Source organism: Harpia harpyja, chromosome 5, assembly GCF_026419915.1.
Source record: "Harpia harpyja isolate bHarHar1 chromosome 5, bHarHar1 primary haplotype, whole genome shotgun sequence".
In the NCBI taxonomy this organism is placed as follows: domain Eukaryota; kingdom Metazoa; phylum Chordata; class Aves; order Accipitriformes; family Accipitridae; genus Harpia; species Harpia harpyja.
Window position 1 is genome coordinate 39,057,439 of NC_068944.1, and position 265,803 is coordinate 39,323,241.

A 265,803-nucleotide genomic window follows, 5' to 3' on the forward strand; every position below is an offset into this window, starting at 1 on the left:
TCCCTGGGCGGTGGCGGTGCGCCCAGCCCGCAGCCGGGGAGCGCCGGGAGCGCCGGGAGGCGGCAGCCGGGCGGGCGGCAGGAGGGCTTAGGACCCAGGGGGACGGCAGCCGCCGAGTGGAAGGACCTCGGCTTTGGTGCACACGCCTCCTACCAAAAAAAAAAAAAAAAAAAAAAATCCTAGCCCCGTGGAGCTGGCGCTCGCTCATTCACAGTTTTCTAGAGAGATCTGAGCCTGAACCTGGGAGCCGGGAGATCTTTCTCACCCACCCAGCTCAACGGCAAGGACACCTACGGGGGGGGGGAAACCCATCCCACGCAGCCCCCCGCCGCCCCACGGCAGGCTGCCTGGCGCTGTGCAGGTATTTGGATTTGCCTTTTCTCGGTTTGCAGCAGGGCGGCTCTCCGCGCTCCCCGTCCCTCCCCCGCGCCGCCGGGCCCCGGCTGCGGCGTTTCAGCACCGGCGGGCGGACAGCTCCGGCCGCAGCCCCGCCGCGCTGCGGGCAGCGGCCGCTCCCTGCCCAGCCTCCTGCCTGCTGCCTCCTGCCCGCCCTGCGCCCTGCCTGCCGCCTGCCCTGCCTCCCCTCCGCCCTGCCTGCCCTGCGCCCTCTCCGCCCGGCTCCCTGCCTGCCCTGCCTCCTGTTTGCCCCGCTTGCCCTGCCTGCCTCCTTCCCCCGCTCACTGCCTCCCCTGTCTCCCTGTCCCCTGCCTCTGCTGCTTGCCTCCCCTGCCTGCCCTGACTCCCTGCTCCCTGCCTGCCCTGCTCTCTGCCTCTTACCTGGCCTGCTCCCTCCGTGCCTCCTTATTCTGCTCCCTGCCTCTCCTGCCTGTCCTACCTCACTGCTCTCTGCCTCCCTGCCTCCTTCCCCTGCTCCCTGTCTGCCCTGCCTCTCTTCGTTGCCCTGATCCCTGCCTTCTCTGCCTGTCCTACTTCCCCTGCCTGCACTGCTTTTCCTCCCTGCCCTGCCTGTCCTACTTCCCTTACCTCCCCTTACTCCTCTGCTTCCTCTGCCTCCCCTGCCTCTCTTCCCTGCCCTGCTTCCTGCCTCCTGCTCTGCCTCTTCTGCCTCCAGTCCTCCTTGTCCTGCTTCTCTGCCTCCTGCCTTCCTGTTTTCTGCCTTCCCTGTCAACTCTCCTCCCTCCCCTGCTACCTTGCCTCCTTTCCTCCCTGTCCCTGTTTCCCCCCATTCCTCATTTTCCTGCCCCTTCTTCCCCTCCTGTCTTCCTTCTCCATCACCAGCCTCAATTCTCCCTGAAAGATGGCATGGGGCCTCGAAAAATCGGCTCAGCAGCCCAGGAGATGGGCAAGCAGGGGAAAGAGCACAAGTTGGAAGGGGAAGTTCAGATCCAGTTTGAGAGCAGGGAAGAGGTGACAGGGATGGAGGGGAAAGGGTTAAAACTGGGAGTTCAGGCACCACGTAAGGACTCCAGCCAAGAGCTGATGGATAGGAGCTTGCCAAACAGCAAGCAGATACCTGTTTGCTCCTCAGCAAATTGATGCCTGTTTTGAGCAGGTTCATTCAACCCATAGGGGGATGAGGGATTAGGGGGAGGGGGGAATGTGCCAGGTCAGTCAAATGTTCTGCTTTCCCAATGGCAAACAGTGATGAATAATGGGTGCAGGGAAGAAGTGGGGTTATTACTGCTACACTGTGGATCCTTTGCAGCAGGAAGTCCAGAATTAAGTTGTGGTCTCTGCAAGCAGTGAGGGTGCTCAGAGATGGCTTCATACAGAAAATAAACACAAAGCAAATAATGGCTGGAGAAACCCCATGCGTGCTACTAGCCTGACTTTAATTCTATTTGCAATGGTTTAATCCTGGGAGGGTGGGGAAGGTCATAAGAGAAAGGGAGCTTTCCCTTTTCAAAATTTTCATTCCTTAATCTCAACAAGCTCCAGGAATAATGAAGTTAAGAAGCAGATGGCTAGTCGTTGTCCATCACTAAACAGTGACTGGATCATATTTGGAAGGAAAAATTAAATTACAGAAAGGGTGCTTGCATGTGCTTTCAGATGATAACATGGATTTTCTCCGGTACTAAAAGTTAATGCAATGTCAACATCTAAATGACATATTATGTAAGAGTATTATGCCATGCACTGCATAGCAAAGGTAAAGGTTTACTTTTTCATATAATGATAAGTCAGATAACCTTACAGAGCTTTCCCTGGTTTGCAGTCTGTATTCCAGCTTGAAGTTTACAGGGGCAGCTTGTGTTATCAGCATAATCAGGTCTGATATGTATCCGTTAGAAAATGCTGCCGATTATTCTAGGAATTCTACTGACTCATCCAGCTCTGAAAACTACTGAATATTTTCTAAAAATTAGACTCTTGTAACCCATATGCAAAACAATGAAAGATATTACAACCTTTCCCCCAAACCTTCTTACTTTATTATATCATCATTTATAACTTAAAATCTGGTGCAGAGACCAGATACTCTTATACTGAGTAGCACTGAGTGCTGCTGAGTAGGAGTGTAAGTGGTGTAATTGAGTTCAGCAAGGGAGGAACTGCAGAACCCACCCCATTGCACTGGGTCATAATTCCTTAAACTCTGTGTGCTTTGAACACAGAAGTCGTTTCACTGAAACATGTAACAGCAGCCTCCTCACCTTCCAAAAGAGGACCATGTCAGTTAAAATACAAATGATCAGCCTTATAAAAGGATGGAGAATATTTACTTCAAACTAAGACTGTAAACTAATGCATTTGTTAATTTAAGTGTGCAGTTACTGAAGCAATTGTGCTATTGTTTGGGAAGCAAGTATTATTTTCTCTCACAGCCCGTTGCTGTGGTGTCTGGCACATACACAAAGAAGATATGACAATTGGGTGCTACTTGTAAAAAAAAAAAAGAAGCAACATCAGTCTTTTATGGAGTGGGAAGTTCAGCGAGCAGAAGTTCACATAGTTTTTGGCAGATGAGTTGTAAGTCCTTTCCCTCTTGATACTAACACTGCTCTGAGGAGTTGCCAAACAGTTTTGGGTTTTTGTGTTTGGTTTTTTTTTTTTTTTTCCTTCCATAGGATTTATGGAAATAAACTCCTTAAGCCTGATATGTTCCTCCACTGAGAAAACAAATCCACAAAGTAATATCAAATTATAATAAACTTCATTTCTACAATTTTGGGACAAGTGTCTGTGTGCAGATCTTTGTGTTTGTGCTCAGACTTCAATAGGAGTGGGAGAAAAACCCAAGAGGATTGCATGAATTCCTGGGTGCAGAAATCCCTCCCTCTTTCCTTTCTCCCTTTCCTCCCTTCTTCCTTCCCTCTTTTCCTTCTTTCCTTCCTTGCCTCCCTCCTTCCCTCCTGCCCTCCTTCCCTCCTTCCTTCCTCTCTGCCCTTGCCTTTTCCTCCTTCTCTTCCTCCCCCCACTGCCACCCCACAGGATGATGGATGCCTTTCTCTGGCATCATGTATAAAGCAGAACTAAGTCAGCCACTAATAGGGCAATGATACGTCACCATTGCATTTCATATTTTTTAAAGGAACTTAATTTTTAAAATGTGGAGCAAAAGAACTGTAAAATTAGATAAACTTCATGTTATCAAAGGTGTGGGACTAAATATCTCAATAATGTTTTGTTCCTTCTTCTGTATATCTTTGTGCAGATGTTGTAACACAACTTCTACAGTGCATTTAGGGATTTTCAGGCACCAGTATTATGATCCCATGCTATCAGATACATAGTTTAATTATTAGGCTTGGGGGTCAGAATTCATGTTTTGCATACTGCTGATAATTTCGGCTGCAAGAAGTTTCTATAGTATTGGAGAAAGTGACCTCTTTGTCCAATAGCAGCCAGGATGCTTTTTGCATGGTGACACTTGGAGTAGTTCATGACTGACATGGAAGTCCCTTGGAGCCTGCTGCTTCTTTGACATGCCACAGGTCAGGCCTCATGTTCCCATAGGGATTTGCAATTTGTGTCTGGTTGATGAATACTTAAAACTTTAAAACTATGATTTGGAGAAAGAATGAAGCAATCTCATTAAGCTCATGGCTGTTTTGTTTAACTTTTCATTTACAAGTTATTTAAGTTCCCCTCCTCTGCATGTGATTCTATTCCTTAATATTCAGGTAGGCAATAAGTTTTGTACATTTCAGGTCAAAAGATAATGAGGCAATATTTTAATTTTATGTCTATTAGACGACCTTGTCAGTCTCTCCTCATGCCTGTCAGCTTGTAGCAACAGCAGGACAACTGCAGGTTGGTGTCGCAGGCGTGCCTGCCCTATGTACTGTGCAGAGAGCTGCAAATATCAGCTAAGTTGCTACTGTGTTCTGTGCTGTGCCATGGCTAAATTACCACTGCTGGACAGTTAGATGTGGCCCAAGGGTAACTGACTCAAGCTAACAAGAAGATTGCAATATTAGGGGACTAGGAATGTGTGATGTAGTTTTTACTGAACTGAAAGAAACAGGTTTTGTACCTGAGCAAGGAGATGGCATCCTAGGAAAGTGTGAGAAACCATTACATTCCCCATACAGCTGTTACAGTTACACATATTCACTCTTTTCATATTGAAGAGAAGCAACTATTCCCTAGGGAAGGTTTACAGGAGTACCAGGACTTGAAGGAGAAAGGCATGCAATATTTAACTTGTTTAGGTTCATTGGGAGAACCTAACCCCTTAGGGAAGGGCTACAGGAAAGCAGGAGATGTTCATAGTAATGAGGACTGGTGAGGCCACACCTGGAATACTGTATCCAGGTCTGGGCTCCTCAGTACAAGAGAGTCATGGACATATGGGAGAGAGTTCAACAAAGGGCCACAAGGATGATGAAGGGACTGGAGCATCTCTCCTATGATGGAACGCTGAGAGCTGGTACTGTTCAGCCTGGAGAAGAGCAGGCTCAGGGGGATTTCCTCAACGTGTACAAATACCTGAAGGGAGGATGCAAAGAGGACAGAGCCAGGCTTTTTTCTGTGGTGCCCAGTGACAGGACAAGAGGCAGTGGGCACAAACTGAAACCTAGGAGGTTCCCTCTGAATATGAGGAAACACTTTTTTACCATGAGAGTGACCAAGCACTGACACAGGTTTCCCAGATAGGGTGTGGAGTCTCCCTTCTTGGAGATACTCAAAAGCCGTCTGGACACGGTCCTGGGGAACCAGCTCTAGGAGGCCCTGCTTGAGTGGGGGATTGGACCTGATGCCCTCCAAAAGTCCATTACGATCTCAGCCATTCTGTGATTCTATAATAACCTGGGCAGCAGTCAGACTATTGGACTTGGGATATGATATAGACCTGTTCGGAACCCCCACAGGGGTGTTGCTCTTTGCAAAAACATAAAGAAATGGTACATTTTTGGGTCTTAATTGTGCCATTGAAGCTTAGGGGGATTACACTGGGGCCACTAGGAACATTGCAGTCTACGTCTTTATTTCCTTGTGTGCAACATGGCTTCACATTTTTCTTATGATGCAGAGCACTATGCATAGGGGGTAAAGATTGCCCAGATGTTAACGTGTAAGTGTGTGGCTCAGGAGACATATGGTCTGTTCCCAGATCTGTGAAATGTGTCCTCTGTGATCTCAGGCAAATCACTCAGGGCTGTGCTTCTTCCCACTGTATGTGGAGGATGCCAGGATCCCACAGCCAAAGACAAGAGAGAGTCAGTTTTTCTCATCACTCTTTTAAAATTAGTTCATGGAGTTGGGGTATGTCCCTTTGTCTGAGCACTCCATTTCCAGTGGGTGTTCCTATTAAGGTACCACAAGGCCACAAAGTACCATACAAGCAATTCCTATAAGTACAGCTAGGGATTCATCCTCCCCTGCCCTTATGGAGCAATCCCTGCTAAGCAGAACGTAGCCCCAAGATGTTTTCCACAGTTAACATCAAAATATTTTTTAAAAAGCAATTTAATGAGATGACACCCACACTCTGAGATGAAGTCATTCTAGATTACCATTTTCCCTCCCTCCCTGCCCACTCCCTTCTTTTCTGGCATCATTTTAGCAGCTAATATCTATATGAATGCCAGGAGTTAGGAATTATATAATGAGACAAATCATAACAGTGATGCCTATTAATACCAGGTGAGGATCAAACCCTGGTGCCTTCCCCATTTGAAAGCTGTGGTAATGAAATTTCACATGGCATATAGCTTTGGACTGAATGGAAATCACTCAGTAGACAGAGGCAACTAAAATCTTTCTGGAACTGAAGTGGATGGGGAAGGGCCAAATGGACGTGAGGACAGTACTTCAAGAGGCAAATGGTATTGCAGGAACAGCTAAGCGGGCAGGAACAAAATGATCCAGACAAGCATCATCATCACTGAGAGCAGGTTTTGGCCAATTTTCCAGGGGATGTAGAGCAAATAGGGGTTGAATGCTTATCCAGAAGCTGTCATTGAAGAGAGAGCAGTAAAACATATTAAGATCTTTGGACGGAACGTGCTGTATATACTTCCTTAAGATATTATTTTCATTTTAGTTAATTAGTAAGTATTAATGTAGATTTTATTATTAAATACATTTTATTTTTGAGGGTCAGGCAAAAATATAAGCTGTTTGTCTGAAGACTGTATCCCACTTTCAGTATTTTACCCATCCTGAAGCCACTCTCTGTCCCCTGTCATTCTCTTGTTGGGACTGAAAATGAATAAGCCAAAATGGTCTGTGACACCACAATTTTGGTGGAAATTTCCCCTTTTTTCCCTGTATTAATATGTTGTGTTTCTAACCTCTGTTAATTATTTTTCCTTGTTTAAAGCTGGGGTTTGTTCCTTTGGAGGGATGATTTATTGTAAGTGACTGTGAAAAGACATTAGGAGAGCAAATAGTCCTTTGGGAACAAAGAGTCACAACACAGAAAAACAGCTGTTGAGACTGTAACAAAGAGTCTAGTGTGCCAACACACAGCAACAATATTTAAGACAGGGAAAAAAAGGCCAGCATCTTCATCTGGAAAAAAACCCAACAAACATAGAACAAAGATGTAAACATCTGAAAAATTGGCAGATGGATCAGAGCTTTTGAGAGGTGAAATTGCCATGTGTGGGAGGGGGTGAAAATGGAGAAGGTGCTTCTGTTATACCTTCGGGAATCAGAATAAATCAGTACCATTTGAGAAAGCACAATGACAATTAAACTGGGTAGCTATGGAACATTAAATTTATTGTCAAGGTAAGCAGTTGGAGAACCCAATCATCCACTGATGTAAATCAGAAGCCTTCTAGTCAATGGTGCTAGAGTGGATTACTAACCCCGTGATTTGTGTTATGACTCAGACAGCGACAACATTGTTCATACATATTTTGGATTATTTTGCAATATATAACATTACAGCTGTGAAGTATTTTAGTGCAGTCTGTTCTGGCTGATATTCAGGATAATCTATAGAGGCTCTCCTGTAAGCTGTAACCCATGGTTATAGCTCAGCTCACTATCAGAAAACTCTGAAATGCATTAAAAAATTTCTCTTTTCTTAGACTGAGTATTTGTAAGTTGCTTTTTGGCAACAACATCTGACAGGAGCAGACCGTATCTTCCTCACCTTGGAATCATCCTGGGCATGAAGGGTGCTAATCTACTTAAATAAGGTAAAAACAGTAGGAAATTTTAATAAATATAAGTAACATAATTTTTGACATTAAGTGCTTGGCGATCCTATAAGAAAATCTGAAGGGCCAGACTTTGTCTCCTTGGTCCATCACCATTTTCTTCTGGAACAGACTGCAGTTGACCTTTCAAGAATTTGCCTTATTTCCAAAGAAGCATCTTGGTGGAGGTGGCAGTTAGAAGAGCAGAGGAAGGGACAGTTTTACTGCCATAAACTTTTAGAAAATGGATGAACCCACTGGGGGGGGGGTCACAGTTAACTGCCACAAGTCCTTGGACCTATTAGAACAGGTCCAGAGAAGGGCCACAAAAATGGTCAGAGGGCTGGGACACCTCTCCTGTGAAGAAAGACTGAGAGAGTTGGGGTTGTTCACCCTGGAGAAGAGAAAGCTCTGGGGAGATTTTATCGTGGCCTTTCAGTACTTAAAGGGGGCTTATAAAAAAGGTGGACAGAGACTTTTTACTAGGGCCTGTAGTAACAGGACAAGAGCTAAAGGTTTTAAACTGAAAGAAGATAGATTTTGATTGGATATAAAGAATAATTTCTTTACTGCGAGGGGGCGAGACACTGGAACAGGTTGCCCAGAGAAGTTGTGGATGCTCCATCATTCAAAGTGTTCAAGGTCAGGTGGGATGGGCTCTGAGCAATGTGATCCAGTGAAAGATGTCCCTGCCCATTGCAGGGGGGTTGGACCAGATGATCTTCACTGGTCCCATCCAACCCAAACCCCCCTGTGATTCCATGATTTTGTGATTCTAAGTCACAGGAGCTCCAAAGGTGTTTCAATTCATACTGTGCCCTGAGCCAGAGCTGATGTGGAACCCAGATAAGCTCCTTGCTTCCACCCCTCTGCCAGGCACCCTTGAGCACAAACAACATCCTTACTGTACGACTTGCTGTTAAACCAGTGAGGGAACCAGTCCTTACACTACGCTCCCCCAATGACAGTGTCACACTTAAATACACCTAGTTTCCCTAACTAGCTGATGGAGGTAATTGTAACTAAAAACATTATTTATGAAAGAAAATGCTAATGCCACCATTAATTTGAGATCTTAAGCACAAAGTATTGGCCTGGTTTCCCCATGGCCTACATCAATTTTACATCAGTGGAATTCAGTTGATACCATCAGGGTTATCCTAATTTGGTCTAATAAAGGCAAGAGCAAAGGAAATAACTGTTACTTTATTTTTATATGTGCAATCCACCCTTAATACAACTCTCATTTCTTTAAGAATTGAATAACCTGCACCCATAGATTACCCCTCAAAACTTCAGGGCTTGTTTTTTCTGGAGTCATTTGCAGTCTGTAGTGCCTTGTCAAAGGCAGCCAGCCTTCTTTCCTCCCAGCTCTGCTTTTTCCCAAGTTTTCCCAGGCTGATCAATCACCAGATACTCTGCCCTGCAGGTAGCTCTTCTCAACTCCAGCTCCACAGTGAATACAGAAAGAGGCTGCTTAACAAACTCTCCTTTGTATCACCCACAGACAAATATAATGCACATTGCTGTTAAATGAAAAGCTTATCTCCCGCCACAAATGTCCTTTAAGCAAATATGCAGAAACTCTCTGTATTCGGATTTCGGGATCTCATCCTGGGGCTGCAGCTGTGGCATTTAAAATGTGGTTTTTATCAATGACATGCAAGGTCACAAAACAGGGAACTCAGGCATCCCTTGTGCTGATTGACTTCCAGGTCCTGCAATGTAACTTTCAGCAGCCCCTGGACAAAGAAATACTCTGACTGCTGCTGTCCCCTTTGATATGAGAATGCTGAACCCAGGGAAGTAGCTGAGTGACATGGTTGTTTTGCTATAAATAATTCATAGCTTTCCAAACAGCTTTCTTCAAATACAGTAAAGTATGTCTTTCACTGAGGGATTCCCTTTTAATTTTTAAAACCAATTTTTCTTTTTCGGAAATTGGAAAGACAGAGAGATCAGTTAAGTGGTGGGGTTTTTTGTTTGCTTGTCTGTTTTTGTGATGGCTGAAAAATTGGATGGATCTTGATCTTTCTTCACACACATTTCACATTGGAACAGACCTTGATCTCATTTCACCCAACTGTAACTACACAGACTTCGATGACAGGCTCTTGCTAATTATGTCACTGAAATGTAAGAGATTCACTGTACCATTTTGCTAATACATAACAGCTTAAGCAGGTTTTCTTCTAACACTTGTAAAAACAAATTCTAGGTAAAGTACAGGAATGAAAATTAAATTCAGAACTAGGTATTCAGGAAAGCTACAAGATAGTGAAAAAAAGAATCTGGACTAAAATACATCTCTTTTCAACCAAAACACCAACCCTGTCAGATTAGACTCATCAAACACTTTATTCATGGGAAGTTTCTCATGAAGATGTATTAAGTCTCAATGGGAGATATTTTCAGTGAGGTTTTACCAAGTAGAAAATACCCCTGACATTGGTGGGGTGTTGTTTTTTTTTAGCCAGTTTTATGATCAGCTCCTGGGCTAATCCAAGGAAAGCTACAAGCTGATAGTACAGGTGATAAAACCAAATCAAACAGTTGTTATACTTATGATAAGTGTGAATCTGCATACTTAGGAAGCTGAAATGTAGTTCCTGTTAGGGGTGGAAAAAACTATTATTTTTGCTTTTGTCATCCTGGGCTTGAAGATATGGGATGCTGAACTCCCACACTTCTATAAGAAAACTTTGCAAAGTGTGTTCTCATAGTAAGTTGAAACAACTTCATATTAATTGTCAGTTAATCAGATTGCCTTTCTGAAAGCTTGAATATATACATTCAAGATGTCAGTGACTGCCCTATCTTAAATGTACCCATTCTGAAATTATTTCACTGCTGTCCTTTTACATATGAAGCACACAAAGCAATTTTATTGCCATATAAAGTTCAGAAATGCATTCCTGTAAGCTTTATATACATATTTAATCCTTCTTTTATATATTTGCTTTTTCTTTTAGTAAGTGATGGAATAAACAACACTTTCCTTTGGATGGATTATACTACATGTGAACTGCCTGTTACTCTTTCTGCAAGAATAAGAAAAAGCCCTTTGTTTTCATTTGTTGAATACCAGCTTGATAGCAAAAAGCTTCTGAATGGCTCACGCTCACAGCAGACCATCGATTGAATGGGATCAGCCGTTCTCCTACTAAAATATCTGAAGTTAAGGATTTGGAAAAGAGGTTTTTGAAGAGATGACCCATTTACAAGCTGGACTTAGTCCAGAGACTATAGAGAAAGCCCGCCTGGAACTGAATGAAAACCCAGACATTTTGCATCAGGATATCCAGCAAGTCAGGGACATGATCATCACGAGGCCCGACATTGGGTTTTTACGTACAGATGATGCCTTCATCTTGAGATTTCTCCGAGCCAGAAAGTTTCACCAAACTGAAGCCTTCAGACTGCTGGCTCAGTACTTCCAGTACCGCCAATTAAATCTGGATATGTTCAAAAACTTCAAGGCTGATGATCCAGGAATCAAACGGGCTCTGACAGATGGGTTCCCAGGAGTACTAGAAAATCGTGACCACTGTGGTAGGAAGATTCTTCTGCTTTTTGCAGCCAACTGGGATCAGAGTAGGTAAATGTAGATAGTGTCCTTATCTTTTCACATACACTTACACTCAACTTGTAATTGAGTATTTGTGACCATACTTAAAGCAGCAAGGTCATTTTTAGTGAAATATTTTGTAACCATGAGTCCATTTCACTAGAACTTCTATCTGATCTGATTACTTCTCATTCTTTAGACAACACCATTGAGAGACAAGGGTTATCGTAGAATCATAGAATGGTTTGGGCTGGAAGGGACCTTAGATCATCTAGTTCCAACCTCTCTGCCATGGACAGGGACACCTTCCACTAGACCAAGTTGCTCAAAGCCCCATCCAACCTGGCCTTGATCACTTCCAGGGATGGGGCATCCACAACCTCTCTGGGCAACCTGTTCCTGTGCCTTACCACTCTCACAGTAAAGAACTTCTTCCTTACATCTAATTTAAATCTACCCTCTTTCAGTTTAAAGCCATTACTCCTTGTGCTATCACTACATGCCCTCTGGCTTTCTTGTAGGCCCCTTTAGGTACTGGAAGGCTGTATATATAAGGTGTCCCCGGAGCCTTCTCTTCTCCAGGCTGAACAACCCCAACTCTCTCAGCCTGCCTTCACAGGAGAGGTGCTCCAGCCCTCTGATCATCTTTGTGGCCCTCCTCTGGACTTGCTCCAACAAGTCCATGTCCTTCTTATGTTGGGGGCCCCAGAGCTGAATGCAGTACTCCAGGTGGGGTCTCACCAGAGCAGAGTAGAGGGGCAGAATCACCTCCCTTGACCTGCTGGTCATGCTTCTTTTGATGCAGCCCAGGATACGGTTGGCTTTCTGGGCTGTGAGTGCACATTGCCAGCTCATGTTTAGCTTCTTGTTAACCAACACCCCCAAGTCCTTCTCCTTTGGGCTGTTCTCAAACCACTCCTCACCCAGCCTGTATTTGTGCTTGGGATTTCCCGGACCCATGTGCAGGACCTTGCCCTTGGCCTTGTTGGGCTTCATGAGGTTTGTATGGGCTCACCTCTCAAGCCTGTCAAGGTCCCTCTGGATGGCATCCTTTCCCTCCAGTGTGTTGACCGCACTACAGAGCTTGGTGTCATTGGCAAACTCGCTGAGGATGCTCTCAATCCCACTGTCCATGTCACCGACAAAGTTGTTAAACAGAGAAAAAAACTACTAGCTTTTTATACGACACACTGATATTTAGTGACATACTAACTATCAGTGTGTCAATTAAATAGCTCATCTTTTTTTTCCATAAATATTTACAGTTTTTAGCCAGATAATGTCTGTTTGCTACAAATACATTAATACCTATTCTATAATTGCTTCAGCAATATCATAGACTAGCTGAACAGGTTGACAGAAAGCAAATGTCTCAAAACATATGGGCGTTCTCATAGCAGTTCTGGTGCAGAAGGAACTGACCATATTTTTCCTGTCTCCAGACTTTGTTTTGTTTTGTTTTGTTTTAACCATTTCAGGTATTACAGCCTGTGTTATGAGATTTCCACAAACTGCATTGTAATTTCTACACACTCTCATTACTGTATGCTTGTTAGACTGATAAATGGGAGATTCATGCAAAGCGTATTTTCTGTTCAGGTCATTTCTCTACAGAATAGTATGAACAAAGATATCTCCCAGCCATTATTATAAAATGATGTCCTTAAATGTTAATGTGATTAGTCAGCTTTCACTACCTATTTGAAGTGATACAGAGAAAAGGGGCTAGTCTAGGAACATCATGTTCACATTGTCCTCTTCATCAGAAGTCATTCCATTCCATTTTCCCTGCCTTCACAGTGAGATGGAGAAATGTAATCAGCTGTAGGATTGCCATGTGTTCTTTTGATAAAAATCGGACCAAAAGCCAAAATTCAGATTCAGTTTTTGTGCATCATAAATTCTGATGAGTTCCAGGTAGGATTTTGTCTCAGCAGTCTAAAGTTGTCCATGAAAATGTCTCATCTTTAGGAGTCAATAGATCAGAGCTTTGATTTTATATTATAGAAATTGTTAGAGAACAATACATATATGCCTGCAATTTTTCATGTTTGTTGTTTTCTGGGAAAGCCTTTCATCTCCATGTGAAAACAGAGTTGAGAAGTGTTTCTAATTTTCCTCTGCATGCACAGATCTGGTAAATAAATGTACAGAAAAAGTTACAGAAATGCAACTTTGCATATACACAAGTATTTGGTGAAATCCAGAACTGAAGCCAGTGATAAAAGTCCTATTAACTACAAAGTGGCCAGCAGTTTATCTCCTGTCTTTCTGAACTGTGAGCGTGCCTTTCTTCCAACCACAAAACACTTCTTTTAGCAATTGGCCTGGAAAGAAAGATGAATGAACAGGTATCTTGAATAAATAGAAAGTATCAGCTTTAGAGGACAGAAGCACTGTAGCTCTGCTGGTTGCATTAAGGGATTTAAGTATTATACAGAGCCAGCTTTGGGTTTCTGATCCCTCGACAAAATGAATCCTTGTGATTAACCTCGTACATCAGGTCCCGCTCTTGGAAAGCTGAGTGCTGCTGTCTAAGGCTCCTGCAATGAGACTTTGACAGAACATTGATTCCTGTCAGATTTTGGCTCAAATTTTCTGCAAGTCCTTTAATATGCATCCATGTGTATGTGTGTGTGTGCAAAAACCAAAGCGATCCTGCATGCAAGATACCTGGTTTCTGAAAATGTAATTTTAAGCTTCAGAGAAAAAAGGCTGAGGCAAATAGGATATACTTTCCTAAGGCTCCTCAGTGAAATTAAAAATCAAGTGCAAATTTTACCTCTGTTCAGCCACTGAAGATCAACTCCTCTATGGATTCAAATGACAAGAAGTGTCATTTCTGTGGGCTTTTGTAGCTCTCCAAGTGCAACAGGGATTTGGGACAGGATTTGGGCTGTAAGTAAATAGAGGGATGACCTTTTCCTTTTTTACCATCTAAAGGCATCATCAAGAGCAAAAGCTGTTAAGGAACAGGAAATTATGAGTGCAATGTCCTATTAAGCAGCAGGGAAACAGGTTATTGACCAGAAGAGATATATATTCATATATATTTCACAAAAATCATTGAACAAACAGGCAATGTGTCTATCTTACACACATGTATCTTGGGCAACCTTTCTATAGATGTGTCTTCAATGATGGAAAGATGTTTATAAGCTTACATTTCAGCTGAATGTTAATGCAATCAATTCATATGATGCTGTGATGTTAACATGCTAGAGAAAGAGCTCAGCCTTAGCATGTATTTCTTAACTTTAATCGCATTTGCAGTTGGCTGTGTCTTCTCTTTCTTTATGATTAAATCATAATTTATAAGGAAATCATAATTTAGAAAGGATAGTTTAAAATCAGCATAGCTATAATCCATAAACTGATTTTCATTCCAGATATTCTTACCATTTATACTCCTGGGACTATGGTGACTGTAGGGATCGCATGTCAAGGAGGCAGAAGCAGCCTCATTTGTCTTACAAATCTATTGATTTTTAAAAGAAAATGTCATTATTTGTGTAATGTGACTGCTTGGACAAATCAGATCCAAGATGTTTTTAAGGGATTCCCTGTATCAAAGATAAAACTTCTATATGAGGTTTTAGAAACATTTGTAATTTCATCTTCAAGAATGTAATTAATTTATAGATCTAACATCTCTACAAAACTAGGTTTTAATTTCCAGTCTCAATGTTTCCAGCTTCAGCTTCCAGCTGCTGGATTGTGTTAGTTTAAAGGGACCACAAAAATATGACAGCTTCCCATATTTGTACTTTCGTGTCCTGACCACGTCATCTTTTAACCTACTTTTGAATTCACTGAGGATGCAGCACTGTAGGGTAAGTTACTGTCAGGCAACAATAAGATAGTACATTAGCTACTCCATAGCAGTGCTTCTTGTGTTCACTTTCAACCATGGTGGATATAAAACGGCTAACCCCCTTTTCCTTGAGGACAAAACAACCTTGTGTTGTCCACAAGGTAAAGAACATACTTGTGGGCAGCCAGCACAGCAAAGGTAACATTCTGCAAAGTATTGCATTAGCTTAATGTCTTGCAGTCTATTTATGCTGCCAAAGCTTAAATAGATTGCACTTCTTTACTCTCAGAATTAGGAAGATTTTTCAGGTTGCTAATACTCTTCATCATTCTTTTCTGGACCTTTCCTATCATTTTAGCATCGTTGCTAATGTGCAGATGGATGAACTGAATACAAACTTTCACTAATAAACCATCCTGTGGTGACAGCATGTCTTCTGTTCAGTAGTTCCCTCCTTTTAGATATAAGATTGTCACTGTTTTCTTAGCTACTCTATCACATTTTGAGCTCATGTTCAGCTCAAATCTGCTTCCAAGTTACTGTTTCCTAAAATACAAACACCACTGGTAAATGTGTCATACATTCTCATCCATAATGTGGGCACAGTCTAGCATGTGATTCACGCTCTTCTGCAGAGCTAAACCTGTCCTTCTCATCAATTATCATTGCATGGGTTTTGTGACATCTGCAAAGTTCACTGGCAAGAATTTAACTTTTGCTTCCACATCATAGAAAAAGATAATGATTTTTTTTTTTGACCAAAACCTCATTGATGACTAGAAAAAAAACCACAAGGAATGATAATTCTTATTGCCAAATCACTAGCTGAGATCTATCATGGTGCCAGTGTTTCATTCATTTAGCATGTGCTGCATTGGTTCGATTTTGCTCCGGTTTTTTAGACAAGTTTCTTAGAGATGATATCACCAGTTTCTCTGTAGGTCCTGCATAGTATATTTTGGATCTATTAGTTAATGTTAATCACATATGATACAGAACAGAAAACTTCAGAAGTATTGAACAAGTGAAAATAAGCAGATGGGTAGAAAAGAAAAAGATCAGATTAGATCCACACTGAGGAAGAGGAAAAATGTTGAGCTATATTACTGTACATTAGAGAATCCCTGCAGGGGAGGGCCATCGTTCACTTTGATCAGAGCTCAGTCCTCAGAGGTGCAGAATAATCCAACTACAAGGTGTGAACTCACCCCAAACCCACAAAGGCTTCACATACACCACTGCTTATTGAGCACCTTATTTTTAAATGGAAATTGTGGAGTAATAAAGACAGACAAGGATGTCAAATTGATCTTGTCAGGAACTTTTTTGATGAAATAATTTGCATCATAAAAAATCCCAGTTTGTAAAACAAATACATGCATACATACAAGCATACAGTTTTGATGAGACCTGAACCAGGATTTCACATAAAAACAGATGTGCCGTGTGCTGGATTACAAATACTCTTTCTCACACTTTTTCATTTCATCAGTCTCACCAAACCTAAGCCCTCACTCCTCTGATGCACCTCTAGTGAAACTGAAGCTTTTAAAGAAGTCAGAGTGCCTTTTCGGCTCTTGGATCAAGGAAAGTCTTTGCTAACTATTGCAGCTGTTCCTAGGTCTGCTACTGCCTTCTAATATATCCTGCTCGTACACCAGGGAGATGGGGGTTTGGGTGAACAAGTAATTCAACAGAAGGTGTTCATTAATCTTCTAAGTAAAGATATTTCCTTCAAGGTTGTTCAGCCAGAGTAAAATTTATTTCTGTGCAGAGAGCCAGCAGAAGGGCTATCTCCAGTCATGATCCTCTGCAAATAGGGTCTTAGGGTAGGGGGGCAGAAGGTTGCCCATTGTCTTTTGCAGTAAAATGGTAATTAATTTCTGTGTTCATGTCCGGACTGTTGTGTCTTAGAAGCTGTTACAGAGCTCCAAAAATTCTGTCAGTCAGTCAGATGGGAAAAGCTGCTAGCCATAAATTCTCTTCTATTAACCAAGGAATCTCAAATGCCAGATACTTACCATTCTGTAGGAACATGTATTGAGATAGGCTAAAGGGCAAGGAAATACTCTGACATAGTGGTAAACCAACAACAGCTATAAATATTTTAAAGGATAGTGATAGAAAAAATTATGTCCTTGCTGAGAATGCTCATAGTGGTGTAATTACAAGGATATTATCATCAGCAGATCCTGTTGGTATAAATGAATATGTCTCAAATGCTGATTATTCCAATATATTTCAAGGATAATCTTAGATGCTTAATATAATATGAAGGAATAAACATCTGTTGAGACTGATTTATAGTCACAGGCCAACTGTGGCAATAACTCAGCCTCATAGCTGTTTATTATGAGAGATTACAGCTGAAATATGGCCAGCCCTAACACCAGAATGATTTTTACATAGCAAGTCTTTGGGTTTGGTTAGGAGGTAGTGCTTCTGCATTGGGAGATGCTTATAGTAATGCAGATTGAGGCTGTGGTTCAAGCTTTGTGTTGACCAATAAATAACCTACAAGCACACTGTATTAAAAAATAATTCATATTACACTATTACATTACTGAGCTAGTCTGAAAAGGTAGCAGAATTCAGGGTAGTAGAGGAAGGAAGCATAGCATAAGCAGAATACTCATTTTGAGGAATAACAGATGTGCAAGTTAAATGTTGGACAAAGAAGACGAAAAGGAGCTCTGCCTTGATATGTTTTAATTTGCCTGGAGGCGGCAACTTAATTCAGTTAGTATCATTTATGATGGGAGCTGCGTTTCGGAAGACAATTGTAGTCCATATGAATGACAGAAGGAAGACATACACAAATGACAGTCCTGGGTAGGGCTGAGAAGGGAATCAAAGAAGAGGGAGAAAATGTCTGAAAAAGGGAAAGAAAAACAACAGCTGGGAAAGTTATGAAGCATATGTTGAAGAACGAGAGAAGCCTGACCGAAAGGAAAAAAAAAAATCAATGGAGGGGGGGTAAGGCAATCAAACACATATTGAGAGGGAAGAGAAGGTGACTGGATGGTGTCAGGCTGAGGGCTGACTGCAGAGCTGTGCAGTACAGCATCAGCGGGTGAGACAGACAATTGCTGGAGCTGGCCTGCAGGATAACAAAGGGAAACGGAGGGCAGACTGGAAAGTGGCTCTGGGCCACCTCCCTCCTGTGGAGAAAAGAAACCAAATCCAATCCCCAAGCTTTAGAAATTGGAGAGAAGGACAGTTGATTAAGAAAAATACACACATGCACACACACCCCCTTCCTTCCCAGACTGTCTCAAAAGACCCAAATTTTGTGTGAGAGTTTATGTCTGGGTGGCAGAAAAGAGAAACTGCATACAGTTGTGATAGCACTTGTCCCTTGTCCCTAGAAAATGGCCCAGACTCCTACATAGGCCATGTATGTCATCCTCGCAGCTGGGTTCTGCAAAAGAACATTATAACAGAACCATAGCAACAGAATAGTACGAAGCCGAACAATATGACATCCCACTTGGCTCTTTGTCCCTTTGACCCTTGGGAACAGCTGGTAACCATGAATGAATGAATGCTCTTATAACTAGGAGGTTTTTGAGGTGAGACTTCATAGGAAGATATCAGAATATTTTTAGTCAGAGCTTTTCCAAAATCAAGTTTTCTAAATATCTGATATTCTGATCAGTTTCTGACTTGCCAACGTAATTAAAAGGAGCTAAGGCAAATCATGCATTGCAGCAGGAACAGACTGCAAAGAGTCAGGGGAATAAAAAAACATAATTCTCTGAATACCTATTTAATAGGCTACATGCATTCAAAGAGTCAGAAAAGAGTGGAGACATTGAGCTGGATTCTTTAAAAACATTTGAAATTTTAAAATTCTAATAATTTGCTGATATATTATTTTCCCAGGCTGTGATTTATTTTAGACTCTTTCCTCTGAACTCTAAGCCTCTGTATCAATTGCATTTTACATAAAAATAGTCACTTTTTTAACCACACCCTGGCAGGTGCTGAGCATCCTCCATTTCCAGCACCCTCAAAGCAGCACGAGGGATGCTTGGGAACTGGTGCCATTAGCAGGCTGGGTGATCCCAGAGGAGTTACAGTGGACAGCATGAATTCGGTCGATATATGCATGGTGTGGGGGTTGCTGAGCTCTGTGAAACAGCTGAACGGCATGTTGGGGTAAATCCTACCCCGCCACCATGGTCACCCTGCTTCAGGGTGTTTGTCTACCTTGGTGAGGCTAGAGGATGAGGGAGACATCAGCTCCCGTGGTTGCACTGATGAGAGTGCCCCGGCCATGTATCTCTGGGATGGTCTTGATAATATGAGGAAGGAAGTGGTAGAGGCATCTGTCTGCCACAGGCACCTAGAAATTTAACAGACCAGGCAGAGGCGGAGGCCAGAGGAAAGGCTGCAGGAGTAAAGGCATTCCAATAAACTAGCCTAAAAATTGAGTTGTTAAAGCTCTTCCGTACAAGATATTTTGCCTCTTTTGAGATGGGTAAGCCAATAAAACAGGTGAAGCATCATAATTAATATGCCATGACTGGAGACTTGTTTCCTAAAGAGAAGAAAATGGAATCACTCCTTGAGGAAGGGGAAATTTTTGTCTTAAATTCTGATTACACTCTCACAGTTTTTATTTTTCCTAAGTGCAGCAATCATAGGGGCAGTAAAAAGCAACTATCTCTTGCTCCCAGACCATGATAGTCTCAGCTGTGGAAACTTCCTGGAGGGTCCGTTTGTAGCAGGGAACAGAGGGCAAAGCCAGCCTGTTAGCCTCCTGCTGGAACTATTTCCTATGTAACTGCCTATTTTCTGCCCATGCTGAGCAAACTTGCATCAATAAAGATTAATTTTTAAGGGAAAGATAATATGCAAATATCTTCCTTGGTACTTTTTCTTTATAGAAAGATGGTATCACTTTTCCACTACAGACACACAGTGGAAGGCACATGTCTGTGCATGCATTAACACATGTGGTGCCAGTTATCTTTCATATATGCAGTATAAATCACAACACCAAGTAATGTTATGACGCTATATGATCAATAACAATCTATTTGAAAAATGCATATGGATTATTTATATAATATCCCATAATACATCTTTAGAGGGCCAAAATCCAGGATTTGATTGAAACTGTAAGATTCTAAGCTATTGACTACCATATTTTTGAAGTTAACGTATCAATATACATAAGAAGAAGTATTTGTTTTTCAGAGGCAAATTAGCATGTTTTCCATTTTAACCTTGCCAACCTGGTGTGTTTCAAACACCTTGTTAGGGATCTGCTGCTGGCCACTGTCACAACGAGGATTTGGGGTGAGAGGAACCTTTGGTCTGATCCAGTAGAATCACTCTCATATGTACTTTACAAGACATGTACTTTCACATACTCTACAAGACATGCAGCTGATGGTCTGAATAAACAAAGCAGGAATATCAAGACTTTTTTTTTTACCCTTTTAGACCAATATGGTTTTCTTCATTGAGTTCCAGTTACAAGCCATCCCCATGCCTTCCTTGTTCTTTCCCATAGATAGTCCTGTGCTCCCTTCCACAAAGCCATAATTTCAGCTTCTCTGGTTTTATACCATGTCAGTAGAGGAACTGAATTCTGTACATTCAGTTATGAATGAAGTAATAAAGGTGAAAGAAAGTGTTAACAAGCACAAAGCCACTGCTACGGTGTGATGAGGAACATGTGCTCCCCTTGCCAGTGCTAAACCTTTCACTCTTTCCTTCCTTCTGGCTTCCTTTCACAGCAAATCCAAGAGATGCCAGTCATGTATATTAAATATGCACAGATCAATCTACAGAGTATATATGGTCCCTATACCCCTTCAGAGTGCTAGGGTATGTGTCAGCACACAGAATTTCTTTTGTATAGGTATTTCTGACCAGGAAAATCCACACCAGAGTGTGATAACCTTATCTAAGACATCTCCGTCCTCTCTTATTATCTTTGACCTGTGATCCTCTAAGCTGTTCTCACTGTGAGGTTTCTGAATAGGAATGCATTGCCTTGCTGTCCCAGGGATAATCCCACCCGTCTGTTGTGTAAGTACAAAAGGAGAAATGTGATTTATATTGAAAGAGAAAGAGACTGATGAAAAATCCTCCTTCCAAATGCACTGCAATATTCATTTGAAAACTGAGATAATAACGGAGGAGGAATAAACTCTGACCTAGGGAGAGATGGTAGGAAATCTTTCCATTTCTTAGGTTCTCATTTACATGTAAGCCACTTTTAGCTGGCTACTGCAATTTAAATTCAGTTTCACCCTGATAAAGCCTTCAATTCTGTTTGAATAAAAAAGCTTTGCAAGTCTGGGGAAAATCACAATTTGTGTATGCCGTAGCTGCCAATGAATGCCTTTCCTTTTTCCAGCATCTTATTATTATTCTCTGCTAAAATGTATACACAGGTACATGTACCTTCACTTTCTTTCAGAGAACATTTTATATGATTCATTTAAAAGTAATTCAGGATCATTTGGGAGTTTACTTCAAAAAAAGGCTTATCAGATATAGACTCCGTATTAAAAGCCAAGGAGCCTTGTAAGACACCAGACATACCTGCCATTACTGGTTTAGTCCTGGCTGACATGTTTGTCTCTACTGGGATTTTCTTACCTCTTGGTTTGTTAAATAAGGTATTCAGAGTTAATTGATAGAAGAAAATACTGATTAGGCACAAAAGGATTTGGGGGTAAAGGATGGACTACAAATGGAATGATACATTAAGGTGATACCACTGAGGAAGCAATGTCTCTGAGCATTTCTACAGGAATATTGTCTGCAGGACACCAGCAGTTATTCAGCTTTACTCACCTCAACTGACCTGTAATCTAAGTACTAGCACGAGAGACAAATCTGAGCTAAGTCAAGAAAAGAATAGTAAAACAAAAAGTCTGGAAAATATGACAATGTAATAAAAGTTGAGGACAATAAGAGATGGGATACAAATCTTCCTATATATTTAAAATTTTACCTTAATAAAAGGTGGTAGTGAAAAGTTCCCCATTTCCTTGGGGATGGGAATACAGAATAAAAACAAACTAAGTAACCATAAGCAGAAATAGATTTCAGAAAGTTAGAAAACATTTTGCAATGATTGAGCTGGTTCAGGACCTGAACAGGTAACTGAAGCACTCTGTGGACTCCTCATCACTGGACTTTTTACTGAAGAAGTCAGAGACAAGCTAGGAGTACTTATGACTATGCAGTGCAGGAGATGTAAAAGATGCTGTCAGGTAACTTCCTATCCCCTATTTCTAAGATTAATTTTGCTTTGTCAAAAGCCTCTGAGGAAGATAAACTCAGAAGGCCCTTTAAGATATCTTGCAATTTAAGAACATAAACATTATATCACTAAGCTCTGGTATCTAAAAGTCCAACAGGCTCTCTTGTATATAAGAAATGCTGTGTAAATGCAATTTTCCTATCTGGGATTTTGAATACATGCTGGGTGGTTTATTCCTCAATTATATTTGAAAGTGGATAGTTGTGATATTTTATGGTGTTCCAGTGTCATTGTTTCCCACTCACTGTGTGCTAGGGCGGATAATGGTCTCAAAACTTGTTGTCTCCAAGGTCTATTGCAGCCTTCTTGCTGGATGAGAACCTGTTTGAAACCACTTAATAATGCAAGTGTCCCAACTTTGTGAAAAGGTTGCTATGCCTATCTATGCCTACGTGATGTGGAAAATTGCAGAATCTCTAGGTAGGTAGCCCATCTGGAAATAGTCTTCCAATGGGGGCTTTCTGACATGACACCAATAAAAGAAGTTATAAGAATTAAGGAAAGTATCAGTGAGCAAATACTCTGTCAGGAGGAATATGCAGGTACAGTGAGTGAGAATGGTGCTTTCTTGTGTCTGTCTGACTTTCAGAGGTATTGAGTTTTCCCATGGGAGGGAATTTCTGAAGTTCTGAGTGTGGCTGCTTGTGAAACATTGCAGCGCAGACGTAGTGTTGGCTACATGTTCATGGAGGGAATGCTCCAGCCGATGCAGGAGCCACATGGCCTGTCCTGTTGGCTGCTGTCTACAAGAATAGCACAAGAAGGGCCTTCAGAGCTCTTGCTGATGCTGCTAATCAGCAGCTGCATCCCTACATCTGTGGAAATTTAATTAGTGTAAAGCCACCTTCATCTTAACTCTGAAATACACCAGGGGATGGTTCTGGCACAGCTGAATATCTAGTCTCCAGGACATTAAATGCTGTTCTTGAATACTACTGGACCTACCAAGCCAAAAATACTGTACCAACCCAAACCCACTGTGGAGTGGGCTTGAACTTTAAGGCGTTTACTGTGCTATCTCACTCAACCTGATGAGAGTCAGTGAAAGACAGTGAATAGCAAAGGTTATATTAACATATAATGCAGGGAGGTAACCTACAGGCAATTGTCCAATGTAATAAAACGCACAGACTTTAAATGCAGCTGCATGAAAACTCTTGCCCAGTCAATCCAAACCATGGCTGTTGAATTGGGTGACCGCTTACTGCATGATGTATCTAAAAGGACATTACACTCATAGTGGCCAGTTGTACTTACCAGCAACCAACTTCCTATGTGAATTTGTTCATTTTTTGCCATCAGCCCTAAAAACTGGGTCCTAACACACTAGGATGAAAAAATAAAGCAAGGCTTAAGCCCTACCCTAGAAAGTTTACAGTCTAAATGGACAAGAGAAATGAAGCATTGAATAGCTTCCCTAATTGAAGAGGAGTGTGCCAGGGGGTCAGGGGATCCCTGAGGACTGGGAGCACTGGTGGCTCCCTGGGTCAGCAGGGCAGGGCCAAGCGGCTTGCAGCTAGCTGCATCCCAGGGCAGGATTGCACCCCGGGCCTGATAGGGCTCTAACAGGGATTGAACATGGTCGGTGAATCAGTGACAGGGAAGAAATAGCTCAATGTTTCCTACTTGTCACACCACTGTCTTGAAGACAAGGTCTTCTTTAATTCTGCTTCCCAAAAGATACAGAAGGAAACCTGAACTGACCCCCGCCTGACCCACAGAGAGACTTCAGTCCTGGTCCAGCTCTTACACCAGGGTAGGCAGGACAAATCCCTTTGCCTGCTTTTTTCTCCCCTGAAGAAGCTCGATGTCTCCCAAAGGCATGGTGGAGAATAAATCTCTTGGCTGCCACCTAAGTCTGGCCTAGGCTATGGCTCTCTATAAATGTCTACAAATGCCTCTTCAATAAAAAAGTGGTGATTTTTTTTATCCTGAAGTACCTAGAAAGATAAGAAGTGTTACTATGTTAATGGTATGTTGAGAAAAAAACTATTTGCCAGGCTGGTGGTGCTGAGCAATTGCCGAAGGCATGCAAGCCATGGACAAGACTCATTCCTGCATGTGGTGAATTGCTCCAGGAATTGCATGGCAGGATAACAGGAAAAGAAGCAAAGGAAAAAAAAATGAAATAGTTATACTGGAAGAAGTGCCCAGCATCACAAAGCAGGTGTGATTTGTAGCTCAGCACCTCAGTTAGCTGTGTCCTCTGAGGAGAGGCTCTGGCCAGGACTTGGGGAGTGGCAGAGTGCAGGAGTGAGGTGCCGCAGCCAGGCAGAGGGGAGGAAGGTGTTCATCAATGTCCTCCTCGCTCAAGGGCCCACTGTGCCTCAGTCTTCCAGCACTGTACTATGTCATGCAGTTTCCTATTTCTGGAATGAAAAATGGGCTAATTCATGCCTTCAGTTATGTCATGGGGCCCTTAATAAAAGTAAAGTAGTGCGCATGACTAGGTTGGCATAGGTGAACTAAAAGTCTGGTTTCTGACTTTCATGAAACTATGGGTTAGAAGATGGCATGACTGAAGCAAGGGAGCCTCCTTATCCAATTCTTTCAAAAGCATATACATTAAAGGGTTCATGCACTTCCAAAGAGCAAGAAGGCAAAGAAAAGTTTTTTCATAACGTGATTCAGCAATGCATATACTCAAATGCATGTGAGCAACCCCAACAAATTCAACTATTCAGACAAAAAAATGCAGCAATGAGAATATTCACAAACCTTACGTTAGACATTTGCTTAAGTACCTTGTGGCTTAATATACTTCTTGTGCAGAAATGAAACCAGTGCATTTACTTGACTGTTAAGCTCTGTTGATTAATACTAAAATTGCAAAATATTAACCAAAGCTAAGTCAACTGAATGCAAGGGAATGGAAACATGAAGAGTTCTGGCAGATTGGGGAAAAAACCCCAAAATTGAGAGGCTGGAAGCACTCTGGGTTCTGTGTGTTTTTGTGGAGTGAAACTAACTGCAGCATATTTGGATTCATTTTGCAAAGACTTGATCACTTGTAGTTTTTTCTCTGATACTGCCATAAGGCCTTTTCAGTAACATTTTTGTGAAGTCAAAGCATTGGCTAGAATAAAGAGAAGTATGTACTACAGTTGCTTTTAAGCAAATGAATTCTGCTGTTGTAACAAATGTGTTGTAAGACTGTGCATAGGTCTACAGGAATGAACTCTCCCTGCCTGAGTTTCCCCTTTCAATACAGTATAAACTGTGGGGCAGTGACAGACAAAAAAAGACACCCAATGGAGTATTAAGAAACCCTGAACTTTCAACAAGTCATCCCATGATACCAAATTAAAGCTTTTATATATTAAATCTCCCAAAGGCCCTATCTTCCCTGTTATGGTGCAAACATCTCCAATGCCACCTTCTGAAAAGTAGACTTCGCTACTTTTAAAAAAGACTTCAAGGTGCACCTATTCCAATAAACCACAATACATTCATGGTAACAACCAATCCCTTACTTTCTTAACATCAAACCAGTTAGATGTCAAGGAAAATTAATTGTGACTTTTTGTTTTTATAAAGGTTTTCTTACAGGAAAGAATAGATGAAAAAATCAGGTATTACTTTGTAAACAAGCTTGTACCAATGATTGTATGCAACTGCTTTCCAGAAAACAAGAGGAAATAAAGAACAAGGGATGATTTATTTGTTCTAGGCTTCCACATTAACCTCTAATACTGAAGTTTTCCTCCTGGCATTTTTCTCAAGGCCATGTAACTAGACTTGCTGTGGCAATTTCTACTGATCTTTTTTTCTGCCTTTTTTTTGCTGACTTTTGACAAAACAGGCCCTCCCTGCTGTCTGTATCTTCACTGAAGTGATCGCTACTGCTTGTGTTTGGAGTAAAGATCCTAGTTTTTCCAGCTAACTGGTTCCAGAGCTGCCTCCTACAAATACCAATGTGAGGTCTGGCAGGACATCATTGTGCATTGAGTTCAAAAGCACAAAAATTTTGGCTATTATTTTCTGTACTTAATTGTTACATATGTTGCTCCGTGAGCAATTATTTATAATTAAATGAGTAGTGTAGAGTAGTGACTTCAATTAACCACATTTCTTCAGTAATTCTCTGTATTGACTATGTGAGAATTCTTATTAGAATTGTGAAAAAAAAATTATATTAGCTTCACAATAAAAAGCAATACAAACAGAAATAGAAGAGTATAAAACATTACATGATCAATGTAGTTTCCAGTTGTTTAGGAAACCTAAACTGCAGCCCTTTCCCCCAGAAACAGCAAACCCTGAAACACTGGTTGCCAGAAGGCAGAGACTAAACATCCACACATATAAGTATACTCTACTGTACAGAGGTTAGAGTGATTTAGGAGGTTGCTGATAACTTGTGTAATAAGAAATCAACGAAACTTTTCTTTCAGAATTCCTAACATTGCAATTCACATGGAATTCTGTTTTCAACTCAACTGAATTTTAATAGGTTATAAACCACTTAAATTGTTTTTCACTGGCAATTCCTGAGAAAATTTGATAGTCTGCCAAAATAATAACATAACATTACTATTCCAAGGCAAGGACCACACTGCACCTGCAACACTAATTTGTACTCTACTGAGAACTGGCATGTATCAAAAAATTGTACTGGCTTCAGGGCAATAGAGGATAGCAGGCTGGGCTATCAGCCCATTACCATATATTCAGTACAAGGCTCTACAATCCTACTTCTGCCTTCTTTGGGATCTCAACTTAAACAGTTACTATACACCGCTGCTGTAAATATGTGACACAAAGATCCATCCCATCCCATCCAGGAAAAAGCCTTCATGCTTTTGGATCATGGAATTAGTAATCTTGGTTAAAAGGCAGAGTTTATTGCAGAAATTTAAAGTTACAAATCCCGATAATGAAATACAAGTAAAGCATTGATTAAATGCTTCAGGTAGATTGCCCATTCTTTTCTTTTCTTTTCTTTCCTTTTTTTTTTTTTTTTAAATAGGGAAATTATGTACCAAGCCACTGCATTCACAGAAAATGAAGTACTCAAAAATTATGAAGTACTGGTCTTAGAGTTTTAAAATATGTTTAATTTTTCCATTTGTGATCATAGTATATGAAATCATACTTAAAAATTGTTTACAGCCTATTTTGTCCAATGATTCTGCATAGAGAGCATTTTGAGAGCAACTGTAACCCTGGCAGTTTCTAATTTTCAATCTGCAACCTGCATTTTAATATTTTTATTCCATAATCACTTCATCTGTTTCAAGAAACCAGTCTAAACACTTTTGTATTTCTCAATGAGCTCGGCCAGTCCCATTAATTCGTGAAGGTTGCTGCTTTGGAAAAATTTCTACTTGGCTTTTTGTGTTTCAGGGAGTCCTTCTAGGCTCACTTCTTTCCCCTTGGTCTTGCAATTCTCTCAGAAAACTGTATTTTGCAACTTCAAGGCCAAAAAAAAAAAAAAAAAAAAAAAGAACTTGTCAAAGGACTGTTTTGTCAAAGAAACCCCAAACATCCCAGGAAAGCTCATTTCCTCACTTGCAAAGCATCAGGTGATGGTAGGTGTCTCTGGATCTGAACATTTTTTGTTCCTCTTACCTGACTTATTCTGCATAAGTGGTAGTAAAATCCACAGAAAAGGATATTTATCTTCCTTTAGGCTGACCTCTTTTGCTCCATTACTGTCATCCATACAAAAATACACTTAGTAAAAGGCTAGCAATGATACATAGCATAGAGCTGATGATACTTGATTTCTGTATTCAGTAATTCCCCTTCAAAAGGAGCAAAAGGCTGGCTCACTCACTGGAATCATTACAAAAGCAGTTGTTATTCATATTGCCTATAGAATTAAATTCAGCACTAGTTCCTAAGGTTTCTCCTACAATGTAGTATGATTCAAACTGATGGTGTCTTCCATAACTTTTGTTTTCTACTTGTTAGTTATAAAATTAATTTGGTTATCAGTCTTTTGTTGATTGACATATTGGGGAGTCATGTGTCTGTGGAATCCAGATCTCCCAAAGCAACCTCTTGTCACCTGCTTTCCACCTGGGAGGTCCGATACCCAATGAAGTCTGAGTCAAACCTGGAAACATGAGTAAGAAGAGATACCTTTTTCTAATTCCACTGGTAACATTTGACCAGACTCCTCATTGTTGGTTGGATTGCATCATGTTTTTTCCCATTAAGGATTCTGTAAAGTCTGGAGTCTTCTACAGATATCTCTCATTTACACTTTCAGTGGATTTCTGGGAAAAACAATCTGCTCTTTTAGGGGAAATGGTGCCTGCTATGCATTCCTTCACTGTCTTCAGCAATGTTGCATGTCAGAAGTGGCTAGGGTGAAAACTGTTCATTTTTCTTGAGCTTCATGGCACTGCATACTCGTTTCAGTGTAACTGTGCAAAGAAGTTTCTTTGTGGCTGGCAGCATCATGATCCCATACAGTCTTCTCTATTTCATAAATCTACACAGGTTCATTTTTTTTCTGGTCCTTCTGCCCTTCTCAGCAGAATCATTATAGCAAATTTTTATTGTCATTGTTTTTGAAGAGATCTGCAGTTAATTTTTCCTAGACTGCTGTCTTATGAATCTTTATAGCATCTGTTTTGAGTTCCCCAATGATCATTTCTACATCAATAATATCAAGTTCCCCTGTCTTGTCAGCTATATCAAAGTTACCTATTGTTCCAGTGGGAAACCTCTTTGATATATAATGCTTGACACATCTTTTCATTTGCTTATAAGGAATTACTAGAATATTTTCATGTCTGTCTTATTGGCCCTGAAGGGCTCCAACTAAAATAATTTATAACCCTTTTTGTGATTGAAATCACTTTTGTACATCTTTTTAACGTCTGCCACTTTCACTGCCTAGATTTAAGCACAGGCGTAAGCATAGGTATATGGTTATTTGCCTGATTTAATAGCCATTTTAGTTGTTTATTAAGATATACCTGCATTTTTATTTTTTTTGCCACTTCTTCTTCTCATGTCTTGATAACCTCTTACTGAATATCTCTGAAGTGATTCAACTTTGATTATTTGCCTTTGGTGATGACATCCCACATGGCTTCATCAGTTTGTTCTTGCTGTTCTAGAAAAAAACAAATATGCTCTCCGTCAGACAGGCATAGGGACCGCTGAGCTTCTCCAAGCTTTTTAATAACATCATCATTTTTATATCATCCTCTATATTATGGTAGTTAAAATGCCATTTTTACTGGAGAGAGGCTGTAAGACTGTGATGTTTCTGATTGCTTTCTTTGCAAATTATTTCTTTGTTTTCATTGGTGGCATTGCTGTTCACTGCCCATACCTGCTCTGCTTTTCTCTTTCATTCCTCCTGAAAGGAGGAATAAAACATGGTCTCTCTGTTCCTGCATTATACCATCTCGTGATACCAAAACTGCTTTATAAATCTTTATGTGGAGATATACATTACTACCACAGGATGATCTTGCCAATGAAGATACACAGGCCATTTTCCACCATCTTCATGTGAACCATTTCTAGACATGCCACTACTGTGGGGTCTGCAGCAGTCTGTCTCTGTGTGTGCATTCATTTCACACAGGCCAAAGAGGATGTCACACTGACTTAATAAAGTCCACTGGAATGTTGTATTTTTCTTTTTCTTCTTCATGTTCTGCTTTTGTTAGGGACATAGTACTGCCCGACTGTCGCCTTCACGCACAGTGTCTGGAATTTCATGTACAGGGCATTACCTATAACTCAGTCTCAGTTTACTGTGGCTTTTCACCATGATCAGCTCAGCTCTGATCTTCCTACTGGATAGATCGTCATTTCTTGAGCTTGATGCAATCTGGCCTCACTTAGTTTTCCAGTTTTCCTATGATTTTTTCTGACTTTTTTCAGCCGGTAGAATCAAATGTACCTTACATAATTCCATACACAAGAAAAAGGGACCCTTCATCAGAATATTTTTCAAAATATGGGCTGCTTTCATAGGCAAGTTTTGACTCTCACATGTCAAGCAAACTGATTGTACACCATCTGTGGCTCTAAAAATCTGACATTCAGGTGGACCAGATTTCTCCTCTGACCTTAGAACTTCATTGAGATTTCAGACTAGGTACTAGAAGGAAAGAAGTGACTTCATGCATACCTTTTGGGTTCATTGTCAGCTTACAGTTACAAGCTGAAAGTTCATTACTGTAATTTCAAGCACACAGGAGTCTGCTTCTTAGCTGAACAGTTAAACTTTCTAGCAAACAGATAGAGAAAAGTGAGTTTCTGAGTGAACTTCCAGGCATTCTGCTGCATTTTTCAAAGCTTTCTGGATTGATGAGTGCTGTGTGAGCAACCAGGTGCTGTTTGAATATCCACAAACGGTAATATGGCTTTTGTAGTTCTGAACTTAGCACTCAGTATATGCATTGGTCAGCAGTTATTTGATTTTAACTTTACTATTTGGTATAGTCATCACTGAGGTCTGCTGTAAGAATGACTGGTTGCAACCAAATGGGATTAGATAATTTTGTTAGAATTGTCTAAGGTAAAATATGTAAATATACCATTTAGTTAGCTAATCAAAAATTTTCCTGTGAAGTTTGTATTAAAGCCTTCTCAGAAAAGTTAATAAATACACAGGTGAGTTCTTGCTTTGCACATTAAAGTGGCCCTGATACTTCAGGCAGAGAGTATGATTTGTAAGTAAGTGGCAAAATTACGTTATCATAAGGCCCAGCAGTAATATTCTTTTGGCAGATGTAGGTGAGGTAAGTGGTGATGTGACAAAAAGTAAATGGAAAGTTGTGTAGGTTAGTGAAGATTAGAAAAAATTATGGAAAACTCCAGAATGACCTAGAAAAGCAGCATTCATTATGCAAAGAAGTCTAAGTGCAGTGCAAGAACATGATGTATTTTAATATGTGGCCACATCTTGTATGCTGATCTTTTATCCTCTCTTAACCCTATGCAGTTTCTTCCAGGTTTTCAATTACTTTTAACCTTTTAAGAAAAACATCAGGTCATTATGGACAGCACAATTAAGAAGTGTACTTATTGTGCAGTGGTGGTCAGAAAAGTTAATTAGATGTTAGGCTGCATTAAGAATGAGATGGAGAATAAATAGGAAAAGGTAAGATATTCTTTTATGTATGCTGATATTCCAAACTCATCTTGAATACTGAATTCACTTTACATATTGTTGTTGTGGTTTAACCCCAGCCAGCAACTAAAAGTCATGCAGCTGCTCACTCTCTCCTCCCCCCGCTCCCCGGTGGGATGGGAAGGAGAATTAAAAACAAGTAAAACTCATGGGTTGAGATAAGAACATTTTAATAATTGAAATGTAAAAATTATTATTAATGATAATAATTGTAATGACACAGAAGATAACAAAAAGACAGTGAAATATAACTCAGGAAAGACAAGTGATGCACAGTGCAATCGCTCACCACCCACTGACTGATGCCCAGTTATTCCCCGAGCAGCAATCCACCCATCCCAGCCAACTCCCCTCAGTTTATATACTGGACATGATATCATATGGTATGGAATATTCCTTTGGCCAGCTGGGGTCAGCTGCCCTGGCTGTGTCCCCTCCCAACTTCTTGTCCCCCTCCAGCCTTCTTGCTGGCTGGGCATGAGAAGCTGAAAAATCCTTGACTTAGTCTAAACACTACTTAGCAACAACTGAAAACATCAGTGTGTTATCAACATTCTTCTCATACTAAATCCCAAACACAGCACTGTACCAGCTACTAGGAAGAAAACTAACTCTATCCCAGCTGAAACCAGGACAATTGTATTATCTCAAAAAGAAGGGGATGTAAAATATATAACTGTCCAAAAAAAAGAGCAATGAAAGGAATTCATCAGCATTATGAACAAGTGAAATAATTACATCAGAAGGGAGGAAAAAGTCCAGGGCCATTTCAAACGGAAAGATGTTGAAAATGCAGTAGAGATACAGCTAGAGGAGATACAGTGAAATCATACAGAGAAAACGTAACAGCAGGGAGACTGAATCGGTGATGCCATTTGTACCTTCTAATAACAGAACAAAGGAGCTGTATAATTGCTTTCTGTGATTAAGCAGTAGCTTCAAAATGTTCAGAAGAAAATCCTTTCCCTTTCTGTAATGAAAAACTAACTTGTGGAATGCAATGATGCAAGAAATTGAGCAAATAGCTTAGTGTGATGTAAGGATGGATTGCAGTGCCAAGAGGGAATAAGAAAAGGCTATGCAATCACACAGAATAAAAAAAAACAACAGAGGTCATCAATCCTAATGCTGCTAACCATAAGCCATTCATGTACCAGCATTTGTTTTGTTCATTATTACTACAGCTGTTCTTTGACGGAACAGTGTCACAACATCAGTAAGGTCACGATAGGCAATTAAAAACTACCTCTCAAACAATATCTTGACCTGTGACCATCAGTCTGTTCCCATGTGTCATCTCCTCAATTTCTAACAGTGGGGACCACTAACCTGAAACCACTACAGACTCCCTGACTGTGCTCATGCTGGAATGTCCTCTTTGCCCATCTTGCCCATGTTCCTCACAGGGTACATTGCAATTGGGACTACCCAGGCAAATTACTGCAGTGACTGTGTAGAATTGATCTGTTGATTGCAGGGGCTGTAGTGTAGAGCTTTTAATAATTTCCACAGTATCATAACACACTGCCTGTGATTGTCACTTACTCCTTCTCAACAGAGAAATTTGCACAGCGTGCAAGCATGACATTGCTCTGGGTACTAAAAAGGCAAGGAAATCACCAGCGTGTAGCTCAGAAATACTTAACTCCTCAATGAATAAAAGAAATCCACAGCCAGGGGAACAGTCATATTGCACCTGAGATTCAATTCTGGCCTTTCCTTTCAGCAGTAGGCTGCAAAGCAGAGCTGCACAGCTCCTGAGAGGCTTCACCCTGTGTGGCACTGAGCGCTCTGCCTGGAGCCCAGCCAAGGCATTAGCCTGATGGCTGGGCTGCCCTACTGCACCCAAGTGGACTCCTTATGTGCGATTGCTAAGCTTATGCAGTGCTGGGTTGCAATTGCTTGCCTGCTCCATTTGGGATCAAGTTTCTGGAGAGCTTGGGGGGGGATTTTTTGAGCTCTCAAGAGCGTAAAAATTTTATCCTTTATCTTGGATTGATTCCCTGCTAGATGGTGTGACACATCCCTAGGATGAGGCAAAGGGAAGAGCAAATGTCACCTCCCCATTCCCCTGTGGATGTCTCTGGTAGAAGCTGGTCCCACCTGGGGTCCGAAGAGCCCCACCACCTGCACTCTGCCTCCCCGAGCACAGGGTCTGCAAAGGTCCCTGTTTATCAGCCAAATTGCACATAAGAAAGGGTCCTTGTGCAGTCACATTAACATCAGGGACAAAGTATTCATTTGCTAAGGGTGCCCACAGTATGAATGAGTGTATGTAGGAGGAGATTCGTAACACAGATTTGAATGTGGAGCGTGTGATTCAGGGGCTATTGGTTGCTATGGAGTTCAACTGAAGTGGAAAGTGACAGCAAAAAAAACTCATAATACTTGTATATAGAACCTCCAGCAGAAACATAACAAGGGGAATGTTTTTATATCTTTAAGAAAGCCACTGAGAGGCAATTTTTGCATGATAAAAGAATAAACCCATGTATTTTCATTCTGCAGGTTGGTATATTTCCCCTTCACCGGCAATAGCAGAGGCTTCCAGCTCACTCCAAGCAGGAATTCAAAGCCAGCCAGATATCTGTGGGTGACTGGCCTCCGTTCGGTTATAAGCTAAGCAGTGGATTTCTAATGTTGTTAGATACAGTTCAGGTCTCAGCTTAGTCTACGCTATTCTTTGTATCCAGTGCATTGTTGGACTAATCACTTCTGAAGATAAAAATCAGTACACTTACCTATCCAGTCTGTTATCCTGGATGTAAAGTTACCTGGGAATTTTATTTACAGACTTACACAGATGCTGTGGGGAAAAACTTGCTAACTTCTCATTACAAAACCGGAGCCATGCCTGTCTGAAGCTGGCATACCGGAACAACCAAAGATAGCTATGCTGGATGTGACAGAAGAATAACCTGGAGCTATGATATTAACTTAATGCAACCTGTGTTTTACTCAAGTAGGAGTTTTATGTGCATATATTCTGGTTCTACAGAGAAATAAAATTGGGCATGACAAAGAATGGGTTGGTACCCTACAAAATAAGAAAAAAATCTCATATTGTGTAGGAATTTCTCCAGTTTGCATGCTGGTGAATTATTCATATTTTTGCAGCTAATGAGTTTAAATGGCTTGGAATTGTCCTATGAAAAAAGTTACCCACGGCTGGTCAAAATATTTGTTGTGAACATTTGCTGTGAATGGAACCCATTTTATCTGTGAATCGCAGACAAGCCTTGCTAATTTCAGTGCACATATGTGCTATTCAGACCTCAGACAGATGAGACAAACAAGCCCTTTTCAGCGCATGAGTCAGCTGTGAGCTCCTCTGTTTGACTGTTCATCTTCTCTGGTGCAGGATTAGTCAAGTGAGTCACCATGTTTATTCACGATTCATCATTTTTGCAGTTATTCTTCCTGGTTATTCTTCAGCCAAGGGCTGCCTCGTGTTGTGCGGGGTCCATATGAGGGGTCTTTCCTCACCAAAAGGTCATAAAATGTGAAAATCAGATCTTGGGTCTTGCAGTGGTTGGACTGACTCCCATTTCCCTCTCATGTCAGAGAGGCAGGATAGCTACTCATGATCGTGAGTTTGAAACAGGACATGAATGCCCAAGGACTGTATGTCAGTAATTTCCAGTGTTTTTTTCAGCAGAGGTAAGTTTTAAATTTCTAAAATAAATACATGCATTAAAAAAACCCAGATGTTTTCTAAGAACACATTAACAGAAGTTGGGGCTCTTATCAATACTTCATGAGCAGAAAGTAGAATTTAATCTGCTGAAATAAATTACTTAGTATGATTTATGAACACCAGTTCAAAACCCAATGCTGGCTGGATTCCAAGGGCTTTTCCATGAACAGCATACCCTGGCTGTGTGTGGGAACAATTAAAAATATTCCTTCCTGAGTTCTCCCTACTCCACCAGCATTGATCTGCTGGGTTGTTCACATCTCCCTTTCTAAGCCTTTCACTGAATCATAGAATCATTTAGGTTGGAAAAGACGCTTAAGATCACTGACTCCAACCGTTAACCTAACGCTGCCAAGTCCACCACTAAACCATGTCCCTAAGCACCACATCTACATGTCTTTTAAATACCTCCAGGGATGGTGACTCAACCACTTCCCTGGGCAGCCTGTTCCAGTGCTTGACAACCCTTTCGGTGAAGAAATTCTTCCTAATATCCAATCTAAACCTCCCTTGGTGCAACTTGAGGCCATTTCCTCTTGTCCTATCTCTTGTTACTCGGGAGAAGAGACCGACACCCACCTCGCTACAACCTCCTTTCAGGTAGTTGTAGAGAGCGATAAGGTCTCCCCTCAGCCTCCTTTTCTCCAGGCTAAACAACCTCAGTTCCCTCAGCTGCTCCCTGTAAGACTTGTTCTCTAGACCTTTCACCAGCTTTGTGGCCCTTCTCTAGACACGCTCCAGCACCTCAGTGTCTTTCTTGTAGTGAGGGGCCCAAAACTGAACACGGTATTCGAGGTGCAGCCAGCTTCTTCAGCTTTGATTACCTCAAATAATTTGGGGCAACCTGAAGATGTTTTTCTGGTCCTTCTTCTCTCTGCTTCCTCTTCTGTTCTTTACTCCTAGTGGGAATCCTCCTTGCTGGGCAGTGCCAGCTCTCCCCCCACTAGAAGCTAAGTGTGTTTTTCTGCTCTCTGTTGGTGATTTATTGTGTGGGGAGGGAACAAAGCGAGATGTGGCCTCTTACCTGATTTGTATCTATGCCATGTTTGCAGCTTGCTAAATGTTATTCAGCTTTGGCCACCTTTTAAGTATTACAGGAGAGAGGTTTTTACCGTATACTAACTCAGGGATGTTAAGCTGAGTTGTCTGCAACTGCCAAGATAACAACATTGGTCCAAACTTTGTTAGCCTGCTGTCTTGTGGGACAGGCAGGGTTTTTAGTGACTGTTTTTGCTTATTACCAGACAATCTTAATGGCTTCAGCTGTCAGTACTTCTGTACGTTCATACTTTTAACTATCTGAATAATGCAATTAATTTCACTAGCATGCCTAAAACAGAGCCTGTGTTTAACTGTTCAGAGAGAGTAATGTCAAAATCCTGTACTGATGCTATCTTCTCCAAAATGTATCACTTCCTTGCAGTGTGTCTTATTTGACCCCTTATTTTCCAACAGTCCCTCAGCTTTATTATCCATGTATCTCTTCAAAAGGACTGGTGGCAGAGACATGCAAACAGATAATTTAATTTCCCTGCAATGTCTTTATCCCCTTTAATTGTTCCCATTGCACCCTGGTACTCCACTGAGCCTTTTGATTCTCTCACAGCCTGCTTATGCCTCTTATAATTAAATAATTTCTTCTTATTTATTTTCATGTTATGCCTTTGGCTAATCTCCCCACCAAATCCCTCAGCTAAACTATCTTCATTTTTGTTTTACATTATTGTTCCTTAGCACTAGCTTCTGTTGGGCTAACTTCCCATTTTCCAAAGGATATTTGAAGAGCCTCTTTTGTGGTACCTTTCCATTCAGCCAAGGCATATAAGCACTCTGTTTCCCTCCTCCTTTTTGTTTTTCTGGGGCTTGTGCAAATCTTTTGTAACTCATTAGTGGCTCACTTCAGTAGGCTCCATGCTGAATCCTTATGGCACCTTACACATTTCCTTTTGTGTAAAAGTAATTTATTTCACTTTTTTTTTTGTGTGTGAGGGGGTTAAACTGGTGGGGAGGGGGGATGGAGGAGGGAAGGGAACATTAAGCGAAGGAACAAAAGAGGTGGACTAACAGAAAGTGGTTCTGTGTTCATGCATAGAAAATGATTTGGATGCAAATCAGTCACACAGCTGAATGATTTGTCTCAAAGCCTCAAGATTAGGGAGCAGAGGGCTTCAGCCTCAAGTGGCACTCTGTCTGATTTCTATCCAGACCCTGCATTCACAAAACAGTGTGCCGGCAGACAGCCCACCTGGAGGACTTCTGCGCTGCTTTTGTGTCTCCTTGTACTCATCTGAAAAACGTCTTTGTGTTCACTTTGAGTTATTTCCTACACTGTGTCTTAAAACTGCGCAAATACATAGAGAGTGGGAGGGATCTGGGCAGGGGACAGCCAGATTAGTTACACACTAATAAAACTGGGTGCCATATCTCGCAGGCAAATAATTCCTACTGAAAGTACAGGGAAGTACAGGTGAGTAATTGCTTGATAACCCAGTAATTTATGTAGACATGCGAACAAAGATTGGAATTCCTCAGCATAGAGTCCGAGAGGAACATTTTGCACTCAGTCAAATGAAATATTTAATTGTGTTTTAGAATTTAAGTGGATTACAGAAAATACCTTGTATGCACCATTTCCATACAGCCCTACTGAAATTGTTATACCGCCTTTAAAAGCATCAGAGGTAGCAGGATCATGAATATGAGTTTAAATGTTCTATTAAGAAAACTTCTTCCCACAAATGAGGGATGAATCCTGTTCTGATCACAATGTGACCCTGTTTTCACACCTTCATGAAACAAGTATTCGGTTCATTTTAAGATTTACAAATGTGGGATTAAATCGAACTTTGGATTAGTCCATCTTCCCCAATCTAGCCAGAAAGCCCATCCATGAATGATAATACCATTCTGTGTTGATGCCAACAAGAGAGTAGAGAAGGCTAGCATGTGTATGAGGACACTTTTTGAGTCACTGCACACCTCTGGAAGCTTCCATGACGCAGTTCTTGTGGAAGGCTGACACCTTGAATAGGGATGCTGGGGTAGAGTAGTGTAGGATATGTTAAGTAGATACAGTCTAGAGTTACAATCACTTTTTTCATCACTGAAAGTCTAGTAATTTGACGCTGCTGCTTGAAAGTCATCACCCGTTTCAGCTGGGCAGTGGGAAGTATATTCACATCACAGGTTTTTGAAATAAATTTAGACTAAAAAGAAATGTCAGTTGCCAATCCAATAGGTATTCCTTCACCTCACATTGCTAAGGAATGTACTCCTTCAGTTTGTCTGTTTAGCACAGCTTCCCCATACAATGTGAAAACTTCAAGGTTGTCCTGTTCCTGCAAATGAGGGAGGGGTGGTCTGGTACCCAGCAGCAACAAAGTTAAATACCTTTAAGCTCTATGTGTTGCAAGTTACCTCAACAACTATACTTCAGAGAAGCTTCTAACTTTTTCAGAAAGGCACAGTTCAGAAACAGCTTTTTCAAGGGACTGTGTCTTAAGAGAAGAAATGTACATTTCCACTCAAAACCTGCTGAGACAAAAGTGAAAGAATAAGAAAATACTTCACTATTTAGTTCTAACAGAAATTTATCATGTGTTGGTGCCATTCAGAGACAGAGGTCTTGATGGTAGAGAAGTTTGTTTTGACTGCACATAGTTTTTTTTCTCTCAAGCAGAATTTGAAACAGCACTCTAGTATGCTTAGATGACTTGTTTTAAATTAAAGAAAACAGCAGAAAAGGATTAAATGAGAATCTCTGTGTGAGAACATGGTGTGAGCCTTCCCTGTAATAGACCTCAGGCCTCATCAAAATTTGAGAATTATGCAGAAGTAAAGCAGATTGCAATAGCAGTATGTTACGATTTCATTTTACAGAAGATTAAGCTGTACTTCCTGAAACTTTCCTTTCTCATTGCTCTCTAAAAGACTCTGCTGTTTGTAAATCATCTTAATGGGAAGGACAGATGATCAGAGGGCCTGATTCAGCTTACTTGGGTGTAAGTATAGAAAAAGACATTAAAGTGTCCAACTCTTACTTTTGTAAAATGCATGACATGGAAGTACAGAGCGGCCCAGGCTTCCCAGTACAGACTTTCACGTTAAAGAAAACATTTCAACATTTTCTAGTGGATGCAGCTATTTTCCATGTTGCATTTGGTTTGCAGAAATAAGGCTACAGTGAAACGTTATTGTGCAAAGCCTTGGATCATTCCCTCCACTGAAGCAGGAAACCAGAGAGCCTAGCTGTGACCATACCATTTATATTAATATTGGACTGATTTATTTCCTTTTCTGATTTTCCTCTTTATAATAGAAAGAAAAGAAGGGGAAAAAAAACCTCAAACAAAAAACCTGGTAAAGTATATCCAAAGGAGCAGGCATTTAAACGGATAGCCTAAATCCATTTTATTTCCCCACAGACAAATATTTTCCCAAAGTAGCTTAGCTAAAATCTATTATAAGGAATGCCAGAAGAATCGAAAAGATTTAATTCAGGTTTTATTTTATCCACCAGTGAGCAGGACTTATCACATCAAGCAGAAGAATGTGAGTTTCAGAGTGGGAGCACTTTAGTGACACCTCTGAAACAACTCTCTTTTCAGAAGAATTCTATCAGAATAAATCCCTGTCCCTTGCTCATGTCCCATTCACAGTAAAGCTTAGTATCCTGAGGTTTGAAGATAACAGCAACAACTGATTTTTTTTTTTTTCCCTGCTTTGGCTTTAGGAACTCCTTCATAGATATCCTTCGGGCTATCCTACTCTCCTTGGAAGTGCTCATCGAAGATCAGGAGCTTCAGATAAATGGCTTCATTCTAATTATAGATTGGAGTAACTTCTCCTTCAAGCAAGCCTCCAAGCTTACACCGTCTATCCTCAAACTGGCCATTGAAGGGTTACAGGTAGGTGGAAGGTTATACATGTACCTGCAACTTTTATTTCTGCAGCCAGTGATTTTTGCCTCAGTAGGCACTGGGCAGGCTGAAGGGTGGTGGGAGAAAATAATCCAGAATGCTTTAGTGTCCCATCCGCTCGCAGCATAGATTGATTTTCAGACATTTAATTTTGACTGTCTTTCGCTTTTATTTCAGCTGTAAATCAGTGTAACCAATATGTGTGTTACTTACTGCAGCATTAAGAAGGAGGGTTAGAGATTTGAGTTTAATCCATCAGAGAATTCAGGGGGATTAATCCAGCAGCGTCTGCCTTCTGGAGTATGCAGTCCACATGCAAGCACATCTGTATGCAGAGGGAGGGTGGCAGGAGACGAGAGCAGCTCCCTCAGCAGATGGAAGCGCGCTGTCATGTTCACACAGATGCATTTGTGTCGGAGGGAAATGAGGAAGAGGGAGGACAGGCTCCCTGTTGTGTCCTCATTCTGAGTGCCTTCATTTGTCACACAAGATCCTGCTACACTATGGTTCAGACTGTTCAGGGGCTGCGCATCGACTTGGTGCTTGCGAATAAATAGGAGCGAGCTAAAACCGTGTGCTGTTATGGGGTTAGGTGGAAAGTGAGGACAAGGCAGCTGGGGCTTGATGGGGCAACCTGAGGATGAGGGTAAGCTGTGGTGCTCAGAGAGGACTTCATTCCTTTCCACTAAAGTCTGAGCCCATCTCTGCTGTTAGACCTGAGATGGATTTTTAGGTTTGAAGTAGTCTGGCACAACCTTATTAATTGTGGTCATTTGACAGAATCCAAGGACTAATTAGGTTGGAAGGACCTGTGGAGATCACCTCGTCCAACCCTCTGCTCAAAGCAGGGCTGACTCAATCTTAGACCAGGTTGCTCAAGGACCACATGTTCCTTGTATCTCCGTATCTAAAAGGAGAGATTTTATAAGTCATTGTTTTTCCATTTTATTTTTAGTACTTTTCAGGAATCCTGCTGTCATAAATACCTCAGGAATAATCTTCCCTGGTGTGTGTGTATCTTAACTTTAACTCATATAGTAGGAAGAACAATTTGTTCAACTAATTTTTTGACTAACAAATTGTCTACAATTAGATCATGATTATCTCTACTTTATGCTATTATTAAAAAATGAAGTAGAAAAATCTGCCAGCAGTTTTAAGCTTGTGTTGCCCTTTGTGGGGAATTTTCATCTATTCTAACAAATTAGAAAGTCAAGCTGTGCAATTAGTCCCTAGGACAATACTTTATCTTCTCTTGCTGATACTATCACTTCATCTGCCTTCCTTCACAGAATAACATTCTGTGGTTCCAAAAAACCCTCTAGTCAGAAGGAAGATAAAAGCCAAGTGACATTCATAAGGAAATCAAATTCCAGCAAGGTGTCCTTGTGCCTGTCCAAATTTTGCACTTCTAACTCTCCGTAAGAGGCCAGTCCAGCCTTCATCCCATCTGATTTCTGGCCATGGCACTGCCAGGTTGTCTGCCTACAGTTTATTTGCAGTTGTTGGCACCAATATGATTCTGGAAGTACCGAAGCCTGGGAGTACTAAAGCTGATCTTATGATTGTGTCATTAGCCTGACGTCCTGTGCTAGGAAATTTAAGGAGGCTGCCTTTCTTGTTGGTGGGTGGCCATTTCGTTTCTCATTTAAACTCAAGTTATTGTTGTCTTCTCCATGATAAGTAGAAATATAACTCTCTCTCTCAAAAGTACAAATTCCGATAATGTGTACTTTTCCAGCCACTGGCAGGCTTGACAAGTTGTAGGAGTTGTGAAAGCTGCACTCCGATTTACCAGGTTTAGATGCAGTCATTCATGCTTATGAAGCACATATTTAGCAAGCAGTGTTGGTGGATTTTTTTTAGGGATGGGTTTTTTTGGCTCTCATCGTTGCTGTTGAAGTACCTTCATTAAGATTTTGTTCTATTATTATTTTAAAAGAACTACTGCTATCCTAATGTAAAATTTATGTAAAATGTAATTGAAATGCACGCAAGACCTACATACAGAAAAAGAAGAGTCACAATATGACTTGCATTGGAGGTCACTGAAAGTCAAAAAGTCAGGTTCTACTCTCATGAGATGATGATGTCAGAAAAAAATTGAGATTGTTTTAGTTTCTTGTTATTTCTCACAGCTAAGGCACTGTGCATGTACAGATCCTCAGACCGGCAGATTATGAGGCTATCCCAACCCTCCTTTCTAAGAAGACATTTTGGGTCATATTAAGTCCTGTGTAAGTCCAGTGAAGTGGGTGGAAGGGAAATAATTCTCTTTCTTACAATTTCTAGTGGGGTTGAACCCATATGTTCACATGTTGGTATCTGAGCCAGGAACTTCTAACCTCTCTGTCTGTAATACTAATTTTAATGCGATAGCTGAACTATTCGCCCATAGCTTTGTTAAGCTTTCATCTGATTCAGTGTCTCAGACCATTGCTTTCTGAAATATAGAACTGCTAAAAAAATAAACAGTAGTGTATTTAATAATTTAAATTTATGCATTTAGTAATTTTTTTCTTACTTTCAAATTGCTTTAAGCCAATTAATATATTGGCAGTTCATATTTTTGCATTTGTATTCAATTTATTTTTTCCCTCAAATTGCTACTGCAGCACATTATCACTAAGTGCAGGGATAAACATTACACAGGTGCATATGTTAATTCATCCTGTGTTGTAAGACCAACACTAGTCATATCTAATAGGCTTGGCTGCAGAGATTAATATGTTGCTATTATATAGGATGCTCAGTTCCAAATACTGTAAAGCCTGTAAATGCTCAGGGAAATGAAGCATGAGTTACATCATCATGTGGCTGAAAGCACATTTTGCTCAATACTACTCTTTGTTCTGTTTGGATTTCTGTATATATTGCATCACACAAGATAGCTTATTATAACTCAACAGGGCACCTACTCTGTTTCTCAGTTATGTTATTTAATGACTTAAAAGTAGCCTTATGTCTCCACTTTAAACAACAGTTGTTCGGATGCTAAACAAGTATTTGTATAGTATGGCAATTCTCATTATGCCACAGTAGTGCAGGGACAAATGTTTTCTTAGTGCCTAAACCGTGTCTGATTAATGAGCTCTGCTCTTTTATCACAAGGCAATTGCTACTGTATGCTTTGAGCTCATACCATACTCCCTAGACCTTACCGAACTCTTGAGTTTCAATACATTAAAGAGAACGTTGTCATGTGGGTGGAAAGGTGAGGAAAGAGATGTGTATAAAGCCAATCTATTTTGCCAAAAACTTGATGAGTTTTGACTTCTGATCCTTATTCTTTTAATGTGAACAGATTTTCCCCTTCACAGCATATGTCTCCCCTTTGTTCTCTTTGTGAAGTTATACTTCTCTGTGTGTCGTGATGATCTTATAATTATCCTATGATGGTAGAAAAAATTTAATTGTGGCTTAAGTTAACCAGAGGTTGATCTTTTGGCATATGGTATAACAATTTAGAAGCATCACAGCCTAATGGCAAAGGTAAGAAACCCATGTTGCAAACTTGAAGCAGGTAAAGCATGTAAAAAAAGGTCACTTCTTAGTATGCAGGATGTTTGCTACTGACCACTGCATTTGAAGACCTCTGATAAACATGGGAATTAGGGCTGAAGTGTAAGTGTTACAGTGAAAACAGCCTGGATGAACAGTGAAGCCCAGACTTTTTTTTTTACTGCTGGTTGTTTTTTGTTCAGAGGATGTAGTTGTTTTGCCTCCAGACAGGACTTTTGATTTTAGGGTGCTCCTAACAATGAGTATAGAGAAACACTCTTTGCTTCTGCTTTATCCAACACCAGAGGTACGTATCAATTTAGAAATTCCCCCAGCTAGTAGTCTGAGTTGAAATGCAACAACTTCTCCAACAGCACCCAGAAATATTCCAAAACAGCACAAGGTCTGATCTCGCCTGCCATTGCTTTGGTGAAAACAAAGCCAGAAGGCCACTGCCTACCAAGGCCCAGCTGAGTGGCTTATGGCACAAATCAGCAAGCTGGATTCAAAACTGACCTGAAGATCAAGTTTGCACTCCAGTGTACCTAGTACTGCCTTACATCAAGGCTAACTTGCCCCAAGGCTGTCTCAAGGTACTGAAACAAGTAGGTTGAATGGTTATATCCTGGCCATATTCTTTCTTTCTCTGATAATTCTGTAACATGCAATTGTAATCACATATGTGAGGACAGTGACTCTTAAAAAAAAGCCCTACGCCTACTTTGTGACAATGATGAATCACTGCAGAAGTGATCTTTAGGGTTCAATAGGGCTTTGATTCAAATTTCAAAATCTTTGCAGCTAATAGTAGTAACAACAGGGAACAACCAAGATCTGCAAACAGGAATTTGTCCCCAGATTTTCATTGGTAATAACCTGACAGAAGTTATGACCAACAATGTACATTAGGAGACCCATTAAAGTTCTTTTGTTTTTTTAAATTATCTTCAGTTTATCATCATTCAGTGAAAATTTCAAACTGGTCTTTTTCTGGGAGGAGAGAGAAATGAAAGGAAATCAATGATGCTGACCTTAATCAGATAGTGGTACTGATAAAATTCTTCTGAACCCCCCCCCCCCCCCCATCTTAAAAGAAGGGAAACTTGTATAAGCTTCTCTTAGAAAATTGTTCAATGTACATTTGTCCAGAATAGCTCTGATGCTGAGATCAAGTCAGATAATCAAACTAACAGGTTTGTTTGGACATTATTGGGGGTTATTCCACTTCAAAGTCTGGAATGAGATACCAGATTAGGGAAAACACAGCCCGCTTAGAATTATATGAAGCTCTTTGATCTTTAATATGAGCAATAGATTTTAAAAGTTAAATTTTTTTTTGGAAATTTCCTCCTACTGTAATTATGTGGGATTGAGAAACTTAATGTCAGTTAAATTATAGCAGCAGATTACTTGTCTCTTGACACTATCTTATACAATCAAATATTTTTCATGTTGTGCTTCAGAAGGCAGAGCTAAAATATAAAATATGCTCAAAAGGCGGACTAGAAAGTAGAGCTTGAAGGAAAAAAAGCGTAGTTCAATATTATGGCAAAGACGTAATTTTTTTGCTTGCTTTTCCAAATCTTAGTGAAAAACATGAGCTTTTAGAGTTGATAAGTTTTCCAGTGAAAAACATTTTTTTTCTGGAACAATGTAATGTTTTCAGAAGAGAAGTATTATGGTGAAATATGTTTCCAAAATTCTCTGGAAAAAAATCTGGAAATATGTTTCTTTCAAAAATTCTCATCGGGAGATCAAAATACTTAATATTCTGTTTCATTATGAGTGGTGAGAAGCACTTGATTTCTGTCTTAATTGTTAGAATTTCTTGCTTTTTCAGAGTTGAAATCAAGCTGAGATAATGGAACACTATTTCGGATCAGCATGACCTGGGTTAATGGGTATGATTGAATCTTTGTTATGGTCAAACTGGGGATCTGAACAGAGCCCAGACAGTCCTCATGCATCTGGAGATTTTGCCAAACCCTCTACCCTGCAAGCTTGATCTTTCCTTCAGAAGCCCAGACCCTGGTGCAAGGAACTGACTCTTCTCTCCTTGCTTAAACACATTTATACTCTGAAACCCAAGGTAGATGTGATCTCTTTGACTTACTTAGTCCTGCCAGTTGAACTCTTCATGAGTCATACGAAGGATGCAGGCTATAAGATGCCTTAAATAGGAAGTGTAAGATACAACCAGTCTTTCCATAGAGTTTCTGAACATAATACTGCTGTTACGTGAAAAATTAAAGTGAGTAAGAATCCACGTCATAACAAACTGAAGAACACTTTAAAAAGACTTATTCTAGCCAGCGTTTCTGTAGAAATCTGTAGCGTAGGGAGAAGTCTATCCATGTTATAAATATCCTATGATGCTGTTATGTCTCATCAGGTATTTATAACAGGTCGAATTAACAGAAAGACAGAGAGCTCTCTGTCATTGCCTAGTGAAGACAGAACAGAACAAATCCTCAGTAATAGAAGCAAAGCAAGTGAAACCATATATAGGCACATGTATACACTTGCTTGGGAAAGGTGAAGTAAAAAAACCTTAGCACCTAGTGTAAAAAGCCCCTCAATGTAGACTCTAAAGCTGTTTATCTCTGGGAGACTAAATGCAGACTCAAAAGTCACTCATTCATTTGTTCGGCTGCTCCTCAGTCTTTCAGGTTGAAAATCTGAAAAGCAAAAATCAGCAGAGAGCTGAGGCCAGTTGCTGGTGTAGTATAACTGGCTGAGGCTCTGTGCACATCTGCAGAGTAATGCTGATTTATGGTAGCTGAGAATTGGTCCCTCTTTCCCTTCCCTGTTTGAAAGAAACCTCCTTGAAAGCAGACTGTTTTTTCTTTTTTTATGTCCAGAATTTAAAGACTAGCAAAAAACTAAGGAAATATTTAGATTTTGGATTTTGTTCAAAAGTCTTGTCATTACCTTTCCCAGAATAGGGCAATCAAAGAAAAGGGGATATTCTATGCTGGGTCCTTGAGGATGGGTAAGTGTTTTTTTTTAGTAGTGGCCTACCAGAGGACAGGCAATTTCCTCAGAGTATAAAAGCAGGATGCTCCTGGGTCATAATCACAGTGTGTTGATATGTCCAAAAGGTGTGTTGTAGTTTCCCAAACTAGAGTCCTTGCTAATAACTCTAGAAGACCTGCTAATAACTCAAGCTTATGTTCACAGAGGCAAGATTAGCTATATAAACACGGGTTTCCCTACAGAGGGGGACAAATCTGGTCTGTGAAGAAAATAGAGAAATTCTCCCAGTAAGAATGATTTAACTGTTTCTGTAAAGAGACAGCTTCAAGATCTAACGACATTCAGCATCTGGAAAACAGCTACAGGTCAGAATTTAACAGATGTTGTAAGACACAATGGGCTGTCCCAAACATCTGTAGCAAAAAATCTTTCTTGATTTCAAGTCCACTATTTGTATGAAATGTAAGTTTGCGTATTTACACAGATACTTGGATGAAACCACTTCCAATATATGCAAGTAAAAAGTATACCATTTTTTTTCCATTAAATGCTGTCTCAGAAGTTCCCAAATCTGTTCTTTAGTTATTTTTTCCTCAATATTAGAATGTGCTTCATGTTAGAAACCTGTGTTAAACTGCTGAACATGAAGTCACTGCTAATGGTGAGCACTTAGTATCCATTGAAAGAAGGTCAGTTCAAATCATTCCAGAAATGCTCATACTATCTGTCTCCAACAGCTGTTGTGATATGTAGAGTGAGTACTCTCTGAGCTGTCAGTGAGTGTGCCTTTGAAATTTTAGGAGATGAGAAAAGGGATTGACTCATTATATATAAAATAAAGGTAGATAAACAGACATTGCTCTCTGCAAGAGAAGGCCTATGCTTACTGTGTGCCTATCATCCCTAGGGAGTTGACTGCAACAAGGAAAAAGAAGAGCATAGTAGGCTGTAGCCTCACATTTGTCTCTTGAAATCAGAATTAACTGCTTAGTAGAATTGATCAGCCCAGCCATGTTTGCCAGTTGGAGGCTTTGGGGCTTTTGTCTGTGAGCAAAGGATAAGCTGCAATGTAGACAGCCCGAGAGGCTGGATATATGAAGTGGAAAGTCTTTTTTTAATGCCAGTTATTACATTTTAGTAAAGGTCTCATCGAGTTGCTGATAAGAGTTAGACAGGAAGAAAATACTCTTTCAGCCCCGGCAAGGAAATGGGAAAGTTTATTGCAGTAAGTCTTCTTAGAACAGAAAGGAGCTGTTTCTTACTGGTAGCTAGTAAAAAGGCAGCTAGAGCTAACACCAGCCATGTTCTAACCTTCCCACCAACATATGCATAAGTAGCTCATGTATCTTGAACCTTTCTTTCTCTCATAAAATCTGAACATGGCCAAATGTACTTGCATTAAGGTACATTTTTCCTGTCCTCAGTAATTTCATAGAATTTCAGGAGTGATGCATCTGTAATAAGTGTTTAACTTCTTTTACAATCCCAAAAGCCTTTTCCTTTTTAGCATGAAAACTGAGTGAAAGGTTCCTGAAGAGGGTGTTTACTACAGATACCTTCTTGCTATGAGAAATATATAAATCAATTATGCAAAAATATAGAAGGGAATGCATGTGCAAGACTAGACCAGAAAGATACAGTAGTGACATTTCAGTGAGAGCTATGTGCCAACAGCGGTGGAATGGGTATTATTTTGTTTGAGGTGTGGAGTGGCGATGGAGGTACATGTGGGTAGGGAGATGGAGGCAGTCAGAGCAAGAGGAGTGACAATATGACTGTACACCATGATGTGTGGCATGGATTATCCCCTGAGCACCGGTAGGTAAGGATTTTGCTTTCTTTAGGAGGCGATTCATGCTGGACCCTCACTAACAACTGCAGGACTGAAATCCATGTCCCCCAGGAAAACAGCTTTGGCAGTGTAAGATCAGTTGTCCCCTCACACCTCCGTCTCGCAGTCCCCTTTTCAGCACATGCCTTCAAGGATGTGCTGCATCAGTGGAGCTGGGTCTCTGACTGCTGCCATGCAAGAGCTAGCAGCTTGGCTTGTGCAGATGCAGGAGAGGGCTCACCAGGACTCTGTGTTCCCACTGTCCTCTCTGCTCCTCTAGGCAAGGTAATAATTTCTGGTGCAAGTTTTTAACAAAGAGTTGCAGACAATAACATTTTACAATACTGCAGAAAGGCAATGATTTTGAGAAACATTTGCCTGCTTGTTGTTTGACTCCTATTATGTGCAGAAAAACAGGAATTTTCTACCACGCATAAAAATTCCCTTTAAAGCCTCATCTATTATTATTATGTCCTCCTAAACAAAGCAACTTATGAATTCCTCAATACTTTGTATGGTCATACATATTTTTATGGTCAATATGTGTATGGTCAATATGGCCAAAAGAGACTACAATATTTTCATTAAGTTTGAGGTGAAGTCCTAACTCATGTGAATGGGACTTTTGCCATTTCCTTGATGGAGGGTGTAATTCCACCCCTATTACACCATGGCAGGAAGTGATTTTCCACTTCATAAGAGTTTTCCAGGCTTGTGGAAAATGTCCCTCAACATCTGAACATTATTTGGAAATTTTGCACATCAATTAGAACTTTTTGTCTAGTGATTTTGAAGCACTCTGTTTTGTTCTCAAACGTTTTTATGTCTCTACTTAACTGTGTAGAGCTTAACACTTGAAACAAGCATTCCTGAATAGCAGGGGCTCCTTGATGCAAAAATGTCAACCTGAAACATCTCAAACTTTGCAGTGTTCCAAAGAAAGATGAAAACATCGAGTGAAAAATTCATTCTACTTCCTTCTCCCCTCCTCTCTAACCCTTGCCCCCCACTAAGCTTTGATTTTGACAAATAGGCATTTTTTGAGGAAAAAAGCATTTCAGTGGAAATTTCTCCTGTAGCTGTACTGCCCTGTAATTCAAACCTTCCTATGATTCTTTCAGGATGTGTTTTGCATTCCTTTCTGGTAGACACATATTAGACTATTGAATGTGCATTCTGCTTTTCACTCTGAGCACACTCCCACTGTTTCAAACTGTCTGCAGTAGAACCAGTTTAAAGCATGGCCGAAGTGTAATAAAAATAATTTCCACTTAGGAGAAGCCTTTCTGATCAACTCCAATCTACACGCAATGAAAATGCAGCTAAAAAAAAGCATAGCTAACACAAATACAATTACAATGCAAATATTCTTCAAATAGCACATACATTTAGAATGTCATCAAATTGACAGTTTTTCAGAATAAAGGCAGAAGCATGACTATATATGTGATGAGCAAAATACTTGATTGCTGTTTAAGAATTACAGAGGATAACTGCAGAACTTTCAATAAACTGAAAATAGAATTCAAGCTTTCCTAGGCTTATAGGGTAATATAAATCTTATTCTTTTATTTTCAAAGAGAATTTAGAAGCAGCTTTGAATTAGTAGAAGTGTGCTCAGTAGCGCATGTGCTTAGTAGCGCATGTGCTCAATGTCTGGAAGAGAAGGTTTCTGGTAGGTTAGTGGGGATGCTCATGTAAATGGACATCTGCAGTAGTTACAAAGTGTCCTACTCTTAACTTCTGTGTGAAGTTTCATGAAGACTCCTACTGGCAATCCTAACTTTATTAGGTTTCATTAACAAATACAGAGAACCTGAATTTAAAAGTTTCTCAGGAAATAACATCTCCTCAGTATAGCACAGACAGTATTTACGTCCTTGTGATGGTCCTTTCTTTTATCAAATCATTTAATATAATTTATGAAACTTATTGCTAAGTGTGAGGAAGGCTGTGAGGGGACACTCCTAAAGAGATGAGGATTCCTGAATCTGTACTGTAACTTAAATTAATGAATTGGTACAGATAAAGGTTTGGACTTAATTCATCAATGTGAGTGAGCTTTCTGCTAACATTGGAGACAATATCTGCTACTATGTCTCTCTGAAAAAAAAAAATTATTTTACTATGCAAAGAAATTAACCCTCCGTATTTTCAGACAAATCCTAAATTTTTTAATTAAAAAGAGAACATGTGCACTCATAAACAACCGGGCAAACCTCAGTTTCTGTTGCTGGCCACTGTCTTTGCTTAAGATGAGTCAACAATCACTGCAGCATGGAGACAGTCTGTAGTCATTTAGCATCATGTGTAGAAGATCCACTTGGACAACCAGACTGACAGAGGACTAAGGAAGAAATCAGCCAAGCTGCAGTCCCAGTCAGATACTGCATCAGAATTTCTGCAATTAAGCTTTTCTACAAAAAGTCAACATTTTCTAAAAGAAGCCCACAACTTTTCACACAGAAATAAATAAATAGTTTGGCCAGAAAAGCTGCCTCTTGTTGAAACGGAGAAACTCAGTTTCTCTGCAAGTTTCTGGTTTAAGCTTATAGTGTATCAATCACCTCACATATTCCTACCCAGTCCCTGCCGTGGATATGTGGTAATCTAATAACAATTTCCACGCAAAGCAGAACTACTGCAAATACTAGATCAGTTTAGCCACAGTCATCAGATCAGCTAGCCATTATTTAGCTTTTTCCATTTCCCTCCCTCCCTGCTTTTTCTCTACCTTTGTTATTGCTTTCTCCTCTAAATATGAAAAGATAAATAAAGCTGTGAGGTAAACCAGGTGTGCAAGGTGCGCATTTTGTGGTGCTGAGCCCACATGGCTAACAGCATTAGGTATTCAAACACACCAAATATAATTAACTATTCAAGAAGTTTCCCCCCTCCAATTTGTTATATATGCCTGAGTGAATGTTAATGGGGTCACATAGCTCTTTGAACTGCTGCTGACAGAACAGTAAAAAGTTCCTGTGGTTTTCAAGAAACAGCACAATATAATTTTGCTTGCTTTGCAAGGGCATTTCTTAATGATATCATTATACCCTCTAAATTCCTAGTCCACTCTCAGAAACTCACAACACTTCAAATGACAAGTTACCTTCTCTTCTCCCTGGGAGAATTGAATCTCAATTATAATTTATAATGTGTTACTTACTCAGTGAATATTCTTTTCCTGTGCCTCTGAGAGGTGCCAGCTATGGTATTTTAATGATGCACCCCTGTTTTATAGCCTCTCTCCTCTAAAACTGGAACAACAGCATTGAAAGGGCTAGACCTCTTATCCAGTTTGCTGAGTAAGGAAGGCAAATAAATTCCATGTAAACTGTCTTAAAAGACAATGAAAATAACTTAAATTTGTCTCTGTTCCAGAGGCAACTTATGCCTGAACAGTAGTGCTGGAGAATGAATAAATAAATTTACAGGCAAATTCCTGCCATCTGTGATAAAATCCATTCAAACGTTTGAAGTGTTTTACTTTGACTGCTTACACCATTTTCAGGTTGTTTGTTTTGCAAAGATATTCTAGGCAAATTAGCTCAGGAATGTTTGTTAAACTAACAAAATAAGTGAATGTTACTATTAGCTTGAGTAAATTTATGTGGTATCTAACTCTAAGGATTGCCCAGCTTTGTGTGTATATAGGAAAAACAAGAAAAAAAGCAACTCTGTAGTAGTGCATTCCTTTTCTTTGAAGCTAATGCAGAAAGTACATCTGTAGAATTCCAGTTTTAGGAAAAAAAAAAAATCAGGAAATTATCTTGCATGCTTACAGGAGATTTTGCAAATTAGTCTTCTGATGATTTTTTTTAATTGGAAATTTTATATAGTACAAATTCTGTAATAATATCAGAGTGTGATTCTTAGAAATTTGCTTTTAACAGAAGAGTGCTTTGTTGGGCAGACACATTGTTGAAAATAAATACCTGACCTAAACATACTTCCATGCAGTTAGTTGTCAGGCTGCAGTTTTCCCTGAGCAGCAGTATCTCAGATACTGGCTCTGCACAACTTGCCCTGGACCAGTCAGTAAGGATCCATGCCACTGGCATGAACAGGGGAAGTGATCAAGAATTTCAGCACAGTGAATCCCCAAATATGCCACCAGCATTACTAACATAACTGTGGTAACAAAAATCAATATCTCCCTCATTTCATCTATTTGGGAGGTTGTGTCTAAGCCCAGAGAGCAACTTCATGCCACCTCTGCCCAGACCCTGGAGGCTGTGTTTTCGAGGCAGACCTCTTTGAATCTGGGCTGGTCGGGACACTAAAAGATGTGGAAAAACTCTTGGCAGGAACATCTCACTAAAGATGAAACATCTGCTGATTTTTGTGTATATTGCATCCTTTTGAGAAACCTGCAACCTCAGTAGGGACAGCCTTGGAAGATGTGACAGGTGAAGACTTTGAACCTTTCTGATTTCTTTACCATTCAACTGTTGTCACATGTGAAGAAGATCTTGCATCCTTTAAACATTTCAAAGTACTGTTTGTACATGCTAAATGCAACAAACCACCAACTTTAAAATGATTTATCTTTTTCTTTTTATCTACCTTTCTGCCCTGAGTAATGAGGTCACTTTCCCCCCTGCATTTCTCCAATAGTTAATGCACAGCAGAGTTTTACAAGCTGAAGTATTGTTACACTGCCATGATGGGAGGTTTTATGAAGCAGAACAGCTAGTGCCATATCTTTTTTTCTTCTTTTTTGTTCAGCATCAGAATTATGTAAATTAGCTCAGCAGCAACACATCAAACATTGATAAGCTTCCTGTCAGGAGGTAACACTGGAAGGATATTTGCAGTAGTTTGCTTTGCTAAATACATGAGAAAACATGCCATTTCACTTTTTCTTTTGTTGCCACGTCTCCCACGTTCTTGGTGTTCTGCCCTTTCTCAGAAATTTCTGCCTGAACTTCAAGGCACTGTCTCTTCAGAGATTTTCTATCTACAGTAAGCAAAACTCAGATGGTATTTAATACTTTCACTATCTTTAAAAGCTTTAAAAGAGTTGCAATGTGTGGAGGGGTAGAAGGAATGGTCATTTTTTCATACTATACATTTTTCCAGGACTTGTGTACTATCAGCACATGCTGAGATGCTACAGGAATGCAATAGAATTGGTGTTCCAAAAACCCCATTCATTTTCACCTGCAGCAAAAGATTAAAAAAAATGATGACAAAAGTTAAATAAGACTGGAGTTGGCCTTTAAAATACAACTGTCTGTATATTTTTATATCCCAGGGTTGCAGGCAGGGGAGCAATAAACCAATTGGGGCTTGTGAAACCACAACAATTCCAAGTGGGGTGTGACCCCCACAGAAGTCCAGTTGTTGATGGTGTGTTTAAAATCTAGATCCAGCAGAAGCAAAGCTTTGGGCAAGAATTCATGGCAAATCCCCTCTCTGTGGTCTTGATTTTAACAGTGGGGTTGTACTAACTGAAGTCTGGGAACGATTGCTCTAAAAAACTAAAGGAGCACAGGGCTGATGATACTTTCCCACTGTCACTAGTTGCACCTGTGACTAGTCACTAGTACAAGGATGAGGAGGTAGCAAATGAAGCTACCAGGAACGAGGTTTAGAACAAACGAAACGAGGCAGCTCTTCCTGCAGTGCGCTGTAGACCTGAAAGTCCTTGGCTCGAAGGGTGTGTGGATGCCACATGACATTAAGAGACACTGGACAGGTTAATGCAAGAGAAATCCAGCGAGGGTGACTAAGGAGACAGGAATCACATCTGACTCTAAAAGCTGAGAATAACTGAAGGCTGAGAGCATGTTGGGTGAAGACACGCTTACCTGTTCCTCTTCTTCCCTCAGCAGCTGTGTAGGGCAGCTGGTCTGGAGAGAAGATACAGGGCCAGATGAGTCTTTGGCCTGGGTTGCATGGCTGCCTTCTGCTCCAGAAGCAGCAAAATTTGCATCTGTCCTCAGTGATTCCTTCAAGTGCTGCCTAGTCATGGTAACAGTTATAAAATGTTTCCAAGAGTTCAAAGACACTAAGCAGAAGTACTCTGGAATTTTCCCCTGGGATGCAACCAATGTCAGGATGGTGGACTGTGGTGGTGGCCCAGGGGCAGCCTTTGGCACTGCAGGACTCGGCTCTCCTCTTGTCTGTGCAACTCAGGGGTGTCACGAGGTGCATTACTGGTTTATACTGAAATACATAAAACCAGATCAGTACTGACCCTTATGAGTATTGATTAAGCCCATCATACAGAAACTACTGTTTGCTCAATCTGTCGCTCTGTTAGTGATGTTGCTGGCACAGCAGTGTATACCTTTTTCCTTCAAACTTCAGTTTATTTCCAATTTCTACCATGAGGGAGGGATTTACAAATATTGTCTTCTGAGTTTCCTAAGTGAGTAAAGATCTGATTCTGTTCAATATGCTTAAAATGAGCAAAAAACCAATGACCATCTCTCTCTGATCTCCCCCAAAAGAGGGAAAAAACACATCCCAGAATGAAATAAAAATGTCTGAGCCAATGCAGCGTAAGGTAACAGGAAATCATTAGATATATACTGCCCACCCGCTCTGAGCTACATGTTTCATTTTGAAACAAATCTGTACTTGGAGGCATCAGTAATTATTTCCATTTATTTTCTGCTTCAGTGATATGTAAAGCTGCAGTTTTGATATGGCTTGCCAAATGCCTCCGTTGATTTACATAAAAGGTTCACAGGAGGCAGAAATATTTGCCTGAAGGATAAAAATAAACATATTCAAGCAAACAAGATGCTAGTTAAAATGTAGTAAATTCTGAAATTTAGTGGAAAGCTGATTGTATTTCTCCCTGTGCTTATCTAAGCGTGACCACAGCAAAGCTTGGTGGATCAAAAGCACAGAGCGTTCAGTCATTCCCACTCATCCATCACCTGCTCCTAAATGGCACTGTTGCTATCCTAGTGGCCTCATTTGCAGAGGAAAGCATGAAGGTCTGGTGGGTGGCTGGTCCAACCAAGGTGGGTGGGGGTAGGAGCTGCTGCTGAGCTGAAGGTCTAACTCTCCTCTCGTAATACTGAAGTGAGCACTGCTGATGGGAAGGGCAGAGAGGGTGGAACCGCAAAGCCTTTTCCTCCACCCTCTTGAGCAACCCCCCCCACACCCCATCCTGGGGCCAGATGAAGCGGTGACCGTGATCATGAGATGAAAGTTGGACTGTGGCACTATTACTCCAGTGTCCCATGGAGTGCCTGAAGCACAGGAAGAGCAAAAGGCCCCTAAATTCCGCAGCTGTGCTCTGGCAGAAAACCATGCAGTCTTTCCCAGTGCTTTTCAGCTTCTTTGCAGGAGTCCTGCACAAACCACAGGACTCAAAAGGGAGAGAGTTTCATCCAAAACCCTGCTGCTGCTGCTGCACTCCACCTGGCTCTTTTTGAGGTGCTCATGGAAACTTCACAGCAGGTCCTCTCCTCCAGGTGGGTGAGAGACTATCAGTCAGGGCAGCTGCTCTATAGTATTGTTACAGTCTCCCTCTGAAAACATCAAAAAACCCCACACTCCTTCTCACTTTTATCTCCCTAGTGTCATGATTTCTTTTTTTTTTAAATAGAGATGTAAATACAAACAGAAAATGTAAGACTCTTTCTTTGCATTTGCAGTCTAGGTTTTGAGTCTCTGATGTGCATTCAGTTAATGTCTTCAAAATTTTGTCTGCTGCTGTAAAGGCTGGAACCATTTTCTTTCCATTTTAATGAAAACCAAGCTTTAATGCAATATCACAGGAATAGCAGCTCAGGGAATCTTTGAAAATCACAGGATTGGTTGCCAGTGCTGCTTCTGTATCTCCACAGAATAGGAGGTTTACATATGCCCTCACTCCTTTGCAGGGCCCACTTGTGACCTGGCTGCTGCTGCTGGCCTTACAGAAGAGACAGCTGCATTGGATATGGCTGTGATGGCAATGGGATGGTTAGGTTGGATGGAGGAGGAGAGATGGATGGAGAGGTACGACCTCTCAGCCAAATGGCACATAGCATCTGTTGCATTAAGCAAGGTTTTGTGAGCAGCTCCCAACAATTCCCTCCTCAGCAAGTCCACATCTAAGTGTTTTCCATGGAAATACTGTTTATTTGCAGCTAAAATGGTTCATTACTAAAGACCACCTCCCTCCTCCTTTGGATGCCGTCAAAAGAATTCTTTGTGGTGTACAAGATGTACAGAGACCTTCATTGCTTACTTTTGCACAGTGACAATGTCGGGTGGGTTTTTTGCTCAGTGAAGGGTTGATATTTAAGAAATCATATTCTTCCTCTTCAGACCAGAGTAACAAGGCTTACCTTGAGGATGAAGTGCTATGTTGCCATTTGCTCCCACTAGCACTGCAGAATCAAGCCAGAAAGGAGATAGCAAGCTTGATTTTACTGCCACTTGCACACCCACTGAACTCCCATGAAGTGGTGATGAGTGAGAAGGGAAAAGCCTGGCATTATTGCTGATTCCAGGCTTTAGCTGGAAAAAAAACCCTCATCTTGTCCCTTGCAAAATGGGGAGTTTGATTTGGAGACTGTAAATTCAGAAAATTGTTCCAGTGATATTAGAGAGCCCTTAACCTAGCTGTTGGAAGACCAGTTCAGACCACAAAACAGGTCTCTGTTGAGTGATATGTGCTGTCAACCACTACAGCAGCTTATCTAGAAGTGCAGTAGATCCTCCACCATCTGAGCTATGCTAGTGAATGGTTGAAGGCTTTCTTGAAGATGTGTGCTGTCCCTAGCTGCATTTACTGGGCAGCTTGCAACAATCACTTGGGGAAAATTCAGTGGCTTTTGCTAAGCAATAGTCTGAATCAGAGTTCCACCTTGCTTAATTCCTTCCTTTATAGCTCCACATGACTGAAAACAAGGACTCCTACTTGTCCAGTTCCACTCAGTAGCTTTTCAAACTCACACTGTACTTTTACTGCTGTAAGTTCCCTTGTACCCTGGTTTTTGTTCACGTTTTTAACACTGGCAGAAGTGTGAGGTTGGGAGGTAAATTAACATGTACAATTTTCAAGGAAACACATGTGTTCTGGTACTGGAACAAGCAGGTTTTAAATAGGAAAAAGTCTAAATGAGGCACCTTACAGGGTTTTGTTATCCAGGTTGTCCTTGTGCCTCCTTACCCAGCTATTTTTTTTCATTAAAAATGGATTAATAAAGAATATTGATGCATAGCTGTATCTTCCCAGTGCCTTGTAGGAATTAGTGCACTATAAATGGAGGAGAATGAAGTGTCTTTTTCAAAGCTGAAAACCGGGCTAATAAAGTGATTAATGAAATAACCTCCTGCATTTTGATTGCAATGAGATATCTCAATGGGAAAAAAATGGTTCAGTGAGAATGAAGCAAATAACACTCCACCCTCCCTGAGAAAGGAAGAACTGATAAGCACTACAGAGGTAACACCCCTGGTACAAGTCCAAAGGAAGAAAAATTGTTTGAATTTGGTGGAAAGAGACTGTGTGTCATCAAGGGTTGGTAGTGAGTTTGTTTTGTACTCTGCCTTATATTCAACCCATGATGATTTTAAAGATTCCTGCAGAACAAGAGAAATTTTTGCTGATGCAGCAGTCTGTCAGCAGGCAGCTGGGCTTCAGGGCACTCAGTCAATGGTACTGCAATTATTTACTAAGATCAGATCAAGTCGCCTCTAATTCTTTGGAGCTTAATCCCTTTTCATGTCCCCCACCTTCCTTTCGAATACAGGGCTAAAGAGGGAGATAAAGGTAAAACTTCTCTCTTTGGGGTTAATCTCTTTGCCAAACAGAGGTAAGGAGGTAGGGGCGAGAGGAAAAAATTTAAATTTTCTCTGGTTTTATTTTCAAAATCCTATAAAAAGGGAAGTTCCAGATCTAATTGCAGAGTAAAAGTAAGGAAACAAAGGCCTAAATACATCTTTTTTTCCTGAAATAGATCTTACCTTTTTTTGTTCTTTGCATCCTTTCAAAGTACTTTTCTGGGAACCCCAGCCTGTATCTTGGTTTTAGAAATCCCTGCAAGAGGCAGGAGCTGGGTCTTTCCCTCTGGGGGGGAGCAGTGAGGGAGGAGGTGCTGTGGTGGAGAAAGGTGGGCTCAGACAGCCGTGGCAGCTCATTGCAGTGGGTGTGGATGTTGGCAGATGATTCAAGCAAAGGTGATGGGTCCAGAGATGTAGAGCTGAGCAGCCACCTCTGCTGGGAGATCAGAGTTTGGGTGTCCTGACCATGGAGCAGTGAGGGGTGGCAGCAGAGAGCCTGGGACGGAAGATCAGGGAAGTTGGAGGGTTTGGGCAGAAGGAGGTTTGGGGTGGGAGGTTCGAAGAATTGAGGAGATTTGGAGTTGGGTGGTGCTCTGGATGGCTTTTTGGGGCAAAGAGGGTGGGTTGTCTGGTATGCACTGTGAAGTTTTGGGAAGGTCTCATCTGAGATGTATATGTGGAATTCGAAATAACCATGAATGGGGTTTTTGAAGTGGTAAGAACTGTGGGCTGTGGTGCAGTTGGAGAAGGGACAAGGTATCTCCAAGGCTGTCAGACCAAAAGGGATGGAGAAAGTTTAACAGGTTGTGTGGGGATAGCTATGGGGCATCACTCAGGAATTCTTGTGTTGATCCTGGTTTGGGATGGGGAGCACAGAGGTCTACTATACCACCCTATATCCTTCAGCAAAGGAACCTGCCTTTTTCCATACCACCAGGGTCACTAGGGCCTGTCAGGTGGCCTGCAAGAAGCCTGCAAGTGCAATTAAGCATTTAGTCAACTTTAATAATTCATAATACTACACAAGGTCTTTACCTACATCTTGTTGATAGGCCTAAATATGGACAGTAGTATTTTTTAAAAGAGGGGGTCTTAGCCTCCCTTTTTCACTCTCTGTTAGCATGTGAAGCTAAAAGGATCTTATCACTACATCCAAAAGAAAATACCAGCAGTATTTTAAGTAGGTAGCATCCATATGAAAAGTCAGATCTTTTCTTCTCACTCCCCAGAGCTTGTTTTGGCAAGAGTGCTTAGCACCAGCTGGCCTTGGTCTCTCCTGGGAGTGTCTTCCTATTACCAAAAGCTTGCAGGACTGTATTTTACTGAATCATCATTTTTTCAGTACAGTTTGTTTGTATTCATACATGACAGTTCTTTTAAAAAAAATGTCAGGCTATCATTTTGAGTTAGCTAATTGGAGTCGAAAGCAGTGTCAGTTCCAGAGCAAGTTCTGAGGATAACTGTGTGCATGCCTCTCTGCTGCAGTACGCTGCTCTCCGTCAGTCAGCCTCTTACAGTTAAAAAGCCCACGACTTTGTAAGCCACTTATTTAACATAATGTAGACACTAAGGAACTGATATTTCTTTATATTTTCCCTTTTGCTTACTGAGGTTGAAAGGATTCCCCCTCTGAAGCCTCAAACCCCACAATAATTGCCCATATATGCTTCTCTATTCCTACGTTATTAGTTTTCTTCACCTCCTGGTCCTGAGCCTTCTCCAGGAGGTGGTAACAAATAGGTTAAAACTTTAATCTGACATATGTTTATTGTAGCTGCAGCTATAAAAAATAGCAACAGTGTACTGGTTCATAGTTTAATCAACACACTTAGCACTTTATCTACCTTTGGATTTTATAAATTGAATTGTCAATACTCTGGTGCAGGTATATTTCTTAAAGTTCATCAGAAGATTTGAAGCCATGAGTGGCTATTTTAATCTAGACCTAGATATTACTCTTTGTGTTACAAACAAGTACTGTATTTATTTTGCTTCTCATACCCTCCAACTCAAACCTCTAAAGTCCTTCTCTACTCCCTCTCTCCTCCCTCCCTTCTTCTCTCCCTCCCAGCAGTACTCACTGCAGGGGTCCTTAACAGGGAGATGATAGAAAATGAGTTTAAAACCTACACACATACCCCAGACTGCAGAAAAGATGGTCACCACATAGGCTTGTGAAGCTTTGACATGCCTTACAACGCTGGAGAGCAATCACATTTTCCATGTTGTGGTTTAATAGTGTGAAGGGTAAAAAGCAAGATCCCTTTTGCAGTCTTGGTCCTGCTGCAGTAGCCCTACATTGCAAATCGAGTATTAATCTCCTGTGCATTTCTAAATCTTCCCACATGACTCATGAAATGACACTATAGCAGTAGTCACCTTCCTGACAGCAGTAATTGAGCTACAAACACCAGTCTGTTTAGATGTTTTTATAAATATAGGCAGGTATACATATATATGCATATACGTAAGGTGATGGTGGCTCGATGGAGGTCTCTTCCAGTATTGATGTCTTGCTGCAGCTCCAGTGAGCTCTTCACAGACCTCTGTGTTACTGGTATTGCTGCGTGACTGCCAGGAGGTATGGATCAGCCCCCTCAGTTCATGCTCACCAGGAGCTCAAGGCCCTGTGGGGTCTGCTATCATTTGAAAGTGTCACATCCTCACAAATACACTGATGCATTTTTGTCATAGCAATATTTGCATACACGTTATGGGAAAAATTACGCAATGAGAAATCTCCTGTGCAGGCAAGGTTTTACCCACGGCCTTACAGACCTTCTGTTTGTCATCAACTGTATAAGGGTTTTTTTTTTCCCAGCTGAATAAAGTTCTAATTCTGGGCCCAAACCTGTGACCATTTCTTTGTATGTATGTGTGTTTTGTTTAGTAGAGGTCTTACTTTAATAAGAATGGCAAGATTTTGCCTTCTGAAGAAGCAGCACAGTGGAAATTTTACAATAGACTTTACAATAAATTTACCCAAATGTCTTAGATGATACATTTTTGGCATAGCTACCATTATTTAAATTGAATCACATTTTTACAATTTTACATATATTGAAACTATAAATAACATGTACCCAACTTTCTTCAGGCCATTTCCCACCTGTTTTCATTTCAAAAGTTACATATACTTCATAGCACTTCATATGTCAAGCAGTTCTTTTTTACTTTGAATATAGATAAGATGCCCTATAGGGAAGGAGGCAAGATACTTTAATTCATGAGCTATATTTTGCAATAGATGCAGAAATATGACATAGAAACTTCCTATTTTTTAGTTCAGAAAATTAAGGGTCATTTTCTCTTGGGTCATTTTCTTCCATCCACTAGCTTAAAGATTTTGTATCCATTTGAATTTTGCCAACAGCAAGATCTTACAAGTAAATGTACCACTTACACAAATTCCCAGAACTGACAACAAGGGCAAATCTTTTGCTGACTTCAGGACCAAGAATTTCAGCCTAGTGAGTCATTTTGAACTATTTGTTCTTTTCAGAGTTCGCAGTCACAGGGTATTGGACACAAAAGTGGGAATCCAGAAAACTTCTGCTACCATGTTTTTGAACTGCAGATACAATTTATAATTTCATTGGGTAAGGCATTTAGTACAGAAAAGACAAGTATTTTGCATCACTGAAGCTCATGAAGTTCATGCATTTTTCCTCTGTTGGCTGATACCTGTCTTTCTTTCTAGCTGTGAATGACAGTTACTTGCAAATGAGCAAGTAATTCTGAAATAATTTTATTGCTATTGTAGCTGCATTTACAGCTATTCAAAAAGGTGCAGAAAAACTTCCCAAACGAAAGCAATTCCATAGTCAAACTTTTTAATTAATTAAGAACGCATAGCTCTAATCAAATAAATGCCTTTTCTGCTGCAATGGTATGTTGCTTCTCACCTCCTTATCTATTGATGTCTTGCCAGGGCAGGGTAGAACAGGAGGGGTGGAGACATGCATGAGAGACCAAAGTGAAGGGGCAGTTGTACAGCTGTAAATAGTTGTTTCAGATGTCATGAGATTTTTCCCTTTTCCCTATCCCTGTTGCATCATCCTACGGAAACACGTACCTATGTGAACTTCTGTGATGGGGCCAGTGTCTTATCGGAGGGTTGTCTTCCAGGGGAGGCAGGCAGTTTGTTGCTTATGTTCAGCACCACAAATTTTTGGCCACTGTCTGCACCTAGGACAGGTTATGAAGTCCAGGGAGGACTGGCAGCAAGCTGCTGGGAGCAGAGATGTTATCAGTTCTGGGGTGGGCAACAAAAGGACCCCCTCAGGGAACGGTCTAGAGAACTTCTGGAGGGACACCCATTATGCTCATTGCCTCTCAACACAACAGCCATTTTTCCCCTTTGCCAGTGCACTTGCTGGAATATCTACCTCTCCTCGGAGATCTGGAGGATATGATTAAAAAATGTAACTCCTGAGAACACAGATGTTCTGCTTTCAGCATCCAGTCACTGGTATTTCTACCAAATGCTCTGTCATTTCCTGGGCAGATCTCAAGAGGGCTGAGTTCTGCTCATGTAGCCACATTTGTGTTCAGTGCTCTTCTTCAGTTGGACAAAATCCCTCATTTTTGCCTGAGGCTCATTAACCTGGGTTAATAAACTCTCATTATCCAAGGTTTCCTCAATCGACTGCTGAATTGATGATGAGCCATCCAATACATGGCTACATCAGAGTGAGAGGTTTAACATCATGTAATTAAAATCCCCATTATTCTAGCATGAAGGTGACTGAACTGACACAGAGCAAACTATGCCTACTAATCCAGAAAATAATGATGCAGAGTGAAAGTGCTCAACACTTCTCTCATCCAGAGGTCTTCCCGTGCCTGCACAGGACACAGCTAAAGGAAGTTCAGATACTGGAAGGGACAAACAAGTCATTTAAAATCAGAGAGTGAGTCACAGGAGGTGCATGGTATAGCTTATCTATACTGCAAGAGAAGGGACAGAAGATGTCAAAGATAATTGACTTAAGAACTAGTATGGAGCTAGGTGAGAGAGCTGTGAAGGAAGTAATACCACTTCAGATGTGATGCGGCACATCCACACTGCATCAAGTGGACTTACTAATTTAGGTTGTGCATAGTCAAGGGATGTACTCTGTGGTGAGGTGTAGGTGTAACTTTGGTACCCTTAGACTTGTCTTGTTGACTCATTTCCTTTCTTTTTACAAGTCAAATTACTTTTCTAAATATCAAGTATATGGTACTGTCCTGGCATGTATCATCCTTTCCCTAGTGAGGTTTGGGGAGAACCTTCCTTGTTGAGCTGTCTTTGAGAATGCTGAGTTATAAAATATGCATACTCAAATAATTTAGCCAGTACCTCTCAGATTTTTCTCCCAGTTTTTAGATCTTTTTGTCTTAAGTAAAATACAGACTGGAAAATTATTATGAATGTATTGTCTCCCAGGAAAAATAGTTTTTAAAGCAAAACAGCCATGACAAGAAGGAAAATGAAGATGTTTAGATATGTGTTCATTATACCAGAAACTGAACACAACAGGGAATGGTACAATTTTCAAGTGATAATAACCAGCTCAATTAATTCAAAGTCTTATGATAATAGTGTTAAGAAAAGCAAAATTTTATCCCATGTCTGCACATATCTGGGCAGGTGATTCTGGTATCAACAGAGAATGAGAGATTTTTAAAAATAAGTCTGTATTTATTTCCATTCAAGGTTATTTTCCAATGGGATTGTAGGATTCCTCAAGTCAATTCAACCAACCAACTCTAAAATAACAATTAAGAAATTTAGACCAATTTAAGAATATCAGTTCATTTTGAAGTTAGTTTGTCCAGGTAACACAGCAAAGCTTTGTTGCTTCTATGCACAGGACTACTGTATATTAAAACAAAAGTGGGACCATCCAAATGGAACAACTCGAACTTCAGACCAAGCCATGCTATAGCCCTCTCAGAGAAATGAGTGAAACAGGGATAAAAATCTTCTGATAATTTCTTTTCTGACATCCCAAGACCCTGGGTCCTGATCTCTCTCTCTCTCCTTGTGTGACTCAATATGTCCCTGTCACATGAGCAAAATGAAGTCACCTTTATTACATTTCTGAATGAGAAGGGGATGTGGCATTTGGTCACATAAACTGCATACTTCCAGCTGTAGAACAAATACAAGGATGGGTCTTACAGTCTTCTGGGATCTCTATAGAAGTTACATGACACATGATATACATTTTTCTTCCAATAATTTGGAAGCCACATGATAATGGATTCTCCAGTAGGAGTCAATTTCTTAAGATAAATGCAACATTTGAGTGTTGAGTCTTCCCCAGCCTTACAGCCTTCCCAGATTCATTGTGGTCTCTCTCTGCCTGGATGTATGGCATAAAGAGAGTTTTATATTTTTTTATTTAGGTAGGAGGATCTGGGTCCACTTCTTGGCCAAGCAAATACAGTTTCCAGTAGTGATTTACAAATGGGCTTGAGGGACTTTAGCCTTGTCGTGTGAGGCGGTGGGAAATAATTTTGAAAGATTGTTTATTTCAACCCTCAGCCAAAAGATTTGGGTGACACACTGACACCTGACCCTGGCTCTGCCCTCTCAGTCACACCCAGGCTGCATTTTCACCTGTTTCCAGATTCATTTTCAAACTAGAGAAGTGTTTTCTATTCAATTGCTATTCACACTCACTTTGTATGGGCCAGCTCTTGTTTAAAACTTTATTTTACAACACTGAAAACAAAAGGAGGAATAGGATTGCTTTCCAATTTCAGAGGTGTTCAGTTAGGCATGTCTGCTTAGCACCAGGAATTCACAGCCCGCAGCAACTCTGTGTTAAATGGCAGGAGCAGCACTTATCCTTTGACATGAGTTCAAGTCATATGTCTGAACTGTGTTAAGGTTTTCTGGTTTCTGGCCAGACTGTGAACATATATCAGCCAGACAGGTGTGAATAATAGCCATATTTTTGGTATCATTACTAAAATCAGTAACAGAGAGCTTATCACAGAATACCAGACTAGACGGATCACAGGTCCAATCTAAGTCCCTTTATGCTATTGTGGAAAACGTGATCTGGAAATTGAATTATATTTTTATGCAGTACATAGTACCTTTTTCAGGTAAAATACATGCTCATGAGTTTAGTTATTAACATTATTCTATACTGTGTCTAATTTAAATTCATCCTCAAGGTGACAATAAGATGCCTGCAACATTTTAATATGGGAGACATCTACATAATGCAGCAAAATCACACAACTGACAGGATGATGCACGCACCCTCCTGGTATACCTACTTTTCCCCCATTACTTTAATGGACAATTCAACACAATCCAACAAATGCTTCACTGACCAAAAAGACATGTAGATCATCAGACCACCTTGTCCAGACTGTTTTCATAAGATTTTGCCATAAAGAAATGTTTAAAATGCTCAGTAAGAGTAGAATGCACAATGAGGAGCGTTACTGGTTGTTCATGAGTTCATAAGCTGAAAATGTTAATGACATTGGATAAGTTGTTTATTCAAAGTGCCCATGAACCACACTGAATGCCTCATTACCCACTTAACAACTAGAGAAGAACAAATTCATTTTCTAAGTCTTTGTCCCAGTATTAAAGTTGGAAAAGCAATTGTTGTGGGTCAAACCAAAACAGAAAACATCCAGTTCATTCTTTGAGTTACAAAAAGGTTTCGTGTCATTTTGGAATGTTTCTTTCTCCCTTTTCATATCAAACTGAATCTACATATCAAACCAAAATCAGAGGTCAAAATAAAAGTTGGAAATACTTCAGTCTGTGCATTTGCTTGATTTTATTTTCCTCATTCTTTTTTGGCAGGACGCTTCATCAGATAAATACAAGTAATTTCAGTCAATCTTTTGTTTCTTCAGTGAATAAATTGCTTTCTTAACAAATTTTGGCTGCATGGGCCTTGTCTCTACAGTTGAGGCAGACAGATGCTGTGTCACCCCCACTTGTTAGTGCTAGCCTGAAAATTGGGTGACCACTCTGGTGACAAGCACCTGAACTAAGAAGCCCTCTTGAGATATAAGTATATACATTACTTTAAACATCATCATGTCAGTGTAGCTGTGCAGCTTTCCTGAACAACTTCCGACTCAGACAGCAAATGCCTGATGTTGCCAGAAATTGTCCTCCAACAGAAATACTTTTTGTGTTGTGGTCTAGCTGCTACTACCTGAAACAAATTGATACCAAACTGTACCACCTTGCAGTGTTAAAAACTAGATAGCACTGGATGGAAGAGTGGACATCATTCACTGAGGGATGTAGGGTTTCAATTTGGTCTTGCTGTCAGCAAAATAATTTCTTGTTTACCTATCTAAATGATTAAATGGTCACATAAGAATGGTGAAGTGTTTATAAAGGGCTTCCTGTGGTTTCCCAGTCTGGAGCTTGTTTACTTTGCAGAACAGATGGCATTCCCAGGGCCAGGGGAGAGAAGTATTTAAGTGCTCCCTGCAGACCAGGCAACAGAGAGAAATCCCAAGGCAGGGGGTTGGCCTATGGTGAGGATATTCACATCTTGATTCTAAGGGAAGGCTGTGCATAGGTCCGTATACTCTATGCAAGCAGAGAAGCCTATACCTCTTTGCTGCTTTTAACCTTTTTTTTTTTTTTTTGCCAAAGACTTTTACAAACACTGCAAACCTCCACCATTCTGTATAGCTGCAGTGAATTTCTTCCACTAAGAGGCTGAATTAGACTTTATGGATTTCATGGGTTGTTGTTTTTTCCCTAAAATCAAAGGGCTTTATAGATGAGACGTTCTGTTTTACAATAATAGATTTTTTTTTTAATGACTGCTTGTTTCTATCTTCACCTGTTTTGGTACCGCATAGAAAATATGTTGAGTAGCTGTAAACGCACAGTGTTTATTAGTCTGACACTGTGGAGTTTTTAGAAAATACACTTTATTGCATTCCCAGGAGTAAAGGTAGCTACAAAAATAAAGAGCACTGGAATAAGGGATGTATTATACCTTCTAGAAGATACTGTAGTCCTCATGACCTCTTCAGAGTCAGCAATTCACTCTCGCACTCTAGACAGCTAAGTATAACAAATTGTAAGGGATTCTTAAATATGTCATATTTTGGTGACCTGAGATATCTTTAATAACCTTTTTATCCCTTTTACTCTACACTGAGACCTACTAAACACTTGGCAATACCAGGAGATCCAGAAGTACTGCTGCAGAATGTCACAGAATGGCAAGTGCTGAGCTCTCAAATGGCAAGTGCTTCTGGATGAAGTGAAGTGTTGTTGTTTTCGTTTTCCTTGCAAATTGTTTTCTTACAATCAATCATCACCTTTTATTCAACCCTTTTTCACCTCAGAAAGCCCACATGCCTCAGGCTTGAAGGTAAAGCTAAAAAGGAAATGTCAACCTAATGAAAAACAATTAAGTGTTTTGGAAAGTCCCGAGTTTGTACTTATAAGCGTTCAACACCCGAGTGCTGAGCCAGGCCAGGTTCTCAGGTAGTCCAAGGAGATCTGCTACCGTATGGGTCCTGAAGTCACCGTCACACTGCGAAATATGCTCAGCGGCAATCAGGTGCAAGGATGACTTGCATAGTTATCTATTATTGAATGTTTTGACTGTACAGAGCTACACGAACGATTCTGATGACAAGGTGGAGTGCTTATGGGTGAGGATAAGAGGGAAAGCCAATAAGACAGATATTGTGCTGGGGGTCTGTTATAGACCGCTTGACCAGGTTGAAGAGACGGATGAATTGTTCTACAAGCGGCTGGCAGTAGTCTCAGAATCATGTGCCCTTGTCCTTGTGGGGGACTTTAACTTTCCAGACATCTGCTGGAAATACAACACAGCAGTGAGTAAACAATCTAGGAGGTTTCTGGAGTGTGTGAAAGATAACTTCTTGACACAGCTGGTGGGTGAGCCAACCAGGGGAGGAGCCTTGCTAGACCTGTTGTTTACGAACAGGGAAGGACTGGTGGGAGGTGTGATGGTCGGAGGCCGTATTGGGCTTAGGGACCATGAAATGATAGAATTCTCAATTCTTGGTGAGGCGAAGAAGGTGGTCAGCAAAACCACCACTATGGACTTCCAGAGGGCTAACTTTGGCCTCTTTGAGGCACTGGTTGAGAGAGTCCCTTGGGAGACCGTCCTGAAGGGCAAAGGGGTCCAGGAGGGATGGACATTCTTTAAGAAAGAAATCTTAAAGGCTCAGGACCAGGCTATTACCATGTGCCGCAAGTCAAACCACTGAGGAAAATGACTGGCCTGGCTGAATGGGGAGCTTTTGCTAGGACTTAAGAAAAAAAGGAGATTTTATCATCTCTGGACGAAAGGGTGGGCAACTTGGGAGGAGTACAGAGATCTTGTTAGATCATACAGAGAGAAAATTAGAAAGGCAAAAGCTCAGCTAGAACTCAATCTGGCCACTATCGTAAGGGACAACAAAAAATGTTTTTACAAATTTGTTAACAGTAAAAAGAATCCCAAGGAGAATATCTTTCCTTTAATGGATACAGAAGGGAACATAGCAACCAGAGATGAGGAAAAGGCCGAGGTACTTAATGCCTTCTTTGCCTCAGTCTTTAATACTGAGTCCAGTCATACTCAGGGTACTCCACCCCATGAGCTGGAAGGTAAGGATGAAGAGCATAACATACCCCCCTTAATCCAGGAGGAATTAGTTAGGGACCTACTACGCCATCTGGACACTCACAAATCTATGGGGCCTGATGGGATCCATCCAAGAGTACTGAGGGAACTGGCGGAGGTCCTTGCCAAGCCACTCTCTATCATCTATCAGCATTCCTGGTCAACAGGGGAGGTCCCAGAGGACTGGAGGCTTGCCAATGTGACTCCCATTTATAAGAAGGGTCAGAGGGAGGATCTGGGGAACTACAGGCCTGTCAGCCTGACCTCGGTACCGGGAAAGATTATGGAACAATTTGTTTTGAAAGCACTCACACGGCAACTCCAGGATAAGAGGGGGATCAGGCCCAGTCAGCATGGGTTTACGAAAGGCAGGTTCTGCTTGACCAACCTGATCTTCTATGACCAGGTGACCTGCCTAGTGGATGAGGGAAAGGCTGTCGATGTTATTTTCCTAGACTTCAGCAAGGCCTTTGACACTGTCTCTCATGGCATACTCCTTGAGAAACTGGTGTCTCGTGGCCTGGATAAGTGCACTCTTCACTGGGTGAAAAACTGGCTGGATGGCCGAGCCCAGAGGGTAGTGGTGAATGGGGTGAAATCCAGCTGGCGGCGGGTCACAAGTGGTGTTCCCCAGGGCTCGGTGCTGGGCCCTGTTCTGTTTAATATCTTTATTGATGATTTGGATGAGGGGATTGAGTGCACCCTCAGCAAGTTTGCAGACGACACCAAGTTGGGAGGCAGGGTCGATCTGCTTGAGGGTAGGGAGGCTCTACAAAGAGATCTGGACAGGCTGGGTCGATGGGCTGAGGCCAATCGTATGAAGTTCAACAAGGCCAAGTGCCGGGTCCTGCACTTCGGTCACGGCAACCCCATGCAGCGCTACAGGCTTGGGGAAGAGTGGCTGGAAAGCTGCCCGGCAGAGAAAGACCTGGGCGTGCTGGTTGACAGCCGGCTGAATATGAGCCAGCAGTGTGCCCAGGTGGCCAAGAAGGCCAATTGCATCCTGGCCTGTATCAGAAACAGTGTGGCCAGCAGGAACAGGGAGGTGATCGTCCCCCTGTACTCGGCACTGGTGAGGTCGCTCCTCGAGTACTGTGTTCAGTTTTGGGCCCCTCACTACAGGAAAGACATTGAGGTGCTGGAGTGTGTCCAGAGGAGAGCAACCAAGTTGGTGAGGGGCCTGGAGCACAAGTCTTATAAGGAGCGGCTGAGGGATCTGGGGTTGTTCAGTCTAGAAAAGAGGAGGCTGAGGGGAGACCTTATCGCTCTCTACAACTACCTGAAAGGGGGTTGTAGTGAGGTGGGTGTTGGTCTCTTCTGTCAGGTGTCTGGAGATAGGACAAGAGGAAATGGCCTCAAGTTGAGGCAAGGGAGATTTAGATCAGATATTAGGAAAAATTTTTTTACTGAGAGGGTTGTCAAATATTGGAATGGGCTGCCCAGGGAAGTGGTTGAGTCACCATCCCTGGAGGTATTCAAAAAGCGAGTGGACAGGGTACTCCAGGGCATGGTTTGGACTCGATGATCTTGAAGGTCTTTTCCAACCGAAATGATTCTGTGATTCTATGATTATATAAAGCAATGTAACCAACGTGATCATAAAGATCCTGCTTTTTTTTTTTTTTTTTTTTTTTACAAGTTTTTAAGCCTTGTTGCTTAAGCACTGCATGGAAGAGCAGAGCTGTCACAGGATTCACTAGTATCTGAGGAGTGCATGTAAAACTTTCCTCGCTAGCACTGAAATGTTCCTGGAGCACACATGGAGTTACACACAGGATGGTAACTGATCTGACATGGAGCGGGAGCAGCTGGAAGGACATTGTACTGCAACATTTGGGATCCTGATTCATGGTCTCAGGATAATAATAGGCTTGACCCCTCCCACAGAAATGCTTTTTGTTATTTTTTCCAGTGCAAAGTTCTACAAGACCCAGAGAGTCCCAAAAGAGTCTTTCAATGAAGCAAGTAATGAGCTATTGACTGTGGCAATACTAAAATATGCTGAAAAGGCAAAACCAGAGAAGCAAATCATGATGGTATCCCCTTCCTCTTCTCATAACAAACCCTGACTTCCAGGGATAGTGTTGCAGCTGGCAGGCTCCCTCCTGTTTTGGTAAGGAATGTTTTGATAGGAGAAACCTAAACCTTACAATCTATTCCCAGGCAGGCAAGCCGGACTCCTAAGATATCAATAGTCTTCAAAATTCCCGTCATTTTAATTCATTCTTTTTTTCATCTATAGATTGCTAGGATGGAGAATCATGACTGAATTGTCATTAGAGAAGAGTTGTCTCTGGAGACAGAAAAAAACTTTCAGGAAAAGAGAAAATACAGGAAGCTGTTAACTGGAAACTGAGAGTACTCTGGGAACACACCAAGTTTTATCCTGTTTTTATACTCTTTCCTGGCTGTCCATCTTTGACCACAGCCAGAGACAGAATATTGGGCTAGCTGGCTCTGGCTCAGTAAGGATCTTCCTATGCTTTTATGAATGGATTTTTCAAAAATGGAATTTGAGCAAGGAAGTGTTGAGTTCCTGAACATTTGTCCTGTTAATAACTCAGAGGCAAAGAAAAGGCAATCAGAGATCACACTGGTGTCAGCAGCCAGTAATTAACACAAGCAAGTGTGGTGGGTTGACCCTGGCTGGACGCCAGGTGCCCACCAAAGCCATTCCATCACTCCCCCCACTCAGCTGGACAGGGGGACAGGGAATGGACTCCTCACACTCTTCCCCTGCTCCAGTGTGGGGTCCCTCCTGCAGGAGACAGTCCTCCACGAACTTCTTCAATGTGGGTCCTTCCCACGGGCTTCAGTTCTTTATGAACTGCTCCAGTGTGGGTCCCCCACGGGGTCACAAGTCCTGTCAGAAAACCTGCTCCAGCATGGGCTCCTCTCTCCATGGGGCCACAGGTCCTGCCAGGAGCCTGCTCCAGTGCAGGCTTCCCACGGGGTCACAGCCTCCTTTGGGCACCCACCTGCTCCGGCGTGGGGTCCTCCATGGGCTGCAGGTGGATATCTGCTCCACCGTGGACCTCCGTGGGCTGCAGGAGGACAGCCTGCCTCACCATGGTCTTCACCATGGGCTGCAGGGGAATCTCTGCTCTGGCACCTGGAGCACCTCCTCCCCCTCCTTCTTCACTGACCTGGGTGTCTGCAGGGTTGTTTCTCTTACATGTTCTCACTCCTCTCTCCAGCTGCAGTTTCTGTGTCCCCTGCAACTTTTTTTCCTTCTTAAATCGGTTCTCCCAGAGGCACTACCACTATCACTGATTGGCTCGGCCTTGGCCAGTGGTGGGTCCATCTTAGAGCCGGCTGGTATTGGCTCTGTCAGACATAGGGCAAGTTTCCAGCAGCTTCTCACAGAAGCCACCCCTGTAACCTTCCCACTACCAAAACCTTGCCACACAAACCCAATACAGCAAGTAAGGTCAAAGGATGGAAGAGAAGGAAGTGATGTTCAGATCCAGTCGTAGGACTTGGGGAATTTCCTGCTCTTGCATTTCATGCTTTTCCTGATAACAAAAATACCAGGTAACATTCATGTGCCAAACCTGAGGGCACCTGGGTCATCGATCAGATGTGGAGGCCCACCTTAAAGTGTTGCCAGAGCACTATGTCCTTTGAAGAATATCTTTCTTCTTTGAAGAACAAAGGAGGAAGTATGAGGGGAGAAGAAGCTGGTAGGCAACCTCAGAGAGGAAGATACCCTGAGAAGTCTTCCAAAACATGGTCTTACATGAGATCACTGAGTGCGATGGAGAGAAGCTGAGATTGCAAAGATGGCAAGGCAGAGTTTTCAATGTACAATGTTATTCAATGAAAAGTAAAGCAAAGGGTGAGCAGATTCTCACGCAAATGTCCAAGCTGTCAAGCCACCATGAGACTCACCTGTCAGGCACGTTTGATGCCCTTTCATATTGTCTGATGAATATTCCCCCTGGTGGACTCACATTAAGGCGAACTGCCAACTCTCCTTTGTGAACTTCTACCAATAAACGCAGTCCTTCAAGTTAACACACAATCAGCATTCAGTATTACTTCCATTCAAATGTCAGATTATTTTATCATCCCAAACCCATGACAGTGAAGGCAGTTTTAAAATACACTGCCATGATACTGCAGTTGTTTCCTCAAAGTCCGATACCACAAAGTATGAAAAGAAACATCAGGTTCTTTAGGGGGGTGTGTGCGAAGCTCTTGTAGACACAGTCACTGCAATATATTTAATATACAAAGTCGTATCTGATGTCTCCCCACACCACGGCTCACCATTGCAAAGTCATCTACTTGCTTGCTGTATATGTCAGCATGTCTGGAGTCAAGGCATACAATGCTGCATGGCACAGCAAAAACACATAGCTGAAATCTTCCCTCTGGTTATGCTGCCAATTCCACCGAAAACATACATGGGTTGTATTATGTATTACAAAATAAGCATATGTGATACAAGGCTTATCCAAAGCTTAGTGTGGAAAATCAGATGGAAGTTAGAATTAGATGGAAAAGTTCCTAATTCTCCTCAGTGGAGTCAGACCGTTGAGGCCAGAGTCATTCAGAAGTTCGTCGTTTTGACAAACAGTTCTGTAACCTGAAGCCATTGGAGCTGGGACTGTACTTTGGAGCTGCAGTTTCTACTGACTTCAAAATCTGCCAGAAAACCAAGACACTCATCAGGCAGAAAAAAACAATACACAGCAAATTTCATTGCTTCAGGCACTGACAAGTGTTATATTCAGGTCCTCTTCTAAATAGAAAAGGCATTTTCCATACCTTCTGTATGTAAAATGCATGAGTGCTAGATTTTAACCTTTTCTTCAGTTATCTGGCTTCTAAGAAACTTAAACCCATGAAAAGATATTTTCTAAACAACTTACAGCATAAATATATGATTGAATAGATATAAATTAATAGGACTTTACATGCTACTGTATTTTATTTGGTGGAGGTGAAAAATGACAGTGTACCTGTTGTTAACCCACCACAGTTCTGTGGAGATCAGTTTAAGAAACTCATACCTCACAAGTGTACACTTGGAGGAGTACCAGAGATGGGCATATAGCAGTATCCACCCCTCATCTTGTAGCTTTTCACAGCTGTGGACCAGAAATACTCTTTGATGTCTCAGGGCAAATACATCAGGTTCACCTAAGCCATCTGGGAAAGTTTTATTTGTAATGCTATAGGGACCCTCACAAGGCCAGGTACCATGAGGGATGGTAACCAGCAGCTTCAAGGAAGTAATTAGCAGTGACGGGACAATAACCTCTCTTGTTTTTTCAGAATTGCACCCCTGTTTTCATGTGTTGAATTCCACTTCACAGTAAATTTTCTTGTGTCTCAGCAGAGGCAAGGCTTTTCATTTTGTCTCTATGTCTTTAGAATTATACAGAATTGCTGGGCGCAGGCAGGTGCTGTTTTCTTCAGCTTCCAACCGGCACAGCTAGCTTTGTGTTTTGCTAGGACAACCAGATATTTCTGTGGCGTGTACTATTTATTTAGAAGAATACTTTATAAAGCAGCAGGGAGCAATGAAGCTTTTGACCTGTGGCTCTAAAAACACATGGGAAATCAATCAAAATGAAAGACAAAACGCATACTGAAATATATTATTCAGGATTTTGCTTCAACGAACTTAGCTGATCCAGGAGAGGACTATGGATGAGGGAATGGTGAAGGAATGACAACAATGGGGGAAAAAATGCACAAAAAAGGCATTTCAAGAGCATTAGCATCTGGTCATGGTTTGCAGTCTGAATCTGAAACTTGTGACAAGTCTTGCAGCATAATGGAAACAAATATTCCTTATCTACTAGAATAGGGATTTTCTTGGAGGAGTAGAAAAAGGCAGCAGAAGGCAGAGCAATGAAACATTAGTGTCCCACTAACCTGCACCTCTGCCTCCAGCTCATCCACATCACACTGGCAGCTCAGAGAGAAGAGGCCAAAAGAGGCCAGAGGGAAGGTCAGAGAGAAACATGAGCAACATGCACGTGTATGTATCCATGAGCATAGCACAGGTCCAGCCACACAGGGTGGAGGTGGCCCTATGAACTTAGCCCACATGGGTCCATAACTTGGGATGCATCCTGGAGAGGGATCAGACCTGCCACAGGGAGCTGAGACCTGCACCCCTGCTGTAAACACCAGGGTTGTGCTTGTCCCTGGCTGTCACTGGTATTAAACATGGCTGATACTCTTATAGTAAAGACTCTATGAGTGCTTTAAACTCTCTTGTAGACTATCTGATTCCAGAATATTTTAACTGCAGTTGTGCTTTATTGTTACCACAATTGCTGGTACTACTAGCTTTATACTTTTGTAGGATGCTTGATTATTTGTCTCACATGTCTTTTTTTTAGAAGAATGGACAGGTTAAACTATACAAGCGACATCAAAATGTTTTTTAAGGAATGGAGAAACAGGATTAAAAATGAAACCATGTTTGCTAAAATAAGAGAAACCCTGAAGAGCTGTGATGTGACTGGATGACTAAGCCAGTTATCCTTTCTTGAAGTGCGCTTTTTCCATGAGCAGGTGGTTTGCTATTATGACCAGGGGATCTGAAGCCAGAGAAATTATCCAGTTGTGAGAATGCCATTGGGGAGAACACATTTCCTACCTTCTTCTTCCTCCTTCTTGTCTTCTCTTCCTTACTGCTGCTTCCTACCAATCTGGTCTCTGTAAGCAGTGTGGGAGACCTTATCCTATCCCCTGTGAGGGAAAAGAGGTTGTTCTTGCCACTTTTAAAGGAGATACAAAGAAAGTGCTGTTTCATGTTTCCACTCCAAGTTGTGAGCACAGCAACAGTGGGGGTAATAAACTGGTCATGGCTAGATTGATGGAAGAGGGGAAGGGAACAGTAATCATTTATTACCAAGTGGCTATTTTAAGGTCCTACTGCAAGGTCTTTATTTTCCCACAATTTCCCTTCCTAGGCACACCATCACTGACTTTTAATGCAATTCAGAATCTCAAAGACCATCAGTTACCAGTGCTCAATTAACTCCTGAGGTGCGCCGTACTGTCACATGGACCCTTGGATCTCAGCTGTAATATCCATGCTGCCATTTCTGCCACGGCCGGGTCCTTCAGTTCCTGCTGTTGCGTGTCCTGGGGCTCAGCTGCCTCAGCTGAGAAAACCTACTCCACCTCTGCTTGTGTCCATCTGGTGCAGCAGTGTCCCTTGCATCTGGGATGAGTCCGCTGCACATTGGCATGACTGCTTCCCACCTTTATCACTGCTAGCACCGTTTCACAAACCATACTGGACTTGCTGCTTTGCTCTGTCTGTCTCAAGACACCTGTGAGGCCAAAGTGGCTCTGACAGCTGGCTGACAAGCACAGGCATCTTGTCTTCAGAGTTCGTGTGACCTCCAGTGCATCACTGGTGCCACAATAATTTCACAATGTTAAATGCAGACATGGTTGTGACATACCCCTCCTGCGTGTATCTTCTCAATAGCCCTCTCAAGTGGTTGATGCAGGCAGCTTGATTAGGTGCAAATTTCCTTACAGCTCCCCCATCTGAGGGGTCTGCTGGGGGATGCATTCCCAGGGCGTTCTCTGGAATATATCTGTACACTTTACATCTTAATTTGTTTAGTTTATGTCAGAATTTGTTGTGCTTTCTGAGTTGCTTGCAGCCTCCAGACAGGACTTTTTACACTTTTCCCCCATATCTAACATAATTGATGCATAACTTAGTACTGTTTACAGTGTCAAATGTGTTGTATTTCCAAGCAACAAACTTCTGGCTCTGAGCATAACCCAATGACATTCTGAGAAAATGGTTTCCTAAAGAGGTAATGATCATGCACAAATGGATGCCCCAGTTTCATAAGGTCACCTCCCAGAGTGTTACTGCCCTTTCAGTTTCTCATTAGAGACATTGCAATAGATGCCATTTTTTAGGTCATTCGTATGCAAATGAAAAATTTCAACATTTTTGCTTGTTTTTTTCACATGATCTGTAAGACCACTACCTTCACTTGTTCTTCTTAGTTATCCTTTTCTCCCTAGAGCAATAGGCTTCTCTTATTGTAGCCTGAATTATGGGAAGAGAAACATTCTTGGATAGATGAGCCATGGCCCATCTTGACCCTTTCATCTCTCTTCCATACTCTGTTAGGAGTTTCTGTATTCCCTGAAAGCATCCTTAGTTTCCTTTTCAGTTGTGGTCAACAATTGTCCACCCATTGAATGAATTCACTCTCAGATCCAGAAGTTGGCATCTCTTAATCTCCATAATAAGCATCTTTTTTTCCTTCTGGTACTATTATAAATTTTAACTTTTCCATATTTTTCAATATTTTTCTTTATCCAAACACTTACTGACATAATTCTGTAATGGAATAAGGTTTACCCCTATAAGACCAGAGTTTCATTGACTCCTACCATCAGTAACTTGTCCTTGCTGATATTGGTGTCCCTGGGGCACCTAAACACCATGGAAAATCAATCTGTGTCCCATGGGCCTTCAGGTGGAGAGCCCATTCAGCTTCTACTATGCTTTTTTCCAAGAAGTCTGCTTCCTTCTTCTACAGATGTCTGCTGATGCTTGTAAATGCCTGTGTAGTGTTGTGATCCTTTTACAAATGGCAGATACTATCTTGCATGAGTTGTTTGTCCACTCTGGGTTTCTCAGTCGTGGGCTCCCACACTGACAGTATTATGCTTTCCTGCCTCAATCTCATTTGCAGAAACATTGTGGATTTCTTTTCATGTCCACAGCATCAAAGCAACATCTAACCTTCTCAAACTTCAGACAAGTCCTTCATTGCTTTAGAAATGCTAATTGCTTTGCCATAAGTTGATTCTGGGTATTTCAGTAGACTCTTCCTTGAATTATTTTTCCTAGAATCTAACAGTGATCTTATCGCAAACTGAATTTGATTCAAAAAATTGAAAAACAGTTTTTAACTTTCTATCACAAACATAATTTTATTTTTACTACTTTCTTTGTAATGTCTGTTTAAAAACATACATCTGACATGTTTCACTTTACCTTGAGAGTAGTGCTCAACTTGCTGTAATAATCTTTCATAGTTAGCTTCCTTTGTCTAAGTTAATGGGAAAATATTTTTAACAATCAAGGTGCTTCAGAACTTCTCTGTCAGAAATTAAGCTACCTTTCTAGTGGCACTTCTGGCTTATGGATACAGACTGACATGCTACGCAAACGACTCCAATTATCTTCTGTAGTCTGAAAGAATTTCAGTGCTAGCAAGACATTTAACTTCTCTATTTTTCTGCTTAGGATATTTCCTTGCTTGTTTATTCTTGGGAAAACCAGTTGTTCAATAGTCACCTTGAGTGAAGCATTTGCTGCATTCAGTGATGGATTTCACAGTGAGCAAGCTTTCATAACCTGAACCCCTTCATGCCTCCAAATAGCAGAGCCTATTTAACAGAGTAGACTCTCCCAGATTGTACAACACCGTGTGCCTAAGATTTGTTTTAAGCTCAAAATTGAAACAATGTCGTGCCTGGAGCAGAGAATTAGGGGCAAAAATGAAGGAAGTTTGCTAACAGTTTGGTCTTAAAATTTTGGAGAGAACGGTAGCAATAGGCAGTGAACTGACTTTCCCAGACAGACCCCTAATAGAAGTGGGGAAGCAAGATATTAGTGTAACCTCTGCATTGTAAGTAAGTGTGTTGTCAGTGGCCTTTATCTTGCATTTTTGTGCAAAGATGTACTGTACCTGCACACTACTGCATATATATGATTAAAATGTGTCATTGCCAAAAGAAAAGGAAAAATAAAAGAATCCCAGGTCCAACATTTGCAAAGCCTTCAGCAATACTATTAACTTCTCACTAACACTTGCAGACAAATGTTAGCTTTGGTTGCAGTCTCCAAATGTTTTCCAAATAGCTGGATTTCCAGCAGAAATTGTTTATTTCCTACCAGAAATACCCTATCACTGCTGGAAAGCTGTCCAGCGAACAGCATAAATGAACACTCTTTCCTAAGCTCTGATACCTTTCTGTGCCAGTTATAGATTTCAGTAATGGAGAGGTTTTAATCAAGTTGATGGACATAAGTGGGATTAATATGCATTAGGGCATGTGTGAAATACTGTAGCAGTTAATAGGGAATGCAGCTTTTCTGATTACTTCTGTTCACCCAGCACATTCCTGATAACAAGGAAATCCTTCATTTTTGGAGCAACAGTTCGATGCAGGGACTTAGTGATATAGATTATCCTCTGGTCAGAACAGATTATTTTCTTTTGTTTATTGCTGTCATTTATGCTCATAATATGGGTTTTGTGGCAAAGCATGTCATAAATAAGACGTACCTTCCTGCCCATTAGTCTATAATAAATTCTGTGGCATATTTTAAAGATGATAAAAGCTTCAGCTTTAAATGGAAACTGCAACCTGAAGCCCTGAGTAACCAGAGATCACTCAGCGATAAGTGTGGAACATGACTAAGTAAATTACAGGGCAGCAACAGTTCGACAACTTCAGGTGCGTGCATACCCGCACATATCAAATACCACGGAATCATGGGATTAAGGTTGGAAGGGATCTCAGTAAGTCATCCGATCCCATTCATGGCTTAAAGCAGGGCAAACTTTGAAGTTAGATCCACGTTTGAGTTTACATTAGGTCGCTCAAGGTCTTTTCCAGCTGAGATATTAACATCTTTGCAGATGGGGTTTCCACAGCCTCTGCAGGAAATGCGTTCCTGTGTTTGACTGCCCACCATGAAACTTTTTGCTAGTATGTAGTTTGGCTTTCCACCACAACTGCAACTCATTTCGATTACCTTGTCTTTTCTCCCTGAGAAAAGTCTGGCTGTCATCTCTGTAGGCACCCATTAATTAGTTGCAGGGAGCAGTGAGATTCCTCCTTAACCTCCTCTTCTGTGGACTGAACAGACCCTGTTCTCTGAGCCTCTCCTCATATGCCACGTGCTCCAGTCCCCGGCCATCTCGGCAGTTTCTGAGGGACTCACTCCAGTATGTCAGCCTCTCCTGCAATAGGAAGCCCAGAAATGGCCACAGCACTCCAGATGTGGTCTCACAGGTGCTGAGGGGAGGAATTACCTCCCTCCCTCACTGGTTATACACTTGCTAGTGCAGCCTAGGACACAGTTGGTCACTTCTGCCATAGAAATACACTGCTGACTCATATTCAACTTGCCCACCAGGACGCTCAGGTCCACTTCTGCAAAGTTGCTTTCTAGTTGTTCAGTGCCTGACCTGTCCTGCTGTATGGGGTTATTCTGTCTAAGATAAAACACTTTGCATTTGTTGATGTGTTTCCCAGCAGCTCATCTCTCCAGCCTGTCAGGATCCCTCTGAATAAGGACTCTCTGCCTTAACCTCCAGCATATCAGCTGTACTCCACAGCCTGGTACCATCAGCAAATCTTCTGAGGGTTAGTTACTCCCTACCATCACTCAGGTAATTTATAAAGACATTAAGCTCTACTGGCTCCCATATCAACCCCAGAGAAAAAGCATTAGTAAATGACCATGAGGCAGACTTTGTACCTCTGATCTCAACACTTGAATCCCAGCAGTCTGATCAATTTTTCACCCACACTGTATTCCACCTCTCCAAACAAAATCTCTCCAATTTTCTAGAGGGACAATATGGGCCACGTGCCTAAAGCCTTGCTAAACTCAGGGTAAATGACACCCACTGACTTGCAAATGCCTAGTACTCAAGCAGGGAGAAGTAATAAAAAGCTTGGAGTTTAACAAGGAGGATATGCTGCTGCATGCCTTCAGGTGGACAGAGTTCTTGATGGGAAGCCTTCAAAGGAGAAGGTATAGACTGACTGCCCTGTATCTACCTAGCAAATTTAATGACCTGCAGGGATATGACACAGCACACTCCAAGCCTCTGGGTGGAAAAAGCCTAAGTCCTTTAAGACTTCATGTAGCAGTACTTAATGTGTGACTTTAATCCAATATAAGAAGAAGGAGGAAGAGGAAAATTTGTGTGGCTTTTTAGTCTGAGGTGGGTGAGAAATGGGGTCACATCTTCCTGCTAGCTATAGTTTTAGTGAATTCAGAGAAGTCTTTTTTTTTTTTTTTTTCTGCTCTTGGCCTTAGAAAAAATAATCAGAACAAATTTTTAAGAGTAGAACAGGAGAATGGAGGAATCATTAGCTTGCAGACTGCTGCTGTGCTGCCTGAAAACACAATTAAGAATAACCTTTTGGGATAGGCATTGAAAGCTCTACTCGGGCAGTAAACTTAACTGGTAACCCTCAGACTCCTCTTGTTCAGGGACTTTAGTGGGAGCAGGTGATAATACAGAAGCAGTCAAAGGACTGAAACAGTGTCCTGGAATTATCCCAGCAGTCTGATATCTATGCTTGGCTGATAATAATGAAAAAGCTGGGAAGCTGCACTGATTAGCACCCTGCTTTCCTTGCACCTACACAGACAGCAGAAATCATTTTTCTACCACTGTGTTTTGAAGTTGTTTTGAAGTCAGAGTTAAGGTGGCAGTAAAAGAAGGTAGTGAGGAATAAGAAGTGTGAACTGAAGGGAAGTTGTGCTGTGGAAATGAGAGGGCTGTTGCAGAAAGTGTAAGCATGTATTTTCTGTAGCAAAAATTACAAAGTTTATGCGGCATTTAATGCTGCCAGACTGCTAAAAGCCCTGGATTCTGAGCAATTATGTGATGAGCAGCACTGGCTGCCAGCTAGCATTGCTTTAGGTGGTGAACACGGCACAAAAAGAACATTAAAATAGCAAAGTCACACACTTAGAAAAGGAGGAATCCCAGTATCAAAGTACAGCTTCAGGGGCCCCTGACTCCACCTGTGTTTTATGATACCTCCAGGAGCAACCACTGCAGGGAGAGCTCTGCCTCCCACCTGCAGGTTAGGGCTGCAGCCGCTCTGTTGGGAGAACATAGCTGATGAAATCGGAGGATTTTTGACTGATCATAGCTTTTAAGAGAAGAGGGTATCACTATGACTAGTCCAGCTTACAAAACGTCTCAACCTTCAAACTTTCTTCAATGAGTTCTGGCATATGCCAACACACAGCTGCAAATTCTCACCGCAGCAGTAAAACCACATGCACTAGGGAAACTTTCTGTGAAAGGTCGGATCCATGCCCCAAAGGCTCCACCCACCAGTAGTCATAGAAATATTTCTGAAGTGCAGAAAAAAATATTTTTCCCCCAAGCCCATTGAGAAACACTCAGATCTCTTCCTCAACCCCACCCTCCAACCCCCAAAACCTTTCCCGTAAAAAATGTGTCTAGCTCCCTGTTGAAACATTTGAACCCAAAATGCAAAACTCTGGCAAAGTTATAGCAAAATGCAAATGGATCATCAGACAATCTTAGCTGTTGGTGGTGCTATTAGCAATTCCTACTTTTATGACCACAAGGGAAAAAAATCAGGGTGTTCTCTGTATTGCATAGCACAAGGTTCTTCACTGAAAAATGGTCTTCATATCTTGTTTCTTAAATGCAGAGTGTAGAAAATGTCATGAAACTTAAAATGCTGTCCGACACCATAAAAACAGCTTTCCTAAAAATGTTTTCCATCATGTATCTTTACATATTTCCATACATATCTTTAGTATTATTCACTTTTTTTGTTCTCAAAACTTACTTCAAGGACATTCAATTATGGTCAGGTTTCTCATTACCAAGGCACTGCTCCATTATTAAAAAAAAAAAAAAAAGAAAGAGATCACAAAAGGGCAGACACAAAGAATTTACATTTTATTGCAGAGGCAACACATCGGTCTGCTCCTGTCAATTCAGCCCTGCGACTATGTGGGACTTTGTGACACACAAATACATGAAACAAGTTTCCCTTCAGCATGGAGGGATAAGAAAGCTAAGCAATCTCACTAAGATATTAGAACCAGGACAGAGACTGAATCATGTAAATAATAAAAGATTTTTTTTTTCCCCCTAGACTTCTATTGTTTTGAAGACTAAGAGGTTGTACATGAAGCAAAGGTGCTGCTGCTGTCAGGTGTTTATCTAATGCAGCGTGAGTTGTCTCGTATTGAATCCCCCCAGAGCTGGGTTTCCACCATTGCACAGGCATTTAGCATTTTGACTCCCTTTAAAACAAAGTAGGTCACAGGGTTTTCTCACCCACCCACCCTCACACACACACACACACAGTCCTGTTGAAAGAGAAGAAAAGAATTGAAAAAAATATCTTCACCATGGGGACACTCATCAGAGTACATTTGTCAAGGATGACAGAGACTATAGAAATTGTTTTAAAAAGTGTTTGTGTGAGACCTACGTGAAGGGAAACCTTCCATTTTAAAATGAGGCTCCAATCTCAAACAAATTAGGGTGAAAACTGAAATTCTTAGTGAAATAAGATGGGAATCTAGCTTCTGTTTAGCAGAGAAAATGGGTGCTAGAAGGCTATGATACCTTCAAGGAGCTGTATGGAGAAGTCAAAACAAAGAGTTTTCTTAACTTCTTGCTAGATGCAGAGAAATTTATGGGAAAGGGAATCATCTCTGTCAAATAGTTTGTTTCAGTCAGTCAACAAATGCTAATAAAAAAATTGCTTGATCATTTTTTTTCTGACCCGTGCTAGGTTATAATTGCATCACAATAATAGTTTATAATCTCCTTTACGTGCCATGCTATATGTGAATGCACATGCAAGAGCTTTAAGATGATTCCAGGCTTTGTTCAAGCCAAGCTACAGCAGGCTTCTGTTCAGCACCAAATAGGTTGCCTAGCACTATAAATAAAATCTCCTTTTCTCCATCATCAGCTTTCAATCACAACACAAGTGTAATACGACTGTCTGTATGATTTCTGTTTAACACCTTGGCGCTTTCATAGCCAAGATGGAAAGCTTTCCTGCAAAGTCAATAGGTCTCCTGAGAAGAAAGGCAAGTGCCACAAGACCTTTTTTAATTGCTTTTCTTTGGCTGTTTTTAACTAATGCTGTGGGCATTTGTCCTCACCATGACAGTTTGGCCTTCATTGCCCCTTCGCTCAGACACTGCTATTTTGGCAAAGAGCAGATACACAGATACAGCAAGCAGCGATGTGAAGAAAATATAGAGTAAATGTTTTACATACATGATGTAGATTCTCAGCATAACAATGCATATATAAAGAGGCAGTCTTTGTACAGGTTTTTTTTGTTTTAAATCTCAGTATTGGACATGAAATAAGGTGCTGTACTTTGTCTTTTTCAGGACTGGCTTTTTGCATGCACTTGACCCTCTCCTCCAACAGCTTTTTAAATCCTAGCGGATTTGCCTCAGTGTCATCTTCTTCTCTGCCCTAACTCCTCCACTCGCTGTGCTTTCAACCACAGTGTCCCACAGATCTATTGCCCTTCAGGATGGGTGCAAGGCCTGTCTATGGAAATAGAAATAGGTAAGGAGAGAGAGGTTTAAATCAGGTCAGCTAAGGAAAATAGCAGACTTTAGCTACAGTGGTTAATAACACTAATTTTGTTTAGAGCTTAACTTTAAAAATTATTTTCAAAAAAATCTTTAAGTTATTCTTTTTCAAAAAGTGTATATTAAAAATAGAACATTTTGGGGGTCAAGTTTTCCATGCCAAACTTTTTAACCCCAGTCATCCTGGGTGGATTCTTTTCCAGCGGTGGTCTTTCCTTAAAGATGTCCTAATGCTGACTTTTACTTTCATTGCTGGATGGGCTCATTCTGCTGGTGGCCATTTTGCTTCAGAAGGTCTTGCATTAAAATCTGGCTACAAAAACCCCCACTTCTTTATCACACCCCCAAAAGTGAGAGCAACTCACACCCACACAACCCACCAATGGCTCAAGCGGAGATAAACAGCATTGCTTTAACTCCTAGTGTCAGGGAAAGGACTGGAGGGAGGTCACTTCTCTCAGAAACCTGACGTTTACACAGACACTTTCTTCTGATGATGATTTTGAGTGAGCAACCAAAGCTCATGGGTCACAGCCAGCCAAGGGCTTGGTATTGCAGGGAGAGTGAAGCATCACAGCCGACCTCTGGTCACACACTTCAGCCAGCAGCACCTGCGTTCATCCAGCAGGGCTCCAGGCCAGGCTTGCACTATGCCCAACACATTTTGCAGTTTCTAATTAAGCCCTAAACTACTTTCAGCTTTGATGATCTTCCTGCTGTTTTTTTCCTTCCCCCACAACTAATTTCAGACATTCATGTTCAGTGAGATACAGGAATAGAAGCAACTCAGCTTGCAGTCACCCTCACTTAAGAAAGCTGGATATAAACCTGTTTCTGAGCTACAGTTTACACCAAAAATCAGGACACTGGAGACAATTTATCCCAGTTTGCTAGAGCTGGCTGCAAAGATCATGGCAAGTTCCTAAACTAACTCTGAAAAATAGCCTCCAGCTAATTTGTGTCCTTTCCCATGCTGCTGCTTGTTCCTGTGACCAAATCTACCCCTCCTTATTTTAGCGTGTGACTTTCACTCTTCCTGCTCCATCAGAAGCTCCCTGATCTGGCCTCACCTAATCTGACCTAATCTAGAGCAAACTGTGGCACCCCAGTTGCACACATGCATGGGCTACTTCCAAATCAGTGTGTCAATGCTCTTTGTGTTATTATTTTTTAATCACCTTTAGAATTTCTCTCTTCTCTGTTTACGTCCTCGACCAAGCCCCTGAATGAACCTGCTGTTTCTTGGTCAATATAATTTATGCAACTTTTTATCTGGAGGGAGCCTCAGTCTGTACCTTACATGTGTGAAACACTTTGAAATCAACAGGGGCACATGTCAAGCAAAAAAGCAGCACCAGGGTATGGTGTCAATCCAATGGAGTCACTGCTTCTGGGAAATTTTCTGTCCCTAAATTATTCTGAGCTGGTTCAGCAAAGGGTTTCTTGTAAAAAAGGTAGTGAAGAAATCCCCCTTTTGCCCCAAGGTTACAAGTTATTTTGTTAGACCAGATGATATGACAGCATGATTCTATCAGGACAAATCAAAGTTTACTGAGGAAATCTGTGTTCTATAACCTGATTTATTGGTGCCATCTGCCAACACCCATGAACAGATGCTCTGTAGGACCTCACTAATGTGCAATAATGACTGGGAGAAACCCACTGCAAATGACTGACTTTTAAAAGTTATCAAGTGTAGCGGGAGAGATAACAAACATAATGAAAAATGTCTAGGAGAATGCATCCCAATGTTCATTTTTCAGTTCCACTTCCCTGACAGCAGTACTTCAGAGCGTACTCATCTACATATGCGGGTATGCAGTGTAAAAATAAACCAAGCACTCATATTTTCCTGTGATTTTCCTCCAGTCCTTTGCTACTGTATGCTTCAAAGAAAAGAGAGCGTTTTGGTGTGAGCAGTTACAGTCACAGCTTACCCCAAATCAATGAGTTCTTCCCGATTGCAAGAATTCTTTTTACGGTCATGTTCTAGCAGATCAGGGCTGCCATATTGCTAGCACTAATGTCTTTTTTTTAATGGTTTTCCCCTACTCTGCATCTATTTCCTAGCCCTGTGTACTCTGAGGGCGTGCCAAGGTAGAAGCAAACGAGTTTGCAATTATTGCCACAGGCAACATTAATTTTGCACTCCCATCTCTTCAAAAACACAGGGGAGCAAAAAGAGATAACGGAAAGATGAGCAAGTTGTCCAGACGGAGGCTTGAAACGTGCCTGGGCTCAGAGCAGGCACCGCAGCAGGCGAGCGGGAGCAGCCCTGGCTCCTGCAGCCCCAGGGACTGCTCCGAGAGGTGCGGGAGCTGCCCGGTCCCGGGGTCCTCACAGCCCCTGGCCTTGCTGCTGCCTCCCACCGCCTCTTGCCCCTGGGATTTCCCGAGCTAAGCATTCACCTCCTAGGAGCTGCATTAAAATTGGAAGCTGAAGCTGTAGCCGTGAGGGGGCCACTTTACCTTCCTCCCTAGCAGGCTCTATACGACCATCTGCCTGCTCTGTTCGCACCAAGGGCATTACATGGCATTCATTAAAACGCGTTCAGGAATGTGTTTTCGACAGACACAACCTACCCAATATCTGACGAAGTCGTAAAATCGGGGACAACTTTCAACCACTGCCACTGTTTCAGAGGCTGAATTTGGATTCAGAGCTGGAGACCAGAAAGCCTCCTTCCCTTATCGTGGCAATCCATTAAAATCATACATTCATAGAAACTCTCCGTGGAGAAACTATCACTGAACTATTAACAAAAGCTTCCTGAACTATTAATATGGTCTGTGGGAGCTTTAATCCACCACGGGGACTGATTATGTAAGTGCACGGGCATGAAGATGCTGGGTTTATCCTCAGTTTAAATGACCTTTTGGTTTAAACAGTTTTGTTTATGATTGAAATCTTCCTGAATCTAAGGGAAATTATTTTCTTTGAAAGGGGATTATATTTTGATTTGCAGTCAACTGGCAAGCGTGGTTGAGATTAAAGTGCATTTGGATGGCAAGATGTGTGTTGCTTTTCTGATTGCAAATGGTAGAAGTTATGAAAGCATTTTAAAAATGTTTGTGTCACAAAATTCAGATGGCCTGTGACCTAGAAATACGTTATAATTTGATTTTTGAGCTCAGGACATTGGTTTATGAAGCCAATTCATGCAGTTCGAAAAGATTGACCCTGAGCATCAGGTTGGATTTATTCCTAATTTTGGTATTGCAAAGATCGTTTTGCTTTTCTGCCATACTTTGATGTAAGGAGATGCTGGAAGATCATCTTGATTTTTAGCTTTCAGGCAGTTCAGAACAACAACATAATAAAAGGTTTCTGATGCATGTTCATGCCAAAAGAAATAGATGTCGTGAAAGCAAGAACAGGCAGAAATAATGAAAAAATCTCTCTCATTCACCTCGTAGCTGTTGCTCCCAAGCTATTTAGTGGAACATTGTGTACCAAGGGTTTTAAGTCCCACACTAATTTCAGTTCAGAAATTTCCCTGCACAGGAGGTCTGGGCAGAGAAGGGAAACAATGATCTCCATAACATTTTCCTCTGATCTGCAAGCTTGGAGACACTTCTGCAATCTGAAAGAAAAGAGGTATTGAGGCCTGTATGGATTTTGGGGTGTCTGTGGCAGCTCCACTGTGGCACTCAAGTGTTCATTTCTTTCTCTTCTTTGGGGATGATGCAGAGGGGAATAACTGAAAACAGTAGAGAAACAAATATATAAAGTAAAAAAAAGACATCAGGCAAAAGACAAGTCCCATCTACGGCACCAGTTTCATTCAATCGACAGGAACAACTAAAACCCTGCATTTGGACAATTTTCTTTTTCTAGGTTTGCCTACACTGCTTCGGGAAGGGGCCACTGCAATTTGGTTAGATACATTCCCTGTTTTAGTTCACTTCAGGTCCCAACGAAGAAGACCTGGTCTGACTCTGGAGTGAGCTCGCTGCCCAGGCAGGTATCTGGAGTCCTTTCACTGTTTCTTCCCTGCTATTGCTGAGTAGCAAGTTACCTAGATCAGCACTGGGTTGGATGTATTTATTCACGCTGCAATTTCATCTCTGAGCAACATGCTAATATGTCCAGCCTGGTTTTCAGATAAAATGACAGTAGTGCCCACAAATAATTAGACCAATTCTTGCGTGCTATATTTTATTTATGCCATTGGAATAAAATGTAAATATATCCTCAGGATTAGGTATTTTTAACAAAGAATCGGGTTAAGAAAAGGCCTCATAGTCCCAGGGTCCTTTTCACAGTAGGCTCCAAAAAATGTACCTCATTATAAAATACACCTTCCCAAGGAATCACAAGACATGAGAAATCAAAGAAGAATTCCTAAAAGCAAAAGCTCTCCAGCAGAAAATCAATTTCAACTACTTTCACCTTGCCCCAGGGAAAGCAGCAGAGACACTAAAAGTGGGGTGTGGGAAATGTCTCATACATCTTCCTGGAACTGTGCAAGGCAGACCTCCAGACGGGAGCTTTTCTTTCCAAGACAGCTCTGCTCTAATTAGGGACTTTTGCAAAATTGGTATCTTGCAGTTCCAAACAGTATCTGGATGATTCCCATATCAAATTTCTTTGGTTTAAAAAAAAAAATTTGTCCTTGTCCTTGTTCTAATTGACAGCCTTACAAATGCAGGTGGACTGAGGGATGAAGGTCAAATTGAGCTTAATGTGCTTAATAGGGCAAGGAACAAAAATGAGCAGAAAGTTACACAAAAAAAAATGTTCTTTGGTGGTTGTTTTTTTTCCTGGCCATCATGTTGCCTTTTCAAGGGTCTTTGTGCATTTTTGGGTGTACCTTCAGTATGAAAAGAAAGCAATTGCCTTTAAATAAAACTGTTATATGAGGGGCTTTTCTGTAGCAATCTACTGACATACCAGACAGAATCTAGCTTATGGAGTCAACAATCTATGTTGGGTGGACATAAAACTCATTTTCTATATAGGAAATAACATCTTTTTCCTTAGCCAACCTTTGCCAGAGGCAGTCTGCCAGTTTAAACCTCTGGCTGGTTCCTATAATTCTCAGCATTCAGACCATTCTGGGTAATGTGGTATCATTAAGGCTGGCCAACATGTTCTAAAAAAACCACGTTCCCCCTTGGAAATGAAGTCCGACTGACATTTCTCACTGAAGGTTGTGATTAATATAATCCGTGCTTTCCAGTGAGAAGGCAAAACAATTCTTCTTTTTCGGGTCAGTATAAATCTGTGTGTCTTAAAGTTATTCCCCTGCTTCTCATCTCTCATTTCTTTACTATCCTTTCCTTCAGACTGACTGTGTCTTCTACATTGACCTATGCTCCTATTGTACAACCTGGGACAGCTGTGGCAGCTCAGCCCCAAAGAGCAAAGGAGTCCAGAACTCCTCCCTTAGAGATACAGCTTGTGGGATGGCAGCCAGCTTGACAAATACAGAATTAAAAAAAAAAAAGCAAATATGGAACATTCCAATATTTCTTAGTTGTTGGGTTTTTGTTGGGTTGGGTTTTTTTTTAGAATATTCTGTGAAAGGTTTCAAATCCTCAGATTTTCATTCCCATGTGGGAGGAAAGCAACCGAATATGTGAATTTTGCATAAGATGGGCATTTTTGCCTCTGGTCTGCTCTAAAACCCAATTTTAGATTATCACAGGGTAGAAAAACACTTTGGGCTTCACACATGTTGGTCAATGTTTTATCTAGGTGGGCTCAGACTCTCTGCAGCTGTTTCTCAGCACAGCCCGGTTGAAGTCACTGCAACCCACAGCACTGCAGTAGTTTATATCAGTCAGAGCTGCATCCCTAAACTCTAATGAATATTCCAGCAGCAATGGAAATACAGTCATCTTTATCGTGAATGAACACCTCAACAGAGCATGTGCCATCCTTTAAAAGCTCAGCTCATAGTTGATTGGGATTTAAAATGGGATCACCTGTTATGTTACACTGCTCGGCCTCCTGCATGCTGACCTGCCCACCCACTAGTCTTGCACAGAGCATCCAATATTGAGATTTGTAATGATTTCAGGTCAACTGACGCGTCTGAGGTGTAAGTGGCTTATACTACTGTATAGCAAAAGAAAAAAGTGTCACTTAATGCCTGTGGCCACTCACAAACATTACCAGAGTATGGTTTAAGATGACTGCTGGGGCAATCCATGGCCAGTGCTAAAGAGCATAGAGAGTCCTGCCAATCTGCTCTGGGTGGTAGGAGGTGGTGGGACGCCTACATAGTGCTAAATCTGGGGAAAAAATTGACCTTGAAGCAGCACAGAAGCTATACCGAGCAGGTGTATAAGGGGATTTTCCATATCATCTCACAAAACCACCCCATATCCTCACCAGCTGTGCTCAATCTCTGATGCTCTGGAGGAAGGTGAGAGAAAGCCCCAGGACAGCCCGTGCTAATTGTGGGGGGAATGAACTTGCCTGAGTCCCAAAGCCAAAGCCCTGAAGGAAGAGACCTGATTATGCTCTGTCTGTACATGCTGAGCTGTAGCAGTTAGGAGCGCAGGCAGGATGAGGATGGCTTCATCAGAATCTCCCTCCACAGGGGAGAGACAGGCACCTCTCCTCTTGCTGGAAGCATATTTGCCCACAGGAGCAGTGCTCGTCCCACTATTTATGCAATGAGAAAAAATCCTAGGCTCTTTCCTGACTGACTGACATTTGTTAGATGAGAGCGTAGGTGCAAAATACCCATCACAATATACAATAACCTTTAAAGACACGCCAGCAACCTCCTCTTTTATTAAGTGTGCTGCGCTGGCTGAGCGGAGTAGGACGCTATTGCAAACACCTCCCTGGCGGGACGCTACCTGCATGCTAATGCCGAGGGTGTTTGTGCACAGCCTGGCAGCGAGCGCTGGGCTCCGGCAGTTTCCATGGTGCCGTCATGGTGCGCTCTCCCTACACCCTCACTTATCAGCATTTCCCACCCATCCTCCTTCCCATAATATGCTGCTTGCTCACCCTGAAAGGTCAGCCATTGTAATGATGATTTTAGCAGGGGGGAGGCAGGGAGGCCGAAGGGTGAAAAGGTGAGCTGTGTGCAGCAATGTGCGTGGGAACCAGGGGCTTGTCTTAATCTGTACAATGAGAAATTAGAAAGCTTCCCCTCAAGAGAGCGGTGCTCATCAACCCCCTCTCACTTCCCATCCCAGCCAAGTCAGATGCCCTGATGGAGTTAAAAAATGTTCAGGCAAAGTGGCTGGAGAGCCTACTTTAAATCATCAGCAATTGATGCGTTAGTGCGTGGAGGGGAGAAGGGACTGCGTCTGCTAACAGAGGAAACCGATGCAAACGTTTCCAGGCATCTTTTTTTTTCCATCTCCCTCCTGCCCCCTCCCCGCAAGCCCAGTGCTCGTTTGCAGATGGAAAAAGGCAGACTTCTTCCTCTGACTTTCATCCTATTGACTGCCGGACTAAAGCACTGCATCTATTAACTGCCCTCCTTTTCTTTCTTTCTGTAGGACAGCTTTCCTGCCCGTTTTGGAGGAGTCCATTTTGTCAACCAGCCCTGGTACATCCATGCCCTGTACACGCTAATCAAACCGTTCCTCAAAGACAAGACAAGGAAAAGGGTAATTAGATGGGGCCGGGGGGGATAGGAAGCTGCAGAGCTAGAGTAGCTGAGTAGCTGCCTGCTTTCTTTTCTTCCTTCTTTTGCTCTCTGCATTTTTCATACGGCCTCAGAGAATTGCTGCTGTTATTAAAACTTAGAGTTTGCAATGGTCTGGATTGAATCAATAACTCAGCCAGGGACCAGAAAGCTGTTATCACTAACAAAGTGTAGATACATTTTAATGGGACATGCTTAGACATAGAGAGAATTGGCAATGTATGTGGAGGGATTATCAGGCCTGGCTGAGGTCACCTGCAATGAGGGAAACTTCAGCTCAACTCTTTTTGTGGGAGTAAAATTCCCTATTTCATTCCTTCAGCAAGTTGACCGTTTTCACATGGTGGTAACTCACTTGTTTCCACAAAAAATGCCCATGCCTGAAGGCTGTTTGCTCACACTGCAGAAGAGGTAGGTCTTCCCCACTGAAACCCATGTGAACTGTGGTCCTGCAGTCATCTTAGTCATTTGTTGGCTGCAGTCTATCAAACAACCACTGGATCATCCCTCAGGAGGCCCCAGAGCCCGCCCTGCGGTGTGTCTGACCAGACAGGCCAAGGGTAGTACCAGCCTGAAAGCAAAGAGGGATTAGAGAGACAAATGTTGCTGAAGCAGCGCGAAGTGGTGACCCAGTGTGGTACACCCCCAGGAAATGTCAGTCGTGGGGCGCAGGGCTGCATTGCCCTCTCAGATGCTGAGGACCTGCTCTTCACATCTTCTTTCAGTAAGCTCCACTATCTCCCTTTTCTTCTCACTGCTCTTTGTACAAGCCTCTATCCTCTTACAGTAGCAACAATCAGTCATTACTCCTGACTTCCACTTTCCCTGATCTGGTACTTAAGAAAGTGGAAGTGTTATGTGCCGAAAGCAAGAAAATTGGGGTTTTCAGAAGTGTTTATAGTGCCAGCCTAATTCATCAGCTGCACTCCCCAAAGCTAATTCCCCCCTCCTCCTGCCTGCCTGAGCCAGCCCCGAGCACTTCAGAAATTCCCACCTGAAACTGCAGCATCAACTAATGATGCTCCACACCTCATTAGTGCTGTTATTATTGTACTTAATGAAGTAAGGAATCGATGATGACTTTGAACTTTTTTCTTCTTTGTTAAAGATCTTTCTTCATGGTAACAACCTGAACAGCCTTCACCAGCTAATACACCCTGAATGCCTGCCCTCTGAATTTGGGGGGACTCTTCCTCCGTACGACATGGGGACATGGGCTCGAACGTTACTTGGTCCTGACTACAGCGATGAGAACGAGTACACCCACACCTCCTACAACGCCATGCACGTGAAGCATGCGTCCTCCAACTTGGAGCGGGAGGCCTCACCCAAACCCATGAAAAGGTCAGTACTGCCTTTGAAATCATCTCTTATTTGGCTCTCTGAACAGGTTTGACATAAATCTAGCAGGAAGGGCTCATCTGGCTTGGAGAGAGGCTGTAATTTGGCAAATGTTGACGGTAAGAAGCACTTCACCCTGGACTGTGTTCATGGCATGGTGGCAGAAAGGAAGCCTCTCTGTGGAACCATAATTACTTGTCTGATTACTGTGCACAAAAACGAGGGGAAATTAATGAGCTCCTGCACAGAGCATTACAGAAAGTCTGTAGATGTGAGATGCTCTTCTTTACAGCGTAGTGCGGCCAGCAGCACCACTTCAGTGCCGGTCCCTATTATTTGCTGCCGCTTTGCTGCTGCTGACCCCCGTTGTTAACAACGGTTTTAACCTCCTTGGAAATGCGGCTTTTGTACGATGAACACCACTGCCCTCTAAAGGGAAAATGGGTTAGTCTTCTCCCGCTCCTTCTGCTCCCGCTTTCTCCCTCCAGCCCTGCTAAGGCAGCAGAGCTGCTCTTTTAAGATCTCTGATTTTAGATCTAGTGGTTGCTCATTCAGCTCTGCACGCTTAAAATTGCACCTCTCGAGAGTATCACCCTCAGTAATTTGCACTGGTTGCGGGGATGGGGGCTGGAGGGTTGGATACCTGGCACCGGTTTGTGGGTGGTACGGCGGAGCCAACACCAGCTGCAGGGAGCGATGGCCGGGTTGGCTCCCCTGCAGGAGTGTAACACCTCCACTCGCTGCCTCACCCTCCGCACCCTGCTCCGCAAAACTGCTTTCCATGCAGATCGCAGTGATGCTTTCACTCGCTGCTGCCACTTGATGAGTGCAGTGCTCACAGACACGGCATCAGTCAGTGTGACAGGGAGCAGCCATCATTTTGTCACAGCAAAATCAAAGCTGACAACACAGACAAGCCATAATGTCATGCAATTAATTTTAAGTCTTTCATCTTCAGAGGAAAAAGAAATGCATTCTTGATTCATGGCTCCCTCCCAGATCAGAGGGATGCCACGCTGCTGCAGCTACCAACTGAGGCCTCGTGCTGAAAACACTCACACTTATAAGTGACGTTAAGTGCTGTGAGTCCCAAACTCACAGGGTCACAAGACCGCAGGGCTATGACCCTTTGCAGGGTTGCAGCCACCGCATCAAGAGGGGTGGCCGTCTGCGTAGTCAGCAGTTCTCACTACTGAGCGCCAGCCAAGACTGGGAGCCAGGATGAGTTTACAGAGCCAGTCCCAGAAAGCTGATCTTAAAATATTTTTTTTTTTATAATATTAGCAATGGAACTCAACGAAAGATTTTAGAAAGATGCTAACTAAATATTCCATTATTATTAAAACATATTCTAAGAGTGTACAATTTATGTAGCTTTACAGAAAGAAATCTCCAGTTTTTAAAGCTCCGAAGTGTTAAGAGCTGTTCACAGGTAAATGTTTGCTGAGGATCAGATCCTCGGCTGCAAAGAAGGGAGGGTCTTATCGTGCCCTCAGGGGAGAACCTCAGCTTGAAAATGAGTTCAGTGCCAGAAAACCCTGCCTCGAGGCAAAGCCTTCTTTTATAATCTGTTCACTAATACAAAAGTGCATTAATACAAATATGGTGAGTGGATGAATCTAATTTGTCATGTTGCCTCTGGGCAAACTAGATCCAACTTTTAGCCTAATTTTGTTACTCGGCAGTTAAGTGAACCATCTGATCTTGTACTCCATGGTCATTACTAAGTGTTAGAGGTGAAAAGTTCACTGCTTCAACGGATTTTCTCCTATGAGTGCTTGCTTTGATTCTTCTTCCCCTGAAATGAGGTTTTGGCCTAACTTGAGGTAAAAGCCTATGCTTAGGAAGCATAATTGTGTGCTTTATTAGATTTATTAGACCAGATTTATATCTGAGGCCTATTAAAAGGTCTACAGACTTCTACCAGCATTATCTGTCTTTATATATTCCCCCTCCTTGCTTCTTTAGGTTCATACATCTCTAACACAACGAAAGTCTCAGGCCATGGCTGAGATTCCTGGATACTCCAGGGAGGTTTACACTAGGCATAGGTGATCTCCTAGCATTAGTCTTCATCTTAAATGCAATTCACTCACAATTGCCCTATCATTGTTTCCCTTAGTAAAGCAATTTTGCAGTTTCATTAAAAATCTCTCCCCTCCTACTCCACTCACAACGTACAAATCTTTAAACTCTAGAGTAAACATGGTAATTTCGTAAGCGTTTCTATGCTGAAAAGTTGGGTTTAACAAAAAAAGGTGGCTGACCTTTTCTTTAGCACTAATGTTCCTCTGAAAGGGGTAAAATACATGAAGACTGAGCCTTCTTAGGTTTCTGTAATTTAAGGATGAAAAGCCTTGCTGAACAACTATGGATCTTCCCCTCTGACTTCCCAGATATCACTGCAGGTTTACCTGCCCAGTAATTAGCTGCAGGGGAAGGCAGTGCTTATGAGAGGTGGATTTACCCTGGAGGCTGGGGGGACGGTGGTTGTTCCCCCGCCCCGCTCCCAGGAGCACCGTCCTGCTTCGTGACAACTTGCAGGGTTGCAGATTGCCCCTCCTGGCTCTGCGGCCACTTGCTGTAAAGCCATACAAGCACGTCCTCACTAGAGCTTCCACTGGGCCAGTGCTGTGTTAAGGCTTTCTTAATCTTGGAGCTCAATGCTGCTAGAAGAGCTTGGAGTCTTGCACTGTGACCACAGAGAAATGTCCCTGTGAAATGAAGTACCGCCATCCTACACCTAGAGAGAAGCTCACCCTGGGCACAACCTACTCCAAATACAGTGTCTAGCAATTTTAGTAGCAGAGATGATGAGAAATCAAGATAGGAATCATTATAGATCTGGAAGAAAAATGCCAGGAAATGGAATCAGAGAACAACTGACCAACATACTTTTGTAGCTACTTAATCTATGTTAGAAAATGAATGCAGAGGGGGAGAAAGAGGGCACTTTCAAGATGTGCTCGAGACCAAACTGAAGTCATCACCTGAAAATTAAAGTAAGTCTCAAAATGCAGACCAGGAGAAAATGGAGCGCCAGCACTAGTGGGAGAGAGTGAAGCTGGAGCAGGTACGTGCCCGTATGTTGGTTTCACGACTGACAGCAGTGCTTTGGCTTCCATCACCAGGGCGTATAAATTGAAACAAGTTCACCTGAGAATTGTGGGGAGGATGAGGAGAGTGGAGAGCATATTTTCCAGCAAGAAGCTATAGAAGATAGTGGTTTGTTCAGCCTCTCAGAGCAAAGGTTGAAATGGGTATGACCATTCTCTACAAATCCAGCAGGGAATAAAAACTGGGGAGAGAGAACAGGTATTTGAGAAAAAGGACAACTTAGGCATGAGATCAAATGGGCATAAGCTGACCAAAGTATACCTTGCTTGCAAATTAGAGGAGTAGGTTTGCTAGTCATCAGAGGAGTGAGTTACTGAAACAGCTTGTCAATATGACAACCTAACTGATACATGAGTGAAAGGTCTGATATGAGGTGGCTACCAGTGGTCACAGGAGACTAGACTTGTCCTTCACAGTCTCATTAGGTTCCAATTTCTGCTCCTCTTAACAGCAATGGGACCAGAATGTTATCTTCTCCCAGGGGTGGTTTTTCCCGGTAACCTGAAATTGCACAAAATTTGTTCTCAAAAAAGAGTCTTTGTTTACTTTAGGGAATGGAGGCATTGTAGACGGGGAAAGGATTGAAAATCCCCTTAGAAAAAAAACTGCCACTGACTCTAGTTAACAACAGGATCTTGAAAATCTTGAGATTTGACAAGTTTCTATAACATGGAAAATCTTTAATCAAAACCATTGCAATTGTCATTTTTCCACCAGCGGCCACACGAAGCCCCACTGGGGCAAAATCAAAACAGTGGAAATTATACTCCCATCTGCAGTATTATCTCCCACCCTGGGAAAAAATCTCAGAACCCAAGTGCTGTATGAACAGATGGGAAACAAAGCAAAACAGCTGATGGCTCCACATAACAAGTCTTAATGGCCAGGGAAGGAAAAAAAAAAGCAACAATAACAAAAATCCATTCAGAATATATCTGTTTATTAAGCTTCAGCTCAGTGAAGTTTGAAATGGGCAAGGTAATAAACATGCAAACCAGCATTAATACAGTAATAGCAAAGTCAGTTCAATCGGAGAGCTCGGCCGCATTCATTTGATAATCCTGGGAGCAGCAATGGCAACAGACACTTCCGCTGTCTTGGGCCACCTCTTCTGAATGGTCTGCATCCACACAGGGAGCCTGTCACTTACGAGCTATGGGATTTGAGAGCAATGTGAACAGTGTGAAAATTCAGAGCACAGGGAAGAAAATCACCTCCCTTTCAATCACCTCCCTTTTGTGGCCAAACCTTCTGTGAGCCCTGATGGTCAGAAAGGGGCCTTGGGTTGCTTTAGTCAACAGGGAGCTAACACAAAAGCAAAGCATTTGCCTGAGGCACTCATGCTGGCTTTTGCTGATGAGCTGTTGTTTTTGGGAACAGCTGGAGGTTTTATCCGGGTGTGCAGCGTAATGAATAGTTATGGTGGATGGTTAAGCCTAGCAGTTAGAGTCAGAGACTGCTCTCAACATATCGCTGTGCCAATAGGGCATAGCCTTCTGGCCAGCCACAGTGGGAGAAGCATGCCTGTAGCTATTTGGGTACCTAACAACAGTGAGCGAACATCGCCAACTGGAGGGACGGATTCAGTGACTGGGGAAGACGTGAAGGAGCTCGGTTCTTTGAAGAGTTTCCCTTTCCCCAGCGTCACCCTGCTCTTACACGTGGGTCCGGCAGCAGCAAGTAACCTGCAGTAGCACATTGCCTCCCTGTGACTTGCTTTTCTTTACGAGATCTGTTTTTCTGCAGCCGCATCTGGGTCACTTCTTGATGTCTGAACTCGATCTTCAGTCCAAGTGACAAAGACTGTTCTCTGCCTTTGCTTGTTCCAAGCACAGCCTGGGAGCTGAATGTTCCTTCTCTGCCCTCCCAGGCATCAAAAGAGCCCTTGCTTTTAACCTGCTGCTAGTGCAAACAGGTCTAAAACCAATTTAAAATTGCCCTGCAGAGAAAGGAAATTTTACCTGACAGCTACATATATATTCTGGCCAAACAACCTGTGCTGTTTAATCAAATTTATTTAGTCAAAGTTTAATTAAGGATAACTTTAATCAAATTTGGTGTTAAAAATTATTCTTAGGATAACATGGATTGCAAGAACACTACCATCACCAAGTCAAGCTCATTAGAGACTCAGGAAATTCAGAGTTAGGATAAAACTTTAAAGTAAAACTTTTATATTAGAGCCAAACATGCTAATTGTGAAAATGTACGATTCATGCATCAAGACAGCATTAACTTTTCCTGCTGTGAAGTAGAAACTTGAGCACCTAAAGATGCAATGACCTGCCTAGTGGTTCATCAAAAGCTCCCATATTAGGCATTTTGAAAATGCAGCAAAAAAACCTGTTGGAATGTGTTGCCCCACGTTTTTGAGTCAGAGCATGTGGATTTTTATGTCCTAGATTAGAGGGAAAGGATTTTAAAGTACAGATTAGGGTTTGCCATTATTGCCTCCTGATGTGTGTGTTTTCAAAAGGACTGATCTTCAGATGAATTTGTTGCTGAGACTAATTGTTGGTTCTCAGAAATGGGATCCTGCTCCCAGAAAGAAGGGTGTCACAACTGGTATACACTAATGCTGACTGGAACAGTTTTAGATCCAAAAGGGGCCATTCGTGGGGGTGACATATGTAAGGTTTTTATTTATTCAGACTGGTTCCTCTGTATGCCCAGCTGGGCTGTGCAAGGCAGACCTTTCTAGTTGTTATCCTTGGTGTGACCTTAATGTTCCTTCACCATATGTTTCTGCTTTTATGGGTCATGTTTTATGCCGGTTCACAGTCAGCACCAATTTACTGCAGAAGTAGTAAAATACCAGCAAATAAAAATCAGTACGAAAATGTGTGAAAACTTCTCACTGCCCATGGATGGCACCTGGGTTGCTCTGCTTGTACCTGGGGTGCATTTCCACATGTGTTGGGGGAAAAGGAAAACAGTCCTTGTAAGCTTTCAGTTAAAATAGCTCTATAAAATGTAAGACCTATGGTGCAAGGCTTATGTTCACTATTCTATTATGAATTATTTCAAACAACGGAGAATTTCTGAATGCTTCTGCAGAAATGCTTCCTCCATACACAGGTTACGAACAAGACACCTCTTGACAGTAAAGCAGATGTCCCAGAGAGATGCATCACATAATATATGCATTATCTAGTAACATAGATTATTAGCTGTTGAACAGTTTTATAGCTTTTAACCGGAATTCTGCTAATACATCAGAGAGAAATGGAAAGGAGCCGGTGGATCTGGCACATTAGCAGGTCCCAGGGAGGCTGCAGGGGAGACGGTGCAGAATATCCTCAGGAGCCAGGAGGGAGAGAAGCTGAGGAGGAGATCAGAGTCACAAAGCCCTGGCTGAACAGGAGGGACGGGTAGCTTGGTGCTGGGGGTCCCCTGGGACAAGGCAGGAAATCAGTTGCTCTCTGAGGGCATCGACAGCATGGGTTTCATCTGTTTACGGCACTCAATTACCAGTGACCAGTGCACGGGTGCACAAACACAGGGGGGAGGTGGGAATGGCAGAACCAGTGCTGTTCAGACTGCCTACAATATTGCATTGTAAATTATGTCTTCAGCTAGCTATAAATTTGCCAAAAATTTAGTAGTTTAGATTAGAGACATGACACTTAATAAAACAAATGGTTTTATACTGCTTATGTCTTTTGCTGCCCTGTGAAAAGTCCACCTACATCTGGCTGAGTTACAAGCCTTTGAAAAGGCAATTCACACATGTTCTGGAGAAACATATTTAATTTTAGCATTTAATGACCCTAAGGATTGCCTCATGCTTTAACTTGGCCTCCCAGAGTAAATAAACTTGTTCAGCTCCGGTTGGTGGTTCAACGCCCACAATGTGCATCTCCTGTCTAGGCCATGGGGTGCAGAGGGCTTTTGTAATTACAACTTTTACTTGTGATCACAACTTTCCCTGCACTAGGCCAGGCTGCAGCAAGACATGGAGCTAGGATTTGGAAGACTGACACCCCATGCTCTCGGGGCTGCATCCTCCCCTCTGTTGGCGGGAGAATTGGAGAGATGAGGATTTAGCAGTGAACCCAGCTGGAATAGTGAGAACTTGCGTCACTGGGATGGGAGCCACAAGGCAGACTGAAAGATGAGGCAGGCGTAAAGGACTGGAAGCAGCTGGGCTAGGAAGCACACTTGATGGGCAAGCAAATGGCGATGGTTAGGGCAAGGGCTGATGGGGACCAGGAATCATCCTTTGGTTAAGCCTGTTGGATGTAGACCTGGAGAAATGGATCCTGCTCTCCCTCTCTCCCGGAGCCCCTGTGTCGGCCTGACAAGTCTCTTAAACCAAACTTCACACAGATGGTGAGATTGCACATTGCTTATTTTCAGCCTGCCAAGCTATAGACTCTGGAGTCTAATTTCCAGAAATACTCAGCGCTCACCTGCAACAGAAATCAATGGGACATGTGCTTTGAACACACAAGCTGCCATGTAATGCTGAGCGCTCTGCAAAATCAGACCCTTGGTACTGGGAAATGGGCACACCACATTAGAGGTGTACTTGGACCCTAATCTCACTGCACTTCAGCTCTCCACATGGAAAATGGAAATAAAAAAACCCCTCACAGTTATGCTATGGCAGTAAATGAATTAGCATTTAAGGCACACAAGTACTGTGTTGATGAACTCCACAGAAAAGCTCAGGAGGGAATTAACAAAGGTTATCTTCAGAGCAGGCTTGGAATAATATGCAGGAAACGTGTCACAGAGCCACATGCTGAACCGCTAGAAGAAAGCAAAATAAATAGCAACTAACTAGCTCGACACTGTCTACCCTGAGCACTGAGGGAGGAAAGAGCCCTCCGAGAAAGAACAGTGCGTGCTCCTGGGGCTGGGGTGCAATGTGGGAGTCACAACGCCTCCACACACCCGGCCAAGTGACTGCTGCTCCCACAACCTACATTTTGGCTTTTCCCGCTGTGGCGATGCTTGACTTTCCAGCCTAAATAGTACATCTGCAGGGTTGCTTTCACACTGCAGTGCTGTTCTTGTTAAGAATGGGAAACTTCTAATGTAGGATGGGGGAGTAGGAAGACTGACACCCTTTGCTCTCAGGGCTCCATCTTCCCTGTTATTGCCACACAGAAGTGAAGATGTTATGATTCAGTGGTAAATCAATCTGGTTGAGATATTGGGAACTGGAGTCACTGGAATGGGAGCAAAAAAGGCAGACTGAAAGATGAGGCAGGCATAAAGGACCAGAGTATCTGAGCAAGGGGACTGGAAGCTGTTGGGCTAGAAAGAACGCTTTTGGTGGGCAAGGAAATGGGGATGAACAGGAAAAGCATGAATGGTGATGACAAGTGCACATGTGTGTGTGTGAATGTGCATGTAATATTCATAAAGTGAGAGAAGAAAATTTTCTTCATTACTTGGCCTGAATTTCTTTTGTTCGGACATCATAATTCTGCAAACTTTTTAGCAGCTTTTGCCGAATCTGCTGTAAATTGGTGTTGACTGCTGCTGCAGTGTTGTCTTTATTTGGCCCCATTACTAGGCTTACCTTTTCATAGGTAACATATTGCACCCCAAGGGATTGAAGGTCTTCCAGGAACTCCTGTCTGAAGCAGATGCTCCTATTCTTTCTATGTGAAAAAAAAAAAAAACATGTGGAGGAGTCAGTCTATAGCAGAGAAAGGAAATGGAGAGGACAAGCTCCTACCCATGCCTTTCCCCCATCCTGGACTTGGGATGTGACCGAGGCAAGATCTCGACACACAAAGTCAGAAGCACTTAGGAGAAGGAGATATCAGGCACATCCACACTGATGAAAAAAAGACCAAGGTGTGTACCCTAATTCCAAGGTCGGTAGCACAGACCAACTCCTGCCTGTATTGCTCAGGGATAGCCTCTGCCAGAAGAGTCTGGCTGCATTTGCCCTGCATAGCACCTGGCTCTTGCTCTCCGTGGCCTTAAGGCATAAGACTGTATGTGCTATGCCAAATACTTAAGCATTTCTGTATGTTTTCACAGTTCAGAGTGTCTGCAGTAAGCTGAGAGCTGTGTCATAGCCCACCAGAGAACTGTTCTTACAAGCAAGTGCCAAAGGGTATGCATTGCATCCCCGGGGGTGTGGTGTGGGCTAAGGGATGGGTCAGGACAGGGTGCACAGCTGGCTGGACCATGGTTAGAGCCAAATGCGGCACGGTCTCACCTCTACCGCTCTTTGGTGCAGACCCTGCAGTGAGCTGTGCCCAGGGTTTGCAGTGGGGAGAAGCAGCTGGGGCCAGCTGTTGGGAAAGGAGGGGCATGGAGAGAGCTGGCGGGCACAGGGAGGACGAGGTGTCTCATGCTGGGGTTCACTCTACAGCAGTCGCCTCTTTAGCGGTGTAAATGCACTCACAGAGACTTCTTCCCACATGCAGTTAAGCACAGATGTGGGCTATGGTCACCCCTGGCTTTGACGTGCCAAGGCACTACTCAGAGACCTCTCCCTAGGGTGTGTTAACCATCAGGGAGAGAGATGGTCACTGCTGCCATGGTGGCCACAAAGCCAGCTCCTGTTTGGGAAGCACAGCAGCTTGTCACCGTTGTCCTGTGGGCTAAGCACTGGGCTGGCAATAAGGTTAAGCCAGAGTTTTCGCGCTGCTTTGCCCCCTGACTCACCACGTGGGTGGATCACTTAACCAGCTCAGCCGTGCCCCTAGACGCGGATGCTGCTTCATCTCTCTGAAATGCTGTGGTCGGTGTATCAAAGCTGCCCCTCCGGGCAGGTCTCTGAGGCACACCGCTGTGCTGTCTTAATGCAGAGCTGTAAGCCAATGCAAGTGCACAAGCTGCGGAGTTGCATTAGCAAGAGATTTCAGGAGGGCTTATTAGCCTGGGCAGAGAGCCACACTTCACGGCTTCTGCGCTGGAGCTGTGCACCGGCTGAGCAGAGCTTGCCTACATCTGCCTGCACCACCTGCGGGAGCACACATGTCTTTCAAGATGCCTTGCCCATGCATTTCATTTTCAAGTGCTTTCAATAATAAAGGAGTACCTTTTACCACAATTACTTCACACCTTCACATCTGCATTGTTTCTGTAATACCGGGGGAAAAATCCTTGGTTTTCCCACCTGATGAAGGCATACTCTTGAGGTGTGTTGCAGAGCACACTCTGGGGTGCTGCACCCTCCTCTGCACTCTGATGGGGAGGGAGGAGGGCAGAGAAAGAAATGCCCCTGAGACCTTGTCAATACAAAAATTCATGGGTGTGATTTTAAAAAAATGCTTATTATGTTCTGTAAAGGGAATGAATAATTGGGAGATGAACAGCCCTGAGGTGCTGGTGAAATGGGAAGGGAATTAGAGGAAAATGAGCAGATGGGAGGTGAGAGAGAGATGAATAGATACACATGATGTGATCTGATTGATTGGCTGCAGTGTGTCACTCTGAGAGCTTGAAGCCTCCTGCACTTGAGTGAAAAAAACATGCCACCCTCCTCCTTCCTCCACAAAACCACCCAAAGGAAGCCCAGCACAAATGTAGTATATCGTCGCTCCTGTGGGCTGCAGCACATCAGCATTGCTGTGATGAAAAGCATAAAATGAGGGATCAGAGAACTGAAAGATGTCTTTTAAGGCAAGCGTGCTATGATACGCTGGCAGTTACTGTTAGCTCAGGGCAGGATTTGGGTGTTTTATTTTTTATGGGAAACAAAACTGATACCCAGCAGACATCAATTCCTGTGAGCTGATTCACTCCAGCTGTACTCTGACAAAAGCCTCCTGAAAACAGTGCAGCTAGAAGGCCTGCATCCGGCCTTACGTGTTTTTTGACTGAATTTGAGATAGTTGCATTAAAATGACCACACACATAAAGCCATCTGCTCTCTTAGATACTGATGTACATACCTATGCAGTGCTGTCATCTGAAATATATGGCTGACCTGCTGGAGAAACAGCTGGGTAGTGTTGATTTTCCAGAATTCCAAATATTCTTGCTGAACACTAAAACAGTCATGGGGATTTGATTGACGCTTTAAATGGAGCATACTCAAATGGTACTTAGGCTTCAGAAGTGAGAATGAGAATTAATTTCTCTTTCCATTTTCATTTTGCTCTCCTAAGCAAAGTTACCTAGCCTTGGAAACTACGCTAGGAAAGTCTATGGGCATTGACTTGTCTGTTAATTACTTCAGACTTAGCTCCCAGCCCACGGTGATCACATTGTACTTTACAGGATCTAAGTCTCCCGCATGTATCATGTTAAAGAAAGACAGGCATGGGGTCTGCCAGCTCAGGGCCTTCCACAGTGACCCTATCTGTGTGATGCAAACAATTGTCTACTTGTGTTAGTATTTAACTCGACCAGATCCTCCACACCCAAGCATTTTCCAAACTGGTTACTGAGAATTTTTAGCTGAGAAAGGAGGAAAACCAGAAGGCTTTGAATTCAAATAAACTCATTTATAATTCCAAAGTTGCAGCACACACAGAACATGCCACATTTCAGGAGAGTATTAAAGGTAATATAGTGTGAGGCAGTTGTTGGTATGATATGTAAGAAACGTTGCCTTGCAAATCATGGAACCTGTTCCCCCTGGTGTTAACAGATGAGAACTCATCAGGACAGGGACCTGAACGTAGGTAACCTATGAATCATATGCTATGACCATATGTTTAGAACGGGTCAGATGAATTGCACCCTGAGAATGTCTATTTCTGCCATTTATAGCACAGAGTGGCCATAGATGTCTGATGGTGAGATGAATCACAACACAAGTGACTAAAATGTAGTGATATGAGGAGAAGGCCAATGCAATTACTATTTCCTGCTTAGATGATTAGTTCATACCTGGCCCAGGTCAAAATGACTTAGACATTACAAACTAGTTGCATTCATCCTGCAGAAACAACAGCACAGGTGAGGCTCTGCTGCCTAAGTATAGGCATCTTGTATGATTTTAGGCACTTTGATGTCCTCTTGGCCTCCATCCGTTACTCCAGAAAGACATGAGTCCTCTATAACTCTTCTATAAATCCTGGGTCACAACAGTCAGCCATGGAAGGTTGTCTTGGATACTCTAAGGTGCCTTAAATGGCAGTAGGTATCTACATTTAAGAGCTGAACGTCACCCACGTTGTCGAAGTTGACATTCCAAAGGCATAATGAGCTAGCTTTGAAAGGAAATCATTGTCCTGTCAGGATACAGAAACATGAATTGGGATGGTTCAGACAAGCTGGTATTTCTGTGGGCACAGAATCACAAAAAAGTTGAGGACCTCTGGAGATCTTCTACCCCAGGCCCTGCTTAGAGCAGGGTCAGCTAGAGCAGGTTGCCTAGGACTATGTCCAGATGGATTTTGAATATCTCTGAGCATGAAGACTCCACAATCTCTCTGGGCAACTTGTTCCAGTATTCATGCACTCCCTCAGTAAAAACATTTCTTCTTATATTAAAACAGAATTTCCTGTATTTCAATTTGTGCGCGTTGCCTCTTCTCCTGTCACTGGGTATCGCTGGGAAGAGTCTGGCTTCATGTTCTCTACTCCACCCCATTAGGTATTTGTACACATTGATATGGAAAGGCAGCAAAATAAACATGCTTTTGTCTGGTGCCATGAACTTCTGCTTGCCATAGGGTACTGACAGAACAGCATCCACAGAATTTACAGGGCCAAAGCTTAGACTGAGCTTGCCAAACAAGGCAAGTTCTGTACTGCTCATTTACCATTTTACATCAAAATGGCTTAAACTGTTGTGCAAGAAGGTGTTTTGGTGTTTTTAATGCAAAGATGGTTGCAAATTACAAAGACTAGTCCGGGCAAAGGTACTTTGGTGCCTGACTGCAATTTATTTTTCAATAGGAGATTAAGGTGGAGTTGATACACAAACACCTTTCAAGAACCATGATCAGATTCTAGTTAAAAATGTGAAATGTGATTATAAAGTCCTCTGAAGAAAATGTTAATGCAGGTAGCAGTACGTTTAAAACAGAAACTAGCCTTAGTCCTAGGTTCAATACTAGAGTCAGCATATAACCCCCCCTAAATATTGTGTAAACTTGCACATACCTAGAATATGACTGCTTTCCTTGAACTAAGTGTGTTAGATGCACAAAAGCAAGATGAAAACAACATATAAGGTGCATTCTTTCAAATAGTATTTGTCTTACATTAATTTCTACAGCCGCAAAATGTAGTTACTGGTCAGTTGAAAATGCTTTCTGCAAGAGTGGCCTATTGTAAATCATCTTTTCTCTGTCTTTAAATAAAGTATAGCAATAGAATACATATTCCAGGATGTTCTAGGCCAGTAAAATGTATCTCCCACGCTGAGTTACTATATTAGATTGTGAGCTGCATTGATATATATTGCCAAAATGCTTTTCTGAGCATTTTTAATATTTACCATAAATGAAGAATACGGAAAAGGTATTTTAGAATCTTGTTGAGAATTGAGTAATTTTCTTTTTTTCCTACTTAAAATTGAAGTTAAAAACAAAACTGGAAACATTTTTCAGCAAACAAACTGATGCATTTGGAAAATGGAAATCCAAACACAACAGCAAGTCCTTCATTGTGGTGTCTTAGAAAATAGTGATGATTGTTCAAATCATTACTGTGCCCTTCAGATAGATGTCTGAGCTGCTTATTTTAGGATAGGGGGCTAAGCAGCTTCTAGCAGAAAAGGAAAAGAGATTGTTACTGCAGAGCTTGGCAGATACTAAAATCTCAGTTGTATCCCTCTTCATGTTATTCAGAAGGGCTGGGCACAGAATTTGAATTATTTGGCATCTTGAATTTGGAGGTCAGATGGGCTGCAATGCATTTACTCTATGCTCCAGCTATTTTGGATCAGTGTGAAGAGGAGCAGCGTGGTACCTGCATACAGAGTTTGGGATTATGTTGCTCCCAACCTGCCATGCATATGAGTACCAGTAAAGGGGGGAAACTGGTATCTTGCTGTTACAGATGCAAGAATATTTTCTTGTGTAATAACATGAGAGCAGAGATAATCAGCAGTGATCACAAAAGGCACAAAAGGCAAAATTGCAAGATTTTTCACATTTGGCTTAGAGCAGAAACTTTCTATATGCTGGCAAACGCTGCAATGGATCTGCAACTTTTTTTATTCATTGTAGGGCAGTGGGTCAGACAGAAACCATACATTGGTGACGAGTATTAATCAAGTACTATTCTAGTAGTCCAGAAAAGAAAATAAAAACCTGTTGAAGTTGTGATTTGAATCCATTCTGTATCAGTTTCAAAGCCACGTGATTAGTTTTTGCTGTTACATACTAGAAATATGTAAATTGTCATTTTGCATAATCTCCTGAATCAGCTGCTTTTCTATATTAAAGTGCAGTCATAAACATTATGCATGTCACATTACTGTAAAAAATACACAGTGAAAATGTTTGGGCAAACATATTTTCTTTGAAAATTTTGGCATAAAATCTTTCCATTGAGCATCCAGTTTTTGTTATCTCTCTTTGGAGATTTTTTATTTAATGAAAATTTTTTATTATGCTTTAATGAAAGCTCCAGGCATAAGAATAGGAAAAATAATCATAGAAGTTATTCACAGTCATGGTATTCAGTCCTGATCAAGTGCTGCAGTACCAAAGGATGCAATTTATTAATGATTCTTATCAAAAGAGAGGTGATATCTAATCTCATTAAATAGCTAAGGCTTAAACTGAGGTTACCATAATGAACAACTGGGAACTACAAACACATCCTGTAGGGAATAAGAACTACCCCTAATTCTAAAAGCTATCCATGAGAAAACTGGCTCTTTAAAATGATACCATGCACTATGCAAATGCCCAGGCTGGATGATTCTACCCCTACCTTTGAAAAACTTCCCTTTTTAAAGGTTCCTGATTCACACGGTGATTTTGCTCTAAAGCTCATTGCCCATTCCAAACTGGGAGGCAACTCCTAGCCCACAACAGACAAAATGGAGGATAACAAATCTGTGTAACAATAAACTCATCAGTTCCTCCTTCCATAGCTCAGTAAGCACACTGGAGTACACAGACCTCAGAAAATGAGAGAGTCTTGAATTTTCCCACTAGTTTAAGCCCACTCAGCTTTTGTCACGGCAAGAAATCATGATTATCCACTTTCTCTAGTGTTCACTCTTTTTTTTACAGGTTGGGTTTCTATTTTTTGTCCATTAGCAGGAAAGAATAAACTATACTTCCCACCTTGAACACAGAAATTAATTTAAAATGGACTAGCCCTGAATAAAGTTCTCTTTCAAGAGTGTAGACAAGAAGATAAAGATAAATTGCAGGACTGGGCACACCAGAAGCTCCCTCGTTGTTGTATTAATTCTGGCTTCTTCATTGATCTTGGGTAACTCGTGGAAGTTCTGCCCCTTAAACCCCTACATCAGTAATACGTGATTTATCTACTCGTCTTTCTCAAGATTTGTAACAAGCATGAGCTGAGACCCACTCCTGCAAGCACTTGTACAAATGACTTTGCTTTCCAGCAAGCAGCTGCACAAGCGGTTTTGCCTAGGAAGACATTAACCAATAACACAGCTCATGGTATCTCAGGATCAGGCCCTTAAGTTGCCAAGTGCATTCAGCATTATGGAGAGTAGCTAAGCACTAAATATTTTGAAAGCATTTGCGTGTCTTCTTGCTTTCAGGTCCCAGTCTGTGGTGGAAGCCGGCACGCTGAAACATGAAGACCAGGGGGAAAGTGAGAACACCCAGCCACTGCTGGCTCTGGACTGAGCTCTCATCTGCCCAACACACACACAGATACATTAACAGACTTCCACCGTACCAGAAACCCACAGAGCACGACTCACACAAACACACGCACGCATTTTGCTCGAGAACAAGTCTTTCATGTTTCTTGACCAAGTAACAACTGTCACCAGCCATCTGTCTGTGTGGCCAATGCTGAACAAAAACTGAGAAATTTCTATTGACGCAGGAGCCTGTCCATATACAAAGAATTTGGTTTTTTTTTTTTTTGACTCATGACATTAAAATATTGGAAATTATGGGACTGCATTCTCTGTTTAAAGAAACCAGGGTGTGTCAGTAGTTTTCCTGAAGACTACAGCAGGAATGCTCAGTTTTATAGAAGTGAAGGTTAAGTGTGTTCTAAGGAAAAGCATCTCAAATTTAAACTTTGCACTGTAGTCAGCAGTTTAGTCTGGCTCAGAGGACAGAAGCAGCAGCATCTACAGTGTGGTCAAGTTTTACAGAAATATTTTGCATTAAAAAAAGACACCCCACCCCCCCCCCCCAAAACAGTGCCAGCATAATATCATTCAACATGACACTTTGTGACTGCCTCATCCACGCTGCTTATAGGGGGTCACATTTCAGTATCTAGCAAAAATTATTATTAACTTTTGAAGCCCTTATAAAACTGTCAGCTGAGTGAAATGAACTGTGTGGGCAGCAGACACATGCAATTTGAAATGCAATTATTTAATTTTAATGATGTGTTTTTCCACAGGCAACTTGGGAGCCTATTAGATATGTGCGTGTGTGTGCGCATGTGTGAAGGGGGGGTGCTAGGGAGACCCATTGGACACATTCACCAGTGATTAATGGTTCAATCCAGATTGTTTCATTTAGGTCACAAAAGCAAATGAAAGCTCTGCAGAGCCATTTACCCCCTTCCCTCCTGCAGCCAAGTGAAAGGTGTAGCCAGAAGGGTATGCTGATTGCAGATGCGGGCCATGGTTAAAATGAATAAGGAAAACTTAGAATTAATTATTCAGTACGAGCTTCTGCTAGAAGGAAATGTGGAAGAACAGAAGAACTGAAATGCCAAAGATCAGTTTGTTATTTCTCTATTTGCTCTAGCTGCAAAGAGACTTCCATCCCTTCATTGAAATGGAAACCAGATTAAAGAAATAAAAGAAAAATCGTTATCAGATTGCATGTGCAGCGACTTTATTTCCTAAACTGGTTACAACCACTGTACACACCTTTAGTCTTCAATTAAATTGCCATACATTGACAATTTACTAGAACAAGCGGTTGGCAACAACATATCAAAGGTAGCAGTGTAAATCATATATATAAAATGAGATGATAATGGGCACAAGACTTTGTAATGTGCCTCTGGAACATCCACTGAATTCATAAGTGATACACTGAAGCGATGATATAGTTCAACTGGACATGGTCAGCCCTAACAGGTAGACTAACAAACTACTGCCTTTATCTACAACAACTTTTCATGCCTGCACAGGGCAGAAAGTACATCCTGCCAGATCCTATCAACACACCTGGGATTTATCTGCTACTATTTGTACAGAATAGCCTCATTCAGACTAACCTTCTTCTGCAGCAGCATGTCATTGATACAAAGCCTGGCCTCCATGAAAGACAGCAAGTCTTTAAGGCAGTGGATGGTCCCAGCAAGGCAACACAGGAGTCGGAAAAAGAAACAGAAGCTTGCAGGAACATTAAACTAATAAGACAACTAAACCCATTTATCTTTGGGATTTCTTCCATTCCCCCTCCCCTGGCATTACCACCTATTACAGAAAACGAGGATGGCAACTCCTGGTAACAGGACACCGCTCCCTTCCCTTCCCTGGGCTCACGAAGACTCACAGGCATTTGGGTTTGTCACAGAGAACTTACTTAAAGCAGAAAGTGAAAAATCAAACAGACAGAAAAAGACAGACATTGGCTATTATATTGCAGCATTAATGAAGAAATACTTTGGTTTACGATTTTTCTCTGTTAATACACTTACCTCCACTGCCATTGAATCTTTGTGATGACCTGTTACAATCACTGTTCATTCAAGTAGGACTTGTTCTGCCCAAGAAGTGCAACTATCACTTAAATCTAGTCCTTGAGGATTAAACCTCGCAGAGGATTAGAATTATTTATTTTCTTTAGCTGTGACATGAATAAATACATATGATGCCTTGTATATAACTGTATGATGCCTGTATTTAACTGTAGGATCTTATACAGACTCTGTGCTTGCAAGCAAGGTAACTACAGGCAGGGAGGAATCCACCTCCTAACATCATGATGAGTACGTACTGCCTTACAAAAAGGAGAGTAAATTGTCCTTTTTTGTCATTTCCCTCTGTAAATAAGTCTAAAGAAAAAGAAAATTAAATTGCAATGGTTCTCCATTTAAAAAATATTTCCATTCAATTCTTCCATTGGCATTTCCAATGTTGAAAAGCTTTTTCAAGATGAAATACCAGCTGGCAAACAGGAACACCAAAAATAATATACCACTTATTCACTGCATAATTTCTGTGGTTTGCTATATATATCCTCCCCATGTATATAGCTAATCCAGTAGCTGTACCTAAAAAAAAAAGATATGTTCTCAGCTCCTTGACAGGTAGGCATAGAGTAGATTCACTCCAGTGTTGCAGGAGCTATTTATAATACACCTTGCCATATTCAAGGCACTTAAGATTTTAACTGGCCAATATATGACCACACAATTTAATAAACAGTGCTACTCCAGCGCATACACACATCTTGGGTAGATTACTTTTATCTATTTGCCAATCGCAATCAGAAAAGATAAAGTATGAGCCTTCAAAGGAACAATGAAACAATCTGAAGAATGGCATGGATTTTCATAAATAAAGCTCCAAAGCTTTTACCACTCCTTTAGTATTTACTCTGAGCTATAGAAACTAAAATGCAACATTAATAAAAATACACTTAAACCACAAATTTTGGTTTAAACAGTTCTTGATTCCTTCATTACAAACTATGTCTTTATTTTAGAGAATTACAAAATAGTTTATAATTTGTACTGCTCGATCACTTTACAAAGATAGAAATTATAGCTTCTGACTAAACACCACCAAGAGATTTAAAAAAATTCTTACTATGACCCCCCCAATAACAAGTACCTTATTTCCAGTTTTGCATGATTCTCCTAAAGCTTATATTTTCTTAAGCGTGAAACTTAAAAATCTTTTCAGTTTTCATGATGATTAATTGAGAACTGTTACTTTCTTGTATATTATGTATAGTCTCAGTGTTATTTTTGATACAGACAACACATTAAAGGCTAATTATCATAGCTGTCTAAAACTGACTCTTGATCAGAGAGGGTTTATCAGTTTAACAGTCAAAAAGGAAATTAAAGTGCACACCTCCAGAAACTGGTTACACTAATTTATGGTGCAATCACCATGTGTTACATGGCATTACAAGATTTAATTACCTAGTAAAATACAAAATCTGAAAAGCATTCAGTTTATGGGAATGCAAAGCTCTTATCTGTATTTTGCTTCAGCAAATGTGGGATTCTGGTCATGATACTTAGGTACCGTGTTGTAGTCTCTGTAGTACAAAACCACTGAGCGTTAAACAAATAAGATGACTGTTCAGTGTCTTTTGGACAACAAAGCCAAAGCTGTGGAGATTAAGTAACCTCAGTCTCTCCTTGCTTAGTGTTTGTCTCTCACAGCCCTTGGTAATGATGCCACTGCCCTTGACAAGCCCTGAGCATCCTAGCACACCTATCCACACCCAGCTGGTTTTGCGGGCAAGTAGATAACAGCCAGCCATAAACATCAACAGTGCAACCTCAGGTCTCTATTTCCTGTTAGTGTTCTTATTAGTTAACAGGTGGAGGGTCCTGCACCCTCCATTTCCCATTAAACAGTACAGACCCAAAAGACCAGCCAACTGCTTAAACATCCAACCAGTTTTCTTTCTTAAAAATAGGCCTTTTTACCATATAGTAAATTCTGCATGGCAAATACAGAGCATACTGTAAACAGTACTGGGATGAGACTACCTCAGCATTATGTCATACATTTCAAGACAAGGAAAACACCATTAGGTCAATTAAAGGATCATTCTAGCACTCTGTAGGATGCTGGCAGCAGAAGTTAACACACGTTAATAACCTGAAGCTCTCTGTCTGCTCTGCTTTCTGGCAGGAAACCAAGTTAGACCTTGTCCTTCTGCCCAAAGCACAAGAAATTCTTCATATATTTTTTTCTGCTGAATGACCACCCAAGGGCAGCCTAGAAGGAGCCCCTGGAAGGAGGTGCCCCAGACCCTTGCTGGGTAGAAAACGAGTATCACAACACAAGCTTTTGTAATGATAGGAGAAACAGCAGTTCACCATACAATCCTAAGAACTGTCAAGCACTTTAAGATCAGAGCCTACAGATGTCACATTTGCTCAACATCTTCCAAAATCACATCATCAAACTGAAGGTTGCCTGCTAACTAAGAAACTATTTTGTTTTAGAAGAACAAAGCTTCACTAAGCAGCTGATTATGCAAGTTTCTGTTTGCATTTCCAGGAAGGCAAGAGAAGGCCACACTTGGCAAAAATGAAATCTGTTCATCTATAGTGTTTTCCTTCTGCTGATAGCTAGAGATGCACTTATATAGATAATGTTTTTTAAAAAATAGTGGTTGATTAAAGAAGATTTGTTCATAATTATGCTAGAAAAATACAGTTACTCAGGTAGAAAAAAATACAAAACACATAGAACCCATTCACATTATCTACAGTGGATAACATAGGGACATGTTCTATGCCTAAAGCAGCTAACATTACAACTGCATACTGATTTTCAAAGTTGGCTGTGTGCATATGTTTGTAAATACCTTGCATGTTACTTCCCAGATAAAAGCCTGGGAAGTATTTCCCAGATGTAGAATCGCACATCTTGTGCCTGAACATGGTCGGGCAGGTGACTGACTGACTGATGTTGTACGCATAATATAGGCATGGCAAAACCATCTGCACATTCCTCAGTTTGAAAATCCAGACCTATTGCTCTTTGGCTGACAAGATTTGTATTTTCAAACTTGCAGCTGGAAAAACAATACATATCAGTGCTGTATCAGTATGAAACAAAACATGGCTTTTTTTTTTTCTTCTTCTTCTTTTTTTCCTTTTTTTATATCCAGTCCTCTGTGATTGCAGAATGCTGTCCTGATCTCTTCTAAATCTTACAACACTTGTATTCTTAGTATGCTGGATAAATTAATCCTATTTGTGTACTCCAAAGGGGTTAAAGCTCCTCTGCTCCGCTCAGCAGAAGGAACCCCTTAAATAGCAGGAAGGGTGCGTCTCTGTTGTGCTGTTAACTCAGGGTGCCACACATCCACAATGAATATCAGGCGATAATTTTCAGCATCCTGCCATACTTCATGTTCGAAAGAGTCATCAAAAATAAGAACTTTCCCTTCTTCCCAGGTTCTGCAACACAAAAAAGAACATGCTTTAGTGTAGTATTTGAAGTGCCACGGAGCAGGCAAGCTATATATCAGCTCTGAAGATGCTCTTTGACATATGAGAATGACTTAAACAGTATATATTGCACAGTCAGGATTTCACTACCTAACATAAAGAGATTGGAGTATCAGAGCTTTAATTTAAATAAACTACAGGAAGATCAGTCTAATGGGCCTTCACATTATTGAGGGATTGTTTCCCCTCACTCTGCACAGTTATGCCCACATACACATTCAGACATTTATAGTATTTGTTACTGATATACTTTTAATGAGTCCAATAAGCAAGAAGCAGGTATAATAGTGGTGTAGTAATCAACTTTTCTGCTTTTCTAATCAGATACATACATAATGAGTGATGGAAACTGAGGGAATGACCAGTGATATGGTCATATGGTTTGAAAACAAATCACATTAGATCAATCTGCTTTTTCTAAAATCAGAACAATAGAAGTAGGCCCTGATCATTCTTTAAATTTCAGGGATGTTAACAGTCCTGTCCCATAAATCCATTCAAAGCACGGAGTCTGATGATTTTTCTTCAGAGGAAGGTTGCAACGCCATAGTGTACACTGGGTTAACTATATTATTAAAGCTGAACTGGAAGGATGAGACCACATCACTCAAAGCCCCTCTGCTTGCCAAGTACTGCTTAGGCAGAGCAGATCACTGAACAGCTGTAAATACCCTGGGTGAGCGTTCATTACAGCATGGAAGAGCCAAATTTTAACAGTGATACTTTTCCAAGATCTGTACCTTTGTTAGGCAGAAAAAGGGATATACACAATTTATTCAAAGTGGCTTGGTTTTGAGCACCTCCATCGCTTGAAAAATTAACAAAATTACCAGATTTAAAAGCAATGGCAAGAGGCAACGCAGAAGGAAGATACTAATTGTTGGAAGAATCAGTGTTTCTGTCAGCTTTACTAAGTATAGAATCACAGAATAATTTAGGTCAGAAGAAACCTTGGAAGGGCATCTGGTCCAAGCCTCTGCTCAGAGCAAGATTAACTGCAAAGTTAGATCCAACTATGAGGTTAGATGAGATATCTCAGGTTCCTGACTACTGGATTTTTGAATATCTGCAACCATGGACATTCCACTGTCTCTTCCTGTGTTTCACCAACCTCACTGTGAAAACTTCCTTCTATCTAGATGGAATTTCCTTCACTGTCACTTGTGTCCATTACCTCTCATTCTAAAACTGCACACCTCTGAAAAGAGTCTGGCTCTGTCTTCTGCACAGTCACCCATCAGTAGCAGAAGACAGTAACTAGTATCCCCTTCAGCCTTCTCTTTTTCCGACTCCCAACTAGCTCTCTGAGCTTCTCACGTGTCGCGTGCTCCAGTTGCCTAAACAACTTTTTCATCCTCCACTGGAGTCCCTCTAGTTTATTGATGACTTTTTTTGTACTGAAGAGCCATAAACTGGACACAGTACTCCAGAGGCAGTGTCTTGAGTGCAAAAGAGAGGGAAAAAATTGCTCCCCTCAAACTGCTTCCTACGCACTTACTAACACAGGCCAATACACAGCTAGCCTTCATCAAGATGAAAGCACATTATAAGTCATATTCAACTTGTCCCCTAGGACCCTTAAGACCTCTTCTGCAAAGCTGCTTTCTATGCAGTCATCAGCCAGCCCGTACTGTTGCAAGATGTTGATCTGTTGCTACCAGTTGCAGGGCTTTGCATTTCCCTTTGTTGAATTTCATGAAGCTTCAGTTGGTACGCTCCTCCAGCCTGCTGAGATCTGGATTCATAATTTTAAAGAGAGGTTTAATGCCTGGTTAAATGCAGTCCTGATACTGCGAAAAATCAGCAACTGATCAGTGACCACTAGTGATAATGTCACAACATGTCAAAAAGTCACTGTGCTAGTCATTTGTTGCTGCCCCTCAGATCTCAATCTTACCCACTGCATTTAGGCACAGTAGCTGATTATGTGTTATATGGTTTATCTATTGTAAAGTCAGGCAGTGGTATGAGCAAAGCAAATTTATTATGCATTGCGGCAGGACAAAAGCATGCACCTGATTATACCCCTTCAGGTGAGACTGGATGAATAACGGTCAATTGAGTCAATAATGGTCAAAGAAGTGTTACCTCCTAAAGCCACTCTACAACGAGCACATAATCAAGTTTTTTAACAGGATCCCTTACGAGCTGAAGCAGTCCAAGACGATGGCTGCCCTTAAAGAGAATTAAGAATTATGAACAGTAGCGATGGTAAAGAAATAAAGGTCTTGCCATCTAAGATGGAAATATGTTGCTTAGCTCATTCAACTGTGTTCATTCACTGAGAAAACAACGTTCTTTTTTGAAAAACAGGGAGAAAATGAGATTTAGACTCCCAAGTCATCTCGGTATTTTTAATCCAGCAAAAGCAAAAATTAAGCGTCAAAATTTATGGCGTTGTGCTGTACTGTTCTGAACAGAAATGGAAATTGAAATTGGATCATTTCAACTGAAATGATCATCTAAATATATTTTAAGCGAGAGTAGATAAACCAGAAAGCATAACATAGCAAGAAATTCACACTGGCTTGCACACAGACATCAGCCTTGAAGGCTCAGATAATGAGCCTTTTGCAGGTTTCAGCTATGATCATGTGCTTTTTCTGCTACCATGTCAGTTATCAGATAACAAAAATGTTTTATGCCATATCGACCCTAAGTCTCTGCTACTGCACTAAAGTTACATTGGTATTATTCAATTCAATGGGAGTCAACCACTTGCAATGCTATGTTGTGGTAAAAAAATCAAGCCAACTTCGGGGGGTTTTTTGGGGGGGGGGGGGATTGTTGTTTTGGGGGGGTTGGGGGATTTACTTTTGTTTGGGGGGTATTTTATTTTGGTGGGGTTTTTGTTGTTGGGAGGGGTGTTGGGTTTTGGTTTTTTGGGGGTTGTTTTTTTTGGATTTTCTTTGGTGGTTTTTTTTGTTTGTTTGTTTGTTTGTTTGAATTTTAAATTAAACCAAGCCTGAAAAATCCTGCCCTAAATAGCCTGAAAATGCAGCTCAGTTAAGGACAATAAAAACTCCAAGCACCCAGATGAAGTAGCTTCAGAGGTTAAAACCCAGGATCTATCATTTGCATCATAATGCGATGGGCTGTTTTGCACAACAAAGAAAAAGTCATAAAGTTGACAGAACTATTAGCCTCTTTTGAATAGATTACAAACCCCACCATTAGCATGCAAATAAATATTTTCTAGAAGCCTTCATGGTGTGAGAAACACTTCACAGTGGGACCATAGAGACAGTATTATTCTGGTCTGGTGCTGAGCCACTTTGGGGTAGTTTCTGTATCACCTGCAAGGCTTTAGTGTCACCCGTTACAGGTGAGATCTTGGACTGGCTCCTGCATGAGGCTGTAATTCTGCACCTTCGTTTTAAAACATGATTACCTTGTCTGACAGAGATATTCGATTTTGATAACTAGATATTATTTTCCTACCATTTTTGTGTATTGTACCCTACACTTTACAGAGCTGGGACTTCAAAATAGCCAAATGACCTAAAATTGCTATACCTGTACAGAATAACAATGAGGTGTACCAGTGCCTAGCAGCTGCAAAAAGACTCTTCTGCAAGTGAAGGAGTAAAACAGAGTACTAGACAAAGCTGAATTGCCTGTCCATCAAGGATGAGTTGCATTGTAACATTGCCCCTCTAAACACCCACACTGGGTGGCACAGAGGTAACCAAGCACAGAATTCTCTCTGTTTCTGTTCTCTATCTCATACACACAGCAGTGGGACACAAGGCCAGAAAAGGCCTGACCTATGCTAACCTTCATATTTGAGCCAGCTCTCCTATTTGAAACCACTAGTTTACCACTGCTCTGAACCACCAGGAGGGGAGAAATAGAAAAAGCCCAAGGCAGGATTTCCTCCTGGCACCATTCCCTTCCACAGTAGTTCACCCACCTCCTCTTTCATGGGGGAAGGGATGTAAAAAACCCTTTCATTGCCAGCAGTAGACACGCTTTCAATGTTTTCAGTGAAAATCCTGTCTTTGATTCTGAATGTATAGCTCTTGCCAAAAGCAACTAAAGTTAACACATTCCAGCACAGGCTGTAGTCAGCTCTTGAATGTTTTACATTTCAAACGAGCAAGTCCGATGCATAAGACTGAGCCAGGTTCAGGAGCCTGGACACTGAAGTGCTCTGTCTGCAGCATACCAGCAGCAACAGGCATTTTCTCCAGTCTTGACTTTGAGGGAGTGTTGCTACCAAGGAGATAGTTAAGTTCATTTTCCACAGGACTATCCCTTCTGTAACAATGGGTGGTGAGCTGTGGACACCTGCTCTCTTGGCAGAAGATCAAAACCACCACTTTGCTCACACAGGCTATTAAACAGCCACCTAATGGTAATGCCATTCAGTTACCACCAATCTGAATTCACAATAATGTCCTAAAGTGAAAAGACTCCACATGTCTATATTAGTCCTCTAAGTCTATTAGCTACCTCTCCCTCCGTTATTTTGGATATTGGGTTGGAATGCTGGAAGCAAATGTCCATGTAGGTAGTGTAGATTGTAACGCTGACTGTGACAGATTATTAAATAAGCTATATGTTGGCAGGAGTCTATAGTGACAACATTTTTGGTTATTAACAGTTGGATACTTCTAGCCTCAAAAATTCTGAGCATTTCTTGTTGTAGTTGTTTTCGAATGTTACGAAAAAAATCTTTGCTACATATTGCAGTCATGCAGACAGGAGTGGCATTTCGTTTCTCAATATCAAACATATGTGTACATTACTACCATGAAAAGAATTCAAAATTAACACTTTTTGCACTCAGACACTGCAGACAAGACACAGAATCTTCCAAAAATATACGTATAGATGTTAAGCATCATTAGAATTTCACCTAAGTCTCAGAAAATTAAATCTGTAAGCAAAAAGCAATATAGTTAATACTATATTTTTCTGTCTGCATTTAATAATATCATGCAAAAACTTCTCACAATTTCTCATATTTCCCAGGGGAGTATATGCCCTGATTGTAAATGTATATTTTGTTTTTTGCACTGAGGAAACAGAGACAAAACTTGTTTTCAAGTCAGCATAATTATTCCCTAAGGGGTGAGAATTCTTACTTAAAATGCACTTTAAAGAAATTTGCTACCTGTGTAATTCATTGGGCCAAACACTTCGTAGATGCCTTCATCTTGAAATCAACTTCAACTGGAATATTTTTAACAGAGTTATAACAAATAATACCAGCTAGGAAGGAGGCTTCTGCCAGAAATACAAGAGTATTGTGTCACAGAGGTGAAAATGGAGGTACAGCTTCATCTTAGCTTTTGCTGAATAAGCAACAAATTCTAAGTCCCCCCAAAATCAAAACAAAGAGAACTCTGTTGGCAACTATATCAGACTGGCTTTGTAAAAGTAAACACAGAGACTGTGTGGACTAACCCCACTGTTATTTCCATGCCCTAGCAGAGAGGAGCAGGTTTGTCTCTAAAGATTCTTCCGGCATTGTCTGAGATCTCATATTTATATGTTTGTACCAAGAGTTAGGGTGCAAATTGCCTGTTTAATGAAATATATTACATCTCTTGATCAGTAAAACACACCTTTTTTTTTTTTTTTTTTTAATTACATGCAGTCCCACCCCTTTTTCAGCCTTGAGGAAGGTGGAAAAAACAAAACAAAACAAAAAACCCCAACCATACCTGTTCTCTTGGGCACACCGAATTCTGCAGCCTTCCTTAGGTATCACCAACCCCAAATGCATCCTTAGCCGACAATTGGTGGGCCCTGTGTGGGGCCAGACGTGAGTCCCTGGGTGCATGATAGAATATTTGATCTGAAAAAAGAGAAAGGCAGGCCTTCAACAGGTTCAGCTTCACAACCATACTGCTAGGAGTTCAGGACTTCATTATGTCTCATCCTTGATGATAGGCCAAAAGTGCAATGTCACCTTTTGTTAAGAGTCTCTGCAACAATTGCACTTTCTCATGTCCTAAAGGTGTTCAATACTACAAAAAACATGTCTTGTAAGGTGTGTGTGCATTCATGGGTGTGTGTATGTAAAAGTGCATGTATTTCATTTTGCTTAAAATAACTAGTATTCATATTTCAACCTGAAAATAATTATCTCCTATCTACAGTCAGAAAAATACCTTCTTTCTTACGGAAAGACTTACAGACACTCTTATTATTTAAAAGGATGGACCACAGGAGACAGAAGGCCTGTGTTAGCCAGGCTGACTGGCCCCTCTCAGATGACAACATGGCTGTGAAGGTCACTGTCAGACTTGGCTGGAGCAACCATGAGATGGTAGAGTTCAGGATCATGAGAGGAGGGAGAAAGGCAAAAAGCAGGATTACTACCCACAGCTTCAGGAGAGCAGACTTGGGCTTATTGAGGGATCTGCTGGGAAAAATCCCATGAGATACAGTGGTGGAGAGAAGAGGGCTCTAGGACAGCTGGTTGATTTTTAAGTATCACCTCATGCAAGCTCAAGAATGGTTCATCCCCATGTACAGGAAGCATGGCAACCCAGACAAAATTGAAAAACAAAAAGGAAGCATACAAGAGGTGGAAGCAGGGTCAGGTCACCCAGGAAGACTGTAGAGACACTCTTTGAGCATGCAAGGATGAGGTTAGGAAACTCAAAGCTCTCCTGGTGTTGAATCCAGAGATGGAAGTCAAGGGCAACAAGAAAGATTTCTACAAATACAGCAGCAGTGAAAGGAAGCCTAGGGAAAATATGGGCCTGCTGCTAAATGTGGCAGGAGATGTGATGACAAAGGCCATGGAAAAGGCTGAGGCACTGCTTGCCGCCTTTGCCTCAATCTCTACTGGTATGACTGACGTCCAGGAGTCCCAGGCACCTGAGGCCAGTGGAAAAGACTGGAGTAAAGATGACTTACCTTCAGTAGAGAAGGATCAGGTTAGGGAACATTTAAACAAACTCAACAAACTGGTTCATGGGTCCTGATGGGATCCACCCATGAGCGCTGAGGGAGCTGGATGATGCTGTGAATCCACACTCAATAATCTTTGAAAGGTCATAGCAACCAGCAGAAGTCCCTGAGAACTGGTAAAAAGCAAATCTTTTTCCTACCTTCAAGAAGGGCAAGGAGGAGGATCTGAGGAACTATAGGCTAGTCAGCCTCACCTCGATCCCTGGGAAGGTGATGGAGCAAATAATCCTGGAAACCATTTACAAACACATGAAGGAAAAAAAGTGACGGAGCAGTCAGCATGGATTGATGAAGGGGAAACTGTACTTTACCAGCTTTCTATGGTGAGATGTCTAGCTTGGTGGATGAGGGGAGATTAGTGGATATTGTTCATCTCAGCTTTAGTAAGACTTTCAACACCGTCTGCCATAAACATCCTCATTAACAAACTGATGAAACAGAAACTAGGTAAGTTGACAGAGAAGTGGATTGAAAACTGGCAGTTCAGCCAGACTCAAAGAGTTGTGATCAGAGGCACAAAGTCCAGCTGGAGGCCACTCATCAGAGGCGTGTCCCAGGGCTCAACACTGTTTAATAGCTTCACAAATGACTCAGATGATGGGACAGAGTGCATCCTCCTCAGCAAATTCGTAGATGATAGAAAATAGGAGAGGAATGGCCGATACACTACATTTTTTTTTTGCTGCCATTCATAGGGACCTTGGCAGGCTGGAGGAAGAAGCAAACAGGAATCTTATGATGTTCAACAAAGAGAAGTGTAAAGTTCTGCACTGGGGAGGAATAACCCCATGTACCAATACAAGCTGGTGGACAACTGCCTGGAAAGCAACTTCCCAGAAAAAGACTGATGTCCTCATTGACAACAATTTGACCACGAGCCAGCAATGTGCCCTTGCAGCAAAGACGACCAACAGCTTCCAGGGCTACATTAGGGAGAGCTTTGGCAGCAGGTTGAGGGAGGTTATCCTTCCCCTCTACTCAGAGTTAGTGAGACATCTTGAGTGCTGGGTGCAGTTCTGTGCTACCTACTATGAGAGAGACATGGACACACTGGAGCAAGTCTAGTGGAGGGCTATAAAGGTTATTAAGGGATTGGACCATCTGACATACAAGGGGAAGCTGAGAGAGCTAGGACTGCTCAGGCTGGAGAACAGAAGGCTCAAGGGGGGATCTTTTCAATGTATATAAATACCTGATGGGAGGAGTGAAGAAGACGGAGGCAATCTCTTCTCAGTGGTATCCAGTGAAAGGCAAAGAGGCAATGGACACAGATTGAAATACAGGAAACTCCATTTAAACATAAGAAAACACTTTTTTATTGTACACTGGAACAGGTTGCCCAGAGAGGCTGTAGTGTCTTTATCCTTAGAGGTATTCAAAACCTGACTGGACACAGTCCTGAGCAACCTGCTCTAGTTCAGCATGCTTTGAGCAAGGGGTTGGACTAGGTGTTGTGGTTTAACCCCAGCCAGCAACTAAGCACCACGCAGCCGCTCACTCGCTTCACACCCACCCAGTGGGATGGGGGAGAGAATCAGAAGGAAAAAGGTAAAACCCATGGGTTCAGATAAGAACAGTAGGGAAGAAACTAATAATAATAACAATAATAAAACAACAAAAATAATAAAAAGTTTGGAATATACACAACAAGTGATGCACAATGCAATTGCTCACCACTTGCAGACCGATGCCCAGTTAGTTCCTGAGTGGCGATACCCCCAGGCCAACTCCCCCCAGTTTATATACTGGGCATGATGTCATGTGGTATGGTATACCCCTTTGGCCAGTTTGGGTCAGCTGTCCTGGCCGTGTCCCCTCCCAACTTCTTGTGCCCCTCCAGCCTTCTTGCTGGCTGGGCATGAGAAGCTGAAAAATCCTTGACTTAGTCTAAACACTACTTAGCAACAACTGAAAACATCAGTGTGTTATCAACATTCTTCTCATACTAAATCCCAAACACAGCACTGTACCAGCTACTAGGAAGAAAACTAACTCTATCCCAGCTGAAACCAGGACACTAGGTAATCTCCAGACATCCCTCCCTTCTCATCTCAACCTTTCTGTGACTCTACAGCAACCCAACGAACAGGAAGTGTGAATAATGCATGGCAGTGGTGAGAAGCGTCTTTTCAACTGAGAAATCTGCACATCTGACTGGGATAGGGTAACTTTGATAAATCTTAGGGTTTAAGGTGTTGCTTGCTCTCCAACTGTAACAAAATCAGCAGAGGACAGTATGTGTCTAATGCCTTAGCTGTTCCCACCATCTTAGGTTTCAGCTTACCAGCAGTTTCTTATGACAGCAAGTGATAAGCTCCAGTGGCCGTGGTGAACACAGATGCTCCAACCCACCACTTCTGCTACACCAAGATGCGTTAACTACCGACGAGTTATACTATGGTTGTAAAGTAAAATTCCAAAGAGTTAAGAAATGCCCAGAATTACAACTGCCTGTGCTACTTTTAGTTTACTGTTATTTTTAAGAACGATATAATTTTTAATAATATGATCACTTGCTATTGTTCTACACAGTCTCTCAGCAGCATTGAGCAGGTTGTGAATGTTTTACGTTTCTTTTTATCTTTGTCAATACACAAGGTGCCCAAAGCATCCAAAGGGTCTATCTACCACAGAATTCCTGATTTCCTGATTATGTTTGTTCCCATTGCTTCCAAGTGCTTCAGTACATGAAAAGAGATTAGGTGATATTTTTAATTTAATTTACCAGTAAGAATCTGAGGCATGGCTAGCAAAAGACCAAAATTGTCCTAGGCATCCCCTAATAACTGGACGTAAAATGTAAGACTTCTAGAGCACCATTTTTCACACTATTTTACATTTTATATGTTCAAAACACATAACTACAGCTATAGTGGTGAATACACAATGCTTCCACAAACCACGTCCTGGTGACAACATGTGTGTTGCCAAAAAATAACAAACAAAACAGTAGCTGTCAAAGAAAATTTGCTCTCTGGGATAGATCCATTTTGGCTGTGGATGCCACAGAAAGCAGTTTTCTTGCTGTTAGCCACACTGAGCAGGATGACCTCTCTCATCAGTTATATTTACTACAACTAGCTTTTGCAACAAATCAATGAAACAATAGCCTTGTTCATTCCCACAACAGTAGCCATCTAGTGCACTTCTGCACATCAAAAGCAAGAGTCTGGTGAAAAAGCTGAACACCTACTCTCAAGGCTCTGAATTAGGATTGTGCTAGCACTGTGTTTTCCAATTTTTGCATCCTTAATTTTGGAACTTGAAGGTTATTCTCATGTAGTCATTACAGATAAAATATAATAACTTAAAAAAGAAAAAAAAAGAATAATGAAAAATTCTGTCCTACAGAATCACATGATATCTGTATTGGGCCATTCATTCATCTGTGTATGTATTGATCCATACCATACAAGTCTACTGCATGATTTAATGAGGTTAATATGTAGCCGAGTAGTCAGTACACCAGGCACAAGAAACAAACTTTGTTGGCATGCAAGGCCACAGCCCATAGATGTAAAATTTCCTTCCTTAACCTTTAGGAAAGAAGCATGTGACAGCAGTACTGTTGTTGGGCTTCCATGAGGTAGGTGATTCTCCTTCAGTGTAATGCAGTCAGGCTGGGGTAGGTGGTGAAGTTTATCACAGTGCGCTCACTGGCTCACTGAAGTAGACTTGTAAAGTTAAGTTCAGCCAAGAGTAATTATAGGAAAATTCAGGTTAGAAAGGCCCTAATTCAACCTCCTGCTCAAAGCAGGGTTAGCTGTGAGTCAGACCAGGTCACTTAGGGCTGAGATTTAGTAAACTGTTACTTATTGGTTGACCCATGGCAACTAAGTACTTACCTACCACAAGCTCCCAGTGAACACAAAGTAAAATGGCTCAAACTAAAGATTACATAGAAAGGCTTCAGCTAACATTTTACCTTGTATTTGCCGAGGGGTAAAATTTGGCATATTTTTAACTGTTAACTTCATTGTGTGCTTGAGGCATCATTAAATATACCAAGGTCACACATCCCTCTATATACGTTCCTCAAAACCACCTGCTCCCAGCATTAGGAATTTGCAAAAATGAAGTTTGCCAGGTACCTGCCCTCTTCTGCAGCCAGTAGCTTCCGGGAATCTTTCCAATAAAGCACATGTTTTTGGAACACTTTTACAAGCATTCTCATTTTTTCTTCCTAGTGAAAATAATGGATAGAGCATTGGTAAGAGCAATGAACAAACATTTCCTTGTTTTCTGCTTTGCAGAAGAGCAACAAAGCTGTGAAAGAGCTGACACTGAAAGACAAGTAAATACTATTATTACTCCCATTTTACAGATTGTGAAACAGAAGTACTTACGCATTGTAATATCAGAGCAGCCTACACATCTTTGCTTTTAAATTATTTGTGAAGACCAGGCTTTCTACCATTTTTTAAACATGATTCTAAAAGTATAATCATTAATAAGGCTGCATAGAAAAAAGATGAAAAACGCCACCAACATCATACCATTTCAACACCAGATTATATTTTGATATAAGTTGCTTTTAATACTTTATTTTACAGTACTCTTTCATATGCAGAGTCTTATAAGAATTTAAGGTCATTCCAGTAGTTGCACCTCCCACTGCACAGCTCAGGGACAGGGCAGCACTTACTAAAGTCACATTCTTTTGCTCATACCATTTCTGAATGACAGATCTCACCTAGCTGACAACACAATATTGAGGATGCGCCTTCTCCCGCGTTCCCGTCTTCCCTCAGGCTGATCAGTACTATGCATTACCATGCAAAATGTTGGCAGCCTTGCCAGAAGAGGAGTATTACCCTCAAGGGATTCTTAGAAGTGCTTGGGGACAAAAAGTTTTTGAATAAAGAACTCTTGTTCACTGTCGCAGGTGTCCCAGACACTATTTTATTAGTTCCCTTCTTCTGCAGATTCAGTGATTACAAAAACGGTTCTGGAAAAAAAATGTGTTGCTACTCCTTATTACACTATATTAATCTGAGATAGTGAAATTGGGGAAAGAGAAGAAATACAAAATGTATTACCTTGTTGCCATAAGGTAAACTGGCTCCAGTCTCCTTTTTCTCGTAGATTCTCATCTTCAGGCAGGAAGAGGCTTCTTTTTTTATCCATCACAGCAAGCCCCTCATCCCGAATGAGCTTCCAATTTTTTTCTAAGGACTGTTTAGAGAGCCATGTTACTGCACTGAGAACTTACTGCGTTTGGTTTTAGTACTGTTTTTATTTTTTGCTGCCACTATTAACTTTTTTTTAATTTAAAAGCACTAAAAAAGTGTTCATCATCATTATCAAGTTTCTTTATATTCAATTCCCTTCTGACACGTTAAGGCAAGAAAGTCAACTTTCACAGCATTCCTCAGATTCAATTACATTGGGGTCATAAAATTTCAATAATCCCCAGCCTCTTTGCAGGCTAGGCCTCACTTTGACTTGCTTTTTGATTAGCTTAAGGGCTCTTTAACAGATCATTTTGTGTTGCAAGCTAGGAAGAGTATTGATCTTCTTAAAGACAACACATGTTACCTGGAAGCACTCCTGTGACCAGAAAACCACTTGCATAACCTGGAACTCCAGGTGTTGACAGAACATCACAGTTCAAAGAGTACAAATGTAAACAGGCCACTTAAATTGACAGTAATGATTTAAACCTTCAAAAAGGTTTGCAAAGATTCACTTGCACATGCTGATGCTATTGAAAAAGATCAAATACGACTTGAAATGTCAGGTGATGATCTATGGACACATCCATTAAAAATGTGTAAGCTGCCTTGTATTTCATACACACCAAAACCACAAAATAGTAGAATTAAAATTTCTGTTCTCTGCTGCCTTAGGACATTATATTTGTAAAAATCAGATAGATTAGACAACCTTTTATTCTACCAATAATAAATCATTTTAATGTTATAGCAATATAAATGAAAACCCAACAGCATAACAATGGATCTGGATAAAAGTAACTTCCATTTCCCAGGCGCTTACTTTGCTCACTAAACCTTATTTTGGGTGAATAGTTTTCATTTCTCCTCTGTGCTCTTGAATAAAGTGTTTCTGTAAGATATTTTCAATTTCACACTGCAAATAGGCTAAGGTGTGTTCGCACTACCTCTCTATATGATGTGTAAAGCCTAGTAAAACTCAAAAGTCTGTATAACACAGATCAGACTAGGTGATATAACTGCCCCTTTTTAGTCTTAAAACTCCATGTGGTTATTAGCCTTCGCCATTTAAATTAAACAGTTGCATTTTCTACTTGAGTTTTTTCAATTAAAAGAGAAGCTCATCCCACAAAATAGGTAGTACGTTGATATATCATAAAAGGCTCAGCAAAGCCAGCCATGGCTAGAACATGCTGTCTATACTACAGCGACTTTCTCCCACAAGAACATTTTTAGGTAGGCTATGAAAATTAGGATTGCACTTCTGTTATTACAGTAATCTCTTTTTCTCCTAGCAAATTGTTTTCTCTCTCATCCATCAGTAAAGGAGAAGAGCACTTATTTTTCCTGGTGCGTTCACCTTATTCTCTCCCACTGATGGGCTTCCATAACACTCATTTAACAGTTAACATTAAGTAGAAATGTTTTTTGAGAACATCTTTGGAAAACTGAGTTTTCCAAAATGCAGGGTAGAACACAGACTGAAAATTTCCACCTAATCAGAGATAAATATGGGAACAGTGCTGGTACTGACTCAGCGCTACCATATCTACAAAAGGAGATACCAGCTTGAGTACCTGATTTTGCACTAACTGGAGAAGAGAAAGAAAAGAATAACTTACATTTACACCAGCCTCAATTTAAAGTGATATAGATCAACAAAACTGGAAAACTTTAAAAGATATTACAAGTGCTCCTCTGTTTCCTCAAACTCCTCCTACTCTCTCATCTGAAAATAGGTAAGAGGGAGCATTCACCCATGCAGACAAGATGACGCATGGAAGAGCACTGGTGGTCCAAGGCATTGCAAGCAACAGCTGCTTTGTCACCTCTAATCCTTCACAAGTGCCACAGGCTGAAAGTTAACATGCAAAGGTGGGTGTTTGTCCTTCCCTTTTAAGGCTCCTTCCACAACATGTTGGATACAAAGTGACTTGAATACATATAATTGATTTTGAACTAACTCCTTAATGGTTTTAGACATAACTTGCCCTGAAATCAATAATGTCTCTGTACTCCTGAAAACCTGGACCCCATCTATAAAACATGCTGATAGTGCTTCACTATGAGTAATAGGTAACTCCTAGGTAGAAATGAAGTGGGGAGTTCAAACACAGCTCAGCCTTGATCTCCCTGATTTTACAGACTCTTAGGTATACCTTGAACGGTAAGAATGCAAAACACTATTAAAATATAATGACTAAGTCCAGGACTTGAACTTATGGCTCTTGATATGAGTTGGTATCTACAGAAAAAAATTAAATATGCTTATGCTCCATGTTACGTAGGGATTCAAGCCTCAGGTTAGAGCAACAAATTCATATTATATTTGACGCAATATCCTGATCCCAAGTGAAGAATCAGGTGGTGACGAGCACTGGGAGCATATGTACTTGTTTCCTAGCAGCTAATTCCCATAAACCTCCATATGGCTTTTTAAATACAATTCCTAACAATAATGGAAGTTTACAGTTGCTTTACATCTGGCAATAGTGTAGATTTTACTGGCAAAGACATTACTATATTTAAATAGGGATTTCTTAATATCGGTATATTTTTACATGTAACTATGATATTAAAAGAATCCTTACTCTGTGCTGTCAAACCCTTTCAGTGCACAGTCATAAATGAAACAGGCAGAGATTAAGAGGTTACTGCTCCTCTGTGAGGCATAACTTCTGACCACACATCCATTTTAATCCATTGGACTATAAAATAAAATCATGGTGAAGACTTTATTTCATTTTGTTATTGAAACAGAGTAGGAGAGTATTCACGATCCGTTACTCAGTCTTCGCTGGGGAATGCTGATGACCTCCAAGTAAGGGGCAGTATTTTAAACCTTTCAAAATAGATTCTTTGCACCCATTCAGCCACTCTCAGTGCTTAAACTTCAGCACTTGTATGCATCATCTCTGCTCTTTTCAACAGAAGGCTCCCCTTAAAGCATCTAGCCACAGTTAAAATGCACATTTCAATTTAATTTCTCCATTCAATATGAATGTTTAGCTATTATTAGCTAAACCATTAAGCCCTAGCTGTCATTCTACAGAAAATATCATGGATATGTGCTGTGCTTTCTTTCTCGTTCTGTGCTTTTCTTGCTGCACTTGAAACTTCTAATCAATAAAATCTAAGCCATCAAACTGACAATACAAGCTCTACTTTAATCAATCAGTTATTCACTGTAGTACATTATTGGCAAAGCATCCTCTGGGTCCTTTCCAAAAGTCAAAGGATACAACATAAGGAAAGGACAAAGTTACGTAGGTCATTACCTATGTATAATTTCAGACTGGTGAAAAGTCTCTAGGATCCAATAGCATTGTACCTCTTTTATTATTTTTTTTAAACGAGCACCAGAACGGAAGGATAATGCTATTGTGAGATTCTACAAGAGGTACCAGAGAATAACGTAATAACTCAGTAAGATAGTCCATGGCAAGCTAATTGCCCCAAGGGAGGAGGACAGGTTTTCAAAGATAAAAGTAAGGTTTCCTTTTAGCTGAGCTCAAACAAGAGTTTCTTGAATCTCCAAATCCAAAGGCCTGAAATGCTGTAGATCAGAAACATTAACAGAGCATTTCTACATAAATCACTTGACATACTCTTCCTAATTTAAAAGCTTATGTTTTCTGCTCCCTGAGAAATCAGGTGCCCCTTCCTGTTCTTTCAAAGAAACTACAAATAATTAAGCATTAACACGCAGCAGCTAAAGACATGCAAAGATCCACTTCCCTTCGGCACAGCAGCACTAACCAGGATTTACCACCATAATACACACCCTGTTAAGTGTTGTTGAGATATTCTGTCTTTTTTTTTTTGAAGTAACTAAAAAACCCCTCTTTCTTAAGACATCCAGGCAAGTCGGTAATAGTGAAGTAAATAAAGTATAAGATTTTCTTTAATCTAACCCATCAGGCAGTTAAACATCAGGCCTAAATTAGTTGTCTAGGCTTTGTTTTTTAGTAAAGCAGTAGGAAAGTTAACACCAGAAAGGAAGACATGCCATCCTTAGATAGCTATTTAACACAGTAAAAATTAATCATCCTCTGGAAATACTCTTTTTTGACCTGTAAACTAGACCACTAGCATGGACAATATGCCTCGTGTCCATATGGCTACAGTTAGACGAGCTGAACGCCCCTCAGAAGGAATTTATTGAACTGGGAATACCAAAAAAAAGACAATTTTTTCTTCAGGTTTTCTGTGGAAAAAGCAAGGCACTGTCAAAATTCACATCTCCATCTCCAGTCCCAAGAAACGAAATGACCCTTCATAAAAAAATCAAGCCAGGTCTGTGCTATAAGATGCTACTTATAGCTGTGCTGGTTAGTTGAATGAACCAAAAAGAGCTGCCAGTGTGGCTTTAGCACTGTCTCAGTTAGCCACAAATAAATCCTCAGTTAGCATTGTTAAGCTATCAAGATATTGAAAATAGCTTGTTCACATTTAACAACAAATGGTGAAACACAGGGAGAGAAGGCCAGGGCCTCCAGTGCATTGCCCTTCATACAGCAGTTTTCCATATCAAATTCTATCATTGGGATTCGGTAGCATTTCCCACACATCCTGCACAGATGTAAGAACATAACGAGATGAAGCAGTCAGAAATAACTGCTGATTGGTTTTTGCTCTGTGGAATGGGGAAATAATGGTTTTTTTAGCTAAAACATGTACAGAAGTTGGAATATTTCAGAAATTAATAAAACCAATGTCTTCAATGATTTTTTTGCCACTTTCTGGAGAATACTACTACAAAGTTTGCTTGCAGCATTGTATGTTTAGAATCAAGCCTGCTTTCTTTCAAAACTTCAAGTACTTTCTTGAGTTATGGGGGAAACACAACAATACAAATATTTTTCCTGATGCATGTAACTTGTATTTTGGGTTTATACTTTCAAATGTGAACATTATCTTGAAGAATGTAAATCTTACCACCCCCAAATTACGATACCTATGTAAGTAAATTAGCAGCCACAATTTAGTCCAGATGCAATGACATATTGCTAATAAAACAGCTAAAAGAAAAAACCCACAAAATTATTTGAAGAGGTATAAGTGGATTTCAGAGAGGCAGTTGTGCTGTGGAGGTCAGGGCGGAATTTCTATCCTCGTTGGTCATCTGAATGGCTCTTCTAGCAGTCACCCAGGATGCTGATCCAAGCCAAGACCGCCGTATACAGTCCAATCCATCTGAAAAAATCCCTTCAAGGTGGAGCCCTGGCCGTTTTATAACAGGAAACCGAATTCTTTCATCATTCAGAGCTGACTTGTCTCCTCATGCCAAATGTGAAGGGACCATTACCTTCTGTGACTCAGGAATTTGAGTGGTTTACATGTAAGGGACTGTAAAACATCACTGCAGATAGCTCTAAAACATCAATAAAATAATACATAATCTTTCCTTTTTGTTTGGCAAAAGTATGATAAGAAGTTCCCAGTTTCTCCATCTTCTTTATGGCAGAGAGTATCTATTCCTACACATTCCTCAAGAATGAGTTCAATACATGTACATTTCAAATCTTCCCAAACACTAGTCCATAAAGTTAATTGCTTTTTTTGTGTGACTGAGATTACACTGGAGAATCACACTTTAATCTAAATTTCCTAGCCTTATTTATGCTGCCATCAAAAGCATAACAAGGAGTAATCTTCCTTTTTTAATTTCTTTCTTTCCGTTTTTTTTTTAAATAAAATCATCCTTTCATAGTAGGTTATTTGACACGTTATGTAACTAAGTATAGTGAAACAACCACTCTGAAGGAACCTGTCTCTTGCAAATAAACATTTATGGTTTTAAGTTGTTTGTGCAGAATAATTTTGCTAAACCACATACCAATAATTAAAACATACAGGGGAAAAAAAAAAAGGTTCTTCACCCCTTTTAAATTTTTTTAGGAATTATGTTTAAAATTATTAAAATAATAAAAATTATGCTATTTTGGAAACACAAGTATTATTATGAATAATAACCAGACTACTTGTCTTGCATTACATGAAAAGAGAACTTTAAAGAACTTCAATTATATGTTGTTATCTTTTGCTAAATCCGTCACTGGGAGTCTACACTTGTTTCTCTTATGCAATTAAAAGCTTCCAAAGAAGTCACCAACTATTACACAAGGGATGAAGGAAACAGCCTTTCCTAACTAATTAAAATTTCACAATGGGTGTCCCAGACATTACCAAAGTTTGCTGTCATTTTGCACTTGAGACATTACAGTTGTCTACCATGCAAATTTTGTATTTATTAATCATTTAAGCCATCCTGACCCCATTCTCAATTTTGAAAATGCCTGAGCTCATTTTATATCTTAGTTAAATCTTGTGCTCAGTCTGAGATTGGTATCTGGTACTCGCAGGCAGCGATTCAGACTTCATAGATGAGAATTTTCTCTGCTTAATACCTTAGATTATAGTTGCTACTAAAAAAAATAAAGTCAAAGTATACAGAAACAAACTGCCTTACCTTCACCAGTTCCGTATAACCAGTTTCCCTTGCTGTCCACCAAGGTTGAGCTTTCAGTCCCTTGACATTGTAGAGGGAGCGTTGCCAAACTGATGCAAAGTGACCTCTTTGGTATCCAAGTTCATACCACTTGTATGCCTAAAAGATTGCAGTTGTTAACAACTTAATTCATACCAGCCAACTCCCACAGAAAAAAGGTAACTTATGCTTTTTTTGGTAAGGTAACAGACTGTCTGTTTGGATGCCAGGGTTATTCTTCTAATGTAATGTAGTAACGAACATTTCAAGGAAAAGAAAACCACAAACAAACCAACCCCAACTAACAATCCCAAAATAGATCAGATGGCCAAGGCTGTCCAATCCAACATTAGCAAAATAGGATTATTTTCTCACAAGCATCGACAGTAAATATGGGTCAGTAATCTAGGTGCTGTCCTTGGACTTGGAAAATCAGATTGTTTGTCATCTCGGTCAATCTTCTTTTCTCTATGTTTCAATGCCCTAGCTATGAATTAAAGATTATTATCTTTAATGATGCTGCCAATGGAGATGCTGTGATGATGAAAACAGTGCTGACTTTGTGGATCTAAATTGTTACATAATTATCTAATACGTACATACACTTGAGTTTCTTCAAATATTTGCTGCCACACCAGAATTGAGCTGATGCTACTAATTTTTCTTGTCTCTTTCCTTTACTTCACATGGTAGAAACCTATTGAGGCTAATACCAGACTTTGTTTGTCTTACTCTCCCTTTCCACAATTTGCTTTACCACTGTATAGCATCAAAATGAGGTCCTGCAAAGGAAGAAAATGGGATGCTTGGAAAGAAAAGATCCAGCACTGTGATGAACCATATACACAGAAGGCTACATATAGCTGCCTCCTTCCTGTCCAGCATTGCTGCTACAGCTGCAATATTTTAGACAACACAAAAAAAAAAGAATATGACAGGACAGCTAAGTAGGGAGATATGAGGTAAGAAGTCCAGAGCAGAGGGACTGAAGCAGGCAGCAATCCCTGCCTTGAACAGAAACCATCCAATTCACCTCTGCCTAAGCATCACTCATCCAAACTTGGACCATGTTCTCACACTCCTTCACCTAACCTGATATTTATTCTTATCTCATGGTACACAAAACAGCCTGTAATTTCACCCTCACGCTTCCAGTTAACAATGCACCCCCTACACCTTCCCAGGCTGTACCCACCTCCTTGCCAAGTTCTCCTCAAAAAAACCAAACCCTCCACTTTTCTTTCCAGCAAGAATACAGAAAATCTGCTGTGCTGGTTTTGGCTGGGATAGAGTTAATTTTCTTCACAGTAGCTGGTATGGGGCTACGTTTTGGATTTGTGCTGGAAACAGTGTTGATAACACAGGGATGTTTTCGGTACTGCTGAGCAGTGCTTACACAGAGCCAAGGCCTTTTCTGCTTCTCACCCCACCCCACCAGCGAGGAGGCTGGGGGGGCACAAGGAGTTGGGAGGGGACACAGCTGGGACAGCTGACCCCAACTGACCCAAGGCATATTCCAGACCATATGATGTCATGCTCAGCATGTAAAGCTGGGGGAAGAAGGAGGAAGGGGGGGACATTCAGAGTGATGGCGTTTGTCTTCCCAAGTCACTGTTAGGCGTGACGGAGCCCTGCTTTCCTGGAGATGGCTGAACACCTGCCTGCCGATAGGAAGTGGTGAATGAATTCCTTGTTTTGCTTTGCTTGCGTGTGCAGCTTTTGCTTTACCTATTAAACTGTCTTTATCTCAACCCATGAGTTTTCTCACTTTTTTCCTCACTTCTGATTCTCTCCCCCATCCCACTGACGGGGAGTGAGCAAGCGGCTGCGTGGGGCTTAGTTGCCGGCTGGGGTTAAACCATGACATCTGGACAAAATGAACACTGTCCCCAGTAGCATTCTGGTATGGTAGTCTCCCTGCACGACTATTTTAATTGTTATTTGTTTTTCAGAGTCATTTCTCCTATTCTAACTCACGACCATATGACAGTTGTCCATTAATCTGCCCACATTTGACATGAAGGCTAAACCAAAAGATTTATTAAAATGAAACCCACAGTACTAACTCTTAAGCTAAAGAAGAAACATTTTATATATGCGGTCTAATGGAAAGCAAAACATACAATCAAATAAACATATCTGTAGGAGAACAATTAATGTCAGCTTATTATTTATGTTTACCTTGAAGCCAGTAAACTAGAAGGGAAAATAAAACTTTTTTGGATACAAATCAGCCATGAGAACAGTGTGTGACTTACTAAGACTTACTTAGTCTTAGCAGTCAGTCAAGAAAACAGAAAGATATTGGAAATTCTTCATGTAAAGGATTATTTCTAAAAATTTCCAGGTGTCATTTCAGAGATCTTTCTTTTGAGATACAAGGTAAGAAATTACTTTGGGCGGTTTTGTCTTCAAATTTTTACATAAGTCTCTATATTATAACCACAGATTATTTTTTGAGAGTCTGTAAGTTTTCTTCAAGCTTTTAAAAAATGTGGTGCTTTGATCTTTATAACTCTTTTGAATTATAGAGGAAAGACCACAATAGAATGTTGCCTTACAGTATTTATCTGAAGTACAGAAAAACTGTGTGGATGAACAGAATAACAGCAGACCATATGTAAGCTTTCATCTTTTTTCCCTAGAAAAGCTTTGTAAAATTGTGTATGGGTCAAAAAAAAAAAAAAAGTGTATTACCTTTGGGTAAGACACAGTATATCTTTAAATTTTGATGTTATCTTGGTTAAGTCTCTGAAATGGAAGCATTATGATTTATAACATATGTTCCCCAAGATGTAAGTTGTAATAGCAATGGAATATCAATAGATCATTCATGCTGACTGCCTGCATTCATTTGCAATGTCTGGAGTTAGCCCAAATGATAAGGGGGATGAATTACTTGTTTCAGCCACTGACTGATGAGTATGAATGTTGCTGCTCTTTAAGATCCAGCAGCTGTAATCACGATGTATAATACTGTTAATCCTTATCTAATAGAAGGATTGTGCTATGAGGTTGCCTTTGACAGCATGGAGTAGGGTTAGGTTGCCTTGCTCATCCTTTCCAGTCCTGAGTTTCCATCAGAAACCTTTCTTTTGACATGCGGATCTTGGCAGTGGAAAGACTAACTAATGACCACTGTGTTATTCAGGACAGCTACAACAGTAGTATAGCTTCTTTTCCAGGAAAGTAATTGTTTGAGATGCACTCAGTTTATACATTCTGTGTGAACAGCACTTTGTTCTATAATACCTTCCACAGTTCTAATTTATCTTTTTTTAAGTCAATTTGGCACTTTATCAAATTATAGCTGGAAAGGGCATACTCAACAATGTTTCCCTAACACTTACCAAGACCACATTCATAATTCCTAATTTATCTCTAATAGATGAATATCTACCTTCAACAAACCTTCAGTGGTAGCAATTTCACATGTTCCTTAAATATTGATTGGTTTCCTTGATTAAATCTTGAAGTTCAGCAAGTGTAGCAAGGTCAGTAAGAAAAATTTAGCTTAACAGTGGACTTTCCACTGATAAATTTAAAAGCCTCCTCTGTGCCAAGAAGTTCATTTGTCATTGATTAAAACTTTTTCTACAACGGATTTGACCATTAACTCCATAAACATTAACACATAATTATCCTGGGGAATGGGATGATATACATTAATTACATCTGTGTGGTATCTTTAGTCAAATGTTGTAATGGGATGCTCTGGGTTCAATCATTCAACCCAGAATATCCCACGGAAGCATACAAGGATTTCCTTTTTGGAAAATTTCACTTGTAAATGAACTTCTAAATTCAAAAAACTTCATTGGAAGAATAATTTATTGTACTTTCAGAAAAGACAATCTACCTTAAAGAACCACAGATATTATTGCATTTCAGTGTATGTATAAGGTATTGTAATAAAAGTTCCATGATTTATAAAAAAAGAAAATTAACCTCAACTAGGCTTAAGAAAGATCACTAACGTAGGCTTCATTGTAGTCCACCTGTCTATAGTTGATATTGGAGAACTGCCTACCGACTGGGCCAATATACTCAAGAGGTCAACATTCTTTACAATAATTTAGGTATCAATATTTCAGACCTATTACTAGATAACTGATTGAAAAGCAGGTCCACTATGCTTTTTTATTCTTATTCTTTTCCCATTTTCCATCCAGGAATAGGGTTTTTTGGTTTGTTTTTAAATTCATGCACATAGTAAAGTTCACTACTAAAACCAGTCTTCAACAAAAGCCCTTTGCTCCCCTACCATGGCAATAATGCTAATTCACACATTTAAATTTGGCTTTTACATTAAATTTAGTTTTAAATTAACAAATTGGAAACTCATGGTTTTCAGTTGCACATGTTTGCTTTTGTTGGGCATGCAACAGATTTGTTGCACAAATTTCTGCTTTTCTGATCTGTTTGGTACTTTAATTATTGAACAAATACAGTAACTCAGCCCAGACATTCAGTCCTCTCATGGTCTCCTTTTATCACATACTCATTGGTGCTCAAGGTCACTTCGAGAAAGAAGGCAGGTTTACAAAACACTCTTATATCAGAGCTATGAGATAACTTCAGTACAGTGATATACATGTAATTGGTTTTTTTAACTCTGGTTAAAATCTTTGTTGTAAGTGGTAGGAGCAGAAAACAGACTCTAAAAACATCTTCACTGAATTTTTGAAAAATGTTTGGTCCCTCGGTTCAAACTGCCCCATGCGAGCTTCAAAAGTTTAGGTTAGTTCTAAAGCAAGGGATGCTAAGAGACTGTATTGTCATACCAATGGCAGATTTTTTGCTGTTGCTCATCTTGACCTCTACACACATATGCTGGCTTGTTACTGTAATAGGACTACTCATGCTTTCAACATTGAGCCTGTGCTTAAAAGTTTTTCTGGATTTTGCAGTCCATCAGAGGTTTAGACTTTAAAGCAAGAACATGTTAAACGTGTACCTCTTTGTCTCCCATTCTCTGCAAGGCATCACCCAGATGAAAATAAAAGCGTCCATCATTTGTGCCAGGGTCACCAGACTCTAGTCCTTCCTAAAAAAAAAAAGGTATAAGGGAAACTTCAATAGGACTTCTAAAAGTTCATTTGATTGCTCTAAATAGGCTGCCAACTCTACGCAAGAGACAGGCTATGAAATTGGCTATAAAACATAACCACCATGGTAACCCAGAACTTAGGCTGGATGAATATAACATTTCAGTAAAAAGCCATTAAGAAACATTACCAGTTTTCCAAATGCCATGAGCTCTTCCTCAGTCCCTCCAGGACAGAGGCATATTCAGAGATGGACGCTTGCCCCTGGCCCTATATACCTACACACAAGCATTTTAGAAAGCTGGATTAAGGTTTCATTTTGTGTTATTTCTTCCCAAACACTCAGAAGTAAACACAAGGCCCCTCTGGATTTTTCAAGAGCCTTTAGTTTGCAGCATACTGCCAAACTCAGAACAATTTGAGACTCATAGCTGTGTACTTAGGGTTAACCACTAATAAAACAAATACTTGATGTTTAAGAACTGATGACTCTCAATGTACAAGCTTGCTCCAGTTCATAGGCAGTGATATAGCAATATAACGCCAACACATAGCTTAAACTGTGATTTTTGATTAGTATGCTTCTACCTTGACATGTTTTATACATTCAAATTTTATTTTTTACAGGTAAAATATTTACTGTGGGTGAGAAAAGAAAAATACCTTTAGATAGGGTATGCTCTCTGCTATCTTGTTTTCTGCCTTCAGGATGAAGCCATAATGTACTTTGGCAAAGCCATCATTTGGAGCCAGGCTTAGAACCTGTTTGAGAGCAAATGAATTAAATACTCATGTATGGATCTATGCAAATTAACAAACCTGTGCACATATTACTATTTAGTCATGCAATGACATTTTCTTCCGTCATTGACTCTCAGATAAATTCTTGGCTTGGCGGTACTTCCTTTTCCCCATTCACTTTTGTGCTTCTCCAGAAAAATCTATTACAAGCCAAACTTTAAAGTCTCAGAAGTAAAATTATTCCAACTGGAATCTCTGAATTGCATTATTTTTTTGTTGTCTGTCTTTCTCCACCCTCTCTCTTGAGTTACGGCATCCTACATTACAGAATTAACACCATTCCTTAACACTTAAGTTACATATCTCAAGTTTGACTAATCTGAAGGAAAGGAGCTGCTTTTGAACAAGTCTACAGCACAGTCATGGGAAGCGTAGTGTAGAATTATACCTGAAATAGTTTAAAGCTAGATAGGTTTATACTGGTGGCAAACTAGCCTTGGCAAGAGAAAATATACTATGCTGCGAAGCAGAGTGAGTACTGTTGAGGAAGATGCTGTAAAATAATGCCTGCATCGCATAATGGGACTGTGCAGACCCTGGGAACACAAAGGGCATTCTCAGCACTACGGTGAACTGGAGCACTCTCTGGAAGAGCTTACACCTGCCTGGCCAAGAGAAAGCTATAAGATGGTAACGCGAGGTCTAATGCAGTAGTAATTCAATGTGCTTTCACACTAGAAGGTGATGGATACATTCTTCTTGTATAGGTGTGTGCTATACTCTTTGACCAAGACCAAGACCTAGTGTGCTGAATTAAGCTAAAAGATTTTGTATCCTGAGCAAGATTCAGATAATGTCTGTAACCTGACTTAATTTTGCAGGAAAGGAAAACCCATAGGCAAATATCCAGAGATGGATATTTCATGGGGACTGTGCAAGAGAAAGATTTGTGAGTACAGGGACAAGTGTAGGAAAGGATCAGTGTACGGGGGAGTGTTTCAGGGAAAGGAAGTGTGACGCTGGCTGGCCTGAGTTCTGAAACATACACCCCCAACATCAGCGAGATAATTTAAGTGCATTTGGTCTGCCTCAGCCAAGGGGAAAATTAGAGAATGTCCTGATCTACTTTCCAGCTCCATGTTTCTATGATGTATATATTCAATATCATTTGTAGCTCTATGGGACGTCAATTTCATGGTCAAGTTAATCTGTTGTTACACCTCTTCTCTCCTTGAAGTAAGGGTGGACAGTCTTATCAGGACAGATCCTCAGTCTGTGAGGACCATCACAAGAGCCTGGCAGTCACTGGAATTACAGAGGCTGATACCTGCTGAATGTCTAGCACAGCCGCTAAATACAAAACAACGGACAGATGCAATTTCTCTTGCCTAAATCCATTTTTGAAGCTACTAAACTTATGCCATGGATAAAATGTCTGCACACATTACAGCCATTTCCCTCTGCCTTTTCCAGTCACTGTCTAACCTAATTTTTCAATCAAAATAATTACAAGCAAAACCATAACAAGTTCTCTGGGCCAATTTCTCTGCTTTCTCAAACCTTATTACCTACAAACAACATCCAAGCAAAACCCAAATCAGCGCAATATGGGTATAAAATGTTTTGAGTTAAAAATAGCAGCATTTCACTTCTTTTTGCAGAAAAGAGCTACTATGAAGGAACAATCAATTTGAGAAGCTATTTGAAGTCCGTAGCATGACACATTATTAGCAAAAGGTGAACCCAGCAAGTCATAGTAAGGATGAGCTTAATCCATAGTATAAGGATATGCTACCACCTTATGCATCTTATGCCTTTTGACTACAGCATTGTGTGTATAATTATTTTGATCCAAGAATCTGTACCTGCAGGGCAAAATAAATGACTGACAGAAATATTTATTAGCCATATAATTTCGTTACAGTTCCTTTAACTATAGTATAAAGCTATCTGATTAATTAAGACAGAATAGAATTTTCTATATTACGGTTCATTTAAACTATGCCGAGTTGCATTAAGGCATGATCTACATTCAGAGCCCCTAAAGAGAAGCGAAGAGATACAATCAGCAGAAATTACACTGGAAGTATTTAATGTAAATTGTATTACTCTGTTGCTGTTGCTGCATGCAATATTAATTATGTTTAGAAATAAGTTTTACTAAACTGCTCATAGCCCATTAAATATTAATCATGAATATAGAAATTAACCTCTGGGGCTATCAATGGCTAATTAGCCAGGGCAGAGTACTGTGTTAATATGGATATTCTGCTTTTGGTACCTGAGATAGCTCAATCAGAGCTGGCTTATGCGTGTCTGTATAATGCTGCACTGAGCCATGCAGACATGCCTCAGCATGGCAGGGAGAAAAAGTGCTATTAGCAGAGTAACTGGTCTTATGAAGTTCTCTTCCACTATATTTTATCATAATCTGTAGATCTTAGAAAACAAAAATAGCTCTAAATTCTACTAGGACTACTTTTAATGTTATGTTTCCGTGTCCTTAAGTGTAATGTTCAAAAGAAAATGCTTTAATATTAGAGGCAAAACTAAAATCCTCTCCAGTTGGACACCATTTTCCATCTGTGGCTCAGCATAAATTCTGAGAAATGCACACTAGAAAAGTCTATTTTGTGTCAGTTATAGACTATACCACACTACAGCTGTAAGTACAAAACTGTCTTGATCTGCAGTTCAGTGTTTATACACATCACTTCCGTAGCTGAAAGAAGGAACATATCATATTTAAGACTTCTGAAATAAAAACGTGACTATAACACTTCAACAGCTGCTGAGACATAGCAAATTTGGAATGGAAAATAAGAATTGAATGGAAAATAAGTAAACTGGCTATTAAATGTAAAGCAGAAAGTTTTCATTCACTAGGATTCCTTGGGCATCTATTCAATTCCCTGGAAATCAGGCAAGCTAGAGTTAGTGTGGTCTGAAGTGGTATATACTGTAATCCCAATGTAGGGGACAGTGCCTATGAAGGGTCCAGCTGGTTGCACGTGATCAGCTCACGCTTAATGCAGGCTGATAACACTGAATGAAGATCAAAATCTTACAGCAGGAAGCAAAGGAGGACATGGGTACCTTTTGCTCATGAAGCTAGCAGAAGCTAGCAGGAAATGGGAAATTTGGAGTCTAGATTCTCCTGCTGCGAACTTGCCTGAGGAGCAGAAACAAGTAGCACATACACAAGAACTTAGACAACCACGAAGAAAACAATGGGACCAGAGGGGAATCAGCAAAAAGCTGAGCCTTTAGTCGAACAAGGGGTATGTTCTCTTGAGGATGCGTCCTGAGCTCTGCTCTCTGTTCCTAGATGTCCATGCCTTCTGCATTAAAGAACGCTTGAATAAAATGTATGAACATCCTCACAATAGGAACCAGAACCCAGGATTCATAAATATCAGAGGCATCTACTGTGCAGCACTGAGTTCATGCTCTCGTCTGTGCTCTCTTACATTTTTCTACCAAATGACTAATTTGTCCTACACTAGTGAGAAGAAGGATTTAACTACACTACAGAAGTTTCCCAGGTTTTTCAAAAATCATGGGAAGAAGAAGATGTCTCCTGGAGGTCCACAGAACCACTCTTCACAGTTTGCCCCTCTCTTTATTGACTATGCACAGAACCTGAGCACCTATGGTAGGAGGCCCAAACCGTATGCCAATCACTTCCTAAGTATGCATTGCAACAGATGAGCAAAGTGCTCAAGAGCAGACCATATGGCCCCTAAGCAATCTGCCCAAAATCATGTAAGAAGCATTCAGTATAACCAAGAGTAAAAGCAGGTACACATGAGCTTCTCCCTGTTTCTTTGGCTATGTTTCCTTTCTTAAAATTCTTCATGTAAATTTATCCTGAATTACAACAAAGAAAAAAAAATTACATTACTGTGCTGGAATTCAGCCTGAAGAATAGCCAGAATATGGACAAAACCCACATGATTTTTTAAAAGAATAAATCCAGTTCCTTTGAAAAGGTATTTATTTGTTGCTCTCTTACAAGGACAGAATATCACTATGATCTATTCTATTTCAGTGGTTAGTGAACTGCAAAACAGAGTAATTACACTGGTTAGTCTATGGGAGCACGAAAAACAATATATTAAGAGCAGACCAGTTCTTATTTTGCATATCTGTTCTTAATCGGAGCAGTATACACTTCTTCTGAAGTATATCAAACTCAATATCAAAGTGATTATATAGCAAACTCATTACCTTCTTCCATTTATAAAAAGTGATTATTGATATTGAGAAATTCTAACTATATTATTTGTAGCAAAATACTGAAAAATTGCAAAGGAAAATCTTGCCCAAAAGGAGTATGTTTCTGTTTTTTTCACGTTCCTTGCAGCTTGAGAAGCAGGTTCGGTTAACAAATTCTATCTTTAAAAGCTGATGTTTCCAGTTCTCTGAGAAATTTTGACAGCAGGTCAAAAATTATTGAACAGAAATGTTTTATGGAGGTACCTACAACGTAGCCAAAGTAGCAAAGCAAACATTATTCTGGCAACATCTGAGACTACCAGAGGAGCATGAGAAAAAAAAACAAAAGGTATTATCAGGGTTCAGCTCCTGCTTCCAAACATGCAGTTGAATGTCCTCCTTCTCTTTGAGAAACCACCTGAGATGAGAATCCCCTCAGACTGCTAGATGTGGGGGATGGAAAACTGAACCTTTATTCTCAGGAGCTGGTACTAATCATGCTGAGTCATCTTCAGTCTACATAACCAGCCAACTACCATACCACGCCTGTACCAAACAAGCACTGCAACAAGTGTGCCAACATCAACAAGATCATCTCTGACCAGGTGCTGACAGCTTGTGCTCTACCAGTGATGTGAAGCTCTGCATCTGTCAGAGAGTTTCCAGATGTTAACAGGGTTTCTAGATCACAGGAGCAGAGTGGCCCTTCCTGGCATTGAAGTTTCCCCAGCCTGATAACCATAGTATAAGGTAGGAATATAAATGCAATGAACTGTCCACACTACAAGCATCATGAAAGAAAAACAGAATTGAGGCTGCCTACAAAAATAATGAAAAAAACAAAGGTTAAATAGCTGTGTGAGTACTGAACTACTTCATCACATGGTTAGAGACAGTGTTCCTGTAAAGAAACAGGCTTACTTCTGCTTTCCATGTCTTGCAGATAAGACATCTTTTTTTATACTATGCACTACATCTATATGTGTTGTCAATATATTCCAAATCTGGCTACCAGAAAGTATAAGAAATCAAATATTATTAGGCATATGAAAAACACCTGCATTTCTCTGTCTATGTGGAAAAACATTTAGCATGACAGTATCAGGAAATCTGAATTAAAATTGGAAGATAATTAAGAACTCCATTTAAAAAATCATATCTATATTAACCCTTCAAAACCTGACATGCAAAATGTTTAACAACTAAAAAAGTTAAAAGCAAGTGATCTTTAGAATGAACATATAAACGCAAATAATATTTTTCCTTGGCTGGAATGGAAACTTACCTCTTCATATACTTTCTTGGCATTGCTGTTATCTCCTATCAAGAGGTAACCAACACCAAGGTCATTCTTGAATGAAGTATCACTGGGAAACAGATGAACTAACTTCTGTAGAGTAACCAGGGAACCCCTCATGCGACCTAATTTGATTGAACAAGACTTAATAACAACTCCAGGTATGAGTAACAGTAGTAAGATGTTTACACAACATGTAAGAAAACACAAATCAGAGCCAGGTGTTCCACTTTCGCTAACAATCAAGAAGCAGAATTTGAAAAAAACTTGTGCAGATAGGAGCATATTCAGCTGCTTGGTTGTCACTGGGGGTGTAGCCGTACAAAGAATATTTCAGGAGAACCTGATACTGCGAATGCGTATCATGCAGTGTTATGGTAGCCTCTAGTGGAGAACTGTTCACAGTGTAGCAGTAACAACATTATTTAAGCTTTGGCTGCTCTTTCATACACAGATGTCAAAGTGCTCAACAAAACTAGGTAAACATATAAAATAAACTTAGTCTTAGTTGATTAAGTAATTAAACACATTTCTAGTGTTAAGCAATAGTTCTACCATATTTCCATTATGAAATTAATCATGCTTTACGTGCTTAAAATTAAGTACGTTCCTCAACTTCCTAGATGAGGTCTTGCTGAGGAACAGCAAGATCAAAATAAGTTGACTTCAGCAAGGCCTTTGATACTGTCTCTCATGGCATACTCCTGGAGAAGCTGGCATCTTGTGGCCTGGATAAGTGCACTATTCACTGGGTGAAAAACTGGCTGGATGGCCGAGCCCAGAGGGTAGTGGTGAATGGGGTGAAATCCAGTTGGCGGCGGGTCACGAGTGGTGTTCCCCAGGGCTCGGTGTTGGGCCCTGTTCTGTTTAATATCTTTATTGATGATTTGGATGAGGGGATTGAGTGCACCCTCAGCAAGTTTGCAGACGACACCAAGTTGGGAGGCAGGGTCGATCTGCTTGAGGGTAGGGAGGCTCTACAAAGAGATCTGGACAGGCTGGGTCGATGGGCTGAGGCCAATCGTATGAAGTTCAACAAGGCCAAGTGCCGGGTCCTGCACTTCGGTCACGGCAACCCCATGCAGCGCTACAGGCTTGGGGAAGAGTGGCTGGAAAGCTGCCCGGCAGAGAAAGACCTGGGGGTGCTGGTTGACAGCCGGCTGAATATGAGCCAGCAGTGTGCCCAGGTGGCCAAGAAGGCCAATTGCATCCTGGCCTGTATCAGGAACAGTGTGGCCAGCAGGAACAGGGAGGTGGTTGTTCCCCTGTACTGGGCACTGGTGAGGCTGCACCTCGAGTACTGTGTTCAGTTTTGGGCCCCTCACTACAGGAAAGACATTGAGCTGCTAGAGCGTGTCCGGAGAAGGGCAACCAAGTTGGTGAGGGGCCTTGAGCACAAGTCTTATGAGGAGCGGCTGAGGGATCTGGGGTTGTTCAGTCTAGAAAAGAGGAGGCTGAGGGGAGACCTTATCGCTCTCTACAACTACCTGAAAGGGGGTTGTAGTGAGGAGGGTGTTGGTCTCTTCTGTCAGGTGTCTGGAGATAGGACAAGAGGAAATGGCCTCAAGTTGAGGCAAGGGAGATTTAGGTTAGATATTAGGAAAAATTTTTTTACTGAGAGGGTTGTCAAACATTGGAATGGGCTGCCCAGGGAAGTGGTTGAGTCACCATCCCTGGAGGTGTTCAAAAAGCGAGTGGACAGGGTACTCCAGGGCATGGTTTAGGGGGCATGGTTAATGGTTGGACTCGATGATCTTGAAGGTCTTTTCCAACCGAAATGATTCTATGATTCTATGATTCTATGACATTAAAATCCAACCCATGGGAAAAGAACTCTTTTCTCCACCAAAGTTGACTGCCTTATATTCTAATTAGCACTTCTCATACATCACAGAATTGAGATCTAAACTTTCAGATGTTGCCCCCAAGTTCAATTCCATTCTTCTCTGTGTTTACTGAAGGTTTATTCTGGGTGTGTTTACTCTGTGTATGCCATTAATTTCCTCATGATTTCCCTCAGTTTCAGTAGAAAAAGAAGAACATTTTCTTCTTTCTCTGTCAATAAAAATTTTTGACCACCACCCATCATAGCTTCTCATAGCACCTAGTGCATTGTTGCCTACAGGCACTATTATCATGTGCCTACAGGCACAAGCAATTATATACACTAGTTCCATAGAAAAATTTTAAAGAATTTAAAATAGTTTTCATAAACATTTAAGAGATTAGGAACACAAGTCCTACCAAAAATTCAATGGAATTGGCACTTTCAAGTCCTTAGTGATCTTTTGAAAGTCTTGCTTACACAACTTTCACACCGCCCTCAAAACTTACCAAGAAACTGTTGCCTGTCTGCTTCTCGTTTCAAGCTCAGTTTTATCAGATCTGAAGGGACATTTGGCAGACTAACCACCTCATCATAGGTGTTGATAGCTTTTTGCAGCATCTCATTACTTCTCATTTTCTCAGCTAAGTCATCTTCAGACTAGAAAGAACCACAAAATCATTATTAGAACACGTAATAATCCATTAGTCTTAAAAATAACTGTTTTCTTAAAAGGCAAACTACGCAACTGTTAGACTATGGGAATAATTTTAGAATTATCTTTAATCTATATAATTTTGGCATAACAATGGAAAACTTATTTGGTTGAGCATTATGGTAAGGCAGATTAGAATTACTGTTGATTCTTGTTTCCTGCAAACTGTTTGAAAGCATAAGTATGAGAAAATTTGCACCTAAAACATACATTCACACAGATTTTTCGTTAGTATTTGTAGAAGTCATAATTTCTGCTTTTGAAAATAAATGAAGCAATCCCCTTTTAATAATATGGAAGAAATGTAAATTGTTGCCTATGGATTATTTGTATACTAAGCCTCACACTGGCAGCAATACACAGGTCAAAACACACCAACAAACATTTCTTTCATATATTCTGACACAAATTTATTACACTCTTAGAAAACTGATTAGGAATTGGCTTTACTTTTGCAAACGTTGATAGAATATCTACCATACAACTCTTTCAGAACTTAAATTTGTTCATCAAGTTCAGGAGCAGAGCAAAGGATATATGAGATCTCTACTGTGAAATTACAGCTTCAGTGAAGCTAATGAAAGCTACGACTGATTTCACCTGTGGTGTGACATTTTCATAATTTGTTTCCACAGCTAAAAAAAATAAGACTGTATCTCAAATGCTGAATTTTTAAAGCATTACTTCGAATCGTTTATACAAATGCATGCATTGTCATGTGTTTAATGCATCATTCCCAAATACTTCTATTTTTATTGGCTTATGTTCTTTCTTAAGTCAATTAGTGGAGCAAGGTGCAGGTGCATCACAAGCACTGCAGGTGCAGAAGCTCTTATTGGTCTATCTATATTCACTGTTGTATCATCATACACATTAAATGAAACAGCTTCAACTGTGTTAGCTGTATACACTGTAGTAAATATCTAGAATCTTTTCACTTCTGTCTATTACTTTTTTCCTTGAGCTACTTTGAAATTGAGTATGGGAAATGCCAAACAACATGGTTACTCAGCCAAACAGTTGATCAGCCAGTTTTTAGAGATGATAACTTCAGGAATCAGTTTTAAGAGATAATTTATTTTTCTGTTGTACATTCACTAGGAAATTTGTTTTTCCTTTTTTTGAAGGAATTGCAGGGCAAAAAATTAAAAGATACATAAGGAAGAGACAAAAATTGTCAGCATAAAATCTGCATAAATTCACCAGTACAGATGCTATAAATCATATAAGGAGGCTTAAGACCTCTCTACTGTTCTTTTCAGCCTTAAAGGCATTAACGATTTCTGTAGAATATTTTTCATCTGGCCTAAGTGTAGCTCCAGATATCAAATACAGAATTGCTCACGTTTCTGAAAAACACTTTAATTATGAAATCTTCTGCAGAATTTTGGGGAAAACAGTTGCCTTTTAAGCTATTAAAAGATCCAGGAAAATTAATCCTCATGTCTTATTAGAAACTGAAGCTACAAAATTAGCATGTAATGTTGGTTCATGGTTCATAGAAATGGAAAAGTACACTCTTGTGGTGAATTCCTGGCCTTTACCCTTACTCTTTTCTGCAGTTTTACCTTTAGTTTGTGATGAGCAATAGCAAATTCGAATGCGTTGTGTTAGTATAAATACCCATTTAAAAGTAATACTGTGTTACAATGTAAATCCTAAGAATAATCCATCTGTCAGTGAAGCCCATGATTTTCCCATTCCTTCAAACAGCTTCAACTTATACATACTGGATTCGATAAAATTGTCATTGGTCATATTGAGTGTTCAGTAAAAAGACTAGTATGAGCCTATAAAGGCTACTGAAAATGGAAATGAATTTACAGTTGTTTTTATACATTCCCAGAAAGTGTATGGTAATTATGACTTCGGATCATGGTCTGTCACCTTTTAAGCACTACTAAAGTAGTAGGTGGTGACTACAAATTGTTGTAAAGGGCAAATGAAGTTGTGTCATTGAGGGGGGAATTCTGAATGAGAATAAGCTTCACAGCTGGCTTCAATGATCTGCCCTCCTCCCTAAAAGCAGTGAGCTAATGAGGAGGCAGGAAGCACATTGTCTTAGGTATAATGAGTAGATTCATTAAAAAAAAAAGGTAAATATTAAAGGTGTAATTTAACAGAGTTAAGTCCATCACCTATATGAACCAAAGTGGTCTCCTACTGTAAGAAGGCAAATAGTTCAGCAGACTATTCCTCACATAAAGCACTGAAGTTTTTGGTCTACTATGTATCAAGTGCTTGTGTGATAGTTTTTTGGATAATCACGGCTTTGGTTTTAGCATGACTATTATTAATCAAGTGAAAACTGGTTGTGACTCCAATTCAAGTGCCTCATTAATTGTGTAACAGCACAATTCCCTTCTACAGTGAGGGCTTCACTTTGCTCATCTTGATTACCATGAGTTCAAGCAGTCTTTTATTACAACTAGTGCAGTGGGATTATCCTACTATTTATGAAAATACAAAAGTAGTATGAACGCGGAGCTTATTTTCTGATGCTTTCTTTTTTGGAGGGGAACACCTGAAACAGAACTCGCTCCACAAGAAAAAGCTACTTAAGCCTCCTTGCCTAAGAATTTGTATTCTTTATCCTTTAACACTCCCTCTATAAAAACTCCAAATCCCCTTCCCTATTCCCACTAGGCAAAAAGCAGCATTTAGCCTAGAGCTGACTGATATGTTGATTTACCAGCTGCAGCAAACAGTGTGTAACAGCTAAGTTCTGCCTGTTGTTCCTGCACTGGGACATTAGTTGAGATTTATCTCTTACCGTTCTGACAGTTTTCATGAGATCTACAGGATGTATCTTATTTTTGTGTTATTTACAATACTTCCCACTAGACTAAAGTTAGACAAAAGCTCCCAAAGTAATTGGGGAAGGATCACGGACTGAAACAGATACAATATGACAGATCACATAATTCTTTTTTTCCCTAGGAAACATCCATAAAATTATAAATGAAGTCTGACTGGGGTTTAGAACTCTATTGTTAAAAGAGGTTTAATTTTACCTTTTTTAAAATTTATGGCTTGTCTTTTAGTACCTGTGCTTTCCCGTATCTTGCTCGAGGACTCTGTGGATATTGATTCACTAATGCTTCAAAGGCCCTTAGAGCTTCTTCAACTTTTCCCTGGAAAGTAGAGGTATTTATCAGCAATTCTATCTAATAAAAATGCTGAAGGATGCATGACCTAATAACACATTAGTTTCCCCAATTAAAAAACAAAAACAAAACAAAAAATGCAGACTGAATCAACAGTTTTCACTCATATTTTTGTTGGGATTGCCTGCTTATTTAAGAGAAATTCGTTGTCATTATTTATGAAACAATATTATCTGCTTTCTTTGGTTAAAATGAATAACATTGTTTTTCTTTTACTCACTTTCCCTTTCTTGACTGGAAAAAATGCTGAGATGACAGTAACCTGTCCATATAAAAATGTAAAAATTCTATTGCTAATAACAAAATCCAAACCGAATGTAACACAGAATAGAAAGGAAGTTCTGGACATATGTGGAATTTTCCTCTCTGCATACCTCACCCGATGAACAGTACCATAACTACAGTTTTTCTAGGGGAAATGTGGTAGACTTATCCATAGTGTGTGGCTGTTTCCTCCAAATGTTTTGCATAACGATGTCCCTCAGGACACCTCACATGTACTCTGTGTCTCTTCCCTGTCGCATACAAAGTCTGAATGTAACTATGGTATTCTCATGATTGATGCTGACTAGCAAGTAAGGATGGAAGCTGAGAAGAACCAGCTGCACTGTTAAATAGGAACTAAGCACTGCCTGGCAAAATTTGGCATCAGATCTTGCTGCCGCTTCCAATTCTTCTTACAGCTTTATAAATACGAGTGGACTATTACACACAACTGTCTTGATATCTTCAAGTATTACATATGTCTGATTTGTTACTAAATTTGTCCTGCTTCCTGCAAGACAAGCATGATTGTCTGCAACTCACCAAGAGACACAGGCAGGAAAAGAGCCAACTGACCCTATAGGCTCATCGAAAGTTTCTGTTATGCCTTTCTCTGATCAACTAATTGTGTAAGTAACACGAAGCATGGAATTACTTTTTATTTTTGTATTCTAACATGTAAACAAGGCTCCTAGTGAAGAGCAGCAGCAGTGGCAGCCTGAGGTTAGTGCTCTCTATGTAGTAGCCCTTCAGCCCCATCATAGACCTGCAGGAGCTCTGGGGCTGCACAGACGGCAATGTAAAGCTAAAACTGCACAGTCAGTCTTCTGAAAATCAAGAACAATCCTACACCTGCAGTGATTATAATGGTTTTTATTGTACTGTACTGAAAGTAGCGTATGTCATTCCTCAGCCATCTCAAATCCCAGGTACAACAAAGACCTGCAGTTGTTCTCCATGTGCTAGGAATGTCTGTGAGGCATATCGGAATTTTTACAAGATTTACATCCAACACTTAAGGTCTCTCATTTCTAACAGTCACATAGTCTTGCTTCACTATTCAATCTCACATCTGGAAAAGGGACATCTCTGGAAAGGTCTTGTTTTCTGAAACACTCAAATAAAAGAATAAAATTGGAAATTATCAGAGGAGATGACTGAAGAGTTTTTGTTTATTGTTGGGGGTTTTTTTGTTTGTTTGATTTTCATAGTCAAGTTATTAAATTCAGAACTACCAAGATTGACTGACTGACTGATATTAAGGTCTTGCTGCCACTGGTAAGAAGCAGGAACATCTGCTTTGTGCTCTAAGCAGCTGTACGGGAGCAGAGACACTCACAGGACACACACAGAATCCCAACAGAAACAAAGCCTACCTCAAAGATTTGCATCTAATGCTCACAAAGCATGTGAACACTTACTGAGAGATCCATATTAACATGCTTACAGTATTTAAGTTCTCTGATAATAGTTGACTTCAGTACTCAAATGGACAACAGTGATAGGACAGAACTAACCTGGTTCTGTGTGATTAATTTAAGCAGTTTTCTTGATGATAGGAATTCAACAGTTAAGCTAAATATTTTCAAGGGTAAAGGTAAGCAAACACACATGAACAGACACACACTTATGGCTTCAAAAAATTTAAAATAAACTAGCCAGCAGAAATGAAACTTGAAGGACAAACATGCACTGAATATTTAATTTTAAAAAGTTAATTTCACAGAAAGCAATCTAAAAGTAATTCTCCCTTTTCAAAGTTAATTTTTGTTCTATTCATTTTTGTCCACTGTCTACAGTCCTGAGTGAAACATTCAAAACTTACTTTTTTACGTAGTTTTTCTGCAGCATCTAGTTCAGCTTTAATGGTCTTATCAAACTTGTTTAAGAGCTTTGGTTTCTTCTTCTTTTTAGCTAGAAGAGATTTAAAAAACACACAGATCATTACCTCTTTCATATTTCACAGCAATTGTTTGGAGTAACCTTTAACTAGCGACTAGTACTGTGCTGGTAAAGTGCATGATTTTCAAATAAGGCATTTTCAACTGAAAAGAAATTAATTTCTTACTTATTACAATCACAAACTCCTGTATGGAAAAGCAATCTTCAAACTGAATACTTTGCAGTCAAGTTTTTGATAAAGCATTTTTCATCTCATAGTCAAGGATTTTTTTCCAAACGGTTCAATTGACATGGAAGAACAAAGAGAATGGTTATTTATATGGTATTGTGAAAAATATCATTACCAGGACATGTAAGTAATTTCTGAAGTTTTGCCTATCTTTGTCTAAAGCAATTAAAAGAGTTGATAGCAATTATAGTTACTCAGGGTAGGAGGGACTCTAAAACTCATGTAGTCCAACTTCCTGCTGAAAACAGGTTCAACGCTGAAATGTCTGATCAAGACCGCTTTAAGTGATCAAGCTTCCACAGCTTAGCAAACTATCATACAGTAGCAGAGCAGTAGGAGTATGTAGTAAACCAGCCTTGAAGTAAATAAAGTAAATTGCGTTTGAGCAAATTGAAGTAAATTGTGTCAATTTAAACGGCTATTTACTTCATAGCAATTCACTTTTAATGTCTATTTGGTTGCATTAAGTATACTAGATGTTAAAAAAATGCAAATACACTACTGAAAGATATGACAGCAGATAACTGCTTTTATCCCTATTTGCTATAGCTGAACTTTGCTTTTTTTTTTTTTTTTTCCATTAGAAAAAACCCCACCTTTTCTGACACAAGTAAGGGAAATATATATTGGCTGATACAAGTAACTACCAGTTATGTATATCAGTAATTAGTAGCACATATTTTTGCTTAAATTATGCATTACTGTTTTTTCCCCTCTATGGGCAATAAGTCATTAATAGCATGAAAAGAAGTAAAATTATTATTTCCTTTGCAGAAGTTTAAACAGGGAATGCTGTAACTGGTATGTGTAAAGCTAAACCCAAACACCATACAGCTTAACATCACAAGACTGCTGCAATGCTGTAGCAAGTATTTTGGATAACAAGGTATTGTAACTAGCCGTGTTTTATTCTGCCTCCCAAGTCCTCGGGTGCACTGTCAGGAATGACAAGAGCCACCACATGCTACTGGAAGCTGGGCTCATGGTTCATTAAACAATATTTTCTGAGACTCTGATCCTACACAGAGCTTTAGGCAGACAAATCACTTCATCTACATTAAACCTCAGAAAATGACCAATGCCTAAGTTAATACTAAACCAATATTAACCCCATCCAAGCATTAGAGGATCTCATGAGTCTGAGCTGCTTCTGTATGAGAAAAAAAACAAAACCCTTGACTACTTTTGATTCTTTCTGTGTAAGATTTTTACTGTCATATTCAGCACTGAACTGAGACAGCTCTGCATGGAGAGAGTTTTTCTTACATTACCTTTATAAACTATTCTGCAGCATTGGTATGCACAGTTAAATAGATGCTATTGCTTTTCAGAGGCAGGGGGGAAATAGAATTTAAGCAGGATTGAAGCTATCCTACAAAAAAATTCCATTTACTTATTCACAAAGGTCTTATGAAGCTTTAAATAGAAAAGTGTATTAAGATCTATAAAGGAAAGGTACTAAAGAAGCAGTGCATTAGGATTATTATATCCCTGTTGATCCTTCTTATAATAGAAGCGACTGTAATTTTCTAAGGCATTAGGTACCAAGAAGTTAAGAAGGAAAAAAAACTGTCTGACATACAGGAGTTTACTCCTTTTTCAGGATAAACCACCAAATAGCATACTTTAACATATTGGTTTTGCTCCCCTAAACACTTCAGGTTTTCATTGTACCCTATGACTCAAAATCAAGCATTTATACTCAAGCACACAATAATGCACTTAAGGAATGCAGTTATCATGGAACTGAACTCACCAAAGAGATGCTTTGTTTTGGGTTTGTTGTTTTTTTTTTTCTAATATAATAATATAGATGGTTTTCATGTCTTTTGTTCATTCCCCATAGATAATACAGTAGAAATGCATTTCAATCTGTGGCCAGTTCCAGTCTTGCTATGTCTTAATTTAATATTATCCATTTCACAGGAAAGCAATGTCTTTACTGCATTTTCATGCAGTTAATGATGATAATGATTAAGTAGCACAGCACTGGCTCTGTTCCAAGTGTTCATACCCCTTGAATCCAGCAAAACTCACAGAACCAGCTCTCATCATGAAAGCAACGATCCCTCCACCCCACACCTTGAGTCCACGGTCACTAACAGGTATGGTCAGAAGTTTCTGACATAACGTCACTGGGCCTGAAAAAGTCCAATCCATAACATGCAAAAGGTTTGTTGGGTTTTGTGGTTTTTTTCTTTTCTAAAAATACGCCAGCTCAGTTTTTCAAGAAACCATTGCTATTTCTAAGTCCTGGCTTGCTCAACAGCAGGTGTGGATGAACCCAGAAGCATCAGCCCAAGGAGCCAATAAAAGCAAGTGTCCCTGAGGACTTTTTAGGTTGGTTGAGCTCACAGATGCTACGTGAAACCGTCATTTGTTGTTAGCAAGAAAACTGAGGCATGTCAGTTCCTCTGGGTACATGATCTGGGGAGCTTCCAGCTGGACATCACCACCAAACACTTGGCATGTTACTGTTCTCCAAGTAGGAGGCCGTACATACAAGAAATGATGTAAACCACAACTAAAATGTCAATTCTCAGTTCTTACAGCATGAATGAAAATCTGTATCCAAGACTGGCCAGTTACACAGAAACTGTGTATTCAGTAAGGGAGGACAGCTATTTGTCAGCTTTCTAACTTACAGTATTCATGGGAAGACAGAGTCATTTGGTCCTTCTCAAACCCAGTAAGCATGGCAACAGCGAGGTTCCTTCAAGGCAAAGGAAAGAAACTTTCCCACCCACCAAGAAACTCTTATTGCCTGTGGGACACTGTTTCCACAATTCCTTTAAGTTTACAAGGAGATGAGACAGAAACAGCTCAGAAGAAAAAGTGAATGAAAATCTTAGAAGTCTGTGGCACAAATATATGACAACTTTCCCCTCATATCTGACTTTGGTGATGTGTTGGAAGAACCTTTTTGCCACCCTCCATTACAAAAAAGTATTATCTTCTCATTTTCAGTACAATTATATATCAGCTCTAGATCAGCAGGAGATCAATATGAAAAGCTGGAAAGGAGCTGTTAACAGAAATGTTATTCAGCTGCTAGGCACCAATATAACAGTAAACAGTATATAACAAGCAATCATTTTCATCTCCCATTCTAGTCCTATGTTAAAGGATTCACCAGGGAGCTTTCAGTGTAACCATCAAGCATTCCTCTATATTAACCAGATAGCCTGCTATCTCCCTGCAGGGGTATTTTAATAAATTATCCATTGCCTTCTTCTAGTGTAATAATCTTTTAGCAGATGTGACCCAATATATTAAATTCAATGTTACAAAGAAGTTAACTTATCTGTTTTCAGAGGGAAAAAAACATGTAATTTTTTTTCAGTGACTTACAGATTTCACCATGTAGCTGAAGTAATGCACGATCACACAACTGCTAGGATGATTTGTGGTCCAAATCTGGTTGAGCATTAAAATGGTGGTAATTCTTTTATATATCATACTATGGTCTTGCAAGAATAATACTTAGAATTTTCAATAATGGTCTTGGATGTAAGGATAGGCTTTCTATTAGGATTGCTGTCATAGGACTGCTGAAGAGTCCCTCAGAGAAAACAGTTTTCGCTGTCAAAGCAGCAAGCTAGGAAGAAGTCTTATATGAAACTCCATGCTGGTTCTTTCTGTTGTAGAATAAACAATGGCCAGTGACGACAAGCAATCTCATATTTCTCTTCTGTATTAAGATACAGAAGAAAAAAAAAAAAAACCAAGAAGGAAAATATTTTGGAAATGGTAATGTATTAAATGTGCAGTAAACTTAATAGCCTGCAATGTCATCCAATGAAAGATGATAAAATAGCTATTTTATATACCTATTTTGGCATATGAAAACTAAAATACCAGGCATATTTTATGTTTTTATGTTGAAAGGCACCTTGTCATCACCAAAAGCAGTAATAGTCTTTTTCTACAAAGGACAGAGAAATACCTTTTGAAAAATAATGAATGCACTGCTAGATACTCTTTAGACCACAAGAGCATCATGTGAAAAATAAGCAAAAGTAACCAAATTATTAAAGGTGATTGAATCACTTACTTTTGAAGAATGGTTTAAAAATATTTTGTCTTTAATTGTGCGGGGGGGGGGGGGGGGCAACATTTACATCTGAACAAGCAAGAACAAAGGGCAAAAAGGTAGTAGTAAAGAGTTTGCTACTGGAAGAGGGGTACATACCACTCTGTAAGAAGTGGCTACAGAGATGAAAAGAATAAATTATTTTCTATATCACCATAGTCAGGACAAGGAATAAAAGGCTTAAAATTGCTACAGCAGAAAATTTGACTTGAACATCTGGAACTAGTATCTCTGAGCAAGCACAGAAGAACATTGCTGAGGATAGTCGGTGGAATTCTAATTACTGGGAATTTGTAAGAACAAGTTGTACAAGCACCTGCCAGGAACAATGCACACAGCTGGTAAAGCCTTTGGTCAACAGACTGGACAAAGCTTCAGTGTCCTATGTAGTCTTATTTTCTACAACTCCTGTAATATACTGCTATACGTCAATGCAATTTAGTGCCAAGACTATAGTTACACAGGGAACTTCCATTTTCTCATTTGTTACTTAAAGAAATTCCCCCAGAAGCTCGCTGTGCCAGTCATCACTGTGATGGAGACTCCTCCTAGCCCTATGCCAGCAACAGAATGTTGAAGTTCAAAAATAAATGGATCAGTTGCATATTATCTGATCTAACAATCATGCTTTTATGTTCTGTAGTTTTTACTAAACCGCTAAGCTTCTGGTCATCTCCCTTCTCTTTCCTTCTGTCATCCTCTTCTCCAACCTCTCCCCTTCTCAACCTTGATGCCCTACCACATTTTTTCCCTTTCATTTCTACACTTGCTCACAATCTGTTCCTTGGTCCAGCTCTCCCTATTTATCCCCAACCGGTTCTTAGATATCTGTCATCTTCCACACACTTGCTGCTCATGCCCTTCTTCAAGGGTCTTTTCCCCTAAACTCCCTTGCCCCAAATCCCCGTTACTGACCATCTACTCTACTCCTACTCTCCATCTCTGCTGCATACTTCAGAAAATGATTAGGACCATAAGTAGTCATCAAAGCGACTCAAGGAAAGATGAATGCAAGTGACAAAGCCTCTCTGCTGTCACATAATTACATGTGCCCCATACCAAATGGTGCTAACAGAGCATAAGTATCCCTTTGTGAGAAACACTTCACCTACTTCTACACATGGTGCAGCACTGTGTTAATTACCTGCACATTACCACAGCCTGAACAAGAAGCAATACAACTACTTGCCTCAGCAGCAGTACCTCATGGCATAGATCTTTGCTCTCTAGCTAGAAGTTCATTCATTTAGTCATCACTTGAAAATGTCACCAGTGCAGCGACAACTTAAAATTAAGACAACTAAATTTAGGTTTCTCTATGTAGACACCTAAACCCTGCTGTAATCTTTAGAAATCTAGTCATTACATTCAATGGAGCCTAAAAAGTGAGTTCAGCACAAACTAAACACCTACTCGGTGGTTAGCTGAAGGCTCCACTGAGTGTATAGACAGCCGCTGTATATAACGCAGTTTGTACACCTCACCAGCACATGCAGCCACATGCACATGTCTTGGTCTGGAACCGAGTCCCATTCAGGTTGTTCTCCTCACTCGTTGACATTACTGTTAGTTGATAACTCTTACTCCTGCAGGCTGTTTGGAAGCCAGTAGCGTGAACACTGAAGGACTCAGGAAATGGCTCATGCCTTCCTTTCAGGATCTGATCTCACAGAAAGCTTCAGAGCAGTGAAGGAATAGCATCAGAGGAAATCCTGCTCAGGTCTAAAGATCTAGACCAGAATATGCCATCCGCTTTGAGACAAGTGGAGATACAGTAGCAAACAGGGACTGGGCAGGGGACGGATAATGAAATTTAGTGGCCAAACTCAAACGTCTCTCCACTGATTATTAGCCAGCATGTGCATGTGTAAACTAATATTTTGTAGCTGTTAATACTACATGCTCTTGCAGAGGAAAAAATATACACTAAGTTTGCAAGAAAAGCTTTTTCTTTTTTTCATTTAAACACTGGAAAAAAATAATCAAAGAAATGAGTGCAAAGTACATCTTGTGAGCTATGGAATCTTTCTTGAAACCTTCCAAAATCAATTTTTAGAAAGGCATTTCCAAAATGAGTTTTCCTAAAGCAAAATTTCATCTAAGTGGTGTAATTTCAGAAAAACTATAAGTGATTAAAACCAGTGCCTTGTGATAATTACCAGTGCTATTGTTAGCTTTTTCTGTAAAAACAAAAGGCTGGTAAAATTAAAAAAATTAAGTTCTGTAAATCTGCATCTGAAGCAGATCTGTCTTTTTCTCTTAAGTAACTGTCCAGACAAACAGCATCAGGCAAAAAATTTTGCAACTTCTTTGTGGATTTTATTCACAGAATTATAATGCAAACATAATTTATTAATACTTTACAACTTTTAATGCAAAAAGCTGCCCAAAGAAATAACAATCAAGGAATGAAACTTTTCTAGAATTTCTAGACAAATATCCTCAAATGATCAAATGTCTGTATGGTCCTGTATAACCGAGCAGAACACAAGGCTTGAAGTTGGTGTAACATGCCAAGTAAGCCAATTATGTTAATGCAGTAAGTGCATCCAAACCAATTACATGAAGTAACAAGGAAAAAAACATACAGAAAAAAAAAAAAGTGATGACTAGTACATAGCAAAGAATTGATTACATCTGACTATAAGTCCAAAGCAATCCAGAACAAACTGGTAGAAATATTATATCAGAAATAACTAGTAATAATACCTCTGTAATGGAGCAAATGAATCCTTTGTAGCCTCCACAGAAGAGGGGGCAGGTAAGTCAGCTCTCCATTTCACATTTTCATCTGAACTACAAAACATCAGCCAGGCTGAGGAAAACCTCATTCTCCTAAAAGAACAGACACTGCTGACCTGCCTGATTAGACATCAGCCTGATATCTCAAAACAGTTAATACTTCATTAGCCAGAACTGGACAAAAATATGGAACACTATCATAACTATCTTTCATGATTAATATGCTTTTTTTATCCTAAAGATACACCATGCACTTGGCATTTTAACAAATAGCAAGTTACTTTTAAGTGGGTCTCTGATATTGTCTACACTGTAAAGACTTCAACTAGTTGTTTTCTGAAAAGATCACTTAAAGGAGGGGGTACATTTAGCACAACACATAGCATGAATTGGTCTGTCCTTGCTGACATACTCTGAGCCTCTGATCAAAGGATACATGTACATTTTTGTTCCTGAGCAAAGTAAGAGGGAGATAATATCATGCTGCTATTAAAAATCCCAGAACAATTAGTGTTTATCTCTAAAAACCTGAATGCACTTTAATACACTTAACGCAAATAATCTCTTACTCCTGTGCCTTGTAAAAAGTTGGGAGCAGATATTCTACAATTTTGTGATTTTATTCTGACACAATAGACATGTCAGGAGGAAGGACACCACAAACAGAGAGCTTGTTAACCGACGTGCAACTGTGGCCAGGAAGAAATCTCAACTGGGATTAGCTCAGGCAGTGTTCCACCCATTCTTGCTGCCCTTTTCTCCTCTTCCTCCTATTCCCTTTCCTAAGTCCTCTGCTCTCTTTCTTATGTTTGGAGCCTAGGAAAAGTGGTGGAGTGGGAGGGCAGGCTTACCTGCTGCACTGGAGCTGGCACCTTGGACCTCTCCTGTGCACTGATAGTGACGACTGACATCCTGGTTGCTCTAACTTGGAGGTCTGGGAGGAAGGGTGCCTTCCACATAGGCTAAACTGTCTTGCTTTAAAACGTTTGGAAACTAATGCTGTAGGATTCATAGTCAATGGAGAGGGGCAGTTGCCTCCTCTGTAATTATGAGAGTCCATATTACACTATTAGCATGAGTATTTCTTGTTAAACATGTCTTCTAATGAAATATTTATTTCCTCAGAAATGGCGAGCTGATAATGTCTCCATCTCTCCGAGGGTGTGGGGAGAGAACATGAGGATACAAAGACATTGCTTCCTATCTAACAAACCACCTCATAAGTGGGGTTTAGTTCTTGTCATTGGATTATTTATTTATTTATTCCTATTGTCATTATAATGTTAAGGGAGCATTCCCAGTGGCTTCCTCTATCTTGCATCTGCTACTACTGGCACATAAAACAGAAAGCAGCTAGGGCTCTGGCTTTTAGTTAATTACTTCATAAGGCATAAGGATTCAAGACAAACCATGGTCTTCACAGCCACCTTGAGGACACATGGTCCCCAGTTTTTTAATTGAAAACTACACTGGAACAATCCTGCTGCACTGACTCTACGTTGTGCTTACCACTAACAGATAAGTTTTACTTAAGTTTTGAACAAAGTTTAAATAAAAGCCATAACTATATAGCTGTAGAGGTTATAACTATGTAATGATGTCTCCTTATTTCTCTCCCACGTTGACAAAAATAGACAAGTGGGGGGTGCCATCTCTAAACCTAATCTGAAATAAAAACCTCCTCATGTGACACAGTCTCATAGTCACTAGCAGCAAAGGCTCATCCTGCCAGTTCTCCATCTTAAACTGTCAAAGTCTAAGGAAGTAATTTCCAGGAGAGCCATAGGCTTTGTTTTCTAAATACCCTCCTATCCCTGCTGCGATACAAATTCAGTAGTATTGCTCTTGGCAACTTGCGGACAGGCACCTTAAAAGACAATGGTAAGTAGATACTGACAATCATGGTCTGTAAAAGTTTTCTAATTAATTTTGTGACCTTCTGTTTTACTAATTCCCCCCACCCCCTCCCTCAAATACTCCGACCTTCCCAGTCCAAGTTTCAAAGTTTCAGTTACGGGCTGAAAAACATACATATGTATTACTAAACCAACCACTTTTACCTGGAATTCAAAATTTGCTCAAGTAATTGTCCTCTCTCCTCATACGAGGCCCGTATCATTACCCAAATTAGTTTTTGAAATTGTGCTGCCTCTCACTGGGCGCTCGAATGAGAATTTGATGATGATGAAAAAATCCTGTCATTGTCCTGTTGTTTGGGAAGCTCATTAGGTGAGATACAGATAGCGTAGGTGATCCACTTGTTTTATGGGCTTCTACAAATGATAACTTAGAAGTTATAAAAACAAGTAACTGCATCTAGACAATTTAAAGCCAGTAGCGCTACAATAATTAAAAGATCTTTCTAAACTGTACTGGTATAACAGGCAAAACCTCTATAATCAACTTATCTGGGGAAGCAATCAGACAATAAAAACTGAGGCATTTTAGGCACTAATAAAGCTGTGGAATCTAATGACTATAATAAAACTTTAGCTGCAGTTATTCCAGAACAATTTCCCTTGCAGTAAAAAGTATTTTACAGGTTTTTCTGTGTGAAATTACTGTTGGTTGGTTACATGTTGATCATAATAAACATCCGCAGAATGATAATTTTATTTTTGGCATGTATTTCCATCATTCACCTCTCCCTTTCATCATGAAGTCTTTTGGCTTCATTCAAAGGCTAGAATCAAGCAACCCTTTGACAAGACCAGAAATAAATTTCTTCATTGGCTTTCTGTACAAATATACACACTAATATTCTAATGTCCTATACTTTTAGTTCAGCATGGTGTTATGCAGCAGTTTTGGACATTGAGAACTACACTTCTATGACGTACAACATTGGTCATTCTGCCCACAGCTCATATGTGATGCAGGCTACAATTTAGTATGTAAGTAAATCAATAGGTAGTATGTATACCCTTAAAAGTAGAGCTTGCAAGGGTGGAACTCAGCCCACTTAACTTGAAGAGGTGACAATGCTGGAGGTGAGCTAAGCATGTAAGCTCTTCCTACAGCCAGTGGGGCTCTGGTTAAGGTTCTCAATGGAGTTTAGGGGACAACTCATCTCACCCTGCAGCAAAAACCTACATTTAGCTAGAAGAACAGCACTTTAGCCACCACAGGTTATACAGGTTATATCTCTGCTGGTACCGCAATGGAATCCTACATATCCTATTCAAAGGTAAATACCTCGAGTAAACCGAGGTGAATGTTGACCCTGGTATCAGAATGACACTTGCAGGGCCACTTGTGGAATGACATTGTCCTAAGCCTGGCTTATGTATACCTCTGTCCCTGATGCAACACAACTGAGTGCTCCAACCAAACAGCATTTTCACTTTCATGTTTTATCAGTTTTGAAAAGTGAAAAATTATTATTGCAATGTTGCTGATGTTCAGTGTATGAAAGAAACATGGTCATTGCAGAAAACGATTGTTCCAGTTTTTATATCCATTCTTCACCAATATAAATGAATATTCAATATATGCCAATATAAGCCAAAGTAGAAGAATGAAACTCCTTACTTAAATTTAGATTTTGTTAGCCTGTGATCAAAACGAACTAAAACCACCTTATTTGGAAAGAAGTCTTATGGATGTGGTATTTATGCCCTGGATTGTAATACCTGTGAAACATTTTAAAGAATTATTTCTCAGATTCAGCTGAAACATCCATCCCATTTAAATTACTTCTGCAAGTATAAAGTCTGATCACATTCTTAAGGAGAAGATAAAAACTCCTCAATTAAAAATAACAGAGAAAACTTGAAGTAATAGTACACTACAAATGAGTTTCGTTTAGTTTTTGTTTCTTTAGAGGAGTTTCTGGAGGAGCTTCTTTTAATACAGAAGACATTTCAGTGAGACTTTTAATAAACAATGAAATATTATTAAAAAACTGACATTTACAGAATTTTTAAGACATTTTGTTAACAAAGTACTATGAAGACTGCAGCTGTGAAAAATGTTAAAGTTGTAAGATCCACTCAAAGCTGTAACTAGTTTCTGCACAGAAAACTGTGTTTCCGGGCTTGTATGTTGAAATATCTAAAACAAACAAACAAAAAAAATGCAGACTTGCACATACATCTCTGTGCGCTGTCAGAACCATATGCAATCCCTAAACCCAAGCCAAACATGAATTTTCAAATTCCCAATTCCTTAGATTTCTGAGTTTTCTACATATACCAGACAGCCACAGTACAGTATTTTTTTAAATACAACTCTCATCAATTTATTCCTGCATCTTATTAGGGTAATTTAAAATAAACCAATTCAATAGTACTTCAAGCCACTTTCTATGACTAGAATATCTATAGCTAGACACTTTTATTGAAAGTGAGAACTTACACAGTTCAAACTGTGAAAACTTAAGACAGTTCAACAAAATCCAACTTGTTTGAAAACCACACAAGCAGTTTAGCTATAAACAAATTTCATAAAAACTGCAGGGTTGTTTTTCCCTGTAGGATACAAAATTTTATCAATTTAACCTGGAAAACAAACCCAGCCCTTTTTCCAACTTATAAAAATCCTATAGTCTGCAATGGCAGCACTCAGCAGAAGCATTTATTTAGTTGCTCAGTGTTTAAAATGGAACAAAACCACACAGCACTTTGGGTGCAAAATGAAAGTGGCTCCACCTTGTCATACTTTCAAGCCATAACATTCTCTTACAAGTTCTGATGAATAAAGCTGCATAATAGTAAATCCGTACATTTTCATTTTCTTACACAAGCTAGTATTTTTACCTGTGAATGCTTTTTACCCATACTGGACGGCTATTGTATGTCATTTTATTCTACTGTTCTAACAGGTCAATAAAACTAATAGTGCATAATGGTGGGTTTTACTACTATCAAGTATGTAAGCCCAGTGCAGTAAGGTATTTCCTGCCAAACCTATCCTTTTATAAATGGAAATGCGGATATAATTGCCTTGCTTTCCAAGTAAACCGGCTAATGGAATGTTTACTTTTAAAATGTAATGCTTACATTTGACATATTGAATACTAACATAAAACGTTTAAAGTTTGCCAGTCGTAGAAACTTATATTTAAAATACAAATACACAAAACCAAAACCAATAAACCTTACCAAAATATCATAAAAGTGGCATTGCTATGTACTCAAATATAAAATAACAGCCACATAGAAAAATGGAAACAGAGAATGAAAAAGGAGCAGTAGACACCAGCGGAGTCACTGAATCCCTGTTCCTCCATCTAGAAGCAGTGCTGGAGCTACTTAGAGCAGGCACTACTCAGTAGGCCGTACCCGAGTGAAAAGGAGGCAGGGCACAGGCCCTGAGGTTCTTGTGTATTGCCAGCTGTACTAATGTAGCTAGCGTCAGGTACAAACTGTGATCCCAGTGAAGGAGACTGTGCAAGCTTCATGCAGTAATAGGGAACGCACGGGGCCAGCACCAATGTCATCGTAGGGAGAACAGATTCACGGCGCCCTTCGCAAAACCTCACTTTTCCACCAAACCTGCCTCTGCGTGTTCTTACCTAAACTAAGCCAGACATACACCCTCACTGCACAAGGACTGATTCTAGTGCCACCTGTCTCTCCAGGCTTCGGACAGTAGGCAGTACTGAACCTGGCTTTTGGGGCCGTGCAGCCCAGGTTGCCTCTCACCCACAGAGGCCAGAGGAGCCTGGTGAGGCTGTGTCCTCCAGAGTCCTAAACTAGGAGTACAACACTAAACATTTTACTCCTGAAATGGCAGAAGTTTTTAACAGCAGCCTGCGACCACGTAAGAAGGGAATACATTGATGTCAGCTTTGGAAACAACTGTGCGTTTACTTACAAAAGCAGATAAACTGGAATTGAATAAACATCCAGAGTGTACCTACATAAGATGTACAGGAGCCAAGCTTCACTACTATTTAATCCGATTCAAATCGGTCCTCCCAGAAAGCATGCTTTTGAATTTCAGAAGAACAGAATGTTACTTTCAGACTTACCTTTTTCTGTTTTGTCTTGTTCAGTTTCTTTTTCACTTTTCCCTACAATAGTAAAAATATAATTTCACTGAAATACATTTATGGTAACAGTTTATGATAAGAAAGAGATACAAGAAAATTACAGCTTATACTGAGTATAATTGGGCTAACAGGACTTTTTTGTTTCATTTTTATTTTTTAAAGTAACCATAGATTACTGTCTGAACTATATAGTTACATAAAAGGTCTTTCTCTGCAGATGCCTCAAATATTACGTTATTGCTTCTGTCACAAAATATTTCATAACTTCCCCCTTTTGATATTCGGTAGATTTTGGTGATACACATGATGCAAGCTATTTTGCTAGAAAAAAACCTGTTCACTAATTAAAAACTCTTGGGAATACTCGCTTAATATATATATTTGATTAAAATCTAAACCCCATGAAAATCAGTTGGGAACCTGGGTCTCAGAAGTGGCTTGAGCACTTGGAAGCTTTTGTCTTACTTCAACTTTTAAAATAATTTAACCCAGGTGTTTAGTAAACATCTGAATGCACAGGTAAATGTTAACTAAGCACAAGACAGTCTGTAGCAAAAGACAGACTACATACTGTACCAAAATCATGTATGTGTATATCTTGAAGGTGGTACATATAGAGACAGGCTTATCCTCTCCTCTTTTTCTCCTTTCTAAACACTTTTTGATCCTGCTCTACTCTATAACATTTAAAGCATCTTGCCTCACAATTCTAACATTATTATTCCGTTTCCCGTTTTGTCCCAATAAGCTTCCAGTATGTCTTCCCAGTAAACTTAATAGAGAATACTAAGAGAGGTCAGTTAGCTTTTCAGTTACAGTTATTTTCCCCTCCAACATATACTCTTTAATTTTCAGGTATTCTTATATATAGAAAAAACAATTTCTAAGTCAATTAGAGACATCTTGTCAGAATACTCAATCTTCACATTTTTTTAAACTGACTGCTCAGAAGCATTACATTGTGAATAAAATACACCATGCTGAAAAACATTTCTTTTTTCATGGAGAAACTGGGTTATGGACACACATGAAATCAAACTATTTCACATTCTAATTTCGTCCTTTACTACAAGCTGTCAACTGCTACTACTGAACGTTCAGACAGTACGACTCTGATTTTTATATTCAGCACAAAGCAGAATGACTATTAACTTCATTATGATATGGTAAATTAAATAAATATGGTCACATTGAAAGTCATTCACCTCTTCAATTACATCATAAAATCCAGATTGTCAAGTAAATTGAAAGGAATGACAACAAGATCTATAGAGTCAGGTACATACTACAGGATAACTTGGAGAAGGAATATTATTACTATAACAGTGTGTTAATGAAAGCGTTGTTCAGTACTTGCTAAAATGCTGGCTTTTTTGGTTTGGTTTGGTTTTTTTCACATACCACACAATAAATAAAATGGTCACGTCTATTTGTATGTCATCAGAAATACTGTATTTTAAAAAGAGCAATAAAAGCAGCTCCAGATGTGACACAGAATAGTTTACTCATATTTCTACTATTTTTACCAACTCAAAGTACATGAACAACTCATTACAGGACAGTAAACCATGATACAGCATGCTGCTTAGCCACCCATTTTCCCTGTATGTTTCCCCTTATCAGCAACACTGATATTCTCACCTGACTCCTTCTCTCTAATTCCCTCTAGGTCATTCAGTGACCCTCTTCCACCCGTCTTGGACATTCATATCATTTCTGCAACTTCTTTTCCATCACAGGAAGAACAAGGTATGAGCTCATCACTCTAAAGCCTGCTCCTATATCCCATTTCTTGCCCAGCTTAACATTTCTTTATTACTGAGGCTCATGCAACATATAACATACAGTTGTCTATACCCATTTATGTACTAGGATCAGTTCTCCAAATTCTCTCCCAAACTTTTTTCAACCTGCATACTGCTAAATTAGCTGCCACTGAATTCACCAAAACCTCTCCAATGATCTTTAAATGCTCCAGCTTCTCCTAGGTAGCTGCTTTTGAAATTCATCAAAACTTGATCTTGTTAGCTCTGAAGATCTTGTTTCTCTCAGCTCTCACCATACTTAACTAAGAATTCACTTCAGCATCATATTCGGCACATACTGCTTTGTTCCCTGCACACTGATCCCTAGCTTACTTTGGTGGTGCAAATGGTTTCAATTATGCTATTTCTGACAAAGGTTTAAAAGTGTGCTGTCTCAAAGACAGGGATATGATAGTAAATCCTGAGACTATTTTGTCATCAACTTAAACCAAATACAGCCAAACAAAAAATTTTCTTAGCTCTTCAAACCACTCTCATCCTTTACTCAATTTCTCTGTTTTCAGCAAAACAAATCTAGATAAAAATCATAGACAAAACTGTTTAAACCAATCTCCACAGGCTAAGACTGCTACCACTGTGTAATGTATGCACCAAGTATCCCCAAGAAAGTTTCTAATACAAAGAATAAATTTTTTTTCATATTACATTATGTCTAAATATTTGTGAGTGTGTGACAATGACCGAAGTCACAACTGAAATGTATTTCAGACTCTGTAGATTTTACATGAATCCCAATCAACACTACAAATGTACAATACAATTTGTTATCTACATATACATAATTTTTGACGCACTTAAAAAAAATCACACAATGATATTCAGTAAAAACCATGACATTTTTCAGTATCTTTCCTATGTTCGCTCTTATCTGTTTTCTTTACTTCTTAGAAAGAACAGTGTCACGATTTACCTTTTCAATTACTGAGAATGTCAAAAAGTCAATTAAAATTGTAGTAAATTTTCAATATTAAAATAAAACTTTAGTATCCTTCTCTTATTTAAACTTTGCTTTCCTTATTGGTATTTCTTCCTGTGATTTCCAAAAAAGCCACTGAATCCAAGGTTTCTCAGATTCACTGAGATATAGCAAGAAGCAATGTAGCAATGTGAAAATATAAAGAAAGATGTAATCTTTTGACTTTTTCTTAAACTACACTTCTTTACTCAGCAATATTTCATCATAAAAAAATAGAGGTGTTTGAAAACTGAAAAGGTCAAGAAAGATTTTTCTTTTCAAACAGAACTGCACAGACACAACACCCTTGCTAGATTTCCGATTTAAACTATGGACCATAACCTAGAATATTTCTCTATGAAAGGTAGGTATCATACCTCCCACACACATTCGTGTTTGTTGAAGAATGCTATCTCATCCATTTTAAGTTACAAATAGAAATAATGTAATCATGGGCAAAATTCAGGCCAAACGGGCTACAGAATAGCTAATACTCCAAAAGAAGAAACACAACACAATTATAGAAGATGCAGACCTGAGTAATACCCGTTTCCCTCACATAATACCATCCAGAAATAAAAATTACTTCTACTTGCTATATGTCTTCCTCCTTGTAAATAATTCTTCCAAATATAAACTTTCAAAATTATTACTTTAAAAAATAATATCAATTAGTGGCTGAGGCAAATATTTTTCCCCACAGTTAATATCTACCACGTTTTGGAAAAAATAATGACACTAGAAAGACAAAGATATTCTTCTGTGTTTTATTGCAGCCAAACATTAAAACAGATTAAATATACATTTTTTTTAATAGTCTGCTTGTCCTTGCTCAGCTTGGCATATTTTTGTAAACATGAAGCACATAAAGTCACATACCCAGTTACAAAATACTTAAAATTTGATCACAGCATAATATACTCTCACAGTCCCATAATTCTACAAATAGGCTGCCACTGTTATATAAAAAGTAATCCATTCACCATTCTAAATTATTCCCAAGCTTCTTCACAAAATATGGCTTTGTAAAAATTATTGCTCTGCAATTCACAATCACAGGTAATTTTACTAGAATATCCCATCCCAAACCACATCACAGTCTAATAATATTATTGCTTTCCTGAAAAGTCTAAAGAAATGACTTTGGGACATCTGTGTTTGTTGATCAGAGGTAACACTCACTGATGTGGAGTCTTACTGAAATCCCAAACAAAAAAAGGCAAGCATATATGAAGCCCCTTTCACTGTAAATGTAAGCAAGTAAAAACCTGACTTGAAAATAGTGTTATAGAAATTTAAAATCCAGTCAACCAAAAGGCAACCACTGTTCAGGTTACTAAATTGATTTCTCTTCTTAAAAATTTATCTTATTTTATTTCTTCTAAGCTCCTGTATCAGCCTTGGCAATTTCCTAAAATCACAGCAATTATTCCTGAGCCAAAAAGTAACACATGCAAAATGCCAAAGAATAAAATATGTCTTCATAATTGTGGAACAGCAGCATAGAACAGGTAAAAAGTACACCTGTTACATTAAAATTCTAAATCACTTGAAGTCTAAATTTCAGACGTACCATTTACAAGAGCATTAAAGATTGTAGGTCTTAAATTTTGATATCCTATTTTTCTTGAGGTTGAATTTCCAAAGCTTTTTTCTTTTTTTTTCTTTAAATAAAATTTACAAGTCAAGTATTTACGCAAATTTGACTTCTTAAATACTTCACTGAATATAAAGCTTACTAAATCCAGCTTTGAGATCGTTAGGTTGGTGGGCAAAACATAAGAATTTTACTGAACTCAACCCGATTCCAGCAACTCAGTTTTATTGCAGTCTACACTGACTCCTGCCAGGCTATTACGTAGTTTCTAGACATTTTTGCTTTACAAATCAAATGTACTTAAATAAAAAGTTCTAATTCACACATAAAGGGTTTCTGAAAAAAGTAATCTGCCCTTTTACTAGTATGAATTAAACATACACATTTTGTACCTTGTTAGACTATTTTAAAAATCACCTGAAATTCATGTAGTGTAACTGTTGACATAACATCAGTGCAAAGAGATATAAGTCAAACTTCACAGCATAGTGTGCGCCTGATTAGTGTTTTCAATAAAATGCAGTTAGGCTGTATGCTATATCAGCAGTTATAAAACATTTAAAAATTCATAATATTATACGTTTCATTTGACCAAACTGCTCTGTATATACTGTATGAATCCACAACAAAAGATATATATTAAAATCTGAAAAAATGTACTTGCTGCTACGTTATAAATAGAATATTAACAATTGTTTGAACAGCACATATGAAATGCAGCTCAAAGTTGCAACTCTGTCACAAACACAGAAGAAAAATAATGAATTCACTAAACTTGACCAAGAAAAAAAAAAAAATCAGACAGGAATGTAAATTAAACATCCTAGTGTTAAAAAAATCTTACTAAAATGACAGTTGGCTACAACCCATTTACAATATCTTAGTGTTCGTTCCCCAAACCCTGAACTGCTTGGTAATTACATCATAAGAACTATTACAACCATCTGCTCCCCTTTTGTAGCGTATGGTTAGGGCTGGTCCTCCTGATGTAGGGACTTTTCTTTTGAAGCTTTAAGTATCTGAAAAAATAAGGGGAAATCTATATTAAAGGACCAACCAAAACACAACTTACTCTAAAACAACAACAACAAAAAATCTTCAATGCTAAAAAATGCAACTTTGTATCAGACTAGTTAATTTGAGAGAGCTATCATTTCTAGGAGCTACCATAATTAATATACACAAAGTTGCTGTATAAAGTGGGAAATATAAACTTTTAAATATTTACCTAAGCAGTAAATTTTTTCTCAGCATATGGCACTTCATTTACCTTGTAAAGGAAATCTAGGCCATGTCACAAATACATTAAAACAATTTTTTTTTTTTTTTTTTTAAATCAAGGACAGTTACAATTGGAAAAGAGGAGCCAGGGAATGAGGAAGGGTCAAAGTTGTAAAGTGGAAACTTCTCTACACATAAGGAATTTCAGCAGTTGATAAATAAATGTAGGGTTATAAAAATGTCAAGGATACAAGATGAAAGGGGGGCGCGGGGAAGAACCCTTAGATATTTTAAATCTGAACATATACAAGGGGGATCAAAATCCAAATACAGAGAGTAAAGGTATCCCCCAAACTGTAATATTCTTCCTTAAAATATGTCTCCAACAAGTACCATTCTATCACAACCACTGCAATTTATGTGCCACTGTAAGACAGGATTAGCCAAAAATCCAAAATCAGTAATATTTCAAGCTGGCCTACCATACCACTGAAGTGCATTAGTTTTCAAAAATACAGACTGTAACTGCAGTTAAGATAGCCTACTGCTGGAAAGCAATCTTGGTAATAATTTTAGAAGTAAACTTAGAGAACTGGGAAATAGTACCTACAGATACCTCAAGATGCAGTTGCCTAGTATTTTTTTTGTGATATGCCCTGAAGTCAGCAAAAACTTCTGACTTGCACTCCAGCACATTCAAATCCCACACCTGATCTCTTCACTGGTGATGTGAGAATGTTCCTCACAGCTAAATTCATCCTCTGAACTATCTCTTGTTTTCTTTCCAAAACAAATAAGTTGCTATGTTTCAGATGAAAATCAAACAACTGCTCCTAATCTGATACAAACTGGTGCCACCATGCTTCAAATGAAGTTGCCTGAATTTATACTGCCGACAAGTAAGGACTCTATAGTGATATTTCATAGTATCTTTTACACTGCTTGAAGTTATGTTTATTACATAAATAGATACAACTTTCATATATGTAAAGAGCGCGTATGTGCATAAAGGTGTTCTTCGTTCAGAAGAGAGTTCTTGACTGTCTCTAGTACAGTGAACTTTAATATTATTGCTGAAATAACAGGAAATTCTAGCTTTGAATACCCGATGAAATGAAATCACATGACAAAAGAAGAAAAGACTTCTGGCTACAACAACAAAAAACCCCATACTGAATGCTCCATCACAAATAATAATAATAATAATAAAAAATCCCTGGTAAATATGAATTTCATATTCTAAGAGGAAAATGTGAGAATAATGTTGCCTTCAAACCAAAATTTTCACATCTTAAAAGGCAGGTAAACATACTTAATAGTAGGAAAAAAATAGTAATTTAATAGTAATAAAACTTTTATTCCTGGTCAGTAGTTTACTTATGTCCCCTGTTTCTTTTCTCAATTTTCAGAGATGCTATTTGAATTCTACTTTATGTGCTGAAACCATAAGCTTTTTACAAAAACTAATAAACAATGATTCTTCTGCCATCAAAGTGGTTCCCACAGAACTACACAAATTACTAAAGATTCTTGAGTATGTTGGTACGTTGTTGTAGATTTTGTGCTGATCTACTTCCTAAACGAAGAATCATGTACATGGTACTACATCCAACAGTTACTTGTGTGTTTAATAACTGAATAAATGGAGTTTGATTGTTTATCTCACTTTTTCCTGTGAAGGGAAAAAGAAAATATTCACTCCTTCCAGTGCTGCTATTATTATCTATTTCCACAAGATATACCAGGATAGAGCTAAGCCTAATCTCATGGTTTAAGAAGTGTGTTGCACTAGTTTTGAAAACAACTGAAGGTAAAAAAACATAAATCCAAAAAACCTTTTGAAAGGATCAGAAATACATACTATTTCAGAGTAAAACAATTTCTTTTTTTATTCTAACAGTGTTTCAAAACAGTAAAGACTCTCTTTGTATCACAATACAATAAAAGGAGAGTGGACAACTACATTCGATTCCACCATCTTACTTGAAAGTCCATCTGCAATTAAAGCAGTGATTGTGCCCCTGTACTCGGCACTAGTAAGACCGCACCTTGAATACTGTGTTCAGTTTTGGGCCCCTCACTACTAGGAAGTCACTGAGGTGCTGGAGAATGTCCAAAGAAGGGCAACAAAGCTGGTGAAGAGTCTAGAGAACAAGTCTTATGAGGAGTGGCTGAGGGAACTGGGGTTGTTTAGCCTGGAGAAAAGGAGGCTGAGGGGAGACCTTATCACTCTCTACAACTACCTGAAAGGAGGTTGTAGCCAGGTGGGTGTTGGTCTCTTCTCCCAGGTAACAAGCAATAGGACAAGAGGAAATGGCCTCAAGTTGTGGCAGGGGAGGTTTAGATTGGATATTAGGAAGAATTTCTTCACCGAAAGGCTTGTCAAGCACTGGAACAGGCTGCCCAGGGAAGCAGTTGAGTCACCATCCCTGGAGGTATTTAAAAGGTGTGTTGACGTGGTGCTTTGGGACATGGTTTAGTAGTGGACTTGGCACTGTTAGGTTTACAGTTGAACTTGACTATCTTAAAGGTCTTTTCCAACCTAAATGATTCTATGATTCTAAATGGAATATTTGCAAAACCATCCACTGCTGTACAATACATGTTAGATTGTTTTTTTTGGTGAAGGTAGGAAATTCATTTACTGCTGCAAGACTGAGCCGTAAATTACAGCACAAAAAGTGATAGAAATGGTTCACAAAAACAAAAATTAAAGATTTCAAGTTGATACTTGGATTCTGAATTTAGTTTTAAAATAGTATATATGGCAAGAGATCACCTCAATATCCTCATATCAATACAACCGACAATGTGCAGTGGAATTACCTACTGTTGAAATTTTGCAATAGTCCTGTAAGGGCCTTTTTTTTATTTTAACTTTAAGCAGCAACATTTTCTGAGAGAAAACATCTTTTCTTCTTCTACAATTCCAACTTAAAGCACAACAAACCAACTGAACACTACCTTTGCTGAACATCTTGCTTATGCTGTCAAAGGTAACTACTTCTTGTTCCTGCACTGATTATAAGCTTTGGTTAAAAATATTTCATATTCATTATGAAACACCATTTTTAGATAAGGCATCTATTACTGAATACCTATGCCTTCAAACATTTCAACACACCATGTGGCTGTTATGATAAATAGATTATAAAGACCTCACAGACAACACAGTTACATACTGATATGAGCGCTTCAAATCACCTCAGTTAAGGTTCACCATGTAAATTAAAACATGAACTAAACCATGCCTCCAATCTGCACTGGGCAACCACAAAGGCCTCCTATGTTTTTTCACTTCTCTGTCTACTTTTGGCATATCCAGGAACAAAATACAAGTTTCCCTTCCCACAAAGGAAAGCAAAACCCCTGGGCACCACACCACACAAGAGCTTCTGCATATTGCAAAGATTAACTAACCCAGAAAGGTGCTCAGGCTAATCAGAACAAAACAGAAATAATGCTTTCAGGGCTGTTGGATTGCAGCTTCTGTGATTTAAGGCCCAGAGATACAACTCGGTGTTTCACTCAACACAACTACTTCATTACAAAGATCAAACTAGCAATTTGTAATAATTAACTCCAAAAAGCAGATGAAATGTAACAATATATAGTCTTCAAATTTAGGAACTATTTAGCTACTCTAAAAATGGTTTTGGTAAAATCTGTGTTTACTACTGTCAGGCAACAGATGGAAGAGCTGGAAGTGCTCTTGTTCTTAAAATCAGTTATGTCAAGAAAAATGTGATGGCATGACAAACAGTCCTGTTTTCAGATCAGCGCCCAAATAACATGGCGCAGTTGGACTCCAATAGATCTGACTGATACACAGAGAAGTGACAGTATCACGACCCATGAACAGTTACTCTGGAAAGGAAGTACACACATATTTTGAGCCCCGAAATGTTTATACTTCCCTTTAGAGCAAAAGTATCTAGCTCTGTCTGAATCATTAAAAGTTAAATTGTACATTAAAACTACTCACAGTTTTACTTGGAATGCTTCCGTATAATCCAGTAACTATTACTAGCATTTGTCCAGTACAAGATAAAAATTATTGCTTCAAAAACAGGAAGCAACTTTAAATAACAATACTGATAACCCTTCACTCCTCTCCACAAAGTAATTTGTTTACAAACTTTCCATGCAGCTATAGCTTCATTTTGGGGGGGAAAAAACCAAGCACTTAAAATTAACTTACCCACTAGATCATCATTTGAATAATCCTCAGCTTGAACAGGCATTTCTGCAAGTCAAAAGTATACAAACAATTCAAACTGGACGGTTCTCTAAGTATCTACAAAAGGCTGCATTTTTTCCCTTATGCTCAACCAGTGACCTATCAAAACTACCCTGTAATACTATTTTTGCAGAAGTGGGATGCAAATTTTTCTCAGCTGAATTTTTCCAGAGGAAAGATTAATATTTAAGTAGGCCAATGAGTAAATTGCAGGATTGCACAGTTTCAAAAATGATATATCAGAATTCTGAAACTACACTATCCGAAGCACAAACTTGCCACAGTTTCACATGCTACTACAGCATGGACTTAGAAAACATTCTTATACTTATTATGTTCCCAGCTGCAATTGTGAAATATTTGACTTCAAAATTCAGGTCTTTTTAATTTTGTATGTATGTTTAAATAGACGTCACATGTCACCGAGCACTATTACTGCTAATAGACTGAAGGTTGCACATAGCTCCCTGTTCATGCATGGAAGGAGTCAGGCTCACCAGAAGAGAATTCATAATAGCCAGGATGCTGCCTGTAGACAATAAGAATCATCAAAGTGAGGGAGATATATTCTCTGACTCAGGAAGCCCATAAATGAAGTGCTCAGAGATGGGGAGACACTCCACTTTATTTTATTTCTTGCATATACTCTCTTTCCTGAGTACGCACTACTGACTGGCTGGTGGGAAACAGAGCATAGCAAAGAAATCTTCAGCTTCATATGACCTAATATGGCCACTTTTATCAATGTAAGTTTTTCTGAACTGGAAGCACTCTCAACTTCTAAAACTGAAGAGTGGCCTGTAAGCCATTAAAATATTGTCATTAAAAACCCCAAGATGCTAGATTCCAACAACACAGTTACGTTTGTCCTTAAAAGAAAAAAGCTGCTGAAAAACTTATAAATGTATTTTTATGGCAGCATAGTATTCTATTCCATGGTATTTATCATTCTCAATTTTTTTTTTTTTTTTTTTTTTTTTTAAGTAGCAAACTCATGCGAAAGATAATATACAAACCTGATTCCTCTGGTTCAGTGGACACAACATCTTCTGTATGCTTACTTTCTACCATTACAAACAAAATAAGTGTTGAAAGTTACACACAGTGTGTTAACAATTTTGTTTTTATTCCCCATCAGCCACCAAATCAAATCAGTATCAAACAAAAAGGAAGACTTAAACTGCAGAACAACCAATTAGGTTAACTTAAGAGTAAAAATAAAGGTACTGAATGCATTCAATGTCCAAAAGTTTAGCTCCTCTTTGTTATTGACTTGCATTCCTATTACACCCCCCAAAAGCAATTTTGGTTACAATTGTTGTTTGTGTGAAGCATTGTTGTTTGTTTCCCTATTTAATTATACTAGAAAACATTTTTCAAATGGAAAACCTAAATAAATATAGCATCAAATCCTATGCACTGTGCTCAGACTAAACTGCTTAGATAATTTTGCTCTAGCTGACTGAATTAACGTCATGTTTGAAAAAAATCTTGCTTAATGATATTTTTAACTTCTTAGAGCAAATATTCAAATCACATTTGACCCACTACTCATTTAAAATTCCCTGATGCCAGCACAACGAACAAAAATTTACAACTTAACCTTTTTGAGTAGTAATGTGGGCAATCCCTGATAACAATACAGGCTAGGGGATGAATGGCTTGAGAGCAGCCCTGTAGAGGACTTGGGTATCCTGGTGGATGGAAAACTGGACATGAGCCAACAAGGTGTGCTCGCAGCCCAGCAAGCCAACTGTATCCTGGACTGCATCAAAAGAAGCGTGGCCAGCAGGTCGAGGGAGTTGATTCTGCCCCTCTACTCTGCTCTGATGACATCCCACCTGGAGTGCTGCTGGAGTACTGCATCCAGCATGGAGTTTCAGTACAAGACAGACATGGACCGGTTGGAAAGGGGCCAGAGGAGGGCCACAATAACGATCAGAGGGATGGAACACCTCTCCTATGAAGAAAGGCTGAAAGAGTTAGGGTTGTTCAGCTTGGAGAAGAGAAGACTCCAGGGAGACCTTACTGCAGCCTTTCAGTATATAAAGAGGGCTTATAAGAAAGATGGAGAGAGACTTTTTACCGAGGCCTGTAGCAACAGGACAAGGGGCAATGGTTTTAAAGTGAAAGTGGGTAGATTTAGATTGGACATAAGAAGAAATTTTTCACAGTGAGGGTGGTGAGACACTGAAACAGGTTGCCCAGAGCAGTAGTGGATGCCCCATCATTGGAAGTGTTCAAAGTCAGGTTGGATGGGGCTTTGAGCAAGCTGATGTCCCTGCCCATGGCAGGGGAGTCGGACCAGATGATCTTTTAAGTGTCCCTTCCAACCCAAACCATTCTATGATTCTATACAGCACATTTATCTGCTTTGTATTTCATCTGTTTGTTTTTTAATTATATTAACAGACATAAATGGTAGAATGGAAAAAACGTTTTCTTTCACAAGCTGTAAAAACTCATACCTCCATCAGATTTCAAAATGCATGTATTTCATCAAAACACTTTAAGATCACAATTATGAAATATGTACCTGGCTCTGTGGCTTCATTCACCTCCTCCAGAAGGTCCTCAACAGCTAAGAAAACATTCAATTCACAGCAATAATGAAGTCAAGCCCTCAACTGATGAAACTTACATATGACATAAAAGAACACAGCAGACAGACATGTTTAACTCTGAGCAGTAAACTGCTATAGACAAACAGGAACTTTGATGAATTTGAGGGGGAAAAAAAGAAATTAATTCTTCCCTGTTTCACTAAAGAACTGTTGTATTCATTATTCTAAGCATAATCAGTACTCCCACTTTCATCTTTTGCAGCATCAACTCCAACTGCTAGACATATTAAAACCCAACCAACCAAACTAAAAAACCTATACACTTTTACTTTAGAAGTCTTTTTATTTGGATAAACATGCAACTCCTTGGTGAGTCTTACTTTCCTTCCTGAAGGACAACGAGCAAGTTCTTCAACTTAAATTATGGATTCCACAGAAAAATAAATTATTTTTATTTTCTTTGAATATGGCACCTTTTAACTCATTTGACTGTCCTCTTAAGCTTATGATCACAAAGGTGACAAACCAGATACTTACAATTTATTTACACTAGAGAATTTCTTGACTTCATTCTAAACTAAACAATTGTGCCTTTTTCAATCAGCTGTCTGAGATGACTCTCAAAAAAGCTGGTACTTCAAGACAACAAAGTATATAGGACCCAGAGAGAGCACTGCAGACAAATAATATTTTAATTGCTTCTGCTAATTAGACAAAGGCACTAGCAAAAAGTATGCATCAAAGAAGAGCTAGTATTGGCAGCCTGTAAGTTTTGAATGATCTTAAGCACTGGTTAAAAGGTTATGAGCAAGGCTCATGGCAGGCAGCAGGTTGAGTGTCTATGCTGAACTACTGTGTTCCAAATGTCCATAAAAAGCCTCACACACCCCACTTTGTATCACTTGAGACCTTAAAGATGAATACTCAAGGATGGTATATTAAAAGAAGATGTCTCAGTTCATAGTCAAAAACCTAATTTTATAACTACACAGACAGTAATGAACCTTTGCTATAACTGGCCACATCATGATTGAAGATCACACACATGTATGAAGATTACATATTTCAATATATAAAAATACAAGATTAAGTTAATGATTTTTATGCTAACTTGACTAAAATATTTCTCCAATTCTGAAAATCATTTATATTCCAATACATTTATTTTAGAGGTATTTCTACTTTAATTACATATGAAACAAAGATTTTTCTAATATGCTCCATATATAAAAATATATATACATGGTGGGATGTGTGTGGGAGTATACACACACTCGACCCACACACATATACATACACACACACACATCTATACACATTTTTTTTTTATATATATGTATATACCTGTATCTTGAGTCTCAGTCTTCTTTTCATGTTTTGGTTCTGAAAGGAAAGAAAAATAAAGTTCCTGGGTGGTTGATATGCACGAAGTATCCTAAAAATTTGGTTGTTAATCATCCAGTTCATTTCTTTACTGATAAATGCAAAGCTCTCAAAGATTTTCTCTAGTTTTGGGGCCTGAATAGATATGTGAACCCTTTCTGGAGCTTGTAGTAGAAATTGTACACAAAACCCAAATACCAAATATAAACATAACACTGAAATTTCAAGCATTTCTAGCTACTCATATGAAATACTGAAAACAATGACAACAATAAAGCTATCATTCTGTACAATTGTTATAATTCACCTACTCCTAATCTTTGAGTAAAAAGCCAGTCTAGTTTTTGTAATTCTGAAGATGAAATAGGTTAAGAATATTCATTATTTTACTTTAGATAATGTCTAAAAACAGACAAAATGCTATCCACCAATTGTCTGAATTTTCAATATACATTTACTGTGAATTTTAGAACTAAAGAAGTTCAATGTTCATCTAGTGTTTTGGATAATTTCATTATCTTAACAGGTACTAACCTTCATCAGGAAAAGGTTATTTACATAAGATTTTTTGTAAAAAATAAAATCTTTCTACTATTGTTTTATCTTAAAAGGCACTAATAGTCACTTGGCTCCCCCTCCATCCCTTTAAAAAAAAAAAGTTCTTACAGCATATTCTTAAAAAAAAATCCAGACCTCTTCATTTCTAATGAAAATCTCAAACTTGCCTTCTTTCTCTAGTTTCACTGCTACAACCTGTAAAAAACTCTTCATAAAACTACTGAATATTGTGTACAATAACTGAGTTCCTGTGTTCCAAGTTATATGATCAATCCATTTACACACTTCACTGTGGGCACATGCTCATTTCAACTAAAGAATTTTTTGCATTAGCAATAACTGCAGAAGGTAGGAAGAAACGATTCCTTTCAATGTGCTAGACACACAAAGTAGGTGCAGCCTACCATAGGCCTTCAGTTTCTCCCAACACCGTGCAAGGTAGTAGTGATTACAGGAACTGCAATCCTATTAGAGCTGGTCACTGATCTCATTAAGAACCAAGTCATACAAAGTAAGAGTCAGAAAAGAAACTGAACTGCTCTGGCCAACCAACCATCTTGGCACTGCCCTCTCAGCTTTCTGAGAAATCTAGAAAGCACCAGGATTGGAGAAAATATTACAACAGAGAGTCTGCCAGAAGAGGAGAAACTCATCTGATAGAGATGGAGAAGATACGTTGACTCTAGAATAGCAAAGCTTATACTTCTGCTGATTTCTCAGACATTTGCACCTGAAGCTTTAAAGTGAATCTTCTTGTGGATGTGAACTGTAGTTTTGGAGCTAATGTCAAAACTACAAGCTTTACATTTGAGAGAAAGAATTTCAGGTCTCCATGATGGCCTCCACCTCTTCTTTGACTTTAGAAAACAGGTGTTAAATACTGTCTTCTCTAGAAAAAGAGCAAATCTGTTTCATTTTCGATCCAACCAAAAACATGTCAAAAGGTACAAGAAAGATGGGCCAGGAGACAACAGGGATGAAAACTAGGTACTACAACTGCTAAAATGGTGTCTAACACACATTCATGAACAACTACAACTCCCATGCCCTGAAACTGGACAGACTGAACTCAGAAGGAAAAAATGGTGTATCACAGAATGATGGCCTCACATCTTTCAGCACATCTTCAGAGACACCCATGGTTGGCTGGTTAGCTCAAACCTTAAAGGACTGACAACATAAGATGAGCTTATAGGACTGAGTGTGATTAGACTGTCTTCCCCAGTGGTGTCTCTCATCTTTTCTAGGGATCCTGATAACAATTTCTGATTATTTTCTCTGGTTATTTCTGAGACACTGATGAGTGCCTGGAAATAAGGGTGCCTGTACACAGGTCTGCCCTTGGAACAAAAAGTGACATTCTAAATAACTTTGTAACTTCATGTAACTTTCAAGATGGAGGGGGCAGATGGACATTGGGGTGGGGGGTGGGGGGCGGAATCAATCAAATCTTGCAAATGTCAGGAACACTCAATGCCTCACCCAACTGGTCTTTTTCTTCTACACTGCTCCAGGCTGGAGCTTTCAAATTAAATTCCTCTAAAAAGTACAAAGGAAGCATTGTGCTTTCTCTCACGACCAGAACGTCTCGAAGGGAGAACTTGGAAGCAAGACAAAATTCTGTTGTGAAAAGGCGAACTTTTATCAAGAGAAAAGCAGTTTGTCACAGATTATGTTGAACTGCAGGCACGATTCGCTGCGTAAAAAAGCCCGGCAATTTAGTAGCCAAGAATAATAATTTTTTGACAAATACGTCCTACCTTGGAATTTTCTTTTGAGAAAAAGAATGGAACTTTCTATTCTCTTCATCAGCCTAATCAGAGGATTTGGAATAGTAAAGAAAGAGTAGGAAAAAACCTAAATGTGATTTATTTGATACTATTTAAAACTCTCATTGCAGCACACAGTAGCAATCACACATGAAACCACTGCTTGTCAAAGCACAGATTAATCACAAAATAGAGTTATTAACTGTTATTGTGCCAGGGCGCCAGAAGAGACTGCAGAATATGAAATGGTTTTGGAACTGATTCTATGAAAAACTGATGCAAATTACTTTGGGAACCTCCATGACCATCTCTACTCCAAAAGCAGGTATAGATGACTCTTCCCCAGGGCAGGGACTGTGGAAGTGTTCTCTGTTCCTGTCACCACTACATATGAAGGAGCATGAAAAGTAAAGATTAAATTTGCACTTCTCCTTCATATCTAGGTGTGAGAAGCAAGAGAAGTGATTCTTGATTAGGAACTGATTGTAAAGTAAGTAAGGAGAGTAAACAATAAGCCCAGGGGAAAAGCTAGGTGTCTCTTGCTTTTCCATCCTATTGATGCCAACACATTTCATCAAGGTCATCACTGCTGAGGCAAATAATTCTTTTCTGCAGACTGAGAAAGACATGGACTAAGGGCCACTGAAAATCCTTCAATGGGATTTTGACTTCTATCCCAAAGGTGGATGTCAGAATTTCCCTCCTAATGACAAAGAATGAACCTCAAAGTTTTTGTCTCAAATATTTTGATGTTAAGATTTGTTGTCCTTTGCTTGGGTTACATAAACAAGGAAAATAAACAAGAGTGCTTTGAAGATATGCTTAACTTTTCTGAAGTATGGTAGTCCCTAGAAGGATCTCACAGAAGGAATTACAACCACATACCTTTGTTTCAAGACTGACCACTAGTCGTCTTCTCATTAACTTTTTGATTCAGTCTCAGCAATCATTAGGAAATCATTAACCAAATCAAACTAAAACAGAGTAATCTCCAAAGAACTGGTTGTTACAGACAAGATGAAAAGGTAACACTGAGCTATCCAGATGCAATGAACCACAGCTGACTTGGCCAGGGTTTCATAAGAAAAAGGGCATGCAAAGTCTTCAACATTCTTATTCCACATATGCACAAAGTACAACAAAAAGGACCAATATGGGAATATAACCTATATGCACGCTCTACACTTGTTCCAGTGTTAAAGATCGATTGATTGCTTACATACACAGGGGGTTTGAAGATAAAAAACCCCAAAACCTTAATTGAGAACTTGCATAGAAAATTTTAACACAAAGTAATTTCAATTTCCTATTAATGATAGAATTTGATACTGTCATTTCACTATCTATAGCAGCTGTCATACCATGGTCTTCATTATAATCACCATGCACTCTATCCTCTGTTTAAAGAAAAAAAAAATCAATATGAAAATTCATGGAATTTTAAGACAATACACACACACAAATAATACAGTGTCAAGTTTATCTAGAACAAAAAAGATATTCAAAACTATAGTATTTTATACTGTTAAGTTAATAAGAGTTCAACAAAGGTGAAGATTTCTAAAAGATCCTGTGAGAAGAACTAAATCATTTTCTGGCATCACAAGATAGACTTTAAAAAGATAAAGCAGTATCAGTAGGCTTTTCTTATGCAGTTCATATCAGTAGGTTTTCCTTATACGGTTCATGAACTCATCTACAAATTACCTACAATTCAGAATGGAAATACTCATAAATCATTTCTAGATACAGCAAACTTCTACAGTGAAATTTTGTAACCTGCTTGTTATGGCTTGCTTGCTTTTTAAAAAACAAAAAAATTTAAAGATACTGCTTTTTCTCTGACACTTATCCCACTAACTTCAACATCTTTGGCAAATTCAAATTATTTTTTTATCCACAGAAACACTGCTATGCAATTTAAAATAAAAACATCCATTCTCCTGGAAATTTAACCCTCAAAATATTATTCTGTGCATTTGGCTGACATTACAGAAAAGTAACATTCATGTAGGTCTTTGTATTTTTTTCAAAATGTAAATAAAAATATAGATGTAATAACTTACTAAGGAACTGATGCTATCTATGAGCTCCACTGTTGGTTTTCTTGGGGTTTTTTTTGTTTTTTGGTCTTGGTTTGGGGCCAAAATTAAATGAAACTTCAATCAAAAGAAATAAGACTTTGGACTGTACCTGTGTAATGTTCCGTAGCATCTTCTAGCATTAGGTCAGAATCACCTTAAATAAAAATATTTAATATTTTATATTCAAATCAAATTTTCATGCAACAGCTAGATAGCACAAGAGAAGTTAAAAAGGTCACATATTTCGCTCAAGAATAACAGAACTAAACGTACTGAGTTAATACTACGTTTTATTTGAAAGTGACAGCTGCATTGTAAAACACATCCGGAGCTACACTGCAAGTCACACTATATAATAAGTTCATATGTATTTGTATTTAGGCTTAAAATAAGGAATACAAGTAGGTCTTTGACAATCCACTGCTTAGACTGGAAGACTCCTGACAGAACAAGTTACTTATGTATTTGTGGATTGGATTTGTGGAGTGTTGTGTTCACAAATGTAATGGTAACACAGCTACAAAAACCAGGCTTATTTGAAACTACCTGAAAAGCTGTTTGAAAAACAAAACTGTGATGAAACGGTCAATATGACACATTACTTTGAAACATGTTTAAAAAAGTATAAGTGATTATATTATAATCTGAAGTCATGAAAATTTACAAACCTGGAGCTTCTGGATCACTTACTGTCTTTTCCACATCCATATCATGTTCATATGAAACTGTAAATTAAATATGAAAAAATATTTTTTAAATTAAAAATATGAAATATTTTTAATACTCAATTATTTTAACTTGCATCCATACCATGTCTGTTAATAGCTAAGTGTAGCTCCTTAGTTGAAAACTGACAAATTAAAACCTTACAGACACTTGCAACTTGACACACAGGAATCTAATGGAAGGTGTTGGGCCACTCTCTCATCTAGTCCTCTGTTTTACTCTCTGTATGAAAACTAGATCCACGAGAGCCATTAGTCTCCATCAATATTTTTTAATAGTTCTTCTAATAAGAATAAAAAATGCAATCTTCCCCCATCCTCAACGTTCTAAAGTAGCTTCTTTACTAACGTGCAGGAGGACCAGTGGTGATGATTTACAGATGACAAGATAAGAGCCAGAAATCAGACCTTGAGAAGTATGTACATTTGTTTCTGGGATTACAGATTTAGAGCAATTTACTTTTTTTTCATTGCCTAGCTAAATAAGTGGATTATTTTCCTCTGTGACTACAATTCTTTGTGACGTTATTAATTTACTCAGTATGTTACAACTGACAACACATGGTACTGTAGGTAAAGTAACTATCCTTTTACTCTGAAAGCATCGCAGCTTGGATTCTAAATTGGTAACTGGAAAGCAGTTATCTCCCACAAAGATAGGAAGAAGCAGTTTTAGTTGTATCAAACAAATAAAATAATTTTTCTGTCATATTTGGCATCGAACAGGACTGTAAAGTCCAGAACTAACATTGAGCCAAAGATAAAAAGCCTAGTCCAAACAGAAATTGATGTCTAGTGTAAATGGAAGAGGCTGCCTGTATTATAAACAAACAGTATTAGCATCCAGAAGAAAATACTTATCAGATAGCAGGGAAACTGTAATATCCACCTAATGTTTCTTCATAATGGGAAAGATGAGCTAATGCCGTTGTACGTGACATCAAGCGCAATTTGAAGATGACTATAAGCTAATTGGATTAGTCCAGGCAAAATTTCAAAAAGCTTTAAAGATGAATTAGGGTGTGCAGAAAGACAGTGCAAGGACACTTCAGAATGAAGTCTTTGGTGCTGACTCACTCTCTGATAGTATAGTCGACCATAAAGAAACAAACAGTCCTAAAGGAAAGGTTACAAACTGGATGCTTCTGAAAGGTGACAGGTTACATGTGAGAACACAAGTTTCTGACTAATGCCAACAATAATAGACTAGAAGAACCTTAGCAATGTAGACTGGAAGAAGACAGTAAATATAAACAATAAATCTCATTCTCACTTTCTTAGACTGTACAACCACAGATCTCTTGCCTATCCAGATCCCAATCAAACGCAACAGGCAAAAACACATAGAAAAGTAAAAATTAAGTTTTTGCACCAATGAAAGCAAAGTTTCCATACCTATCAGCTGTTCTTTTTAAGAACCATTTGCAATAGCAAATATGATAGAGTCATCTCAGTCAAAGTAAAAATATCCAAGACAATCAAAAATAGTTGTTTGAAGAAAAAAAAAATTTTCAAAATTATATATTCTTCAACCAGTCTAACCTTTTCTATTTTGCTTTCTCATATAATTTGCTACATTTAGGCAGAAAATCAATATTACTGAGTTTGGAAAAACAAAATTTTACCTGGAGCTTCATATGGTTCAGGCTCCATTGCTTGAAGATCATCTGCCAAAAGATCAGCATCTGAGAAACAAACACGTGTTTACAAATTTTAAAATTTTTAAATCAATACATGATACAGCAAACCCTATATTATGTAAGAATAGAGTCAAATTTCTAAGCAGAAATTCTAAGCAAATTTCTTCTAATGACAGAAAGATATGTATATGGATTGAAAGCATAGTTTATTTTATTCTTATACTGAGAATGTGTATACACACATAAACTCTATACACACTTGCTCAAAAAAAGATGACTCTCCACAGACATTTCTGTGTAAATGTAAACAAAGTAGAACATATTCACTTTGCCTTCTTAATAGTAACTTTAAAGATTTAAAGTAACTGGAATTTGAATTTCTCCTCTGTTCTCCTACTTTAACTTGCACCGTAGATGAATAAAAGAGATACAGAAACAAGGAGGTATAAGACCCAGACTGAAAAGAATTACTTCAGTTGTGGCGAAAAAATCTCCGTGTACTTCCAGCAATCAAAACTTTTAGATGACATCCATTACATGCATTTTTCAAAAAGAGGTAAGATATATGTAAACTTTTCAGTAGTGCAGATAAAAAGCATTCAGAAATATTTTTTCCTAAGTTGGATTTAGATCATATAATTCTGCTTTAATATTTTGATTACAAACAATTTTTATCATCCTGTCAATGCCCCAAGGCAGCAGGATATGAGCATATTCTTTATACGTTATTATGTTCTCAGCAAGACTTGCAATATGGTTCATGTGTAACATTCTCTTAAGACAGTCACATTAGAAGGAAAGTAAGAGTGAGAGTAAGTCTGTCTACAAAAGGCTGTGCTAATAAACTCTTAAAATTTAGTTTAATAAACTAGAAAGTCCAGAAGCAGAGTCCATACAGATATTATAGAAGTCCTTCTATTGGAAGGAGATATGCATATGCGGAGGACAGATTAATTTGTTTTGTTGAAAGCTAATATAGCAGTAATTAAACAATAATATATAGTAAATTGGATTCCAAAACACATGGCATTAAAATATCCCATTTTGATTCAAAAGATATTTATTTGCTAAGTAATACTTGCTGTGGTTGACATTTGTTAAGACTCTATCGCAAGTAGAAATTACGAGTCAAGTTTTTAATGAGACGTATTTCCATTTGTTTGTTCTTATTTTTGGCAAAATTTAATTTTAAATATATTTAGTCATTCAGATACCTTTCTGAACGGAGTCTGGTGTCTCATATGCTTCTGGCATTTCATTCTCTAATTCTCTGAGCAAGTCATCTGTTGTAGGAGTTTCAAAAGTTTCTCCATGTATTTCTTCCTTCACTTGCCACTGGTCATTTACACTTTCATCTACATCTTCATGTCTCCCTCCTAATCAATAATACAGATTGTTAGAGAATACATACTCCTTGGTAAATTCTATTAGCAGCAAATATTCAGTCCTCAGCACACCCTTTGTGTTTTTCAACTAGTCCCCAAAGGGGACAGGGACAGATGACTTGTCTGAACCTTCCAGCAGTATAAACCCAAAGTATCTGCACTGACTTGCCAGTGCTGCCTTTGCCCACAGTAAAAGCCATCACTGTTTACCCATTCTTGCACTCTATGCAGTATTTTGAAGAAGTTTTGTCAGCTGACTGATTTGAGCTACTGTTGCCACACACCTCTGGGTAAGAGGCCACAGTTTTAGGATTTGGTGACTGAACTTTCTGAATTTTCTTGAAAATGAAAAATTAGCCTATTAGAAAGTTTTGTGCAGGCAAAAGTATTTTAAGTGCATACCAAAACCAAACTCTGAGATTTGTCTAGCCTATGGCAGTACTTATAAATTCTTCAGTGATTTCTAAGTGTTAATGCATTACCAGGCTGGGAATGGAGAGCTTCCTGAAGAACAGACTGAATTTCCTCTTCCAATTCTACATCAGCATTCTTGTGCTCTAAAAGGATTATAAATTGCAGTGAAAGTTAAGTGCAAAAGGCAAAGTCTAAATATTAGCTCAAAGCTTGTAGCTTTAATAGCCTCCATAAAGTTCTTATTCAATTCATAAAGTTCTGTAGAGACTGATTTGGTGAACCTCTGCAACTCACAATCACAAAAACAATTTGGTTTTGCTTACTCTCCAGTATGGGAAGTATTGCATCAATCATATCAGATGCATTCAGAAGATGAATTGGAAGAATTTATCTACACTGCATTTTCTGCACATGTAACATTAATACTTCAGATAACTATTCAAACCAAGAATTCTCTTCTAAGTAATTATTTTACTAACACTTTCATCCATTACTTTCCTACAATTTAGGCAGCAGCACTAGTATGTCATATTTGACAACAAAATGTCACTTGCAGAAGTAGGGTTTTGTTGGCTTTACAAATAGGTAAAATAGATACTAACATTACAATATCAAGGTCTTCTCCTGACAATTCATAGCAGAATAAAATCACAAACTGACTTCAGGGGCAAGCGATTGTTATCTAACACACCAGCCCAGGACATAACAGGAATTTGTATGAAGTGTTGCTCCCGTAAAAATGTCCTGAAATTAGTGTTCAGAAACCCAACAGCACAAAACCAAATCACAGCTGCATTTTTCAAATAAAGCTCCAAAATGGTACCAGTTAAAAGAAAAAAAAAAAAAGAAAGAAAGAAAGAAAAAAAAAGGAAACAACATCTTAACTTGATGTATTTTATAAATGATAAATTAAGAAAAGTAATGCAAGTCTTTTAAAAAACTCTATAATCCATTTTATTGACTGTATGCTCCACATTTGTGGGTTTTTCTGTTAAGTTCACATAAACATCAAGTAGGATAAGGCTCTTCAAGGAACAGGAAGAAATATGTACTCTCTGAATAACATGCAAATCACATATCTGAAACCTGACGTGTAAAAATATTTTTTCTTGAATACCTCTTAAACCTAATAAATTTACTAATACTATGGGGCTTTTAAAATGTTTAAACGATTTTTTTTCAACAGTAGAACCTGTATTTATGATATACTATTGGTTTTAGTGGAAAAGTGAATATTTGATTAACCTTATGAAGTTGATTGTTGGGGGTTTTTTTGTTTGCTTGGTTTTTTAAGGTGGAGAATCTGCTGTTATTCTGATTGGGTATACTGTTGCATACGTATCAAAACCAGAACTGTACATCAGCAGAAAGTTATTTTGATGTGATATGGTTCCAATGGTAAACATGAGAGCTGACAAGAGTGCCTTCTATACATTTGAATTATAAACTTTTCATAGTCAGTGATTTATATAAAAAGTTATCAACAGTGATTCCTATTAAATAAACTGTAGTGGATAAGCAACAAATAAAATTGATGAAAGACTTATTTTTTCTAGACCCAAAAAACCCACAATGAGCTTGAATGCTATGGAAACAGAAATAAATTCAAATAAAGCATCATGTCTTTTGTTTCACCTATGGTTTATGAAAGGCCTTACCTGATTCGACATATGACTTCTCAGCAGGCTGGATGGTCTCCTCAGATTCTGGTGATGTTGGCTGTGCTGGGACAGATCTTTCTTTAAGGCCTGCATTTTTCAGTTATAAAGTTAACTTTATGCTCTTTTTGATCTGATTCAATTATAAACTAAAAAAGTTGTTTCAATTAAATTAACTGACATTAAACTCTCCAAAATGTATTCAAACAATTAATCACAATTACAGGGCTGTCTTAATATACAGTGATACATACAAAACCTAAAGTGTATTCAGATAGTAATCGAATATGTTTTGAAGACAAACATACAACGAGGGGGGAAAAGGGACAGAAATTTAAGCACTTGCCTTTATTTCAAAGTAACTGAACAAATGACTATGCTATTCTCAACATCTATTCAGTATCCAGAAGAAAAACAGGCAGCAGGTTTTTCTCACTGTTTTCTCTTTGGGCAAAAAGTGCTTCATATGATCAACTTTATAGGTTTTATGAAGAACTAATTTGAACTTTATAAAATGCTGCGCAGAATGAGAAAAGGTATTTTAAATTCATATGTTAAATCATAGAAGATCTGATGAAGAGAACTGTAGTTTCTTCAAAATAAGGTAATCTCAATCTCCAGTTTCTTTTGACAACTAAATTACTACAGAAAAAGTATGACTGATGGAATTTCACTACTGAGATGCTTACTATCTATACCACAAAGTCTTTCTAGATCAAAACACAATGAAAAGAAAGCAACCAATAACAGCAATGATCAACACCACGGTAAGAGAGAAAGATAATTCATAGCCTCGGAAGATTATGCCACATCTTCAAGAAACAATGTATATAGTATTAGCCTAATCCTACTCTCAACTACCCTTTAGGAAGGATTCAAGCAAGACTTAAACAACAGAGGTTCAGACTGGGTATAAGAAAAAAAACTTACACACCCACACCCCCTCCACCTCCACCATGAGGACAGTCAAATCAGTGGAAAAGGCTACACAGAGACGTTGTGCATTTTCATCGTTGAAGGTTTTAAAGACCACACTGGATAACAGCCAGGGTAACCTGGTCATACCTCTGAGATGACCCTGTTCTGAGCAGGATGTTGGAATAAGTATCTCCTGAAGTCCCTTCCAAACAGAATTCTGCTATAATCCTACATCATTTTTCCTAGTTGCATTTTTAAGTTCCAAGGTAAATTAAGATAAAACTACCTTCTTAAATGAACACACACACACACATATACTGCCCAAAACAAACTAATTTCTCAAGAGCTGTATGCACAGAAATCAATAGAAAAATAATATTTAAGAAAGCAGAGGTTACACTGTAATGAACACTCCTGTACTGCTAACAATCTTGTAAAAGTAACTTTAAGTGGAACAAGTATTATATTTCAAGTCAGTAAAGTTTAAAAAAAAAAAAAATAATTACCACATTTCTACTGGAGTCAAACATATCTCAATACAAACAGGACTAGTATGCCTCAAAACAACTTTGTGTAAACTACAGAAATTTTATTATTTTATGCATCGTGACAAAACCATGTATATATACATATATATATATATATATATATATATATATTCCACTACCCTATGTAAGTAATGGGACCAGGAATAACAGAATTAATTCTACTTACACATTTTTATGTTATTTAAATTACACGAAGCTAAGTAGTTAGGCTGTATCTAAATTTACTGTAACTAAGAGTCCACTGCTATGGAGTCAAGATCAGAAGCTAGAAGAAAAAAGCCAAATTTACACTTCATTTTTTGCCAATTTTCTTCTGTGTCATTAAAAAAACCCTGAAATATTAAAATATATTAAGACCTACATTCATCTTTTGCTGCAATAATATTAATGGCTACAAGAGTAAGTTACTTCCTTCTACAATCATCTTTAACTACATATGGAGACAAAACCAGTTATATTAGCCACTGTCTCACACTTCAGAATCTGGACGCGTGGAAACAGCCACCCTGCTTTTCACAAATACAGTTCACTTCCCTTACACATCTTTAAGTAAGTCCTCTTATCCTCCGATAACCCACATCTCCAGTTCCAGACAACTACCTGCTCTGCTTCATGAACAATAAATGGATTCAAAGTATTTCAAAAGATAGTTGATATTCCACAGCCAACAAGCACTTAGGGTGTGTAAAAGGCAAGGAGGGACTAGCAAGAGTATTTCTTTGTTTTGCTTGAGCATTTCTCAACTTCGCTTTCAAGCTTTTCATACACATCTGTCATGTTTATCACTGACTCCAATCCTGTCGAGTATGTAATATGTTAAGTCATTTACTTTTTGCAAGATGCTATTTTCTCTTATCTTTTTATTAAAATAAATTTGCACTCAGTTTTTACTTGTGTGGTACATTTTTTGAGCTTATGTGGTAACTTGCCATGTTAAGTTGAATGACAGTAATATTCCATAGAGATATACAACAGCACAACAGATCTCTGGGCCAAAAATCTCATTTTATTGTGTGGGTATCTGTATAGCCTGAAGTGCTACTCAAAACATTCTTTGGAAAAAAAAAAAAAACACCAAACTTTTTTAGAACCAGATAAACTTTGGGTCATAGATACAATAATATGTTAATCAGGAAGGCAACTCATTCCAAATTTCACTCCCAGACAGTTACAACTTCTGTCACATTATGGGGGAAAATCCACCATTCTTGAGAAGTGTGATTTAAGTGCTCCTCTGTCAAATATGTGTCTTAACACTTATCAGAGCAAAGATGAATAAACACATCTATCATCACCGAAACCTAAAAGGGAATGCTCATTATGCAAGTGCATTTATTAGATCTTCATTCTGTCAAGTTTTTTGCTAAGCACTATAATGTTCATAACACACACATCTTTTCCCTCCTTCTTCGCACATATATAAATATTTAGACAATAGCTCCGTCTATCATCTCTGTTAATCATCACAGCTAGAATCTTAAGCTACTGTGCTACTTTCTACAGCTTTCATTTGAACTATTTTTCCTAAGTTTCCTCTAAAAAAAAAAAACCCAAACAAAAAAAAACCCCAACACATTATATCTTACCCTATTACAGCATCTTATACCTCTAGGGATCAAAGCATCTTACAGAGATATGTATGTGCTGTATCAAAAGTCCAAGATAAGTGTATTGCCAGCTGTTATACACAAAATTTAAGCAAAACTACAAACAGAATCAACCTTCAGGACTTCAATCGTACATCACCACCCACATGCATATACTCATGCTCAATTTCACTCGTTAGTTTTGATTTCTTTAAAATAATACTGCAGTATAACAAATCTTCAACTTTCATTACAAATTTTGTTCTGAACCTTGTGTAATTTTATTGTGCAATTAATATTTCAATATACTAAGCGATATTATTTGTCTAGTAAAATTAGAAAATATTCCTTTCTCATATAAACTTGAAAGCAAGTATAGATTCAATAACATACTGAAATATTCCTGCAGAAATGTTTTGTAACTTTTTTTATTCTCATGAGACTGCTGGATAAATCATTCCTCAGTGCTAAAAATACAGAAGTTAAGAGCAAAATAACACAGGAGCTTGCTTACAGAAGTATCATGTACTTGAAAAGCGTTGTTTTAAGAAAATAATAGTTGCAAAAATACATAAGCTGTTCTCTAATCAAGTTCAACCAGGATACAGTACTAGTAGCATATCACTTCTTAAAAGGTGACTGGAATCCAACAATACCCATCAACATTGAAATAGGTGGCCTAATTTTCAGAAGTATTCATTATCAGAAACTTGGAAAACTGGGAAGAATCTGGACACAGTTAACTGAAAAGTGACAATGAATCAAGTTTTCAGACCTAAAGATAGCTAAAAAATAAAAAAAGGAAGGAAGGAAGAAAAGCAGAACATATTATCACAAAATCAATAAACAAGTGTTGCAACATTTTGGTTGAGTATACACTGAAGTATCCTAAAAAAAAGCAACACTGAAGTTGGTTTGAGTGTTTGTGTATAAAATAGTTTTCTCAGTCTACTTAGGGGAAGAAAGTTTAGCAGGGAATAATTTACATTTATTTGCTAAGTTCCTGTGACAATACATTCTATTAATGCTCCTCTTGGTTGTTTTTTGTGAAACAGAAATATTTTCTTGTGATTTTCGACTGTATGTGTCCAGATAATCCTCTTAATACTGCTTTTAGACTTGCATTTGATATACAACATTTTACTTCCGTCCCCACATCAAGAAAATAGCATTTTAATACAAGGAAGGAAGGAAGGAAGGGAGGAAGGGAGGAAGGGAGGAAGGGAGGGAGGAGAAAAAAAAACAAACCAAAAAGCAAAAACCCAACAGATTTAGAGTATGCTTGAAGTAATCGGTATCAGTTTGAAATTTCTGTTTTCAATACACATTGGCAGCCAGGCATATTAACATATGTACATATCTGAGTTTCACAGCAGACATTTTTGCTTTGTGTTTACAATGCCAGTACACTCTTAACAGTTTTCAAAACCTTATTATATATAGCCTTTGTTCACACTTATTTCCAGAAAACATTATCGTCTTATTGCCACATTTACCACATTCATATAAATATGCTGAATTTCTCATTCTTGAGGTCTGTTCTTCATTAGCAGAACCAGAACTCTGTTTATTTCTTTTCTTTCTTGTCTTCCTTGGATGGGGTTTTAACTATCTTTTTTGTCTCTTTGTCTCTTCCCACCTGAATAGTACCATCCTTTTCACTGGCTGATTTTTTTGTAGTCTCCTTGGATTTTACATTTTTGTCTAGGCCTTTTTCCTTTCCTTTGTCTCTTTTAGCCTTGTCAGAATCTTTCTTTAATTTATTCATATCAACAGCTTTCTTGTCCTTTCGATCAGTAGCATCTTTTCCTTTCTTGGCTTTCTTTTTTTCTTCCTCATCTTTGACTTCCTCCTTCTTGGATTCCTGCTTCTCCCTTAGTTTCTTGAGTGGTTCTTTAATAGCTTCTTTTACTTTTTAGTTTTTCATTTAAAAAAGAGGAAATGTTCAATAAGAGAACCATTCTTAGATCAGAAAACATCTTATGAACAACTATCTAAAAGCTTTGATTGAATTCTTACTTAATGTTTGTTAGATGCCAATTTAAACTTGTACAATTATTTAAGTTTTAAGCAATTTATACAAATTAGTTTTGACTTTTAGCAATATCTCACACCATGCAGGCAGCCAGTAACCTTAGCTTACTGCAACTGCATCCAAGTAAAGCATTAATCTAGTGAAAACCATGCCTCTTATCTTACCGTTAACTAACTTCTGCAGAATGCTAAAACCAGTATGACTGTGAGCATGAAAATCACAGTAAATTTTGAATCTTTAACAACAGTATGACAACTGTAGGATCTAGAAATGTCAAGAGCATCACCAAAAGAATTTTCTTCCCAATTTTCTCAACTTTCTAAAACTACAAATTAAAGTGCTATAACAACAGAAATGTGCACTACATTTTACTGATGCTGTTACTTCAGATTAAGCCAAGACTTAAAAATGTATCTGAAGCATATATTTTACGAAAATAAGAAATAAGTACACAATAATTAAGAAGAAACAGCAATGTCCTGGTGAATTAAATCAGCTCAAAAAAGTTAACTTGGTTTGACCATATTCAGTGAAATCAAAGCAACAACTGCAAATTAATTCTTACATCTTTGCTTTTCCATATCTAGCATTATTAATAATACTTTTTGGTTTGTTTTACTTTTGGAGTTGTATCTCTTGTTCTTATTTTCTTTATTTCAATTCACGTTTCGCTGTGACACAGTATCTAGATAATATATCAGAAGAACAGTATCCTTGAAATTTAGATGTTCAATATTTACTTCTACTTTGCCAACAATTTCAAAAAAATTTGTCAGTACCAGCAGCATTCTCCAGAATAAAGATTTTTTAACTCAATAAAATTTAGAAATTTTTCCATTAAATCTCTGTATGCAATATTTGTATTTAATTTTAGAATTAATACTCCCACATTATTAAAAAAGCAATAAAGATTTTATAAATAAAGTACAGCACATCTATTTTTATTCAGACTTTTGAAAGTAACTGCAGTCCGTTGAGGTAAAAAGCCGGCAAGTGACAACATTTCTCCTGTAACATCTGCCTCTAACCACTGTGTAACATTTCTGTGGAGTGAACAATCACACAGCTCAGTCTAGAAGGAATAACATCACCTTTCCTTCCAAGTGTTTTTTTGGCATAAAGCATTTGAAATATATCACACCATTGCTTCGTTCTCATATCAAACATTGAAAAATAATCCAAAACTCAGGAATGAATTGTTAAATGACATTTATTACATTCTTGGAAACACACAATTTGCAACCAAGTCATACCAAGCACAATGTGGAACAAACGCTAAAAATTTCAACTTGCATGCAAGATGCTAAAAAAAGTCACATTCATATGAGCATGACAGCTTCCCTCAGCAAATCTTTTCCTAATGAGACTGTATATTACAAACAGTGTGCATTTTTCACATACTGCTAGAAGAAAACACATTAAAGCCTAAGTGTTTTTAATGCAACAGAGACTGTATTCTTTACATAGCACCATGCTGTGTGGAGGTAACTGGGCACATCTAAAAAGTTAAGCACCTGAAGTACATCTGGTACTTTGGTGTTTTGCTGAGGCTAATTAGCTTTTTTAGTCTCTCTGTTGCACTGAACACTTTTAGACCATTATGTCCTGTTCATACAGCAATGTAATTATAAAGAAATATATGGCATAAATCAGTTGTAAGCTATCCTACTTCAAGTTTTTGGAAAATTTATAAGTATTATCACTGCAATTAATCCTGCGAATACTATTAAAGGGGAAGTTATCGAACTTTACCTAAATTTCTCCTCCCATAAGAAAGGAATAGATGAAACTATTTAAGTATAGACTTAAGCAGAAATTAAGGTGCTCAAGTCCTATTACAATATAGTAATAGTATCATGAATTCATGAAAGATAACTAAAGGAGGATTTCACACAGAACAAAATCCACATATCCACCAGAACTTATTTTTAAGCATGCAAAATATGAAGTTATCATAAACTACTTATAATCCGAACAAGACACCTGTTGTAAAAAAATTTGCACAAACAAAATATAATCTTTCGTTAGGAAAGCACTCACATTGCCATTAAATTACAATTGGTAGTTAAAAAAAAAACTGAAAAAAGGGGAGGATAATATTTTGCTGTACCATTAGACAACACTTAGCCAACATAGCTAGTATTAGTAAACATTATTATAACCCGCAATCTGTATTTGCAACGCGCATGCATTTCAGACATCATTATCCGCATAAAGTTCCACAAGAAAAAGAACATTAAAAATACCTTTGACTTTAGTTTTTTTCTTGGCTACCCCTCCTGGTTCCTCACCTGATTTGTTGCAAAATGGAAATAGGTTATGAATATATCTATGATGTTCAATAAACATGACAAAGTTTTCCAATCTGTCATGCTATGTAAAAAATTATCTTTACATAGCACACTACAACGCTATGGAGAGGTACCAAATGCTAACTCATTAAGAATAAAGCATCTTCAGTAGCAAAGACCACCACAAGTACTGAGATGGAAGATGAATTAATCCAACAAAAGTACCACATTACAGATGCACACTACTTGAGATGCTTCTTAACTTCTTAGAGCTAGCTCAGTTCTCTCCAGACAGCGTGATGCCACGTAATTATGACCAATATCCCAGCCGATTTCTCTGCTAGGTATGGTACTAGTTCTCTCTCAAAATCCACTGACTTATGTTTCTATACAATTTTATAAATATTTAATAAACATATTAACTCAAAAGATCTTCAAGCACATAAATACTGTGGACTATATAAATTGAGTATTTTCTTACAATGAATTACAATCTGTTTCTTTATCCAATGGAAAATACATGTTTTGGCAAAGGTATCGCTCATATTTCAAAAAGTGGTTACCATTTCATTTCAGTTAAAATACCTACTGCTTTACTTAAGACTACTTAAGACTGTTAAGACTTTTATTAAAAAAATAAACCTTACTCTCCAAAGTCAGGTGCTACCCTCTTTCCCCATTGTAGCTAACAGAAACTAAAGTCATTCAGCATCTTGACTGTGCTTTATACCTAGTTCCACAAAAGGCATAAAGGCAAAAGCCTTCCCCAAAATACAAATAATAATTAGTCTCATAATAATTAGCCTCATCTTTCTAATACCATAAAAAGAGATTGGATTATCACCATCATGCTGCTGTGGATTAGGACCTAAATCCCATAAACACAACTACGTTAACCACAAAAATCATGTGCATTGCTACTCAAAAAACAACTAGAAAGTTAAGGTAAATTATGGTAAATATATTTTTAAAACTCATACATAATCTTATTAAACTAGAAGAGATTGTCAGCCCACTTGTCAACATTAGGCTTCTCATTCAGACATAAAAAGCACCTACATTGGATATCTGAACCTCGAGCTTAGGTTTCCAGAAAACAATAACTACCCGAACTGCATCAATATACCTCAACATTTATTCCTAAAAAACAAACACCCCCCCATATTCTACACTAAAAAAAGTTCATAAATTTAAAGAATGTAGCCACTAAAGTCATTGTAATCAACTTGCATCTAATTTCTATCTTACATATTTTCAAAGTATCAAGCATTGACATGGCCAGAATTTCTTAAAAATGGGTTAGCCAGGTAAAAATACAATTTTTAGATCAATTTTCTTACAAACCCATACCTGGGATATGACAGCCTTTTTAAGCTCTTCCCTCACAGATTACCATCACTGCTGAAGTCCAGAGTTCTAAGTTGAATAAATTCATTATTCAGACTTATTACTTCTAAGCAGTGTGTGGAAGAATAAGTAAATAACTTTCTCGTATAAATGGAAGAACAGACTCCAACTTTGTTATACCACAGCGTCAATGAAAATATAAATAATAAAAGGTACTCAGCAAGTTGCACAAAGCCATATTTAAATTTCTAGCTCCTCCCCTCTTTTCATAGTTAAAATTAAATGTTACTGGATATTTTAAGATACACTTTTAAAAGCATGTCTTGACAAGGAAAACAGAAAATTTTACAAAGTCCTGTATACACAAAAATTATCATACAGATACTTGAAATTATTTTTAAATAAAAGTATATGCACTACAATGAAAGATTACAAAATACCTTGTTCACTGATTATTGATATTTTACTTGTTAAATATTCAGGCAAGCAGTAATTGGTTTCAATCTGCTTTTATATAATGAATAGTGTTAAGATTCTCAGCAAATTATCAATGCATGACTTAATTCCATAAATCATGTATAGTTTAACATATTATGAATAGACCCATTTACAGGAGAAGTATGTAGAATAATAATTTTCAAAATCTTAGTATTATGTTACAAGACAAATCCTGCTGCATCTTGATTTCCACCTGGACTGGGTCCCTACAATGGCTACAGCACAGGGAAGTCTCATTTGTGAATCCCAGATAGCCTGAAGCAAGACATGGATGGGTACAAAACATTTCCCTTTTCCAACATAGCAATGTCCTGGGGCATGTAATAAAATCTGGCATCTAAGTAAACTCATTGGCAAAGACTTAGGCTCTTACAGCCTTAGGGCACACAAACCAATGTCCAGAATTTTATGAATCATGTAACCAAAATTGTGGACCTTTATTCTAAGTTCCAATTCAAGTGCCTTCACACTATTTTGAGCTAGTTTTTAAGTTCCTTCTTTTTTCCACTCAGTCCTACATTATAAATATCCAGTTCTGGCAATACAAAAAGAAATACAGAATTTATAACCACATAGGTGGTTATAATGGAATGTCAGAAATGGCTGCTATTGGAGTCAGTGAATTAAAAAGTAGACTTCAAAGTTAACATAGCTGGATAGGTTTCCTACATCTTCCAAAGAACTGCTTTAACAGTCATACTGAAAATTAAATATTCCCATTAAAGTGGTTATTTTTACATCATGCTTAATGGTAGATAATGTAGTATCTTAACTGATTGTTTGAAACTTAGAATATTACAAAGCATTCTAATTCTGCAACAAAATTGTAATTTCCTCTATTTTTCCTCGTAAAAATCTTCAAGAACAACCTCCACAAAAAGAACCCCCAAGTGAGAGCACAGCTTTAGAATTTCAGTATCAAAAGAAAAATATATGAATACTATTTTTATTCAGAAAGATAAGCATTGCAAAACAAAAATAATAGATAACACAAAGCACTCAGTCTTTTTGAGTAGTTTCACAGATGTTGACAGATAACATTCTCATATTTAACAATATACTGAGAAACCTGATGTTTATTCTTGCAGATGCAAATTTTATATTATTCATTTAATAATACTGAAAACTTTAATACTCTTGCTAAAAAAAAAAAAAAAAGCTTTGCCACATGAAAAAATTCCTATAAATCAATTTCACCACAACACCTACCTGCACAAACCCTTTTAACCTGCAGCATAATGCAACAAATGTAAGCTAATTTAGGTGGCTTATCCACTTCCACGTAAAAAAAGAAGAGGCTACTTCACATTTACCATAGAAAGCATATGGTCAAGGTTAGCACTAAGCAGCTGACTGACAGAACTTGCTACCCTCCTGTGATTTGTGCAAAGCCTAGATAACAGAACTAGAAGTGTCAAGCTTTAAACATTAGGGCTTGTGTTCAGACTCTTGCCTTAATTCATGAGGTCCCATCAAAAACCTCCTTCACCACACAGAAAATTAGCAAAATATGTCAAAATTGCAGAACTAAAAAAGGAGATACAAATCCTTAAGCCCAAACTGTTACTAACCTTTTTTCTCTCTTTTTTTTTCCTTCTCCAGAAGGACTGCAAGTCAGAAAAAGCTATGATTCTTTGTGTATGCACCTGCACATAATTATTACTATAATTCTGCATTTATAATATGCTACATTGGATATAGAAGGTCTTCTGCTAAACAAAATAGCCTACTGAGAGAAAGCTAGCACACACTTACCTTAAACTGAACTCATTACCTGTATGCAGAGCACTGGGCATACCAAAGCCTGTAACCCTCCCAAATGCAAGAAAGCTTTTTTAATTCATACAACTAGCATAAAAAAAAAAAAAATTAAAATACTCTCAATACATTCTTAGTAAGTTGCTTTAATATCTCTTGCTTATTTAACTGCCTAATTTTAGAAGAAAAATCCAAATCAGAGACAGAGGGCAGAAAGCATTTGTTGCATCTTGCATAAGAAGATATAAGAAACCAACAAGCAAGTCTTGCCTTGACTCTTGAGGAATCTATCCTAACTGACCATAAGACAGACAGTATTTAATGTATTTCATGCTGCTGTGGCATCATTACGATAGGTGTTTAACTGATGGCAACTGAATAGGGAAAATAGTATGCATCTGTCCAAAATGACTGAACTGTACGCAACAGCTTTCCCCAGCTCTCAAATACTATCAATCGTGTTTACAATATAGGTGTTTCCCCCCACCGGCGGCCATGAAATGAAATGAAAATCCTTCTAATTCTTCAATGCAATCTTCTTCTACCCCTCCCCATCCAACTCTAACCTATATGATTAATTGTCATAAAAATTCAATTTCTTCTAAGGCCAGTCAATTGAGACTGATTAATAATACAAAGTTACCATAAAATGAAACCTACTGGTGGTAAACCTTATTCACTGACTTTGAAACAGATTTCAAGAGTGAAAGATTGAACATGCTCTCAAAAAAGCTCATTTTTTGAGGGCGGAAAAAAAAAGTACTGGCAAAAAGTTGTTGCAATAAGAATTTCAACAGATATACAATTTGCTGTTTATTCTCTTCAATTCTAAGTTATTCCATGTACTATGAGCATTGTGATTTTTTCCCCCCATATAAAACACTTTCTTTCAAATTAAATATTGTTGAAGGTGGTCACAGAAATCTGGGGTTCAAACCGTCCATAAGTTCTCAGCCATTTCAGATATATGGGTATTAAGCTTTTTTCCCCCTACAATTTCTTTACATTAATATCATGACAAAGCAAGCAAGAGCTTATGCTACAAAGAAAGGTTAATGCAGTATTTTGTTTGGAGGTTGTAAACTTCTGCTGAAAACTGGCAGTTAAAATACCAAACATTTAGCAACACGAGGAAATGGCAAAGCAAAACATCCCACGTATTTCTAAAAATGGGGCCAAACTGGAAGACTACAACTTTAGTCACAGACATTTACTTCTGGAACTCTATAAAATTTAATATAAATGACCTGTAAGGAGTATGAAGGTAGCTAATGAAAGCTCTATGTCCCATTTAACATAAAATCACTAAATTTTCATTCTTTACTAGCTACAAAACCTAGCAAGTTTCTATCACTTAACATATTTTTGTCATTAAAAACATTGTTTGCTACTAATTTGCTCCTATTTTAAATTCTCAAACCAAAAACTGTAGGTAGAAAGCAGCAGCTTTGCCTTCTAAAATAATATCAGAAGGCAAAGCTGCTACAGCTTTCTTCCTACAGTTTAAAACCACTTTAAAAGTTTTCTGGACTTCTTTTAAAACATTAATATACTGACTGTATTTTATATAACTGATAGTCACCACAAATCAAACTAAAAATTTAGGTTTCAATTTCCTCAACTAATTTCAAACACTCTGTGTGGACTTAAAAGCAAGAGTTGAGATTCAGTTCAGTTTTCCTTGCTTATTTGCTTACCATACTCAGCTTAACCTTTACACTGTTAAAATACCGTTTTAAAAAAAAAGGAAAAAAAGGAAAAACGAGAAAAGGAAAAACGAGAAAAGGAAAAACGAGAAAAGGAAAAACGAGAAAAGGAAAAACGAGAAAAGGAAAAACGAGAAAAGGAAAAACGAAAAAAGGAAAAACGAAAAAAGGAAAAACGAAAAAAGGAAAAACGAAAAAAGGAAAAACGAAAAAAGGAAAAACGAAAAAAGGAAAAACGAAAAAAGGAAAAACGAGAAAAAAGGAAAAACGAGAAAAAAGGAAAAACGAGAAAAAAGGAAAAACGAGAAAAAAGGAAAAACGAGAAAAAAGGAAAAACGAGAAAAAAGGAAAAACGAGAAAAAAGGAAAAACGAGAAAAAAGGAAAAACGAGAAAAAAGGAAAAACGAGAAAAAAGGAAAAACGAGAAAAAAGGAAAAACGAGAAAAAAGGAAAAACGAGAAAAAAGGAAAAACGAGAAAAAAGGAAAAACGAGAAAAAAGGAAAAACGAGAAAAAAGGAAAAACGAGAAAAAAGGAAAAACGAGAAAAAAGGAAAAACGAGAAAAAAGGAAAAACGAGAAAAAAGGAAAAACGAGAAAAAAGGAAAAACGAGAAAAAAAGAAAAACGAGAAAAAAAGAAAAACGAGAAAAAAAGAAAAACGAGAAAAAAAGAAAAACGAGAAAAAAAGAAAAACGAGAAAAAAAGAAAAACGAGAAAAAAAGAAAAACGAGAAAAAAAGAAAAACGAGAAAAAAAGAAAAACGAGAAAAAAAGAAAAACGAGAAAAAAAGAAAAACGAGAAAAAAAGAAAAACGAGAAAAAAAGAAAAACGAGAAAAAAAGAAAAACGAGAAAAAAAGAAAAACGAGAAAAAAAGAAAAACGAGAAAAAAAGAAAAACGAGAAAAAAAGAAAAACGAGAAAAAAAGAAAAACGAGAAAAAAAGAAAAACGAGAAAAAAAGAAAAACGAGAAAAAAAGAAAAACGAGAAAAAAAGAAAAACGAGAAAAAAAGAAAAACGAGAAAAAAAGAAAAACGAGAAAAAAAGAAAAACGAGAAAAAAAGAAAAACGAGAAAAAAAGAAAAACGAGAAAAAAAGAAAAACGAGAAAAAAAGAAAAACGAGAAAAAAAGAAAAAAAGAAAAAAACCCTGCCACGCTGATATAACTGAAGACTCATCTAAATCTTATTACCACCCTTACTAGCCAAGTCCTGCTTGCAATCTCAACAATTAATGAAATACATTAAAATCAAACACTTCTATCCCAAACTTTAGGAGAGCTTTGACAGCTCTGCTCACCACTGGTGAGTGTTTAATTGTTAAACAGGAACACCACCAGGCAAGAGTGAACACTTCTGAAAATAACTATATTCTAGAAACTAAGCACTCTAGGAAAGTTATTTACTGTTAATATTTCCCTTAGGTCTTCCCCCTGCCCTTTTTCCTCCTCTTACATATTCTTTATTCCCACTGTAATTGTTTTTGAGCAGACTTCCACACACTTCATAAAATCAACAAGGAACATCCATGATATCAAATCAGAACTTTCTTGGCCTGCATTTCATCGCCCTAGCCCAACTTAAACTAGCTTACTGTTTACTGATGTAACCATTGCCTACTTCAGTGCCTGCAGCTTTCTAGTGGTTCAAGAAATCTATTTATTTCACTTGAAACTTCATCAGATTATCACTGTGTATTTTAACTATTTGGTATAAACTTCATGATACAGAATTCTCATTGTAGATGTTTTCCTCCTCTTTTTGTCAATCTAGTTCCATTACTGATGCATCTACAACAGAATTCAATGTTCCATGACAATTTTTCTAATTCAGACTGAGAGATATTATTATCCCACAATAGTGATGAAACTCTTATTTCTAATTCAAATCTGCTTCTAAAATTAAAAGAGAAAGAAAATGCAAACAAAACAAACCAAGCTTGCTTATTTCCTACTTCTCAGATACTTTGCAAGTTTCTTCTACTTGCTATGAAACTTCTCAGTAATATTCCACAGGTCTACTACCATTTATTTTCATAATGTACAGGGTTGGTTTTTTTGTTTTGTTTTGTTTTTTGCATTATGCTTCATATAGCTCATCCTAAAAAACATTAGATTTACATGTTACTAACTTTCTTATACCCTAATCCTCAAATATTTGGAAGAAAATGTGACTAATGTTCTTGTGGCTCTCTTTCATTTGTAAATCTTAAGCCACAGTATTAACAAGTCACAACTTTTTTTTTTTTTTTTTTTTTACAACATTTCACTTGCTTAACACTAACACTTTTTCTTTTCTATTACTTTTTAAAGATTTAATAGAACCCCGAGTTGGATGATTTAATGAAAGTTTTTTTGAAACAGTCATGTTAAATTGCTTTAAAATTGCCATGCCGAAGCAAGTGAAAATCCATTCAATTTAAAAACAGGTTAAAATTTCAGCCTGCATCCACTAGTGTTAAAACTTGAGTATGAACTTTATATGGGAAACCAATACAAACTTAAGCATAGCAGGCACCACAATAAACAATTTCACACAATTTTAGTAATAATCTGAGTACACTATTCAGGTATTAAAATGACAGCTCAGTTTCAGGTTTTAGTACCTGATACAAACTGCAGAACACAGTTATAAACTCCCCTTTCTATACCAATAACTTTATGATAGCAGAGAGAATTCATGTATATGAGAAATGTTTTTGGAACCACTGTCATAAAACAGTTTCACAGGAAAAGGATTAAAATTTGCAGAACTGCATTACGTTCTTGAATTTAGCAAGGAATAGAAGACATTGAATGCTAATTTCCAATTAGTCTTTAATATTTTCAGTATTACATTAGAAATACATAATCACAGCTTCCCACTTCCATGAAAGGCCCACGTTAAAAAAACTCAAACAAATTTAGAACAGCCCTTGTGGTGTAATTGCTATATTAAAAAAATGACTGAAAACTTAGTTGGAAAATGAACAAATCAGTGGGAATAAACCATATAAAGACATCGTATCTTCTGAATACAACAGATGTTAGCTAACTTAGAAATAAATGTTTCTGTAAAATTTTCAAGCACTTTTATATGAAGTGCTTTTACTTGAACAGGTAAAAAGAATCTATCTGAGAAATCAGTGAATCACAAAATAAATTATTTATTAAAATTATATTTCACAAGCGAATTATCATTGTCATGTCTATATTAAGGATTAACACATAAATATGTATTTATATAATGCAGTCATGCTAGAGTACTTTACAATCAAAGCTGTTACAAAACACTTCAGTTAATGTTTGCTAGAAAGACAAATGTTATAGTGTTAACAGTACAGATTATTACACTTAGCTTTCTAAGTTTTGTGCACAAAATGCACAAATTGAAGCACATACAGAAACCAACTACACAACCGCAGATACATGTTTTATTCTACATATTTACATAACTGTGTAGTATTTGTCATCCTGTCACAAAAATGGAAAAGTCATTGAAAGGCTTTCAACTAGTGAAACTACATTGCATGGCTTACTTTAGTTCAATCTTTATAGCGTCCATTTGGGAGTTTCCCCTCAATGCCATACACTCCTCTTATATTAAGACTGATGGTTTCATGGACATTTTCGAAAGCCAATCAAATTAGTCTCAGTCACTGGTTCTGTAAATCCAAAATAACACAAGTCTTTTTTCCCTGAACCCCTTCATTCTGTGACGTACCATCAACATCATCTGCAGCTTCGCTCTCTTCTTCTTCTAGTATTTCAAAAGGAGTCAATACATCATAGAGAAATGAGAGAAAGCCATAAAACCAATCAGAGCTTTCCTCTGCTAAAATATTAAGGACTTCCTCAAGGGAATCAATATTTTCATTACTGCCATCTTTGGTCAGGCCTACACAAGAATAGAGGAAAGAGAGAGAGAGAGAGAGAGAGAGAAGGGGGAAAAAAGAGACAGCAGTTAGGTGGAAAGAGGAAACTGTAAAAGGAGGATCTGTGAAAGACATCGCATGTCACAGACAGCAGTCTTTACAGGAATGCTAATTAGGAAATAAATAGAAAGATGTTAAGAAAGTTGAATCTTTCAAAGTACAGACTATAATTTGGACAATAAACATGCACAATATTATGCCAAAATCTTAAAAAAAGGCAGCAACTTTGCTTTCCCTTCTTCCTCGTCCTAAAACCAAATCCATTTATATTCAGTTTTCTTGCCACAGCGTTTACCTTTAGACAGTTTTTTAACAGTAATCCTCCACTACTTAAAAGCATCCAATTTGTCCTTTTTTTTTAAGCCATGAAGTTCAAATTTGAGAGCTTGCAACTGATAGCTAAGAACATTTAAAAGCAAACAGTATTTAAACAAACTTGTCACAGACATACTGTTAAAGATAACATTTATTCTACCATGCAGAATTTTGATTTTGCTTAGAAGTGAGGACTCTAATTGCTGGAGGGGGGTTGTTTTGCAGTTTGTTTGCTTGTTTCAGTTTTATAACATGTTTCTCAATCATTTTTTTCTATGATATGTATTCTACATGATACATTTGATGCTCAGGAGTTAATTCCAAACCTGAGGATATACAGAACACTAGATAAAAATGAATAGGTAGCCAATATAAAGGGCGTATGTATTGTTACATAGAAAATCTAAAGCAGGCTAAAGACAGCTAAAGTAGAGATGGCCAGAGCAGCAAACAAAGAGCTTGTCACTTCTAAACTCTGATGCCAGGAGTTGCTAGCTTGAGCGACGAGACCCAGTGATCTAACTGGTGTTTGTAAAATACAAATAAGCCATGATTAATGCTTTTTTTTTTCCCCTCCTGTTTTTTTTGTATTAAAATCCACTGTTTTACAGTTATTACTAAACATTTAAACTTTTCCATTCTGGGAAAAGTACAACAGAATGACCAAGCAATGACAAACGTCAATTACTGGTAAGCTTTAAAGTGAGAGAAGGAGGAATTTCCCCCACTTCTAACCAGAACAAACCTTCATTTGTGTTGGAAGGAGAAGCAGAAAAGTGGGCTAAGGGTGAAGACAGATTGTTGAGACATAAAATTAAGTGAGTATGTTGCACATGCAGACTACAAAGCAATATTAGGTGCAGATTAATGAAACATTCAAGATAGAGGAGTTCATGGCAGAGACATTAAACACATTTCGACATGTTTTTCTTACAGCACATAGTGAAAGTATCAATGATAATTCTGAGGAAACTTCCAAGTCCATGATGTTCCACATCCTTGTACCTGGATGTCCAGAACCTCTACTTGAGTGACCAGCCATTCTCTTTAATTTTTCACTGGATAGCCCAAAGGTTTAAAAATGACAGATTGAATCCAGGAGGCAATCAAGGTATTATAAATATCCCTCTCCAACTTCTTCCATGGCTTAGTTCTATAAAAATTAAATTTTATAGACTTAACTTTATGCATGGTAGTTATTCATCATTCTAATTTGTTTTCAAAATTTGGACCAAGCAAGATGTAAAGACATAAACCAAAGTAAGTATATTTACTGAAAAATGAAATGTAGTCTCAGTTTAAGAATGGAAACCTGAATCTAAAAGAAAAAATAAAAAAAAAAATAAATCTAAGTTATAAACACAGAATTATATATATTTCTATCATTCTATTCTGTCAGAATCTGGCATTAAAAAAGAAACAAACACTCCCCCCTCCCCCCCCAAAAACCCAAACCCACCCCCACCACTCACAAAAGACCCCAGGCTTTAGATAGCACTTCTGTAAGCACGTGAAGAACCGTATAGATGCCCCTGTTCTTGCACTAAGTCAAGAATAAGACTCGGGCAATTATCTTTACAAAATATAGGATGGACTACAGCAGCATATTTTCTTTGCGAAGATTAGGACACCAAAGGGAACCACAGAAATTGGAAGAATATGTCTTATAGTTTTTACCATAAAAACCACGAAACAACAAAACCCCAAAACTTTTCTCTACAGTTCTTTACAAAAACTATCTGGGATTAATATAATGGCCTTTGAATCTAAGGTTGAAAAAAAAAAAAAAAAAAGACACTTCAGCCTGAGTTACAGAAGTAACACATTATTTCATGCATTTATCTTTTTCCTTTCTTAGAAAGAGTTAAAAAAAAAAACAAACCCAAAACTAATTACTACTATTTTTGATCTTCATTCATCCCCATGATCGAGAACTGCTTTTCAAAGTAAAACTCATGCGCTGATAAGCATAGCAAGAAGGGCCTGAAAAATGGAACTGCCCAATCAGCCAGCCATACCATGCTAAATCAGTGACTCACAGGAAATAACTACTTTATTTCAAGAGAAGTCTAAACATCACAATTTAAATCAAACAGTGATCGAAGGAGTCAAAATCTTTATCTACTCAACAGCGTTACCACAACTAATGAGGCAGAGGGGCTTGCCTACATTTATTTAATAGGACAAAGCCTTTCTTCTCCTGCAAACATCTCTTTTATGAGAATGAGCATATACAAGCCTTTAATATTTGAAGGTGCTAGAGTAGAACATGAGAAAAATAGATAAGAGTATGAAACTTATCCTAAACAGCTTAACCATACAAAAGCATTCTTTTAACTCCCATTATCTCACACAGATTTTCTGAATGTACAATCTTTGTACAACTGCTTGCAAACATCTTTTTCTACTATAGGTGAACCAGCGGAAAAAAGCTGGTTTGCAGAAGCTTGGATTCTACTGTTAAATACCCTTTGTTTGCTCATACACTATGGTTGGTTGTTGGGGTTTTTTTTTTCCATTTCCTGCATAGCCCGACGACTCTGAACTAAATCCACAAGAACAATACATTGATGACTTTCTGTAGCTGCAGTTCCAAAATTATACTAACTACTGCAGCCATTTAAGTAGAATTTCTCAGGATATTGTTGCTTGTTAAAAAGGACTGAAGTATAAAAAACAGCTGAGCTCCAAAGACTCTATTACAACAGACATTAGTACTACCTATACATGCATTTTTTTGTAATACAACTAAAGCCACTGTTTCTCTATACTGAGCTAAAGCAAGTACAGAGGTGTAACACTCCTCCTGAGAAGAATAACTTCCTTCAAAGAACAATCAGAGCAAAATGGACAAAAAGTGGAATGAGAACTATTGGTAACAGCAGCCCTCAAAGGAGGGGATTAAGCCTCTCTTCCCATTATCAAAAGGAATTCAGTAAACAGAACCTCGCAAACACCTGTGAAAAAGAATCAATCTGCAAGATAACTGCAGACTAGCTTTGACAAGTTTGCATTTCCACCCTGGATAATTTTTTTATAAATGGATACAAAACTAACTCAAAAAAATATTTGGGGTTGGTTGGCTGGCAGGGTTTTAGGTGTTTCCCCCTCCCCACTCTTGCTCAGGGAGGGGGGAGACAGGGAAGAGGGGGAGAACACACTTCTTGCACACTGTTTTTAAAATTACACAAATACCTCAAGAGAACTTAATCATCAAACCTCTATCATACCTTATACATACAAGAAATAAATCAATAAATTTTAATTCTTCTATTTAAGCATGCCAGAGTAGTACAGAAAACTACTAAGATATCAGCTACTAAACCATTCTTTGAAATATAAAATAAACTCATGCTGGTAGAAGCATTTCTCAAAATTAAATTAACTTAAAAATATATTTATCATTAATATGCAAATTAAATCTCTAAATTTGTAGCAAAACCTAAAGATTATGGAAGTGGACAACATTAAACCACTGTACATGCCACAACTTCAATATACAGTAGTTTAGTAATAGCTGAAGAGCAGGAAAGAAAACAAATATTACTTCCTATCATTAAACATCAAAAAGTAGTATCTTCTTTTTAAGTCAATATTAAATTAGCAGAGAAACTACTTGCTGTTATGGTAGTCTGACCCAGAGAAAAATCCCAGAAAGTAACAAGTCTTCAAACACAGCATATGTACTAACAAGCTCCTCACAAATAAAATATAAAAGGAGCTATGCATTCAACATTTAGAAAGTTACCTTAATGCAGTTGAATATAGGCTTACTATATGGTTTTCTTTACTACAAAGGCTTAATTCTGGAAGATAAATTTCTCAAGAGGGAATCTAGTCTTCCAGTTTCTGCATCAATGAAATAATTTTAGTCTGCATAGTGGTGTTCATTTTTTAGTTCATATTAAATGTAAAATACAAACAAGCACAATAATTTACTGGGAACTTCAGTTAATAATTTTATATGCTAGTTATTAGAAAAACTATATTTTTATATTCATAAATTTTATCAATGTTGTCTAATTTTTCAAAATTTACCATTTCCTTTGCACTGCAGAAAATAAACTTAAATGTGATTAAATGGTATTTCCAAGCAAGTATTCAAAAATAATAAAAATAACTTTTGATCTGTGACCTTTTAATGTCACATTTGAAGTATAAGATTTAAATGCGTGATAAGACAAGCTTATAATAGAAACACTGTCATGTACTGGCAGAATTCCCAGCTTTATCAAGTTGCATAAAACAGACATGTAACAAAGCAGCAGCATGTTTCTGGCTACCACCTTGGCAATCTGACTCCGACTAATATGACCCACAGGAGATTGATATCCATTTTCTATACACTAGACAGAGAAAGATTAGGATTATAACTATACAAAGTGTTATCTTATTCACCATTTATAATTAACGCCAAGTTTGTAGCTCTGAAGTCATTCAGAGCACTGGAGATTCTTTGGAGTGCCTCTTACATTCACACCACTGCAAACTGGTTCAGTAATATTGGTTGCATGGGTTTTCTTTAACCATGAAGGGATTAAAAAAACTTCCCCAAAAGACTTGCTTATTTCTCCAAACCTAAGTGTGGAAAAATAAACTGATGATAAACTGATTTTTATGGAGTATGAGTTTCAAACAGCAAGCCATAACATCCTAATATACTATTGATAACTTTGACTAGATTGAGACATTCCACTTTGCCCTATGCTCAAGCTATTATTTACTATGCTGGGTTTTTTTGTTGTTTTGTTTGTTTAACTTGCTAGGTTTGCATGCTCAGAATAGGTTTACATTTGAATAAATCAATTACAGAAAAGTAAACTTTCTAACATCAGGTATGCAAGAAGCATCTCTCCAATGCTTGATTGTGAAGCTGAAGATAGTAGTGCTTTAACTGCTAGAAGATGTAGGTAGAAGGGCAGTATCACAAAGCATGTTTAGTGACTGAAATTTCTCTTTGAAGATACATAGTGAGCAGAAAGACATTCTCCCAAACTACAATGAACAGAAGCCTAAAAACCACTGTTTCAACATCAAAGAAGAAAAATCCATGTCATGTAGGATTTCTGAAGGGCAAAGAAAATGAACAGACCTGTGGATAACTCAGAATAGAGGAAAGACAGTACAAAAATATGCTAAACAAGTAGTCATCTAAGAAGCACAAAGGCCTGTTGGAAGACATTTTAAAATGAACCTGGCTTAACATGTTACCATAAACAATGTTTTAACTCTTGAAGCATCTTAAGCCCTGCATCTGATAAATTTATTAATAATCACAACCATCTTTCAACAATCAATACAGCAGCATCAGCCACCTAACTTCAAAATCGTCCTGTAAGTAATTAAATGCTTTCCACTTACATTGCTATATTAGGAGAAAAAGAACACAACTTGCTACAACAAGTTGCACACACAATCCTACAACTTGCGTTAAGAAAAACCCACCACAATTAAATCAATTTAAGTTCTCCATTGTGGAAAAAACAGAAATATTGTTCTGACATTAAAAAAAAACCAAACATGAATATGACAACTGAATTATATAGATTATTCCACCAGTGTTGGTACTCGCCTAGCAATACTTTAGCATCTTCCACATCAAAATCTCCATCTCCATCAGCATCATATATCCCAAGCTTGCCTAGAAATGCAAGGAGAGGAAGAAGAGAGAATTAGGGATTCAGCAGTTTGTTTCCAGCACAGTGTTTTGAATGTGCAATGGTTGACTGTCAAAGCTAGGTTGTTACCATTTTTTTTTTTTATATCATTTAGCCGCACTCCTCTTAACCACATTTTAAATTTCCTGGAAAATATTACAATTATTTCAAGTTCCTTTCTGCATTTCCTAGACTTTAGAATGAACACAAGTTAGTCTTTTTTCCACACATTTATTTTGGTGCTCACAGATTTAAAATGAATCTGTACTTAACTCATGTGCTTTATATAAACATGTTTTGCTCAGAATAAAATTTAAGTTCACAAGGAACATTCAACATGTTTGAGGGAAAACAAACAATAAAACAAGAATTAATCAAATAATCACCATTTGTTTTCTGATTATATGCTTCTTGCCATTCTAAATTCTCAGAAAAAAAAGACAGGTATATAATTTTTAGTGCTAAGTTAATAGCAGGTAAGCAACCTACTTACTGAACAAAGGAAAAACATTCATAATTTTTATCAACAACTGTGTAACATTCACTGCAGACAAAAAAGTTGTCCATCCTTTTACAGGTGACTAACATGTCAGACTTCTCACTTTTATTTTTGAAACTGCAGCTCTACCAGCCCTAAGTATATGCAAAAGGAGAACCCAGTTTCTATTAAAAAAGAATTTTTAGCATAGAATTGTGGTATCTAGGATTAGAAGTGTCCTGGGATCACCAAGTGAGTAGAGAGCTATCTAATTAGTTTTGATAAAATTCAGACACAACTTTTAATAGATTGAAATTTTTCCCACTGTTTGCAGAATAACCCTGATTCCTTATAGTTTGCCAGTTTACTATTACACTTGTCATTCTCTAAATGGAGGCAGAACTTGATTGCCATTAAAATAAATTAAATATAGTTCTTAATATGGTGCTTAGAAAATTAGAAAAGTTTTGTGGAAGAAAAAGTTCAAACTTGGGTCTAGAACAGACAAAAACAAGGCCATCATCATTGCACGGAAGCAATCAATTAGAAAGGATCTTTATCAGTTTATGGTTAAACACAGCAGACTGGTGGAATAAATGTAATTCTCTAGAAATAAGAAGAATTGTATAATCTTCAAAACCATGAAGAATGAGACAGATGAAAAATGACTGAGTTTCATGTCATTTAGAAGAATAGTAATTCTCTAAAAAATTAAAAACATAAAAAAGTAAACCAAAATTTTTAGCCAAGGGACTGTAAAGCAAGCTTATTTCTCTAATATCCTACCTTGTAGGACCTCTGACAAGTTATAACGGAAATCCTTTGCTTTGGCTGCATGTGTGGTAAAAATATAGAAACCATTATTTGCATCACTAGACCCAATTTCAAACCAGAAGCTTCTTTTAAAATCAGTCCAGATCAAAAAAGCATGTACCAACAGATTTGTAAAGCTGTAAAGCTTGTAAAACCAGCAGTTGCAAAAGTGCATGTTGAATCCTACAACATCAGGGACAATAGCTCTACCTATGGACATACATCTTGACCTTCAAGACATTAATTTTTACCCTTAGATATTACATTAACAATACTATCTTAACATTGCCATATTGAGATACAATTATTACTGTTATAGCTTAAAACTGAGGTCATTCAACAGCTCATTCATGAGAGGATGACTCATCAGTTGTCCTGACTCTATGGGCAACACAGTCCATCAGAGGAGTGGTAACATTAGCTGCCCACTTTCAACCACTGCTGCAAGTTTGAGACCTTAATTTGAAACAATACATATTTAGCTGACATTTCAAATGAACTACAGTATGCATGTGACAAAGAGATCCAGTTCTATCCTTGGAGATTTTTTCAATTCTTTAATAAATGCAGTATGTTAATAACCTTTTATAGTCTTATGAGAACCCCATTTTATCATAATGGAGTTCAGCATTAAAACGTACTTTTTAAGGTACATTGCCTATTCTTGTCAGGTAGGTCATTTGCAAACACCACAGTAGTCAAATCCGGTATCTAGAAATTTAAAATGGCCTCCATTTAGTGCATATCATAACAATTATTAGAAGTGTCTTAAGATTTAAAATTCTTACCTAGAACTTCTTCATAATCTACAAGTTCAAACCAGACAACTGCTACTGACGTCCAAACTCCCAGCAAAGCAATTACCATAAACCAGGTGAAAAACGAGCTTCCAGAGAGGCCTTCTTTCTTTCCATTCTTGCTTCCTCCATGCTTAGTCTCTGTTAAAATAAGGCAAACAAGTAGGAAAAATGGATTTGTAAAAGAGAAAAATATGTTTGAGGATATCATTATAAATCTTGTTTCTTGTGACTACACAGAATACAAGACATTTGAGTAACACTTTTTTTGTTGTTGTTCTTTTTAACTTCACCACTGCTACTTGCTTTTCCTATCACTGTGAATTATGGTGGGAAGCTTGATGATTATCTAAGTAAAAGACCTATAACCAACTAAACACCAAAAACCCTCATGTAATTTGTCTTAACAACTTAGTTGGAAATCCCCCCTTCCTCCCCTTTAGTGCACGTTTATACACAGCTTAACGTTTTTGAGATGGTTTGCATTTGTGCCAACAGTTCTCAAACCGCCACCAGAGGGCAATATGACCAGCAGAAACAGCTTGGAAGAAAAGCGTTTCTTCTGAAGCAAGTTTCAAAGCTAGTTGAACTAGCTCACAGAATCAACATGAAAATTCAAATACCCTAAGAAGGCTCTAAAATCTAAACCATATTAAGGGTAAGACTCCAAGTTCAGACACTCTACCAACTAAAAACATCTTTCCTGTTGCTTAGAATCTAGCAGAGATTCGCTACATGCTGAATACCTTTAGACTTCCAGTCCCATGAACATAGAAGTAGAAGGATGACACAGAGACGTAATGCAAATCACAGCTTCATTTATAACTGCACATATGGAAAGTAAGAGTATACAAAAAATACAGTAGTTATAAACAAACCACTGGGGAAAGAGACCTCAACCTAGCATATGGGTAGGGGGTTCCAAATGGGCATCACCACTACAGAAGACATGAACTGCTTGCTCTGTTGCTTTAGGATCATTTTAGGGAAAGAGGGATACATGTAGTAAGTAAATGTGCATCCAGAAAGATGCCTGTGGCCTTTCTCAAGGTCTGCTCTTCTGCCTCCTGATAATACCGCTGCAAGGACGGCACTTACCCACAGTTTCATGTCTATCAGCCTATTCCACTTCATTCCCTTCTAAGCACCAGCCTTTCCCTGTTCAGCCACATTCAGTCCTAGTTATTGAAGTAAAACTATTTCTTACATATTTTGAAATACTCGAGGAACTTTGTCAAGAATATTGTGATAATATAATAAGGAAGAGAGTTAACTTTATCACACTAATTGCAAGTAATGTTTTATGTATTTATCAACACCGATCATAGAAAAAGACAAAAAATACCCTCAATAGCTAAATATCAACGTGATTGGGTTTTAGAATACAATGGAGTAGCTCTGAAAGATGAGTAATGAGGGATTGGTGACTGACTTATTTCTGTAATAGATATTATACAGAAGTACTTTCAGACCCTGCTTGCTGTCAGGTTCACAGCTGTAATAAACTAACCTTTTATTACATTCATTGTGCTATATATCCAGTTCAGACCAATAAAAAAACCCGACTCACATCACGTTTTACTCAGCTCAGTATTTTATTGGAAAAAAAAAAAAATTATTAAGACTACTCACAAAGATCAAATATCAACTACTTAGTTTCTTTTCTTTATTAAACACAAAGTTGCCGCTGTATAGGCCGTTCAATAACATTCAGAGAGAAACTGAGACAACTTAGCCTCACATCAGGCATGTATTGCTTGCTACTGCACAGCACCCTAATTACACATGTGCAAGGTCCATATACATAACTCATCATAACATCTCTCTTGTAGGAAAGATGTATGGGTAGCCTGAAAATAGAGGCAAAGACAAGCAGCGTGTACCAGTACATTCAGAAATAGGATCAACTCTATATGAAAATTACTTAAAGTACTCGAGCTGGAAATCTTAATATTCAGAAATAAACAATTATACTATGTAACAGCAGAACCTTGCTACTGCTGTGTTCCAATGCAGTCAATGGAAGCTTTTTATATATTTAAAATGAAACTTTAAGGCTAAAAACATTTTAAATGATTCCAGGTTACAACTTTGTTCTATAGCAAACGAGGTAGTGGAAGAGGCAAACAGGAAAGAGAATCTTACTGTATTTCATGCTTACTCATTTACCACACTGCTTTCTACTGTTTATTGCTAGTTGCCTCTGAAGAAAGGGGCTTTACTTATTAGAAGAAAAGAACAGGAAAATGAAAGAAAAGACAACTTATTTAAGTAATCAAGCATAGCTGTTCATATTTTTTCCAGTTTAAAAGACTGTTTCATGCAAATCCCTTAAAAACATATTCTGCTATAAAAGTATCATTCACAACATTTAAAGATACATTTTTATGCTGTGGCTTCCTATCTTATAGGAAAATAACTTTCAAAACTCTTGAAAAATTCTGCAAAGAATTCAACCATGGCAGCTTGATCATGCAACATTTTAATAAAAAAGGAAGTTATGTAACCTAAAATTTACCTACGGTCTGCACAGATAACCCTACACATAGGGTCAGAACAAAACATTGCAAGGACTGGCGCTGGCTCACAGCTCATTCCAGACAGTTAATTCTCAATTCAAGCCCCTTCCCTGCACATGCTGTCAGCCATGTCAGAAGTAGGTCACTTGCCATATCTGGTAAGCCTGTGCTTACACCACCAGATGTCTTTATGCAGACATCGGAAAGTTTTCAAGTGTGCTCTATCCCTCAACGGCAAATCTTTAAAAGTCCTATACCTTACCCATCCCACATTAAGAGTCATGCCTAAATAAAAATGTATGAAAACCTTTTTCCTTTTACTTTAGCTTACGTTAAAGACACCTCATAATGTCACATACTCCAAAAATAACTTTAATGTCAGATATTTGAAGACAAAAGAATGTCTCTTATGTTAATATCTGCTCTACTCAAGCAAAAACTAAGTTACAATTAACCACCTGCCATAAACTCATGAAATATCTCTACTCCAGAGAACATTTAATCAGAGAACAGAGGCAGCCCGTAATGCAGACTAGAACAGCAAACTGGCTAGAAAACACCAACATACCACACTAAGCCAGTTATTTTGCTGATTATAAAATCAGACACAGCTGGTATTTGCAACTACGCATTTTCCATTTGCTCACAAAAAAGTTAGGATTATACCTGTGTCGTCAGCCATAACATTAGTGCTCGATTTCCAGACAGAGCGAGTGTGTCGATATCTCCAAAAATTAATGTTGAAGGCAGAATAAGAAGCAATTTATCCTCACTGTAGTCTTGCAACAGGAGCAAACAAGTTTCCTAAAGCCAGCTCAGCTGGAACCCGAAACTGGACCCAAGAGAAACCTGTCCTCCGAATCTATTTTTAGAACAGTTATCCTCAGGAGCCAAACGCTTTTCAGAACTCATATGGCAATCTAGTTCTGACGACAATCAAATTCACTTACTCCTCCTAACAAAGCATCCTGGGTAGTTGATCCTTTCCCCTCCCCTTAATCCTCCAACATCAAACACAGCAGCGAATGAAACTGAGCACACTGTACTGTAGTATTTTTGCTGCAATGTATGCCTCAGTGCCCGAGCAATAAGGACATTAAATCTATTGGCGTAAGCTGAAACACAAGTCTGGACACAAAGCTTGCCTGCTTGCATTTGTTAAGTTGGCCGTCACCCAAGAAACTTTCTCCATGTTGGCACTCCTCTACCAGGCTTCCCGAGTATCCTGTAGAGACCGCTCATTTGAAACTTGCTAGCCACTTTAACAATAAAAGACAGCTGATTTGTAAAACATACTTTTGAGTCTTCTAAAAGAGTTACTTGAAACCAACCACACACATTCTTGCCAAAGAATCTTCAGATCAGAGCTGTTCCCCAGTACACCTCATATCTACTTCTAGCAGACCCAAAGGAGGGTTACCGATAGTTTTGCCAAAGCAAAGCCTGCTTCCCTAGAGTGCAATACATCACATGCCATAAAGCTAAATCAGGCAAAATTTCTATTGCGTATTTGTTAAAAGTAGCAGAGGTATTGATTTTGCTTTGTTGCCCTCCCTTTCCAGAAAGGACTAACACTAACTCATCTGACCCCTCCTTCAAATTCTGACAATATGCATGCTACCTGTACAATTTAAAGCTAATACAAATGATTATTGATCAACGTACTCTCTTCTTCTTAAGGACCAGAAAAAGAGGAAAAAAACCACTAATACACTATTCAACTTACATGTTCAATTTTAGCAAACTATTCTTTTCCCACTGCATTTCAAACAAAAGCACGCTCCTTTTGGGTGGGTGGAAGACAGAAACAAACCGATTTCTCATTAACAGCAACCCTAATAAAAACTTCAGGATCTAGCACTCTGCCCTTCTTCCCTCACACTTCTTTAAATAACATAGCCATCAGGTGGATGGAGTGAACAGTAGAATGTTACAGCTACTTTGAAAAACAACATACACCTCCTGCAGTTTTAACGTCCAGAAACTAATTACCAAATGCAATTCCCAATAAGTTCAGGGGAGAAAAGAAGTGAGAAATAACAACCGAGTTTAAGACTTTTCAAATGGATGTAAAGGAACTATAGGCAGTTGACACTATAACTAGTGTATCTTTTAACTATCCTTAAAACCACTTGAATACATCAAACAGATGCTTTAAGAAAGATCTCCTCACTACTACATTTCAGTGACTTATGTGATGCACAAGTGACTTAGAGCAAGATCGGAGGAAAATTTAAACAAAGGGTAAAAGTCACCAAATATATGGAGAAATCAACAGCTTATTAAGGGAAATAATTTTACACGCAATGATATGTAGTCTATTGCATATAAAACCTATAGTATTTCCTGTAGTGCATATAAAACCTATACAGGCATTAGGTTAGGCAATTTGTTGCAACTTCGCTTCAGCTGCACCTGCATTTGCAGATGCCAGATCTTACAAGTGGATTCATAGAGCATTCAACCGATGCTGAGAACCTGAAGCCCATATTATATGTATTTTGGAGGGATTGCTCCAGACTAGATCTTACCAGGCTGAATGCCCACAAGCAGTTGCAGCATACCTTTCTGTTTCATTTCACTCAAACCTAAGCAAGTACATTCAGGGACAACAGCACAATGCCTAAAAGCAAAGTGAGTAGAGACAGTCAAGAAATTAATTTCAAATGTACATTCCCAATCTAAACTAACACACCTATGTTGACCTTTAACCAAGTACCCACAGCCTTATCTTGTGCCCTTTAAAAATCAATTCACTGCAAGAACATGTCTTCCCAAGAAATGACAAACACTTTCCTTCCTGAAAGGGGAGGCTACAGCTAAAATGGGGAAACTCTTCAAACTCATCAAAAGGAAGATGGACCAAAGGGCCACAAAACTGATTATACACCCCATGAACAACATACATTAACACACACCTTGAAAAATCCGGCTTACACATGTATCTCTCTAAATGCTATAGTCAAAAATACCAAACAATGTAATTTTGGTTAGTTTGTGAAAGACAGAGGTTAAATTGAATTGCTCACCAGCAGGCAGTTACTAGAAATTAGAAAAGCACAGTAAAAGGAAAAACAACAAAACACTAACCTCAGAGAAATATCTAAAAATCACATTTCAGAAGTAAAAATTATCAATCAGCTAGATCATAGGAAGACTTTAGAACAAGCTCGTTTTAAAAGCAAAATGCAGAGTGATAAATAACAGATACAGGAGAGAAATAAAAAAACTAAAGTTACAACTGTCCTACCACCAATAGAGCTGAACTAGTAGCAGTGCAAAGACAAAAACCAACCTCTCTTGTATGAGCATGGCCTACTACCGCTTGACATTTTTGCCAAATTATCTGTTCCAGCATGATTAACAATAAAACAACTGTTGCAAGCCATTCTCAGTAATAAAATTGCAGTTGATTATTTTAAACAGGTTTTCCACAAAGGTTTTTGGGGTGGGATCAGTAACAAGTATTTTGAGTAAAATATCTATTAGAGGGAAGTTTACAGCATTCTCTCTTGATACTATTTTCCCCTGCATATTAAAATATGAGCTTTTTTTTCCCCCTCACTACTGTGAGACAGGTCAAATATGTGTATTTATATATACATACACACTTTTTGTGATATGTATTTTAAAATCTAGACTCAATAAGCACATGTGTTGAACTGTTCCATTCTGAGAAGTCCACACACCATAATGATTGCAAGTGCTATCCTGAGGTAAACCAGATTTTCATCTTTAATTTTCATTCAGTGTACCAAGGGTGGAATAATATACTTTTAATGGACAAATCTGTGCTTTTAATGTGCTTTTACAAACTCTATTTCTTTTTGTAAGGGAGACAGAGATTTTTACTAAAATACTTATGGTATCACTTATAAAATATTCCAACTTTAAACTTTCATGTATCCAAACTTGGAAATTTTTATTTTACAATCAGTCATGACAGCAGGGTCTTTAGAGATAAGATCTAAAGTTTAAGGTAAAGGTTTACTTTTAATAAATTCAATATAAACTCTTTGTGATACAAAATTGATTCTTCCTTTTGGTATGTAAGAAATCTTCTTCAGCACAGCAGCCTTAATGGAAATTAGGGAAAAAAAAGTGGCTTTTTATTATTATTATTCTCATTAAAAACTAGATCTTTGCTCTGCACTGTATATAATCTAGTCTACATGGTTATAAAGATACCTGTGCACATTATCAAAGGACTTTAATAAACTAAATCAGAAACTTAATAGTTAGGAACTGGGGAATGGATGGAACAGAAAGAGCTCTAAGTTCAAAGAAAACACAATGACCAGAACTTAAAGTTGAAATAATAAATTAGCCCAATGAAAGGCAGTTTTGGCTCTCCTGCTGCCACTTCAGATTTTTACATTAGTATTTGAGGAACTTTTCCTTATTCCATGTATAATCAATCCTCACATAAACCTTTAAGGTCCTTAATTTTCAATCCCTACAAAATTTCTCATAGTAAAGTATCCTACTATACAAACAATCAAAGAAGAACATAAATACTGAAAACAAGAGCAAAGTCATAAATTCAGGATTCAACAACTAAGCAGGCTGATCACAGAGATGCTGAGGGTGGCCAACTGGGGGCGGGGCGGGGGAGGCAGAGGTGCATCACAAAATATGTAAAAAAACTTCTAGGATCACAAGCACCTTGCTGAACTTCCCTAGTGAAAGGAAGCTCCTCCCTTCAATGGATGAAGCAATTCCATTGAACTATCTCCTCGAATTCAGCACTTAATCAGGATGTGAAAGATCAGAGATTCAGTTCTCTCCTCTGGGGAACACTGTCTGAATTTCTTCGGAGGTCTAAAACACATTGTTAAGTATACCCAAGGGTATGAGAACAAAGCCATTTTAGTCCTTCACAGTCAAATTATAACTGGCCACAACAGCAATCTGTAAAAGAGGAGCTCTGCAGAACAGAGGCTAAAGCCCAGTTTTTCCCCTCCTTTCTAGGTAAGAAAGGTGACTCCAGACATAACCAGCCTATCATCAGGCTCACTCTCAGCAGGCTGAATCTCTGTTTCACGTTGGATTGAAAGAGACAGTTCAACAACAGGAATTTAAAATACACACTCTCACTCGTGTTGAAGTATACCCCATAAACAGCAGCTGCAACACCGAAAGTCAACCAAACTTCTTCTTCAAGAAGAAAATGCAATTAAATCTTTTTCTCCTCTATCCTGGGTGAGAGCTCCAATTACCAAAGTATTGCACAGAAGTAAGAAACCACTCTTTCCAGTCATGTTCTACACAGAATCAGATCTGCAATCCTATTATCAGAAAATATGCTTCAAGTAAAATGATACATGTGGGTTTTTTCCTTTTTTACATTCAGTTTATAGAGAGAGATGGTCAATACTTTTAAAAAGTCTGCCCATTTCTGAATATAAACTGTTACAGTTCAAAGTACTTTTAAGCCTACAGATACCTTTCTGGTTCACAGGAAGCACCACAATATTTAGAAGAGTTTTTTAGTAACAAATCACATTAGCTTGCAGCTAAGTCAGAATCAATTATTCTTCAGAAAAAAATCCAACACAAAACAAGAATAAGATTATCAGCTGGCTGACTGATATCAAGCATCATTCCCAGGGTGGTTGTTTTGTTTTTTATTACTATTCTTATGTAGTTACATTTATTCTGACTATAAACAGTGAACAAATCCTGATTCCTTTCCATTTAAATGATTCTTCCAAGACATACATAACCAACAAAAATCAGAAAATTTATTCAGAAGAAATCTACTAATAAACATCACAAGAATGACTGGCTTTGTTTTTTTCTTTAAGGAAACATAAGGTTTTCTTTTTAAGAGGAAAAACAGGCACAAATTAAAGACAAAAAGAAACTTAATGGGAAATTCTGTCCTAGGAGGTTGCACAGGTTCATAAGACTTGTCAAAGGCACTTCATCTAAATACAGCACAACAGTGAATTCTACTTGCAGTGCTAGGTCTGCACTTTTCAGTGAGGTTTGGAGAGACCAGCTGTTTGCACCATAAGAGCTGCGGCTGTTAACAACTTTTCTCTGGAGCTCTGTTTATCTAAGCATAACTGCTGAAGTCAGAGGAGGTAAAAATGAATACAGAGATAATATGTTAATAAGAGAAAATCCTGAATCTGCACCTGCTTCCTTTCTAAACACGCTACAAAGATGATCACTTTCAAAAGCTAGTCAAATTTTGTCCAAGCCATGTTTTGGGTTTTTCTTTCTGGTTAGTCAGATGAACATTTTTTCTGAATAGTTCTTCAGTTAGGATTTATTACAAGGAAAAAATAAACACAGATGTGCACACAGCTTAAATGACTAACAACGACAGTCCTTACAACTTTAAAGAGTTTTATAATGAATACTGCCTATCAACAGGAATATATTTAAAACAGTATTTAACGCATCCATCACATACTACCTGAATAGTTTGGATTACTTTTTTTTTTTTTTAAAACCTTTCTTCCACAAACTTAAAGATAGTATACTAACAGGCTTAGAGAGTTAGCACTTCAGGAAAAAATAAAAGTCCTGTAAAGACAGAACAAAAATCTTTTGTGTTATCTATCTACCTAATAATCTAAATAGATTTCTACAGAAAAGTACATCCTCCTAGATTCTGATATTTTTCCTAAATGCTTTAGTCAATTTTCTCAAGTTTTGCTTTTATGTATATGCAAACACAAAATAGAATTAATGTCCAAAACTTAATGTAGAACTTGCCTCTTGTAAACTTACTTGACTTCAACATCAAGCCAAAAAGTTCATGGTTAAGACTACAAACTTATAAAGACATTTTAGTTTGTCTCTCGCTACAGGATTAACATACCTGTATTGGCTATAAAACTGAGGAGGAAACAAAATTAATACCGATTTTAACTGCAGATGACTTAAAAGATTTTTAATAGCTGCTATTTTGATTAACCAACTCTCTCCCACAGAACATTTGGAAATAAGATCTAAAATTATACAATCTACCTCTATTTTGTACCTGAATGATTTAATGTAGCCAATAGACCTACATAATTATTAGGTTAATTAAATATTTAGTTGTATTTAGGCCAGAGCAAAGTTCAGGAAAGGTAAATGTGGAGAGGAAATACAAGAAATACTTAAGCCCAGAACATGCAAATCCTGCTGGTGGTGACCTTTAAAAAAGTTTCTATTACATAAGGTTGAAAATCCTCATCTCTGTGTATAGCATGCTGGCATTAATTTTAGGGTATTTTTTCCTTGTTCCACTTTCTTATTCTGTAATGTGGGTCACATCAATTTGTTTTAGCAACAAGTCCTAATTAAGCCACAAAAGAAAGAAAATGGATGATGTCATTTCAGTTGTTTCAATTTTTTTCATGGTATGAGGGAGTTTCAAATAGAAGCAAATAGAACTCTAGTTGCCATGCAAGTACCTTAAACTCTGCTATTCATGGGTTTCTGCGCATGGAAGAAAGAACATTTTTAAATCCTGTATTTAATGCCTAAAACTTAGCAAAGTTTCAAGTCTGATACTAAGTCAATTTAATTAGGTGTTAGTTCATAGAGGTGCTATGCATCTGCAAGTCCTACAGAGTTCAAAAGAGTTTTTAGGTGTCTCATACCTAAAGTCTTATAAATAGTTGTTAAAATATGTTGTTACGGGATCTCAGTTGCAAAAAGTATTGCTCTTTTTACAACTTTCTTGCTTCCAAAGATATCACTGTGTCCTCCAGTTACTATGGAAAGAAACAGTACCACAGTTACAAACTGCTATATGAACTTTTTTTAATAATGCTAAAAAAACCCAAACCAAACAAAACAAACTTAAAAAACACTAGTATAAAAAGTGAGAGAGTGAGATATGTTACATTAGTAATTAATTGCTGATCATCATTCAAACAGAACCACAGGAAAAAAAAAATTGTAAAACAAGAAAACCTCTACTCAATAGTTACAAAACCCCTAGCTATTAAATATTTATAAAGAAAGTCTTCAAACAAACAGCTTAGTAGCATTTGTTACACCAGGTAAGTACATGCATAGTAATAGTGCAACGTCCTATAAGAAGAGTAAAATTTTCTTCATTTAAAAAGTTCTGACAAAGCTGAACCACACATACTACAGTCTGTTCAAACTCAGTATATGCTTATATGCATACTTAATTTCCAGTGTGTTTAAAGACACATACTAGAGTTATGATTTCCACTTCAAAGCATAGCTCACAACTCTTCCATGCAAAGAGCTAGCCCGTAGGATGCAGTTAGGAAAAAGACTGCTGCAGGCTATCACACAGATTACCAGTTTGTGATCTTCATCAGGAAAGAACCACTTGGGGTAAATCAGAACTTCACTGCTCAAGTTCTCTACAATGAAGAATTCAACATAAGAATTAGCACAGGAACACTTATTACTTGTTTCAAAGTGATTCAGAAAGGTCCAGCTGAAAATGAACTTTTCTTTTCATACAGGTGATCGGTAAAGTGGTTTTCAATTTAAAGAAACAGCAATATTGAAATCTCACCTCTTTATGTACTCTGTAACTAGAAATAATCTTAACATACATGCCTTCTACTGCTAGTAAATTTTGTTGTCTTTACTGAAGCCCTTATATATCCAGCCATTACATTAGCACATCCAATCAAACCATTCACCTTCTATGTTCACACCATGGCTCCATGGTGACATGATCGAACATAAAACTCTAGATTCAACCTCACCCTTCCCTAATGCCCAGCCACTCATTGTCATCTCTTCCCTTCTACCCAAATGACTTTCCATAAAGCTGTGCACTGAGCCAGTCTGGGGAAAAAAGAAAAGAGTCAGCTTTTGGCTTATCAGTTCCCTGTGTCGTTCACCTAGCACCAGCACAGCTACTAATTCAGGTACAGGGAAGCGGAATTGAAAAAAGGAAGACCACTATCGTAAGGGACAACAAAAAATGTTTTTACAAATATGTTAACAGTAAAAAGAATCCCAAGGAGAATATCTATCCTTTAATGTATACAGAAGGGAACGTAGCAACCAGTGATGAGGAAAAGGCCGAGGTACTTAATGCCTTCTTTGCCTCAGTCTTTAATACTGAGTCCAGTCATACTCAGGGTACTCCACCCCATGAGCTGGAAGGTAAGGATGAAGAGCATAACATACCCCCCTTAATCCAGGAGGAATTAGTTAGGGACCTGTTACGCCATCTGGACACTCACAAATCTATGGGACCTGATGGGATCCATCCAAGAGTACTGAGGGAACTGGCGGAGGTCCTTGCCAAGCCACTCTCTATCATCTATCAGCGTTCCTGGTCAACAGGGGAGGTCCCAGAGGACTGGAGGCTTGCCAGTGTGACTCCCATTTATAAGAAGGGTCGGAGGGAGGATCCGGGGAACTACAGGCCTATCAGCCTGACCTCGGTACCGGGAAAGATTATGGAACAGTTTGTCTTGAGAGCACTCACACAGCAGCTCCAGGATAAGAGGGGGATCAGGCCCAGTCAGCATGGGTTTACGAAAGGCAGGTCCTGCTTGACCAACCTGATCTCCTTCTATGACCAGGTGACCCGCCTAGTGGATGAGGGAAAGGCTGTCGATGTTATTTTCCTAGACTTCAGCAAGGCCTTTGACACTGTCTCTCATGGCATACTCCTTGAGAAACTGGCGTCTTGTGGCCTGGATAAGTGCACTATTCACTGGGTGAAAAACTGGCTGGATGGCCGAGCCCAGAGGGTAGTGGTGAATGGGGTGAAATCCAGTTGGCGGCGGGTCACGAGTGGTGTTCCCCAGGGCTCGGTGTTGGGCCCTGTTCTGTTTAATATCTTTATTGATGATTTGGATGAGGGGATTGAGTGCACCCTCAGCAAGTTTGCAGACGACACCAAGTTGGGAGGCAGGGTCGATCTGCTTGAGGGTAGGGAGGCTCTACAAAGAGATCTGGACAGGCTGGATCGATGGGCTGAGGCCAATTGTATGAAGTTTAACATGGGCAAGTGCCGGATCCTGCACTTCGGTCACGGCAACCCCATGCAGCGCTACAGGCTTGGGGAAGAGTGGCTGGAAAGCTGCCCGGCAGAGAAAGACCTGGGGGTGCTGGTTGACAGACGGCTGAATATGAGCCCAGCAGTGTGCCCAGGTGGCCAAGAAGGCCAATCGCATCCTAGCCTGTATCAGAAATAGGGTGGCCAGCAGGAACAGGGAGGTGGTTGTTCCCCTGTACTCAGCACTGGTGAGGCCGCACCTCGAGTACTGTGTTCAGTTTTGGGCCCCTCACTACAGGAAAGACATTGAGCTGCTTGAGCGTGTCCAGAGAAGGGCAACCAAGTTGGTGAGGGGCCTAGAGCACAAGTCTTATGAGGAGCGGCTGAGGGATCTGGGGTTGTTCAGTCTAGAAAAGAGGAGGCTGAGGGGAGACCTTATCACTCTCTACAACTACCTGAAAGGGGGTTGTAGTGAGGTGGGTGTTGGTCTCTTCTGTCAGGTGCCTGGAGATAGGACAAGAGGAAATGGCCTCAAGTTGCAGCAAGGGAGATTTAGGTTAGATATTAGGAAAAATTTTTTTACTGAGAGGGTTGTCAAACATTGGAATGGGCTGCCCAGGGAAGTGGTTGAGTCACCATCCCTGGAGGTATTCAGAAAGTGAGTGGACAGGGTACTCCAGGGCATGGTTTAGGGGGCATGGTTAATGGTTGGACTTGATGATCTTGAAGGTCTTTTCCAACCGAAATGATTCTATGATTCTATGATTCTAAGACTGCAGAGCAACCTCAGACTAGATAGACCTATAGTATTGAACTGTAGAAAAATTTAACTCCTTAATCCCCCCATATGATATACATCCCTGGAATCTCAGCCTAGACTAGCTACCACCTCTGATGGGGAATTTTCATGTGCATTCTCAGAGTAATTGCCAAAATCTGAGAAGATATACTCCAACTTTGTCTCCCTAAGATTATTAGTGATACTTTAGGTTCTCCACCCAGCATTTTAAACACCTCTATCCTCAAAAGGCTATTGAAAAAGTTACCTCTCTTACATACCATTTAAACTCTTAACGAATGAAATACTCAAAAACTCTATGAACGCAGACATCCTTGCAGATGTCAAATGCAAGGATCCTCCATATTTGAAGCACCACAAATAGTATCTTTTAGCCCACAATGACTTCCTGCATGCAGGTAAGACACATTAGACAACACAGAGCAGGCCCAAGATTTCAGCCACCCCTGCATCAAAAAGGGCAGGAAAACTTTCCTTGATGTCTTTATGAAGTGGCAGCATGTCTGGAAGAATGGAGAGGAATCTCCCAGTGCTTCAGAATTCTTAAGGAGAAAAAGTCCTAATAGAGGGAAAGTATCAGGCTCTCTGTTTTTATGTCAATCCTGCTACACTTAGGTATCAATCTTAAAACCTGAAATAATACTTTCTTGAGAAAAAGCAACGGGAAGAAATCCAAATACCAGGCAACATGGAAAAACAAGTCATAAAAGCATATACTGTGTTCAAATTGATCGGTTTTCATTGCAGGGTGACCTTGGCAGTCAGTTACTGTACCTTACAATAGCTAACGGTGTATAGAAAGTTTCTTACAGATAAACCTAAGAGACGACAGGGTTGCCTTTATAGGAGGCTCATTTAACTCTAGCTCTAGACAAATGAATGAAGAGGTATATCAAGGACTCAATATTCCAATGCAAATCTGCTCATGTATGCAGAGGAATACCTGTGTTAACAATTTTAAGAATGTTTTTTACATCACTTTAATCAGAGATAAGAAAACCGACTTGTTTGAAGAGTTACTGCCTCACGTTTTATACAAGACATTTAAAAAAAGGAAGGGAAAGGAAGGGAAAGGAAGGGAAAGGAAGGGAAAGGAAGGGAAAGGAAGGGAAAGGAAGGGAAAGGAAGGGAAAGGAAGGGAAAGGAAGGGAAAGGAAGGGAAAGGAAGGGAAAGGAAGGGAAAGGAAGGGAAAGGAAGGGAAAGGAAGGGAAAGGAAGGGAAAGGAAGGGAAAGGAAGGGAAAGGAAGGGAAAGGAAGGGAAAGGAAGGGAAAGGAAGGGAAAGGAAGGGAAAGGAAGGGAAAGGAAGGGAAAGGAAGGGAAAGGAAGGGAAAGGAAGGGAAAGGAAGGGAAAGGAAGGGAAAGGAAGGGAAAGGAAGGGAAAGGAAGGGAAAGGAAGGGAAAGGAAGGGAAAGGAAGGGAAAGGAAGGGAAAGGAAGGGAAAGGAAGGGAAAGGAAGGGAAAGGAAGGGAAAGGAAGGGAAAGGAAGGGAAAGGAAGGGAAAGGAAGGGAAAGGAAGGGAAAGGAAGGGAAAGGAAGGGAAAGGAAGGGAAAGGAAGGGAAAGGAAGGGAAAGGAAGGGAAAGGAAGGGAAAGGAAGGGAAAGGAAGGGAAAGGAAGGGAAAGGAAGGGAAAGGAAGGGAAAGGAAGGGAAAGGAAAAAGGGGGCAGGGGCGGACCCAGCAAAACCAGTAATTTCACTGATGGCACCGCTGCAACATACCATGTAAATTATAGATGTTTGGATCATTTCTGTTGCTACCACTATTTAATTTGGCAGATTATTTTACAATATGTTAAAATGTTTTCCAGAAAGGCCACCCTGAACAAGACACAAGGCAGACAGATGAATCACAAAGAGGTGGCTGTCTGCATTTTCATGGTTTTGCTATTTGTATTAGCACATCTTTTAGGGTTTTCTGAAGATTTAGGGAAGAAACATGCACACACACACAGAGTTGTTGTTATTTAGATACTTTATCACTGACATGAGCAATTCATACTTTGAAAGCTATAGTTAGCTATTAGATACACAAATGCTATTAAAACTCAGAGATCTAGAATTAGTCTCACAAGTCATAAACAACTTTCCTGGTTAAATCCATCTCGTTCCGAACACAGAGACATGTTTTTTACGAGTCTGTGCCAAACTGTTTAAAAAATAGTATTATCTGGCACTAATGGTAAAAAATCAAGATCTTTGACTAGTTGTAAGCAACTAAATTAGGCAATAGGATAAGCTTGGTGAAGAAATCACTGCAACATTTCTAAAACAGTATATAAAGATTCCACCAGTGAGACACAAAGAATTTCTCATTTGTCTGCAATAGCTGTATAGCAACTCTAACAAAGTAATAACATTCCATTGTATACTCCTGAATACCAAAGATGTTACAAGAAAACATTGTAACATTGAGTTTAAGTAGCCAAATCAAAGCACTGAGCAGCACAATAACTGAATGCATGAGAATTTGTATTAGCAAACACTACAAGTTAGACTTGGGACAAACCAGTCAAAACATTTGTTAAGCCCCACAGAGCATTCCAAATTCACATCTCACTTATGACTTCCAACACCTTAATACCCTTCTTCCTAAGGATTACAATTAAAATGAAGAAGGAAATAATGGATAGATTGTAACACAAGAAATCAGATGATACACTACACAATTGTAAAGTCAAGAGCATAAAGCAAGCACACTGGCCAGTAGTTCAGATCAGAAATTAGAGACAGAATTTTTAGATAGATGGAAGCATCATATTTACACAAAATCCATGGTGTAAGAAAGGAGATGTTATACCACAGCACAGCTGGGTAGCTGAGAGAGACCAGAGAGAGCATGGGCAATCCCACTTAAAGCATGATGTGAAGTTCAGTGTTCCCAAGAGCCAACAAAAGAGCTTCAGCAGGAAAAAAGTGACCTGTTTAGCTGATTAATTTCCTCTGCTCTTTATGTAAATTAAAAAGCTAATGGAGAGCCTCACCCAAAGAAAGTACACTATAAAGTAGTCTTTACAATAGAGATGAGATAAAATGTCAAAGTTCATGCAAATTAACAGGCACAGTTATCATTCTAGAATAGAATAGAATAATTAAATTTGGAAAAGACCTCTAAGATCATCAAGTCCAACTGTCAACCCAACACCACCATGCCCAACTAAACCATGTCCTGAAGTGCCTTGTCTACATGCTTTTTTAATACCTCCAGGGATGGTGACTCAACCACTTCCCTGGGCAGCCTGTTCCAATGCCTCACAACCCTCTCAGTAAAGAAATCTTTCCTAATATCCAATCTAAACCTCCCCTGCCGCAGCTTGATGCTATTTCCTCTCATGCTATCTCCAGCCACCTGACAGAACAGACCAGCACCCACCTCACTACAACCTCCTCTCAGGTAGTTGTAGAGAGTGATAAGGTCTCCTCTGAGCCTCCTTTTCTCCAGACTAAACAACCCCAGTTCCCTCAGCCGCTCCTCATAAGACTTGTGCTCTAGGCCCCTCACCAGCTTTGTTGCCCTTCTCTGGACATGCTCCAGCAAGTGATACTGTTAACTAAAAAAGAAGTAATATTAGCACAAAACTGCATTTGGATAAGGACATCGGGTCAACTTGAACACATACCAAAAAAACCCCCAAATTTGAAGAAATCTCAAAAGCCAGAAATTAATGAACGGATTAGATTAAGGGAACTTAGAAGGTCCAAAAGATGAGTAAAAGGAGTTAAAAGCTTGGCACTACATTTGCATTTTGATATATAAGGAAACTACATGGTTAAAACAAGAAAAAGTGAAATCAAATATCTTCTGGGATCTTGCAGAAGAAAGCAGGGAATGTCAGAAGACAATCTCAATCATTATTATGGAGATTAAAGAAAATTTGTCAAAGCAACAGCAGAGTTCTTTGACTTCAATCTGTGTGATGACAACATGGCCTCAGAACCAGCAGAGGTAGGATTTTTTTTTTTTTTAATATAAAATAGTTTTCTGTAGATACAGATGATGCCTCTTGTTAGAAGTGTGGTTTTTGTATAGTGCCTAGCTTACTGGAGAACTACTCTACCACTTGTCATTAGAAATACAAAGAAAACAGACAGCAATTATTGCACAACTATATGATCAGTGAGAATTATGTTTAAGTAAGTCCTTGCTTATGTACTGTAAGACAAAAGACAACCACACAGCAACATAATGATAGATGCCTTATCATCAGTACTCCTACAAGTAAGCATGGCTTATAAGTTAATTCATATTTTTTCAGCCATCTGTATTTCAAAAGTAGCTGGGCTGCTGCTGATCCTCACTCTTACTGGAGAGCTTCTCCACAACTACCTGCTAATGCCGAAGACAATTCCAAATTTCCCATCTCATGAAATTTGAGGGAGTTAAATCTTGACAAGGTGACACGCATTTGTTCCTGTACCAAAACCATCTAATGAAGCTTTAACTAATATTCCAGCAAGTATCCATTACTTCATCTAGCTGTTTAAAATTGATTTTCTTCCTTTAGAGAGGCCACAGTTTTTACAATGGGTTCTGCAGGCTAGCGACAAGAAGCCAAACTTTCCAGTAAAGATAATAACAAACACGTTTCCCTCTCTAAGTATCCCCAAACTGTCAAATTTTGACCTGGTTTTTGCTTCTGTACTCCAAATAAAGTAACTGGCATATTCACACAATTCTGTAAATGTCACTTTCAAAGCAGCGTCCATCAGCAGCAGTACAAAGCTTTTTTTTTTTTTTAGGACTGATTTGACAGCTTCTAGTATACGACTTTTGAAAGCAAAAGGTAGAGTTCTATTTCTAAAAAATATTTAGTTCCACTTCTGACATTTCAGTGAATCTGAGAGCACCTACATAAACTACCTTTATAGCTATTTCAGACTTAATCTATTTGTAAGATTACTGTCAATATTTTCTAGTGTGGAAACCTAAAAGCAGATTACTACATTCAGACAGATGCTGGCATTGTCTTCAGTGCACAGATTTTTAGATGTGCTGTCAACTTCAGTTGTTTCAGAGCTATGAGCAATGCCTTGGCAAGAAGCCACATCCTCTCCCATGAACTGCTGTGAAAGTGAATACTACAACATTTTCAAGATCTGCCTCAAACTTGAGGTTTGCATACTTCACAGTCCCAATTACTAGCCATCTCAAAATTATTTCCTCATCTCATTTTCACATCCCTCCACTGTGGAAAGCTTACTGGCTGCTGCTCCTCTAGCTGTTCTTTTATTCGCACAGGAGTAATCATCCATTACCTCTTCCTGCAGCTGCAACTATGAAAACAGCATCAGCTTCATGCTGTAATTTCTACGGCTGTCCAATGGATTCTAACTAGAAGTTGCTGAAACTAACAAAACATTTGTCTAAATTTAAGAGGTTACATCTTCGGAGAGTGCCTAACACATTACTCATGCTGCTTCATCTCCTCATAGATAACAGTAAATAAAGACTCCCCAGTGCAATTACACAAACCAGAAATGTTTTAATACGAAGAGATAAAATTTTACTCAGACTGAAAATAAAAACCAATGGAATACTTTTTTACTAAGTCAGAGATTCAGTTTCCTGATAAATTTATTTTTCAAATGTTGACGAACCTTTAAAATGATATTTAAAATACTAACAGAACCATGTTTAATATTCAAAATTAAACCAGGGATGCATGTTCTTAATGCATTGTAATTGAAAATCTGTATTTAACATGCTTAATGCTGCATGATGATCAGAGCACCTCCAGTCCAAGCAAAAAGTGTAATATAGACTCTACAGCATAGGCCAGCAATTGAAAAAGAAAGATTTTGAAAAAAAAAGAAAATTAAAAAAACCCAAACCACTTCCATAAACATTGTAATATCATCTCTAAACTCTTTTATGCTTAATTATGCTTAAGTATGTTTGAAATCTTTTTCTCTTAATTCATCATGTGATAAGTAAACTAATCCTATATGGTTCATCCTTTAATTAACACTGTTCTCCATATTATTGCTATATTCAATACATTGATACTATATCAGTGTCGTTATATCAGATATTATTTCAGTGTAGTTACCATATTTCATCACTGGAGCTCTGTGCATGTCAAGCTCAAAACCAAAGAAGTTTCAAGGAGCAAACAGTCAATCTCTGATAACAGCACTTCCTTTCTTTAGTGCAGCGTGCATGGTTGCATAGTGACTCCAGAAGTATACAGGTTTTTTCCTCTTTTAAGCATGTTCCGCTACGGTTAAAAATGCTACTGCACATAAAGCTTTCCCTAACTAAACTGTCCACACACAGTAGTTTATGAATAGTGAGACCAGTGTTGTTAAACAGGTCAGCTTGAGGAGATACTCCAACATCTGAATTGGAACACAAGAATAACAGCGGCTTCACTAGCATCAGATATTAGGCATCCTGGTCCTACCCCCGGCTTCGGGAGGAAGAGGTCTGAGAGCACTTTACCCGGATACCTAGAGATGCCGAGACCCGCCCCGGGCAGACGACCTGCCCGTCGCTCCCCCCAACCCTTTTGGGGAGCTTTCGAGGGGCGTCCTCACCGCCTAGGCCCGGCCACGCAAATTTCTCCTCCGCGTAATCTCCCGAGAAGACAACGACGGAAACGCGAGGGACAGACCTCGGCCATCTGTCCCTGTGTCCGTCGTCGTCCCCCTCCCCCCCGCCCACCTCCCGCGGCGCCAGGGGAGCGCGGCCCCCGCAGGCCCGCGCCGCGCCGCCAAGGGCCGGCAGCAGGGGCGGGGGATGGCGGGGGAGGCTGCACCTCAGCCCGCCGGGAGGCGCAGGCGGAGAAGAAGGCGCAGCACCCCCTCGCTTCGCCCGGGGGCTCCCCGCCGCCGCCGCGGCGAGGGGCGGTATCGGCCCCTGCCCCTCCCCCAGCGCCGGGGCTGCGGCCGCCGCCCCGCGGCTGTACGCCCCGCTCCGCCCCGGCAGGCTGCCCCTCGGGGAGCACCCCGCCTCTTCCCCCCAGAGCTACGGCCTCGCTCCCGCAGCGACGCCGCTCACCTCTCTTGGAGCCGGGGCCGGGGCTGCCGCCGGCGCCTCGGGAGCTCTTGCGTGAGGCCATGGCACCTCCTGTCAGGCAGCGAGGGGCGGCGGCGGCGGCTGCGCGCGCGGCGGTGGCGGGGCGGGGCCGGCGGGGCCGCAGCGAGAGCGAGTCAGGAACCGCCGCCACCACCTGAGCCCCGCGTGCGGGAGCGCCCTGCGGCCACAGCGGCACAGCGGCGCAGCACCCGCCGCGCCGCGCCGCGACCCGGCCCCGCCCGGCCCGCCCGCTGCCAGCCAATCGCGGACCGCCCACGGGATCGAGGCGGGGCGCCTCCCGGCTCCGATTGGCGGCGGCGCGAGGAGGCGGGGCGGCAGCGGCGTGCCGGGTGCGCGTGCCCGACAGGCTCCCCGCCGCCGGCGCCTTTGAACGTGGCAGCGCGGGAGCGAGCGGCGGCCTCTCGCGAGGCTTCGGCCTCGCGGGCGGGCGGGCGCGCGCTCCGGGAGGGGGCAGGGCCGCCCGCGCCGCTGAGGGGTCGCGTTGCGGCGGCCGGTTTGGGCACTTCGTCAGGAGGGAGCCGCCTCGTTCCGTTCCCTGCTCGCAGGGAAAGGGGCTCGGGCCCGGAGCAGGAGAGAGGGGAGCGGGCGGCTGCCGGTGTGGGGTGGGGCGGGACGGGACGGGAGCGGGGGCTTGTGCGGCCCCGGGGTCTTCTAGCTCAGAGAGGAAAACGAGAGCGGGAAGCGGGGAGGGTGCTCGGATGTCCCCCTGCCCGCCCGGGAGGCTCCGTGCCGGGCAGCGTCCCAGCCGGCGGCCGGGGAGGAGCGGACGGCGATGGGGGTGGGTGAGGCCGGGCCCTCGGGGCGCCCCGGGGGTGAGGGGCCTCCCCGCCGCCCGCGCCGTGCCGGGGGTGGAAAGCTTGGGAAGGTATACTTGGGTGGGCGGGGGGGGTTGCTTATATCTAGGGAGACTCTGCTTAAAGCATCCTGTCCTGCTTCTTAAACCGTCCTCCGCTGTGTTCGAGCCTTAATGACGCATCCAGTTAAATGCCCAAATCATGGGAAGTGGCTCGTGAAAGCTTTCAGAGAGCGCCTTTTCAACCGAGACGGTAAAGGGGTTTCAAGTACGTTACATCAACGGATGAATTCTCAAACAAGATTTTTGAGGCTTCGAAAGTACCTAAAATAGCCTGTGACGAAGTAAGCCTCTTTTTCACGGGAATTCAGGGTGCTTCTTGTTACTCAGTGATTTGGATTAAGACTTGCTTAAATAGCAGTTTGGCATAACAGTAAAGCTCTGAAACAAAAAAGCAAAACCCACCTTTGAGTCCTGACCATAAATACAGTGTTTCAGGTCCAAATAAACAATTTTGGAAATCAGAGCCTTTGTAAGAGGATGTGTGGAGAGAGAAGGCTTTTCCCAAAACAAAGGTTGGCACTGTGGTTTGAACCGAGTAATGATGCAATGAAGCTAACCAGAAATAATAATTTACTGAAGAGCATTAATCAGTAATTTTGAATGAGATTTGAACTTAAAGTGCTTAGTCAAGTAACAGGATGGTAGTGTGGGTACTTTAGCCAGCAGAAGTAAAAGCAGCTAGTTTTGTGAACATCAAAACTAATGAAGCCTGCTGCTTGGTGTCACTCACTTGGTTATGGCAGTCTACCAAAGTCTTGTTTTCACACGATGTGTAAGTACTTAATATTTTTGAGACGCTCTCCTTTTGTCTATTGAGGCTGAAACTGCCAAACAAGTTCAAAAGCTGCTAGGAAGGAGCAGATGTACTCATGACCACGTACAATTTATCACAGAAAAGCTAATGATGGATTATTAATATTTTAGCAAATTGGAAAGTATAATGTAAGGAACAAGTTGTCCTGAGGAAACAAAGAAAAAATTGATAATCTGTAACAGGGATTACTGAAAAATATAATAATTAGTAGAAAATAACTGCCTGTGTGACTATATTCTTGCAACTCGTAATTACTGTCAAGTAAGACAACAGCTTTTTGTGGTTAATGTGGGATAGTTTCCTGAAGCTATACTATAAGAAGTGGCAGTTTGATAAGAAAAGAGATACTAAGAACATTGAAGCAACTGGGTGAGCAGTGACACTTAGAAGGATATTGCTAATGATTTACTGTGAACAAAATTTTTTACCGTAAATGGACTGTAAAATTCCTTACTTCTGTTTTCATTGGCACACAGCTGCCAGCATTTTGTATTTGGTGTATTTAGTACCTGCTTGTCCACTCTTCTGTCCAAAAGACACTCTTGCAGGATTAATATACACACACGGAGGTGCAAATGCTCATAGAGCAGTATTGTATCTTTATGCTGATCACTAGCCTTCTGCATGATCTTGTTATTCAGAGGTTTCTGTTGATCTTCTATAGCATCACGAAGACTTTTTCCTTCCAGACCACAGATAACTCTAAACTGAATGTTAGATAAGAGGGGCTATTGTCTTCTAGTGATCAGAGAATCTTCTTCTGATATTCCTGCCTGGTATCTCTGTTCGCATACTTAAAATATGATTGATCATCATGGACTAAGGAACCTTTCAGATAAATGTAGCAGAAAGCAGTAGGCCTGGTTTTCCTACTGGGATCGCCTGAAGACAATTCAGGTACAGGCTATGTGATCTGTGTTGTGCCATTGAAGAAGCTTGGGACAGCTTGGTGAGACTTATTCAAGAGACAGTAATGCTTAATTTGATTTAAATTTGCCAGGGTGACTGTTGCAGCAAATGATACAATGATCCCTTCTGATCTGAAATGTAATGAAAATTGAAGCAAATTTTTAAATTGTCATTTGGGGAAAGATGATGGAGAGAAAAGCAAACAATGTGGGTAGGTGAATGTGCGTGGGAATGGCTTGTCATTTTTTAATCTGCTCAATTGTTTTAGAGCTACACGTTTGGTACACTGTAAGGGTATGCAGTAATCCACAAGAAGATAAATATCATTGGTTTTGTTTGTAGGAGGAAAAGAAACAGGGCAGTAAAAGAATGTAAAAATGGGAAAGGAGCAAGTTTGTAAGGTGAAGGCAAAGAAGAAAAGCCAGAAAAAGCAGGAGGAATAAAAAAGAAGTTACGTAAAAAAGGCAAGAGGTATGAGACAGAGCCCTCAGTCAGTTGGAGTCTTTCCCCTTGGATCAGGCTTATTTGAAAGAGAAAATAAAAAATGCTTCCTCTTGGCAAGACTCACATTTACCCCCACTCCAGACTGTCCTGTTTGACTGCTTGTTGAGACTACAGCTAAACTAAATTTAAATTATACTGCATATCATAAATCATTGTATTAGAAGAATGCCACCGATTAATGAGCCCTGCTCAGAAAATAAACGCATGTTTTTACTGTGCATTTTGTTTCCATAAATACCTTTGCATTAATGCAGTTGCAGCTGTTTTGCTGGCCTGATTTATTCAATAGCACAGTGACTCTGCTATTTGACAGAAAGAAACACATCCAAGGTGATAAGCAGAAGCAGCAATGAAACAATTACACAAGAAGAGATTTCAGTCTCTAGTATCCTAATTTCTAAAAGAACTGCAACTATATGACCTGTCTGTAGCAGGGAGAAGAGGTGCTCAGTAAAAGGCATTATTATTATGAAAGAATGAGTGACATCTACCTAAAGCAACCATTAATTTAGCCCTATATTTTTCACTTCCCATATCATAGCTGAATAAGCCATTTTAAATTCCCCTTCACCTGTGCCAAATTCAGTGCTATGGTTTTCTGAGTTTAAGCTGTGTATTCTATTGACAAATTTATTTCCATTCACAGTTTTTATCTGAATTTGTCATAAAGTCATCTGTTACACTGCTAATAGGCCATGACATTTCTTGTATGAAAAAAATATAAAGAATAATTGAATGCTTAGAGGGCTCAGCCTTATTCTGTTGGTGTTCCTGAGTTATGTTATTTATATGTTAATCATTCTAACTGAATTACAGCTGTCCATTAGATTATATACATTTCTCATAAATAAGTGAGTTTCAATTGATCATTAAGGGAAAGCCCATTCTCCAACTAGAGGGAAGAAGTATTTTTATGACTTAATACATTGCAATGAAAATAGGTAGAGAATTCTCAGGATGTGACAAAAATAATATGTTAAAAACTCTATGATCGTCTAAGATTTTTCAATAGAAAACTTTGTCATTTAGAATTTTAAGGTTTTTGATTGTCCAGATGGTATGTTTTTTCATACATGGTGAGTGAACTAAGCACCTTGCTAGCCAGTTGGAAAATGTGTTTCCATCAGCAGACTTTGTGTTCAAAAATGTGCCTTGGGTGAACTTAGGGCAAAGAGGGTCATGAACAGGTTTTGCTGTTTGTTTTCTGGATTATCAAGTTGACACTTGAACTGCTGATCCCCTCTCTAGTTTCTAACGGGGTTACAGGCAGTACAGAGAATCGACATCCAGCCATTTGCATTTGTTGGCCAAAATTCACTAACCACTTATGGAAAACCAGATCAGGTGTTTTGGGAAGAGGGGGAGAAAAGAGAAGGTAAAGAGTGTCTCAGTTATCCAAACCTAAACATCTGCATTGTCTGTGGTAGTGTTCCACTTATAACTAGTTGAATCTGCAGCAAAGAAAGGTGTATTTAAGTTGGTTATTCTTAAGGAGGAATTCTCTCTCTTTTGTTTATTTGTCTATTTATTTTAACAATGCTTTCATGGCAATAGACACCTGTTACTAGATTTGTGCATTCTTACATAAACTTAGAACATTTTCTAAATAGTTGGTGATAGTGACAAATGGAAAGCAGCCATTTGTTGGAGAGGCATTCAGAAGGATGTAATTATCCGGAATATAAGGGACACAAAGAACTTAAGCCAGGTGAAGCATGTCTAGTTCAGGCAAAGCTAAAGTTGAAGTGAAGTCTGGCTTAAAATTGCTAAGGTAAAATGTAGGCTATCTATTATAAAGTCTAGGTCAAAAGCTTGTTCTCCTTGCTCTCAGCTGATTTGTATCGACCTCCCCAGTGAGTAACTCAAATAGCATTTGGCCTTTGGATCAGTAGTATGGCCTGGTAGTCTGGGATTTGTTACAGCATTCCTTGGATTCTGTGGGTCTTACTGCAGATTTTGCCAGGTCTGGTTCAGCTAAATTGATCCCTCTGAGTGTAATTACAGCTGAGAATGAAGCGAACTTCTCAGAGCAAGATTTTGCATCTGGTGATTAGATTTGGTATAAACTGTGAAGATTATTTGGAATTTAAGTGAGGCCTTTCATTGTGTCACTATGCACCAGTGCAGGAATGTGTGGATTTGTCTCCTACAGCATGAGAGGCTCAGAAGAAAAGAGCAAACATTTCTTTGTGCACCTGTAACTGTTACTTGTAATGTGTGTTCTTAGAAGGACAATCAGAAACTAGCATTGAAAGATCTTTAAACTGGAAGTCATACCTTCCAGATGGATTGAGAGCAACTGGTGGAGCTCAAATTGTGCAAAACACAGGCTGGCTACAGATAAAGATTACAACAAACCAGGATCAGTATTATTTCAATTGTCTTGTGTAAAAATAAAATCCTCATTAGAGTGGCAGCAAGAGAAAGAGGCTTAGTCAGCCATTCCCAGTACTTGCTATCATACCTGCTACTGAAATTAGTAAGAAAAATAAAGAGAAAGTACTTTACTGCCAGTGTACTGCCTGCTCTTTTCCAGAGACTTAAATTTTTTAGCAAAAACGGGGAAAGCATCAAAATCATCTCTAGCCTAGAATTGCATTGGGTAAAACTGCTGTATAGGCTGCAGCAAAAGTAGTGATATTAAATGAGCTATCTGAATTGCAAAAATTGCTGATCAGAAGTTCTAGAGTTTTGTTTGTTTGTTTAAAAAAGAAAAACCTGTATTAGTCATAAATTAGGGTGTTCTTAACCTCAGAGAATATGCAGTTATGAACAGAAATAGTAATGTACTTAATAGGTTGTCCTGATGGATCGTACTTTACTGTGAGTAACTTAGCAGCTTTCCAGAATCAACCTGGAATATTCGTATCAAATCAGCCACCACCCATAGCTGCTTACCCCAGATGCCATGTCTGAACTAGCCTTGCTTTACCTTCAAGCTTTCTATTATAATAATTTTGTGAATTTTCCACGTTAGAAAAGAAAACATTGTCCAAGGAGCAGCAGAATACACGATGCCTAAACTCCTGGAGATTTGTTTCCTTTGTTTCCCAAAACTCTCTCCCACCTCTGCTTCAATATCCTCCCATCTTCCACTGAGTGTTGCGATCTTCCCCATGGGGTGTTCAGATAATGTGTACTGTCTGGTTAGTGCAGAGCTGTAAGGCTGGCATGTTCTGGCATGGCTGGCCAGCGCATACTTGCTGATTAGGCATCCTGTTGGCAAATTAAAGAACTGAGTCCTCTCTAATGAACTTTGTATCTTCTGTTATAAATAAATACCACTCAAGTTTATTTAACATATGAAATGTACTGCAGCCTTCAGAGTCTTTTGCATACTCAGTCATGCCAGAAATAAAATGGAGAAGCTTCACTTAGCTGTACTTAAAATAACTTAAAAACTGAAAGCACCTGCAGGAAGTAGGTAAACAATACCTAGTATTGTTATAAAAAAGCCTTATAAATGCTAGAGCTTTCCCTGTAGGAGGCCTTTTCAGTACAGAGCACTTGCTTAGGGATCTCTTGCAGCTAGTTTGAGTCTGGCTGTAGTACAGGGACAAGGCAGCCAATAAGATGACTAGTATTCTCTTCAAAATTACAAATTTCAGTAAACCAGAACTGATCAGATGCCAGAACCTGCTCATGCTCATGTCTTTGCAAGTCATTCTGGGGACATATCCTGCAACATGAGCTCGCACAACTCCTGAGACTTGTTCCCAGCCTCCGAAGACTACTTCTGCCAAGGGTAAACACATACACACACAAAAAAGGGAGATGTGACTTCTTAGTATAGAGACAAATTCTTAGATGTATCAGCTAGTGCTAGCATTTCTGGGACCCTCACCTGCTCCTTCATTTACAAGGCGAAAGAATATAACTAAAAGTTGCTGTTTTCATGAAGTAAACTTTATTTCTATTTCTCTCTAAGCCTATTTCACTTTTCAGCGAGACATGTAGCAGTTGAAGAAATGTAACTTAATCATAGGATCTTGGCACACTCACTACTCTATATTCATTAGGCAAGCGAATTTCAGAGTTAAAATATTCTGTGTTTTATTCCTTTGGAGCCTGATGATATGAGTAGGACATGGACAAATCTGAGTGGAGTTGGCCTAAAACTCACTGTATTTCATGACTCCTTTGAGATAGATAATGAACAATCTCCTGTGTGTTTTCTGTCTGGTTAGCCTTCTTGTGTATGACTGTAAATAGTATATTTGAATGCTTCTTTTTTAAGTTGTGGATTTTTAAAGTGTTCTGCAGTAGGCATTTTCTGCCAGCTCTATGCTTCCATTAGCTCTGCTTTTATTTCCCACAGGTATGTCTTTCCCTCCTACTGGATCAGAACACTTTCAAGAGTGGTTCATTTTACCATTTGTTTAAATAACCCTTAGTTTGTTTTTGTTTGTTTGGTTGGGTTTTTTTAATTCTTCTGTGTATTTCACTGTAATTTTTATTTAAAAAATCATACTGGACTGGTAAGTTTTATACCTGTTGCACTTACTGACAAGTAAAACCCAATTTCTTGCCAAACTTCAAACTGAAAGAGCAATTGCTTCATTTATTTGGAGTAGCTAGGCACGCTAAGTCTTGTTTAAATGCAGCCTAACTTAAGAAAACACTTGGCTGTACTGAACATTCAGTGCAGCAATATATACACTTACTGTATTATTAGTCTTGTCCCTCCTCAGTGGGGAGAGGGGGATACATATTTGGTAATCAAAAGAATAAAGTCTGTGACATAGAAATGTGTGATTTCTTTTGTTTGATGTGACACAGCCAAAGGAGGCAGAGCAGGCAACTTTTTTCCAGAAAAAAAGGTGCTTTATTTATCTGTTATTCTCTGCAATATTTCCAGAGAGGTCATTTATTGCCCCTGTTGAAATTTGCAAACAAACTGGAAGCAATGTCTTTGACTAAATGCATGTAATTAATTTTTGCTGTGATGAAATATGTAAATATTAAAAATATTATGGGTGTGTGTATTAAGCAGTCTGAACTGGGGAGGAACAAAGGCTAAGTCCAAAAACCAACCAAGGTGGGGAGTGGGAACCAGAGGTGTTTGATTTGAATGGAATGGGAACAGGAAGCCAGAATACACGTGTTTGTTAAGAGCCTATTTGCAGAAGGTTCCTGTGGAGCGTTGGGTTGCCAGCTGTCAGTTCTACCTGGCAGGTATAAGCAAGTGCCTTCCTTTGGGGAGCAGGTAGTAATAATTCACCTTACAATTTGAGTATCCTGTAGGTGTGGTGGTCATGATAGTGTGTGTATCCTGTATAGTGTGTAGATTATGAGGAGAGACTTTGCAGTGGAAGTGCACCGTCATCCTAATGAAAAGTTTTCTGTTTTGTGGATATAGAAAACCAGTTGTATTGGAGAGTTATCATTCACTCTTAAAAAGTCATATGACTGTGAACTTCAAGACTGTTCCTTTTTTCATCTGATTAGTCAAGCTGGTCAAGTTTAAGACTAAATCCAGGAAGACTGACATTTAAAATAGCAAGTTAAAATAAAAAGGACTTCAAGCAGAATCTGTCAACATTACACATGCTAAAGTTACTTCATTTTTGAGGGCCTTCAGCTTCCCTTCCCTTGCTTTGTGTGGAATGGAGGCAGGGTGCCAAGTTCTGTATATTATACAGTCAAGAATAGAAGACTGGCATTCAGAGCGTGAGTGGGACCCAGCTCCACAAGCTGACAGATGCCTGTCATTTGTCTGACATCTGACTTTCCATATCAGGATTAAAGTTATTGTTTCTCATCACTTAAGATGCTGACTTCATTTGCCCATATGTTAAATTTTATAATAAGCACTGGTGTACTTTCTTCCATGCTCTGCCGCCTTCTTCACATTCTACGTTAAAACACTTTTGCCACAAAAAAAATTAACCCATGGTGAGGACTGGTGCACTGTAATTAATAGGATGGTAATGTTTCCTAGTACTCCCTGACCGTCCATATGTGGTCCTCTAAGCTGCCTTACAGTATGAGTTCCTTTGCGGGAGTAGCCCATCTTTTATTGTGATTGTATAGTTCCTGTTGTTCTTGGCTGCTACAGCAATATGAGTGAGAAATGAGTGAATGGAGTAATGCCAGCGACAGAATCTGGCCTGTGTTGTTCCTCCTGTGTTTCCTACATGAAATTCATAAGCATAGTTCCTGTAATGGCTCCAAGATAGTATCCAGTGGCACATAGAGCTGGATCATAGCAACTGTAATTTTCCTGGTTTCAGTAAAACCTTACTGATTTACCTCTGTAAAGTCTCTGTCCATAGGTTTACAAAGCCTTCAAATTATGTTAGCTGTTTTGAAATGTACTCTCCTGTGGCGTCTAAGAGAAAACTACCATTAAATCTTCCTTTAGGTTAAGGATGCTTTTTCCTCAAAGTTCTTACTATGTGTTTCTCTAATGCAAACTCAAACTCATTTGTTAGTGGTAAAATTTCCACTGATTTCCATTTGCAAAGTCAGTCTTTATATTTCTGAGTTTATCAGGCCATTACTTTCCTTGTAATAAACTGTTTTACGAATTGTGCCATTATCTGTTGCCAATAGGTGGAAGGTGATGTGTGAAGGTCCAGTTACACTGCACTGTGAGAATTAAATGCAGATGTACAGGAAGATGGTAATGTGAGCCTACAACACCTATCACAACATATTAACTGAACTAGTCAAGTGTTAAGCCTAATGTTGAAAAGAAGATACCTTATTTCAAGAACCTGTTTGCTTTACTCATGACTGGGTACTAAAATGGCATGAATGTTAATTTAGAAAAACAGCCTGTGAACCTTTTGCATGCTGGTACATTTGGAACAAAATATTTTATTAATGGAAAGGTATTTGGACTTTGGAATGGAGCAGAGAAGGATGGGGATGCAGGGAACGAATAGACAAGGAAAGGTGATAAGAACAGAGTTAAGGAATTTTATGTGCTTAGGTGGGTGAACCTGATCCAAACAAAATTTTATTTGCTTAAATGCAAATATACATTACTAAATGGATTTAATTGTTCTTAATTACATTTTTACAAAATCTAAGGGTAAGTTGGAGTTTGGGCATCATGTGGAAGTTACCAGAAGAATACAAGGTAGCAGAGAGTTCCTAACTCCAACAACTTGCTCTGCATGGGGAGGACAGGTGTTAAGAACTAAGAAAAGGAGTAGAACATACCCACACCCAAGATTAATGTAATGCTAGCAAACACAGTGTGTCCAACAGGATCTTGGGGGGGAGTTGGTTGTTGTTTGAAAGGGGAAAATAATGAGATGTTAAAGGGAGTGTGGGAGCCAAAGAAGTGGCATCTGACATTCACATGCAGTGAAGCTGAGGAGAAACTTAGGTTGATGGCACTGTGCTTAGTTAATCCATATTGATTATTAATAAGCATTTGATTATTGAGTATTAATGAGCATTTAATATTCCATTAGACAAATAGACCCATCAAGTCCATCTGTGGCCTGGCTGCAGGGTATTGCAATGACAATAAGACAGGTATTTATCTGCCTACTCCAGAAGTCCATGGTGTTTCTCATCATAATTTCATGTCACAAATTAGTGCAGCCTAGTGGTGGTGGGTTAGCCCCACAAGCAGAGCTGAGTCCGTGTTTTGAACCCCTATTTATATAGGTCCTCCACTTGTAGTATCCAAGTATAGACCAGCTAAGGCTGTTCCTCATAGTAGGCTGTCATCTCCACTTGGATTAATGAAGAACAGAAGAGGAAGATAGAGCAGCGTGAATGTAATGCAGTGACAGAAATGGGCTGAGGGATCCCGTCAGGGAGGGCGTAGGATCTCGGTCTTTGTGAAAGCAGGTAAGGCTCTGAAGTTTTATTTCTGTGAGAGGGGAAATGATGTTTGCATCTCCACCTGGAAGACCGTTCCATTCTTGCCCCATGGGGAAAAACTGCACAGAGGTCAAGTCAAACAAAAAAGCTCCTTTGCATGCTTGGAGTGTCTGTCTTCAGATGGGTCTGCCCACTTTCAGCTTTGCTTCATCCCAGGATCCTGTGGTGAAGGAGGGGTATCTTAGGACATAGTGCACATTGCCTTCAGTGATCAAATGCTTAATGATTCCTAGCACTCTGAAAGCAAGTCTCTCTGCTGCCACCTTCACATCATCTTTCAAAGCAGCCCACTCCAGTCTCTCACTTTAGTCCTCCCCTGCACTCTTGCCTGAGTGTTATCAATATTTTCTGTTATTACAGAATCTCATTACTCTTCTGCTAAATAAGTAGACAAAAGCTGGCTGATACAGTTTAAACGAATCAGCCTATTTGACAGTTAACCTGCCTGACTGACACTGAGGTGACGCGGGTTAATTGTCAAAAAAGCTGATACACTTAAACTGTATCAACCACCTTTTTTTTGCTTGTTCAGTGAATGCGAGCTTGCCTTTGTAGAACTATTGTTACTGATAAGGAACGCTGTGTTTCCAGTGTTTTTTAGTTCTGTTATATGAGTAGCAATGTACCTGTTGGGAGGAATCTGGGAGTGTGCCCCTTCAATTCTGCTCCTTCCTATTTTAATGTTTCCTTGGTTGTTAAGAATCGTCTTCTTTCACTACCAAAATTGATTCACCTGTTAGTTGTGGTCACTTTCTCTTTCCAGAACAGGATGTGTGTTTGTTTATTTCAGGTCCTCTTTGTAATTTGATATAAATGGTCTATTGAGGAAAAAGGAAAAGGAGGAAAAACTTGTCACTGATACATCCACTTTGTTGTTAGTACAGCACAATGTTGTTCAGAGCATAGTCTTAAAAATTGTTCTCCTTCCTTTCTCTAGCTATCCATAGCTATTTTGTTCACAACATTCAAAAGGCAGTGTATAAATACCATCCTTGAGTTTGTGCAGTATATAATAGGTCAGGCTCAAACGTAGTTTGTAAGTAATCCTGATGTATGTGTTTGTATGTGGTGGTTTTGTGTGTGGGTATATATATGTGTGTATATATATTTGTGTATTAAAGTCTTTCTATAAACAGACTATTGATAAACATTTTCTCATAGATATTCACAAGTTTTTCAGCTGATGGTGAAGTATTCATTTTGACTTACAGATAAATACATATCCCAAGGTGTGTCTTTGAATGTATCCCATCCCATGCTAGCATATACTGCCAAAGGAGGAACTTGACTTAAGGCATTATTGGGATAAGAATTGGGTGGCTGAAGTATTTTCCTTTTTTTTTTTCCCCTACCAAGATGTGTAAAATATCTGAGCATCCTAGACTGATTGTGAAGCTGGCCTTTTTGCTCACCCCTGTGACTGTGAGTAGCTGGATTTTTAATGGGGGTTGCCAGTGGCAATATGAAAGCTACGGGAAGTAGAAGGGTCTGTTTACTTTATGTTGTTACTGAATTATCTGATTTGGTCTGAGGAGTATTTATTACCTTGTTTATGTATTCTGGGTGGCTTTTAAAAGATTATCGGTGATGCCTACAGCATTGAAGGGTGGCTTTTAAATCATGTTATCTAGTAAGTAAAATCCAATTAAATTATGTAAGAAATGTATACACACAAGTTATAGTCAAGAAAGTCTTTCATACTTTTTCTATGTTTGAATAACTTTATGATCCTGATCTTATTTGCTTGAGTGTAAAGCCATGCAATTTTATTTTGTATAACGTGCTCATTTGCAGTGTCTGGTGGACCATGAAAATAAATTGGAAGCAAACCATTTAATGTAAATGAAATGACCTTGAAAGGCATCTGCATATTGAAGTATGTAATAGGACTGTTTTCTTTTTCACCAAGGAAGCACATAATAGTAAAAAGATAAGAGAATAGCATTTGGTATACAGAGTCAGTTTTGTTGTGTTCCTAATCCAGAAACGCTGATAAACTTCTACTCAAGGAAAAGGTTAAAAAACACGCATCAAGATCTGTGATACACAGAGCCAGCTGCTCAGGACTACACATGTGAGGAACATTCCTTTCTAATCTTTGTAGGTGATCAGGTTATGCCCTGACATGGGACCCTGGCGTGCTCATATTACCTTAAGCTGGCTCAGCAAGTGACCGTTGTTGATTTGCCAACTAATCATCCAGCCCCTTAAAAAATCTTGCAATCCATATGTGGTATATTCGTGTTGTAGGGAATGTAATGTTACTAATATAAATCCCTCTTATGTTAAATGGGATGTCCTTTAGTTTCAAAGGTGATTCATTACTTCTAATTCCACAAAAGAGAAGACTGTTTTCATGAGGAACTTCATAATTTTCTGGAAATGTAACTTTTTTCCCCCAGAGAGATTCTACTGTTCATTTTTTTTTGCTGTAGGAAAATCTTGGTATTCCACTGGCTTTTTTCTGGACTTTGCTCCTGTTAAGCATTTACTTATTTTAAACTGAAATAACTGAAAGAACTCTAAATGTTTTCAATAGGCTTGTATATTAATATGTTTAATCCTTCTGGACAGAAACATCAGAGCTGGGAAGGGAAGATTAGCTGTTGGGCACCAGAGGTAAAGGGGAACAACTTACTGTGTCTAACATAATTTACATAAATTAATGTGTTGTTTATTCCTAGTTCCACACAGTACTGTTTTCTTGCTGCTTTAGATGTTCTGGCTAGGTTAATATTTTGTACTAATGACAGGACAGATACAAATTTTTTGCTTTATTTCAGGGTTAGAGAGTCATCCTGACTTAACAGGCAGGGAATTGTGAATTGAGAATGTTATTTCAGTTTGACAGGATGACCTCCAAAGTTCCCTTCCAACCAAAATTTTTCTGTCATTTTTAGTGAAGCGTATGGAGTTCTGTCCAAGAAACCACGAAAGCCTCTCTGAATGAACAAGAGCAACCCAATGGTAGCAGTCTAGTCTAGCATTCTTCTGAATCCTTCATCTGGAGGACAGAAGGTGTGGTCCGTGGGTCTGGAGGATCTGTTTTGGTCCATGGGATCCTGCGGGCTTGGACTGGTGTGGGCCCAGGGTGAACTTGTGGCAGTTACTGCAGCACAAAAGGGACTTTTATTGTCAGGCTCAGGAAGATGAGTTGTAGTTGCCCTATGGTAATGGTGAGCCGATTTGCAGGAAGGGTAGTCTGAAGTGTAGTTGTGCTGCAGTGCAGAGAGTTAATGCTTTCTCTTACACGAACAGGCAGTACAAACCTGAACACCACAGACCAGGCAGCTATGGCAGAGTTCATGTCACAGAAATTAATCATGTCAGAGCACACTGGAGCAGAACTGTGTGATACATATGTTGCTGGACTGAAACAGATGTGAAAAAAGAGCCAACTTGAGGTAATGACTCAGTGGACCCATGGGCACAATTCTTTTGTGGCTAAATTGTAGCTCAGTAAACCAGATAGTATTAGGAATGCTTTTATGACCATACTTCTGTTACACAGAAGATTTTGCTCCTTTTATTGAGTGTATGGCTCATAAATGTGCACATTTAATAGAAATATGATTGTGTGCCTTCTTTCCTCACTCCTCTTTTCCGTAAGTGCTGCCATCTCTCATTTTTCCAGGGGCTGGATAAGGCAGAAACTTGGTAAATGTGATTAATAGACAAGCTAACCTAGCAAACTTTAATGCAAGATATGATTGGGAAAAGGAGGAAATTTAATTGGCCATGGAATACAGAGATCCTCTAGCTGAGCCAAACTGAAAGGTGTGGATAGTGAAGGTGTGGCTGTACTGCTTTTACACTAAAGCTGGCCTGCTCAAGACACTCCAGATGGCTCTGCCTCCAACAATGTGGTCAACCCACAACCTAGATAATATAAGTCACCAGAGACATTCTGAGCAGCAGGCAAGCAAATGTGTGGGTACACGGTCACAAAGATTCTCAGGATTTGTGAGTAAAGAAAAAGTGAACAGGTAGATGGTTTAGCTTCTCAAATCCAGAAGCACAATTCTGAGTGGGGACACGAGTCTTTCTTCATTTAGAAGAGAACCTCTAGCAGATTGCACCTTATCTTTATTGTTCTAGCACTTGTATGAATGATATTTATATGCTCTATCTTTTGTTCACCCAAGTATCGTGTTTGTATTTTTAATTGCTGTTGTGTGACTGGGATAGATGAAGGAATTTCTGGGGAAAAGTTTTGTAATCTGTCCTGCATAGGGATTAGAGTACCATCATGATCACAGTTGTGATCACAATGGGCACAGACTTTCACTGAGCTCCTGGTATATCTTGTGTTTCTTTGCCTTGAAGGTACAAAGCAGATCATTGTGTAAGATGTGACACAGTAATGTTATAGATAACATGCAGTCCCAATAGGATTGGGACAGGATAGACTTTCTCAAGTGTTGTATGACCATAGCACCTGTATAAACAAAGAGTAGCTCCGGGAAGATAGTTATTGGAGCAACACGGAGATTTGGGGCTGCTCACACCTGTAAAAGCAGCCTGTAGGCAATATTCAGAAGGCTATTGTAAATGAGAACAGTTCCTAGCTGACTGTCAGTGTAACTAAGCACCAAAGAGTGATCCCTGGTTTTGTGCCAAAATAAAGCAGATATGGATTCAGATCATGCAAGGAAATGTGAAAGATCTATAAAAGACCTCATCACAGAAGATCTGTACAGTACTACCTGCACATATCCCTGCTCACTCAGCCATTGTATTTAAAAATCTTATCTTTTTTGAGAGTCTGCTTTAGTCTGATAGTCTTTTTTGAAAGACTATTTTGAGTACCTATACTGTCCAAAAAAAAGACTACTGTTGTAGTCACATGTTTTGTGTTTGTAGAAGGGTTTTATATGGGGTTGTTATATGCATAGGGATAAAGTCAGGTTCTTTTCTGAGGTATAACTATCTATGTGATGCTTAGATTGGAGAGTCATTTTGTACTTCTTCAGACCTTGGCTGGGATCAGAGGGGACATCTGCTTAGTGAGAAGTGGCATAAAGTGCAGAGATGCAGTCTGACCTGGTAGGTTCACAACTACAGTTCAGCATTTCAGAGACTTAGCAGCTCAGTTTTGAAGACAGCATGTGTATAAATTAGCTTAGCACAGTTCCTGAGCTAATGAGCTCTGACTCTTGCTACTGCACAATAATTGGGGCACAGAGCTGCACTAATGCAGCTTTGTTGCTCCATGGCCTGGAGCTGGCTCATCGTTCTCAGATTTCTATGCAACGTGCTGGCCCCACACCGTGTTCAGCACAGTCAGATCCTGTTGAGGTCTGTCTGCACCTATCAGCACAGAGTGATTTGGGAGGTTGTTTTTAGTGTCCTTTGACTGAGTCCCAGATGAGTCTGATTGTTCTGCTCTTTAGAGCTCCTCTGGTAACTTTTTGGACAATAAATGGGGTGTTCTTCAGGCTTGTGATTTACCAACATTTGGTAAAGAATAAAATTGCTTTGTTCTAGAGAAAGTTGAGTTGAAGACACCTTACTGGATTCTGAAACAGTGACAAAAGCTGGTTTAAACTACTGGGGTTAGTTTGGGGGTTGGTTTGGGTTTTGGTTTGGGGTGGGGGGTTTGGGGGTTGGGTTGGTTGGGTTTTTTTTTTGCTCTTTCAACTCTATTATCAGATGTGTGAATATGCCATTTTGGCAAGGTGTCATTTTCCAGTTCATTGCTTTGGAATGCCATGTGAAAAATGTGCATTCGCATTACAAACGGCTTTAATGGGTAATTGGATAAGTGCAATTTAATGAGAGAAATGAAATTTTAAAAATCCATGTTTATGTAATTCATCTGTCAAGAAATTACCCTTATGCTATAGCATAACATTAAGGGAGACAAAATGATGAGAGTAATAAATTACCATGTACTGAACATTTGTGTTAGATCTGTTCTTTCTTCTTTCCAGTTGTGGCTGTTAGTAATGCTTTTGCAAGAAAAGGAAGTCACGATGGGGCAAATGAAAGTTTAAAAGAGATTTCCATTTTGCTTCAGTCCAGATTTTGACAATGGCTTCTTTGCTAGGAGTGGCCAAATTGTCTCCTGTCTGGGACTCAGAACCCCAATGCTCAGATGCCCAAGTCCTCGTGTACACAACTTGACCCACAGCAGAGAGTCCTGAGGACTTCTGATGTTGCTAAAGATGTTATGTGGATATGTTCAGACTTCTGCTTAAGAATGATGTCTATGGTTCTTTTAAGAAACATGGAAAATATTCTTGGACTTCCTGGGGATTAGAAAAAGGAGGAGGCTTGGATTCATTTTGCCTGACTTTGGTGATCTGGGTTGCTTACATTCAAAGACAGAAAAAGACACTTGTCAGAAGGCAGAAGGTTTTATCTGAGACGATAATGGGTGGAGCTGCCTGCCTCCATGGACTGGCAATGGGGAGGCTCTGGTAGAGGAAGGTGTTTGTCAGTCTGCATGATTGCTTTTGGCTTTCAAAGTTAGAAGATGTCTTTGATTTCTGTTTGATCCTAAGAATGTTCTTTCACTGCTGTTAATTAAACATTAACTCATCTCTTTTCCTGAGGCAATGTTTCCAGATTTATTTCTGTTTTGTATAATGGCAGTCCTTTTGACTGGTGTTTTCGGATTTGTACTAGGGCCTACTAAGTGCAAACGTGTGAATCAAAAAGCCAGCTTTCATACCTTAGAAATGGAAACAGACTTGTATCTCTTAGAGGCTGAGAGCAGAGCGGGTTTTGCAACAACCTCTTGAGGGACTGATATAGTACCCCACTATATGGGAGACTGTTGACAGTGCCCAGGTTGCACCCTATAACTCTGTCCTGTTGTGAAACTCTCCTTTATGTGATTACTGGTTGCCGTTCCCAAAACTAATAACATGAGTTAGTTTGAGCTTAGATCTGATGTACGTAACTAAGAACTTTTAAGAGACTGCATCTATTCTTCACAGGGCAGGCACTGAAATCCGTTGAGTTTGCATTCACAGGTGCATTCTCTGTTGTTCTGCAATAAAAATCTATATGTAATATAAAACAGTGTTTAATCTAGCACCTCTTTTTTTCCCTTCAAGGAATTTTAACATCTCATCTACTCTCAAGCATGTCACTGAGACCTGAGTCACCACCCAGTGAATTAGTCTATCTTTTGACTCTATGGCAACAAATAAGTCCTATTTATTCTAGCTGAGCATGTATTTACATTTTAGGACACCTACATAGCACTGCTCACTTTTTTAATAAGAGTAGGGTTGAAATGTTTTTTATTTTGGAAAAAGAAAACTATCTTGCTCAAGACTATTGATCATGAGCTTTTTTATATATATTAGTATGAAAGCCTTTAGGATTGGTTAACATAAATATTCACCTTTACTGCTGAGAAGATGTGGAGCTTGGAGAAATACATAAAAGCATTATATTGTTATTAAACAGTCTCTAAAAGCAAAAGGGGAATTAACTGATTTGTTTTTCACAGTCTGTTTAAAAAAATGTCAAAATACTGTAATGCAAGTTATATCTTTCTCCATACAGAGCTGGTTTTTCTAGTAAGGGCGGAATTATTTTTTGTTATTTTCAAAAACGTGTTAGAAGTTATTATCCTCTTTGTATCCTAATTATTAGATATGTTGCACATATCCAACACTTCTTTTGTGTGAATTTTTCAGTTTATACTAGTTACTTGATTTTGAAGTTTTTGAAGGTAATTATAACCATGCTGGTTTTCTGCTGTATGTTTTTTTGTCTCTAATGAAGAGAAACAAATAATTCAAATTTTAGAAGTTGCACATTTGCACATTTGCAATTATAATTCCATAACCCACTCGTTTATTTTCTATCCAAACTATTCCAGAGTAGGGGTTAGAAAACTTCCTGAAGTTTCTCAGATGAGATTTCTACCCAACAGTTATACTCACTTTGAGGTAGAGGAAAGGTGTGATTCCCTCTTTGCCTGTTTAAGCTCCTGCTGAGTGCAGCAAGGTTGCAGACTTGGTAGCTCCTGAAGTTGGTTCCAGAAGCATAACTGTGGCTTGGTTCCTCCCCAGGTTCAGTGGATGGGTAAGAGCCTCCCACCACATTGGGGAGGAAGCAAACACTGAGTGAAGTGTTGGTGAGGCCTTGCTGTTGAAGCAGAGAGACCATAACACCATGACTGTAACAGTAGTGTACTGCTGCAGTCGTGTAGTGCAACACCGCAACATTAATTGGAAAGCACGAATTTCAGTGATAGTTCTGACAAAAATCTCCATCCAGGTCTTCCTGCCTCTCCTAAACAGGCAGCACCAAGGGAAAAGAGTGCTCCCGGCTCCTGCTGAGTGATTCAGCCTTTTTCAGTGTCTGTTCTCAGTGCTATGTAGGCAGAGAGCTCATTAATATGTGTCTTTTTGTAGTGTTGTTTGTCCTTTTCCCAGTGGTATAAGTAACATGCTGCTGCTTCCATGACTTTTACCAATCCTCAATCAATGCTTAAGTTTAAAACTGCCTACACTGTCCTCAATAGGGGGAAATTATTATGCAGTGATATAGTGAAATTAAAACCCAATAGCACTTTTGGAATAATACCCTGTTAGGACTGCTTAGTCCAGAATACAAATACATTCTCGGGTTCAGTGTTTGGTTATTTCAGAAAAGCTAGCTGTTGCAAAATGGCTTTTAATGCAGCATCTGGTTTTGGTGGAGCTTGCTGAGTGTTGCCGGTCCAGAGGGACTGTGGCTGCAGCCTTTTGGGAGGGAGTGTAGCTTTACCCTCATTTCACAATATTTTCTTTGGAAGTTCATAGCACCCAACTGACCCTGTCATTCACCTGTGCTGGTATTCCCCTATCCCTTCTTAAAAACAGCTTCTTGTTCTACTAATTATTACCAGTCTATTTTGGGAAATACTATCTCCTCCTTTGATTTTTTTGATGGCAGTTGAAACTGTTAAAATTTTCTCTTTTTTTTTTTTTTTTTTTTTTTAATCCTGTGAATGTCATTATTGACACAGATGAAGACAGCAATTTAGGAAATACATTGTAGCAGTTTTCAGGTATACTGTATCCTTCCTGGGGATTGAATTGCTCAGTCACTAGAAATAGAAATTTTGTATTAGACTTGACTACAGAGGACTAGAGCTAGTGAAATTCTCCTGGCTCCTGGCACCCTGGATGAAAGGATGTGGGAGTCCTGGAGAAACCCCCACAATTAGACAATATTGTCAGTCACTGGATATTTTAAGTTGTTTGTGACATGGAAACTTTTCTGCTTTATTCTTACCCTTGAATGGAGGTTCTTTCAATATCACATAAAGATAGTTGCATAGTGCAAAAATATGATAACCTTAATAGACTGAAGACGGAAGGACTGTAACTGTAAGACCTGTTAACCTAGACATTTTTACAAGACTGTCAAATTGTACAATAACAACTATGTTATGAACTAGGATGAGGGGTAAACAGCTAAAACTTTAATACAATTGACAAGCATTTAAAATAAATATTAAAACTGAAAATGCATTAACCATCTGAAATCTATATAATACTTTGAAAATGTAATCTGGTTTTCAATATCATGTGCTTGACACAGTATATGGTATTCCTCAGGAGAAAAATTCCTGACCAGTCAAACACATACCAAGGGAGAGATGTGTGAGACTATTTCAATGGTGTGCTATTTTTGCAATATACTACAAAGCTGCTTCTCACAAACACTCAGGTTTCACTGTATTCGTGTGAGTTTTGCAAACCTGATTCTACGAGCACTCCGTACTTTGAGTGTCATGTCCTGTGTTTGCAGATTTGACTTTAATCTGCTAGTATCTTTGAAATTTTACTAGTCCACAGTGGTTAAAAAAATACTGTCTCCCAGTTGTATTATATGTTCCTCTGGAAAGCAGCTTCTTAGGAAGAATAACACAGGAATCTAACCCAGCAACTCTTACAAGTGTTCCTATTTACTCTGAAAGGATAAACCCCTATGATGAAGAAGTCGTGTTAATAGCACTTTTCTTCTCTGGAAAGGGGTAAGGGATTCAGGCAGTATGCTTACTGCTCATTAGAGGTCAGCAGTGAAGCATGACAGGAAGAGTTGAGCAGTCATTTAAAGAACTGAGTTCTCTTCTGTTCAGAAGTTATTTTACTGTATCTGAGACAGGAAGAAAAAAAATCTGTTTTCCAGATGTGGAATTTAAATATATTCTCTTAAAAGAGATTTCAGGTTAAAATGCATGAGGATATAGTTTCTGAACATTGGATTCAACATAACATTAGTTCCTTGCTAATATTTATTTTATGTAATAGTAGGGTATCCATCACTTGAATGCAAGCTAGATGATTTTGCAGGCAAAACCAACATATTTAAATTATAAGTTAAAGGTGTGATAATTATCTCAGTATGCCTCCAAACAGAGATATACTATGTGAGAGAAAGTCACATTACTGCCTTAAGTACAGGGTGCATAACTGTCATCTTCAGTTCTGACAAATCAGCACTACACAGATATGGTGAGTACAATCTAAAAGTTTTACATTTTATTACCTTGATTGTATTTTAATGTGGATGCCAAATGCAAAAACGCATGCAATATAACGCTCACTTGGTCACCAGTGTCCCAAATGCACATCTAATCTTCCAGTTTCAATATGCATCATTAAGACCTGTCTCCTCTAAGGCTCATTATGGCCCCAATCCAAACCTCACCATCATTAAGACTTCACTGCCTCCTACCGACTTTTTGTCAGGACCCTAAAATAGTAGTCCCCAAGAGACTAGCAGTTCATATTGGTGGAAATGGTAAAGCAGTTTAACAGTTTAAAAACAGTGCTTTTTAACATTCTTGAATAATTTACATAATCTGAAAAAATGAATTCCTCTGCAGACATTTAATTCCAGAGTGAAGAATTGCTATGGTTTTCATTTCGGTCTTAGGGACAGAATTATTAACGTACTAAATCAAGTAAATTAGATATCATGCAAAGCTGAGTTATTTTTCAGGATTTAATAATGCAAAATCAATAGTAGCATTTACTACATTCTAGTGCTTTTTGAACATGGACTGAGACAGTTTTTCAAAGAACAGTTTTTCAGCACTCGGGCTACTGTGAACTGCTGCCAAGGCAGTTCCTCGTAAATTGCTCCCAGAGGCCTCTGCAGTCAAACATCCTCCTCCCCACCACCTTTAGGTTTTGCCCAAAGCTTCAACTGAACATTTCAGCCTTTACGTATAAGAATAAAAATCACAGTCAGTCAGCACAAACATATGCCTCTCTCTTATGAAAGTTCAGGGCCTCATTTTATTTTTTGCAAAGTTTCTATGAGCTTTGAGGTAAAGGTACAAAGGGTGCCCTTAAGAATTCAAAAATCCAGTCCTTGTCTTCTCCACCCCATTCTCTCAGCTTGAAAAGGAGCTGGGCTCTTTCCTACTGAAAACAAACAAATCCTTCTTGATGGCTTTTTCTAGAAGTTAGAGTTACCTCTAAAAATGGAATATTCCTTCAGTCAGTATCAGGGATATATAGCCATCTCCATCCACTGTCCTTTCCAAGCTATCTGTCTGCCATCACATTAATCTCAAGAGTAAAATTAATGGAATACTTTATTGTCATTTTTGTTTTTGAGAAAAATATGGCTTCTGTTAAACATGGTACATAAAATACCTAAAGAAATCAGGCACTCAAAACTGAATCTTGCTCTGGTCGGCAGGACAGAGTTAACTGTTTATATTGAAGTACCAGTAAATCCATTAGCATATTCTGTTTACCATTCTTATAGGACATAGTTTTGTTTACCAGTCCCAGAGACATCAACATTTTTAAAGTGAGGTGGTAAATGTCCATGAGGTAAGTCAAGATCAACTGCATTTTTGAAAGAATCTCAGGGACTGTCTATGTATATTCAGATGCTGGCGTTGGTCCTGTTCGGTGGAAGACAGCTGAAGATGAAGGCTTAATTGTGGAAGCATCCTAGCTAAATAAAACAAAGGAAAGTGTTTTGGATTTGACCCAATAGGTGGGCCTCAAAGGTGGGAAGTAACTGTATATGTTTCTAGGGAAGTAGAGACACCCCACACACACCCACCCACCCCCAGGAAAAATAGCTAGAATAAAATTCTTTAATTTTCTACTGTGTGTAATGCAATTGTACAATGTATTCTGAGGCAGTGAGAAAATAAACCCTTTTAGTTATCATGCAATTCTGTCTTTCCTCCTCTTCTTCTCTCTTCCTTTCAGATGGGTAATGGCATAGTTCTGAGACTTTGTAGACTTTGCCTAGCTGGTCATTCCTGAACTGCATGACATACATGAAGTGCACTTAGATTCTGAAAGGACTTAATCTGTGCTCTTCTAATCAGCCTCTCGGTACATTTGGGCACAATGTTGTATAGGTATCTAAATACCTGATTGTCCCCAGCATGTCTCAAATTTTGTGGGCAGAACCTCTATCCGGTGCATGGGGAGGAATGATGGGGCATCATGTTCTGATTCCAGGCTGCTTTGGCAAGCATGGTGTATTCAGCAAATAAAAGGCGAGGTTTTCTGCTCCACTGGATGTGACCTGCACAGCCAGCTAGACTTAAATCGGTTTGAATTGGCATTTGGGTTGCCCTCCAGGGCTGCTGTGAGGAAGAGAAAGGAGAACAGCAGGTATAACAGTGGAGGTGTTTCATTCTGCTCATCAGTCTCCTTGAATAAGTCTTTTTTCTTTTCTTTCTTTTTTTTCTTCTCATTAGTACTTAGAAAAAGGAGCAGAAAGGCACAAAGATAGTTAATATCATTACTCAGTCTTTATCATGTCATGCTTCTGTTGCACATGCAAGAGAAGTGACTACAGTGTAGTGTAGAGATTTCCAATATTGCTTTAATCTAGCTAACAAGGGCAGTCCTAGCACTTGACTATGGCAGCATAGAGTTGCATTCGTTTAAATTGTGGAGGACATACGTTCTGTATCTACCCTTATTTCCTAGTTTGAAGCATGGGGAAAAATTTTTTCTATGCTAGATTTCACCTTTCAGCATATTACAGTATAATTTGATCTTTTATCCTTATTTCTCTTTCAGTGAAGCAGCAGGGAAAACATGCTGGTCTGCCAGAGAATTTTAACTCTCAGGTACTGCTGCAGGTTGTGCTAAAAACCACTCTGGCTTCCCAAGCAGTCTGTGTTTGGCTCAGTGCAATTGTGTTGCTGTTCGCTCCAGGAAACATTCCAGAGTGATGGTCTAATATAGCAAGTGTGTTGTGGACCTAACTCGTCCTTGCCTTGTATTTTGCTGGCACTTTCATCTATGTAAAATGATGTAAAATGTGCCAATGTGTTGAAAATCCTGATCTGAAAACCCTCTGCACAACTGACAGGTTAGTTTTTCCCAAGTGATTTCACAACATAAGACCCAACCCAGAGGCAAAAAAACCTCATGCAGAACTGGAATGGAAGGAAACCAGAAAGTCTATTTAGCTACGTTCCTATTTGCATTATCATGTAACTGTCTATGGCAAGATAAGATATCTGAATAAAAGACTATTGAACATTTTTTTTTTTCCATTCTACATTCTTGCATGAATATTTTTGTATTTTCAGCACCTAACTTATGGGAAAACTGGAAACCTCAACACTTTAAGTTTTGTAAGACACTACAGGTTTATCAAATATTGTTTCTGCCTCTAGTTATATTTCTAAAAACCTGTCCAGATCTGTCCTAACTCCATGGCTGGTTTTTCATCTGTTTTCAGGAAGGAAGGGAGTCAGGATATAATACAAATGAATACTTCTGGATAGATGATAAAATGGGCATTATAAGAACTCTTTCCTTTCAAAACAACTCTACTGAACATGAAGGTAGCGTTTCCCTTGTACATATAATCAGACTATACTCAGCCTTCTGCTCAGTAAGAGCATATTAGGGAATAAGATACTTTTGCCAAACTACAGTGGAATTTGTTCCACTAATTATTTCAGTAATTTTAAAAAAATTCGGTATTTTTATTTCAAAAGATACTGACTTCACACCATTACTTGTCAGTCGTCTATACTGTAGCCATGAGAAGTTTTGTTTAGACATCTGTTATATGTGAAGCAGAGTATTTATCTTGCTCATCCGTACCATCAGCATCTTGCAGCGTAGTGATTACTGAATGATCATACCTTAGACTTAGAACAAATTTCATTGTTCCCTAAATCTCTGAGAAGAAGTTATACTCCTGGAGTCTTTACTTGGGGATTTGGGGACAAAGGCTTTTTGAAAATGAAACTTTGGGGTGCTGAGAACCCCCACACTGGCCAGAAATATGGGGCAGTGAAAAGTAATAGGCAGTTTTGATTCAAAATCCTTTGTTAGAAAATGATCAAGAGCATACTAGAAATAGAATATAATGGCATTGTAATTTAATAGCCTCGCAGGTTTTATTTGTAACATTTACATTGCTAATAACTGTGAAGAAGTTTGGGGCATAGTTATTTTTAGTTGACATGGTCATGATACAACTTGTATGTTACAGTGGCCTTTCACTGAATGAGGATTGCCTTATCAGGCCTTTGTTTCAAGTGAATGCAATGTTAAGTGTACGTCTTGAGAAGTTGGTAAGTCATTATTTGAATTCTAAACAGCCAAGGTGATTGTAAGTGTACTTTAATGCCTAACACAGACATAGTAATAAGCCCCTCCCCTAGTTTCAGAACTGCTCATAATTTTCATTTGTTATTTCATTCAATAGAGATTAATTGTAGAAAGACTAGAAAAGTGATTCTCAGCCATTTGATTGGTTTCTGCAAAGCCAAAGCAGCTGGAGCGCTATTACCACATAACTCATCCAGAGGGCCCATTACCATTAGTCACACTAATGTCCGATTGCACCATTAGCTTAAGCGAACTCTCGATCAACATCCATTTAATTTTTCTTTCATGAATAATTGTTTCTGTGAAGGACAGGTGGCTGGCTCTAGCCTTGACACAAGTCTGAGGGGGATGCTTCTTCCCCATTTAAGCTTCTGGTATAGGATTAAAGATGTTTTGCATATTCTGGTCTGTGGTAGAGGCAGGTTGTACAAAAGTGGGGCAAAATTAGTATATTAAATAATAGCTTGAAAATCCCAAGTAATCAATAGTAAGTTATTGATGGCTAAACTGTGGATAGTCCTTTCACAGATCCATAACATGTAGAGAGTCTCTCTTCTATGGCTGTTGCATGACCTTCTCTGAAAGCTCAAAGATTACTTGTTCATCCTTGCCTCAAAGAAAGAAGCTGTAGAAGAGATGGAAAGGACAAAGTACTGTGAAGCATTCATTGACAGGCCACGCAGCAAAGGTTGGATGGCATTTTGGTGAGCAGAGCAAAGACTACTGCCTATAGAGTAACACAGATGCATCAGGCACACTATCCTGTGACTAATACTGGAGCAGGACAGTTCTGACTGAATCCTTGCTGGGATCAAAAATTGGCATCTACATGTAAGTGGATTTTTTTAAAGTAGCTTGCTCTAGGATGCACAACCAAAGTGTTAGCCAGCAAGCCAGATAGGCAGTTTCTGATCTGTCCTGGGGGAATGTAATTGTTGGATGATTTCGTCGTTTCAACAGTGCAAAAAGAAACAGCATTTGACTCATCAAGCAGGGATAGACTAAAATCATATTACTACTGAACTATGATGATATCAACCCACGTGTACTGCAACATCCAACAACAAGGACCCATATGTGAAATACTACAGTTGGAAGTCCTTTGAGGTTTTTCTTTTGAACTATTGCTCAACTATGTGTGAGATGGTGGTAGGCATTATAACTCCATGTGTTTGAGAAAGCAAGAAATTAAAGAATGGTAATATTCTTGCCCATTTCCTTTTAAGCCGATCTTTCTAGTCTTGGGCCTTCATAGAATTTCTAGAAAAGGATTTTTCTGGGATTGAGGAAGAAGGAAGTGGTGCTAACAGAGGAACATTTCACAGGTGCAAAATTCCACCATTCAGAAGGAAAGTATGTTGGACTGTGGATGATGACAGTGTCCCAGGATCATAAGTAGGAAGTATGAACACATCATAGCAGTACTAAAGTAACTTAATACTATGAGATCAACAAGATCTTTTTATTAAGAAACATATACATGACATCAGTCACCCTTATGCCAAGTTTCCTGCAGTGATCTGGACAAAGTTTTAGTTCTTAGCTCTGCTTTGTAGGTTTCTGCTCCTGACAGTTGTGCTTTAAATTTTTTTGAAAGCAACCTCTGTATTTTGAAAACTCAAACTGGTGCCAGAGTAGAACACCAGTAGAACTGGATAACTGTTTTCATTTAAAAGTAAATTAACTGAAAAATGCAGTTTGGGAAGGGACAAAATCGTTCATGATGAGTGTCAGGTTTAGGTAAGAGGAATATCTGGAAAGAATGATGAAAATACTTGAAAAGTTTAATTTTGAAAAGTACAGAAGTTTTAGACTGTTTCTCAAAATGTTGTATTTGCATAAACACTTTTCTTAAATTTCTGTATGAAAAAGTAAAATATATATTCCATTCTTCTTGACAATATGTCAAGAAAAATGTTAGGAATATTTATTTATATTTCAGTCACTGAGCTGAACTCTCTGTGGGTTCTAAAGAACACTTAATGAGATTTAAACGTAATCTTACAGCTAAGCATATGTTTTAGGGACCTGATGCAGCATCTTTACTCAGTTAGAGCTTTGACATTGATTTTAATGAGTGAGTCTAAAAAATTAAGAAAATATTTCAATCTGTGTTAGATTGAATTAATGAATAAAGGCTTCAGTGTGTGTCATTTGTATATACTAAGTGGTACAAGTGGTTACTGTTATGGGTAAAAACCACGCCACACAAACCCATAACAGTTACTCACTACCAGTGCATGTATGCTTTCTAAATAACTTCTTCTTTCACATTGCTGACACATGGTATTTCTGTGACTGAACCATTTCTCTTGGGATCTCCTTATTTCCCCAAGAAGAAGCCCTCTTAAAAGAAATACTCTGTGTTAAAATACTATCTATCTACTGTGAAGTAGATTTTGAAGTGAAATTTAAGCTGTTTCTTTGTTTGGGCTCTAGGTTTGCATCCAAACATTCAAAAAATTAATCAGCTGTGCTTTCTGTTAGAAGACACCTATAGAAATAGTTGAGAGAGAAAACTTTCAAGTCAGAATTTATTTACCTTTCACAATCTTCATAACAAACTTACAGAGAAAATACCCTTTTGCGATCTTATTTTTCTGCTCTGTGATTTCATTACTAGCCATAGAAATCTTTCAAATTCATGAAGGTAACAGATGACTGATTACTCAATGATGCAGCAGAATAAATCTGTTGTAACCATAATTAAAGAGCAAATTTGTTCCACACTGCCCATGCAGTGGGCATTAAATGTGTTACACAGAGGAAGCGGACACCTTATTGATTACCAGCAGTTCTCTAATAAATTGAGATAATTAATTTCCACTGAGCATCTTGCATACAGATGTAACTTTAAACCTAGTAAAAATATTTTTAGAGTTCATCAGAAATTGCTAGCTTCTGTTGTTAACATTTTCAAAGTACTTTTTGACTATGGTCTTATTCTGTCTTTTTCAAAGTCAATTCTAATTAAAATAGCCTTGAAAAAAATCAATTTCCACAACTGAATGTGTGTATTTCTCTTACAGCTAAATAAAAGGTTTTAGCTGGAATCACAGTCTCCTGAAGTTAAGACCCATTGGGAGCAACCAGTAAAAATTAAATCTCTTTATGCCTCTGCTTTGCAGGTTTCCTGACCTGTTTAATGCTGAAATGATGAGGACACTGAAGGAGGCAAAAGTTCTCACACCCACACCTTGACATAGTGATGGAAAGCTCTGTCAGTATTGGGGCATCAGCGTTATTTGTGAGAATACCCAGCATCCCTCCCAGCACCCGGTGTTCTCTCCAGTCCTTGGAAATAATACTCCTGGGATACACTACCAGCGTGGCTTGCCTAACCCATGCAGTTCCTATGGAGGGAAAGCACAATTTCATGCTGAGGTGTGCTGAAAAGCCATAGATTCTGGGGCTGGTTTATTTTTGTGGAATTCTCACAGGCTGGCAGCAGTAGATGACGTGGATGTTTTTCATCCCGATTTTGGTTTGCTTTTCTTAGCTCTAGGAAACCAGATCCATGAGGAGGATCTCTGTGTAGTGTAGTAAAGGATCCTGGTGAGAAGGGCACCATGACCACGTGGTATCTGTTTACCTTAGTGCAAGAGAGATGAGCTCCATGCAATTCCAGGATGAGATTTCTTTTTGCCCTTACCATTTTTAATATTGTCACCTTCAAATATTGGGGACATAGATTTTATGTCCACAGGCTCCTTTGCACTGGGACATTTTAATAAAAGGCTTGACTTTTGTGTCTAGAACTGCTTCCTTGAACTTATTCCTTCAGGCCTTTTTAAATCATGATCCCTACAAGAACTTAGCCAGCTAATCAGGAAATAACGACCTGACAATGAGGCAGCTGAAAATAAAATATCCACTTTCATATATATATATATATATGTATTTAATATATGTAACTTACAAATTTGACAGTATATTTTGCTTCTTTCCCTTTACATAATGCTTGTAGCAATATTGTAGGGGGGTGCTGCTTTTTCTGCATTCTGACTACATTTGTTCATGAAGTGAAATGGTCAGATCAATATAATCACAGCAATGAGCTTGTGCACAGGTACCTTTGTCAATAGAACTTCTATTGATGGGTTTAAGTTTGCTGCTTTAAGAGCTTTCTATACAGTTATTCAGCAATTGAGCTGATACGTGTAAGTACACAGGGACTTGTCATTGCAGTCGTCTTTTGTGGGAAAGTTTATTCTATAAAAATGAAAACTTTGTTTGGGAAAATTCCTATTTTGGAAGGAAGTTTTGGTTCTGTAAGAGAACTGACATCAGATCAGTGATTCCCCTGTGGTTTTAACACTTTGCTAAGTAAGTCATTGACAGTGCTCTGAGTATCTCCAGCATGAGTACCTCAGAGGCACTTCCAGGAGATGGCAGTAAATGTCACTGTGCCTGCTCAAAACATAATTCCTCTCTGCAGAAAAAGTTAGGAGTTTGCTCCTTTAGAAGAAATGTTTGCAGTTTGCTAAGTCAAGAAATCCAGCTGTCAGGTAGCTTCCGGAAGCCTGACTTCCAGATTAGCCTTTGGTTTGCAAAAATTTGGCACGCAGTTTATACTTCCCTTGGCCTGCATTTACCAAAAATTGGTCATAAGATGCCAGCCGTGATGAAGTCCACTTTCAGACAGTGTTGTCCTCCGAGTCTGAATATCAGTAAAGCTGTGGAACTTAAAGACAAAGCAGAGAAAGGTAAAATTGTAACCTGTCAGCATAATTATTGTAACAATTCATATTTATAGTGTATCTAGGCCTAAAAGTGCCAGACCTTGATTATTAATCAATTGTAATTACTGTTTAGAATTAATGACTTTCCTGAGTTGCTCACTTGAAAAATGATCCAGAAACATTTTCCCACACCTTTTTTGAGGTGCTGCTAACTTGATTTTGAAGAGAATTTAATATTTTGAACATCATCACATAATGCTTTTATTATCTTTCCTTCCTTTTTCAATTTGTTTCATGAGGACCTAAAAATATACAAACACAGCAATAGCTCAAGTGAGGGTGTTGACCTCTGAAGTCTGCTTCACCGTAATTTCTTTTGTGCCCTTTCAAGCCAGCAGGAATGGGTTTGCATCCCACAATGACAACCAAAATACTCCATAAAGCTGGACTGTCTTGTGGTAGGTGCTGTATAAGCAGAGTCCAGAGAACTAGATACACTGAGGTGACCAGAGAAATAGTAAGGTCAGAGTTGGGTTTGCGTAAAGAGGATGACCAGTATGTATTTTAATGGATTTATTTATAGAAACAAACTTTCCTCCCCCTGAATTTTCTGTATTTTAGACGTTAGTTCAAATTTAAAATGTTTTGTTGTAATTTTTGTACTTGAGTTTTCAGCACAGTTGACTTGTTCCTTGGTCTGTTGCGTTTGATGGGTCTGTAAGGTATTTGTTGCTGACACTAGGTGTCACACTAAGAATGTTTCTGTTTCTGGAAAGAAACAAAACCTTTGCCAGTAAATGAGTATATGCTCTTCCCAGAATCTCCTTCTCTCAGTCAGAATGCTCGAAGTCAGTAGGAGTTTTTGCATTTATTTTGGTGCAGTTGAGTTTGTGCCCTTGATGCTTACCTTGATTCACTCCTTGTAGAATTGCAAGACATGGACACAAACTGCCAATTTGGCAGCCACTTGGATTTGGTGTCCCCATTCAGTGTCCAAGGAGCTAACTAAGGAAAATGACATTTGCCTCCAAATGTTGCCCAGATTTTTCCAAGATTTGGTTATGGAGTTCATTAGGTTTTCCAATACAGTATTCTAGCTCCATAAATAAAAGTACAAATGAGCAGTTCCCAAAACAGCATTCAGCAGGACAGATTCTGTCCAGATTTGCATGCTTTAAAACCCAAAGTCAATGAACTGGTTCCTGGACTTTGGCTGGAGAGCATGCATTATTCCATGCTTCATGCCAAGCCCTCAAACCCCCTGTGACCCTACAGTCGCTGCCTCTTCCCCCTGCAATGAGTTTCTTTGGGACACTTCTATGGCACATACATGCATAGGAGGGCAGTGAGAGAGGTGGAAGAACTAGCCCAGTGGTAGCAGAAAGGATTATTGTACAATAATTGTGCAAAGTTCAGAGAGTCAAAGCTTCCAAATATTTTGCCAGGAGCTTCTCTGTATATAGCTATTTATATAAGGTCTAATC

General features: G+C 39.2%; 2 protein-coding genes across 19 annotated transcripts; one reads left to right on the plus strand and one right to left on the minus strand.

Moving 5' to 3' along the window:
* The first annotated feature begins 240 nt into the window (after positions 1-240).
* CLVS1 (clavesin 1) lies at positions 241-109,982 on the plus strand. 3 transcript variants are annotated; one of them, XM_052788340.1, is made up of 7 exons: positions 248-361; positions 7,452-7,562; positions 10,535-11,160; positions 39,774-39,948; positions 91,498-91,608; positions 92,755-92,990; positions 108,730-109,982. In XM_052788340.1, the coding sequence occupies exons 3-7, from the start codon at positions 10,772-10,774 to the stop codon at positions 108,815-108,817; spliced, it is 999 nt and encodes a 332-aa protein (XP_052644300.1). In that variant the 5' UTR covers positions 248-361; positions 7,452-7,562; positions 10,535-10,771; the 3' UTR covers positions 108,818-109,982. The 3 variants fall into 3 exon arrangements, with proteins under 3 accessions (XP_052644301.1, XP_052644300.1, XP_052644302.1); XM_052788342.1 differs by lacking the exon at positions 108,730-109,982 and adding an exon at positions 97,851-105,214; XM_052788341.1 differs by lacking the exon at positions 7,452-7,562 and having other exon boundaries at positions 241-361.
* Positions 109,975-234,363, minus strand: ASPH (aspartate beta-hydroxylase). 16 transcript variants are annotated; one of them, XM_052788331.1, is made up of 28 exons: positions 234,095-234,360; positions 224,629-224,693; positions 213,821-213,970; positions 211,657-211,725; positions 205,559-205,732; positions 189,173-189,262; positions 187,583-187,657; positions 186,930-187,091; positions 185,701-185,760; positions 184,019-184,075; positions 183,460-183,504; positions 182,628-182,663; positions 178,901-178,939; positions 177,529-177,573; positions 176,009-176,056; positions 174,954-174,998; positions 165,133-165,174; positions 152,018-152,106; positions 149,809-149,895; positions 146,556-146,706; positions 144,210-144,346; positions 138,629-138,727; positions 137,875-137,964; positions 132,900-133,037; positions 126,293-126,428; positions 125,345-125,436; positions 119,996-120,129; positions 109,975-114,272 (listed from the first exon to the last, which is right to left on the minus strand). In XM_052788331.1, the coding sequence occupies exons 3-28, from the start codon at positions 213,897-213,899 to the stop codon at positions 114,122-114,124; spliced, it is 2,370 nt and encodes a 789-aa protein (XP_052644291.1). In that variant the 5' UTR covers positions 213,900-213,970; positions 224,629-224,693; positions 234,095-234,360; the 3' UTR covers positions 109,975-114,121. The 16 variants fall into 16 exon arrangements, 14 of the variants coding, with proteins under 14 accessions (XP_052644291.1, XP_052644284.1, XP_052644286.1 ...); XM_052788324.1 differs by lacking the exon at positions 224,629-224,693 and adding an exon at positions 213,006-213,050 and having other exon boundaries at positions 234,095-234,359; XM_052788326.1 differs by lacking the exons at positions 224,629-224,693; positions 234,095-234,360 and adding exons at positions 213,006-213,050; positions 217,015-217,344.
* Between the last annotated feature and the right edge of the window lie 31,440 nt (positions 234,364-265,803).

Excerpts from the sequence above, each read along its gene's own strand:
- CLVS1 (XM_052788341.1), top strand. The coding sequence starts at position 10,772 with ATGACCCATTTACAAGCTGGACTTAGTCCAGAGACTATAGAGAAAGCC. Across the intron at positions 11,161-39,773 it reads GCCAACTGGGATCAGAGTAG|GAACTCCTTCATAGATATCC; the intron begins GTAAATGTAGAT and ends CTTTGGCTTTAG. Across the intron at positions 92,991-108,729 it reads TCACCCAAACCCATGAAAAG|GTCCCAGTCTGTGGTGGAAG; the intron begins GTCAGTACTGCC and ends TCTTGCTTTCAG.
- ASPH (XM_052788324.1), bottom strand. The coding sequence starts at position 234,155 with ATGGCCTCACGCAAGAGCTCCCGAGGCGCCGGCGGCAGCCCCGGCCCC. Across the intron at positions 182,664-183,459 it reads TGCTACGGAACATTACACAG|AGGATAGAGTGCATGGTGAT; the intron begins GTACAGTCCAAA and ends TTCTTTAAACAG. Across the intron at positions 176,057-177,528 it reads GAATGAAGCCACAGAGCCAG|AAAGTAAGCATACAGAAGAT; the intron begins GTACATATTTCA and ends TTGTAATGGTAG.